General features: G+C 41.0%; 1 protein-coding gene and 1 non-coding gene across 5 annotated transcripts; one reads left to right on the forward strand and one right to left on the reverse strand.

Moving 5' to 3' along the window:
• Positions 1-867: 867 nt before the first annotated feature.
• Positions 868-174,167, reverse strand: LOC126473411 (TATA element modulatory factor). Of its 4 annotated transcripts, none has more exons than XM_050100435.1 (20): positions 174,150-174,167; positions 172,993-173,343; positions 158,855-159,614; positions 130,640-131,036; positions 114,408-114,667; positions 108,669-108,770; positions 106,813-106,970; positions 106,337-106,416; positions 77,323-77,426; positions 57,778-57,925; positions 57,509-57,702; positions 56,205-56,417; positions 51,664-51,870; positions 45,219-45,418; positions 39,146-39,338; positions 33,102-33,246; positions 29,388-29,537; positions 20,029-20,155; positions 10,479-10,735; positions 868-1,889 (listed from the first exon to the last, which is right to left on the reverse strand). In XM_050100435.1, the coding sequence occupies exons 2-20, from the start codon at positions 173,318-173,320 to the stop codon at positions 1,854-1,856; spliced, it is 4,059 nt and encodes a 1,352-aa protein (XP_049956392.1). In that variant the 5' UTR covers positions 173,321-173,343; positions 174,150-174,167; the 3' UTR covers positions 868-1,853. The 4 variants fall into 4 exon arrangements, with proteins under 4 accessions (XP_049956392.1, XP_049956391.1, XP_049956393.1 ...); XM_050100434.1 differs by lacking the exon at positions 174,150-174,167 and adding an exon at positions 173,529-173,686; XM_050100436.1 differs by lacking the exon at positions 174,150-174,167 and adding an exon at positions 173,529-173,686 and having other exon boundaries at positions 108,669-108,767; positions 172,993-173,356.
• Positions 174,168-174,226: 59 nt separating this feature from the next.
• On the forward strand, positions 174,227-174,318 carry Trnai-uau (transfer RNA isoleucine (anticodon UAU)). The gene is given in 2 exon segments: positions 174,227-174,264; positions 174,283-174,318. It is a non-coding gene; the product is annotated as a tRNA-Ile (tRNA).
• The last annotated feature ends 114,040 nt before the right edge of the window (positions 174,319-288,358 follow it).

The following is a 288,358-nucleotide window of genomic DNA, read 5'->3' on the forward strand; positions in this document are numbered from 1 at the left end:
CTGGAAGGAACAGTGTTGCATCGCACTTCTGAATGAAATGTCATGCTGCACTGAGCAGTTCTGAAAAGGACAAAATAAAGCTGCGATGAACCTTGAAAAGCAGATATGTACTGAGTAATGGTGAGACGGGCTGAGTAATGGAATGAATGCTTGCAGTACACGGAGTACATGTGAAGTTTTGTAAGGCTTGGCTGACTCTGGTCTAAGGTATGAGAATTTGAACAAATGACACTGCACAATTCATGAAAAACACTGACCAAGTTATACATGTTTTTCAATAATAAATTCATAATAGCACAAGACATATTGCAACATATTTGGAAGAGCATATCAGAGGCACATTCTGCAAACTGTACAGCAGTAAAAAGTGTACTTTCAACAATTATTACTGTAAATGTCTGTTTCATGCACTTATATTCTAATAAAGAATCAGAAGGTGTACATTTTATTGATGAAATCAACTGCAATTCTTTCTTGATCTTTCAGCATTCTGCATCTTTCCTCTTGATTGTGGTAAGGAAAAGAAAGTATTTTTATACTTCATACTTTCAAAGTTACAAGAGGCTCCTACAATGATGTCAACACAATGAAAGAACACAGTATAGATAACTGTGACCTAGGATGTTGTCTGCTTAGTGTCAGATGAGGACAGAAATGAAATTCAGGTAGATTGACACACCATGCTAGTCTGTAGCACCCCAAGGCAACAACTGGAAAAGTGAATTTATGTTTTGGTTAATCACCTTCACCAGCACATTATAATCCTGTTCTGTAAGGCATAAAAAATAATTTGTAATTTAATCTGGGATTGTGATGGGTAAAATACCAAATAAAAATTGTAAATCAAACTTTTCATTTACTGAGCCAATCAGATAGTGGTATATTTATTTCAGTTTATGTACAGTGTGTTGTCATTTATATGGTCTTCTGTAACCATTATAAAATATAAAACTGTGGTTTGTCTGTACAATACAACATCAACATCATCATATACATATGTATAAAATGTGCATTCTGAAGAACACACTAATAAATATTTTCAACCAGTATTTAAGTGCAAGTAAATTTCTTACAATGATTCAAAACAAAGCAAATGCAGAAAAATTGTAGAAACTGAAGTTTATATTTTTTTTTTCACCAGCCCTATTTTCACATATTACTCTCTGGCATTCCTGCTATATACAATGCTCTATACTGTACAATCACAATACTGTTTCATAGCAAGCATGAGCAAAGCTAATCTGGTGGTGAGCAGTTTCCCTCACTCATGATGCAGCATAAGTGCATGCTGCATATCACACCATAATAAATATCTATATATCAGTTCAGCATCACCAGAAGCAGATATATGCAGTTCAATGATCGAAAAAAACAAAAAAAGTATAAAATAAATGCAAAGAAATGTGGAAGTCTGAAGTTCCATTTCTGACCTTTCCACAATTTCTATTATATGTATACTGATTGTGTAACAATTACACTATAAAGCACCTATTTAATTCTAACTGTAGCAGCAATTAACAAGAGAAAACTGTTGATCACTGACTGTTATAAATGCAATAGAGTAATAGCTGTAAAGTTGATGGAAAAATGGTTTCTTTGAAGCAAAGCTGTAGTACAACAAGCTTTTCAAATAGTTACAAAATCACAGATAATGAATAAGGTTTAATAAAACGGTATCAACAGTAACTGTACTCAATATAGAGGAGGCTCAGTCAAAAAACTGCAGTCTGTTGCAGAAAAATTAATAATCTCAGAAAATGGACAATATGGATCACAGCTGCTTCATGCACCATATGATCAAGTAGCAAGCATTCTGGGATACATTCCGTTCTCTTTACTTTAAATTCGTTTTCTCAAGAGGGTGACTCCTTTTTTAAGAGCTGGTCAATCTGAAACAAAAAACTCATTTTTACTTTCTAATTAAATTTATAACAAAACAATAGTGTAGACAAATCTGAATATAACTTAGATCCTCTTTCTTTTATTTTTCCATGGTAAGTTCAGATATATATATTTTAAAAAGTGTCACTATGTATCTATTGTTCAGTTCCAGAATTGTAATAGTTTAACAATGCAAACATTTTATTTCACAGGCACAAGGGAGTGGTTCACAGAAACAAAGTTAATAGTAGTGAAACACATGCTTAGTGGCATATTTTTTCTTCACATTATCACAATGTGTTGTTAATTTATTTTAATTTTTATTCAGATGGAAAAGGAGAAACACTGTTGACTGAGCAGATGACTGTATTGAGGTCAGTCATCCAAAGTGTGTGCAAAATGTGAAATCATCAACCTGAAAATGTATATCCTATAAATCATACAAGAAAAACCTAAAAATCACACGAAAATCAACCCTTACTGCACTTTTTGTAACTATTACAAATCTGAGATTTTATTAATGATAAATGATGCTGTTGGTAATTTCAACTATGATGGCATTATATTGCACTATTTCCTGTCAAGAAGTGCACTGATCTGGAAAACAAAATCAATCATGTAATTATAAGTTGTATAGCTGTATTATAAACTGATATAGTTCTGCATAAGTACAGATCCTTTGTTTAGTAGCCCAGTTAGACATGGATGTAGAAATTACACCGTCATGCTCTGTAATTGCTGTGACATCCACCAGCAGGAAATCTGTGGGCCACCTGGCATGAGGTTAGTGTACACACAAAAGTGAGTCAGCCACCTGGGCCAATAAATGACTGGCTGCATCCTGTTGTAAGCCACTTCAGTATTTACATGTGTGTATGTCCTGCAGTGGTATTGGTGCCCTTCATAATGAAGAGTCGGGCCTCAGAACTGCATTTGTTTTGCTCTTTGGACTTTGCTTATAGCTGCTGCTACTGACTCATGATAGGTTTTCTTCTCATGATCTGCCTGCCTTATCTTGTAATGAAGGTGTTTCCAGGTTTTGTGATACTACATTCATGTCACGTGTTTGCACTGTGATTTATATAGACATAAATATTGAATGCTATTACAAAATGTTGTATAACAAAATGAAACCAATTTCCTTCCATCACTGTTTGCTAGCAGTGATATGAAAGTATTCAAGGAAATCTTTATCATGGTTAACAACAGGAACTCCCCCTCTTATTGTGAGTATGTTATAAGGAATATATTTTCTTCAACTCTTTTTCCTGAGTCTGTTCCACCATAACCATTGGCCCTTGTCATAGTACACATACCTATACACTAAGGTGACAAAAGTCATGGGATGGCGACATGCCCATTTACAGATGGTGGTAGTATTGAGTGCACAAGGGGTAAAAGGGCAGTGCATTGGTGGGGCTGTAATTTGTACTCAGGTGATCCATGTGGAAAGGTTTCCAACAGAATTATGGCCGCAAGGTGGGAATTAACATACTTTGAATGCGAAATGACAGTTGGTGCCAGATACACAGGACATTCTGTTTCATAAATTGATAGGGAATTCAATAATCTGAGATCCACAGTGTCAAGATATTGCTGAGAACACCAAATTTCAGGCATTATCTTTCACCATGGACAACATAGTGGCCAATGCCCTTTGCTTAGACTGATAGCAGCAGCATTTTTGTACAGTTATCAGTGCGAACAGACAAGCAACACTGTGTGAAATAACCACAGAAATCAAGTTAGGGCATATGACAAATGTATTCCTCACGACAGTGTGGAAAAAGTTTACATTAATAGGCTACAGCAACACATGATCAATACAAGTGCCTTTGCTAACAGTATGACATCGCCTGCAGTGCCTCTCCTGACCTTGTGACCAAATCAGTTGGACCCTAATTGACTGGAAAATTGTGGCCTGGTCAGATTAGTACCAATTTCAGTTGGTGAGACATGATCAAAGTGTTCAAGTGTGGTGCAGGCCAAATAAGGCCATGGAACCACGTTGTCAACAAGGCATTGTGTAAGCTGGTGGTAGCTCCAAAATGGTGTGGATGGTGTTTACATGGAATGGACTGGGTCCTCTGGCCCAAGTGAATCAATAATTAACTGGAAATGATTATGTATGGCTACCTGGAGGCCATTTTCAGCCATTCATGGACTTCACGTTCCCAAACAAGGATGTGCAATGTCACAAGGCCACAACTGATTACAATTGGTTTGAAGAATATTTTGAACAATTTAAGTAAATGATTTGGCCACCCAGATTGCCTGACATGAATCCTATTGAACATTTATGGGACATAATCGCATGGGGTGCACAAAATCCTGGACCAGCAACACTTCCACAATTATGGATGGCTACAGTGGCAGCATGGCACAATATTTGTGCAGGGGACTTCCAAAGACTTGTTAAGTTCTTGCCAGGTCAAGTTGCTCTACTATTCTGGCCAAAGAAGGTCCAACGCAATGTTAGGAAGTATCCCATGACTTCTGTCACTTCTGTGCAAAGCCACATATGTGGCCAAGAACTTCAAATGTGGTGGAGTACCACCCAGTCCTCAAGAGAGTGCAGATACAGTTCACTGTGCAAGAGGTGTGGTGGCACTAGCCATCTGGATTATCACTGTCACCTGACAATTTAGTATGGATAAATAACATCAGACTCTGGGGCTATGAAATTGGGCATGCAAGAAACGAATCAAAAATGGAAAAAAGAAAACTTATGAACTATTAACAATACAGTAGTGTGGCAGGTTGAGGATCAGGAGAAAACTAATACTCATTCAAAAACCAATTCCACTTTCAAAACTGAAGAACTCCGCATGGGATCACTAGACAGTGAATCCCTTGCTGATGTCTTCTTAAGTTCTGCTGAAAATAATATTTTTGAGTGGTATCTAAGTAATGTAGTGTAATATACTGGTATTATTATTACATAGATTAATCATTTGTCTTATAGATGAAACACCCAATCAGATGCAACAATTTATAAAAATCCTCTCACTATTGAAATAAAACAGAAACAAAAAAAAGTAAAATTTTCTACATCTCATAATTCACAAAAAACCAACACATGTCAATTCCCCACATTCAGGAAATGACCACAATCAGCCCAGCCACTCATAAAGTAGCACACACATGCAATGCTGATTTCAAAATGCAACTCAATGAAAACAATTATAACAGAGAGCAACAGAAAGACAGACAAACAAATAAGCTATTTTTGAACAACAAGAAATTGGTTTCTGTTGAAGTGAGAAGTCTCAATATACAATAACTGTTGAAGTGAACACTGAACAAATAGCAAACCTTGCTTCTTGCATAATTTCATGATTCTAGGTCAATGTGAAGTACCCTATAAGTTTTAATGAGGGAGTTTGTAATAATTAAAATATGTGACATGAATACCCACATCTTTTGATTGCATTGGCATAGAAGCTTCAATTTCTTACACTGCCAAGGGACTGTAGATCTTAAAATGTGACAATTTCTAGATTATATGTCTACCAGTTCCTGAGAAAAAGGGGTCTTAACAGAAGGATGGATGGATGGATGGATGGATGGACAGACAGACAGACAGTTGGGAGGGGGGGGGGGGGGGTGGAAGGTAGGGAATTGGATAAATAAAAAAATCTACTCACCAAGTGGTGACAGAACACACACATAAAAGATTATATTAGGCAAGCTTTCAGAGCCAGTGGCTCCTCCAGACAAAAGGGTTGAAGGGGAAGGAAGAGAGTGAAGGAAAAGGACTGGAGAGGCGTAGGAAAATGGGCTGGAGAGGTGTAGGAAAATGGGTAGATTTCGGGGAGACTTACCAGACGGGATGAGAAGGAAAGCTTGCCTATATAATCTTTTATGTGCATGTTCTGCCGCTGCTTGGTGAGTAGAATTTTTTTATCTATCCAATTATCTTATTTTGTCAAAAAAGACAAAAAAGTTTTTTTTTCTAGTGTAATATAATTACAAATGCAACATTTTTGGATTTTTTCCCTTCACTTGTACAGTGAAACCTTGCTTCTTGCCAAATTTCATGATTCTAGGCCAATAGGAAGTACCCTATAGGTTTTGATGAGTTAGTTTGCAAGTGTGAAAATATGCTTCATAAATGCCTGTATCTTTTGATTACACTGACTTGGAAGCTCGGTTTTTTACACCACCAAGCACTGTGGATCTTAATATGTGACATGAATGTCTACATTATGTGTCTACCCATTCCTGAGAGAAAGGGCTATTAACATTTGGGAAAACAGAGAGAGACAAACAATAAAGTGATCCAATAATGGTCTGATTGTACCTCAAGATGTATTTATCTTTAATAATGATCCACCACTTTAGTAGATACAGTTTATACTTGTAACTGTAACTAGAGGTGAAATGAATGTGGAGTTATACCTCTGTCTCTGAGTGTAAAAGAATGGAATGTCAGCCTTAAAGCTGTTGTGTTGCTGTTGCTTGAGATGTCAATCCCATATTGCCTTCAGCAGAATACAAAATTTTCAAGACTTTGAATTTCATGTAAGTTTTGTAAATAACTTTGAACAGTTTTTGTAGGGGCCTTGGTTTGCAATCTCAACATTTTGTGAGTATTTAGGGACTGCTTATTCAGTGACAGAAGCATCAAGACTTCAAAATTAATACAATAGAGTGATGAGTTTGAACTCTGTTTCATTTGTGGTAATATTAAACCTATATTACACTGTAAGAGGACTTTGTCGTGAAACTTTTATAAGATCTTTAATGATGTACTTAGGTGTTTTTATAACATCTTTCATAAAAATTGGACCACGGTCCTGCATTTTATATAAAGATCCCTCACACTTCTTTGATGAGATATTACAAACCTTTGATTTGTTGGAAATTCGATTTAATCATGGCGGAGCATCAAATTAGCTTTGATTTATTGCAAAATAGGATGTTTGTGGACTTTTCACAAGTGCAGTGAATCTTAAACTTTCCTGAAGAGTTTGGAAAATTTTTTACGAGAGAGACTAGCTCCCAATAAAGACATTAGAAACATAATTATTTATTGTGGTTGTACAGCTCCTTTTTATTAATGTCTTTTTTGATTAATTTCGTGGTTATCGGACTCAAGTACTGTGAGCTTTAAATAGAGATCACACTTTGTTCCGAAATAAATCTGACCATGTTCTTCATACAAATGCGTCCCCCACATTTTTCAAATAATTAATTTATTCAGTTAATAAATGAAAACGTCACTTCAGAATGGCAACAGTACAAGTAAGATTATTTTACTGACACTTAAAACACTATGCTCGTCCAATCTTGTTGTTAACAGTTGTGCTTGTTTCCACATTCATACTGAAGTAACTACCGCTACACTGCATTTCCATGTTAATTAAAACATGTAATCACTGATTACAGAAGCCTTTTCATTTTATGTTCCACTATCAATATGTCCATCCATAACAATTACTGATTCATAAACATGACACTGGCTCAACCATAAATCTCATAATTAATCCATGCACCTTTCTGTGAAATAACTGAATTACTGAAAATTTTTCTTCTATGATGTGACATAAAACTTAACTCTTAATTATTTTTCAACCAAATTACTCATACTAATTATCCATGATGCAGCTGCACACAAATGCTATGTGTGGGAGCTCAACACTGATACTTTTTCACACACCAAGATGGCTTATGACCACTAGTGCTATGGCATTATTGCCCTTATAAAGCAAGACAATACTCCCACAGAGAAAAGGCATCTTCAGCTTTGAATGTTCCAGAAGCCAGCAATAAGTAAGGAGTTCAATATCAATACATTACAACACTAAAAATACCAGTACTACTTAAACGGTCAACAAATGATTCTAATTAAAATTGTAATTGCAGGTGGTTGTGTTTTATCGATTAGGTGTCACTTTCTCCCAGAATGCTTACTGAATTTATGTATAGCTAAACCACTGAAGGTCTTGTGTTATTTGATTTCTTACTAGTTTTGCTCATCAGAGGTGGGCATCTTCAGATAGAATTACCATAGCGACAACACATTAAATGTTGTTATTAGGGAAATGAATATCTGAAGACTCATACATCTTATAAGGGGAAATAGTAATCAGTCAAATGAACACTACTTATTGTGGGTTACCAGTTCAATACTTCAATGGTGGTTGTTTCTTCTTTCTCTCTTTAACTGATGGTCGATCAAAGACTGAACAAGACACAGTGACAAGTGTTGGAAGTTGCAATACACGTTAAATGGTTTTGTTCGCAAGGGTTCACTGCATTGACGTCTGGAGAGGTTTCTGTTAACTACATCACAATATGTTGGTGCATTAGTACTTGGGTTGTACTTTTGAATCAAGAGTGCACTATTTCTGTTTCCTCTGCATTTTCCAGATTTGATAATCAAACCATGGAGGGTCCTTTCCATCCTTAATCCATTTACTTGGCACATTCATTTCCAGAGTGTGATTTATAATCAGTTTAAACTTTGCCCATATCATACTGAATCTAAATGTCCATTCATTGTAAACTAAGTTGGATGCTAACAATTGCTTACCTGTTTTCTCTAGCATAAATACTATCCTAGCCTTCCTGATGGGCTATTACCTATAGTGACGAACATCACTACAGTGACATCAAGATCACTAATCTCTTTCTCTATGCTAACAATGTGGATAACATTATGTCCGTTTGTAGCTACAATGTCTAAAATATTTTCATTGCGTGTGGGTTGCCTAAGTAGTTGTTTGGGGCAGTTTTTGGAAAATGTGTAGAAAATTACTTCACAAGACTTGTCTGTCCATAACACCTGCTGTGAATCCATTGATGTCACAGTCTTTACTTGGTAGATTAGAGAGTCACCACTAGCTAATACTACATGATCTTGATATTTATGTGCTACTGAGCATTAGTTTTTCCTTAAATGATTCTACAACTACTATGTTGGAATCAGGAGGCTGGTGAAAATATCTGATAATTAACCTGAGTTCAGCCAGGCTTGCTACTCACATCCAGATAACTTTACAGTCAAGACTCAATTTCAATGTTGATAGAGAGAATATTTTTACTGACAGCAATGAACACCCTCCTTCCTATAATGTCTAATCGTTATACATTTCATACCTTGCTCAATATTTTGGTGCTTTCTACCTTGGATTTCAATCAATTCTCAGTTTTGAGAATAATTGGTCCACGACAACTTTCCTGGGGGGGGGGGGGGGGGGGGGGGGGGGGGCAGTAAGCTCAGGAAAATTGTCACAAATGCTTCAACAGTTTATTGTTAAAATTTTGACTGTTGAAGTGCCTCTACTTTGTATGCAATCTGATTTTGCACTCTGCATATCGACTGGCAGGCATTCATCAAATGACCTCAAACTACCGCCAAGCCTTATAAAGACCATGCAAATACCACAAGTACTACACTGCCCAAGCTGCTGCTTTCTTTGTGTGGTGCACCCCTCACCATCAGAGTAGTCCTACAAATGTGCAGGTCCAAAAATCTGCAGCTATGACCATCGCGGAATCGATGGTTGATGAGACCGAAACCAAAGGACCCCAACTGATTCTGGATACAGTGCCACAAATTGTGAGCTCTTCTTGCAGGCTGCAAGTAAGGCCAGCAGTCTTCACTACTTCCACTATCTGCCTGTAGGAACTGAGGTGGTCCTCAGAACCCAGTGGTGCTGACATAAGCAAGAACTTGCACACTTCTGCACCCTCCACCCTTGATAGCTGCAGGCAGGGTGTCCATATCTGGGATGAGTCTGGGCTGCAAGTTTGGATGCTGCCCAACATGAGTCCATGGGATGTTCATCATCCACCATAGGTCCATTATGTGTGTCATAGCCTACACCCACACACTTCTGCAGCAGAACCGAAATCAACTTCGGACCCTACCATCCTGGGCAGGAGTGCCTTGCCCAGTGGAACCTTTGGTCCCCAAGTAAGATGTGCAGCTTACATTGAGCTTTTCTCACTACGACCTTTCACAGTGGCACCAACTGGCACTGATCCACTATCCCTCCTGGTCGGCTTCTCCAGACCACGCACCACCTACATTTTTCTCCCAAGGCAGTTGCTGTTGGCGGAGGAGGGGACGGCAATGAAGTGGCACCAATTGTCACTATGGAAACTGAGTAACTGCTACAACATTATTGTCAGCTCCTGTGGTACCATCAGGCAGATGGCACTTCTACTCAGGAACACCCTCTGACAGGATCATGTCAGACTCCGACATATAAATTGGCCCAGGACCAGTCTGAGTCAGTCGTAATGAAATAACAAATTATGAACCATAGGCATATTGGTTTAGTTTACAGTGTTAGCATTTTGGACTCCTGTTTTTTTAAAAAAATAGCTTGCAATGCTCTGGACATGTTCTGCAATAGATCTCAAATTGTCTAATTAATCAGAGATAAGTCTCCTTCAGTTTTGTGTGCAACCTACCTTTACGAAAGTCTGACTTGGTGTTCTCTCACTCAGCAGTTTCAAGAAGAGTTACTCAGACCAAAGTGTAAAATAAATAGTGATTTATCTCTTAATATTTTTTGTTCTGTTGAATTATTTTAACCTTCAAACATAAAATGTTTTACATCATCAATGTTAGTATTACATACCTGAGTTTTATACATTTCTTTGACATCTTGCAGGTCAAGTTTGAGTTCTTGTGTCTCTTCCACTTTCTCTCCATACATCTGCAACAGAGCATCATACTTGTGCTGAATATCTTCAAACTGAGCTCGGAGCTCTTGAGCACTGGCGAGAGCTGTTTCCTGTTCTTCAATGCGTGCTATCAGTGCCGATACTTCCCCTGTAAGTGCTGCCCTCTCTGCATCCCGACGTGAAAGTTCCCACTGTAGCTGCTGGACTTCACCTGAACAGAGCAAGCAATGATTATAGCTTTTCGGATACTTATAATCTGATATTCTGTCTCATATAAAAAACAAAAAATTTAAGAAGAGAAAATGAGATAATTACTTAGCTACACTAATAAGCAATTGAATTAGAAGTAGATGGCATGTCATTTGACTGAATAACTGTCGGACTCATCAGCATGGTAGTTGAGTGGAAGGTTATAAGAGCACATTTCACTGCAGGCAAATTGTGGGGTTTGGAATGTGAAACACTTCCACTTCAAGTTCGTGCAGGCACTGGGAACTCACTTGTTACAATATAAATGGTAAACTGCGTGTAGTTCAATTTGGAGAAAGATGCCGCACAAGAGTCAACACCCGTTTCGGCAACAATGTATTGATGACAGAGGTTGCTTTTGATTACTGAAGATTGCAGCAGTGGCAGACAGGCTAAAATATAGCAATTCAAGAATAAATGCTGGACAACAATGATCAGTGAATACCCAAACCTTTCAGAACTACCATCATTGCTACGCAATACAGAAATGACCCCTCACATGTGGATCTCTTCTCACAGTATGCCATCAGGAATAGACATTAGGATAGGCACAGTAGCAGCACCTTTGCATGCACAAAGCACAAAAAAGTGTCACGAAGCTGGGAGTTCCCATACACATGGCAGAGGAAGAATAATTATGTCAAAAATCACTTGAGGGGAAGCAACCTGCCTGCCAACATAACACCACTAATACAAATGGCAGAGATGTTCTTTTGTTTACATATAATGAAATGGAGCCTCTGAAATAGCTACCGTCACCTCTACTTGCAAATGACGCAGGAGCTTACTGTCCTGCAATGTGCATACATTTTCTCACTTACAGTGTTTTCATTAACACGCTGCTCTACATCAACATTCCTGAATTGTGTCAGATTTGTCTAAGGATGTCCTGCAGACTTGAGAGAACCTGTGTGGTATCTAAGATCAACTGACCTTAATCCCTTTAGGCATACCTGAAATTCCATCAAGCAAGCTGTATGTGCTTTGGCCCCAATCCTGAGTAATCTCCGTAAGTTGTGGGTGGCAATTTAAAGGACACGGATCAAGGTGGCTCTCCAATACTTCTGGTGTCTCATAGAGCTCATGTCAACAAGTGTCACCACCACTGTTAGTGCGAAAGGGAGTGCTATACATTACTTGGTAGGAGTGTCGAGTGTGTGTGATTAAAGAGAGGAGTGCTTTATTCAAATTTTTCCATCAACCACTGACCATGAAAATGACATGGGTTTTGATATGCATGCAGTAATAAGAATTTAGTTCAAAAATTACACATTGCTTTTACATTTTACACTGAAAAATTACATGTTAGGTTTAGGATAATACACTACCACAGAATTCTTCCACCTCATAAACACAGCTGTTGATTAATAGCTTCTGTAGATTGGTTGGCTGTTAGAGTTAAAAGAGACCAAACTGCAAGGTCATCAGTCTCTTCATCCTGTCTGTGTTGAACCAGGAATAGTCCTCAAACAAAGGATATAAGAGCCAAATCCTGGGAAGACCAACTAAGCTTGATACAATATGACAGAAATAAAATAAAGGAAAAGCAGGAAAGGAGTGAGAGGGGGTAAATTCGGTAAGCCACTTCCGTGCGGAGTGCAGCTGGAGGACACCAGGACATTATGGGACACACACCCTCTACATCCCACCAGCACGAAGTCACTGTCCATTACATCAAGGAAATGACCAACACAGACAAGACGATAAAAGCTCAGGAAAGATAAAACATTAAAAACAGCAAACATAAAAGAACAATGAGAATAAAAAGGTGGGTCGGGTAGAGGACAGGCCAGACCGCCAAGCAAGGGTCAGTATGGCATCCCAGGGCCAGAGCAGCCAACTCTTCAGTTGGTCAACGAGGCTAAAGTCCCCCACCTCACAGACACAAGTAGAAACTACCTGCACAGGTGAAATGTAAAACCAGGTCATCCGCTAACACCAGAGGTAGCGTGTCAGGAAGGTTAAGAGATCACCACAAAGCAGCCAGATTTGGACAGTCTAGTAGGATATGAGCCACCATCAGAAGGGCACCACATTGGCGGTAAGGTGGGTCCTCACATCAGAGAATTTGGCTGTGGGTCAGCCAAGTGTGGCCAATGCACAGCTGAGACAGGACAGTGGATTCCCTGCGAGAAGCGTGAAGGAAAGACTGCACATGATCATGGTCTCCTTTATTTCTCTCAGTTTCTTTGGGGTGTTCATGGTGAACCATTTCCGCGTTCAGACATCCAACAACTGATGGCACAGAGTAAACCGAAGGTACAATTCTGGAAGCTCCATTTCCAAAATTGGATCCTGGCAACCAACTTCGCCAAATGGTCGGCATGTTCATTCCCTGAGATCCCCCCATGTCCAGGGGTCCAAACATAGATGACCGGCCATCCAGCTTGGTGGAGTCAGAATGAAGATTCTGGATAGTTGTCACTAATGAGTGACGAGGGTAGCATTGACCTATAGTCTGAAGGCTACTCAGGTAATCACTGCAAATTAGCAGGATCTTGACGATGCAAGGAAGAGCATGGATAAGGGCTAGTTTACTGGCCACCAGTTCAGTAGTGGAGACACAGGATACATTTGACAAGGACTGTAGTTCACTGAAATTTGCATGAGGGTATGCAAAACCGATCTGTCCATTAACCATTGAGCTGTAAGTGTACACCACTTCTGAACTTGGAAATGCATTGAGGACGGCAATGAACAGGTGGAAAAACACCATGGGGTCAACTGAATCTTTCAGCGAAGGATAAATCGAGACATATGTGAGGTCGGGATATATGCCATGCGGCCATAACCGATAGCTCCCTGACAAGAGGCAACAGTGGGGGAAGTGGATTTCAGAGCTCAGACAATGTAGTCTAACTGTAATTACGACCCCAGTTCTTGGTCTCTGTTGTGGGAGGTGAACACCCCTACTAGGAAAAAGGACACGGTAGTTTGGATGCTTCCGGAAGCTGTGAATATGTATAGCATAATTGAGTACCTGTTGCTAGCATCTGATCCATAGTGAAGGGACCCTAGCCTCCATGAGTAGGCTTCTCACAGGGCTAGCTTGAAAGGCTCCTGCTGCAAGTCGGAACCCACAGTGAAGTATCAGGTTCAGCGACTGTGGGCAATGCCGAACTGTATGCCAGACTCCCATAACTAAGGCAGTACAGAATCAGGGCTTTGTAAAGCTGCAGAAGGGTGGAGTGGTCTGCATCCTAGTTGGTGTTACTGAAGCAGCAAAGTGTATTAAGGTGTAGCCAGCACCTTTGCTTAAGCTAGCGAAGATGGGGAAGCCACATCAGCCAGGCATCAAGGACAAGTCCCAAAAAGTGATATGTCTCCACCATGTCGATTAATTGGTAGTCACAGTAAATTTCTGGTTGTGGATGAACTGTGTAATGGCAACAGAAGTGCACGACGTGAGTCATCGTGACAGAAAACTGAGAACAATGGGCGAGAACCCATGACTGCGCCTTTCAAATGGCACCCTGCGGTCAGTTTTCAGCGACACACACACACTAGAAGAGCAATAGTAAAAGCAAAAATCGTTAGCATATGAGGGGGCACAGGGACTATTAATACAGAGCCCTGTGGGACCCCTTTCCTGTGGATATGGGGGTACCATGGAAAGCACCAACTTGGCGTGGCATGATAAGAAGCTCTAGACTTAAATCAGAAGTGGGCCATGGAGATCCCACTCATGTATGTGTAGTGGTGTTGCCATGTGATGTCATAAGCCTTTTGTAGGTCAAAGAAGACAGTGAGCAGGTGTTGTCTCAAAAACTGTCCAGATGGCAGATTACAGGCAAGCCAAATTATCAGCAGTGGAACGGCCTTGACAAAAACCGCCCTGGGATGGAACCAGAAGGCCCCGAGACTCAAGGAGCCTACACAGCTACAGGCTCACTATGCATTCGAGAAACTTACAGAAAATATTGGTGAGACTAATTGGGTGATAGCTGTCCATATCTCGGGGACGCTTCCCCAGTTTCAGTACTGGGATGATGATGCTCTCCTCTCACTGACATGGGAGCTACCCTCACTCCAGATACAGTTAAAAATGGTAAGAAGAAGGTGCTGTCAATCCATTGATAGGTGTTTGAGCATTTGTTTGTGGATGCTTTGTAGTCTTGGGGCTGTATCAGGGCAAAGGGCTAGGGTGTTGAAGAATTCCCACTCACTGAATGGAGTGTTATAGGGTTCCAGGTGCTTTGTAGTGAGAGGTAAGTACAATCGCTCAATTCGCTGTTTAAGGACTTGAAAAGCAGGCTGACAGATCTCAGATTCAGAGGCTCATGCATAATGCAGAGCAAAATGTTTGACTATGACATCTGTGTTAGTGAAAACAGCACCGTTCAAGGAAATACAAAGTACACATGCAGAGGACTGATAACCACAGAGGCATCTGATCTTAGCTCAAACCTGCAAAGGAGGCACGTGTGGTCCAATGGTTGAAATGTGCCATTTTCGGCATTCTTGCTTCTGTCGTTTTATTAAGTGGCAGACCTGGACATAGAGCTGTTTAAAGGCAATGAGGTGCTCGATTGATAGATGGTGTTTATAGATTAGAGAGTCCACCTACAATCTCTAATGGCCTCAGCAATTTTTGAGGTCCACCGAGGTGCTACCTTCTAACGGAGGGAGAACCTAAAGAACAGGGTTTTGCCAAGTCGGCTGCTGTCAAAATGACTGCTGTTGTATTCTGAACAGCCTCGCTAATGTCTCCATTTAGTGGGCAGTGACAGGTGATGTGAAAGCATCCCAGTTGGCATTGTGGTCAGCTCATCTAGACAGGCACCCATGGGAGTGATGCTGAGGGATGGACAGGAAGACTGGGAAGTGTTCACTACCACACAAGTCTTCATGGACCCTCCAGTGGATGGATGGGAAAAGACCAGGGCTGCAAATAGAAAAATCAGTGGCCAAGTAATTTCCATGTGCCACACTGAAGAGTGTGGAGGCACCAGTGTTTAAGAGACAGAGGTCAAGATCTGCCAGTAAGTGTTATATGTCTTAACTGTGGCCAGTGATCATGGTTCCACCCCAAAAAAGGGTTATGGGCACTGAAGTTGCTGCAGATTAGAAAAATTGGGGGGAACTGAGAAACCAATGCAGGTAATATGTTCTGAGGCACTCCACCATTGGGAGGGAGATAACCATTACAGACAGTAAATACTGAAACGCTCTTGCCCAAACAGCCACAGCCTCCAAAGTTGTATCAAGAGGCACAAGTCTGCTATATACAGAGTTCAGGACACATGTGCAAACTCCACGTGACACCCTATCATAATTGGTATGATTCTTAAAATTCCCCGATAGCCACAGAGGACAGGGGTCCATGTTGCCAGAAGCCAAGTTCCTTGAAGGGCAAAGCAGAAAGCAGGAGAGGAGCTTAAGAGATGTCATAGCTCAGTCAGGTGGTGTGAAAAAACCACTACAATTCCACTGGAGAACTGTACTGACAATTTACTGTGAGGGTGTGAAGGGACCAAGGAGGCAGATTACATCTACTGGTTAAGAGGGAGTGGTACCATGATGTACATGTTCTGAGACACGTTGTTAGTGAGATTATGGGCCCTAGGGGCCGCTGGGATTGCTGCTGTAGTCACAGAAGCAGAACATGTGGGATTCAGTGTGTGGGTGTCACTGGAATTTTCTTCATCTCGGAAGAATTATTTTGTCTTTCTTTTCTGCAGGCATTTGGATGACTGGGAGGACCTCCCTGAATCAGTTTCAGGGACTGAAGAAGCTCATGCAGCTCTATGATCAGCAGTCTGTGGGTGCTTCAGCCACTGGCTGGTATCCAGTTGCAGAACGGAAGAAACCTTGGAGGGGAGTGTCCCAAGTGACCCTGACATAAGAAGCTGGACAAAGGTGATGCGTCTTGGCATCCATGGTGGGTGGGGAGCCATTGCTCCAGAAGTAGGTGTGGGGGAAACAGCAGTAGGAGAACCCCCAACCATTAGGGGAACAAGCATTGTCGAGCAGCCCCAAGGGCTCACTGTAGGATACATTATGGAGGAGAGTACCAACGGCAGAGAGGGTGATGTCATCATAGCTGTAGCATATGACACAGTCATGCATGCACAATATAGATGCTCATAATTTTTCTTGGCCTCTTCATACATCAGCCTGTCCAAAGTCTTATATTCCCATATTTTTTTCTCCCTGCAGTCTGGTGAGCAGCTGGTGCAGACAAGCGGAGGAGCACAAGGAATGTTCATGTACAACAGTTGTTCACAATTTCTACAGACTGGGCTGGCATTGCAACTTGAAGACATATGCCTGAATTTCGTACTGCATGAAGTTGGCAGGACAAAGGGACACATGGTGTCACGGCACAGCGGTATACCACCTTTTCATGCAACGAGGAGCCCTCAAAGGCCTATTGACCTTCGAACCCTTGTGGACACAACTGATAGAAAGTACACCCTGTCACTCCTGGATGGCACGTATATAATCATCGGATTGCAAGAGGAGGTCACGATGGAAAAGGATGCCTTGAACCCTGTTTAGATTATTATGGGGAGTGACGGTCACCAGAATGTTACCCAGCTTGTCACAAATGAGAAAAGTCCATGACTGGACATGGGATGTTATTTTAATCAAAATAGATCCACTCTTCATTTTTAAGGTGGTTGCAACTTCCCCAAACCTGTCCTCAATAATCTATACAAAGGATAAAGGCTTTGTGGCCAAAAAAAGAATCCACATCTGTCCTTGTACAAACCAAGTATTGGGGAGAGCATTTCTCTTGCTTCTCACTTTGGCCGATGTCCCTCCCATGGTACACCCAAGGAAGGAAATATTTTGGAGTCGTATTGCTCTGCCATGGAGAGGGAGTGTTTCTACAGATACCTCTCAAAGGAATTCTATGGTAGGTCTATCACTGCCGGGGTAGTTTAATATACAGCTGTTTGCCAGTATATTGGAAACTATTTTGGGGCTTGTTTAATTTATCCTAAGTATACATTATTTATGTTTTTTGTTCGATAATTGTGTATAGAACTTCTCCAATTTAAAGTCTTCAGCTGCTTCATTGGTATTGTCTCTCCCAACTGCAAAGAATAACCACCAAATTCAACAGAGGTCACTGAAGGTGAAAGAAACAGCCACAATATAATATCCGTGTTGCTCTTATGAGCCACTTAATTGCAAAATATGTGTTCATTACATGACTATCCAAAAGATGCCTTGGTACTATTTATTGATCATATTTTATGGCTTTATGAATCTTAAACAGTACAACGAAGACTACACATTTAAATACGGTTGGTACAAATACCACTGACATGAGTGTCTGAACCCCCTCAGATTTTCTAAATTAATAAACATTATCAAATCAGCGTAGACCATAGGAACCTAATGATTTTATATTGCACCCCTATGTACTAGGATTTTGTTATAAGTGCCAACCAACTAAAAGATGACCTCCTGAACACCATTGATAATCAGCTCAGTAAAGGCTGGCACATGACTATTAAAAAGCGAAAAACAACTGACATCAATAGTAAACCATTACAGTAGGCTTTTACAACAATCCCAATGAAGTGTATTTGGAGATTGAGTAACCTGTTTCAAATCTAGGAAACAAAATTTAATTATGTTGCAAGAGATGCTGTAACAGCGCAAAGTAGCTAACAGCGGCTTTCTAATGCAGCTTATAGCAGCTGTTCTTGTGTTCAAACAGAATAAACAATCACCAAGTGTACAAACCCATTCCATCATACATTTTACATTATTTTACAATGAAAAAACTGTCAACTAAAAAGAGGTTTGGAAGTAAAAAACAATGTGAAATTCAAGACCATCCTACAGAACAGGCAATCAGTTTGGAGGTATCAACCTGTAGTGGTACCTGACATCAACAGTAAACATTTTTACCAATCATAAAATTTTGGTTGTGGTGTAGAATGTTTGTCAACACCTTTCCCAACATTTCCCCCGTGTTTTCCCCCTTGTTCAGTCCTTTTTAAAATGAAAATTCTGCCATATGTATCACAAAGTATCTTACTTATCTGTCTCAAACGTAATTTGCAAATTCAATTTGAACTAATACACATATATTCTTAGAAGACACCATCAAGGTGGCCACAAAGAGCAGCTGAACTAATAGAAATTGAACGACATTGTGCACTGTTGTCTGGTGTTAAGCTGCTGCCGACTTACCTAACAAACAACATTATTTTTAATGTCTCTACCTTATCTATGTAAGATGATTTCAAACTCAAACTCAATTACAAACACTTCAGCGACTGTTCAGTCTACAAGTCACTTTTACTTTCTTAGATAAGGACACAGAACAGTGTAATTATTTTCTTCAACGATTTATTGCGAAAAGGTCGAATTTTATGTTGTGCTATAGTGGATTCCCTTAGAAGTTTCTTGCATTTGAGAATATGATTAAAAGGTTTCATACTTAATTTTAACCAAAGCAAATAAAACTTCTAAGTGATTTGTTTTGTCAGTTATAATCTAATCCCATAACATGGCTTTGTTATGACTTTCTACTCAGGTGCAGCAAATGCTTCCAAGTATTTTCATCCATTTTTCCTGTGGCAGAAATGACATACTCGAGTTATTTTGTTATGATCTTGTCTGAGTGTCAATCACTGCTGCAAAATGTCTCTTAGATTCCCAACTGTGTTGCAATTTGCTGTTCTATATGCTTTGATATTTATCTTTTCTGGAGTTAATCACATTGATTATTCATACAACCAGCTACAAAATAAAAATCATATCACAGTGTCTCCAAACAAAATTTAATACTGTTTAAGACTATGAAAAATGCAGCCAAAAAAACAGATCAAAATGCTGTGCATCCACTGGTCTGCCACAATGTATAATAGTATATACTACTCTTCTGTTATTCCAAATTCCTACCATGCCACATTTTTACCACTGTAATTGACAGTGAGTGTTTAGGTATAAGACTCCTACTGTATGTACTGTTACTCATGCTAGGAAACCAATTATAGACATTTCTTGATAAACAGTGTAAGTATTTGCTTAATCTCAAGATGTCATCCAAAACCTGGTGTTTTAGTTACAATTGGATTTTTTCCAGCTTCACTATATATCAATGATGTCAATAGTATGTGTCTAGCAAACCCCTACTCATCATTTTCAGTTTCTTCTATATGGCCACCTGTGACATTATCTCCAGTATATGTTTACATTACTAACATTCTACTTACTCCAACATATACAATTACCTAAAACTTTCTGAGATTTAATAACAATGTGCTGCCAACATATAAAAGTACTAACCATCCCGTAACTTCAGCTGTGCCTGAAGTCCTTCGAGCAGTGATGTTGTGTTTCCAGAACGCAGACTATCATACACATTGCTTAAACGCCCAGAATTTGATGCTGTGTCAAATGCCTCATCAGGAAACTGAAACAAATCACTTGTTAATTATAATGCACATTAAATGTACACTCACTGACCACTAAATATTGAGAAATTTTCAAAAAGGTGAACTACATTTTATATCTCTATTTTTGGGTGGAAAGCTAGAGCAACAGTAATTTGTCTAGGGAAGAAATCAACACTAGTAGCCAAGTCAGTGAAGCTGCGGACAAATGTAATACTATAGCTATGATTTTTTACCAATTGTTCTAGTTTTTCCTAATATTATAAAATTACCAGCAAAAAGTGTCACAATAGATGCAGAAAGGTCAAAACATCAAATCATAGCTGCATTTCATAAAATTACAGGACTTTTCAATATGAAAAGTACAACATATGTAGGGGACCTCCGAAAGAAAGTTGCATATGTGGCTCCACACTAAGACCACTGCACAACAAGAGTGGGAAATTGTCAGAAGACAGTACACGTTCTGGGTTTACTGCAGAGAGAAATCTGTGTATGACTGAAATGGTGTAGAAAATGGAAATATACTCTGAAGTTGAAGTATACAGGACAAAATGGTTCTTGTGAGCAAAACATCTAACTTGCTCACACATTCACCATGAAATTTTGGTGGTATATGGACAAAATACAAAGTTGCATCAAGTCATAGAGAAATAGTGCCAACAATTCGACCAAGACTGCTTATATATGTGTGTGTGATGCCAATCGGGAAGGAAGGTAACAACATCAACCACAGATGACAATGTCCAAGCAATTAGCAAGCTGAGAGAACATCTGGGGAGAGAGAGATTTTCCGTCAATGAGGACATTCACGCAATGGTTCTTGAAGGATCAAGGAGCAGATTCTATCACTGACGAATCGAACGACTATTAGAATATTTCAAGTGTCCTTTATAGATACTTGGTGACTGTGCTGATAAATAGTGTACATATATGCATTAGTTTGAAGTGTGATGCAGTATTCAATAATAGTTACTTTGCCTGCAATATAATGTGTAATTTACTTTTTGAAGTGCTCTTGTACTACAAAAATTTACAGTTCTTTCTTCAGATAAAGAAGATGTAATTGTAGACAATTACAAATTTATTTATTTATTACATTTTATGGCCTTCATTGAATCACTCTATCCAACTTTGTATAAAGAATTTTTCAGTTTCCAGTCAGCCCAGTACTTCTTCATTCTCTCGAATCTCATCCTTCTTTCTTCATCGGAAATCACCCTTCCTATTGTCTGTTTGTTGATTCTTGTTTGCAGTCTGGTTTGTTCGCCTGTGAGCTTCCTGATTTTGTCAGATTTGTTTGTTAGGTCTTCCAATGCAATGTGTAGCTCATCCATATCTTCCTTGATTTTTGTAATCCACTTAATGTTGCATTTACTATTCCACAATTTTTCTATTATTCTCGAGATAATCCTGTTCTCTGGTGTTCTGATTAGATGTCTGAAACATGAAATGCATTTCTTCCTGATTGTACTCATTATTGGTTCAATTTCCTTGTAGACTGTTTCATTTGTAGCTACTCTCCAGCGTCCATCTTTCAAGTACGATTTGTTACTGCACGTTCTGACGATTCTTCTCTCTATTTTGAGTATTTTGTCTACTTGTGCAGTGTTAGTTGTTTTGAAGATGGTTTCACTTGTATATGTTATTTCTGGTTGAGTAGCTGTTTTGTAGCGTTTTAATTTTGTTGCTATTGACAGGCTCTTTTTGTTGTAGGTGTTCTTGATGATATATTGTGCTCTAGTCAATTTGTTTATTCTGCTATGCCATGTTGGCTTTTCATTGAGGTTATAAGTTATGATTTCTGCCAGATATTTAAATTTATTGACAATTTTGATTTCTTGGTTTCCTATGGCAATTTCGTTTATGAGTGGTGGGTCAGTTAACATGATAATTGTTTTTTCAAAGGATATTCCAAGACCAATTTTCTGTGCCATTTCCTGTAGTGAGGTAACTTGTTTGGTTTCCTGAATACAGTTGGACAAGAGAGCAAGGTCATCAGCAAATCCTAGACAGTTTAAACTTATGTTGTCTTTGGGTCTTCCAATTTGGATGTTCTCTGGGTGAGTCTTGTACCATTCCCTCATTATGTATTCTAAAGCAAAGTTGAACAGCAGGGGTGCCAAGCAATCTCCTTGTCTTAAAGCTGTTTTTATGATGAACGGCTCAAAGAGTTCCTCCCTGAACTTGACTTTTGATACAGTGTTGGTTAAGATGAGTTCTATCAATTTGATTAATTTTGTATGGAGCCCGAAATTTATTAACGTCTATGGATACAGTCATATGCTTTTTTAAAGTCCATGAAGGTTATTACAAGAGGTTTATTTCATTTCTTGTAATATGCTATGGCTAATTTTGAAGTGATGATCTGTTCTGCACAGCTTCTCCAAGGTCGGATTCTGGAGAAAATAGTGTATGTGCAGTCTAAGAGATACCTCTGTTATTAACTGGGTTGCTTTTATCTCCTTTTTTGTGGAGTGTGTGGATTATGGCTATGGTCCAATGTTTAGGAAACTTTTCTGTTACCCAGATTTTTGTTAAGGCTATGTTTAAGGATGTTCGAACTGTATCACTGGCATATTTCCACATTTCTGCAAAACCTTGGTCTTCTCCGCATGCCTTATAATTTTTCATCTCTCTGAGTGCCGTTTCGACCTCTTGGATTGTTGGAGGATTTATGAGATCAGGTGGAGTCTTGATGGGTGTGTCTGTATTAATTGCTAAAAGTTCCTGGAGTTCTTCACAATTCAAAAGTTTACTAAATGCTTTGCCATGATTTCGGCATTTTCCTTGTCATTATGTGCTATTTTTCCATCTTCCCTTTGCAGCATTAACGTGGGAGGGGCAAATTTTTGTAACTGTCTTCCAAACATTTTGTAAAAGTCTTTGGAATTGGTTTTGTGGTAATTTTCTTCTACTGAGTCAATTAGATCTTTCTGTGATTGTCTCTTGGTTTGACTGATAATTTGTGTGAATTTTTTCCTGATTTTTTTGAGGTTGGTTGCATTTTCCTCTGTTTTCTGTGTTTGAAATTTTAACAATGCAAGATGTCCAACCATGCATGATGTCTTTCTTAATGAATGTTGTCACATTCTGAGTTCCACCAGACATGTCTTTTACGTGGGTTCGATGGGACTAAATTTTATGCTTGTTGCCTGAGAATTTGAACCAGTTCTTCAAAATTATTTGTCAGTTTTTGATGTTTTGTGTGACTTCTCTATATTTATAATTTCTAATTAATTGGTGGGGATCAAAATTCCTCTTTCATTTATTGCACTTTGGTTTCTTTTTTAGTGGTGTGAACTTAATTTTGATTTTGACAATGTAATGATCTGAACCTATATCTATCCCTCTTAATATTTTAACATTGTAGATTTCTCTGTGGAAGAATTTGTCCATAAATACATGATCCAGCTGCCATTCTCCTTTTCTCCAATCAGGATGTTTCCACATTATGAAATTATGAAAAGATGATATAACCACATATGAGAATCTGTCATATTTGGACTCTGAAGTGAAAGAGAGAGATAGGTGATTTGTGTGTTGGAGCAGCTGATATGGCATACTTCTACATTTCAGTCAGTTCAGAGCAGTTGGTAAAAGACAGAAATTTGAATTCAGAACCTGATCTGAAATACACTTGTGATCTGCCACATAAGTTCACCATTATTAGTGACAGACAGACCTGTCACCCTCTGTTCATGCTCCAATTGGCATCAGTTGATGGACAAGTAGGTAGTTATATCATTTACCCAATATGCATTTTAAATTTTATAACAGGTTTCCAAAAATCAGGACAACTGTTCTATGCTCAAGTTAAAAAAAAAGCAAAGTCTGTGACACAAAATATTTACAATGAAGAACTGAGAGTTGCAAATGTGTAATGAACTCAAACACACTTGACTGCTGGTCTCTGTAGGGGTCTGCTGTGTTCATCACACCAGTCATTATACAGTGTGACTCCGAAAAGAGTACTGCTCGAGTATTGCTTCAGGTACTTGCAGAATATCACTTCCGATCTAGGGTTCCAAGAGCATTGTTATCTTTCCTCTGCCTGCCTACTTATTTGCCTGAATTGGGAAATTCCAACATACAAAGACAGATGCAACACGTTCAGTTATTTTGTGTCTATTCATTTTTACAAAATGCTTATATTTGGGTAACTGTTAACTGCTAAGCAAATGCTTTTATCCAATCTGAACAGAGCCTGTCTACTGCTGTGCAGGAATCTTGTTCAAGTCTTATGAGTATTTCAACAATTAGACTAATTCAGGAACTAAACAAACTATCTTGATGGTTAAATTGAAGGTGGGTAAGCAGCAATGGTTGCTAGAGAAGGAAACAAGTTTTGTGGCTAGAGAAAAACTGAAAAAGGAGGAGGAGGAGGAGGAGGAGGAGATTACTGTTTAATGTCCCACTGACAATGAGGTCATTAGAGACGCAGAACAAGCTCACATTAGGGATGGATGGGGAAAGAAATTGGCCATACTCTTTCAAAGGAGCCATCCTGGTATTTGCCTGAAGCAATGTAGGGAAATTGCAGAAAACTTATATCAGGATGGCCAGACGAATGCTTGAACCACCGTCCTCTTGATTGCGGGTCCGGAGTACTAACCATTGTGCCACCTCACTCGGTAAACTGAAGAAGATGCTTCTCGTTTCCAATATTACATTTAGTGTTCTCTTGTTATCTGACTGGAAGCTGTCTTTGAGATGTTACAAGAGCATTTTGCCATCAGGAAGGTTGTGTTGGGAGAGATCACACTAAACAACCAAGGGGTAAAAGCCTCAAAATTCGGATTTCTGTCAGCAAGAATTTAATAGGCTGAACACAGGCAGATGAAGTATGATTGTATGAAATTGGCCTGCACCAAAGCTACCTGTCATGTATCTAGTTCTTCCTCCAATGATTTCCCTCTAACAAAACTTCAGAGAGTAAGGAATGAAGGCAGTGTACTTATATGCATTTTCTTCATTACAATAAACGTTTTACCACACTCTCATTCGAAGAAAGATCAGAAATAACTGCAGTTATGTATGCTGTAGTTTCTCCCCATAAGATTTTAGTAAGCACCCAAATATGAGCTGTACAAGATTTTGTGCTACCACACCAATGTACTGGCTATTGTAATCATATGTCAAAAAGTATCAAATTCAGACTTTTGGCAACTGTCTTACAGCTGAGTTCCTCATGTGATCTCTTCTTCTCCCAAAAGTGGAAGAGTGCAATTGCTAGTGCACTAAGAAGCAGAAGTATCTGTTTCCTTCATTAACTGATTTGGAAAGATACATTGGTGCATAGAAATTCAAGGTGAAAACTTGGAGAAAAGAAGACATATAAGAGTTATGTTTTCCCGAAAATGTAGATTTGTGTCACCTTCTCATAAGGAACTACTGGTTATTATGAAATGTTACGAAGCAAGACCTCATTAAGTTGACTACATCTAACATGACAATCACACAATGTGTGTACAAGTTTGAAGAACTATGTCACATGTCCTTATATACTACATGCAGCTTTAACACATGGTGGAGAAAAAATTAAATAAATAAAACTTACAGCAGATTTTCACTGATGAATTGCTCTTGGGTTAGCAAGTTCAATTTTCAATAGATTATATTCATTACACACATTATCATGTGGAACGTGTCAACTGAACAAAAGAATGCTTTTAGCCATTTACAGATTTATAAATGGCTACATATGTCTATTAAAGAAGTTTTCTGTGTATAGAACAGGTTGTTATGGAGAAACAATCCGAATCTCCATTTGGAAACATATGTTGTCAGTCATACAGTCCATGGCCAGATTATCACAGAATTTTATATCTCTTTCAAAAAGAAAATTATCTTCAGAAAACTATGAAATTATGGTACAGACTTGTTGGCCAGTACTTCACATCAGAAAGCAAAATTATTAGTACTGCCGACAGGCACACATGAAAGTATGATAAACTATCCTAGCCTTTGTATTATTAGATCTTTTCTTAGGGATAAGTCGGGGAAAGTTAAGAAGGAAGGTCCGAACACTTATATCCCAGGATGAGAGGAACTTGCCCTCTGTGAGGAGGAGGGTGATCTCACAACAGACGAGTCTCTCTCATCCTGGTATCTGAGTAACATGATCTTCTTTAGTTATCTTTCCCAACTTACCCCTTTTCCCTATCCAATGAAGCAGCTAATAGCTTGAGAAGCTACAACAGTTTCTTGTACTTTTATGTGTGTCTATCAACAGTACTAATAATTTTGCCTCCTTAAGATTTCATAGCTGAGTATTTTTCTCCTCTCTGTGCCAAAGTTAGATTTACTACAGAGAAGTGCAGGTCATGTTTTCTTCTAATATTGTGTTTGTGAATAGCTACATTATTCTCACAATGCAATGGCTTGTTGGAAAAAACTTTCATCAGTAAATAAATACACTGTAACACTGTGGTTAACATTCCAAATCACTTAAACAAATGCCAGCAAACTACATGTGTGTGCACCACAAACGGTTCGAATTACTTTCTTCTATTGAATAAACACTTTTTGCAGAAGTGAGGAGTTAACCCAGAATATTAGCCTGCAGGCCATAAGTGAATGGAAAAATGCAAAATAAGCCAACTCACTATTTTCAAGTCCACATAGTCGTCAGTTATTCTTATGTGAAAAGTAGCTGAATAAAAATGTTTAAGCAGGTCTACTATATGGGCTTTCCAGTTTAAATGTTAATCAGTATGGATATCCCAAACTTTAAAACTTTCTACTCTGTTTATTATTTTTTGTTGGCACACAACATTAATATGAGGTGGGATGTTTTTGACAGTACAAAAATAGACGAGTTCTGTTTTTTCAGAGTTTAAAGCTAATACATTCATTCAAAACCAGTCAATCAGTCAATAACTTTAACAAAAGTGTCATTTACTGCTTCCCTGCTATTGCTTATATGTTGGGCTTGACAATAATCCATATATCATCTGCAAAAAGTGACTAATTCTGCCTCCTGACTTACAGAAAATGGTCGGTCAATAACATATAAGACTACCGTTTTTTGTTACACTTGCATATGCACCATGCATCAGTCCACTATAGGTGAGTGGTCACCTTTCCCTTATTTTACACATAGCAAGAATAGTAACTGGTACATAATAAAAACTTGTGGATCCCCTGTTGTGATTTCTTGTCATGCAGCCAACATGGCACCCCTAATTGTATAACTCGAACAGTCTTGCTCAACTTTTCGCCTCTAGTAGCTCAAATAGATACTAAATCAGGCAGGTGTTGAATAATGTATTCCATAAAAACTTAACTTCTATTAATAGAACATTATAATTGACATTCTGAAATGCCTTCGATAATTCACAGGGGAACCAAATAGGTGAAGCTCCATTATTTGAAAATTTTATTACGACTTCAGTTAAAGCGTAAACATCTTCCTCAGTAGAGTATCCCTTTTGACGTCTAAACAGTGAATGACGAAGTATCCCCTAACTACAAAGATGGATGACAATCCTTCAGTACATCACGTCTCAACACAGCTTCGTCTAGGAGTACCATTAAGCTTGGACTCTTCTGTCTATCTGCCACTGCCTGTCATCCTACTCCTTTTAGCGAGTCTTTTCCACAGACCTCCAACACCAACTAGAACTAAATTTCTATTTCATGCATTTTTGCATTACTTGAGAGCTCTCTCTTATTTTGTTCTTCTTCCCCTTGTTTCCACAACAAGCAACCTAGTCATCTTTGGATATAAAATCTTGAGACTGCATCCATTTAATTATACATATCTGCAGTAATTTCAAAATTATTTTGTTATGTTTAACAACTTCATCTATATTATTAAAGTGCTTGCACTATAGAAGAAACTGGTGTCTTAACCAAAAAGTTTTTCATCCCCTTAAAGTTCAGTGCCAATGACAAAAATTGATTCCTGACAGTTTACTAACTTGAACAATGTAAGAAAAGATAGATTTGCTACTTACCATAAAGATGACGTGTTGAATCACGGACAGGGACAATTAAGACACTTACACACAAGCATCCTGGTCCGAGCTTCCACAGTTTGTGGGCATGGGTGTGTGAGGTGTGCTTGCTTGTGTGAAGGAATGGTGTGTGTTTCTCTTTCTTTTTCTGACAAAGGCTGTGGCTGAAAGCATATGTGTAAGTGTCTTAATTGTGACTGTCCGTGACTTAATGTGTCATCTTTACAGAAAGTAGCAATCTATGGTGTCATCTCTACAGAAAGCAGCAATATATCTTTTCCTACATTGTTGATATTCCAATCTGGTGTTTCCGTTGTTTGAGTTTGATAACTTGATGTTTCTTAGAAGGACCACAAAGAAATCAGCCACTATGTTGTTGAAAGAGCTATTTGATTGTATGTCTGAATTACTTCTGGAAAAAAACACAAGTAAATATGTCCAGTCAGAAATCGATTTGAATCCAACTCCCTCTGAATACAAGTCATCATGTTATCAATATAAATCCTGCACAACAGAAACATGAAGGCTTAGCTTACAATGTGTCCCTAATTCACAGCATAATAATCTCCAGCAGAGTATGTTAGCAGGTGTAATACTGACGTGGTGGAAGAATTTGCTTCTTGATGTCAAGGGGGGGGGGGGGGGGGCGGCGGCAGGTAATCACCATCTGCAGATAAACTGTGAATGGTGCACAGGCACACACATAAATCTCATAAAATCATATTAGCATTCAACATATTGCACATCTTTTAGCTGCAGAATAACTCAATCTCACCCCCAGCACCACCAACCACCCACAATATCACACATCAAACTGACATACTGGACTTGCATTTGGGAGGATCAATTTTCAAATCCCCATTCAGGCATTCAATCTGATTGCCATGGTTATTCAAAATTGCCTAAGTGAATGCTGGGATGGCTCCTTTAAAAAGAACAAAGCCAATCTCCATCTGTACTTAGACCAATCCAATCTTGTGCTCCATCTCTACTGGGATTTTAAATACTAATATTAATTTTCTTTCCCCACAAACGCAAAGGATGATATTCAAGACCACAGCAAAAAATGACAAGTGAAGTAGGAATAAAAATTAAAAGGCATCTAGCACACAATATTAGCATTGTCAGAAACTAAAATGGTGAACTGGTGTGCATCACACAGAGTTCTGGCTGCTCTCTCATATAGGGTTGCTTTTTCTTCACCCATAAATGGAATAACAATGTAGTATATCAATATGTATAATGTCTATTGCTGTTCTCAAAAAAGAACATAACAGCAGAACATACATACCTGTGGCCAAGTTACACTTGACACAGACTCTGACAGTGACATTCTGCCAAAGCTCAATGTGGGTGATGACCTTGGAGTTCCTGCAGGAGAAGAACCTCTGCCACCAGAACGCTCCTTTTCAACTGCTATGTCTCTGTCTCGTAACTGATCCTGTTCAAGAGAACATTTAACAGTTGTAACACCTTTACTATTATAAGTGCAATGATGGTAATTTAGCCACATCATCTGTCTTTCCATGTATTGACATTATATCATGAAAATAACCTGAACTCACTCATATGAACATTATATTCACGACATAACATGAAAAAGATACGACAGTTTCCACTTCTTTATGTACTCGTTTAACACTAGTATGACAGCCTGCTTGCTTACTGGACACACACACATACCAACAAATATCTGCAATAGTCAAATTACTACTACACAGTGAGAAACGACAGAATTTTCAGTATTTTTGTATACAGACCTCACACTCATACAAAGGAATTCTTTGAGAAAAGCTACATCTGGAACTGGTATCCAAGAACAACAAGTACAGTTATCAACAGATAATATGAACATTCCAATCAAATCCCGTAAAGAAACATCTGAATCCAAAACAGGAAAACTACACACAAATGTCTTATCAAACGCTATCCCCACATCTAGAAGCATCAGTCACCATTTAGTAAAATCAGTACAAAGAGAGGTCTTCCAACTGGTACTCAAAACATATTTTGAAGTACATACTCAAGAGTGACGGCCAAGTCCAATAAATGGTTATAAGTATAATTCGCTGTGAATGTCAGCAAAAGGACAGTGAGTAACCAGTACAAACAACACATATACAGTTTATTGAACATTTGGTCCACAACTGACTACTGTCCTCAAACATCTCAGTTGCTGAAGAACTCTGTAGAGTATATTATGGTGTGTGAACAAACAAATGGGATAACATTGCCAAAAGGATAGTGGAAATTTGTCTCAATAATCATTTCATATATCAGGATAAAGGGTACAACATGAACACAGAGTGGGACTTTGTACGGAAATTGTTGCAGAATTCATACCAATGTGCCCTATTCACTGGTAATAAACACATGGCAGTCCCAGGTACCAGGTTTGGGATCCTCTGGATGAAGATGATCCACAGAACACACCTGCGAGGAAGTACCAGAGCTAGATATGAACATCATTCATCCACAGAGACAGAAGTTCAGCAACAGGGACAGCATAACAGTATTTCAATCCTGATAGTAAAATCTCAGTTGTGATTTTTTTTCCTGGCATACTACATCTAAAAAAGTTTGCATTATTGTGTGATTGTGGCACTTACAAGTATTATTATTATTATTATTATTATTATTACTATTTTCATGAATGGGCAGTTTAATACAGATGTAGGCTTATGTTCCACTGTAAAATGTTGTGTATGACATTTGAAACAAAAGAATTGAGACTGATGTTACTAACTGCCACTAATTAGCAGTACCAGTTAGCAGTGGTCAACTACAAAATAGGATCCATACAAGCCCAGACACTTCTCCATTCATTCATTCATTTTACCGCTCAAAATATTTATTGCATAGCACTGTTTAAGATACTGCTTAGGAGCTATTCCACTATTGCTGACTGATGGCATACAGGAGCATGATTACGTAAGGGGCAATTAAAAAGTTTCTGTTTGAACGCGATACAGTCCAGACACACTAAGCCAATCAGACAAAATTGCTGTGAGCATTGAGGCAATCATCCCATTGATGCATTATGTTGAAGGTAAAACACCATGTTCTGTTCTGTGAAGAAGCCGTAACTGCCTGCTTCACATTCTTGTCCAACAGGAACTGTTGACACTTCAAGGCCTTTTTTAAGGGACCGAAGGTGTGATAATTGCATGGGAAGAGATAAGGACTATAGGATGGGTGCTCAAGTGTCTCTCACTTGAATTGGACTCCCAGATCGACCAGAGTCTTGTGTCAAATGTGCATCTCTGCTTGCTTGTCATCAACTGGTTCAAGAACAACACCGATTACTCCTATTCTGTATCATTACTGGTGACAAGAAATGGTGTCTTTATGCTAATATAAGGAAAAGAAAGGAATGACTGAGCCCAAACAAAGCAGCAACTCTCCGACAAAAGCCTGCTTGATTCCAGAAAAGATAATGTAATGCATCTGGTTGAAAAGTGACAGTGTGGTGTACTATGAAATACTTCCCAAGGTGTAACCATCACTGCTGACATTTATTGTCCACAACTGAGATGTCTTGTAGATGCAATCCAAGAACAATAAACTGCATAAAGTGATGCTACTCCAAGATAATGCCTGCTCACATTCTGCTAGACTGATAAGAATGCTGCTGTATGGGAGTTTGGCTGGGAAGTCATTCTGCAGCCACCTTATTCACCAACTCTTGTGCCCTCAGATTTTCACATTCTCCACTCTCTATGGAACAACCTTCAAGGCATTCCCTTTTTGGATCAAAATGTGCTCCAAACATGGCTTGTTGAGTTATTCGCCTTAAAACGACTTAATTTCTACAGCTGTGGAATCAAAAAGTTACCACACCACTGGCAGAGTATTGTAAATAGTGAAGGAGAATATATTATGGATGACTAAATTTTCTGTTATGTGTATCTGTTGTGTTTGTCAAACTTACAGAAAATCACTATGAACTTGTGCACCAAGCCAATATTTTACCAAAACTCCACTAACCTTCAAAGTAATCATCATTAGCTACCATAAACTTCTGACATTGGTTGCAAAGCTGTTCTAAACTGCCAGCAAACACTTGTTATGGAATCTCTTGAAGCGCCATGGACATGCATTGTTGGATATTTGCATCACTACTGCAGATGAGAACTGATGCTACCAATACGATCCGGAGACCACGTGACAGTCAATGGTATAGTATTCATTGCCTTCCCTGCCTCCCAACAAAAGTCAGCTGACAAAATCCAAAATTAAGACAACATTAATTGTTTTACACAACAGCAAAGGCTTGATCCATAATGAATTTTTACTCGAGGGAGGCAGGGAAGATGACAAACACCATGCCATTGACTGTTGTTTGTTCTCGGATCATATTGGTAGTACCATGTCTTATCTGTAATGGTGCGGATATCCAACAATGTACGACCATGGTGTTTCCACTAATTCCACAAGAAGCATTTGCTGACAGTTTGCAACAGCTTTACTACTGATGCCAGAAGTGTGTTGTAGCTAAAGGTGACCACTTTAAAGTCATTAAAGGTATTTACTTTCTAACTATTGTTTCTTTTATTTTCTGAGACCATTCACTGAATTTTTCAGGCAAATCTTGTATAACAACTATGGCATTGTGCTTTTCTAATATTATAGTTTGCACCTGTAACAAGATGTGCATACTACAGTGGGTGTATCATCCACCCATTCCTTAGAATACAATACGTACAATGACATATGAGAGTGTTGTCAACTAGTAAAATCACTTCAAAGCTCTTTTGAAAATAAAGCTCACATTTTAAATGTAACAATTATGTGTAGCTTCGGCAAATTTATCTTCATAAATTATCAAATAACAGCATGGTAAAAGTATGACAGAATCAAGTAGACAAATGCACATGCATGCCGCTCTCCCCACACACATGCTATTCTTTGGGGGCACTTAGCACACATATGTTAATAAATTAATTGATGGGACAATATGTTCATAGATGTACTATTATCTCAATATAGATGAAAAGAGCGTAACCTGGAGCATGGCAGTTTTCCTTTTCTCAGCTTCTGTAGCAGCACGCTCTACTGACAGCTGCTGCTCTAAACTGTTAATTTGCCTCTGTAAGTCCTTCATCTCTTCTGCCAATGTCTCCTGCATAGACTCAGATGTGCGGTGTTCCCTGTGTGACAGACAAAACTTCTAGATAAACTACTGAAATTTGTTTTAACCCACAAGCACACACACGCGCGTGCGCCCACACACACACACACACACACACACACACACACACACACACACACACACACACACACACACACACACACAGAGAGAGAGAGAGAGAGAGAGAGAGGGGGGGGGGGGGCGGCAATATTTAAAGTTATATTAAAAATACAGAATACACAGCACAGCAATCACAATGCTTATACAACAGTCTACCAAGGGGCACATGCAGAAAGTTTTCTATGCCTACGAAGCTGCTACCAAAATGAGACACTGCACATTACCATTCACCTTGACTGCAAAAACAGTTGCCTTCACCTATACTAAAAGTGGAAGCCAAAGAAGAAATGAACAAGTCTCACTCTCATACGTTGTGCATTAATATGACTTTATGGCACAATACTGCTGACAGAGATCATCTGATTTACAATGACATCAGAGCTCACCTAAAAATTGTTATGATACCATCACACCACACAGTGCAGACAACTAAATGAAATTGTTGGCCAACCAGAATACTCCCAAAGCCTGTTAGATCTTCACATGGATTTAGGTTAGTGATAAATTAATTCGCTTACCGCTGCTTTTACAATCTGTACACATGTGTGCTTGGCAGATCAAGCACTGCCCAACAATGAGCTCTGACCACGCCAACTTTTTTTTTAAGCAAGGTGGTAGTGGTAATAAATAAATAAATGTTGTGTGGCACCATGGCCTGGTGCACGTCTTTCAACTGAATGCCAATCCTGTGTCTTGCTTGACCTTAAAATCAATGGCACCCACGTTTCCCCAAAAACTCATTCATCCAAGTACTATCCTGGCCCAATGTTGCTTAACTTTGGTGATCAGGCAGGGACCAATGTTATCAGTGTGGCAAGGTTGTTGGCTGGTAGTATTGGTCATCTTCAGAAACTTACACTGAGTTATACAAAATTCTTTTGATCTTGCATCATAGCTAAGTGACGACAATGCAGTTCAGTCTCACACTCCTTTGGTCATCACACTTGAACTCCACATCCCATAACTACAATCCCCTAGACATTTGGTTATGAAACAATTGATGGAGTTTGTCTATGACCCTCCAGTCAATGATGTGCATAAATTTACAAGATTGTGTCTTCAGTGCACGTCAGCTTGTACAACACCCACCAGTATTTTTCATCAAAATACAGAAGCCTGTTATCAGAATAATATCTCATGCTAATTCTAGAACTTCCTACCAAGACATCTACTTTTAATTTTGTTTTTTAATGGGGGAGGGGAGGTATTCTGACAATTAGTTCATAAATGTCCTTAGTCACTGCCAATATTTCTCTCAAATGAAACAACAATTTACTGTTTCCAGTCACAATTTATTCTAACAGTAAACTTGTGACTGATAGCAGTAAACATGTTGTTTCACTCCATATCAGTAACAGTAACCAAAAATGTTCAGAATACTTCTCTTTCTCAAAAACCAGAGAAAAGCATAAATACAGGGTGTTTCAAACAGAATGAACTCATTTTAGACAGTGATAATTACGAAACTTGGGAAGTGCTGGCATGGAAAAGTGCACTGTGTGAATTGGTGTAACCTAGAGTTTCAGAAATCGCTGTTAGATGTCAGTCAATGCGTCTTCTCAGTTTGCAGTCAGTCAGAAGCAACATAGCATCTGCTCAACAGAATGCATTTTGTCTGCTGCAGTTTGCAAAGAATGAGTCAGTAATTTCGGTCCAGCGTGCTTTTCGTCGGTGTTCTGAAATTGATCGGCCTGCACTCAAAAACATTAGTTGTAGGTATATCCAATTTGAAGAGACCGTATGCTTGTGCAAAGGTAAGAATCCAGGTGGACCTTGCACTTCTAATGACATGGTGGAGAGAATACAGTAAACAGTCAGCTACCTTCAAAAATGCTGCCGAGTTAGCTCTCTCCACAACTTCAGGAGGATTCCAGTGACTTTTATTTTCCAACAAGATAGAGCTCCACTACACTGGCACGACAATGTACATCAGTTTCTCAATGGCACTCTGCCTCAATGCTGGATAGTGTGCATGGGACCCTGAGACACTGCTCTGCATTCTTGGCCTCCACGATCACCTGACACGACCAATGCGATTTTTTCTTGTGGGGACATGTGAAGGAAAGTGTGTTGCCCTTTACCTCGTGACACAGAAGAAGTGAAGTTGCCATAACTTCTGTAAAAGCAAATACAATGTGTAAAGTTTATGACAATTTTAAGTATCAACTAGATTATGTCCGTGTTGCTGCTGAGAGATAGAGAGTATTTTTAACAGCTTAGCTAAAAATTTAAGATTTTGTGAGTATTTTGCAATGCACCTCCCTTTGTAGCATGTTTTCAGCAATAAATATGCAGTTTTTAAATAGGGTCATTCTTTCTGAAACACCCTCTACAATGACTTCTAGGGGCTAAGATTAGTAAAGAAAAGAGTCAGATATATATGTACTCAACAATGTTACTTATATGCTTACTTACTTACTTATACTGGCCACACGAATGGAGTTGGTCCTTGGCCTCACTCATTTCAGCCTTCCACACCTTTCTGTCAGCTGCATCTTCAGCTCTCTGACCAGTACCTGCATGTCTGCCATGGTATTATCCTTCCATCTCTTTCTCGGCCGTCCTAGTGGTCTCATTCCTTTGGCTTCTCCATCCATCACTGTCTTTATTACTGTGTTTTCATCTCTCCTCCTCACATTTCCATACCACCTGAGTCTATTAGTTTTCACACTCGCTACAATGTCATGTAGTGTGTATAACTGCCTGTGTTCTCATTTTTCCTTATTCTCCACTATACATTTTCTTTCACTGGTCCATATTTTTTCTCAGTACTTCATTTTCAAAAGTGATGAGTTTTTTCTCAGTTTTTGTCAGGGTTCATGTCTCGCTTGCGTAGCACACTGTTGGTTTGATGATGGTCTGATATATTCTTATTTCTGCCTGCCAGGATAGTAACTTAGATCTTATGATGTTATGTATAGCTCCTAGGCATCTTCCCCTGGCTTGAATTCTCGTTACAATCTCTTGTTCAATAAGGTTTCATTGGTTGATGTTGATACTGAGGTACATGAATGTGTCTGTCTTCTGTATTGTTAGGTTACTGACTGTTAGATGGTTTGGTCCTAACTGAGCTCTTCTTCCTATTACCATGAACTCTGTTTTATGTTCATTTATGCTTAGGTACATTTCCTTAGTTTCTTTCATCAGTACAGTTCCCATTTTCTCCAGGTTTTCCATGCTCTTTTCTATCACTACAATACCATCCGTGAAAGCCAGAACATTTATCTTTATGGTAACTCATGCACATTTTTGTGTTACTCTACTCAGGATGTTATCGAGTGTCGAACTGAACAAGGCTGGTGATATAGTATCTCCCTGTCTCACTCCTGTTTTCACCTGAAATGTTGCTGAGAACTCCCCCTGTACTTTCACTCTACATTTTGATTCTATCACACACATTTTAGTTAGCTTATCTGGTATCTCATACTCCTCTGTTATACTCCACATCTCCTCTCTCATTATGCTGTCACATGCTTTGTTGCGGTATACAAACATACAGAAGGTATCCCGATTGTGCTTCCAGTCCTTATCTATCATTTGTCCTAGTGTGAATATTTGGTCGGTTGTAGACTTGTTGTGAGCCCCACTTGTGCTATGTCTAATATTTCTTCAGTGTATTGGTTGAGCCTGTTCAGTATAATCCTTGATGTTATTTTATAGCAAGTGCACAGTAGTGATATCCCTTGTAGTTCTGTGTCAATGTCTTACCTCCCTTCTTGTATATGGGACACAGAGCAGCAGTTTTCCATTCCCCCAGCATTACTTCTTTCCTACATATGTCTTTTATCAATTCCACTAATCATTCATATGTCTTTGTCTCCCCCTCTTTTGTTGAGCTCAGCTGATATCATTTCTATGCCTTGAGCCTTCACATTTTACGATCTTTTTATTGCCTCCTTCACCTCTCTCAGAGTCTGTTCATCAACTAATGGTTGTACTTTCTGGTTGTTTTCTGCCCTGTTCTTGTTGTTGTATGTGTCTACCACATTGTTCAGCAGTTCTCTGGTGTTTCCCCTCCAGTTCTCTAGATATCCTTCATTTGTAGTGATCAGTTTTCCATTCTCAACCTTCATTATCACAGGCTTAGCTCTGTACTCCTTTCGATAGCTTCTCATTATCCTGTAAAACTGTTTATTATAGTTCTGGCTATAGTCCTCCTCTGCCTTCTCTATGTGTTTATTGATGGATGATCTTTTCTCTCATTTGATTGTTCTCATCATTTCTGTCCCGTATTTTATTTGATCTTCATATTTGTTATTGATCATCATTACCTGTCAGGCAGTCTTCCTGGCCTGAACCGCTTTTCTACACATTTCATTAAACCTTGGTTTGTTCTTGATATTGCTCTTATTGTTATCGCATAGTAGTTCTTCATCTTCTTTCCTATTACTTTCGTTCTCTAATTCTGTAAACCTATTTCTAAGCTTCATCTTAAACTGTTTATTCACCTTCTCTTCTTTTAGCCTACTCACATCTACTCTTTGGGTTCTTTCACCACTGTTGCTCTTACTTGGTTGTTTTGGTAATAATTGTTTCATCTTCAATAGCACAAGAGAATGGTCTGATCCTATCTAAGCTCCTCTCATTGTCCTAACATCTGTTACTGCCTAGTTTATGCTTTTTCCTCTATCAACACATGGTCTATTTGGTTCCTAGTTAGTCCATTCGGTGAAGCCCATGTTGCTTTGTGTGTGTTTCCAAGGGGAAATGATGTATTGACTATGTTTCTAACCGTGGCGAAGTTGATGAGCCTTGTACCATTATCATTTGATTCAGTATGCAAGCTGAAATGCATATATGTGGTTGCCATTGGTGTTCTTGTCCTATTTTGGCATTTAAGTCTCCCAGCACAATTTTCATGTAATACTGAGGTAATCTGGAGCACATATGATTTAAGGGTCATAGAATTCGTCTTTTATGTCTTCCTCCTTGTCCTCGGTTGGGACACGGACACTTACTAATGAGATATTTCTATATTTACCTTTGATTGTGATGCAGCATATCCTTTCATTGACATGTTCTAGTGGCATCACACTGACCATTATTTTATTATGTACCGCAAATCCTGCCCCAAATATATGGTGACCATGTTTGTTTCCACTGTATATGATTGTACAGTTTTTCTTTCTGTGCATGCCTTGCCCAGTCCATCTTATCTCCTGCAGGGCTGGAATATCCATCTTGTACCCTGTTAGTTCTTCATCGTACTCTGTTACTTCTTCATCAAATATCTTTGTCTGCCCAGCAGCATATAGTGTTCTTACGTTCCATGTTCCTATTCACAGTCCTTTCCTCGTAAGCTTGAGTTGTTTTCCGTAATATCCATTCCACTTGAAGGCTGGGTGTAACTTTATAGGAACCCTCCATTTTTTACAATGTAGAGTGGTTAGTCCAACAATTAACCCTGCCACTTTATTTGGGCCCAGAACTGGCTGGAAGGCTATCTACCTCCCAGAGCAAATTAAAAATTATATAGAAAACAAGATGGAGTTTAAGACTGAATTAATAACTTTCTATTGAGCAATTCTATCTACTCCACTGAAGAGTATTTTCAAAGACACTCTTAAACTTAACGTTCTACATTAGTTTATAATTACAATTAGCATTATAATACAGTAATGCAAAGTAATTTCACTTTATTGTACTTAAATTACACCTAAAGTACATCTTCGGCTTCCATTAAATGTATATCTTCGGCCTTCTTTCCACAGCTCAGATACTACTTTCCATGGGATCAATGGAACATGAGTAATGGAATGTAATTGTTACATGTGAAAAATCTTCATCAATCAACTTACTTATCTCGCTCCTCACGTAGTTCAAGGTAGAGTTTCCGTTGACAGCTCAGATCATCCTGCAACTGGGCAATCTCAGCATTAGCGCTCGATAGCCGGTGTTCCAGAGAAGAAACTTGGGAATGCAGAGATATGTTTTGCTCCCGAGACATACGTTCCTGTTCTGTTAGAGCAGACATTCGGCCTTGCAGCTCACCTATGCAATCATTGAAATATTTAGCATTGTTTAATATATTGACAGTGCAATATTTCACACAGTAATATTCTAATGAATGGGTGACTAAGATTATCTTTCATGACCTACTTCATTTCTCAATTGGTAGGCTGTGTCTAAAAAGGTAAACTGTGTCCAGTTCCATTTCTGATACGATCACCTTCATAGATCATTCATGAATACATTTCCTCTCCAGTTTATAATACTAGAACAGAGCATCTGCAGCGTGGTAGTTTTGAAATGGGAAAGAGCCAACATAATAACTACTAACATGAAACATAACACCACACACATGCTGTCTTCTTTGTTTAGTGGCCTATGTCACATGTTTACAGATTATAGAGGTTAATACCGTCTTTTGCAACTATAATAAAAATCCTATCAAGGAGAAATCCATTTTACTTTATTTTAAAGCATTTTCAGTGGTCACTATAACAATTTGGCTTTTGTTATAAATCTAGGATCATGGTACAGTTCTCATACTTTAACTTACTACTAGAAACAATATTGAATTATTATCATTACTTGTGTTTCTCATTTTAACGTTCTCCTACACATATGGATTTTTGTACACAGTGCTTTCACTGATACAAAATATATTTATGTTTTTATGTCATGTTGGTCTACTGTCCTCTTACGATTTCGTATACTTTGTTTTGGTATAGTGGGATGCAAACTTCTTTTGTTTTGTTTTGTTTAGAGGGTAGTTATTACTAAATATGTCTGTTCCTATTGTGGTAGGAAGGAGGAAAAAGGAGGTTAGTATCTTATGCCCCACTGACATCAAGGTCATTAGGGATGGAGCACAAGCTAGGATTAGAGAAGGATGGAGATGGAAAGTGGCCATACCCTTTGGAAGGAACCATCCCGGCATCTGCCTCGGAAGATTTAGGGAAATCACAGAAAACCTAAATCAGGATGGCCAGATGTGCATTTGAACCATTATCCTCTGGAATGTGAGTTCAGTGTGCTAACCATTGCGCAATCCCACTCGGTCTATTGTGGGTGGGTGGAGCTTTTCTTGTTTTACAAATGTTGAATGGCCCGTGTCCTTGTTCTTTTATGTTCTTTCTATCTTACTTCAAATGTTCTGCTGATCTGTCCAAAATATAGAGTGCCATAACTGTTACAATGAAGTTGATAAATGCCATCTTTTAGATATATGTCAGTGTCACCCTCCTGCTTTAGACTTTTCTGAATTGTATACTTATATTGATATGGTTTCTGTGACCTGCAGCCGTCTAGAATGAAATTATAATTATATATTAATACCTTCAGCTGCTGAGGGTGTTGATATATATCAACGGGGACTGGTGCAAATGTGTGCCCCGACCGGGACTCGAACCCAGGATTTCCTTCTTATATGGACGACACTCTATCCATCTGATCCACCGAGGGAACAGAGGATAGTGTGACTGCAGGAACTATCTTGTGCACGCCTCCCGCGAGACCCACATTTTCACCTGATATGTCCACACACGACATTCGTAGTGTCCCTAGCCAACACACTCATTACTCGTGGAAGACATTCTTACCAAGTCTCGAAGGAGTTCAGGTAATATGTGTGCATCTGCACAGAAGAAGAAGGTCATGGCCGGTATTGCCAGAACTATATACTTACATGGATAAGGTGTCTGTTCTTTCGGACATGGCAGTATGTATAACTACAAAGTCTGTCACATTTCCTGTACTGTTTGAATAATAAAACCCATACTGTTTCAATCCGACAGAAATTAAAGATATAAATGATGCTGGAAGACACACAGAACTCAATTAGCTCAAGTGAATAACTCTGAACTTTGATGAAGTAGTTGTGGTGAACAAGGAGTGAGGGTTGGGTTGGGTTGTTTGCATATCCATCAGCACATACACACGTCTGCTTGTGTCTGTGTACGTGCGGATGGATAGGTGGTGGTGGGAGGGTGCATGGGACAACTTTTACACCGGGGACGGTTACAAGGGTAGGAGCCAGAGGGTAGGGGAGGTGGTTTGGGGGCTTCATAGGGATGAACCAAGAGGTTACGAAGGTTGGGTGGATGGCGCAAAGACACTCTTGGTGGAGTGGGGAGGATTTCATGAAGGATGGATCTCATTTCAGGGCAGGATTTGAGGAAGTCGTATCCCGGCTGGAGAGCCACATTCAGAGTCTGATCCAGTCCTGGAAAGTATCCTGTCACAAGTGGGGCACTTTTGGGGTTCTTCTGTGGGAGGTTCTGGGTTTGAGGGGATGAGGAAATGGCTCTGGTTATTTGCTTCTGTACCAGGTTGGGAGGGTAGTTGCGGGATGCGAAAGCTGTTTTCAGGTTATTGGTGTAATAGTTCAGGGATTCAGGACTGGAGCAGATTCGTTTGCCACGAAGACCTAAGCTGTAGGGAAGGGACCGTTTAATATGGAATGGGTGGCAGCTGTCATAATGGAGGCACTGTTGCTTGTTGGTGGGTTTGATGTGGACGGATGTGTGAAGCTGCCCATTGGACAGATGGAGGTCAACGTCGAGGAAAGTGGCATGGGATGTGGAGTAGGACCAGATGAATCTGATGGAACCAAAGGAGTTGAGGTTGGAGAGGAAATTCTGGAGTTCTTCTTCACTGTGAGTCCAGATCATGAAGATGTCATCAATAAATCTTTACCAAACTTTGGGTTGGCAGGCTTGGGTAACCAAGAAGGCTTCCTCTAAGCGACCCATGAATAGGTTGGCGTATGATGGGGCCATCCTGGTACCCATGGCTGTTCCCTTTAATTGTTGGCATGTCTGGCCTTCAAAAGTGAAGAAGTTGTAGGTTAGGATGAAGCTGGCTACGGTAATGAGAAGAGAGGTTTTAGGTAGGGCAGCAGGTGATCGGCGTGAAAGGAAGTGCTCCATCACAGCGAGGCCCTGGACGTGCGGGATATTTGTGTATAAGGAAGTGGCATCAATGGTTACAAGGATGGTTTCTGGGGGTAACAATTTGGGTAAGGATTCCAGGCGTTCGAGAAAGTGGTTGGTGTCTTTGATGAAGGATGGGAGACTGCATGTAACGGGTTGAAGGTGATGATCTACGTAGGCAGAGATACGTTTTGTGGGGGCTTGGTAACCAGCTACAATGGGGCAGCCGGGATGATTGGGTTTGTGAATTTTAGGAAGTAGGTAGAAGGTAGGGGTGCGGGGTGTCAGAGGGATCAGGAGGTTGATGGAGTCAGGTGAAAGGTTTTGTAGGGGGCCTAAGGCTCTGAGGATTCCTTGAAGCTACGCCTGGACATCAGGAATGGGATTACCTTGGCAAACCTTGTATGTAGTGTTGTCTGAAAGCTGACGCAGTCCCTCAACCACATACTCCCGACGATCAAGTACCATGGTCGTGGAACCCTTGTCAGCCGGAAGAATGACGATCGATTGGTCAGCCTTTAGATCACGGATAGCCTGGGCTTCAGCCGTGATTATGTTGGGAGTAGGATTAAGGTTTTTAAAGAAAGACTGAGAGGCAAGGCTGGAAGTGAGAAATTCCTGGAAGGTTTGGAGAGGGTGATTTTGAGGAAGAGGAGGTGGGTCCCGCTGTGACGGAGGATGGAACTGTTCCAGGCAGGGTTCAATTTGGATAGTGTCTTGGGGAGTTGGATCATTGGGAGTAGGATTAGGATTATTTTTCTTCGTGGCAAAGTGAAATTTCCAGCAGAGACTATGAGTGTAGGACAGTAAATCTTTTATGAGGGCTGTCTGGTTGAACCTGAGAGTAGGGTCGAAGGTGAGGCCTTTGGATAGGACAGAGGTTTCGGATTGGGGGAGAGGTTTGGAGAAAAGATTAACTACTGAATTGGGGTGTTGAGGTTCCAGATTGTGTTGACTAGAATTTTGAGGTTTTGGGGGGAGTGGAGCTGTAAGTGGGAGATTGAGTAGCTGGGAGAGGCTGGGTTTGTGTGCAATGAGAGGAGGTTGAGGTTTGTTGGAAACCTGATGGCCCCCTCGTACGCCAACCTATTTACGGGTCGCTTAGAGGAAGCCTTCTTGGTTACCCAAACCTGCCAACCCAAAGTTTGGTAAAGATTTATTGATGACATCTTCATGATCTGGACTCACAGTGAAGAAGAACTCCAGAATTTCCTCTCCAACCTCAACTCCTTTGGGTCCATCAGATTCATCTGGTCCTACTCCACATCCCATGCCACTTTCCTCGACGTTGACCTCCATCTGTCCAATGGGCAGCTTCACACATCCATCCACATCAAACCCACCAACAAGCAACAGTACCTCCATTATGACAGCTGCCACCCATTCCATATTAAACAGTCCCTTCCCTACAGCTTAGGTCTTCATGGCAAACGAATCTGCTCCAGTCCTGAATCCCTGAACTATTACACCAAGAACCTGAAAACAGCTTTCGCATCCTGCAACTACCCTCCCAACCTGGTACAGAAGCAAAAGTGCCCCACTTGTGACAGGATACTTTCCAGGACTGGATCAGACTCTGAATGTGGCTCTCCAGCCGGGATACGACTTCCTCAAATCCTGCCCTGAAATGAGATCCATCCTTCATGAAATCCTCCCCACTCCACCAAGAGTGTCTTTCCGCCATCCACCTAACCTTCGTAACCTCTTGGTTCATCCCTATGAAACCCCCAAACCACCTCCCCTACCCTCTGGCTCCTACCCTTGTAACCGTCCCCGGTGTAAAACCTGTCCCATGCACCCTCCTACCACCACCTACTCCTGTCCTGTAACCCAGAAGGTGTAGACGATCAAAGGCAGAGCCACGTGTGAAAGCATACACATGATTTACCAACTGACATGCCTACACTGTGAAGCCTTCTATGTGGGAATAACCAGCAACAAACTGTCCATTCGCATGAACGGACACAGGCAGACAGTGTTTGTTGGTAATGAGGATCACCCTGTGGCTAAACATGTTTTAGTGCACGGCCAGCACATCTTGGCACAGTGTTACACCGTCCGGGTTATATGGATACTTCCCAGTGACACCAACCTATCAGAACTCCGGAGATGGGAACTTGCCCTTCAATATATTCTCTCTTCCCGTGACCCACCAGGCCTCAACCTCTGCTAATTTCAAATTGCCGCCCCTCATACATCACCTGTCATTCAACATCATCTTTGCCTCTGTACTTCCGCCTCGACTGACATCTCTGCCCACCCTCTTTGTATTTACATATGTTTGCCTGTGGCTGTATATGTGCGGATGGATATGTGTGTGTGTGTGTGTGTGTGTGTGTGTGTGTGTGTGTGTGTATACCTGTCCTTTTTTTCCCCCTAACGTAAGTCTTTCCACTCCCGGGATTGGAATGACTCCTTACCCTCTCCCTTAAAACACACATCCTTTCGTCTTTCCCTCTCCTTCCCTCTTTCCTGATGAAGCAACCTCGGGTTGCGAAAGCTTGAAGTTTGTGTTTGTGTTTTTTATCGAGTCTATCTACCAGCTTTTTATTTATTACTTCTTTTTTTTGTTTTATTAAATAAGCAAGCATAGGTAGGTGTATGTGAGGCACAAGGGTACAGGGGAGGTAGTTTGACAAAATGGGAGGGTACTGGGAGAACAGCAAGGAAACTGTGTGGGGGAGTGTACACAGTGGAAAGGTGAAGAAGTAGCTGAAGGACAGAGAATATCAGAAGCCATGGGAATTGTAGTATTGGAGGAGACACTGAAGGGACAGTTAGAACATACAGTACATGTCATGTGTTTGGTGTGAAAAATTTATGCTGCTCAATAGTTTTGAGAAAGACTGTAACAATTATAAAAAATGGTAGAAGCATTCTTTAGCATTCTGCCAGACATATGTTCAGCTGATCCTGTTTCATCCATGAACTTTCACCGACTTGTTTAGCCTGCAACCAAAGAAAATATGCCACTATCTCTCATAGCACCACTTACCTATTGTGTCCGTGAGTGACTTTTCCTGTTTCTCAAATGTCGCCTGACGACTTGCAGCTGTGGCTTGCAGCTGTTCCAGCTGCCTCAACAGTGGTCTCGTTGCTCCTGAGGCTGCTTCAGCCAGCTCCTCACTCCGTGCCTCTGCTGCCTCAAGTCTACGTAGCAGCTCAGCAGTTTCTTGTCGTAAAGATGCCTCCCGCCTGTAAATTACTCTCATACCATCTATTTCTGTAGTAAACCAATGTGCACCAGTAATAAAACACTATCTGACAGGAAGCTACTTACAACTGGGTATCTGTTACCCAATCAAACAATACATTTAACTACTTTAGAAAGACAATTTGAAACAGCATTATCCTGGTGCAATTGTCTTTAAGAAGCTGCTCACATGCAGAAGAAAGCGAACTGGGAATCTCCATAAATTCAAAACTAAATTAAAGTCATACACTGAAGTGACAAAAGTCATGGAGTAGCAATATACAAGTACACAGATAGCAGTAGTATTGAGTATACAAGGTATAAAAGGGCAGTGCATTGATGGAGCTGTCATTTGTACTCATGTGAAAAAGTTTCCAACATTATTATGGCTGCAAAATGGGAATTAACAGACTCTGGATGCAGAATGCTACTTGGAGCCAGATGCATGTTATAGTCCATTTCTAAAATCACTAGGGAATTCAATATTCCAGGATCCACAGTGTAAAGTGTGTGCCTAGAATACAGAATTTCAGTGGAGTTGTCAGTGCTTAAAAAAAAAAAAATATCCCTGTGTGAAATAACTGCAGAAATCAATGTGCAATGTACAATGAACATATGTGTTAGGACAGTGTGGCGAAATGTGGGGTTAATGGGCTATGGCAGCAGATGACCAATGCGAGTGATTTGCTAACAGCACGACATAACCTATAGCACCTCACCTGGGCTCATTACCATATTGGTTGGACCTAGAAGACTGGAAAACGGTGGCCTGGTCAGATGAGTCCTGATATCAGTTGGTAAGAGCTGATGGTAGTGCTCGAATGTAGTGAAGACCTCACCAGGCTCCAAGTTGTCAACAAGGCACTGTGCAAGCTGGTGGTGGCTCCATAATGGTGTGGGCTGTGTTCACATGGAATGGTATGGGTCTTCTAGTCCAACGGAACAGATTATTGACTGGAAATGGTTATGTTTGACTACTTGGAGACCATTTGCAGCTCTCCATGGACTCATATTCCCAAACAACAATGGAATTTTTATGGATGACAATGAGCCATGTCACCGGGCCACAACTGTTTGTGATTGGTTTGAAGAACATTCTGGACAATTCGAGTGAATGATTTGGCCAACCAGATCACCCAACACAAATCCAATCAAACATTTAAGAGGCATAACAGTGAGGACAGTTTGTGTACACAATACTGCAGTAGCAACACTTTTGCAATTATGCGCGGCTCAGTATTTCTGCACGGGACGACCAACGATTTCTTGAGTTCAAGCAAATGTTGAGTTGCTGCTCTATGCCAAGCAAAAGGTGATCTGATATGATATTAGGAGATATTGCATGACATTTGTGACTTCAGTGTATATCATCAGCCATTTCTTCCAAGAATTATTTAAATATTTTGGTTCTGCTTTTGTACAACTACCATTATCGCTGTACAAAATAATGGTCATTTAAATAACTCTTGATCATACATCTCATAGTAACAATTGTTTTTGATAGTTATCAGTAAAATCACGTAAATGTTAAGCACATTGTAGTACACATGCATCGGCAGAATAGTAAAACTGGAAAATCAGTAGTTTTTCAATTAATTATTGAATGCATTAACTTCCAGCCTTCTCAAATATGAATAGAATATGGTCAATGTGTTTGTCAGATGATCTGGGATACCAGTATCTATCTTTAATGATGATTATTTATTTAATCCTAAAAACGTCTTTCCTTCTCATCCCATCTGGTAAGTCTCCTCTGACCCGGGGTTCTGGGTGACTTTTCTGAACTGTAGCCCTTTCCTTAAATCTCTCCAGTCCTTTTCCTTCACCCCTCTTCCTTCCCCTTCAACTCTTCTGCCAGAAGAAGGAGCCACTGGCTCGAAAAACTTTTAAAAGTTAAACCTTTGTGTGTGTGTGCGCACGTGTGTGTGTGTGTGTGTGTGTGTGTGTGTGTGTGTGTGTGTTCTCCTTCCACTGCTTGGTGAGTAGATTTTTTTTTATCTATCCATTTACATTATAAGAACAAGTTTGTTATAGTTGTATCTCAGGTAATTTATGAAGTGACTTTTCCATCTCTGTAGTACTCGTGCTTGAGCATTCATCTTCATGGTCTATGACAGTTTGGGATCCACAAAAAATACTGTGTGAATGACATACAACCAAACTAGGAAATTTCAAGGGATGCTTATGATTAGAATGTGATTACTGCACACATCAGCACAGTAATTAGTGTAATTACTAAAACAATGTCAATCAAATGTGGCAAAAAAATCTATAACACAACGGAAAATCCAAGATAGAATAACAACAATATGGAAAGGACCAATTGCCATTCACCAAATAGAGGAGTCGTTGAGTCACACACAGGTACAATGAAAAAGAATGCTGGAAATATTCAGCTTTCAGATGAAGTCCTTCATCACACATAGAAAAAACACACACATTCACACGAGCTCAATTCTCTCTCTCTCTCTCTCTCACACACACACACACACACACACACACATGGCTACTATCGTTACCAGGCACTAGGCCGGCTGCAATTGCATCTGAGGTGAGTAGCAATCTAATTAGTGGGGTTAGTTGAGGCATTTGGGGGAGGGGGGGGGGGGGGGCAGATGGGGAATGGGGAGGGATAGCAGGGCAGAGGTGAGTGTGGGGCAAGATGCTAGAGCTGCCTGTGCGAACTTGCAGGGATGTAGCAGGGACAGGAGAGGCCTGTTAGGTGCTGCATTAGGGGCTGTTCCACAGGGGTGGGGGTGTGGGTGTGGGTGGAGGGTTAGATGGCATGTTTAGTACCGGAATGGGATCAGGAGAGAGGGGATAGGCAGATGGAGGGCAGGGGATATTGAAGTTTGCGACGGGGCAGTTATGAGAGCAAAGGATATGTTGTAGGGAGAGTTCTCACCTGTGTAATACAGAAAAGCTGGTGTTGGTGGGACGAATCCAGATGGGACAAGCTGTTAAAGCATAACAGCACCCATTAAAGTGATGCATGTTGTGTTGGGTGGCATACTCTGCAATTAGCTGGTCTAGCTGTCTCTTAGCCACATTCTGACACTGGCAATTCTTGTGGACAGGTAGGTTGTTACTTGTCATGCTCATGTAGAATGTGGCACAGTGGATGCAGCTAAGTAGGTAGACCACATGGCTGCTTTCAAAGATGTCCCTGCCTTTGATGAGGTACGACATGCCTGTGACAGGACTGGAGTAGGTGGTAATGTGAAGATATATGGGTCAGTGCTTGCACACATAAGAATCTGGTACAGTAGTGCTTAAAGGCTTCACAAATTGTCCTCCTGAAGTCAGCATCTATTTATCTATGGTCCTATGGTTCATTAACATTATACAGAAATTGTTGTTTCGTTACAAGTTTCTTTACAGTGATTGTGTAACTTCCAATCATGAACTGTACTAAGTACATATCTCTCCTGTCTACGGTCAACTATTATTTTAAACTTGAGCCACAATACTTTTGTGTAGGCCTGACCTCTCTGATGCTGTTTGTATTGAAATTGGTCTTAGTGCCCATGAGGCTGGTACAGCAACAATGATTACTAAACTGCAACTGGCAGCTAAAACAAGTAGGAACATTTACATATTTAGTAAAATTATATATTTACCAAGCAGCAGCAGAACACACACATAAAATACTGTTGTAATTGGCAAGCTTTCAGAGCCAGTGGCTCCTTCTTCAGACAGAAGGGTTGAAGGGGAAGGAAGAAGGGTGAAGGAAAAGGACTAGAGAGGTCTAGGAAAAGGGGTAGATTACAGGAAAGTCACCCAGAATCGTGGGTCAGGGGAGACTTACCATATGGGATGATAATTTTGTCAATAATTGACTGTTTTTGTTGTTATACATATTTAGTAAGACAGATAAAGAGGTAGTTTGTCACATTTCAAAGAGATAATAAACATTCAATGATTTAGTTGATGAGGAAAGAGCAAAAAGCCACAATAATCAACAGATGATTTGTATGGGATTCATTGTTCTGTACTAAATAAGAAGGTGTGAAGCATGTGATGAAATTGGTGGCACAAACAGTAAATTTTCTGAAGACCCATGCATTATTACATCATTAGCTGTGATAGTTTTTGACAGAATTGAACAAAGAGTATGGATATATATATTACTGCAATGAACATTAGTTGAGTCAACGGGCATACCTGGAACAGTTTTTCAATTTAAGACTCGCTATTGTTGAGATTACGAAGGAAAAAGGAAAGCACGAACAAAAATTAGAACAGTCAGAATGGACTGCAGACATCTCACTTGAAGTAGACTTGACTGCACAATACACACAGTAAGATGCCGCAAGGTGAGAAACAATTTATTTCTGATTTGGTGGGGATGAATTTAGAAAGAAATTGCAAGACATCCCGTGTTCCTTGTGTGATTGCTTTCTGATCTAAATGTGGTGCATTTGCAGTTTCTCTTTCTTCCCGCTCAGACAATGTAGATGTGAGCAGCCATGCAATTCAACTCCGCATGTGAGTGAGAGCACTGCATGCTTGGAGAATTCTTGGCTCTCAATTCATGACATGATGCAAAACTTCACTGGTGGGCATAACTTTTGCATGATGCGGCACTGCCAAGTAACACAGCTTGATGAAACTTGGACCATACATAGAAAGCACATCTATAGTATGGTGTGGTATGGTATAGTACAGTGTAGTAGAGGAGATAACTGAAAGAAATATGCCATGAGGTGAACAGAAATGGCATATATATTCAAAGACTGTAATTACACTGAAGTCACCACGATTTATGATGGTCCTCTGGACTTTACAATAGGTGGGACACGGTTCTTAACGAGTTGCATGGTAACAACGGACAGCACTGCGACATGCTCCCATGCTGGCCACAATGGTAGTAAGGAATTTTTGTGGTAGTGTGTTCAGTTTCTTTACCAGCATAGTTGACAACTGCTGAACGTTCGTTGGTGTATATGGACATGCCGTGATATGTCTCCTCATCATGTCCCACAAGTGCTCAATTGGATTTAAGTCGAAGGAATGGCAGGACAGTCCATTTGCCAAATGACCTCTCGTTCCAAGAACTCCTCCCCCTGTGCAATCTGATGCTCTCATGAACTGTCATCCATTAAAATGAAGTCAGGGTCGAATGTAACCCTGAAAAAGTGTTAATATTGACTGATGAACTTGCTGTGTTCAAAGATTTGGTGGTAAATAATCTCAAGCGACATTCCACCTCTCTACGCCATAACACCTGACCATCAAAATCATCAAGTTTGACAATGTTCCTGGTTGAATTGTGTGTTACCGTCTTTGTCATATGAGGGTAAGTTTTAATTGTGTGTTCCCACCTCTAGTCATATAAGGGTAAGTCCAAAATCAATACTCAGACTGAATCTGCTCACATCTGAGAAAAGCACATAATCTCACTTCTCATTGGTCCAGTCCCTACACTATCGGCACCATTGCAAATGGTGCCACCGATGTGCGGGTGCAGGTGTCAACGAAACACAAAGTATTGGTTGTCATACAAAGAGATCACTCCCATACAGTTGTCATGCCACTATGAAGCATGTAATTGCTTGTCTTACAATACTGTTAAATGTTGTTGCAATTGCACCCACTGTTTGACATGGGTCCTTCTTTGCCTGCTGCCCAATGTAGTGGTCATCTGCTGCCATGGTTGACAGTGGTCAATCACCTCATCTTCTTTGGGCAGCAGTGCCTGTTGTTCAGAACCTCCCCGCAATGCTGTGAGCAATACCACACTCCTGGGCTCCACTTGTGAAACTTCGTTGTTATTTCAGTTTTCTGATTAACCTTCCTCTGCTGTCTCCAGACCATGTTTTAACGGAGAACACTAACACCATGCACCACAACTGCTCACTGATTATCACACACTGTCTTTTCCCAATCCTTCAAATGCCTCATGTTGACGACCAGCCCCATTTGGCACTACAGTCTTGCTGACATCACGCTGTGTGACGTCCAACTATCTGTGCAAGCTGGGAGACCTCTCACAACCTGCTCCCAGACTTTCATTCATTTCCAACGAGTAGTTAACACGTTATGTTACATTATGTACCTCATCCATCAGTTTTGCAGAGCAGTGTATTTCTACACAGTTTATTTCATTAACAGAAGTAACCTTATTTTACAGCAAAATTCATTTTTTTCGTGGAAACCTGAGAAATTGTATTAATGGCACTTAGTGTTGAATAATTCTGATTCCTGATAAATTAAAATCATTGTTATTTAGCATGCCATTACATACCCTGAATGTTCTTCTTCAGTTTGGCGCAGACGCTGCCGCAAGTCTTCAATTGTTGCATTTAAGTGTTGCTGCTGTTCCTGTGAATTACGTTTTGCCTCTTCAAGAGCAGCTTCCAGTTCCTGTTGGGCCATGTTTTCAATACTCTCCATAGCCTTGGCAAGTTGTTCTTCTTTGAGTGCAAGAGCCTTCTTACTTTCATTCATCTCCCTAAAAAAGTTATAGTAAAATAACAAAACAGAAATGCAATATTATAAATGGATCAAGCAGTCACTTGTATTTTTTTCCACTAAGGACTGTTTTCCTCAAAGTCAATGTACTTGCAGTTATTTTCAAAACAGAGTTGCCTGTCATCATCTCAGCACATATGTTTCAAAGTATTTTAACATTGGTTATATTATGTTACATGTTTGCAGTTCCTTTTAACAGTCTGAAATGCAATCCTTGAACACACAAAATAAATAAATTTCTTTTATTTCTATGAACACAAAAATGTTTGGACTATAGGTTTTGGTCAGTGATGACGGTCTTCAGATCTGTAGCAAAGCATGGGAAAACCAATACAACTAGTGGGCAGTATATATCTTATTTTTCTTTTTAACAATTTAACTTTATTCTCGTTTCTAATTTATAACATTTTATCACTGTAATAACTTACACAGTCTATAAGCCCACTTTTGTATTCTTCATTTTATTGCATTATCTACTATTTTACAACAGAAAAATTAGTGCAGACTTACAGCAGCAACATCTATTGAGCTTACAACACATACATATTTTGTGGCTACTGTACTGCAGTTTGTTATGAAGAGTAGACTCTTAGCAGCATGACTCAATGGCTCTGTGGCCTAGTTTACACCACAATTCAAACATGGTTCAAAATGGCTCTGAGCACTATGGGACTTAACTACTGTGGTCATCAGTCCCCTAGAACTTAGAACTACTTAAACCTACCTAACCTAAGGACATCACACACATCCATGCCTGAGGCAGGATTCGAAACTGCGACCGTAGCGGTCGCGCGGTTCCAGACTGTAGCGCCAAGAACCGCTCGGCCACTTCGGCCGGCAATTCAAACACGTGTGATGTTGCTAAGCTGATTTTGTATGTTTTAGGATGATGTCACTGTGCCTTCATTATATTAGGATATGTTTAAAACCAGTATGCTTGTTATATTTTAAGCACAATTTTTCACTTGTATAAGTAATACTTTTCATTATGGCTTTTATTATTTTAAGAGGTCTACTTCCCACTTCTTGTATTTGGTTTTTCCATGTTTTGTTGCAGGTTTGAAGATGGTCATTGCTGATCAAAACCGATAGTCAATGGACCAAACAATTTTTGATTGTAGACGGACGTAAAAGAAATTTATTCTACAGTTTCTAGATCATTGTTCTATTCACGATTATGTTGCAGCTTATGAAACATGAAATAAAAAGTAATTTACAGATTTTGTAGTATTTAGTATTTAGCAATTAGCAATAACCTATATGATAACAATTAGGACTGTAAAGAAAGTGAACTGCAATAAACGTTCAAATGAAAAATGAGAATTAGCAGGAGTCAAGAGAGAACTACAAAAATAATGACTGATGACCAGACAGGATGTTAAAGTTTAGCATCTTGTTGAGAGCAAAATCATTATAGATGATATAGAAGCTCAGTAGGATAAACCACCACCACCGTCAGTAACAGCAGTTGCCGCACCAGTTGACATCATGTCTTCTGGACAAATGCTTCCTGTACTCTTTTCATAGCTTTTTGTTCCATATTGCTTCCGCACGTCTTCCATCGAAGAACACTAACTAACGAACTAACGAACCAACCAACCAACTTCCCATTCCCCCCCCCCCCTCTGCCCCACCCTCCACCTCTCATACAGCCATTTATCATGGGAAATATGACGACAGCTGGTCAGTACGTGAAGACTGGTGCTACCACTTTCAGCTGTGTGTTTTTACAATTTCTTTGTTCATTGCGACAGTTTTGGTGCTACAATGCACCATCATCAGCTTCTGTGTACATCAGTGTGACAACAGTGTTAGTCATCCAAGAAACATAAAGACAATGTGGCAATAAATGTTATCAAATATTCTTTCTTTAAGAAACAACTTATTTAGGCACATCATCATTAGATGAAGAAAATCATAATAAAAAGTAATTTGTTATGTTCATTAATTATATTAACAGTAAATCTCATATGACTATGAAACAAGTTTGTTGCTTAATAAGAGAAGCCACTCACTGAAAAAAATCAACATTCGAGAGCACGTACTGACAGTAATTTTTAATTAAAAATTGCCACAAAACAAGATTGTTGCACCAGGAAAGTAATAAATCATATATATTAAATTAAAAGTCAACCAATACGAACATGTAAAAAGTATCTCAGGATCAATACATGCACTGCAGCAATCATAAGTTAGTCATAATACACTGACTGTCTACGAAGTTCCACTACCTGTGTCTAATATAAATATAACATGAGAAAACTGTTCTTAAACAAAAGTAACAAGAGTAAGCATATAGCTCAACAACAGCACAGAGTACAAAACTCTAACGGGCTGCCCTCCTTGTACATAATAAACTGCACTTATTCTCTTCTCAACACAGAAATGAAGTATGAAATCAGTGCAAAATAGAATTATAAAATAAAATCCTTCCATAAAACCCTGTAATATTATATAACTACAATGCTTTGGCACTGAGTGTATGTTTTCTATATACAGTATCTTGTTTAGTGAGGCAACACACAGCTTCAGGTAAAATTTTAATTTACCTGTCTTACACGTTACGTGTACCATGCAGAATGCTGTTTGGGCATGTCTAACCAGTGATAGTAAAGGTTTTATTTTGTAATCCTACTTTTCAGTGATTGCAAACTTCCATTTCTGTGGTGAAAACTTCCATTTCTGTGGTGAACGCAGAATATGTGCAGTTTTTTATGGATGGGAGGGCAGCCCATAAGAGTTTTGTATGCTGTGCTGTTGTTGGGACTATATGTTTATACTTCTTGTTATTTAAGAACTATGTTATCATATTCAACTTATATTAGACACAGATGGTGGAACTTTGTGGACAGTCAAGCTACAATCCATATATTGATGGTGAGGTACCTTTTACATTTTCATAATGGTTGTATTGTATTGTATTGTATTGTATGTTAACTGGGGACCTAGAAACGACGGAGAGGCTTCATCCCCGCTGCAGCCGCAGTGGTCCACAACCCCACAACGACTACCGCCGTCCACTTCACCCCTCTGCCGCCCCACACCGAACCCAGGGTTATTGTACAGTTCAGCCCCCGGTGGACCACCCAGGTAACGTCTCACACCAGACGAGTGTAACCCTTATGTTTGCGTGATAGAGTAATGGTGGTGTATGCGTACGTGGAGAACTTGTTTGCACAGTGTAACTGAGGCAGAATAAGGGGAACCAGCCCGCATTCGCCCCTAAAAACTATTCACAGACTGGCCGGTTCACTGGACCTCAACACAAATCCACCGGGCGGATTCGTGCCAGGGACCAGGCGCTCCTTCCCGCCCGGAAAGCCGTGCGTTAAGACTGCACGGCCAACTGGGCGGGCCTTCATAATGGTTGACTCTTGTTCTTAGTGTACACAACTTACTACTCTCATTGAGCAACAGCTCTGTTTTGCAGACATTTTGAATTCACAATTACTGTTAGTACATATTCTCAAAGATTGATTTATTCAATGACTGGCTACTCTTATTAAGCAACAGAATTGTTCTGCAGCCTTTTGCAATTTACAATTAATTTAATTAATGCACAGTATAAATTACATTTAATGTATGATTTTCTTCATCTAATGACTATGTGCTTAATTAAATTGTTTATTAAAGAAAAAATATCTGATAGCATATGTTGTAACATTGTTTTTATGTTTCTTGGATAACTAACACTGTAAACTGGTCACACAGAACGAAGAAATTTCAAAAACACATAGTTGAAGGAGGTGCCATCAATCCTGACAACCTTCCATTAGGTCATCATCTTGGTCTTTTCAAGTCTTTTGGAACCCAGGAAGGAACTTCTTTCAACCATCATCTATTCATCCACTTCAACTGTATTTTCATAATGATCAAAATTACATCTTAACTCAAATCTTTTTCCTGGTCCATTTATTTTCTATCTCTCCAAGAAATTCTTAACGTAAATCTCTCCACTGTTCACCACACAACTCTCAGTTCTCTGGCATATTCACGGTAACTGTGTTCCATTGATTGGTGCAAATATGTCTACTTCAGTGTAGTATATTTGACACTGTGTGGTGCTGTTCAATATGCCTCCCAAAATGCATGTATGTGGTTCTGTCACACACTGAATTTTAAATATTGGCCTCTTGGCCAAACTTTTCAGATGTAGCTTGTACATCTTCCACTGACATGCAAGACAAACAAACGTGGCTGAATTCTTTTGCAAGTCTCTAATAATATAGTATTTCCCACAATAACTAACATCTTTTATGTTTCACAAATAAAGAATAGTCAACAGAGATTAAAAAAAATAGTGGAATTGCTTACTTTGATGCAGCTTCAAGTGAAACACTTAATGTTTCCACTTTCTGATTCAGATCATCAATCTGGCTATGCAGAGCAGCTATCTCCTTTTCTTGGTTTTTGGTTCTTGCTGTCAGCTGATGCACTGCCTCAATCTGTGTCCTCTCCACTTCTTCCTTGGCAGTAAGAGATCGTTTCAACCTTTCAACTTCTTGTGACAATTCTTCTAATTGCTCCCTAAAGTTTCAAGAAGCAAAAATAAGTTTGCAAAAATATATTTCATTGATTCACATCTTGTACATATAACAGCATAACTGAAAATCATTTAACTTATTAGCATCAATAAAAATGTATGTATTTATGCAGCTGAATGTAGCTGACTTAAATCCATTAGTACCATAATTTCACATTTTTGTACAGTATATGCAGAGTCAATCACAGTGAAGATATTTGCATGTGTACTGTGCCATTCTGTGTCGAGAATGTCCTAGCTCACATGGACATCAGACTTAAGGAGTTAATTTTATTCATAATTTAGCAAAAATGCACGTGTCAGCACAAGCTTTCATCAAAATTTTGATGAGAAACTGCTACTCATTATAAATAGTCCAAATTGTAATGGCACTTAAGCTAATTTAACCAATGGAGTAGTTTTCTGTTAGTTATATTTTAGTCTTTACCCTTGATATAATAAAATGAAGCAAGTTCCTGGTAAAAATATCAATTCAGTTTTTGTTACTTCATTATGTTGTTGCTTCACATTGAAGTTACTATACATTTAGTTTCTCCATAATATACTGAACACAATATTTTTAGTACTTATACCTTACAAGAGATTTTTGCCCGAATGAAAATATTATAAGGGAAAAAATAAGTGCAGTCATTCAGTGAACTGTAGGTTCATACAGTTACCTTTTTTCCTTGAAATGGAAGTGTAGTGTTTTAAGTTTAACTGTTTAATATGGGCGACAATAACAAATCAATCCAGAACAGTGATGCACCCTGTTGATGATGCCAAAAGTGTGTGTGTGTGTGTGTGTGTGTGTGTGTGTGTGTGTGTGTGTGTGTGTGTGAGAGAGAGAGAGAGAGAGAGAGAGAGAGAGAGAGAGAGAGAGAGAGAGAGAGAGGGGGGGGGGGGGGGGGGGGGGGGGGGGGGGGGGGGTGGAGAGAGAGAGAGAGAGAGAGAGAGAGAGACTTACTGCACCTGTTGCAACTGTGATATTTTCCACGAAGTAATCAGATAGGCCACAATTTCAGTAATAAAATTTCAATAAGACGAAGAAAGGTAACACATTATTTTACAACACTCTTCTTGAAATAAACCTTACTTCTGATTCTTGATTGTGTTGTCACTTTCTTTTTCCTTAACCCTGAGCTTCTTGATAATATTAGAATATTGCAATTGCTGTTTTGACAGTTTTTCTCCTTCCTCTCTCAGTTCTCGTATTACTTCGTCCTTTTCTGCCACTAAGCCTTCCAGTTCAGTTTTTGATAATCTTGATGCTGCATCTAATCTTGCTTGCTGTAAGAAAGAAACAGAATTGAACTATCGCACTGAACACAATTTAAAAAATGTCATTCTGAAAGTAAAGCGTACCTCAAGTTGCTTCCTCAGTGTCTCCTTGTCACGTATAGCTTGCTGGAATTTACGTTCTAGAGATGACAACCTCTGGGTATATTCCTCCGTCACTTGATGGATGTCTTGGGATTCTGACACACTTGACTGTAGGGCTGTTTCTAACTGCCTGAGCAGAGTTTCCAAAATGTATTGTAGATTTCAAAAGGAACAAATATCTCACTGTTAGAGCTTCGTTAAGACATGTCATAAATTTCAAATAATAAATAAAATATTTCAGTAATAACACAGACACATAACAATGCCAAAATATTAATGAATCCAAAATTAGCTGGAAGACCTTCACATTTATCTCTAGAACTCTACTTAAATGAAAATTTTAAGGATGGGAAAAGCAAAGGAGAGGAATACCATTAGAAGAAAGATAAGCTAAATTACATTTTTTTTAAAAAGTGCAACAATAAAATGCAAAGAGAAGATTAAAGAAAAAAGGTAAATGGAATCAAGTAGTAATGAGATGTTAATGAGAAACTACTTGTACTATATCCATGGCCAGGTGAAAGAAAGCAATGAAGCCTGGCTGGATATGTATGTGTTGCGCATGATGAGTTGACACATAATAGAAATAAAAGAGAGGGGAAAAGTAAAAAAAGATGAGAATTAAAAGAAAGTACATAAGAATAAATTTATTTTATTTATTTAGTCATCCAACAGCATCTAGAAATGATGTAGTATGTGTCAGCACAATAGAATGAAAATAAATAGCTCATATAAGGAATTTTTTAATTTTTTTTTAGAGGCTAGGGCAGATTGTTGGCCATGGCCTTGCTGAAGAAACCACCACAGTGTTTCCCTGAAATGATTCAGGAAATCTATGGAAAATGTAAAACTGGGTGCCTAGACAGAGCAAACTCCATCCTCCCAAATGTGAGGTAAGTGTCTTGAAGCAAAGGATGAAGATGTTGGATGTGTTGCTGTAAGAGACAGCTCAATGGCTGCAGAGTTTTGAGAAAGAACCAGTTTAAAATAAGCTTGTGCCCCCCCCCCCCCCTGAACCATGGACCTTGCCATTGGTGGGGAGGCTTGCGTGCCTCAGTGATACAGATAGCTGTACTGTAGGTGCAACTACAACGGAGGGGTATCTGTTGACAGACCAGACAAACGTGTGGTTCCTGAAGAGGGGCAGCAGCCTTTTCAGTAGTTGCAGGGGCAACAGTCTGGATGATTGACTGATCTGGCCTTGTAACACTAACCAAAATGGCCTTGCTGTGCTGGTACTGCGAACAGCTGAAAGCAAGGGGAAACTACGGCTGTAATTTTTCCCAGGGACATGCAGCTTTACTGTATGGTTAAATGATGATGGCGTCCTGTTGGGTAAAATATTCCAGAGGTAAAATTGTCCCCATTCAGATCTCCAGGTGGGGACTGCTTAGGATGACATCGTTATCAGGAGAAAGAAAACTGGTGTCCTACAGAACGGAGCATGGAATGTCAGATCCCTTAATCAAGCAGGTAGGCTAGAAAATTTAAAAAGGGAAATGGATAGATTAAAGTCAGATATAGTGGGAATTAGTGAAGTTTGGTGGCAGGAGGAACAAGACTTCTGATCAGGTGAATACAGGGTTATAAATACAAAATCAAATAGTACCCCTAGGTAGGAGTAGGTTTAATAATGAATAAAAAAAAAAATAGGAGTGCAGGAAAGCTGTTACAAACAGCATAGTGAACACATTATTGTGGCCACACCTACCACAGTAGTAAAAGTTTATATGCCAACTAGCTCAGCAGATGATGAAGAGATTGATGAAATGTATGATGAGATAAAAGATATTATTAAGATAGGGAAGAGAGATGAAAATTTAATAGTCATGGGTGACTGGAATTCGATAGTAGGAAAAGGAAGAGAATGAAATGTAGTAGGTGAATATGGAATGGGGGTAAGAAATGGAAGAGGACGCCACCTGGTAGAATTTTGCACAGAGCATAACTTAAATCATAGCTAATACTTGGATCAAGAATCATGAAAGAAGATTGTATACATGGAAGAAGCCTGGAGATACTGGAATGTTCCAGATAGATTATATAATGGTAAGACAGAGATTTAGGAATCAGATTTTAAATTGTAAGGCATTTCCAGGGGCAGATGTGGACTCTGACCACAATCTATTGGTTATGAACTGTAGATTAAAACTGAAGAAACTGCAAAAAGTGGGAATCTCAGGAGATGGGACCTGGATAAACTGACAAAACCAGAGGTTATAGAGAGTTTCTGGGAGGGCATTAGGGAACAATTGACAAGAATGGGGGAAAGAAATACAGTAGAAGAAGAATGGGTAGCTTTGAGGGATGAAATAGTGAAGGCAGCAGACGATCAAGAAGGTAAAAAGACACAGGTAATCCTTGGGTAACAGAAGAGATATTGATTTTAATTAATGAGAGGAGAAAACACAAATATGCAGTAAATGAAACAGGCAAAAAGGAATACAAACATCTCTAAAATGAGATTGACAGAAAGTGCAAAACGGCTAAGCAGGGATGGCTAGAGGACAAATGTAAGGATGTAGAAGGTTATTTCACTAGGGGAAAGGTAGATACTGCCTACAGGAAAGTTAAAGAGACCTTTGGAGAAAAGAGAACCACTTGTATGAATATCAAGAGCTCAGATGGAAACCCAGTTCTAAGGAAAGAAGGGAAAGCAGAAAGGTGGAAGGAGTATATAGAGGATCTATACAAGGGCAGTGTACTTGAGGACAATATTATGGAAATGGAAGTAGATGTAGATGAAGATGAAATGGGAGATATGATACTGCGTGAAGAGTTTGACAGAGCACTGAAAGACCTAAGTCGAAACAAGGCCCTGGGAGTAGACCACATTCCATCAGAACTACTGACAGCCTTGGGAGAGCCAGTCCTGACAAAACTCTATCATCTGTTGAGCAAGATGTATGAGACAGGCACAATACCCTCAGCCTTCAAGAAGAATATAAAAATTCCAATCCCAAAGAAAGTAGGTGTTGACAGATGTGAAAATTACCGAACTATTAGTTTAATAAGTCACTGCAAAATACTAGTGTGAATTCTTTACAGACGAATCAAAGACTGGTAGAGGCCGACCTCGGGGAAGATCAGTTTGGATTCCAAAGAAATGATGGAACACCTGAGGCAATACTGATCCTATGACATATCTTAGAAGACAGATTAAGAAAAGGCAAACCTATGTTTCTAGCATTTGTGGACTTAGAGAAAACTTTTAACAATGTTGACTGGAATACTCTCTTACAAATTCTGAAGGCATCAGGGGTAAAATACAGGGAGCGAAAGGCTATTTACAATGTGTACAGAAACTAGGTGACAGTTACAGGAATCGAGGGGCATGATAGGGAAGCAGTAGTTGGGAAGGGAGTGAGACAATGTTGTAGCCTATCCCCGATGTTGTTCAATCTGTATATCGAGCAAGCAGTAAAGGAAACAAAAGAAAAATGCGGAGTACGAATTAAAATCCATGGAGAAGAAATAAAAACTTTGAGGTTCGCCGACGACATTGTAATTCTGTCTGAGACAGCAAAGGACCTGGAAGAGCAGCGGAACGGAATGGATAGTGTCTTGAAAGGAGGATACAAGATGAACATCAACAAAAGCAAAACGAGGATAACGGAATGTAGTCGAATTAAGTCGGGTGATGCTGAGGGTATTAGATTAGGAAAAGAGACACAGAAAGTAGTAGATGAGATTTGCTATTTGGGGATGTTCGAAGTAGAGAGGATATAAAATGTAGACTGGCAATGGCAAGGAAAGTGTTTCTGAAGAAGAGAAATTTGTTAACATCGAGTATAGATTTAAGTGTTAGGAAGTCGTTTCTGAAAGTATTTAAATGGGGTGTAGCCATGTATGGAAGTGAAACATGGATGATGACTAGTTTGGACAAGAAGAGAATAGAAGCTTTCGAAATGTGGTGATATAGAAGAATGCTGAAGATTAGGTAGGTAGATCACGTAACTGAGGAGATATTGAATAGAATTGGGGAGAAGAGAAATTTGTGGCACAACTTGACTAGAAGAAGGGATTGGTTGGCAGTGCATGTTTTGAGGCATCAAGGGATCACCAATTTAGTATTGGAGGGCAGTGGGGAGGGGAAAAAAGCATAGAGGGAGATCAAGAGATGAATACACTAAGCAGATTCAGAAGGATGTAGGTTCAGTAGGAACTGGGAGATGAAGAAGATTGCACAGGATAGAGTAGCATGGAGAGGTGCATCGAACCAGTCTCTGGACTGAAGACCACAAACGACGACAACAACAACAACAACAACAACAACAACAACAGGTGAAAACTGACATGCACAAATAACCGCATTTTTCCTTAATTATAATTTTATATACAATAGAATATGTTACAACACTATAGAAGTTACTGAAAACTAAAGCAAAATATTTTTGTTTGTAATCTCCACTACTCATGAATGTCTCAACTTTTCTTTTCGTTTACAGGACCTCATCTTTCCACAGAAACCCCCAAATTTCTGCTGGACATGCACAATTCCCTCGTGTGTGTGTGTGTGTGTGTGTGTGTGTGTGTGTGTGTTTTGACAGTGCTTGAAATAATTCCAGTTACATAAGAACACTTAACAAGCAGTGTCTTTTTATTAGTTCTATCAAATCATCATATTTATTTATTTTGGGTGTTTTAGATGTTAGGCTGGTATTATTGGGAACTGTGATGTCAATAATCATGTGCTATGGTAAGACTTATTCACTACAATTATTAATTATACCAGGACAGTTTGCTAAGTTAGTACTGTTCAGCTCAGTACGTTTCTCACTCATCATTTTCCGTTACATATGAAACATCGGCATTTATCATCAGAAACCAAATATTGTGTTTGATAAGGTTCCAGAAGTACTATTTCTCAACTAAGTATATAACTAGTTTTATCTTACATTCCTGACATTGTCCAATATATTGTTTCTAGAGCATTGTACACATATTGAGAGTTGTTTACCATAGGAGTCTCTTGCAGTGTACTTCATGTTGTCTCTTATCATGATATGATCTTGTACAGTCAGGTTACAACCCACAATTTCCAGGAACAACTGCACAGAGGTCAAGAAATAGTGTTACTGTATATTTCTGTGTTACCTTTCATGTTGACTTAATTAGGATGTAATCAAAGCAAGGATTTTGCCATCCATGCATTCATATTTATTTTTACAATTACAGATTTTACAAATTCCTACGTGATTGAGATTCAGTAGTACGGGGTGTATCAAAAAGAATCATCTGATTTGGCATGTCCATATTTCTGAAACTAATACACATACACAATGAATTTTGTTTTTTTGATGAACAGGAAACTCAAAAAGTTTTTTTCATAGCATTTCCTACGTTTTCAATATCCCCCCCCCCCCCCCCCCCCCCCCCCGAGACACATGGCTTATGTCAATGCAGTATTCAAATGGTCCCCACACTGCAGTGAGCAGGTCTTGAGTTATAGCTTCTACAGCTGCTCTTACACAATGATTCAGTTCATTCATTGTTATTGGTAACAGAGGCGCATATAGAGTCTTTTATAAACCTCCACAAGGAATAATCACATACAATTAGGTCCTGTGACCTTGGAGGCCAGTAACGTAAGGCTGAATCATTTGGTACAGCGCAAACTGATACATCTTTCAATAATCCTTTGATTTAAAAATTTCCGTGCTTCCAGATGCCAGTGTGGCATACTTTTGGTAAATGAAATCATTCAAATCAGATTCCCAACTGTGGGGAAATGTAAGTTCTCAAGAATATCGTGATATGTACTTCCTGTAACAGTCTTCTTGGCACAGAAAAATGGACCAAACACCTTTTCCCATGAAACTGCACAAAACACATTAAATGTTGGAGAGTCCCCTCTCAAGTTGTACAACTACTTGTGGTTGTTTCGTACCCCATATTCTCACGTTATGCTGGTTCATCTTTCCACGTAAATGGAATGTTGCCTCATCACTAAACACTAAGTGTGGAAGAAAACTGCCATCCTCCATCTTGCCAAAAACAAAATTTCAAAACTCCACACGTTGTCATTTGTCACCTTCATGAGGAGCTTGCAGTAGCTGAAATTTTGTACGGTTTCATGTGTAAACATCGATGTAACACGTGGCAGACAGACATCAGGGGCATGTTGAGCTGTTGAGCTGGACAGCGAATTGATTTCTGCGGACTCCTTGTGAAACTAAGGCAGATATGTTTGATACCTGTGAGAGACACTTGGGGACAGCCAGGCGATTTGCCTTTACACAATCAACCTGTTTCTTGGAATTGTTCATACCACTGTGTAATGCTCTGTGCTGTAGGAGGATACACCCCATATCTAGTACGGAAGTCAAACTGAACAGTTATTACTCAACCATACAGGCCAAACATAGAATACAAAACTGTTTCTCTTGTCCTGACACCATTTTTACTAGAACTGAAATGTGCGCACACTGCTGCTGCCGCCTACCAGGACCCATGTAAAACTCGAAAGTTGGCCCTTTACAGCACTATGTTGTTCAAGCAAATATCTCAATTTTTTAAAATTGGATGATTCTTTTTGATATAACATGTATTTAATTGTCTGCATGACACGCGGCATGATGTAATGAAAAACTATGAGAGATTATCTTATTTTTATGTTACTGTTGATTTGTAGACTTCGTTTCATGTTTTGGAAGGGTGATTTTTTACTGTTGACTGGAGAACATGTTTCCAAGCTTTTATCACAAACTCTCCAAGTTTTTGCTGTAGTTCTTCAATGGCAGTATTTGAGGTGGCTGCATCAAATACATAACCTTACTAGACATCTTAATTATTAATGGATTTGACCATTTTTGCTAATTTGGGCTGTTATTCAGGAACTTATGCCATGTAAATTCCCCACCAAGCTTTTTTTTTTTTTTCCCCTCCACAGATATATGTCACCAAGCTAATTTCAAGGTGCCCATAGATTTAGTAATCAATGCAAAACTGAAGACAGAATACATGTGTGAAGGATAGCTCAATGTTTGCTGAGTAACAGCCACTCATTCGTGTGTGTGTGTGTGTGTGTGTGTGTGTGTCTACTGCTGACAAAGGCCTCAATGGCCGAAAGCTTTAATTGTGTGAATCTTTTGGTTGTGCCTATCGCGACTCAGCATCTCCCCTATATAGTGAGTAGCAACTTTCCTTCTCTGGCATTGTTATAATGAGAATTTATATTTTGTTCTACTATTTTCATACACCTTGATAATTCTTTGTTCATATTCCTTAACTTATAACATTCTTTTGCCCTGTTCATGTAATTTTGCTTCATTTATTCCCATTCTGTGTGTTTTTTGAAAGACAGTTTCATGTCTGATATTCTCCAATATTTAGTAGTTCTAAAAATATTCTGTGTGTTTGTAATTTTTGAAATGAACTGATTAATAACAATAAAAGTATCGAACTCCAAAATTAAAACTGAAGAACAAATAACTTTTTTGACAAACCACTAACATATTTACCAAATACCCAACTCTGATACCAATTTGGTTTTAAGTAGTTTCCTTGCAGTAGTCTAGAATGTTACATTTATTTGATGATATTTACTTAAGCTCACTGCTGATATCAATGGGTGATTACATATTATGTATACCAGTCTTCTTTACATAAGTTAATTGCATACTATCTTCTCGAAAATTTCTTATAACAGTAGCTGTGGTTTACTTATAAACCCTATAATTATACAACAGCAACAGTTCTCTTAATGTCTAATTTCAGAAAGAGATCACTAAAATAACCTATATAGGTAATGAGAATGTTATATGCTTTCCAAAACTGTACCAAAGCTATAAAGTTTTTAAGTCCATTGTTCAAATCTTTCACATCATTCTTTTTTTTCTGTGGTTGAAATATCGACGAAATTATATATTAATTATACTTTCCTATCAGTTCATGATGGAGCTGTTGCAAACCAGCAGATCTGAATTGACTAAAAAGTCCAACACTACACATAGGTGCACAGATTAAATCTATTCTTATGGTGGGCAAAGAAGAGTTATTTCCCTGAAAATATGTTTTATTTAATAAGCATACATTTCTTGTTATGTAATGTAATTACTTTAATGGTATTTACTTTAGCTACAATTTTGATCATTACACCCCATAATGTTTGAATAACTGGCAGGAGTTCAACTAGCTAAATTCATCAAAAACTCTTGATATTTTAACAAGTAACCCTGTCTTTTCAAAATACGAACTGAATCCGGTGGTGCTCTGCAATACAAACCCAAAGCAACAGACAACACATAATCAAAACTAGCACCACAGCCAATGGGAAATAACAATCTCCATGTTGTACTGATGAAATACTTGTGGGCAGACTTAAGGATTGGTGGTCACATGATCCCTATATTGGTTTTTCTTAAAAAAAAAAAAAAAAAAAAGAGGATCCCATTCAGAATTCAAATAAAATCTTTCATCCCTTGTCACAAGTGGAGGGCAGTGTCACAAAAGCATTAGAGCAACTGGAATAACGATGATGGTCACCAATAAAAGCAACCAATTACTTTTCACTAATACTACTAAAGTGTGGAGACGTATAACAGGAACTTCAGAATATGCTTACTGAATTGTTCTACAAGGTGTTACAGAAATGCTTTTACAAAAATTTTCAGTTGTATTTAAAATCAATGCACCTGGGTAAAACGCAAATTTTTAACAATGATTAAAATTAATTTTATCACAAAACTTACAAAAAACAGAACTGCCAATTTCAATGAATGTTTTATATCATTTCCATGAGCCATATTTCTTAATGCTGGCCGGTATAATTAAACTTGCACAAATGTCTGTTGAAAGATACATGTTTTGGGTGGTTGGTGGGAAGTGTAAGGTAGGCCCAGAACTTGTCTAGTTCAACATAATAAACTTCTTAAAATCACCTCAAACTGTCTGGTACAATTGACTCTGAACAGCTTGTGGCTCTAGCATGTGTCAAAAACTCTGGATATACCAGTTTCCAAATTTGATGAAAAATTCACAATTTTTGCCCAACTTCTCTTGTGACTCACAATATAAATTTGGGTTCACAAGTGAAGGTTAAAGAACAAACCTACTCTGTAAATGGCAATGCCTTTCAGTGTCTACCACAATCATACTACCATGGAAAGTTTGTCAGTAAGCTACTACAGGTCTAGGGTGTACATAGACAAAAGGTATAACACTGTGTCTATTAAGTTGCACAGATAGGTGGGGTGGGATGGGTGTAAGGGTGAGTGTTCTTCCCCTCTGAAAATTAGCAACTGATGACTGCTAAGTATCAACTACTTCTACTGAAAGAGATGACACTGTGGTTAGCACTCTAGACTTACTTTCAGAAGGATGATAGTTCAAAACCCATGCACCCACCCAGGTTTAGCTTTCCCTGATTTCCCCAAACTGCTCCAGACAAATGCTGGGGTGGCTTCTTCGGAAAAGGCATGTTCAGTTTCTTTCCCCATACTTTCATAATCCAGGTTAGTGTTCCACCTCAAGTGCCCACAGTGTCAATGGGAAGTTAAACTAAACTATACTCTGCCTTCTATCTACACTCTGTAAGCCACCTTATGGCGTGTGGCAGAGGGTGCTCTGGGTACCACTGTCACTGCCCCCTTTTCCTGTTCGTCATGAGTGGTTCGTAAGGGGGGGGGGGGGAGGGTGGGTGGAAATGCTGGTAAGTTCCCATGCACACTCATATCTCTTCAATTTTATCTTCAACTATATTATGAAAAGGATAGGTGCTACTCAACAAATAGCGGAGATGCTGAGTCACAGATAGGCACAACAAAAAGACAGTCAGAAAATGAGATTTTGGCCAACAAGGCCTTCATCAGAGGTATAAAACACACACACACACACACACACACACACACACACGTAACTCATACACACGTGACTGCAGTCTCTGGCTGCTGACACCACACTCCGATGAAGGTCTTGTTGGCTGAAAGCTCATTTTCTGACAGGCTTTTTGTTGTGCCTATCAGCATCTCAGCTACATGGTGAGTAGCAACTATTCTTTTCATAATATTGTTACATTCCATCCTCCATTTTACATTGTTTAATTTTATCTTTGTGGTCTATTCGCAAGATATATATAGGAAGAAGCAAAATACTGGTTGACTCTTCTAGGATCTTGAACAGTAAACCATACTATGATGCAAGAAAACTCTTTTGCATCATTTTACGTACGTCATGAGGGGTAAGGAGTTTATGGGGCAGTTTGAGCTAGCTTTCTGTCACATAGAAACTGTTTGGTAATCCTTTTGGTAATGGGTTCAGCTAATTACCAAAGCTGGCTATTAGCAGTGACTGCAAATGTGTGTGTGTGTGTGTGTGTGTCAAAAACTACCTTCCCATTAATTGCTCAGCTAACTTGATACTGAAAAAACATTTGTTGCACCCATTGGATTTGTATAATGCTACTGGTTCTACTACAGTTTTTCCAGAAAGGAACAACATTCATTTTTAACAGGGAAGGTGTGCAGACCGGACTGTAGAAGAAGAAATGACCACAAGGTGAGTGAACACATTTCTGAATGAAGAGTATATACTAACTGTGACACTGCAAGTTGTTAGTCCTTGTGAGGGGACTATGGATTCAGGTTTTTCCATAACTCAGTCTAGAAGGATGGAATGGAATCATTAGGAACAGTTTTATATGTTGAGTCATCTGACAGTTGACTCCAGAAGCTGTGTCCCCTGATTTGGGACAGATTTATCAGTTACATCTTTGTGGTCTGGACTTATGATGAACTACTCCACTTCCAATAACAGATTAACTCCTTTTACCAAACTGAATTCACCTGGTCTTTTTCCAAATTCCAAGCCACCTTCTTTGATATTTAGATACATTTCGCTGGAGTTCACACCCAGACCTATGGCCATATAAAATAAACTAATAAGCAATACTACATCGACTTTGACAGCTGCCATCTTTCCAACATCAAAAGCTCCCTTCCCTGCAGTCTAAGCATTCATGAGTAATGTATGTGCTCTGCCTCTGAATCCCTCAACATCTGTATCAACAACCTCTGCCAGCTTGTCCTCATCCACAACTACTGCTAAGGTCTTGTCCTAAAAACAAATTTCCTGGCTAGTCTCATACTCTCATCCCCCAACAAATACAATTCCTTCTTTCAAAACATCGATAAGTACCAGTGGCGTAGTGTGAGGGGAGACTTTGAGACTTAGTCTCCCCTGTATTCGTGCTTAGCCGGCCGGTATGGCTGAGCGGTTCTAGGTGCTTCAGTCTCGAACTGCGCGACGCTACGGTCGCAGGTTCGAATCCTGCCTTGGGCATGGATGTGTGTGATGTCCTTAGGTTAGTTAGGTTTAACTAGTTCTAAGTTCTAGGGGACTGATGACCTCAGAAGTTAAGTCGCATAGTGCTAAGAACCATTTGAGCCATTCGGGCTTAAATAAGATGCAATAGTAAGTCAAAACAAAAATTTAAACAACTTTCTACGAAGAGCACTAAATGTGCGAAGACATCAGTTTTGTAGCCCGCGCCACCGCACCCTGAGTATTGGTGTGTCTGCCTGCTTGAGACTCGACTGCTCTGTCTCTGCCTCCCCTCCCTTACCTGGCTGTGCTAGTGGCGTTCTCGGCTCCCCACCACTTCCCCTCTTCCACGAAGGCCGGTGCGCTGCACTTGCCAGCAGGTATCGAGACTAGTCTCTGCCGCTTCTATGCTGGCTTTTGACACGGAAGTGAATGCAGTTAATAACAGATTATATTGTTATATATGTCTTCTGTTTGATGGTGAAAAGGGATGGTGCAATGAGGGCATTTGTACAATAAAGGACTTTGACAGGAAAGCACAAAAGCATTAGATATCAAAACGTCACCAGCAGAACAAAGAATCATTTCAGTTATTGGGCAAATCTGAATTCAGCACACCCTTTCTGAAGATGCTCGTCTAACAGCAATAAAATACAACGAACAAGTTGCATCCAACAGGAGAGTATTGGTTCGTCTTATTCACACAACTGTATTTCTTTCTAAACAAGAACTAGCCTTTTGCGGCCATCGAGAAGACGAATCCTCCAGCAATAAAGGTAACTATCTGGAATTGTTGGATTTACTAGATCAAGGAGAGCAGTCACTCCGAGACCATCATCATCTTCAACCTTTAAAAGAAATTCTCCAGATATACAGAATGATGTAATAGAAATGAAAACTCTGGCAGTTAATGAGAAAATAAAATCTGAAATTCAGAACTGCAGTTTCATTTTGATTCAGGCTGATGAAACATTAGACGTGTCATGCAAGAGTCAAATGAGTATAATATTTAGGTACCGTATTGCAGACAAAATTGAGGAAAGATTCGTTGGATTTTACGATATTTCTGGAGATAAAACTGCTGAAGGTTTGTCAAACATTATTCATGCAGTATTGGAAGAATGGAATGTGGAAGGAAAAGTGGTTACTCAAACATATGAAGGCGCTTCAGTAATGGTGATCAGAGAAAGAGGGCAACAACAATTGATGAAGCAGTTCTGTCCCTATGCGCTGTTTATTCGTTGTTACGCACACCAACTGAATTTGGTACTGTCACATTACTCCAAAATCATACGACAAGTACGCATGTTAGTAAGTGATCTTATTGCATTCCATTCGTTTTTTAGCAAATCGTCAAAACGAACTGTATTGCTAACTGAGAAAGGATTGAAACTGCCGCATGCAAGCAACACTCACTGGTACTTTCGTTCCGGGGCAGTTTCAACAAATCTCTAGTCATTTCTCAGGGCTATATAGTGTTTTTAATTATACATTTGATGATACAGACTCTCAGTGGGACCCAGAATCTTTGAGCTGTGCTGTGGGAATGAAACGACAGATGGATGATCCTACGTTTGTCTACTTCCTTTGCTTCTACCGAGGGTGCTTTGTTTATGTTGATCATCTCTTTAATGTTCTTCAGTCAAAATCTGCCAGTATAACTGCTTGCCAAGACGAAATAAGAATTGTTTTGAGAAACTTACGACAATTAAGAACGGAAACATTCGTTGATGAACGCATTAAATGCAGCTTGTGTTTGAATGGAAACTAATCATTCGGTGACAGTCAAAAGACATCTCTCAGGGCATTAACTTACGAGATACTGGATTTGCAAATTGTTCGGATGGAAAGGTTTCAAGACTTTTCCCAAATTCAGTTTGTTGAACTTTTGAACGAAAAGTACTTCCCGAACTATCAAAAAGAATTCCCAAAGTTGAAACTACTTCAGTTATTAGAACAGTACCCTTTTTTCAAACAAGAACAACTTGAAAATGAACTGTGTAACATAAACGCTGATGAGAAAAAAACACTTATCTCCAAGAATCCTCTTAAAGTACATTGTCAACAATGATTTAGACTCCGTTTATGAAGAAACAACGAAGTTCCTGCGTTTGGTTTTGACCCTACCCGCAACTTCAGCAAGCAGTGAAAGAAGCATGAGTGCTCTTGAATGAGTGAAGAATTATTTAAGGAATTTAGTGTCCAACATCCAGCAGTCGTGTTTGAGCACGTTAGCAACAGAAAAGACACTACTTGGAGAGCTATCCAGTGATCAGATCTTTGAAGACTGAGTTATAGACTTATTTGTGGAAAGAAAAGATAGGCACATTGCAATTGTGTACAAGAAAATATAAGTGCTTCCTCTCCCTTGCAGCTGGAGTTCTACAAATTTGTCATCGTTTCTTGAACAAGTTAGTTATTATTATTAGTGGCGGTGGTAGTGGTAATGGTGGTAGTAGTAGTAGTAGCTGTTGTTGTTTTATTTGATGAATTTTGTTTCATTTGTTTAAATTATTGTTTATTGTACTATTTTGTCTCCCTATAATAACTGCAGAGTCTCCCCAACCTTTACAACCACACTACGCCACTGATAAGTACCCAGCTCCACTCAAGTGTTAAATGCCTCCATACATTATTCCGTCAGAGCTACTGCTTTCACAAGTCAAGCCTTGAAGTGAGATCGTATCTCCCCAATATTCTTCCCATAACACTCACAGTCCTCTCCGGGGGACACCACCTTGACGAAGCACTGTTTGTGCGGTTGGAGAGGCTTGCGTATCTGTGGAAAGCCACGGGCTATGCCAAAGGTAGAGGACCTACTGCCGGAAAGGACTCAGCTGATGGATCAGTGTCCCACAACGTCCTATCTTCCCTATCCACTCCTAGTCCTACCCTATTCCCTGACCCAACCCACGGTGTGATGCGATCCTTGCTGAGGGGTGCGTGGCACTTGGGAAAATGTGTCGCAAACGAAGCCTCAGGGATACCGGGCGACCTCCCTGAGTAATTAGCCTTACACCGCACGGGGTATTCGTGGTGTGGATCTTCTAGATCCCCATATCTCGTGGGACTAACATGGACACAACTACAGAAAAAGAAACTGGGGGGCAAATTGGGACCTCAGATACCCAAACATCGGGGACTGAACCAATGGAAGGCACTTCCACTAATCAGGGTCTAGACCTGAGCCAGAAGTGGGAACTGTAACCAAGAAGCTAGACCAGATTAAGATCAAAGGCTTGTCTGGGGCCCAAAGGAGGAAGCTAGTCAGGGAACAGAGGGAAAATGAAGGAAAAGAATGGCTTCCTAAACACAAGCGGAGGGAAGTAAAGGGACTAGAACCCAAGACCCCCGGGAAAAAACTGTCTCAGGTTGAAGGGGACACGCAGACCCCCACAATGTCAAAGAGGGGTAGTAAGTGGATCAGGAAGTTATCAAAGACTCCCTCCTCACTGCATAAGCGAGTCCAGAAAAAACCGAGGCAAGAAATAGTGAAACAGACCTATAGTACTGCAGTCTCGGTTTAGGATGGCAGTTATCCAGGAAGGTTATCCACTGGTGACCATTACATAGCAGCAGGAGGAACTAGTACAGATGGCCCTCTTTGAAAAGATTAGGGGGGACGCTGGCCCAGGTCCCAACTTCAGGAGGGTCTATCTAGATCGTGGTGCACTCATTTTTGTCTGTTAGGGGGTGCACACAATAGAATGGCTCAAGGACAAGGTGCCCATGATATCCCCATGGGAAGATGCAAAGCTGCTGGTCAAGACGGCAGAGGAGCTTCTTAAGACTGCAAAGATATCATTATGGGTACCCAAGATCCTTAAGGAAGTCTCTCCCACGACTCTGTTCGGGAAAATAGGGGCCCAGAACCCAAAAGTCCCGACAGAAGACTGGAGAGTGATTAATCAGAAGGTTGCTCTGGAAGGACAAACCCTGGTGGTGGTGGTTGGTGAGAAGTCCCTGAAGACGATGCAGGAGCAGGACCTGAAACTGTTTTTAGGGTTCTCGCAGGTCACAGTCAGGGTTCTCAAAGACCTCAAAGATGGCAGTAAGACGGAGCCTGGAGGTGCTGCAGATTAATCTGCAGCACAGTAAAGGGGCCTCTGCTGCCCTGAGCCACTGCCCCGGGGAGACAGGAAATGGACGTGGCCCTGATACAAGAACCCTATTTATACAAAGGGGGTGTATTGGGCCTCAGAGGCACTGGAGATAAGCTAATCTATGCTAGGAATCTAAGAAACTCCAGAACATGCATCTATGTTAGAAACGGCATTTCTTTCATGCCAATGATGGATTTCCGCTCTAGGGACTTAGTAACCATCAAAATGCAGCAATGTGAGGAAGCTATCATGAGGGAAATTGTCTTGGCCTCGGCATACCTTCCTTATGAAGACAGTTCTCCCCCTCCCTTGGAGGTGAGTAGACTGGTAGAGTTGACCAACTGCTGGTGGGGTGCGACACCAATGCCCACAACCTAGTCTGGGGCAGCAAGGACACCAACAGTTGAGGTGAGAACCTTCTTGAATTCCTCTTAGCTAACAACTTAGAGGTCCTGAATAGGGGCAATGAACCTACATTCAGGAATAGCAGAAGGGAAGACGTAATTGACATTACATTTGGTTCCAGGACGATGGGTAGCTATGTCAAACAATGGCATGTGGTGTTGGAGCCATCCTCATCGGACCGCATGTACATTAAATTCAAGGTTGAAATGGGAATCAGACAGACCATGACTTATAGAAATCCAAGGAAAACAGACTGGGAGACATATAGGAGGGGCCTTGACTTAGTCTTATCAGAAATTAAAACCACGATAAGGAAGCCAGTAAATTTGAGGAAGTAGCAGACGCTGTTACCTCTGCCATAGTGACCTCATATCAGGACAACTGCACAATCACCAGGAAGTGCACAAATAGAAGTGTTCCTTGGTGGTGGTGGTGGTGTGTGTGTGTGTGGGGGGGGGGGGGGGGGGAATCCTGGTACGGAGACTGTTTAATATTGCGAGACATAAAGGGCAATGGGCTAAATAATGTGAGGCCCTTGTCAGTTACAATCTTGCAATAAGACAAGCAAAGGAGGCATCCTGGAAGGCATTCTGTGAGGAAGTGGAAGGCACAGCTGCACTACCCAGACTTCACAAGATTCTCACTAGAGTACCGACTAATCCAAGAGGTACGTTGAGGGAGGAGGATGGGGAATATACAACAACAGCACATGAGAAGCTGGAATTGCTCCTCAAAACTCACATTCCTCAATATGCTCTGCCGGATAACACAGACCAGTATGTGACCCCAGACAGACAACGGTTCTCAGACACTCGAAGAGAGGACTGGGAATCGGCCAAGGAGTGTGTCAACTTCAACAAAATCCAGTGGGTGGTGGGAACATTCCAGCCGTTCAAGTCACCTGGCCCAAATGGAATTTTTCCAGCTCTCCTGCAACAGGCAGGAGGAAAGCTTATAAGAATCCTATGCAGGCTATTTAGGGTTAGCTTAGCAGTAGGAATCATTCCCAATGTTTGGAGGGCAGTGAAAGTTGTCTTCATTCCAAAGCCAGGGAGAACTGATCATACCAAGACCAAGGATATGAGACCAATCTGTCTGTCCTCCTCCATTCTCAAAACATTGGAAAAACTGGTTAATGTATACGTTGGGGAGAGGAGGCTATATGGGGGTCCCTCTACACCTGAACCAACACGCATACCAACCAGGTAAATCATGTGAGACAGCTCTCCACCAACTTGTCAGGAAGGTGGAAAAAACACTTCACTTCCAAGAAATAGCCCTCTGCATCTTCCTGGATATCGAGGGGGCCTTTAGTAACACAACCTTCGATTCCACGATAAGGGCAGCAGAGGTGCATGACCTGGGGACCACTACATGTAGGTGGACTGGACCAGAGCTGTGCATATACCTACTATTATAAAGGAATTATTATTAAATACTACTTCAGTTGCACAAGATTCTATGTGCTGCTCTGAGCAAAATTTTTTAATATCAGTATTCCTGAAATCAAAACAGTTTATGACAAATAAAGTAACTCCTCCTTTCTCCATATTTTCCCTACAGAAGTAAGAAGCGAACTTGAATCCTGCAACATTTAACATATCTGTACCAGTGGTCACATGATGTTCACCGGGGCAGATTATATCAACTGATTTGTTCAACTCTAGTTCTTCAACACAAATATGTAACTCATTACACTTACCCCCGCAATAAGGATAACTGATTTTGTGCACTGGCTGAATTACAACTGGACGAACCCAATTTTTCCGCCAAATTTTGACTATCTCCAGTTTCAATCAGAGGCTGTCTGCATGGATTGTGTGCATTAAAACTTGCTTTCTGGCTGCCTGTTTTATCAATGTGAATGACATTTTCAACTTGTCTCTTAATGTCTTTTGTTTCTGCCCCCTACCCTAAAAAACTGCTGTTTTGTCACTTGTAACCACTAGTACTTTAACATTTGTGATAGTGCCCCTCCCCCCCCCCCCCCCCCCCCCCCCCCTCCCCCCACATTATTTGCTTTTAACCCATACAGTTTTCCCTTCCCTTTCCTGTTGAGGTGAAGACCATGCCTAGTATAGTTCCATCTATTGATAGAGCTGACAGGAACCACACAGATATGAGACCCCATACCTGATCGAAACAGCTGTTCCACCTCTAAATTAATTATTCTAACAGAAGAGTTTAAATGAGGCCAATCATGGCAGTGAACTAGACTGGTCTACAGCTTCAAGTTAAACTGCGGAATGATCAACTAATGCAGTGCCACCTACATCTTGGCAAAATGAAGACAGAGCATTAGACAACTGATTGTAAGAACTTGGTACCATCCAAACCAAAAAGTAGATCTCCTCTGAGTGACTACATTCAGTTATGTTGGATTCAGGATACCCAAAATGGCCAGCTTACTGGTGAGGTGGGGCAAGAATTACTTTGGCTTGGGTGAAATGTGAATGAGAACCAGTGTCACCTTAACTGATAAATAAAAATCATACAAAAACAAAAGACTATTGTATCATTGTAGAATAACTCTGTAAAACCACGATCAAAGGCCAGACTTATACAAAAGAAAAATGGAGAACCCTGACACAGTTTATCAGGCAGAAAATCATGACCACTAATTTATTACAATTTACTTTTGTGGTTCAAGGCCTCATGCAAGGCTTTCTAGTTGATTCCACTTGGGAAGCTTGCCAGGCTTGTGTAGTAGGTAACTGATGTGTAGATGCATAGTGTAGTATCATGCATTTTTTGTGATAATGAAAGGAAAGTGGTAAAACCTGTGACTGGTGCAGAGCCTACTACTCTCAAATAGCACCAAGGGAGCTTTTGGGCTTAACATTTGCATCTGAGAGACAGGTCACTATCAACAGTGTCCTTTCTCCATTAAATGCAATGGAAAGGTTTGGAACTTAACATGGCCTCTGGTGTAAACAAATATTAGTTTTCTGAGTACATAGTCTGTCTTATGACAGACTTAAAAGGTACTGAAAAGAAGTTACTAATAATACATTTTAAACTTGCATAAAACTCTATTAAGTTTTTTATTATGTTATAATATTATGAAAAGCTGATGGAATACAAACAAAGAATGAGAGAAAAAACTACTAGGCAAGCTGTTAATGCAAATCTTTGCATGATGGATATAAACATAAAACAGGTGACGGCTGAAAGACACCATCAAATTGTAAAATACAACATGGTATTTAGTGTATTGTTCACTTTACGGCTGAAGAAGAAAGTAATTTAAAAAAGCATATAAATGACCAGTGTGGCGAATTTCTTTGTTGTTGTGGTCTTCTGTCCGAAGTCGGGTTTGATGCAGCTCTTCATGCTAGTCAATCCTGTGCTGGCCTCTTCACCTCTGCTTACCTACTGCAGACTACATCCATTTGAACCTGCTTATGGTGTTGAAGCCTTAGACTATAACACCACATTTCAAAGCTGGTGTTCTCTTCTCATCTGCACTGCATATATTTTTTTACTCTTTTAAATGTCATTACTTCAATATTTTATGGTTTATGGTATTTTTAATTGTTTATCAATGTGTTTCACATAACAAATTTCAAATAACTCTCACTTTTGACACTCATCTTTCAAACAAATAATCTCATGCACACTACAGCTGTAGTCTTATATGCTCCAGTGTACCAATTAAAAATTAGGGCACCAAAACTTCTAAAACATCTTCGGTAAGCAATCAATAACCATGGCATGTTAAGAGAAAAAAGCTCTGTAGATATGTTTCCATACCAACCTCTTCAAATCTGTGTTGTGCTCCTCCAATTCAATATTTAGCCTGCTTATTTCAATCAATTTTGACTCCCTTGACTCCAATATCTCTGTCATATCAGCCACTCTCTAAAAACAAAGAAAATTTATTGAATTTTTATATCCATAGGAAGTGTAAAGGGATTTAGAAAAAGCTGTAAGGTTGAAGGAGGCACGGGGATGAGACAAACAGCAGACCCAGAGAGGGGAAACTACCATTTAATTATGATACGAAATGCTTTCATTAGACAGAGAGAGTTTAGTTATTACACAAAATGCTTTCATTAGACAGAGACAGAAACAGAGAGAGAGAGAGAGAGAGAGAGAGAGAGAGAGAGAGAGAGAGAGAGAGAAAAACCAATTTACTCTGTTGGTTATAGTTAACTCAAAGCTTTTTGCGAACAGATAATCAATCAAGTTTTCATGAACACACGTACACCATGTACACCACCCTCATGACTTGCATCATTTCTTCCTTTCTCTCTTCTTCTTTTTTCCCTTTTATCCAAAAAGATTTCCTCAAAAATGACTTTATCAAAGAAATCACTATTTACAGCTGCACTGTCACTAAGGGAAAGCAAACTGGCATTCTTACTGCAGTTCAATACAGCATGCTGTGCTTCTGATGCTGTTCAGTCTGTTAATGTCTCTCAAAGGATCACTGCATGTTTAGGCTGTGAGAGCATTGTCACTTTATTGCAAGAAGTATTGTTAGCACAAAAAATTGCCACCTGAAATGGAGTATGTCACAGCAACATCATAAGAATATCCAGCTGCTATAGTGACACAAAAATATTAAGATCTGCTTCATAATGGTTCCCCACTGTCACCAACACAAGCTGATGACTGTTACCTACAAATTGTGGCTCATAGGTACACTTAACCCATTACTGGCCATTGTCCCTTTTTTGGGACGTGTATATTTTACTTATTTCTACGTAAGTAATGGAGCTTTTACTCTTTATTGTTGCACCTGTAGGTTCAACTAACTGCTATAATGCCTGTAAATGAAAAATAAATAACTTTTTACTAAGTACTTCACGTCAGGAAAATTATAAACTTGTAGAATTTTTGTTCTCGCACTTGGCAGCAATGTGTGTCTGCTGGTAGTTCCTGGACAACAATGACCTGTGATTTAGTTGTCTGGGCGTGTTTGTTATGAACATATGGATGTCCGTGTAATATTAAGTATACTTCAGATTTTTTCAAGTAAGTGCAATATTGATATATTTTATGTGTCCCAAAAATGGGACAATGGCATGTTACACTATCATTTATTGTCGATGTGCCCTATTCTTGTATACATGTATTATACAGAGAAGAATTGCTTTTTTTCATATTCTATTCAAATTTTACGATTCCAACAGGATAAAAACATGCTGCGTGGACTTACACTTGCAGAAATTCTAGCAGAACTAGAGAACCATCAAGAGAGAGACGATGAAGATGATGACGTAGAATTGGCGATTATTCCAACTGATGCAGATGTAGTAACAGATGAAGAAGACATTGATGAAAATGTACTGAACAATAAGTCTGTTGTACAAGATGTAGCCGGTACTTTAGAGCTCATAACCAGCCGAGATGAAGCTAATGCTACAGTTGTACCTCCAGAAGCCAAAAGAAGGAAAGCATTAGGAGATGGAGCAGAAAGTGGTACGTTATTTACAAAAAAATATAACTGTAAGTGGTGTAAATGTCAACCAACGTACACAAACACTAGTGAACCAGGGAAGAGCAACGAACATTATGTTGCGGAATGGCTAGCAAATAATACAGTGCCCCAGGTGTTTGAGGATTCTTTTTTCTGAGAAACTAATGGATACTATTATTGAACAAAGTGAAATCTATGCTTGCCAACATAACAAAATAAATTTTCTGCTAACCAAAGAAGAACTAAAATCATTTATTTGCATACTACTTCTGAGTGGTTATCATAAGCTTCCCCATGAGAATATGTACTGGGAACAGGCTCCTGATGTCGGTGTTCCTTTAGTCTTCAACTCCATGTCAAGAAATACGTTTCAGGAAATAAAGAAATTCATTCATCTCAATAACAACTCCAAAATAGACAGAAACGACAAGATGTACAAACTGAGGTTGTACTTTGAAATGCTGAAAAAGGAATTTGGTAAATTTGGCGTATTTCTTTCAGAACTCTCAATTGATGAAATGATGGTATGTTATTATGGCAAACATTCAGCTAAATGTTTATGAGGGGAAAGCCTATCAAATTTGGATATAAAATTTGGTGTCTTAGAAGTTCCAGTGGCTTTCTTTATAATTTTTCGCCTTACTGTGGCAAGACTGACAACAAACAGGAGCCTTTAGGTGCAAGGGTAATAAATGAACTAACCAGCATGATTGCAGAATCAGAGTATCCGAATTATAAGCTTTTCTTTGACAACTTTTTCACCAGTGTTGACACACTGATCACACTTGGAAAGAGTAAAATGAAAGCTACAGGAACAATAAGAGGGATCCGAACTAATGCATGTCCTTTGATTGACTCGAAAAGAATGGCAAAAGAAAAGGAACGAGGATTCTATGACTACATGTTCGACAAAGAGAACGAAGTCCTGGTTGTGAAATGGAGTGACAACAAACCAGTATGTGTAGCGACAAATTACAGTACTATTACTCCTCTGAGTTCTACTAAAAGATACTCACGAGCAAAGAAAAAGGAAATATCTGTCACAATGCCACATCTCATTGAAGAGTGCAATGCCCATATGCATGGCGTAGATCTACTGGACAAGCAGATATCACTTTACAGGACGAGGATAAGGTCAAAGAAATGGCGGTGGCCATTATTCACACAGATGATAGATATCTGCATAGTAAACACATGGCGTGCATGCCAAATTGCTAACTCTAATGAGAAGCTCTCACTTTTGGATGTCTGACAGAGAATAGTGATGTTTTACCTATCAAAGAAAACAGGATCAGTACCAAAACGCAGAGGACCACAAGGAAGCAAATTGATGGGAGGACGGGTGAGTACAGATGTACGACTACATCCAGGAAATCATTTCATTGTGGCGAGTAAAACACAGAAGAGATGTGCTTACTGCAAGAAAAAAAAACAACAAAAATTTGTGATAGGTGCAATGTTGGTGTACACGACGAGTGTTTTGCTTCATTTCATACTGAATAGACATTCAATAATATTAAAACATTCTTTCTTTATTGTTTGTGTTGTTTCTTACAATATTATGCATGGAGAATTATGTCATGAATTTGGATGCGCATTTGGCCAATGTCCCAAAAATGGGACGGTCTGTAGTTTTTGTTCTAATAAACTGAAAACTTTCAAAACCACTTTTTATTCAATTGATCACTCAATGTAACGTATTTATGTATAAAAGTTTGCAAAAAATGATCCAATAGAGTTTTGGCCAGCTGCATCAACTTTGGCAGTATGCTATCATTTCCACACAGACACATTGGCCTATAGGTGTTCATCACACACAAATTTACAACCCCCCCCCCCCCCCTGTCCCCCCGCCCCCTGTCCCCCCCCCCCCCCCCCACACACACACAAAAAAGAAAAAAAATGTGCTTAAAGAAGAAGGGCAAATATACACACTCTTTATCAATGGCACTGGGTTCTCTTCACAGCTAAGCACTGGATTTGTGTGGTGCTCAATAATCATTGTAGAAGAGTGTAGAGGTGGCCACATACGTAATGTGATCGAAAGTATCTGGACACCACCAAAAAAATTCGCTTTTCATATTATGTGCATTGTGCTGCTACTTACTGCCAGGTAATCCACATCAGCAACCTCAGTAGTCATTAGACATGAGAGAGCAGAAGGGGGCACTCCACGGAACTCACGCACTTTGAATGTGGTCACGTGACTGGGTGTCACTTGTTTCATGCATCTGCATGCGAGATTTCCACACTCCAAAACCTCCCTAGGTCCACTGTTTCTGATGTGACAGTGAAGTGGAAACATGAAGGGACACGTACAGCACAAAAGCGTACAGGCTGACAGAGACCGCCGACAGTTGAAGGGTCGTAATGTGTAATAGGCAGTCATCTGTCCAGATCATCACACAGGAATTCCAAACTGCATCAGGATCCACTGCAAGTACTATGACAGTCAGGCGGGAGGTGAGAAAACTTGAATTTCATGGTAGAACGGCTGCTCATAAGCCACACATCGTGCCGGTAAGTGCTACAAGACACTTCGTTTAATGTAAGGAGAGTAACCATTGGACGATTGAACAGTGTAAAAACATTGTGAGGAGGGATAAATCATGGTACACAATGTGGCGATCTGATGGCAGGGTGTGGATTTGGCAAATGCCTGGTAAACGTCATCTGCCAGTATGTGTAGTGCCAAAAGTAAAATTTGGAGGTGGTGGTGTTATGGTGTGGTCGTGTTTTTCATGGAGGGGGCTTGCACCCCTTGTTGTTTTGCATGGCACTATCACAGCACAGGCCTACATTGATGTTTTAAGCACCTTCTTGCATCCCACTGTTGAAGAGTAATTCGGGGGGGGCGAATGCATCTTTCAACACGATCGAGCACCTGTTCATAATGCATGGCCTGTGGCGGAGTGGTTACACGATAATAACATCCCTGTAATGGACTGGAGTGCACAGAGTTTTGACCTGAATCCTATAAAACACCTCTGGGATGTTTTGGAATGACGACTTCGTGCCAGGCCTCACCGACCGACATAGATACCTCTCCTCAGTGCAGCACTCTGTGAAGAATGGGCTGCCATTCTCCAAGAAACCTTCCAGCACCTGACTGAATGTATGCCTGCGAGGGCGGAAGCTGTCGTCAAGGCAAAGGTTGGGCCAACACCATACTGGATTCCAGCATTACCGATGGAGTGCGCCATGAACTTGCAAGTCATTTTCAGCCAGGTGTCCGGACACTTTTGATCAAACTGTGTATCAATGCAGGACTTCAGAGTGATATCCCACAGGTTCAGCAAGGATATGGATCAGTCAGATCTCTAACACCTCACGCCACTATTGAGGTTAATTTGAGAGTTCTGAACTATCGGGACTGAATTCTCCAATCTCCTATCCAGCCCCCATGTCAACATTTAGATGATGGGCTCATCCTTCAAGATGATAATGTATTAGCAAACCAGCCTCACATCATTAACATTTTCCGCCAGAAGCCAGGAATCAACAACAACCTGTGGTAAAGCTGACATGAACCTGATTCAGCATTCTTAGAACCAGTCAAAACTTGTAATGGCTCATCCCAGGAAGCCTCCTCACACACTGGATGACTTGAGGAGGACCACCATCAAAGAGTGGGGCAAGTTTGAAGAGCTACAATCTGACTCCCTTGTGGACAACATGCCAAAGAGAAATCAAGCATATTACAATGGAATGGGTGGAGCAATATGGTACTGAATGCCATCCAACTGAAAAGTTTGATTTCACTGAGGTTCACTTTTATGCTCCTGAATCATTATTTATGCTGGAAGAACTTAGAGAGAGAAGGTACAATCAGTATGCAAGGGTTATCCATAAGGCATTTAAGAAATATTTTGCCCGTAGACAGAATGAGAAACAGAAAAATGAAGCTGCAGAATTAGTTTTTGGAAAGAAGGAAAGGAGACGTTATTCACTGAATAGGAATTTTGTGGATGATTATATTGGATTGGACCTACGACCTTCTCTACGGAATATTGTTGGTCACAGAGAAAAAGCCGCATTCACTGAAGTGGTTAAGAAATATGACAGGAGGTTTAAGCCCGTACGTCGTGATCTGGTACTGACGTCACATTCATAATTTCTTATTGGAAGAGAACAAGTGAAAAAGGGTCCAAACAAAGGGAAATATGTTGAAATTATCAAACAGAAGTTCAACTTGGAAAATATAAGTCATGTTTCACTTAGTACTTTTCAGGATGATTTTATAATCATTCATATGAAAGAGGAGTATGACAGCTTCTTGGAAATGGTGTTCAAAACTGAATTTTTAACTACTTTGAACAAAAAGTTTCAAGCCCATTTAGCACGAAACTTGCACATAAAATTTTCAAACCATGGACCTAGCCGTTGGTGGGGAGGCTTGCGGGCCCAGCGATACAGATAGCCCTACCGTAGGCAACGGAGGGGTATCTGTTGAGGGGCCAGACAAATGCGTGGTTACTGAAGAGGGGCAGCAGCCTTTTCAATAGTTGCAGGGGCAACAGTCTGGATGATTGACTGATCTGGCCTTGTAACACTAACCAAAACAGCCTTGCTGTGCTGGTACTGCGAACGGTTGAAAGCAAGGAGAAACTACAGCCGTAATTTTTCCCAAGGGCATTCAGCTTAACTGTATGGTTAATGATGCTGGTGTCCTCTTGGGTAAAATAGTCCCCCATTCAGATCTCCGGGCGGGGACTACTCAAGAGGACGTCGTTATCAGGAGAAAGAAAACTGGCGTTCTACGGATCGGAGCGTGGAATGTCAGATCCCTTAACCGGGCAGGTAGGTTAGAAAATTTAAAAAGGGAAATGGATAGGTTAAAGCTAGACATAGGGGGAATTAGTGAAGTTCGGTGGCAGGAGGAACAAGACTATTGGTCAGGCGAATACAGGGTTATGAATACAAAGTCAAATAGGGGTAACGCTAGAGGTGGTTTAATAATGAATAAACTAATAGGAATGCGGGCAAGCTACTACAAACAGCATAGTGAATGCATTATTGTGGCCAAGATAGACACGAAGCCCATGCCTACTATAGTAGTACAAGTTTACATGCCAACTAGCTCTGCAGATGACTAAGAAATTGAAGAAATGTATGATGAAACAAAAGAAATTATTCAGATAGTGAAGGGAGACGAAAATTTAATAGTCATGGGTGACTGGAATTCGGAAGTAGGAAAAGGGAGAGAAGGAAATGTAGTAGGGGAATATCGATTGGGGGTAAGAAATGAAAGAGGAAGCTGCCTGGTGGAATTTTGCACAGAGCACAACTTAATCATAGCTAACACTTGGTTCAAGAATCATAAAAGAAGGTTGTATACATGGAAGAAGCCTGGAGATACTGACATATTTCAGATAGATTATATATTGGTAAGACAGAGATTTAGGAACCAGGTTTTAAATTGTAAGACATTTCCAGGGGCAGATGTGGACTCTCACCACAATCTATTGGTTATGAACTGCAGATTAAAACTGAAGAAACTGCAAACAGGTGGGAATTTAAAGACATGGGACCTGGACAAACTGACTAAACCAGAGGTTGTACAGAGTTTCAGGGAGAGCGTAAGGGAACAAATGGCAGGAATGGGGGAAAGAAATACAGTAGAAGAAGAATGGGTAGCTTTGAGGGATGAAGTAGTGAAGGCAGCAGAGGATCAAGTAGGTAAAAAGACAAGGACTAGTAGAAATGCTTGGGTAACAGAAGAAATATTGAATTTAATTGATGAAAGGAGAAAATATAAAAATGCAGTAAATGAAGCAGGCAAAAAGCAATACAAACGTCTCAAAAATAAGATTGACAGGAAGTGCAAAATGGCTAAGCAGGGATGGCTAGAGGATAAATGTATGAATGTAGAGGCTTATCTCACTAGGGGTAAGATAGATACTGCCTACAGGAAACTTAAATAGATCTTTGGAGAAAAGAGAACCACTTGTATGAATATTAAGAGCTCAGATGGAAACCTGGTTCTAAGGAAAGAAAGGAAAGCAGAAAGGTGGAAGGAATATATAGAGGGTCTATACAAGGGTGATGTACTTGAGGACAATATTATGGAAATGGAAGAGGATGTAGATGAAGATGAAATGGGAGATATGATACTGCGTGAAGAGTTTGACAGAGCACTGAAAGACCTGAGTCGAAACAAGGCCTTGGGAGTAGACAACATTCCATTAGAGCTACTGACGGCCTTGGGACAGCCAGTCCTGACAAAACTCTACCATCTGGTGAGCAAGATGTATGAGACAGGCGAAATACCATCAGACTTCAAGAAGAATATAATAATTCCAATCCCAAAGAAAGCAGGTGTTGGCAGATGTGAAAATTACTGAATTATCAGTTTAATAAGTCACGGCTGCAAAATACTAACGCGAATTCTTTACAGACGAATGGAAAATCTAGTAGAAGCCGACCTAGGGGAAGATCAGCTTGGATTCCGTAGAAATATTGGAACACGTGAGGCAATACTGACCCTACGACTTATCTTAGAAGCTAGATTAAGGAAAGGCAAACCTACGTTTCTAGCATTTGTAGACTTTGAGAAAGCTTTTGACAATGTTGACTGGAATACTCTCTTTCAGATTCTGATGGTGGCAGGGGTAAAATACAGGGAGCGAAAGGCTATTTACAATTTGTATAGAAACCAAATGGCAGTTATAAGAGTTGAGGGGCATGAAAGGGAAGCAGTGGTTGAGAAGGGAGTGAGACAGGGTTGTAGCCTCTCCCCGATGTTATTCAATCTATATATTGAGCAAGCAGTGAAGGAAACAAAAGAAAAATTCAGAGTAGGTATTAAAATCCATGGAGAAGTAATAAAAACTTTGAGGTTCGCCGATGACATTGTAATTCTGTCAGAGACAGCAATGGACTTGGAAGAGCAGTTGAACGGAATGGATAGTGTCTTGAAAGGAGGATATAAGATGAACATCAACAAAAGCAAAACAAGGATAATGGAATGTAGTCGAATTAAGTCGGGTGATGCTGAGGGTATTAGATTAGGAAATGAGACACTTAAATTAGTAAAGAAGTTTTGCTATTTGGGGAGCAAAATAACTGATGATGGTCGAAGTAGAGACGATATAAAATGTTGACTGGCAATGGGAAGGAAAGCGTTTCTGAAGAAGAGACATTTGTTAACATCAAGTATAGATATAAGTGTCAGGAAGTCGTTTCTGAAAGTATCTGTATGGAGTGTAGCCATGTATGGAAGTGAAACATGTATGATAAATAGTTTAGACAAGAAGAGAGTAGAAGCTTTCAAAATGTGGTGCTACAGAAGAATGCTGAAGATTAGATGGGTAGATCACATAACTTATGAGGAGGTGTTGAATAGGATTGGGGAGTAGAGAAGTTTGTGGCACAACTTGACTAGAAGAGGGGATCGGTTCGTAGGACATGTTCTGAGGCATCAAGGGATCACCAATTTATTATTGGAGGACAGCGTGGAGGGTAAAAATCGTAGAGGGAGACCAAGAGATGAATACACCAAGCAGATTCAGAAGGATGTAGGTTGCAGTAGGTACTGGGAGATGAAGAAGCTTGCACAGGATAGAGTAGCATGGAGAGCTGCATCAAACCAGTCTCAGGACTGAAGACCACAACAACAACACTTTTATATAGATTGCCTCTAGCAAGAAAGACACAGTATTTACAAATGAGCATGAGAAAAGTACTGCTGTCAACAAGCAAGATGCAGTATTTACAAACAAGCAAGAGAAAATGTGAGTAAACAATTTCAAAATATAAAACATAATCCACAAATAACAAACTACATGAAATAGTTCGTCATATCTAAGCATCACAAAACTTTTACCAAAGTCTAGAGGTTCAGCCCACCTATACAAAAACACATTCGGCATACAAAAACAAATTTATCAAAGCTCAGAACTAACCATATACTACAACGGTAAGGCCAGGAATGGACATATGCCACAGATTTTACCAGAACTACATTTTAAAGATTGGATAATAAACAAAAATTCAATGCAGACAATTTTCTAACATACCCCATGTTTGCAGATGACATGGAGTATTAATTTAGACCTGTATCTGATTTTGGTTGCCAGCCACAGGACACACAGAATGTACAATAAAAGGTAAAGTGCATATACAATATAAATAACAACAAAATCTGATGGACCATATTTCCTAACCTAAAGATAATCCCTACATACGTATTTTCATGGGGGGGGGGGGAAACAAAAAAAAAAAAGGATACCACTGAGGATGGCATAACAGTGGTGAAACATGTTTGGGTGGTAAAACAAAACAATAATTTGTGTACCGTACTTGCAAAAAGGCGGACCCATCCTTAATTAATTATTATTTTTCTGCAAGCACAGGAACTGAGCTAAAAAATTCAGATATGAATTTCGTGTATTCATTTATAACCTGTTTTCCTTCAGCTAGTGCCACTGCCTTCTGTATGTTGAAATTTTACTCTCTTGCTAGTTTATGGTTTAGGCTGTGGCTGGATTTTAATATTTTAAACCTTTTCGTATTGTAATTGTGTTATAGTTGAGTGCTATTATGTGACCAGCAAATGTGCTATGGGACCTGTTACTCTCCAGAGCTCTGAGATGTTCTGAATATCTTGTTTTAAACTTCCTGCATGTTTCTCCAATGTACACCAAGTGACACGTGTTGTATGTAAGAATAGATGGAATATGGTAAACGCACAAAACAACTCCTGAAAGTCTCTGGCTTTGTGAAAGGCCTATATTGATACCTCAAAACAATGAACTCCAAGAACTAACTCTGACATACTTACTCATGCTGAGGAAGAAATTACAGAATGAATGGATGATTCTACCAATTATCCAGACCAATTTTTAAACTCTTTTAGCACACCCAACATTTCATCACACAAAATTAATTTGAAGAATGGCTTTCCAATTACTTTGTTGTGAAATCTGAACTCACTGAAATTGTGTAATGGTACAAGGCTTAAAGTTACTTCTCTCCAAATGTAACATCATTAAGCAGAAATTTTGATAGGAAATAGCACAGTTCAGCTGAGCAAGCTTTTATACATGTTAACTGAATCTTCCATCGGTTCTTGGTAGAATAACATTATAATAAATGAAAAGTACTAGTTTGCTTTCGTTCTACAGTATTTATAGTTTATATACCCTAATTCTAACAATTTCACATTTCACTTTAAACTTGTACAATTCCCAGTGAACTTACGTTATGCCATGACCATAAACAAAACACAACGCCAGACACTGTGTGTTGCGGGTATGGACCTTAGTGTCAGTTGCCTTTGGAATTGCCAGCTCCTACATGGCTCTCTCTTGTGTTAGTGAAACACACAAGCTCTTTGTTCAGGTTCTTGAGCATACCTCTTCAAACATTGTATACAAAGAAGCTTTATAGTTCAAAAATAAGTTACACACATACAAAGTTTCCAGTACAGCTATAAATAAATAACTGGGCAATGCCGGGTTTCTCAGTTAGTTCTACACTGAAGATCTGTGGATGCAATCATAAGCTTTTTTTGGAGTCTACAAGATCACTGTTTATATAAATATAACAAAGACTACTATTCAAATTCCACTCCTTAAAGGTGGTGCCTGATTAACATATTTACTTAATTGTAAGATGAGGCTTCTCCCCAAATTTGTCATTTACATTATCATTTGTCTTACATTATCAAAATATTAGTACACTTACAGATTAAAATTTGTCAACTGAGGTCTTGTAAAGATTTATTTTGAAGAATCCGGAAAGGTTATGCAGTGTCACAAAATTGCTGACACTAGCACTCGTACTTCTGCCACTGGTGCAATCACAGACAATATATAATTTGACTATGGTTTGTTTTTATTGACTATTATTTAATATACTGAATTCTTTCCTTCACAAGAGTTTGCTTTCTACATAGATTGGCTGCTGTTGCACCTAAGGAAACTGATCCATACTATGCTTCTGCTACAACATAGACCAAACAACAGGCCAGAATGATGAAGCCAACAGCATGGCAACAGCATGGCATTGCATCTGCCATGCAGCCCACAGATGTTAAGCACGAGTTCCACGACGGTGCATCAAGGGAGTTAGAATCTGTTTTAACCTCTTTGCACTGCACAGATGCTGTTCCATTTTTAACAATGAATTATTGTTAATTGCTTTTGTGGACTGAATGAAGAAAGTTATCACAAAAGTAATATTACTTGTTAATTAGCTTAGTTGAGTAAAATGTAATTTTACCACTATTTCTCTTTAGCTATTTTCACAGCAGCGATGAAAAAAGATCATAACTAAAACCCCTTCTGAGTTAGCTGCCTTTCCATTTGTTGTGTGAACTGAACTGACCTTAAAATTAGACAAATAATCGATAATACTACACATTTCTGCAGGAGGCAATAGAAGTCTTGATAGTGGCCATTGGCATACTGAAGTGTTTTTTTGCAGTAATCCTGTTAATGCTCACTGTGAAGTATGACAGGAATGAAAGTGGATATGTCAGCTGTTGGTTCTATGCAGTCAATGAGAGAGCAACAGGCAAATGACATGTTTGGAACAAGAGACAAAGGAAAATATTGCCATATTCTCACATCAGTACAGACACAAAATCCACTATGAGTTTGGAGGGGGAAGGGGGGGGGGGGTGAAGAAAGAGAGAGAGAGAGAGAGAGAGAGGGCGAGAGAGAGAGAGAGAATTGTGTTCTCATTTAACTCACTGCTATTTCAGCTGTGCAATGAAGTTCCACCCTAAATGATACCTGCGAAATCTTGACGTACTTAAGAGCCAAATATTTGCGACAACAAAGATTATATAAATTTCATTGCTGCATGTGGGAACACACTGCCTCTTTTCTCACCTCTCACTGATTAGGTGAAACTATTATCTCAGATACCAATAGTAACACCACAGGTGGCTGGCTCAAACAGTAAGCAAACAAGGAACTGAAGATAAAAATTAATGCAAATAATTTCTTTTTGTTTATTTTATTTCCCCTTGTATTGTCAAAATGTAGAAAATCAATAAATGGCATAAGTTTAGAATTTGTAAAATGTTAACTTTTTGTGGCAGATAATTTATACCATGAAAGTGTTCACAATTTTGATTAGTCCGAACATGTTAAAAACAAAATTTTCTTAAAGAGCCTCTTTTTTTAAAAAAAGTGTCATGTTATATTCACAGTTGTCTTTTTTGTAAACCCTTGTCACCAGTTTTGTAAAGGCCTCATCGCCACTGCTGCAGAATCCGAGTTGCCAATGTTGTTATGGTAGGCCGAGTTTGTGAGTTCGTGAAATGGCTTCTGGTGCAGTACACCAGGAAGACAATTTCTCCCTGCCACCATTACATAGCTGTGCCCCAGGGTCCGGCAACAGAATAGGAAAATGAAGGTTCTACAACACTCATACAAATTAGTAACAAAGTCACGCAAAAAGGTTTACTTATCTTTGTGACTTGTTGAATAATGAAGTCTGCAACACTGCTTGTAATATAACACACCTAAAGGCCCTCAATGGTTAAGTGCAAATAATTGTGTGTAAACTTCACAGTACACAGCAAACGCAATTTACAACCACTGTCTGTTCACTTCTATGAGTCCACTAAATGACATTCCCTGTCTAAGTCAGCCCTGGATGATAAGCTGCTCTTCTATCTTACAGGTAGGCTTCTGTCCACTGTCATCCGGTCATTGGTCGGTTGTACTCGGCTTGCAATTGGCCGAGGCAAAGTCGATATCTTCATCTTCAGTGCCGCCCATGGTGCTGGTGGAACTCGCATAAGTGACAAGTCTCTATGGCACTGGCACCAGCATCTTTGTGCCTGAGTTGCTTTTGCCCTGGCTGTGTCTTCTTCGGATGACACAGCCGTCTTGTTACTTAGGTAAATACTGTAATTAATATTTATGGATGGCATATCAATCAAGCCATCGCAGAGTACCCTCGTGTTATTAGTGCTGCTTTCCGGCAAAAGATATTAGTTGTGCCATTGTGGTGAAGGCAAACAAAAACTATCTCCGAATTCTTCTGCCGACTGAGAATATCACATTTTAATGCAGGTCTGTGCAGTTTATTCAGAGGATAGATCTTGTTCTTATTAATAACATTATCAGTCAGCTTAACTTCAATTGATTCCATTAGAACACAATCCAGACACGAGAAGCGGCAGCAACAACATGTTTCTCATCATACTTCATTTCGTGTTCCTTAGTTTACAAGTGCTCCACCACAGTGGATTTTTTTTGGTTATCGTAATCTTGTGCAGCAGCAATGTTCTACACACCTGTCCCCAATAGCATGAATAGTTTGACCAATATGTGCCTTACAGCAGTGCATAGAATCTTATGGACACTGGGTTCCCTCAGCCACAATTCATCTTCAACTCCTACAGGATTTTTTTCCAAATTATATTCAAAAAAAGTATTTGTTCTTATAAACAAAAAATGTCCTATAATGAACAAAATTATATATAAACATATAAAGACAGCTTTTAAAGCTCAAAATAGTGAGTTACTAAATTCTGAAGATCGTCGATAATAAAATCCCAAGTATACTTGTGCACTGGACTTTGACTAAAATATCCAGAAACTTGAAGTCATTTTTTAGTTTCTGTGTAGCTTTGAAGGTCAACCATGTGTTTCACAACAGTTTCCTATGAACATAAATCTTGGAAGAACTGGCTGGAGCACAGTCGATGTATTTATCTACTACCACTGGCGACCACTTGTCACTCAACTGACAAACTGTCATCCCTTCAGTCTCTAATGAAGTAACATCACATTCTTCTTCACTTCCTGAGCTGCTAAATTCAATGCCAAACTCAGGAGCACTATATCCATCCTTTTCTGAAAGCATTCACTTTGTTACCAAGTATCCAAAGCTGCAGATGGTAAAGATGACATCTAGTGGAAACCACCTCAACCAAAACATGACAGCCAGGCTACAAATGTAGTACCAGATGCTCTCTAGTGGTTGAACACTTAACTATCAGTGCTGAAGTGGATATAAGTGGTTTTTACTTTTTCAGAGGTCTGTTCATAAGTTGCTCGCTTACACTCGGGATTTTAAGTTCCTGTTAAAATAATAAAAATGAGATAACTCAGGGTTTTAAGTGAAGGGATTAACAGAACTCAAAAGGGCACTAACTTTGGCTGGTGGATGAAACACAGTCTCAGTGTTACAATTTCTTAAAATTATCCCTATTTCAGCCGAAACTTTCCCAGCATATGGTAAGAGAGCAACTGATGTAAATTCATCTTGCTTACTTCCCGTGATGGTCTGAATTCTAGGCCTGATGGATCGGCTTCTTAGAGAATCAGTTCCACTTAAATACAGGCTGTAGGTGTTCAGTGTCCTATAGTAAGCTTTCCACACCAGGTAATGTGGAAGCCACTCTTTGCATCAGGATCGCATGTGCCACAGTGTATTGGTAAAGAGGATGACTGCTAATTGCATGCAGATACCGGTCAGTACATCTAGATTTGTTGTAAATGTTATGTCCCACAGTGCCATCATTCCATTTGTAGACAAGAACATCCAAAAATGCAATTTTTAAGTCAATCTCCACTTCCATGTTACAACTGTAACCTGTTACACATCTACAGAGCAGCACGTTACCACAGTAGAACACCAGTAATTCAAGTTAATTAGGGCTGAGGCTACCTTGAATTACAAAAACCTTGGATAACATGGAAATATCACAAAATCCATGGGTAAATAATGATCAAATGTTTAATGAGTGCAATAATGATTAAAAAAATAAATAAAAAACGGTGTAGTACAAACCTGTGTTACATGTACATACATTGGTACACAATTCCAAGTTGCAAGAATATAAGTTACATTTTAAAAAAATTGTCCATAGTCTTTCATTTTAAAATAGAACCTCATTTTTTAAATGCAATGTTGCATCATCTTCTAACAAGCATGGTGTCAATTGGAGTAGCTTCTGCTTGCTGCTTGATGTAATGCAATGCAGATAGCACTGCAAAATCCTTTGCATAAGTGATCACTGGTACAATTCTTCAGGCAATTCCTCATCATCACTGTCTTCTGTGGATTCAATAAGGATGTCAACAATTGCAAGATTGGTCACTTCAAACAGTTCATCACATTCTTAAACACCACTCGCTTTACATTTTCACATCCAGCAAGCTTTTTCCATCAGTTTTGCCAAGGCTAGGTCATTTTTGTCTGTACTCTAGATATCCGTTTTATTCCATAAAATCTGGTTCCAAGACATTTTTAGTGTCTTTCCCTTTATTTCGGACCATGAATTGCCTATCCAGTAAACTACATCTTCTGTCGCAGTTTTTCTTTTTTAGAAATTTTTTGATGGTTCCTTTATCTTCTGTCATTTGTAGAGGCACCTAAAGCAAATGATGACAATGCCCCCCCCCCTTTTTTTTTCAAGCATTGTAAAATGGCTAGGTCCATAGCCTGTAATAAACTCATCATGTTAGGAGGTAAGAACAGTGCACAAATGCTGTCACACTGTAACTCTTCCTCATCAGGGAGTGAACCAGCATGTCAAGCATTAAGATTGCTTTGGAAGGCCAGTATCTTTTGGTCTCTGGAACAAAATCTTCAAAAAGCAGCTGATCATTGCTAAAGTCGTGTTGGTCAGCAATACGAGGGGGGGACACAAAAATAACCAGAATTTCTTTCTAGAAAGCATATACTTCATTGTTTTCAAATACAATCTGAATCTCCTTCGAAGTACTCTCCATTAGCATTAATACACTTGTCCAAATGTTCATTCCAGTGTCCGAAGCACCTTTTAAATTCGTCCTCTTTGATACCTGCTAGCACTTTCATGACATTGCATTTTATGTCTTCCACATTCGCAAAACGATTCCCTCTCAAGTCTCTTTTCACCCTCGGGAATAGGAAGAAGTCCGAAGGTGCCAAATCCGGCGAATAAGGCGCGTGGGTCAAGGTAGTCGTCTTTGTTGAGGCCAAAAACTGGCGAACGCTAAGAGCCGTGTGCGTGGGAGCGTTGTCGTGATGCAGGAACCACACACCAGAATCCCACAAAGCCGGATGTTTTTGCAACAAACTTCTGCAAAGCCATTTCATAACCTCCAAATAGAATTTTTGGTTTACTATCTGGTTTTCATGGACAAATTCAGAGTGTATGATCCCTTTGATGTCAAAAAAACAGATCAACATTGTTGTAACATTCCATTTCACTTGTTGAGCTTTTTTTGGTCGAGGTGAGCCAGGTGACTTCCATTGTGATGACTGTTGTTTACTTTCTGAATCGTACCCATAGCACCAAGACTCATCATCTGTAATGATTTTGTTGATAAATGTGGATCGTCTTTGAACGCGTCCTTTATTTCGATATAGGCTTGAACACGACGATCCCCTTAATCTCCGGTAAGAAGCTTCGGCACAAATTTTGCTGCCTCTCTTCGCATCCACAAATCGATGGTCAAGATGTGCTGAATTGAGCTCCACGACAACCCGGACAAGTTCTCGAGTTGGTCAATTGTCCTGCGTCGATCTTCACTGATGAGATCATGGATTTTGTCGATGTTGTCTTCGCTTCAAGCGGTTAAAAGGTCGACCGGAACGGGGCTGATCTTCAACCACCATTTCTCCCTTTTTAAACTGAGAAAATCATTCGTACACTTGCGTTTTACTAAGAGCACGGTCTTTGTAGGCTGTCTGAATCATCGCAACAGTTTCTGCTGCATTCTTGCCAAGAAAGGAACAAAACTTCACTGCTGCACGTTGTTCGTAAGAACTAGCCATTTCCTCGTGTCACATCTGCACTGTACGCACACTCAAAGAACTGTCAAAGAAACCAAACTTCTCACTGTTGGGTGACGCCGTGTGGCAGAATTACTCAGCAGAGCTCCTACTACAACCCTGTGGCAGCGCAACCTGCTACTACAAGTACATGATTTGCAGCATTATGATTCCGGTTACTTTTAGGTCCCCCCTCATACTTGCACCTAATGTCGACACAGCCAATTTACCCTGCATTAAGAAGGCATAGTAGCTGATATGGGTGTTGGAGTGCTGTTCATTTTCTAATGCTGTATGTGCTGCCCTCAAGGTACTTGTTACTTCATTGATGCATGTGCTCCTGTGTTGAAATTGCCCCCACTACGCTGGATTGCCTCTGTTTCTCCAACACTCTGTTTCAAGAATGAATTTACCATTTCATGTCTCTGTTTGGCATTATTTCAGTGTCACATTTGTGTATTTTAAAATTTCCTTTAATTTCAATTTGTCCCTGATTTGTATTGGAAGTTGGTGCTTCCCTGACTGATGTAGCAACTATAAAATTGTTTACAGCTGTGGTAAGCAAATCCTAGAGGCTCAGGGAATCTTGGCTCTTTGCACAATTAGTTTCCATTACTCTGATGAGATTTACCCTTTCAGGAAAATTAATATTTATTGTTTCAAAAACGATTAAGATAGTAGTTGTCTGAGGGCTAGCCCTCAGGATTTGCTGTTACCTTATAGGCCACTTCAGTTAATGTGACTGAGGGTTGTGTGTGACTATTACATTCAATTGTTATATTTTATTGTCAGATTAATCAGTTAATCATTAATAATTCATTTGTAAATTGCTGGTTGTTACATATAAGGTTTGATTGGCCTGAGAATTTTCATATTTTCTATTATTATTATGCATGACTTAGATTTTTGCTTGTTTTCTGTCAGCCTTCTGAGCCTTTGTAGGTGCTGCTCCGGGATCATATTTGTTACCTGCCAGTCCACTGGGCATAGCTGGTCCGTGTCGTCTGTGTACGTGCATGAGGGTGGCGTGCTGCTTCCCATTTTACTGCAGCATCTGAGACATTACGGCTCCCTGGTTTGCTACGGCATCCTTTATAAATCGAGTTTCTACCTCACAGCAATTGGGCGTTAATTTACCCAGTAGTGCCCATTGCTTTCCATCTTATTCAGACTTGGGCTGCTCCTTCTGTTATTTCCCCGTCTGAAGTTTGGCTTTTTTAACATAAAAAGTCTCAATGTTGATGTAGTGCTCAGTTGTGAAATGGTATTATTTTTTCATACCAGTATCTTCAATATACCAAAGAGCCTTCCCTTATTGGCTAAAAATGTTTTTGAAATTACGCCATTCACTTTGACTAGGGTTATAAGGAATTTATCTTTTTTAGTATTTATATTGAACCTACTTTGTGTTGTTTAGCCGTAAATCTGAATTGAAGAGTTTCCATTGTTAACATATAAGAGCAATGCTCTATATTTATGCTTGAAAAGATGGAATAAGAGAATTCAGTGGAACAACATTACGAAAAGGATAGTTGCTACTCACCACATAGTGGAGATGCTGAGTCACAGATAGGCACAACAAAAAGACTGTCACAAAATAAGCGTTTGGCCCACAAGGTTTTTGTCAGCAGTGTGGATTCAGCTGAGACTGCAGTCGTGTGTGTGTGTGTGTGTGTGTGTGTGTGTGTGTGTGTGTGTGTGTGTGTGTGTGTGTGTGTGCAATCTATTTTTGACAAAGGCCTTGTGGGCCAAAAGCTTATTTTGTGACAGTCTTTTTGTTGTGCCAATCTGTGACTCAGCATCTCCTCTATATGGTGAGTAGCAACTATCCTTTTTATAACATTTTTACAGTGCATCCTGGATTTTCCGTAGTTAGAATTCAGTGAAATGTGTTTTGGTCAGGCAGCTGAATTATAAGATTTCTCAGTGCAATAAAATATTGCTGAACTTTTGTGAATGGCCTGCACCTTCCCATGCTGGTTAGTTGTTCCTTTATCCTGAGGTGTCCACTGATATTTTAGTGTTAGCCTCAGAGTGTGTCTGTCCTCCGAGAAGTCATTTGTTACTATCTTCTATATTGTGCCTAATACATTGCATTATAATTGTTCCAGATTTGAGTTGGCATTATGGAGAGCAGGGCTTGTGTTGGGTTATCTTATTTTTGGTGCACGTGGATTGCTATGGATTACTGCTAAGGAAACAAGAGGTCGGCAGGGGTGTTCCCGTAACTTGAGATTCATTTGTATACCATTTGGTCCAGGCCAGTTAATGTCATGGCAGACACTATTGGCAATTTCTACCTGTTTGTCTGCCTTACGAGAAGTCGATTTAAATCTTAAGTTTCCCAGAGACAGCAACACCACCTATAAAGAGTTGCTTAGAATACAAAATGAACTTTGCCAGGTAGCATCTGGCTGCTTGTCGCTACTGCTGATACAGCTAACAGCCACACTTCAAGTAGCCGGAAGTGGGAGAAAGTACTGCTCAACTGCACATGCGCGTGAGCCCGCGAGCAACTCCTCAAACAAACTTAATGTAAACAGTTGTGACATAACAATCGTCAGCCGCAGTTCACTGTTATGAAGTATTCCACAGTCTTCATCCTAAAGTCTGTTTCATCTGTTATTTCTAGCCAAAATCAGAAAAATTTAATTGAAGACTAAAACAATGAATAATTTCCTGAATTCTAAAACAGTCCTGGGTTTTTCCCAGATGAAAAAATTCCTGGGTTTTTCCAGATTTCCCGGTTGTCCCGGAGCGTATACACCCTGCAAGAGCACTAACTGACTTTTCTTGTTAGGTGCTTGCAGCGGAGAAGGAGGGGGGAGGGATGTGTGTGTTTTTAGTGAGGAAGATTGAGCTGTGTTGGCTCATTCCATGTTTTTACATTCTTGCCTACTGACACGTTCTGCCTCTGTCCACTCACCACGTCACACCTCTCTGGCCCCTTAGTACAGTTTTGGTTGCAGTTCCTTGGGCAGTTTGTTGATTACATTGGCGGTCAGTCAGTCACAGTCAGGGAAAGATAGAGACAGTGGCACATGTGACATACGGCGGGTTGTGCATGGAGGTTACGGGCGCAGATTGTCTAAGTGGCTGGTCGTCACCAAAGTCATGTTGGACAGCAATACTTGGGCCTAATTTCGATGCAGCTGATTTCCCTGCATTAAGGAAGCATAGTTGCTTATATGGGTGTTGGAGTGCTGTTCATTTTCTAATGCTGTTTGTGCTGCCCTTGTGAGCAAGGTACTCATTATTGATTGCTGCATGTGCTACCATGTTGAAGGTGCTCCCACTAAACTGGATTTCCATCACACTGTTTCAAGAAATGAATTTCTTTTCATGTCTCTGTTTGAGATCATTTGAGTGCCACATTTGTGGGTTTTAAAATTCCCTTTAATTACAATTAGTTCAATGCCTGCTTATTTGTCAGTTGCATCTGAAACTAAATGTCATATGTTCTAGGCCCCCATATGTGTTAGTGACCACTGAGGTCAAAATTGAGTCTGATTTGTATTCGAAGTTGTTGCTTCCCTGACTGATGCAGTGGCTGTAAAATTTCCTACAGCTGTGGTAAGCAAATGCTAGCGGCTCAGTGAATCTTGGGTCTTTGCGCAATTGGGTTCCATTACTCTGGTGAGATTTACCCTTTCAGGAAAATTAATATTTATTGTTTCAAATATGATTAAGATTGTAGTTGTTTGAGTTTAGTGTCCAGGACTTGCCTGTTAGCTTCTAAGCTACTTTCAACAGTTGATGTGACTGAGAGTTGTGTGTCATTCACATTAAATTATATTTTATTGTAAGATTAACTGGTTAATCATTAATAATTCTTTTGTAAAATTCTGGTTGATACACGTAAGGTTTGGTTGGGGCTCCACTCATGCTGAGATTTCTGGGTATTTTCATATTTTCCAGGGTTATTATGCATGAGTTTTTGTTTGTTTTCTCTATGCTTTCCAAGCTGTTCATAGCATTTGGAGGCACTGCTCCAGGGTCTTATCAGTTACTTGCCACTTCACTGGGCATAGCCTGTCCACGTCAGCCATGTACCTGTGCATGGGCTGCGCACCGCTTCCTGTCTCACCATACCTCTGAGACATTACGGCCTCCGGGTTTGCTACGGCAACCGTAATAAGTTGAGTTTCTATATTGTAGAAATCAGACGTTAATTAAACCAGTAGTGCCCATTATTTTCCATCTTATTCGGACTTGGCCTGCTCCACCTGTCCGTTCTGTGGTTTCCCTGTCTGAAGTTTGGCTTTTTCAACGTAACACTCTTATCGCTGGTGTAATACTCAGTTGTGAAATGGTATTTTATTATTTTTCCACGCCAGTATATTGAATATGCCAAAGAGCCTTCCCTGATTGATTAAATATATTTTCATAATTATGTGATTCACTTTGGCTGGGGTTAAGAGAAATTTATCTTTTTTATTATTTATATTGAACCTATTGTGTGTTGTTTACCTGTAGATCTGAATTGAAGAGTTTCCATTTTTAATGTAGTTGAACAATGCTCTATATTTATGGTGGTAAGATGGAATAAGAGAATTCAGTGGGAATGTATTTTCGTCAGGCAGCTGAATTATAAGATTTATCTGTGCAATAAAATATTGTTGAACTTTTGAGAATAACAAATGACTTGTGATATGTGGCCTGCACCTTTCCCGGTCAGTTTAGTTGTTCCTTTATCCTGAAACGTCCACTGATATTTCAGGGATTGTGAGTATTCATTGCAATTAGAGGCAGTGAGTAAGGGAACTGTGTCCAATCACTAACTCTAGATACTATTCACAATCCCATCTATATACTCTGCCAAATAGGTAAGTGCACCTAAATGACTAACAATTGGATATAATGGCATCACTTCCTCGTGAATTATGGGCGAACCATACTCCCTCGGCAGAATGGCAGCACCGGGCTGCAATTTCCTAATATTATCTGTAAACAATGAGATCTTTTTCAGGACTCAAAATGTCTTCTGTTTTATCAGTTCTATTACTGGCATAGTTCAGCTAAGAAAGGAGGACCATGGCATTCCTCTTGTCTGTGGGTAAAACTACTAAATCTTTATTTTTTCTGATAGAATGAATAGCTGCCCCTTCAGCAGAAAATATATCATTCTTTGGTGGCTTGGTGCAGCATATAATACACGCCTTTCCTTGTTTTCTTTGCTTCATCCTATGGGATGCAGATCACTGTATAGTGTTATGGTTAAAGTTCAGAGAACAACTTCAGGCAACTGAATAACATCACTTTCCTATTGGGGCCAGGAAAGTTGTCAGGGGACGAATTTTAGGTGTTCCACATTTGATTGGTGTTCAGAGAGGCATCTCATGGCAATGATGGAAGCTGTAAGCTCTCGTGCCACCTGGCACAACCCGACTCAGTGTATTTATTAGTAAAACTGTATCAAAACCTGTACAGTCATTCACAAGGTTAGCCTTCAAATACAGATGAAAAACATAGTGGGAGGCTTTATAAATTGTACAGAAGAAGAAAATATGCATGTATGTGTAGAGTCTGGTAACAATAGTTTTGTATAGCTCAGTGGCATAGTGCAAGTTTCTCAATTAAATGCCACTTCACATCTATATTGGTCAGCACTGACCTGATCCATGAAGATGTGCAGCCAGCACAAAACGTACAAACCCCAGAATTGAAAATAGATCATACAACTGTGATGATGGTGTCTCAGCAAGAGTGGAGAACAATCATCACTGCAGAGAGTGGTGAAGATAAAAAGAGCACTCTCAATAGTGCAGCAATAATCTGCTGTGAATTATGTCATTCACCACTAAATGTGAATGGTGGTGTTTTCATAGCAGTGGTTCACTTTGAATTCTTCTCAGTTCAGCCAATATGCATGAAATATTTATAAATTATATACATAAACCTTACTCAAAAAATCAGTCTACTTATCAGTAAAAACATAAAAATCATTAAAGTAGTTCCTGAGATTACTCTGTATGTATCGACAGCAACATGCAGAAGACTTCAAATTTATATATGTAGAGATTGTATCCACTTATGATATTATTTTGTGGGCCATTCCGTGCCAAGTGTTCTAATATCGAGAAATGTTCCCACATGACCATCATGGATTTTGATGAAATTTTGTATGAACCTTCGCACATGTTCTCAATGAACACTGGTAAAGTATCAGTTTCAGAAATTCAATACTTGCAGAGATATAGCCACTTGTCTGAAACCATAGCACAGCTTCCAATAGTGCATCCTTGAATTTTCAGCAACTTTGAGATGAGATATCTCTGTAAGTATTTGCATGAAAGAAACAAAACTTGGCCATCCTATACAACTTTTAGAGCTCTTGAAATTAAAGTATTAAGAAAAGGATTTCTGAGCAATTTTCATATAGATAATTTGAAGCAAAGTTGGGCGAAAAAATAGCTGTTTAAAAAAAATGCGAACTTTAGTTTTTTATATCTCTAAAAAGTAATTGTGGGATGTACGTGAGACTTTGCACACCTTAACTCACCAACACAAGGTCTTAGAATATGAAATTTCATTCTCCTATTGCTTTCCATTATTTCACAAATCTAGAGAGAAGTTGACAATTTTTCAAAAATTGCTAAAAATGGGTATTTTTAGTCAAATTTTTCAAAAAAGTGTTTTCTCCAAACTCTTCTAAACTATGGTCATTAGAAAGAGCATATTCTAAACTATCTAGAAAAGTTGATTTGGTTTTGCAATGCAAGCCTATAAGGCCCTAAAAAGTAGCATCATCAAAGAGGTGCACTGGAAGTTTGAACACATTAGAGATCATAAAGAATTCAATGAATAATAGCTTCATATTTTCTGTACTTCTCAAAATTGTAAATATTTACAAGTGGAAAATGAAGACCTAATTTTTGGATTCAATTGTATAAAACATTTTTCCAAAAAAGAATCGGTTTGCTTGAATCATGCATAAAGTGATGTAAATCTTCCAATCAATATTGCAGAGATTTTAATACCTAGGTGTTGTAAGCTGTGAATTTTTGTCTTAAAGTTATTAGGGAAACATGTGAAATTGGTTGGTTAAACATCCAAGAGTTTTAATTTTGTATTTAATCACACTTAAATGTAGCCTACTACCTTGGTAAATATGTAACCACTAGTTTCACAGAGAAAATTCACAAGATTCACTGTTTATAGAAAATATAATGGCAACAATTACTTTAACAATCACATTGTTTCATTATTGTGAGCCTTTTTTGGACAATTAGTATTTCATTGGTGTGTTTGCAGCATAGTGAGTGGGTTCTCTTGACTGAGTGTGGCTTGTTAAGTGATTTGTAAGACCATCAAAGTTTGTAATCTAATTTACAAAAAATTGTTTTGATTGTGTCTTTTATAGCATATATCTCTTATTAGGTTTTTTCATTGGTATTATACATTGTGTATAATTTCATTCAGTAGCAATCTGTCTGAAATTTAAGCAGATTATAATTTGCACTTAGAGGCCAAATACATTATTTAGTTACTGATTAGAGATGGATGCAGAAGGGAACAGCATACATTCCTACTCAATTGGGCAAGGAGATAGTGGAACAAAGTGTCATGTCACTTTCTTTCCCAAAAAAGCTGCTTTAAAATGGTTTGCGGATTTTAGTGATGAGGAAAAATAGTTATTGGTCCGACGTTCTGAAGCAAAGCTGGATAATACCCCTCAAGTTTGCCTACACCATGAAGCCCTGTTATTGACACAATATGAGAGGTTACAAAAAAAAATGCTTCAATCCCTTTGGTAAGGTGAAACATAATGTTAAGGCAGGAATTCGCACTCTTGATACTGAAACAGCTAACAAGGCTTCTGATATGTTGAAGAAGCAGCTTGTTAATAACAAAAAGCCAGGTGTTTGTCCGGCTTGCAGGACTACCTTAAATAAACACTTGGACGAAGCTTTATCAGCCTCATCGTCACATTCTGATGAGGACTTTACACCAAAAGAAGAATTAAATAGTAGCTTATTGTTTATCGGTATTTCACCCCTGAAGAGAACAGTAAGCTACAGAGATAAGCCCCAATATGTGAAGAAGAAAATTCAAAAGGCTCAAAATGTGATTAAAAACAGAATTGTAAATGCAATGGGAGTAAACCGACAAATTGAAGATGCTAGTGAAATTAAGGAATGTGGAAACTGTGCCGACTATGCACATTTGCTGACTGAACTGAAAGCCAAGATGCAGAATGCAATTCATAAAGAACAGATGCAAATTTTAACCTTGGCACCTGTAAGTTGGACAGTCAGACAAGAATGGTGAAGAATGCTCGGAAGCTTAAGGCAGAGAAGGGCATTCTGGCACTTCCCGAAAATAGGCAAAGCAGGAAATTACCAGCAGAAGTTGCTAGTAGAGAGCGAATTTTTTTTGAAAATGATGAGTATAGTAGGATGTGCCCTGGAAAAAAGATAGTATTTCAGTTAGACTTTTAGATAGGAAGACATACATGCAGAAAAGATTGTTACTTTGCAATTTACGGGAAATGTATGTTATCTATAAGAATATAAATGGTCCAGAAATAGGGTTCTCAAAGTTTTGTGAACTTAGACCCAAATGGTGTGTAACAGTAGGATCAGCTGGAATGCATGCAGTTTGCGTCTGTGCAATTCACCAAAATGTTAAGCTTATGCTTAACGGAGCTGGTATACGTGAAAATTATAAGGAGATTCTCAGCAAGGCAGTTTGCAGTTTGAACTCTAAACAGTGCATGCTACATCGCTGTGAAAGGTGTCCTGGGCCCGAAGCTATAGCATCTGAAATTGCCAGCTATTTCCTAGATCATGAGCCACAGGAAGTTATTGTGTTTAAGCAATGGATACATACCGATCGGGCCACACTGGACACGAAGCAAATGGTAGTGGATGAATTTATTGAAGATGTAAAAAAATAAAATATGGAGTCTGTCATGCCATCATTACATTGCCAAGCATCAAAGCTTGCATCTTAAAAGACCTTAAATGTCATCTGAAAGACGAAGAGCTTGTTGTCCTAATGGATTTTGCAGAAAATTATTCTTTTATCATTCAGGATGCTGTGCAAGGCTTCCACTGGGACAATAGTCAAGCAACAATTCATCCATTTGTTATCTACTTTCGTCAAAATGAGAAAGTAGAATCTTTAAGTTTTTGCATTATCAGTGATTGTTTGCGGCATGACACTATTACAGTCATGTTTTTATCAAGGAGCTCATCAAATATATAAAAGCACGGTTTGAACAGATATCCCACATTCATTATTTCAGTGATGGCTCCAGTGCTCAATACAAAAATTCAAGAATTTCCTAAATTTGTGTTATCACAAGTGTGATTTTGGAATGAAAGTCGAATGGAATTTTTTTGCTACTAGTCATGGGAAATCACCTTGTGATGGGATTGGAGGTACAACAAAGCGGTTAGCAGCAAGAGCAAGCTTGCAACGGCCATTTAATGGACAAATTCTTACTCCCCTAGATCTGTTTCACTTCTGCTCTGAAAACATTAATGGAATTAAATTTGTTTTCGTCAGTAAAGATGAAATTGAAAAAAATATTGTGTCACAAGAAGAGAGGTTTAAACTTGGACAAACTGTAGCAGGCACTAGAGAAAGTCATCACTTTTTACCTATTGGTGAAACAACAATTCAGGTCAGCAGAGCTTCACATGATTGTTCATCTTTTCTAGCTAAAATGGGTCACAGTAACGAAGGAGGCACATTAATGTCTGCTCTCCAACCAGGACAATATGTTGCATGGCATCTATGAAAATGTGTGGTGGACTGGAAATATCTGTGAGCCCTCCACAGAGCAAAGGGATGCATTAATAAACTTTATGCACCCACATGGTCCAGCAAATTCATTTTATTGGCCACCAAGAAGTGACAAGTGCTGGGTTCCGGAACACCACATTATTGCAGTTATTCCAGCTCCATCAGTAAATTCGTCTGGCCGGCAATACACCATTCCTCTTGATATTCATCAGAAAATTAATGTAGCATAACAAAAATTGAAATAGGTTAGAGGAAACAATCTAAGGAACCCAAGAGTGCCTTCTAATTTTACACAGGGCACTTAAATAATTTTACTATCAGGCTTGGGAACCTGTGTAAAGAAACCCTTATCAGACTTGGGATCCTGTGGTAAAGAAACCCACCCATGGCTGTTGTTGCTAAGCTATCGGGCGTGGCCCCTATGGCAATGGGAATGCTGGTTTTCTCAGGTGAAATGAAACTAGCAGTGGTTAAGCCACCGTGGACCATAGCAACTCATTTATACACTTCTTTTCCATCAGTAAGCTGGTGTTGTTCATTAAACAGGCAACTAATAATTAGATGATTATGCAAATAAATTTTACGATTTACATTCATTCTTAATAATAATTTTGTGTGTGTGTGTGTGTGTGTGTGTGTGTGTGTGTGTGTGTGTGTGTGTGTGGGTGTGTGTGTGTGTGTGAGAGAGAGAGAGAGAGAGAGAGAGAGAGAGAGAGAGAGAGAGAGAGAGAGTGGGGGTGGGGGGGGGAGGTGACAATTAAGAAATAACATTGTTTCTATTTTTATTCTTTTGCTATTTGGACTTAAGCTAGGTCCTATTCATCAGGACTTCTTATTTCACTTATCCCAGACATTAATAAACATGTATAAGGCAAAATAAAAGATTTCAGGTATAATTTGAGTGCCAGAAAAATGTGTTCAAACTTCCAGTGCGCCTCTTTGATGATGCTACTTTTTAGGGCCTTATATGCTTGTATTTCAAAATCAAATCCACTTTTTTAGATAGTTTAGAATATGCTCTTTCTAATGGCCATAGTTTAGAAGAGTTTGGAGAAAACACTTTTTTGAAAAATTTGACTAAAAATATCCACATTTAGCACTTTTTGATAAATCATCAACTTTACCCTAGATTTGTGAAATAATGGAAAGCAATAGGAGAATGAAATTTCATATTCTAAGTCCTTGTGTTGGTGAGTTACGGTGTGCAAAGTTTCATGTACATCCCACAATTACTTTTGGAGATATAAAAAACTAAAGTTCGCATTTTTTTTAAAAACAGCTATTTTTTTGCCCAACTTTGCTTCAAATTATCTATACGAAAATTGCTCAGAAATCCTTATTTTACTTTAAAGAACTCTAAAAGTTGTATAAGATGGCCAAGTTTTGTTTCTTTAATGCAAATACTTACAGAGATATCTCATCTCAAAGTTGCTGAAAATTCAAGGACGCACTATAGAAAGCTCTGCTATGGTCTTAAACAAGTGACTGTATCTCCGAAAGTATTGAATTTCTGAAACTGAAACTTTACCAGTGTTCATTGAGAACATGTGTGAATGTTCATACAAAATTTCATCAAAATCCATGAGGGTCATGTGGGAGCCTCTAGACCACTTGGCATGGAATGACCCTTGTGAGACAAATGCATGGTATCTTTGAGCTAAATTAGCTTTAATGTGAGTGTACTTCTCACTTCCTGACTTTTTATTTACATTAATTCCATCTAGTATTGAACAAGTTGGGAAGTTTTTTCGAAGTATTATGAAAATTTTTGGTACAAATTTAATGTAAACAGGAAATCAGCACAAACTGAAACATATTAATATAACCCTTATAATGTACTACAAATTAATGTACATATACTCACCTTTAACAGTTTCTCCACCTCCTGGCAGTGACTGTCATCGGAACCTCCACTAGAAGTCTCAGAAAGTTCCCGCTGGTGGCCTGTTTATCATTAAAAGTGTTATCTTTTTTGCACACAAGAGAAATATATATGATGGTCTTAAGGAAAGAAAACAAAAGCTAAGTCAGAGCACTAACACTACAAACAAAGGTTTTTTAGCAAGCGTTCAAAAGCTTTTGTAGTCATCTTGGTAAGATTTGTGGAATTTATCACACTTATTATCTGGAATAATATACATTAATTGAAACAGCTGAAAACAATGCTCATCCAACAAAAACTGATGACTTTACTAAAATAATACCTTACATATAGAAATCTCTGTCTGTCTGTCACACACACACACACACACACACACACACACACACACACAGACAGACAGATAACACCTTAGGGTAGACCTGGAGTATGTACTACAGATGATTAATAATCCTGCTCACCTTTTGTTTTTGGAATTACTGAAAACTTGCTCTCTGACCCATGTGAACTCGAACATTCATGTTCAGCAACTGCTAGGGCTAGTTTTCCTCTTGTGGCTCGCTGTAACAGTTTTGCTGGACTATGACGGGAGTGTGTGCTGCTGCTGTCTCCATTTGGACTATGTAACAAATAAGAGTACTGTCAGCATAAACTTGATTACTCACTTATGGATGATATTGCAACACATCACAAAAAAGGACAAAAGTTATTACCACATATGACATAAATAATATTTTATCACACTCTTTATGGGATTTCCTATTTGAAAAATACTTTATTAAGAGTTACATTGGGTAGAGGATGAGGGAGGCACAAATAAGTATTTTTTTTCTATTTTCATGAGCTGGATGCCAAATATTAACACTGTCGTCCAAATGTTACCACTTACCAGCCACACAATGACAATTCTATAATAGCAAAATCTGCAGTTAATCTAAATCATCCCATGACACATTGGCTCAGAACAGACTGCATAACTAATTTTAAAACATGTGGTAGCAGGAGGTTACAATGAGAATAAAGTGGGAGATGATTTACAATAGATTTACATTAGAAAAAGTTTATGAACCTCTATAACACCACGTACCTCAGATAATGTGCTTCTGTATATAATCATACCTTATTTATCAGATTATAAAATGACATTGAATATAAATTCCCTATTCTGAAGAGGCTTCTTGAGAACATTCTTATTGTAAGCAAATTATAATGAATTAATTGATTTATGACATCTTAATATTCACCAAAAAGTTAGCACTACTTATCGTAAACTTATTTCAGTTATTGGTTGCCTAAATTGTGACGATAGTGGGAAAAAATAAAATAAGTAACATTAACCGAACTTTCCATCAGTGCTTGAGAGAACTTGACAATAATAGCAAAAAGGAAACACTTTTCTGACATTCTACAATTGTAATTAATGTCATCACAAACAAGTTTCTGACTCATTAGGCCATCATCAAGTGCCAACTGAACGTCGCAATCACAGATTTAATAACATGCAACTTACTGAGCTACTAGTGATACAAATAAAGATTGTTTAAAAAGAAGATAAGTATATATTTTCATATTATAAAGGAAATTGTTATATTTTAAAAACGAATAATACCATTGATTTTTACTATTGCAATCTAACATTTTCATAAATAAAACTTATTTAATGAGGGGGTATTGTGTTTAGGCTTCCAAAAACTAACTGTGTTGCCTGTGTATCAACCAAGTATGTCCAGTAGTGTCATCTTTGTTTTTCTTAACAGTGTGTAAAGTGTCACAATGTACATCATGTGGATGGTTTTCAGCTAAAAGACATTCCACAGATGTTGAATCTGCCTTTTGGATTCACTACAGACTTCTTAAGCAACCTCAGTCACTATAAGTCTTTACTTTGTTTATAAATAAGATATATTCCGTGAATACAATGGAAAATCCAGGATGGAATGTAACAATATTAGAGAAGGAAAGTTGCTACTCACCATATAGCGGAGATGCTCAGTTGCGATAGGCACAACAAAAGATTCACACAATTGTAGCTTTCGGCCATTGAGGCCTTTGTCAGCGATAGACACAAGTACACACACACTCATGCAAACGCAACTTGCACACACGTCTGCAGTCTCTGACAACTGAAACCACTGTGTGTGTATGTGTGTGTGTGTGTGTGCGCGCATGTGGGTGGGTATTGCTGACAAAGGCCTTAATGGCCAAAAGCTTTCTGTAGTGCCTATTGCGACTCAGCATCTCTGCTGTATGGTGAGTAGCAACTTTTCTTCTCTAATATTGATATATTATGTAAATACTTTTGATAAAGTTTACTCACCTAGAAATAATTTCTATATCAGATGAAGTTGTGGTTTCTAGTTCATCTCCAGATGTATGGCCACTTGTCTGCTCTGACTCTACTTTCACAAGATCAGATCTGCTGAAAATGATGATATGAATTATATTTTATAAAGATGCAAAGGTCATTAACTATGAGCCAAGATCCAAAGTAATACAGTGTAACAGAGAGATGTCCTGAACTTCGAAATGAGGGTTAAGAGGTCTTAAACTCAAAAACTGTAGTCAGATCAATTCAGGAAAATAAAATCAAACTATTAAAATGTTCATGAAGTAAATATTTATCAAGCCACAGATTGATGCATGAGCTTAATAAATTGCCAGTCCTTATTTTACAAACTCACATCCCACATGACCTGTTCTATTCATGACTAAAACTATATACTGATGAGCCAAAACATAATGACCACCTGCTTAATTAGTCTATTGTTCTGCAGACTTGGTAACAATTCAGCAGCAGTGCTGCAGGGTGTGGATTGTACAAGTCCTTGGTATGTTTCCAGAGGTGTGTGGCACCAGATGTCTACAAACAAGTAATCCAATTCCCATAAATTACGGGCCCGTGGTGGTGTACCAGATACATTCCATCTGGTGCCTGGTAGTGAACCAGATACATTCCATCTGGTGCCTCATAGTGTACCAGATACATACATACAGATGATGATGATGATGATGATGATGATGATGATGATGATGACTTCTAAGGTTTGTTTACAATATTCTCCAAAAACACACATATATCAGTTTTTTTTTTTTTTTTTTTACATTTTTACACAATAATCAAATTTAAATTCTAGCACTGTGCTTCCTAATGCATTACTTTAGTCTCATTGTGAGCAGAATATGTCACAGCCAACATCACACAACGTTCATACTTCAACAGTCTCTGATATGCACAGTAGCTTGCTATATGCGTCTTTCCACAGTACAGTGTGCAAACCTTTCAACTTTGTCATCACAAGTGGTTAAACGTTTAGCTTGTTGCATCAAGGTCATCAATAGAAGAGGAAATTACACATTTTAACACAGAAATAGCAAGGTAAATATATAACATATAGTACAATAAACACACACAAAATAAATGTTGCTTATACTTGCAATATATATAATGACATTAATTTAATGATTTTTAATATCTTTGCAGATAGATTGATCATAATGTGCAGTGTTTGCTAAGTGTCCAGACAAACTTAAAATCGTTCTAAGGTTAGTGTTTCTGAAATTAACTGTTTATTCGACATCATTGTTAAGAGCGTCTTTTCTCGTAATCCACATTCATTCCATGCTTTACATAAAATGTTTTGTTTTTTACATTGCTCCTTTTCTTGCAGAGTGATACAATTCCTGAGACAACTTTTATTTTTGGATGCTGTACTAGGCAGGTGGGTTGTCATCGTGTTACTGAGAACATTTCACCCTCTAATGTCCACACTACTTTTCACACCCATAGTATTCACTCATTTATATTTACTTTTGCAACTTGCCGTAGCCCTGCACGTTTCACTGTACACTACATTGAACTTCAACGTTCGAATTTATCACAGTTTATGGTATCTTAAAACATTCCTGTCATTATTTATACAATTTTGTTCATTGTTTTTTTATCATTCTAAACATTCTACTATACATTTGTTTATGCAGCAATTCTATGTTTCTTTTATGTCACCATATAATTTCTTCTTTTTTTTAATTACTAGTGAAGCCTGAAAGGAAAGATTAGGCACAGCACAAACCACACAACACCACGGGAGCTCATGTGCATATCTATGAATCAAATATTACAGTTTAAGTAAGAATTAAAATTACTCTAAATCGGGATACAAGCTACAATACTTGATGTATTTGTGGACCCTAATCTGTTTTCCAATTTTGTGTAATGATTTTGTACTTCTACATCACTTGTCTGCTTTAGTTTGACATTTTACATTATATTCTGAAAGTCTGTGGTTTCATTCTGGGTTTTGAAATGTAGTTCATTTCTAGGTATGATTTCTGTTTGTGCTCAGTCTTCTGTCATAACTGTTACACTGTAAATTCCTGAGTGAGTGGCATAACCTTCATTATGCAGCATAATAAATTAAATAAATTGTTTAACATAAGGACATCATTTAAATCATAATAAAGTTTTCTTCTTCACCATCCCTTCTTTCTTCTTAGCTGCTGACCTGAAATAAAATATCTTAGACAATTTTGTATATTCGTAAGCTGTAGAGATGGTGTTGTGCTTTACATTTGTGGTTTGTGATTCAATTACCTGCATGTCTCTTTAATGACTTTGTTTATGCTTTTATATGAAACTGATGTGAATCTCTATGATGGTATAATCCAACTATTTTATTTGTTCTAGGATTCTGCAACAAATACAAACCAGCTTGTGGAATGCAAGCAGTCATGTATGGACTTTCACAAAGGAGTGCCCAGTTAGTGTTACGTCGCTTCAATGGACAAGATTTTGGGTGAATATTCAAAAGTAGCTGCACACCTATTGTAAATTTCTGAGTTTGTTTTATAGTTTCGTCCAATTCATGTTTTCTGATTCTGGCATTATTTGCTAGAATAATCAATACATTTCGTATCTTGTTATCATAGGTTTCCAGTTGTCCAGGAATCTTCGGAGGTAGATCACAAAAGTCTTTAGTTTCCTTTACATCTAACATTATATCTTTAGGTGTAGAGTCATATACTGGCAAATTATTGTAAACTCCCTCGAAAAGAGACAAATAGTTCACCTGTTTGGAATGATTCCCTGACATGTAAGATCACATAAAACAATTTAGTTTCCTGAAGACCCTTTCACATTGATTAGACTGAGGGCTACATCCTGAGATAAGGACAATTTTGATGTCATTATTTTCCAAAATCTACCTCCACTTATAATTGTCCGAGAGGATGGTGACAGGTTTGCCAATGCTAGGTATATAATCTCTTCTTACCTGTTTAATGATTGTATTGGCTATTGTGCATTTTACGGTATACAGTTTCACATATTTTGAGAAAAGGTCATACAGAGTGAGTACATACTTGACACCGCCTCTACGTCCAGGATACTGTCCACCTATGTCTGTTGCTACAATTTCTTTAAGTTTACTGGGAATAATAGGATTCTCAGGATTTGCCTTTTGACAAATAGTACATGTTTGGAAAATTTTGTGAATCTTCCTACACACATTTGTGAAATAACAGAAAGTGTTTAGTTTCTGTATACATTTCTTTGTTCCATAGTGTCCCAAAGTAAAATATATATGCCAGATTAGATTTGCTTCTGATTCTTGTGGAATATAGAATGCTTGAAGAGGCCTGCACAAGATAGACTAGTGTAGCAAGCTGCATCAAACCAGTATGAAGACCGCAAAAAAATTTGTGTTCCACACATTTGGGTTTGAAGAAATTTTTATATATTTGGTAATATGTCATAAAGGATTTGACATTTTTAAGCCTTGGGTTAACGGCCAAAGATTTAATGTATAGACTATCCAATAAGTATGCTTGATGCACCGCATACTGAAACAATTAGACATTTCATGTTCTAAATGGAATCAAAGGATGGTAATGATGGAACTGATATTTAAATTTGTAAGACTTTATCCCCCGAGAAATGTGAATGCCAATGTGATGGTTAAGGAGCATTCTGACGATTATGTTGAGAATGTGATTAAGCCCAAATGCCTTCAGACATACAAAAGGCCACAACAAAAGGCATGGAAACAATTTCTTAGAGGCAAAAGAAGTATGCCAAATTCAGATGTATAATTGTTGTCCAATTTCCAATCTGGTTGAAACAATACAGTGTACAATAGGTCACCTACGTCATGCCTATTCTGGTCAGTAATGTGAGGTTTTACAAAGTGCTACTTGAATGGGAACAAGACAAAATTTTTAGTGGCTCTAGAAAGCAAATAGAAATTTAGTAAGTGCAAAATTGAAAGAAATGTCATGCCAGGATGGTCAGGTCCATCACTTATAATGTGGTTGACTATTTCAATAAGAAATTATTTGAAATCAGTCAAGTTTTTGGAAAAGTGAATTATACATTACTACAAAGTTGAAGCTGTGAATGAAAACTACAAAGTTGAAGCTGTGTATGAAAACTCAGAGAAGCTCTTTTGTCCCCAAGACAAGGAAAATACTACACCATATCATCATAGTGAAGGCTACAATGTATTGGAAAAAGACTGGACTGACGAACCTGAAGATTGGACTGTATTAAACAGAACATTACATTATTTTTCTTGAAGTGTCACAGAATGGCATAGGTACTGTCAATCATAATTTTCAAGTGACTGCTGTTCAGTGCCGGATATAGAAAAACCTCAAGGAGGGGGAGCTAAAGATATCTTGAGCTGACTTACGCATCAATAGTTTCCTGTACCTAACTCTTATTACGAGTTAGGAATGGAAACTATTGTTATGTTATTAGTAAAAATATTGTTATGCGTCTTGTAACAATATTTTTACTGACAAATTACTATGAACTACTATTATTAATACTTCACAATCAACTGATCACTCTCATTCTTGACTAATCTTTACACTTGCACTTGCTACAACTTGGACGTTTTACTTATTCATTCTTCCATCTTATTATTTCTGCTGAATGTAAACTAGCTTCCTATTCGTTGAATACTCCGTATTTATAATGCTACATATTGAAGGTTCTCTGTACAAGAAAACAGTACAATATTCATGACTTTTCTCGAACAAATGCCAGATGGAATAACGTATCGAGATCACAAGCTACCTATGAGCCATGAAACGAATAAAATACGATAACGCGGACGTGCCTGCTACACAGGAAACTACAACTACTTGATAACTCAATTCAGTCAAGTCGACTGACAAAAGAAATGAATGAACATCGTGTGGGCTGACTGGCGGGGGCGGCACGGGTGGCAATATGGGCGGCCCTACAAGGGGGGGGGGGGGCGCCCAGTGCCCCCCCCTCCCCAATACATATCCACCACTGGTGCTATTGGTAGTGTCAGCAATAGTGTAAGAATGTTTTGTGTGAGCTGTTGATATAAGCAGAAGGCACTTGAGCAGAAAAAGCAACCATTGAAACTGAACGTGCTTACACAAATGTGAGAGTACAATTGTTCCAAGCAATGCAAGAGCCACAGAAGAAGAAATCCTACGTCTTGTGCACATGCACAGTATAAACAATGCAGATGTATGGCTTTGAGGTTATGTGTTAATACGTATGTGAATGGTCTGACTTGTGGGGGAATGTGGTGCCCATGCTGGTGCCAGTGTAAGCAGCTTGAAACACCTGTCTCAGCTGGGCATACGGCAGAATGTCACACATCAAAAATAGGCAGATTAACACTTCCTTTGGTCAGCCACTCCCAACTGTGGTCTTGAATACATCAACCTGTCATCATAATGGAGGTATATGACAGTAATGATCTACACCAACAAGTACATCCACCTCAACGTCATCCCATTATCATTTTCATAATTTTAAAATCCTTCATTTCCTCATATCTTAGTTGAAATGTGAGTCTGGTTTGGCTATAGCATGTTTCCTTAATAATAACTGTATTTGACTCCTCTTCTTATAAATTTTCTAAGAAATAAAAAAGCCAGTATATGAATTTTCATAAAAAAACTGAGTTACATAATGCATGCTAAACTCACACACTCACAAACTAAATATATCAGATAATTGGTAAAATAAATATTGAAGACAGATTTAAACTAACAAAGCTTTCAGGTGCCCTACCTTTCTGATGATATAGGGGACTGGTCACGAGTAACAAGTGATGTTCTGTTTTCCTCTTCACCCATAGCATCAGCTAGCATAGTTTTAACATAATAAGAACTGGATTGCTGTTGTGTTATGGGTGCTGATGGTGTGCTTTCCTCAATGCTGCTATCCATCAATGTGGCGTCACCGCTGCTATCTGTGCTCATAAGTGTTCGGCTGTCTGACAATGTGGATCCACTTGAGCCATCTTCAGCTGCCGAGGTAGCTTCTACCACCTGCAGATTATTCAATGTTTGTTATGGCACACTACATATTATGAAATACACACATAAAAAAAAGTTTTGCATCACCTCGGTTCCGAGAGTTCTGCAACCTGTACAGAAAATTGGAACAGAGATCAACATAAACATCATTTCCACCCTTTTTATTATTTATGAAAACCACGCACTGCATCTTGTACCACCATATAGCGAGATATTCAGAGTTGGTGGTCCAGAGTGCTGTACACACTGGTACCTCTAATATCTAGCAGCACATCCTCTTGCATTGATGCATGCCTGTATTTTTCGTGGCATACTATCCACAAGTTCATCAAGGCGCTGTTGGTCCAGATTGTCCCACTCCTCAATGGCGATTCGGTGTACATCCCTCAGAGTAGTTGGTGGGTCACATAGCCCTTAAACAGCCCTTTTCAATCTATCCCAGACATGTTCGATAGGGTTCATGTCTGGAGAACATGCTGGCCATTCTAGTCAAGCAATGTCATTATCCTGAAGGAAGTCATTCACAAGATGTGCACGATGGGGGCACGAACTGTCCTCCATGAAGAGAAATGCCTCACTAATACGATTCTGATATGGTTGCACTATCAGTCGGAAAATGGGATTTACGTACTGTACAGCTGTTACGGTGCCTTCCATGACCACTAACGGCATACATCAGCCCAACATAATGCCACCCCAAAACAGAAGGAAAGTCCACCTTGATGCACTCACTGAACAATGTGTCTGAGGCATTCAGCCTCACCGGGGTGCCTCTGAACAAGTCTCCAACGATTGTCAGGTTGAAGGCATATGCAACACTCATCGATGAAGAGAACGTGATGTCAATCCTGAGCGGTCCATCTGGCATTTTTTGGGCACATCTGTACTGCACTGCATGTTGTCGTGGTTGCAAAGATCGACCTCGCCATGGATGTCAGGAGTGAAGTTGCATATCACGCTTCCTATTGCGCACAGTTTGAGTTATAACACGATGTCTTGTGGCTGCATGAAAAGCCTTATTCAAAATGGTGGCGTTGCTGTCCAGGTTTCTCTGAGCTATAATACGTAGGTAGCGGTCATCCACTGCAATAGCAGCCCTTGGACGGCATGAGCAAGGCATGTCATCGACAGTTCCTGTCTCTCTGTATCTCCTCCAGGTCCGAACAATATCGCTTTGGTTCATTCCAAGATGCCTGGACACTTCCCTTATTGAGAGCCCTTCCTGGCACAAAGTAACAATGCAGCACGATCGAACTGTGGTATTGACTGCCTAGGCATGGTTGAACTAAAGAAACCACAAGCCGTGTACATCCTTCCTGGTGGAATGACTGGAACTGATCGGCTGTTGGACACCCTCTGTCTAATAGGTGCTGCTCATGCATGGTTGTTTACATCTTTGGGTGGGTTTAGTGATATCTCTGAACAGTCAAAGGGACTGTGTCTGTGATACAATATCCACAGTCAACATCTATCTTCAGGAGTTCTGGGAACTGGAGTGATGCAAAACTTTTTTTGATGTGTGTAGTTGTTCTGTTCAAGTATTCACTCGAACTTAATCAATTGTATACCTTTATTTACCATTTCTTAGCAGTAAAGAGAATGTTTCTTTTCCAATGTAAGCATTCTTTTACATTTATTGTCAATTTCTTGGCTTGTATCTCAAGTTTCCTCATTCATCCACGTCACTGCCAAAAAAATGTTCTTTAATACATGTTTTAGTGACTCTCCAATTTCTTTGCTTGTATGAAAACACATCACACGTAACACAAGCAGGAATCAAGGATACAAAACCCTAACTACAGTGAATTGAGAAAAACTGAATCCGGTAGAATATGCCTGACAAGTTCTTACTACCCGAGCAGTGAATATGCAAGTCTTTATTGGTATATAATCGTGTGATTCCTTTGGTGAAGGGCACCCTATAACAAAGTCTTACTGCCACTGACTGAAATATCAATCTTCTGTTGTTAGCACCAATGTACAACTTATTAATAACCCTTTCAACTGAACACCACACGTTGCTTCTAAACTCTGCAATAAAAAGTATAAAAATTAGTTGTTCTGGTGAATTAAACAGAATCCCACAATGCTCACCAACTACACCTACTTCTCTCAGCAGATAAAATGTCCAGTCTCTTGTCCTTTGCCACTTCACAGATAACCTGCTTGGAAACAATTAATCAGATGAGTAATAACACATCAAGTGGACAAAGAGGCATGTGACTGAAGCAACCTATTCTCTCACTAGAGAAAGAATGATATTTACCACACAGGATGCAAAGAAGTTCGTTGGTATTTAACAACTGCTTTTGCATCTCTCAGATGGGGAAAAAAAACCTCAAAAGGAATACAGAGAAAAACATAGTAAGATAATATACTGAAGTTCCATTATTTAACACTGAACTCCAAAAATTCTCATTTTTACTACAGTCGAAACTGTCATTACGATGTTAAAGGACCTGGCAGTTTATGGCCATTATAGCCAATTTGCTTTGTTCTTTGATAAAAATTTTGTATCTGAAAATTTTAGGCTGGAAGAGAGGTAATTCTTCAAAGAGTAGCAGAAATACAGTATATATATGGTATTTACATTACAGTATTTGTGGGAAGGGGATGAAGAGGAATTTTTCTTATATTTATACAGCACCCACAGCTATAATATGCCAGGGAAATGTAAAACCCTTTAATAAGTCAACAAATAAATAGTAACAAAGTAAACTGTTCAATAATGTTGAACACAGTCCTGGATAATGAATGAGAGAAAATATTGCGCATGTTTAAAACTTGCTGTGAATGCTGTATCGTATAATGGTCATGCATGAGAAAACTTTGTTCCAGTTACTTTATTACAAAAATTAATCAACAATACCAATATGAAAAGACAGTAGTCTACACGCAAATTACATGAAGGTCTACATTTTCTCCTAAGTTTTTGTTTAAAATGTTGTACAAATGTGATGCACTGTACCTAACACATCGAAAATATCTAACACACACAATGACAAAACATCAATAATGAATACACTGTTATTATACTTCCATGCCTTGAAAAAACAATACATACTGGAATTTAATTTTCTAGTTTTCTACAACTACAGTAAAGACAGCGTTGTTTAGTTTTATAACAAGTTGCCTGAAACTTAAAACGCAGTTCAGTATGCATACCACAATATACTGTTCTATTGAGGGTTACCAGTTATCTTTGACTGCTTTTTGCATTTAAGATGTGCATACACATCTTGCATTTGACAATACATTTGTTTTAAGGCCCGATTTGAAACCAACGATCTACAGAAAACAAGAATTTGTAAATAAGCATTACATTGTTGTCAGTAATCCCCAAATACGTAACAAACAAAAATGAACATTGGACGTTATAATCAATTTAGAATTACTTCTCTGAATATGTAATAAAAATATGTCATTTTATACAATTAGCCACAATAAGCACTCATGTACTAAGCAATTTTTAAATATAACGTTTACATAGAATTTGTACGGGACCATTAGATTTTGCTGGTGTAGTCAATTTGTTGTCAAAAGCTATGTTGCTATAAATGGTGACTATGTTTGGAGTTGTTTGTAAATTTTATACTCGCACAATATGATTGGTTGGTTGGTTTAAAAGAGAAAGGGGGGGGGGGAGGGGGGGGGGGAGGTGGGAAGGGACCAAACTGCAAGGTCATCAGTCCCTTGTTCTGGTAGAAGAATGACACAAGGGAAAGATGAAAAGAAAGGAGAAGTACAGCACAATAACAGGAGAAAGGAAGAAACATAAGAACGACAGGAGGACAAACAAGAGACCAGATGACCAAGGTTGGCCGACCACGAGAATAAAATGGAAAAGCCAGCCACTCTGCGACACATTAAAACATCCACTCTAAAAGCATCAGAGTTGAAAACACAAAGGGACAAAGGACATGCGCTAAAACTTATATAGAATGACAAAACCCACTGTCACGTATAAAACGTAAAACTAAATTAACCAATGAGGTGTTGTCAGCTAAAACTAATAGCAACGAGTCCAGTAAATGGCAACGAGTCCAGTAACTGAAGAGTCCATCACAGGGCAGCCAAAGATGGACAGCTCACCAAGATATGGGCCACTGCGAGCCAGGTGCCACACTGATACTGAGGTGGGTTATCACAGCACAGGAAGTAGCTGTGTGTCACTCAAGTGTGGCCAATGAGGAGCCGGCAGAGAACCACAGAGTCCCTGCGAGAGGCCTGCATGGAGGACTGCCACACATTCATAGCTTCCTTAGTGGCAAGCACTTTGTTGTGTGTGCTGAGGTTATGCCATTTCGTTTCCCAAAGCCGCAAAACCTTGTGGCGTAGTACTGAACGCAGGTCAGTTGCAGAGAAGCCGATCTCCGTAAGCGGTTTCCGCATAGCCTGTTGGCAAGTTCGTTGTTTGGGATTCCAACATGACCTGGAGACCAGATAAACACCACTGAACGACTGGACCATTCCAGGGCATAGATGGGATCCTGGATGGTCGCTACCAAAGGATGACGAGGGTAGCTTGTAGGCTGCTCAAGGAGTCAGTACATAGAAGAAACTACTCCCCATGCCTTGAGCAGATGTGCCAAGAGCACGAGGTATAGCCACCAGCGCTGCAGTGAAAACACTGCAGCCATTCGCAAGGAATGCTGTTCAATATGTCCTCCATGGACATACGCAAAGCCGACGTGACCATCAGCCACTGAGCCGCTGGTGTAATCACTTTGTGGCCTCGGTACATGTCAAGAATAGAGAGGAAGTGGCAGCAGAAAGCTGCAGGGCTAACTGAGTCCTTGGGCCATGTGAAAGGTGCAGGTGATGCCGCGGCCTAGGTGTACACCACGGAGGTATACGTGAATGGACCTCAAGTAGAGGTGGTAAAGGCAAGGACTCCAGTTCAGAAAGAAGGGATCAGACATGAACTGCAAGTGGAAGCCCTGATCTGGGCCATCAATGCCGGAGATGAATTGCTGTGGGTGGGAAAAGGAGATGGTAATTCGGATGCGCAGGAGAACTGCGAACGTGTGCAGTGTAACTGGTCAGCAGTTGTGCATGCCTAACCTGCAATGGAGGGACTCCAACCTCCACAAGCACGCTGGTCACTGGACTCATCCTAAAAGCTCCTGTTGCTAGGCAAACGCCACAGTGGTGCACTGGGTCGAGCAAATGCATTGCTGAGGGTGCCGCTGAACTATAAACCAGACACCCAGTGGCGGGATTGAACAAGGGCTCTGTAGAGCTGCAGCAGTGTAGAGCGATCTGCACCCCAGTTGGTGTTGCTCAGGCAGCGGAGGGCATTGAGGTGCTGCCAGCATTTTCGCTTAAACTGACGAAGATGAGAAAGCCAAGTCAATCGGGCATCAAAAACCACTCCTAAAAATCGATGTCTCCATTACAGTGAGGAGGGTCATCAGTAAGGTAAAGTTCTGGTTCCAGATGAATGGTACGACAGCAACAGAAGTGCATAACACATGACTTTGCAGCCAAAAGCTGGAAGCCATGGGCTAGAGCCCTTGACTGCACCTTGTGAATGGCTCCCTGTACGTGCCGCTCAGTAACACCAGTACTGGAAGAGCAGTATGAAATGCAGAAGTCATCTGCATACAGAGAAGGTGAGACGGACGGCCCTACGGCTGCTGCTAGACCAGTAATGGCCACTAAAAATAGAGACACACTGAATATAGAGCCCTGTGGGACCACATTCTCCTGGATATGGGGGTAACTATGGGAGGCACCAACTTGCACACGGAAAGTACGGAGCGACAGGAAGTTTCAGATAAAAATCGGAAGCGGGTCACAGAGACCCCACTCATACAATGTGGCAAGGATATGATGTCGCCAGGTCATGTCTAATGCTTTACAAGAGTCAAGAAATATGGCAACTAGGTGTTGGCATCTGGAAAAGGCTGTTCGAATGGTAGACTCAAGGGACACAAAATTATCAGTGGTAGAGTGCCTCCCTGATATGGAGCCAGTAGACCACGTGACTCCGGGACCAAACTCAACTCCCAACACACCATATGTTCCAGTACCTTACAGAGAACGTTGGTGAGACTGAAGGGCCGACATCAAGCTGGTTTTTACAGGGTTCACCAGAATGATGGGCTCTCCTGCCATTGCGATGGAAAGACACCATTGCACCAGATCCGGTTGAAGCTGATGAGGAGACAGCGCTTGTAGTCAGATGAGAGATGTTTAATCATCTGACTGTGGATCTGATCTGGCCCAGGAGCTGTGTCATGGCAGGGCACTGAGGAGCTCCCACTCAGTAAGTGAGACATTATAGGATTCACTATGGCATGTAGTGAACGAGAGAACTTTCCCTTCAAGCCACCGTTTGAGAGTGCAAAAGGCTGGGGGTTCATTCTCTGACACAGAGGCTCGAGCACAGTGCTCAGCAAAGTGCTCGGCAATCGCGTTTGCGTTGGTAGACAACACGCCATTTATGTTAACGCCGGGAGCATCTGTGTCTGGTACCCAAAAACACGTTTGATCTTTGCCCAGACTTAGGAAGGTGACGTATGGCACCCAGTGGTTGAGACATATTTCTCCCAACACTCTTGCTTCCGTTGTTTGATACGTTGGCAAACATGGGCACAGAGCTGTTTAAAGGCTATGAGGTGCTCCAGGGAAGGGTGCCGCTTATGCCACTGTAGAGCTTGCCGACTCTCCTTAATTGCTTCAGTGACTTCCGTCAACCACCAAGGGACTGTCTTTCACCGGGTGCACCCTAAAGGGCGAGGGATCGTGTTTTCTGCCAAAAAAGCAGTTGTTGTAGTCACCTGCTCAACCATCACATCGATGTTACCGTGTGGAGGAGATTCAACAGTGACAGCAGAGGTGAAAGTTTCCCAGTCTGCCTTGTTTAAAGCCCATCTGGGCAGACGTCTGTGGGCCTGACGCCGGGACAGTGACAGGAAGATGGGGAAGTGGTCAATACCACACAGGTTGTCATGTGCTCTCCAGTGGGTAGATGGGAGACATATCCTGGGCTGCAGATTGATAAATCAAAGGCTAATTAATTACCATGAGCCACAATGAAATGTGTGGCGGACCCATAATTTAAAAGGCAGAGGTCGGACTGAAGCAGTAAAGTTTTGACATCTCTGCCTCGGAGTGTAAGTATGGTGCCACCCCACAAGTGGTCATGGTCATTAAAATCTCCCAGAAGTAGGAAAGGTTTAGGGAGTTGATCAATCAGTGCAGTTAATACATTCAGGCATACTGTACCATCTGGAGGAAGATATACATTGCAGACAGTTATTTCCTGTGCCGTCCTTATTCTGACAGGCACAGCATCAGAGGGGTTTGAAGGGGCACAGTTTCACTACAGACTGAGTTAAGGACATAAACGCAAACTCCACCTGACACTAGATTATAGTCGCTATGCTTCCTGTAGTATCTCTTATAGCGGTGGAGGGCAGGGGTCTGTATTGCCAGGAACCAGGTTTGCTGAAGGGCAATGCAGAAAGCAGGTGTAAAGCTAACAGTTGCCTTAGCTCAGCCAGGCGGTGGAAAAAACCGCCGCAATTCCACTGGAAGATGACGTCATCGTGAGACTGGGAAGGCATGGAACATTCAATGAGGCAGTTTACACCTCAGGGTCACCTGCTCCCACCAGCTTTTTGCCTGAGCAGTCTATATCCATTGTGTCTGAGGGTCTGGCGAGATCTAGATCCTCAGCGGACGCAAGAATATCCACCTCATCTGCAGACACAGAGCTTGCAGATAGTGATGGTGTGGGTGTCACTGCAATTCCCTGGGTCTTGGGGACCTTCTTTTTGGATTTCTCTCACTGGTCCTTGGGTTTCCCTGGCTAGGAGGACTTCACTGATTCAGTCTCCGGGACTGAGGACATGCGTGAAGCCCTACGACTAGCTGCTTTTGGGCTCTTCAGCCACTGGTGGGTGTCACCTTTCCCACTCTCAAAAACCCGGGAAGGGAGTGGCCCAAAGGACCCCCTCCTAGCGAGAGGAGCTGAAGAAGACTTACACTTCTCCAGCTCAATTGTGGGGACTGATATTCCCAATGGTTTGGGGGGGGGGGGGGGGTGTTCCTGAGGTAGGTGGTGCGGGAGCAACAGGGAGGGAAGTGCCCCACCATCAATGGGGCAGGTGTAGTCTTCTGATTCTGAGAGGCGACAGGAATGTGAGGAACTGATGGGGCGACAACTGTTCTCGTAGCGGCTGCGTAAGAGGTGGTCATAGTCACAGGATGTAGGCAACCAAATTTTCTCTTGGCCTCAGTGTAGGTCAGTTGGCCCAGGGTCTTATATTCCATGATTTTCCTCTCTTTCTGTAAAATCCTGTAGTCTGATGAGACAGTGAATGCTGCTCTCCGCAGCTGACACAGGTGGGAGGTGGGGCACATGGAGTACTGGGATGTGATGGACATCCACAATCTCGACAAGTGATGCTGGAAGTACAGTGGAAAGATGTATGGCAGAACTTCCAGCACTTAAAGCACTGCTTTGGGGGAGGGATATATGGCTTGAAGGCACAGCTGTAGACCATCACCTTGACATTCTCGAGTAATGAAGATGAAGGCACCGGTGGCAGCCTGACTATCCCTCGGACCTCGATGGATGTGCGGGACGAAATGAACACCTTGCTGCTCTAAACTGGCGCACAGCTCGTTTTCAGACTGCAAAAGAAGGTCCCTGTGGAATATAATACCCTGGACCATATTTAAGCTCTAATGGGGCATGATGGTTGTACAGACAAGAGCTACGTTCAACATTACTGGATTAAAGTTAAGTATTCCACCATCTGCGTCCATTTTTCTAAGTTCTAATTTCCTTGTCCTGTTCCAGACCTCACGCCAGCCTGCGTGAGCTAAACGCGTGCCTTTCGACTTCCTCTAAATTTAGTGGGTTGGTCTCCTGCCAATCCACAACATTTTGGCAATGAAATTTTCTGCGTTCTTAACTATACTGCCCTGATTTACTTGTGTAATGGCTTCGCCACAATCTCCAGATGTACTGTCCGAATTTTATCGCTTACAGAATCAGCAGACGCAGGCCTTACTGGATGCCCTTGGACAGCTCGTCCAGGGTCAACGTGCAATGCAAAACGATGCAGCAGCCACCGCTCCACCGCTAATGCAGCCACAACACGCTGTTGCACCAACTTTTTGACCTTTTGATGCTGCACTGGAAAGCTGGATGGAGTGGTCACGCCAATTTGGATTCCATCTCGCCGCCTACAGAATTCAAGGTAATGAGTGGCAGCCTTTTCTCCTTTTCTCCTTTCCTCCGTAGGGGTGAACACGTACCGTGTGATAGTCAAATTATTTCCCCGACGCAACGTAGCAACTCTGTCCTATGACGAAATTTTGTCTGCATTAGATGCATATTTCAAAGAATCAGTCAATGTAGTTGCCAAACGGTATACCTTCTTTCGTACAAAACGTACGGTAGGTCAAACTAATCGGGAGTGGGTTGCCACTTTGCAAGGCCTTACTAGGGATTGTGCTTTTGAGTGTCAATGTGGACTCCCTTATTCAGATACTATGGTACGTGATGCAATTGCACAGAACGTTTCTGATGTTCGTATAAGGGAACAGATTTTGAAACTAGTCAATCCCTCCCTTCAACAAGTGATGGCCATATTGGATCGGCAGGACACACTTGACTTTGCTCAGGAATCATTTGAAACTTCCCCACCCGTGTGTCACATTAACTGGCCCGCCGGGCGCGCTGCACGGAACAGTAAACAGTCCTCACGCCCAGGCTCTCAGCCACGTGTGCCGCACAGGCAAGCAAATGCAGTGCTAAAATCATGCCCGCGGTGTGCTACTAGACATTCGTGTGAGAATTGCCCGTCATGCCAGGCTATTTGCTTTTTCTGTAATAAAAAAGGCCATGTTCAGAGTGTTTGCCAGAAAAAGCTCAAATCGGACACTCTCAATCATTCCAGGCCCTTTGCTTCACACCGGAATCGAACCAAGGATCCTCCGGCTTGTGAAACTTCGCCCATGGAAATTCATGTAGTTCATTCCACTACGCCCAGTGCCACTCTCTCTAACAGTGACTGTGTTCGTCCCACAAAAAGTGTGCGTCGACATCGCCGGAAATCCCGTCAAGTCGCAAGTGATTATGTACCAGTGTCAGTTCACGTTGCACGAGACAGTCACTCTTGTCATCAGCAGGACAATAAACTTTTTGTAGATTTGGACATTAACGGCAAAGTGATACCGTTCCAGCTCGATACCGGAGCTGCAGTTTCACCAATCAATCACGACATGTACAAACAGCTGGGCACACCTCCGTTGCGTGCCGCAAATTTTACGCTAACTACATATTCAGGACACGGGCTCCCTGTGTTAGGGCAGTGCAGCCTTCTTGCAACATACAAGGGACAAACGAAACTTGTGTCATTGTACGTCCTTCCCCATTCTTCTTCTGCAGTGAACTTGTTTGGTTTCGATTTATTTCAGTTGTTTAACTTGTCTATAGTCAATCAGGTCCTATCAGTGAACCAGACTGTGCCTTCAGACAGTGTTTCTCGTCTATGTGAAGAATTTGCAGACATTTTTTCACCGGGCCTTGGTTGCGCTAAGAACTTTAAAGTACGTTTGGAACTGCAAGTAAACGCGCAACCGAAATTTTTCAGAGCGCGCAATGTTCCCCACGCATTACACGATTTGGAATCACAAGGTGTGATTGAACATGTGCAGGCTTCTCTCTGGACATCACCCTTAGTAATTTTGCCAAAACCTTCCGGAAAATTGAGACTTTGTGTGGACTTCAAGGCAACAGTGAATCCACAACTAGTGATTGCAACTTTTCCTTTACCCCGCCCGGAAGATCTTTTTGACAAACTGTGCCCGGGTAAATATTTTTCGAAGTTGGACCTAGCAGATGCGTACTTGCAAAGACCGGTGGACGACGAATGCCAGTGCGTTTTGGTGGTTACCACGCATCTTGGTTTGTATCGATTCAAACGACTGCCATTCGGGTGTGCACCCGCCCCTGCATTGTTTCAGCAATATCTACAAACTGTTTGTGCGTCAGTCTCTACTGTAGCAAACTATCTGGACGATATTGTGATCTCCGGAAAGACGGAAGAAGAACATTTAGCCAATCTCAGAACATTATTTCAGGTCTTGCGACAAAATAGTCTTCGCTTGTGGAAGGACAAATGTATGTTTTTTGCTCGTGACTTACCCTACCTGGGACATGTACTCAATGCCCACGGCATACATCCCAGTCCCGAGCACCTCCGTGCCATACAAGACTTGCCTTAGCCGCAGAATTTGAAGCAGCTACAGAGTGTGCTGGGAAAAATTAATTATTATAACCATTATATCCCCCACGCCTCTTCCATTTCAGCTCTGCTTCATCGCTTATGCCGTAAAGGTGTTCCGTTCGTCTGGACGATGGAATGCGAATGCGCCTTTCACCAGTTGAAATCGGCGTTGCTTTCCAGTACTTGCCTTACGCCATTCCCAGACAGACAAGAGCTACGTTCAACATTACTGGATTAAAGTTAAGTATTCCACCATCTGTGTCCGTTTTTCTAAGTTCTAATTTCCTTGTCCTGTTCCAGACCTCACGCCAGCCTGCGTGAGCTAAACGCGTGCCTTTCGGCTTCCTCTAACATTAGTGGGATGGTCTCCTGCCAATCCACAAAATGGTAACAGAAACATCCCCAACTTGTCACAAGCAAGTAATGCCCATGACTGGGCAGAGGATGCTGTTTTTGTCAAGACTGACCCAGAGCGCATTTCGGACAAGCCCTCCACCTCCCCAAACTTGTCCTCCAAATGCTCCACAAAAAACTGAGGCTTCATCAAGACAAAGGAGTCCCCATCAGCTCTCATACTTACAAGGTACCGGGGCGAATAAGCTTCACTGCCATCCTTGGCCTGGCGTTCCTCTCATAGTGTGGCCACGGAGGTGAATGATGTGGGTTCATATTTCTTAGCACTGAAGTTTTACTTTGCTGCTTACTTACAGACTGCTGGCGGCGGACCACCAGCCAGAGATGACATACTACGCTTCATGGCATGTCATCCACTGTGATGCCACCCACTCTGAGCAGGGGCCCTCCCCACAGGCATCACCCAGCCTCAGCAAGGGCCACCTGGCAGGATGGCCTTTGCCGGGAGTCCCAATGCCCCAGGGAGATGGGCATCTACTCCATGGCATACGTGGGGAGTTAACGGTGCAGGCGTCAGCAGAGCAATCCCTGTGTTGTCTGGGGGTTGCAATAAACAGGGTACATGGTGGCCCTACCACAACGGACTGGCTACCATGCTGGATATGTGCTAAGAGGGCCATGGTCATCACCGGGCAGAAAGCGACACTGGATAGTGCTTGGTGGAAAACGCACCCAGGAAGGTGTCCTTGCCCAAAAGATGGAGAATGAGCAGGACTGCAATGTGACAACGAGGAAGTGGGCTAAAGATCTCAATGCACGATGGACACAATGCGCCATATAACAAGTCCTTCTCCAATTGGCTCGACCTTCAGGAAAATTTAGAAAGATGGAGGTCAAACCCGACAGGGGACCATCACATAAAGGCCGAAACGTATGAGACTCCTTGTAGTCGCCTCTTATGACAGGCAGGAATATCTCAGGCCTCTTCTAACCCCCGGACCCGCAGGGGGACCACAATATGGTCTCTCATGGTCAGGAAAATAAAATAGAGATACTGCAAATCAAAGTAAGTTTTAAGCCATGTTTATAATAAATAATAATAATAATAATAATAATAATAACAATAATAATAATAGTCAGCAATTTACAACAACATTTTAACTTTTGTTCCAAATTTCTGAAAGTTATCCAGGATGTGAAGCACATTTGATATTAGAAGAAAATGTACCATTGCTTGGAGACCTAGAGGGTCATACCAATTGGAAACATTTCTTTTATTCTCAAACACTACAACTTCTCTTTGTGAAATACAAATATTGTCACTTCTAGATGAGTTGGCATAAGTTGATCACTTGCAGTTGCAGTAGGCTGGGCACACCAGCTTCACCGGCCTATCTCAACCAATAATGTAACACCATTTTGTAAATAACTCCATGGCAATGACCTAAGTGTTTTCATTACTCTGTAGACAGCTACTGTTTTTGCATGTAGCCGCTAGCGCTCGCAGCTGAAAGCTTGCAACAGTGAGCCTAAGCAATGACACCTACAGTTGAGATGGTGTAAGAAGATCCCTACCTTCTTATACCATCTCAACTATAGGTGTAATTGCTTAGGTTGGAGGACCAATTTAGACAATAGCGTGCACTGTGTTTTCGTACTTGATGGGGACAGAGGTGGGAAAGGGTAGTCATAATGAGCTAATTCATTTTCAGCATAAATTGCTCTGAGGCATAAAAAACACAATAGCATTACAGTTGCAATGTTGACAAAAGAGTTCACGGGTGAACAGCTGAGTGTTAAGTGTCCAAGCGGCACAATATTTCAGCAAGCGACCACATTGTCAGCATCAGATGTGCTGACAAACCGATCGCCGAGACACCGATGTCAGGCTTTTATCTCCTCTCCCCCTCCAGGTATTCCAGATGAGGTCTAAGCCCAGGCACGGAGTGTTCAGCACCCTTTTTATCAGATTTAAAACAGGTTCCCAGGCATTATTAAGGATGTAACCGCTATCTTGATTGATCAGTTGTTCCTGTGCTCGAATCTCAATAGCTTCTTCAATGACGCAGTCCCAGAATTTGGAAGTCTGTGTCAGAACCATGGTTGGTTGTAATTCTTCCTGTGCAATTTCGAGAGGTCATGTTCAGCAGCCACCGACTTGTTAGGCTGCTGCAGTCTGGTGTTACGTTCATGTTCTTGGCAAGAATCTTTGATAGTATGTACTGTTTGACCAATGTAAGTCATGCCACATTCCCAGGGGACCTAGCAGACTCTGGATTTCCATAGTCCTAGATCATCCTCGACATTACCAAGCAGTGCCTGTGTCTTAATTGATGGGTGGAAGTCTTCAACTGATGCTTTTGAAGAAATCGACCTACCTCTCCCGATAAAGTGCCACAGAATGGAGTAAATGCTATGCTCCCATCGTGCTGAGGTTCCTCTTCTGTTTCCTATGGTCGTATAGTTGGTGCAGGATGTAGAGCTCTCTGAATTTGCTTCTCTGTGTAGCCATTTTTCCGGAAAACCAGCCTCAGGTGTTCAAGATCTGAGTTAAGGCTCTCATTGTCAGACAGGGTATGGGACGTGTGAACCAATCTTTTGAAGACGGCGTTCTTCTGTGCGGGATGGTGGCAGCTGTTTGCATGTAAGCAAAGGTCAGTGTGCGTCTTCTTACAGTAAATGCTGTGGCCCAATGTGCTGTCTGCCATTCTTTTAATGAGGACATCCAGAAAGGGGAGCACTCCCTCCACTTCGACTGGCAGAGTAAACTTGATGTACGGAATTGAGATGCATGAGGAAACCATTCTGCTTGTCTCTATCGTGTGGCCATATGACAAAGGTGTCATCAGTATAGTGGAAGAAACAGGTAGGTTTCCACTGCGCTTAATGCAGCGCTTCTTCCTCGAAATGTTCCATGAACAAGTTGGCGACGACTGGTGAAAGTGGACTCCCACTGGCTACTTGTTCAGTTTGCTTGTAATATCCACCATCGAAGAAAAAGTATGTCAACGTCAGGATGTGCCTAAAAAGGTTGGTCATCTCTGTGTGAAATTTCTGACCAGTAAGTTCTGAGGCTTCCTGCAAAGGCACCCTTGCAAAGAGAGAGACAACATCGAAACTCACAAGGACGTCCGAATCACGGAGTCTGAAGTTGTTAATACGCCCGACAAAATCCAATGAGTTGTGAATATGATGTGAACATTTTCTGATGTAAGGGCTAAGCATATCCTTAAGGTATTTTGCAAGTGAGTATGGGGAAGCACCAATGTTGTTGACAATCGGTCGTAAAGGCACTCCCTCTTTGTGTACCTTGGGAGTCCTTAAAGTCTCGGTTGTAGCTTCTTCACAACATCCTCAAAACATTGGTTCACATGGCCAATACCCTGTATGGCCCATACCCTGTCTGACAATGAGAGCCTTAACCAAGAACTTGACTACACAGAGAAGCAAATTCTGGAAATATGGCTACACAGAAAAGCAAATTCGGAGAGCTCTATGTCCCACACTGACTGTACAACCAGGGGAAACAGAAGAGGAACCTCAGCAGGGGTGAGGGCATAGCATTTAATCCGTTCTGTGGCACTTTACTGGGAAAGATTGGTCGAATTCTTCAAAAACATCAAGCGAATACTGTCTTCCGCCCATCAATTAAGTCACAGGCACTGCTTGGTAATGTCAAGGACGACCTAGGACTACGGAAATCCAGATTCTACCAGATCCCCTGGGAGTGTGACACGACTTACATAGACCAAATGCTGCGTTCTATCCAAGATCTTTGTCAAGAACATCAATGGCACACCAGACTGTAGCAGCCCTAAAAATTCAGCAGTTGCTGAACATTGCCTCTCGGAATTACACAGAATGAATTATGACCAGAACAAGGTTCTGTCACAGACTTCCACATACTGGGACTGTGTCATTAAAGTATCTATCGAGATTTGAGTATGGGAACTGTTGATCAATCAAGATTATATCCTTAGAAGGCCTGGGAACCTGCTTTGAATCTGATAAAATGTAGAAAGAAGTCATCCCATCACAAACTGACTTCGAGAACAGGCAGAGATACTACGTAGACGCTGTCAGTACCTGCCCCTGGGTGCAGACTGCGAACAGAACAGATGCTGGACGCTCTGCGCCTGGGCGTGGAACGCGTTTGGAACACCTGGATGCCGGTCGCAAATACCTCGGTAGTCTGTTCATCAGCCCATCTGAAGATGGCAATGTCATCAATTGCCAAAATATTGTGCCGGCTGGACACTAAGACCAGGCTGTTCAACCATGAACTCTTTAATCATGAAGTATGCTGGAAGAAATTGAAGAATCAGTTACAATGTTATTCAGCAATTTATGTAATATCAGAATATGATAAACTGCTCACCTTATCCTTCAGAGATGGTGTTGCTGGCAGCACTACAGAAGGCTTTGGTGTATCAGCTGACACAGAGACTGGAATTCGAATGGGTTCTGTAGTATGAGCAAGAGCAAGCTGGAGCCCTGCTCGACAGCCAGTGTGAGTTGCCACAGGGATTTCTGGAGGTGCCTCTGTCCTACTGGCCCCCAGTAAGCCACTGTCACCAATGGGCTGCGACTGTATCACAGCCTGAGGGAACTGCCTGCCACCAGATGCTTCCATTATCGTCACAGTAGCTGTTGCCGTGCTTTCTGATGCTGATGTGTAGCTGTCATCTGCCACACTCTCATCGTCTTCTTCTGGAATAACTTCAACACTCTCAGGCGAAGTTTTTTCTGATGTATCACCACTCCTCGTTTGTGGCCTGAATCCAAGAAGAATTAATCAAACAATGCACAGATTACAAAAATGAAGAGGATATTCACATGTAGGCAGCACGATTACTACAAATACACTGTATCATCTGAAATGCACATGAGATCATTTACTCCACATTGAGGAACTTGGAAAATTTTTAGTCTTTTCTTGCTTTCTTTTTTCCCCTCTTTTTCAAATGCACACATTGTACCACTGAAAGCTGCAAATAATAGAAATGACAAGTATTTTTATAGTAGGTATGCTAAAAAAAATCTGTAGAGCATTATATGTTGGAAGATATAACAAAGTGGGAGACAACAACTTTATGTAGCTTAACCCAATAAGGTAAAATTTTTAAATTTAATCTAAAAGTTGTATGAATAAACTTTATCGCATCTACCACTCATTTATATGTACAATTATTGTCTTATGCTTAAGACATATCTGACATTCATATCAAAAATGGACACTGCTTGCAATAGCAAGGAGTTACATAGTTAGCAAGATCCGTTGTAATTAAAACAATGAAATGGTTGCACCAAGAGGTACCATACCCTGTTGCAACAAAAAATGAGTAGCCCAGAGTATTGCAAATAAATATCAGTGGCCAGTATAGTAATTCTTTTAATTTTGCTTTAGTTTCATCACCACTCTTAGTATTGCTGCTTCTGATTTTTCAGTTACAATAGGCTCCATTTATGTATCTTCTGCAATGTCACAAACATCACTATCTGCAGAAAGCAGTGAATTCTGGCATATTTAATTTTATAAGAATTGGGTAGCTGAGTATGTGAGTGTATCAAAATTGTTAATCACAATTTTTCATTGGGAAACATCTGCAGCCACATATCTATGAAGTGCCTGAACTACTGAGATTGCCTTCAATAATTATCAATGAATTTATAGATGGGAACAATTAAATTAGATGGCATGAAAATGAGCTAATATGAACACAAAGCCCTGCTATCTAAACAGTTTATATACTGCCACAATTGCTGAGGCACAATGATTGTAAGCTATTCATTTCAGGACAAAAGTTTTTGCTAGGTGAATTTTTAACATTTCTAATGACAGAGTGTAGAAGATATAGAATTGAAATTAAATGAAGGAAAGGGAGGGGGTGGGGTGGGGGGTAGGGTGCTAAACTAGCAGAAACAGCACAGTACAAATGTTGTGCAGCATACCATCTAAAAATCTAACAAATCCAAAATAACAGTTAAAGGGACAACCCGCTTCCTTCTTTCCATGGTTGACATATGGTATGCAGTATGTTAAATATGGTGTGAATGGTGGCAACAATGGAACAGAAATGACTGAATCAATTACAATGCAGATTGGGTATTTCGTCATAATGAGGTGTATTAAGCATGGAGTAAATGTTGCCAATGACAGGTACCGACCTCAAGTTACACTACAGATCAGCAGGTTACCACATCCTTTATTTTATATTCACTTTTTTTGTTTTCAACACCAAACAACTAAATGTCACATCTACCTTAGACCTTAGACCATACTGTAGATTATCTGTTGCAATCAAGATTTTCTGGGAGAAGGGGTGGTGGATGCTATCATGCTCAAAATCTTATTTCACACCAGATTTTCATTCATCTGAAACTGAGTGCATCTCTGCCAATATCAAGAATGACTTGCTGGTTATACATTCAGAACACATCAGCTGCATACCTGACTTTCTAGAAAATCTTGAAATTTAAGTACTCAAAAAACACCAAAATATGCAAGCATTTATGACCTAAAACTTACATGAATATGACCTTAAAAATTATATATGACTTTGTAAAGTTTATTTAAAAACATACTTGTTGACTGTTTTATATACCATGTAACAAAATTCACTTCTGAACAAATTGTGAGTGTAGTACTTCTTTTTTGTGGTGTTTGAAACTAACTAGTACTTATTTTTGAAATGTCTGCATTTGTCTGAAAAAACACGAAGCACAGTAGAAACAATACCATCTATCCAGGCCATAAAACCATTTTTTTACCAATTATTTAAAATATTCTAAATTATTTAACACGCTCCGCCAATCTTCAGTGTCTGCAGAATATCATTGGATCACAAAGTGTATTTTCAGGTTTTCCAATTTCAATTATCTACAGTTGCTGAGGACAGTTTTGTACCTGGAACAGTTTCTCTCCACACCACAGGATGTTACAGAACGCATTTGAAGGTGGCAAGATCACTGCAAGCCAGTTTTGGTTCACTGTCTTTAGATGTTGTGGCATTCCCACAAAAACTGTCATTAATTTTGCACACTGTAGAATATCCAGGATTCCACTGGAGAGCATTTTTGCACTTTGTTGTTCCCTTTGTCAGTCACTTGACCAGAAGCTTGGCCCAACTCACTCTGCACATGCTGCACAATACTCAGGGCATCATAAGGTTGAGTAGCAGCAGCTTCCAGTCATGTGCTGGCTTCTGATACCACTGAAAAGGTAGGCCAAGTTTCCAGAAAAGGTATATGTACAGACTTCTTCCGAGGTTTTAATAGCACTTGATTCATCAGTATCAAGTTCACAAAAGATAGTCTTTATATTGGTGTAGTTGATACAATGATACTCGGCAGCATTAAGCATTCATGTAAGAACAGGATGAGAGGGAGGGGCATCGAAGGTGTTTGTTCCTTGAACTGTCTTTATTTTGATGTAGGTGGCACAGTAATACTCAGCAACATTAAGTCAAGAACACCATCGTCTAAGAACAGGTTGTGGGGGAGGGGCAATGAACATGCTTGTCCCTTGAATTTCTGCACCTGTATTGAAAGTTTCACTCAGACTTTCTTGCCCCAGGAAATTAGGTCTAGTTTGTACATATCATGGTAACCTGACTGCACCTCTTTTGCAGCTCTTTGTACTGCATGTGCAAGGCAAGTGACATACACTATACTGGGGTAGAGAATCTGAAGCCCCTTGTTGCTTTAGCCATGTATGAAGCACCATCTCTTACTACCACCAAAACATTGTTTCTGTTCACACCATCCAGGCTTAGTAGGTTTATGGAATTGTCAAACAAAATGGCTATTGTCGAACTGTTAACTCTCTCAAGAGGTTCACGCATAAGGATGAAAATTTCTCCAGGCCCATTAATTTTTTAGAACACCAACAACAACATTTAGAACGTAAGGCCCATCAACATCAATGGTTTCATCTGTTGACACCCAGACCTTTTTGTCAGCAACACTAATTCATGAGTTGCTGAGCAACTCCTCATAGCACGCGGATCAGCAGTTGCTTCTCACTGTAGATTCATCTGGAACTGGATGTGTCACACACTTCTCCAAGAATTGTCTGAAGCATGAATTATTCAGATTCTCCAATGGCATGTTGCAAGAGACAACAATCTCACACAAGTCCTTGAAGAATGATTATGTGGTTGAGTAACAGCATTTGTCTGCTGTCATTTTCATCACTTCTATTTACACAGCAACTGTGTGTGGTGGTATTACAGTGTTACTGCATATTAAATTGCTTTTTAGCACTAATTTTAATTTCACACAGTTATAAAATAATATTTATCCACTAATGCTGAAGGACTTCTCTCCAAAATCACAAATAAAACCTCACAGCATCATTCTGTTAGAGCACTTTACTTTTGGCATGTTGAAACAGACTAAGTTTGTAACACGCTTCTAGAGCATTTTGCCAACACCACACAACAATATATTAAGTCAGCAAGCTGACTAATGTGTTGCACTGCTTGTCTGGTATAGTCCTGACAAATAAAGCTTCATAGTATATGTTGTGTTTATTTGTAAAATACCACCTGAAACATTATCAAGTGAGCAACATTTTCATATTTTTATTCTAGTGTTTCTTTAAGACATGACAAATATATTCATTTTTGGCAGAAGTTTGCCAAAGTATGACCTATCACAGCAAAAGCTGGCTGAAATATGACATAACTAGAAAACGTGTAAATATGATTTATATGCAAAACAAAAATATATTTTTCTACACTACAATACCTGGATTTATGCATAAATTGTTGTAAAATTCACACTAAAAAACAGGAAAAATATGACTTGTCTTTAAAATCTGGCCCATACTAATAATTTATTAATTGGAAGGACATAAAGTGAGTAAAGAACTGTCTATAAAACATAACATAGTATAGTGCATATCAACAGCTGATAAAAATGTGACGCCTACATAATTCAAATTAATATAATTACTGAATGCTGCTCTTTTTGTTTCTTCTACAATTATTCACCATGCACAATAACTATGCTGAACCACTTCACAATTAGATGAAACAATCTTGAGCCAAAGTCTACAGGGGTAACTTTACTCAGTAAGTGGTATGGAAACTTATCTACGAGGAAAATTGAGCAGGCCTACTCTAAAAAAAAAAAACTGTTGTTATATACTGTCCACCATCTTCTTAGACTTTCATTTGTTTTTTGGATGTTAATGGAATAATCCAAACCTGACTATAATAATTTCTTTGACTGTAAAACATTATCTCCATAAATTATCTACAGAGAACAGTGTTAAAATTAAGACACTTCAGTACCATTTAATTCATGATGAAAGAAACAAATATAAATCATTCAATGAAGCAATTGCTGATAAGTTTCAATGTATCTTACAACTGTATTGGTTACATTCATCAGCCTGCATAAAATGCACATTATTTAGAAATGCTTGCATAAAAAGCTATCCTATCACTTGAAATGAAGCATAGCTATTTCACTGTGGGTTTATCTTTTTCTCTTGTTTCTTGCTTGTTTGTATTCTGAATCAAAATTTGTATTAACCTGCAGAAACCATTTAATACCATTTAATTATTGTTTCTTGAATAAAGTGCATACTGAATTTATTGAATTATATTAGAACATAAGCATGAATAGAGTTTAATCATAAGTATAATGTATCTGTAGTCTTACTATTGTCCAGACAAACTATTTCCTTCTATTTATATCACAGTTTTCATTTCTAGTCAATAAAAAGAAGAAACAATAGTATTCTAGCTGATGACACTTTCACAAGCATTATGAGAAAGGGATCACACATCTGGCAAACCTTTTTATGGGGTGATGTTGGCTGCCAATATTTAAAAGATTGAGAAAGACATGACCTTACACATCTCCTTTGACATATCAGAACCTCGTGGTAAATAGGATGGAGTACTGTAACGCATTTATTTTACAATAACTTTAGATGTGGAAGAACACAAGGCACTGTACACATATCAAGCTGGCAGTTGGTGCAGTGATGTTAAAGGAAAAAGAAATTACAATAAATGAAAAGCACCAGTTTGCTTTTGTTCTACAATATTACTCTTATTGTTAACCGGTTTTCGGCTTACAAGGCCATCTTCAGACATTTACTGAGTATTATCACCAAAGAAGTTAAATGTTAGCAAACAACACTGGAAGAGTAGTAACACACCTAGACTGAAGTAGAAACATACAGTAAGTAACATCTTTGCAATGAAAACGTAAAAACTGAACAGTACATAAATAACAATGGAGTAGACAGGAAAACCTTTAGTACAAAATAGGAATAGCATGCCTACATAACAGTTTCTATTAATAAACAAAATTAATAAAATAAAATAAAATTAGTACTAGACAAGGCTGCATCAGGAGGTATGAAACATGGAGAGTGATACACAACCATTTAAAAGAAGAGACAGTTATTAATGTTAATACAGAATACATAAGGAACTTAAGCAATATCAATAAGATAAACAGAATGCTCACAACATCCCATAGCTCACAAACATGCAGCTGTCCATTGAAGCAATATCAATAAGATAAACAGAATGCTCACAACATCCCACAGCTCACAAACATGCAGCTTTCCATTGAAGCAATATCAATAAGATAAACAGAATGCTCAAAACATCCCATAGCTCACAAACATGCAGCTTTCCACTCAATGGTACACCGTCTCATATCTATCCCCATGTTGAGAGGTGATTTTAAAGCAGAGCTAGATACAATAAAATTTATTGCCACAGCCAATGGCTACAATCCAGTTCTTATTGACCACATCTTGCACAGGAAACAAAAACGGGAAATTATACCCCTCCTCTATGCCCCACCCGCTTCCCCATCCACTGTCTGCAAGAAATGGTGTACACTACCATTTCAAGGTCAGGTATCACAGATTGTAGCCAAGGCACTGAAATCCTGCAACTATAGGCTTTCCTACTATGTCAGGAACATGGCATCCCAGTGTGTTTTTAATAGAAAAGACAAGATCCAGTTATTATCCAACAGTGGGGTATACAAAATAGCCTGTTCTAATTGTGACAAAAATTTTACATTGGTCAGTCAGGCAGAGACATATCAACTAGGCTGGCTGAACATGAATGCAGCTGGAGGTTGCAGAATTCAGACTCTGCATTTGCTGAACATGTACTGAGTGAGGTTCACAACTACCAGCCAGTGTCCCATGTACTTCACTTAGCAAACAAAGGCCATAAACTCAACCTGCTGGAAGCCCTAGAAATTAACAAACATCTTACTCACAGTCCAGATCTCATCCTAAATGACCAGACACAGCTCAACACTTCCCCTCCCCTAAACTTCATATAATCATCTTTGTTGTTCATTACTTCCCACACTCTCTCTTCCTACATATTCCCATTTTCCTGTATTCATTAAGTTGTTTTGTTTTGTTGAAGTTGTCTTTGTATTCCACATAGACTGTAGTTTCAATAGTTAAGGCTTTCTTTTAACTGGTACTTGTATTACTGTCCATGTTTAACACCCCTTGTAGTTGTCTCATCAAATACTGTTCATATTTTACTTTGCTCATTTATTTAATGAAAACTGTTACACAGCCACTGATTTGATTATAATGTTAATTAATGAAAACTGTTACACAGCCACTGATTTGATTATAATGTTAATGTTAAAATGCAGTACCACCACACTCTCAAACTGTAGGTTCCCTCAAACACCTCCATTTTCCTGCATTCATTTATATCTGTTTATCTTATTGATACTGCTTAAGTTCCTTACGTATTCTGTATTTACATTGATAACTGTCTCTTCTTTTAATTGGTTGTGTATCACTCTCCATGTTTCATACCTCCTGAAGCAGCCTTGTCTAGTACTAATTTTATTTTATTTTGTTAGTTTTGTTTATTAATAGAAACTGTTATGTAGGCATGCTATTCCTATTTTGTGCTGAAGGTTTCCCTGTCTACTCCATTGTTATTTATGTACTGTTCAGTTTTTACTTTTTCATTGCAAAGATGTTACTTACTGTATGTTTCTACTTCGGTCTAGATGTGTTACTTCTCTCCCAATGTTGTTTGCTAACATTTAACTTCTTTGGTGATAATACTCAGTAAATGTCTGAAGATGGCTTTGTAAGCCGAAAACTGGTTAACAATAAAAGTAATATTGTAGAACAAAAGCAAACTGGTGCTTTTCATTTTATTATAATGTTGTTCTACCAAGAACCAACAGAAGATTCTGTTAATATGAAAATAAATTACATTTTTTAAGTGAGAAAATATTGCAATAACTACACACTTAACCTGTTTGAATACTGTGTGTACACAAAATTGGGCAGAGATGTTAATACAGACATTTCTGTGCTCTGAATAAATAGGGCTATAGATTAATGTAATTCATGTTCACTGAGCTTTTGGGAGTGGAGTTAGAACATCATTAGTTCCTGAAGCAATGTTTACTTTCATTATTCCTTGTAACATCAGTGCATATGGTGCAAATAGAGGCCTAATATGATATGACTTCACAGTACATGAGACATATGATAACAGTAACTTGAAAGCACTTGCATCAAATATGCACTTATGCAGTTGGACAATAAAAGTTATGAGTAAGAACAAACAAGTTCTGCAGTGACTGCCAGGTCAGTTGCTGGTCAAACTGGCAGCAGACAATGAAATACAAAATGATGTGGACCCATAACAGAAATCTCTCTTGTGGTGAAAATGAGATCAGAGATGGAATCCACTTCCATATAAATAAACCTTCAATTCATTCATCTGAGTAATCTGCTAGTCAATGTCCACAGTTTCCTTAAGTGTCAATCAACAAGATTTTGGTTATTTCAATACCTATGGTGTGTTAAACTATCCTTTCTTTTTCTGCTATGCGGTCAAAGAGCAATTCCATACAGTTTCGAAATAGGTTGGAGTTTGCCATTGCGCATCAAGCAATCATATCTGGGATTCTTCTTTCTAAGTAGGCATGATCTTTCATTGATTCAATGAATTCAGACACGAAATAAATTATTTTGAAGATGAGATGTAGCACAGGTGCCTGGTAACAGCAAATACTGAGGGGAGCACATTTCATGTTAGATAATGACTGAAGATGATGTTCACTGTACAACACAACACATTTATTTTAGACTTCATACTGGGCTAAGAGCTACCTCTAACATCCTAACACATTTACTTTAGACTTCATACTGGGCTAACAGCTACCTCTAACATCCTGAATTAGTCTTTAATTTCCAACGATGAGCAGTCAGTGAAAACCACACCATCAAAGACAGGAAAAGAAGGTTTGGAATTTTGTGTTATGTTAACAATTGCTTAAGAGTTCTAATATCAGCAGTTCACAAACAATGCTCAATATACGAGCTGTGGTGAATGTCGTCTGTACCAAGTAAATATTGTGTGTCAGTCACATATATGCTCGATCTTCCATGTTGACACTCCTCCCCTACAAAAGTGAAGAGAACAAGGAATACGAACATAACCAATGTGGCCATTTCCTTTAATCCAAGCAGAAACATCACCACAATGCCTCATAAAAATTGAAAAAGTTGGGACTCATATGCTGGAGTTTATTCCCTGGGCTTTTAGAAAGAATATGAATTTTGACAAATTGCCTGATGGCATCTGTTTTGGTTTCTTTGGCCAACACTGTCTGCCAATTTTTTTGATGTTTCGCCAGTACAAGTGTCTGGCATTGTCTGAGCTTTACCCTGCACTACATCAGCAATTGAGAGTGAAGCTTTGATACTACCAGCCACTCGTGCTGGTGAAATGTCAGAAAAAAACAGCAGACAAATGTCAGCCAAAGAAACTGAAACAGAAGCCTACAGGCAATTTGTCAACAAGTGGTTCATGGTGTGGGTTCCTGTAGTCATGTCCTAGTTCATGAACCATGGGCAACGTATGAGTGGCCAAGTACGTGGTCCCGACAGTCGGGACACCAGTTACTTTGGAATAAGGCAGGGCATCTCATATTCTGAGTCGTGGTCACCTTTGTGCTCATACGGCAAAGACTACCAAATCCACCGGTTAGTCCCTCAACCGTTAGGGGTAATACCCAATGGGACTCAGGCAAGTAAGGCTAGCAACCTGCTTCCCTGGTAGTTTAAATATGATGCTGGCAACAATCAGAGCAAAATGCCTCGGACATTTGGAGGTGATGGAGTCCCACCTCTAACTGACAAACCAAGGACTCCTAAGATACGACTTGGCAAACAAATGGTAATGAGATGGGGAGCTATTAATATCAATGGGGACTACTCTGGGAAGAAGGTAGAGCTGGCAGAGGCTGCAAATAAGATGGGACTGGACGTTTTAGCTGTTAGTGACATTCGGGTAAGGGGAGAGAAAGAAGAGGAAGTGGGAGAATACAAGGTCTACCTGTCAGGAGTCAAAGCAGGAATAGCACAATGGGGTGTAGGGCTTTACATCAGGAAAGAAATGGAACCCAGAGTAGTTGCAATAAGGTTGTAAATGAACGACTGATGTGGATAGATTTGACAGTGTCTAGCAAGAAAATTAGGATTGTGTCAGTATAAACCCAGCGTAGTTGCAATAAGGTTGTAAACGAACGACTGATGTGGACAGATTTGACAGTGTCTAGCAAGAAAATTAGGATTGTGTCAGTATATTCGCATTGTGAAGGGACATATCAAGATAAGATGGATAGTTTTTATGAGGCACTCAGTGATGTAGCTGTTAGAGTAAAGGACAAGGACAGTGTTCTGATCATGGGTGATTTTAACACCAGGATTGGAAATTGAACAGATGGGTTGAAAAGGTTATGGGTAAATTTGGAGAGGATATGGAGGCCAACAGGAACGGGAAACAACTCTTTGAGTTCTGTGCCAGTATGGGCTTAGTAATCACAAACTCCTTTTTTAAACACAACAACATTCACCGGTATACTTGGGAAGGCAGGGGAACCAGATCTGTCATTGACTACATAATAACAGATCAGGAATTCAGGAAGGCTGTGAGGGAAACACGTGTATTCAGGGGATTCTTTGATGACACTCATCATTATTTAATCTGCAGTGAAATTGGGATTGTGAGGCCGAAAGTGCAGGTGGTCAGGTCCATATGTAGGAGGATAAGAGTGGAGAAACTTCAGGATAAGGAAATCAGGCACAAGTACATAACAGCGATCTCAGAAAGGTACCAGTTAGTTGAATGTAGTCAATTACAGTCATTGGAAAAGGAATGGACAAGGTACAGGGACACAGTACTAGAAGTGGCTACAGAATGTCTTGGAACAGTAGTGTGTAAAAGTAGGATGAAGCAAACAGCTTGGTGGAATGACACAGTCAAGGCAGCCTGTAAAAGGAAAAAGAAGGCTTATCAAAAATGGATACATACTAGAACTCAGGTAGACAGAGAAAGTTATGTGGAAGAAAGAAACAAAGCCAAACAGATAATTGCAGCATCCAAGAAGAAATCTTGGGAAGACTTTGGAAACAGGTTGGAGACTATGGGCCAAGCTGCTGGAAAACCATTCTGGAGTGTAATTAGCAGTCTTCGAAAGGGAGGTAAGAAGGAAATGACAAGTATTTTGGACAGGTCAGGAAAACTGCTGGTGAATCCTGTAGATGCCTTGGGCAGATGGAAGGAATATTTTGAAGAGTTGCTCAATGTAGGTGAAAATACGATCAGTAATGTTTCAGATTTCGAGGTAGAATGGGATAGGATTGATGATGGAAATAGGATCACGTTTGAGGAAGTGGAGAAAATGGTCAATAGATTGCAGTGCAATAAAGCAGCTGGGGTGGATGAAATTAAGTCGGAACTCATCAAATACAGTGGAATGTCAGGTCTTACACAGGATAATTGAAATGGCCTGGGAGTCGGGACAGGTTCCATCAGACTGGTTCAAATGGCTCTGAGCACTATGGGACTTAACATCTGTGGTCATCAGTCCCCTAGAACTTAGAACTACTTAAACCTAACCAACCTAAGGACATCACACACATCCATGCCCGAGGCAGGATTCGAATCTGCGACCGTAGCAGTCTCCATCAGACTGGACAAAAGCAGTAATCACACCAATCTTTAAACTTGGAAACAGAAAAGATTGTAATAACTACAGAGGTATCTCTTTAATCAGCGTTATGGGTAAAATCTTCTCAGGTATTGTTGAAAGGAAAGTGCGAGTATTAGTTGAGGACCAATTGGATGAAAATCAGTGTGGGTTTAGGCCTCTTAGAGGTTGTCAGGACCAGATCTTTAGCTTATGGCAAATAATGGAGAAGTGTTATGAGTGGAACAGGGAATTGTATCTATGCTTTATAGATCTAGAAAAGCCATATGACCAGGTTCCTAGGAGGAGGTTATTGTCTGTTCTATGAGATTATGGAATAGGAGGCAAACTTTTGCAAGCAATTAAAGGTCTTTACATGGATAGTAAGGCAGCAGTTAGAGTTGACGGTAAATTGAGTTCATGGTTCAGAGTAGTTTCAGGGGTAAGACAAGGCTGCAACCTGTCGCCACTGTTGTTCATATTATTTATGGATCATATGTTGAAAACAATAGACTGGCTGGGTGAGATTAAGATATGTGAACACAAAATAAGCAGTCTTGCATATGCGGATGACTTAGTTGTGATGGCAGATTCGATTGAAAGTGTGCAAAGTAATATTTCAGAGCTAGATCAGAAATGTAAGGACTATGGTATGAAGATTAGCATCTCCAAAACGAAAGTAATGCCAGTGGGAAAGAAATATAAACGGATTGAGTGCCAAATAGGAGGAACAAAGTTAGAACAGGTGGACGGTTTCAAGTACTTAGGATGCATATTCTCACAGGATGGCAACATAGTGAAAGAACTGGAAGCGAGGTGTAGCAAAGCTAATGCAGTGAGTGCTCAGCTTCGATCTACTCTGTTCTGCAAGAAGGAAGTCAGTACCAAGACTAAGTTATCTGTGCACTGTTCAATCTTTTGACTAACTTTGTTGTATGGGAGCGAAAGCTGGGTGGATTCAGGTTACCTTATCAACAAGGTTGAGGTTACGGATATGAAAGTAGCTAGGATGATTGCAGGTACTAGTAGATGGGAACAATGGCAGGAGGGTGTCCACAATGAGGAAATCAAAGAAAAACTGGGAATGAACTCTATAGATGTAGCAGTCAGGGTGAACAGGCTTAGATGGTGGGGTCATGTTACACGCATGGGAGAAGCAAGGTTACCCAAGAGACTCATGGGTTCAGCAGTAGAGGGTAGGAGGAGTCGGGGCAGACCAAGGAGAAGGTACCTGGATTCGGTTAAGAATGATTTTGAAGTAATAGGTTTAACATCAGAAGAGGCACCAATGTTAGCACTGAATAGGGGATCGTGGGAGAATTTTATAAGGGGGCTATGCTCCAGACTGAACGCTGAAAGGCATAAGCAGTCTTAAATGATGATGATGATGATGGTGGTGGTGGTGGTGGTGGTAACACTAGCCTTAACAATTTTGTAACCTTGCGTGACCACACTTTGTATGATGATGATGAAGATTTTGTATGTGGGGTATCCAACAGCATGGTCATCAATGCCCTTGTGGAGAATCAGCATGCCATACATACAGGGTGGGGGGGGGGGGGGGGGGGGTGATGATGGAGGCTGTCTGCATATCTGTTTAGGCTGTGTTGTTTATAATGCACTGAAGTCCACCTCCTCTCCCCAGCCCTATAGGGATGAGGCCCAGCACAAGCAGTCAACAAGGAATGGTCAACACGTTAGTGTAACTGCATCCTCATGAAAGAAATGAATAAGAAATGGCAGACATTCACATAGCTTCCATTCGTGAAATTACTGAGGGATGTTATATCTACAAGTGGTATCATATGCTTTTTCAAAAATCACACCAGATAAATGGTTGCAACATAAGAATGACTCCAGTATCACCATCTCCAGTAGAATTAACTTATCATGGTCAGAATGGTAGTGCCTGAAACCGCACTGGGGGCAGCCACATGGTCCCAGGATTTGAGGAGCCAAATGAGTTGGTGTTTGACCATGTGCTCAAAAGTAGCTAAGCTGGTAAGGGCTACATCGTGTAATTATTAGGGCTGGCATGTTCCTTGCCTGGTTTTCATAGGGGGATTAATATTGCTTCCTTCCAAGATCTGATCTGATTGAAACAAGACAGGAGCTTGCCTTTAGGGCACAGACGACAGACTATGGCAATAATGAGTCTGATGTGGTCCTGGAGCAGTGTCCCTGGCTGCTGACAAAGCTGACTCCTATTTCCACATGGAGAATGGAAGATTTATGCCCACAGTTTACGGGAAAAGATGTCTGCTGATGCTGGCCAGTTCCCAGCTTGGGAAACCTGACATCACCATTCCTGTGCCCAACTACTGCTGGCAGAGCTCCCTGGAGAAACACACAGCCCTCCCTCCCCTACATTGCCAGACATTTTCATCAGGCCCCTCTGCTGAGGCCTGTCAAGCTTGGGTGGCCATGCTAGTAGCTATGCAACCACCAACACAGCCCTCAGCATCACAGGGGCATACAGGCTCTTATGATAAAGTGGTGCCCCTGTGAAGGCCACACCTTGTTGGCAGTAAAGAGCCTGTAATGATATTACGTGCATTGTAGATTCTTTGAATAATGATTATATGTCCTTAGGCTTCAATCAAATAATTTACACACAGACTTTTTGCAGTTTACAATTACATTATATAGTTAATCACTGTATGCTGTGTTAATTAAATAATATTTTCACAAGACATTTGGTGATCCTGAGTAACCTAATCAAGCACTGGGATGGCCACATAACAGCCAGGAGCAATTAAATTACACACTGAAGTGATACAATACTTATTACATTCATTTTGTGTGTCATCCATGTAAGGAATACTACTATCAAAAGTAGTATCACATAGTAAATCGTAACCTTTATGTATCGGTGGTTCTCTGGGACTTTGAGCTGAGTGCATCTTTTTTTCGGAATGGGGACTGTCTTGCTGTTATTTTCAACAATGCACTAGCACTACCCATCATGTGCTTTGTGGAGAATCAGCATGCCATACATACAGGGGAGGGGGGGGGGGGGGAGATATGGAGGCTGTGTCTGCATATCTGTTTAGGCTGTGTTGTTTATAATACACTGAAGTCCACCTCCTGTCCCCAGCCCTATAGGGATGAGGCCCAACACTTTACAAAATTTCAAAACCCACGTGACACTGAAGTCGGTATCAGTGAGGATGGCGGGCAGATCTCCAGCAAAACCGAGGGCTGCCTCAATATCAGTATTTTAAAACACACAATGCCAAAACATGTTGAGCCAGAAACGGCACACCACAAACTGCACTGAGTGAAGGATTTGCCTGCCAGAGGACACTGAGTGTTAATAGACTACGTCCTATGTGCAGTCTAGTGAGCAGTACTTCCTTCCATCAATGTGGTTGGCATGAAGTCAATCATGCCTGTGTGGCCAATATGAGCAACCACAGTTTGTTGTCTGTCACTTCCAACCACCCAGTTTCCCATTGATGCACGATTCTTCTGTCTGATAATGAGATGACAGTGTTTTAGGGGATGACACATTGACATACAACACCATCCCAAAATGTTTCTTTGACTGCTTTGTCAGCTATGTTATTTCTCTGTCTCCTGACGTGTCCAGGTACTCACAAAAAGACCACCTCCTTGCCTCAGTGTTGGAGCCATTGCAAGGTGTCATGGATGAGCAGAATTAACTAGTCTACTGTATACATTAGGTAGACCATTTGTAATGCAGTGACTGAGTCAGACCGGACAAGGAACCTCGTACTCTGATGCCTCCAAATTCACTCCAGTGCCATCATAATGTCATATATTTCAGTCACATAATCTGCAGATCTGATATATCCTGATCTGTGAGACTGTAATGTAAGGTGATTGGTAAACAGAGGACAAAATCTGCAGCAGCTCGGATCGCACAAGTGACACGGTCCATCATCTCCTGAGCACATTCCTATAGTTCAAAAATGGTCTGGCGACTGTATCACAACCAATTTGACCTCCAAAGCATTCATCTTTCTCCTGTTGACCACGGTTCGAGTCAGCAAGTAATCCACATCAGAAAGTGGTCACAGAAAGCAAATCTGTGGCCACATCCCACTGAACTGAGTCTGCAAGAGATGGGGAACCAATAAAAAGGACAATGGCTGAACATGACCCTATAGCTATAGGAAAGTTTGTCATCTGACCACAGTTCAAAAGGCAAATGCTCTCTAAATGGAGTAGGTGTTTGATAATTCAACCACGTGAGCCAGTGACAGCCAAGCCCCACAGCACATTGTGTGCACTGAAGCCATCCTTGAGAAGGAATGGACGGGAGAGTGCTAAGAAGAGCTCTGTCAGTGCATCTCCATCCAATGGATCATGATGTGGAAGAGATCAAGAACACACTGTGATCTTAACTGATGTGACAAGATCCACTGAAAATGCTAGTGTGCCTGTTCTAAGAGGGACAGGAGAGCAGGAGCATTTGTTGCCAATGGTTGAGGGTTATTCTTATAGAGGTGTGTACCTTCCTCTCTGTCCAAGAGGTGAGGCCAAAGCTCCTTTTCCCGAGACACACAATGTTCCACCTGCTGTGACTAACAGTAGTTCTTGATTTATGCCCAGAGTTTACGGGAAAAGATGTCTGGTGATGCTGGCCAGTTCCCAGCTTGGGAAACCTGACATCACCATTCCTGTGCCCAACTACTGCTGGCAGAGCTTCCTGGAGAAACACACAGCCCTCCCTCCCCTACACTGCCAGACATCTTCATCAGGCCCCTCTGCTGAGGCCTGTCAAGCTGGGGTGGCCATGCTAGTAGCTATGCAACCACCAGCATAGCCCTCCGCATCACAGAGGCATACAGGTTCTTATGATAAAGTGGTGCCCCTGTGAAGGCCACACCTTGTTGGCAGTAAAGAGCCTGTAATGATATTATGTGCACTGTGGATTCTTTGAATAATGATTATGTCCTTAGGCTTCAATCAAATAATTTACACACAGACGTATTGCAGTTTACAATTACATTATGTGGTTAATCACTGTATGTTGTGTTAATTAAATAATATTTTCACAAGACATTTGGTGATCCTGAGAAACCTAATCAAGCACTGGGATGGCCACATAGCAGCCAGGAGCAATTAAATTATACACTGAAGTGATACAATACTTATTACATTCATTTTGTGTGTCATCCATGTAAGGAATACTACCATCAAAATTAGTATCACATAGTAAATCGTACCCTTTATGTATCGGTGGTTCTCTGGGACTTTTTGAGCTGAGTGCATCTTTTTTTCGGAATGGGGACTGTCTTGCTGTTATTTTCAACAATGCACTATCACTACCCATCATGTGCCATAATACAAGGTGGGAGATGTCATTCCATGTGTAACACGTGTGGCTGTGTTGCATCAAAATTATTTGAACAGTTTGCTGAAGTGGTGAATTATGAGTTTGGAAGTATTATGTCAGTCAGTGGGGTAATACGGAGTAATAATTCAGTTTATTCGCAGAAGGTGCACGTAATTACCTACGAAATTAGTGGAGGAAACAGTATCGTTGTTCTTACTCAGTAGCTTCCATTAGCAGAACTTATGTTTTGAACAATTATGAAAGGGCTACTGTGGACAGTTATTATGTGGCAGAATAATTTGGAAAAGCAATACAGCAACAGCGAACTTCAGTATGAAAATGGAATACATTTAGCTGTTAATATGAACATGATTGGGTCTAGACATTGTTAGCTTATGTGTTACTTGCAAAGTATCAATAAATGAAGTAAAATGGTTTATCCTTTCACCAAAACATTTTTTCACCTAATGTTCTTAGGAACTTTAATATTCATCAAGTAGAGAGACACTTTTCATATTAGGTAACACAATTACATTTATTTTGCGAAGAAAGCATGTTCTCTCTGACAACCATCCCCATCCATGCCTGATCACCAGAAATTAATATAAAAGAAGGCATGGAGGAGGTTAGAGGTGGATTATTGTGAAAGAACTAGCTTTTCAGTGAAGAACAGTCAACACAGAGAACTCTGGGATGCAATAATGAGAAACAAACAAAACAGTAAAGCATCCACGTAGAGAGATACAGTAAAAATGTGTGTCACCATCAAAAAGATTGTGTGAGAGATGGCAACTGACAGCAACCTGGATTACATGTCCAACATAGCAACACACACTGGGTAGCACAGTTTCAGCACTGCATCACTGAACAGCAAACATCAGTCACAGAAAGAAACGTATCACTAGATAATGCTGTGGGAGCTTGGCTCAGTAGAGAGGGAGAATATCATAATGCAGGACTCAAAGGTGAGGATGTGACTAACGAAGATTTCTTAGACAAGCAACTTATGATCAAATTAAACTCCCAAAGCCACAGATGCAAAAAACAGGAAGGGTTAGAGGGGACCTTACTTGTTAGTAAAACCAAGCATCAGTCCCCTCCGGATATGTCAGTTGGATATGATGGTGCTATTCAATGTGATAAGACAAAATCACAAAGGACAGTCAACAGAAAACAGTAAGGAATGAAAGAAATTTAAGGAAAGTCAAGAGAAATGCACGAAGGGATTAAAAGAATTAAAGGAAAGTCAAGAGAAAACTAATGAAGGAATTAATGTAAGAAGTTTGGGAACGTCAAGAGAGGTTCGTGAAATAACTAAAATCTACATTTAAAGGGGAGGGGGTAAAAGAATTACACGATGGAATTAAAGGTGGGTTAGAAAGAGAAATGTGTGGCCACATGTAATAAAATGCAAAACACACATATTGTCCTCCCCCCCATATTTGATACTAATGAAGCCACAGTCCAACCAACATCAGACTCAGGCTTGTTAATCAGGATACCTAGTTCCAATCTCGGCATCTTGTGCAGAACATCTGCTAATGAGATCTCAGATGACAAGATGAGCAGCATCTGCACAAATGGTGATGGCACTAAATTAGATGATAACAATCTCAGTGCTGTTTCAGCTGCATTATCAGTGAGTAAAGAATGTACTTTGAAGTGGAAAATTCCAGTAAAGAAAGAAAAAAGATTTAGAAGAAATGAGACAGAGGTTTTTAGACCAGAAAAAACTTAAAGACACTTTAGCTCTAACGGAAGAAAAAGAAAGCACATTGTACATCAAGTCTGAGACAAAGTTTCTGGCGGTATACTGATCTAAAAGCAAACAGGTGAGAATTTAAATTTGATTTTCAACTGTCTGTACAACAGATAACGTGACAAAAATATGTGGAATAACAGGGGAGATCATATCAGAGTCAACAATAAGCTTGTAGGCAAAAAGCACAAGGGCAGAGCCAAAGGAGCAGCCACCCCCTCCATCCAGAAGTTTATAAAGACAGAAGTATTATATGATGGAAGAAGAGGTGGAAAAAGATGACAAAGATGTCAACAATGATGAGGCTGAGCATTATGTAGGCCAGCAAGAAGACAAGAGTGCCACCCACAAAGGAAAAGGCCTGTGAATTTTATGAACAGTGGTTTACATAGTGTTTTTACTGTTTGGGTTAGTGTACTGTAGGTGTAGTGCTAACACAAAAGTAGAGGGTTAGTTTTGCAAAAAGTGAAAGCTTCCTTTTCCCCCTACTTCTGGTATTTAGCATTGTAACATGTACAAGGTTAGTTATAGAGAATGTGGGGATATTACCACACTCTACTTATTTTGATTTTTGTTGTGCATATTGATCCTAAGCTGGTGTCTTGTTTACATATTCCCTAAGTTACTCCGGCAGCAGAAAGAGGGGACAATAGCATGATGCAGTTCTCGTTCCACCTGCTGCAAACAGCTGAGACAGTGATACTGAAACTACACAGTGCTGCGCCCGCCTGGTAGGAGATTGGTGGGCTGTGCAGTCATCTTGTTTCACTTTCCATGTTATTCTAGGCAGCCGGGAGGTCATCGACACTGCCCTCACAGCTGACAACCCAAACAGTGCAAATGACAGTACAAAGGCCACTTGCCATGCCATGTAGAGTGTCCATATCAATGCGGAGAGCATGCGCACTAGCCCAAGAGATATTAGCTAGTAGCACACATGAAAATCAGTTTGTACTTGTGGTTTCAAGCGTTGTGTGGCAAAGAAAAACACTAATCATGCTTGCGTTAGTACAGTATTTTCTTTAACAACTGCAACCTACATCCTTCTGAATCTGCTTACTATATTCATCTCTTGGTCTCCCTCTATGATTTTTAATCCCCACACGTCTATCTAAAACTAAACTGGTGATCCCTTGATGTCTCAGAATGTGTCCCATCAACCGATCACTTCTTCTGCTCAAGTTGTGTCACAAATTTCTTGTCTCCCCGATTCTATTCAGCACCTCTCCATTAGTTACATGACTGACCCATCTAATTTTCAACATTCTTCTGTAGCACAACATTTCGAAAGCTTCTATTCTCTTTTCGTCCCAACTGTTTACCATCCATGTTCCACTCCCATACATGGCTACACTCCAGACAAATTCCTTCAGAAAAGACTTCCTAACTCTTAAATCTAAATCCTGACAGACTTAAAGTACTCTACTGACATAGTAAGTTGTGAGGAAACTTCTTACATTAGAAGCACTATCCTTTTCAAATAACAGTTTTGATCATGCTCGGTGATTGCAATCAAATATGTGATTTTGGTTTTCTGTATGTCCTCTCAGTAACTTAAACAGTTAGTAAAAAGTAAAAAAGTTGTTTGTTTCTGTGTGCTTCTCTACAATTTGAGAAACAAATTCACCATTCATGAATGACAATCTAAAGCTGAAAAATAAAATTAGTCTTCTAGTTTTCACTTTCTCTCCAAACTGTTCTACTAAAGTAATGGAGACACATCAACTATCAACTGCATTATTTTGTTTCTTTGATTCTACTATACATTCAATATCATCTGAAGGTTTAAAGTGTAGTCTAGCTTGTATACAAAATAAGGATATCATTTCTTACAGGTTTTCACAATTTTAAAATGATTTTTCTGACAACTGTCTACAGCAAAAGTTTCTACTAATTGACTTCTTAGTTTGTGACTAATAATTAAACAACTGGATAATATTTAACTCCCATGCTTAACAAATTATATGAATCATTCAATTATCAAAGTATAACACTGTTTTTATTCCCAAGTTAGTTTACTTAAAGTTTAGTTTTCTTATGTTTTAGACATCTTTACCTTGATGTTGAAATACCTTTATTATTTGCACATAGTTGTTAAAGGTAACAATTTATTTGCACATAGTTGTTAAAGGTAACAATTTATTTGCACATAGTTGTTAAAGGTAACAATCTTCTAGCAGACCACATGTCTATGACAATGATAATACAAAGTTGCTTAATGACACTGATGTTTGTAACTCTAACACTCTCTCTCTCTCTCTCTCTCTCTCTCTCTCTCTCTCTCTCTCTGTGTGTGTGTGTGTGTGTGTGTGTGTGTGTGTGTGTGTGTGTTTTACAACTAGAACAATCTTGTTGAATTCACATGCTGAGAACATCCCAACTCAACTGGAAATTAGGAAAATAGGCACTCTGTAAACATGAGTACATAGGATACTTGCAACTGACGATGTACCCAGAAAGACGAAGCGAAGAACAATTCACAAATTTCTCTCTAAGGTCATACAGAGATAAAGACAGAGTTTCACAACATGTCAGGTGCCTCAAATCACTACTTGACTGGTCATGGTCATTATGCAACAAAGGCTCCCTGCATAAAATCAAGAACAAATAATCAGTGCTTTTGGCAGTGTGGGTATCACAAACCAGTCATTGTGGGACTGCGCATTCTATGAAGGTGCATTATGTCACTGTAGGCAGGCAGTGAGGATGCGAGATTGAGCCTATGCTGGGTTTTCCTTTTAAGTACAGCCATTTTCTGTATTTAGGTAGTTGAAATCACCTATCACAATAAATGTTTCTATTACAATTTGCAGGCAGGGAAGGGGGTGTCCTGAAAGAGTGAAAGAATTACAACACTTGGGTGTTCTCCAAAACCGGTGATCACTGGCAAATCCTTCCATTCCAGAAGTTCCAACAAAAGAAGAAATCAGCAAAGTCTCAATCAGGGATAGTGGCAGTCACAGCTGATTTCTCTACTGCTTTTAGGTTGGCAACGTGTAAGTTTTGTGTAGTCAATAGGATGATACTTTCATGTAATCAACGAGAGGTGAGAAAAGAAGCAATGAATTTCTAGCATTGTCTCTTCTTCGCTGCTGTCACATATATCATGCTGTTTTTTTTCTGAATATGACACGAATTATGAGGTTATGGTTGGGTTGGAATGTGACAGTTTGGTTTTCGGCAAATGTGAAAGTTAAAAAACCTGATTGTGGTCACAAATTGATCTGTAGTTTAGCTAAGGTTCAGGTTAGTGTAGAATGTGAGTTTGGTTGTGAGTTGGTAAATTCAACAAATGTGGAAGATAAAATACACAGTTGTATTGACAGATCCACTTGTAGCTTAACCGAGGCCCAGGTTACAACAGAATAACAGTTTTACTCACAAAAATGTACTTAATAATCATTGTTATTACATACATATCTTTCTCCTGCATACGTCATGAGTTAGAGGTTGTGGTTATGTTTGGACCTAACAGCACAGCTTACATTAAATTAACAATTTTGGTTGCCAAAATATTTGCCTGTTTCTTCCAAATGTGTTATGATTTCATAGGTTGTGATATGTTGACATAATAATGTGATGATATTCCTCTGAAACACATTGCCTGTCCATTGCTTAGAACCAGCAGCTGACACAACCTCTTTCCATTCCGTAATACCTCAGGGTGAACACCAACGACATTGCTGCACGGAACACAGAAGTACGCTACTAGCTCTGATCTAGCATTTTACTGATGAAATTAATAAAAAACTTGTTGTTAGAATCTTCTATGTGTGTTATATTAGTAAATATGTCATTATTATTAAAAGAGTCATAGAGCTAGTCCACAGTCCCACAGTACACAACTCAATTTCAACTGGAAAAGAAGAGAATCTAAGAATTTGAGATGTAGTGCTATAGAAGGATGTTTAAAATTAGTTGGGCAGATAAGATATGGTATGAAGAGATTCTTCAATAAACCAAAGAGGAAAGGAATGTGCAGAAAATGGGAGCAAAAGAAGGGAGACAATGACAGACTGTGCATGCTGGTGGGAGCTGTTGAGGCTAAAACCTGTAATGAAAGACAGAGACTGGAATGTATCCAGCTGAGAGTGGAGGGTGAAAGTTCTACTCTGAGTGTGAGGTGAAGAGGCTGCCAAAAGAGAGGAGTTCGTGGCAGGCCACAACAAGTCAGTAAAAAGATTAAGGATAATGCATATCCCTTGATGGTGAGAAGATACAGACATCCACACTGATTTTGAGATGATGCAAAATGGGAATTTTTCTCTTCATTACACACCACATGTTTTGGATGAACTCTGTAAATCACTACTAGACATGAAAGCAATGCTATAAGATGTCCAGCAAAATGGCATAAAGTGAGAGTTTCTAGGAGCATTACAGAATGACCAGACTAGACTCCAACTGATGATGAAAGGTATGAAGCGAAACGTTTATGCTCATGAATCACCACAGATAACAACTCTCACAGACTCAGTCAGGTCTAGGGGAATGTTCAATACTAGCTATTGGCTTTGACCTTTGATCTGATGGGCTGCTGCAGTGTCATATTTATGTGTGTATTTTGAACTGATCTTCCATGTAGCCTTACATTCTATCAAATGTAATCTAGTTGTTTTATAGAGAAAGTAAGGTGTTAGTCTTTTATGTTCATCAGAAATGGAAATCTGTCTTTGCACAGGATTTGAAATTGTTTTTTGAGTATTAGTAGTAATGCAAAATATTGAGGCAGTTGCGGAGCCCAATTCTGTTGCTGATTTTGAAGGTACGGAAAATAATCCCAAATTCCTCCTGTTCATTTCACTATTTTGATATTGGATGATGAACTGAGAGAACTGATGAATGTAATCAGTTTTGCCAGACAATACAGCCTAATTGCTAGTTATTGTATCTTTAGTGTTTGTGGCAGTGTTTCCAAGAAATGCGTGAATGACTTTTATATGTGGTGCTGCTCAAAAGATCTTATGTGGCAGTCTATTCATAGCGAGATGTGGTTTGATAAATCATGGCTTCCTATGAAAACAATTTTACTACTTTCTTACTACTTTTGCTTAAGATCTCCTGTTTGGCTTGCGGCTCATGAGATATAGACAGACTGTAAAAATGTCACAGACTGGTATTTGTTTTGCCAGGAAGTTTGTTCGGATTTTGTTATGAAAAAGAGATAAAAATCGGTAGGCTGGAGGATATAGAAAGTCACAATTTGCAAAATAGAACAAAAAATAAATAAATAAATGTAAACAAATAAATGGGAGATGTTACTGAACCACTGGTGTCAGGGACAGTTGTGTCAAGAGATCACTCTTCTCCAGACATGATTTGTAAGGTATTTGAAGGGAGGATAGCTTGTATTGTGTTTCAGTTAGTAAAAAGTTACACAGCAGATTGGTCCATTATCACATGTGGTGGGACAGTTAAAGGGGTTACATGAAGCTCGGTACATGCATTTGGCTGTGAATCATTTCATTGAATTTAGGGATAAAAAACAGGAGTATCTACAAACATAATTGAAAGTTATTGGGGGACAATAAAGATTAATACTGTGTGAGAGAAAAGGAGAATTTCAGTGCTACACAGTCATTTACATAAGTATGTCTGCAGGAAGAATGTTCCACGAAATAGCTGTTTGCTTGAGGAATTTTTTGGAAGGAGAGAATGTTTGTGGCAAGGAAAGAAAGGTTTTTTATTTTGAAATGGTTGTGGATTTTTTGTTATTTATTTTAATTTTTACATTTTTTTGTTTCATGTTTGGTATTGAATTCTTAGGGGTGAATCTTTTTTTATTAATGGTTTCACAGATAGCATTGATTTCTTGGACATCAATCAATCGGGGATAATCATCTGCTATTGGTAAGTACTGCTGCATATCTATTACTGAATTTTCATTTCTATAGTAATTCTGCCCAACAGGTACTTGCTGTTTGGCAGTTCTTGCAGTAAGTGGTGATGTTAGCAGTTGTTTGAGATTGGGTGTTAGCCAATTTGTAGGAGGCATGGGGCAAGTAGGGCAGCAAAGCAAAGTGGACTGTGGGAAGGTGTAGTGCTGATTGTGGGAACATGCAGGAATGTGCTGGGGAAAGGTTTCGCTGCTAGGTGGTTTGGGAAGGGCGAGCGGTGGGGAGTGGGAGGAGGGGGGGACGAGTGGGAGGAGGGGGGGACGAGTGGGAGGAGGGGGGGACGAGTGGGAGGAGGGGGGGACGAGTGGGAGGAGGGGGGGACGAGTGGGAGGAGGGGGGGACGAGTGGGAGGAGGGGAAAGGAGTGGGAGGAGGGGAAAGGAGTGGGAGGAGGGGAAAGGAGTGGGAGGAGGGGAAAGGAGTGGGAGGAGGGGAAAGGAGTGGGAGGAGGGGAAAGGAGTGGGAGGAGGGGAAAGGAGTGGGGAGGAGGGGAAAGGAGTGGGGAGGAGGGGAAAGGAGTGGGGAGGAGGGGGAAGGAGTGGGGAGGAGGGGAAAGGAGTGGGGAGGAGGGGAAAGGAGTGGGGAGGAGGGGAAAGGAGTGGGGAGGAGGGGAAAGGGGAGGAGGGGAAAGGAGTGGGGAGGAGGGGAAAGGAGTGGGGAGGAGGGGAAAGGAGTGGGGAGGAGTGGGAGGAGGGGGGAGGAGTGAGGAAGTGTGGGAGGAGGGTGGAGGAGTGGGAGGAGGGTGGAGGAGTGGGAGGAGGGTGGAGGAGTGGGAGGAGGGTGGAGGAGTGGGAGGAGGGTGGAGGAGTGGGAGGAGGGTGGAGGAGTGGGAGGAGGGGTGGTGGTGGAGGAAGGGGAGAGGAGTGGGAGGAGGGGTGGTGGTGGAAGGAGGGGAGAGGAGTGATGAGGGGAGAGGAGTGATGAGGGGAGAGGAGTGATGAGGGGAGAGGAGTGATGAGGGGGAGGAGAGGAAAAAATAGTGAATTACAAGGGTGTGTTGTTGAAATAGAAAGCTGTGCTGTGCTTGATTGGGAGAAAGGAGGGGATACATATGTAGAGGGCAGGTACTAGCGAAGATTGAGTTGGGGGCTTATGGGAAAGTAGAAAACATCACAGGGAGAGTTCCCACCTGTTCAATTCAGAAAACCTGGTGTTGGCAGGAAAGATCCAGATGGAGCAGGCTGTGAAGCAGTCGTTGAGCTGAAGCTCATTGCACTGAGCACCACATACAGCAACTGCGTGGTCCAGCTGACTCTTTGCCCCAATTTGACAGTGGCCATTTATGCTGACAGACAGCCTGATAGTTGTCTTGTCCACATAGAAAATAGCATGTTGGTTCCTGCATAGTTTGTAGATCACATGGTTTCTTTCACAGGTAACCCTGCCTTTGATGGGACAGGAGACATCTGTGATTTACTGGAGTAGTTGGTGGTGGGAGTATGTGCGGGATAGGTCTTGCATTTACATCTATTGCAAAGATATGAGACAGAGGCAAGGAGTAGGTTGCATGGATGGAGCAGGGGTGGAAAAGGATATTACAGGGTTTCAGTGGGTGCTGGAATACTACTGTGAGAGGCGTGGTAAGGATGGTGGGTAGGATACTCCACATTTCAGGGCATGATAAGAGGTAGTCGAAACCCTGGGGAGAATGACGTTCATTTGCTCCAATCCTGGGTAGTACAGAGTCATGAGGGGAGTGCTTCTTTGTGGTTAGAGTGTGGATGTGTGAGAGGTGGTAGGTGACTGGAGAGACAAGGTATTGGAGATCTGTATCTGTACAAGATTGGGTGGGTAATTTCAGTCTGCGAACGCCACAGTGAGGGCCTTGGTATATTTGGAGAGGGCCTGCTTCTTGCTGGAGATGTGACACACACACACATGAGTGGCTAGGCTGTATTGAAGGGAATTCCTGATATGGGTTGAGTGGTGGCTGTCAAAGTAGAGGTATCGATGGTAGCTGGTAAGATGGTTATGGACAGAGGTATTGATTGCCTAGGGCATCCCAAGGAATCCTTCCTGACTATGCAGTATGCCAAAATCTTACCTATTGATCTAGAATGAGGGTGAGGATGTCCTATCCAAATTCCTCCATAAGGACATCTTCTCCCCCATTTGCTTCACCTGGTCCTCCTCAACCCAACAAGCCACTTCCTTCAATGTCAACCTCCACTTCAAGATTGGCTACACCTTGACCTCCGGCCATATCAAACATACCAGCCACTAGTAATACCTCCACTTTGACCCACTCCGTACCAGGAAGTCCTTCCATCCAGCATAGCCAGTCGTGGCAGCTGCATCTGCATTAACAGGGCTCTCTCTCCAAATATATCAAGGGTCTCACTGGCGCCTTCATGGACTGAAATTGCCCACCCAATCTTGTACAGAAACAGACCTCCAGTGCATTAATCTCCAGTCACCTACCACTTCCCACATACCCAGTGTCTAGCCACAAAGGAACACTCCCCTCGCGACTCAGTACCGCTCATGACTGGGGCAACTGAATAACATTTTCTGTCAGGGTTTCAATTACTCCCCCTCATGCCCTGAAATGAGGAATATCCTACCCACCAACATTCCCACCCCTCTCATAGTGCTGTTCCACTGCACTCCAGACCTTCATAATATCCTTTTACATCCCTACTCCATCTCTGTCCCCAACCCTATCTCAAGGCTCATATCCCTGCAGTAGGCCTAGATGCAAGACCCGTCCCATAAATCTTCCTACTACCACCTACTTCTGTCTGCTCAGAGGCATCTCCTCTCCCATCAATTGCAGGGCTACCTATGAAAGCAGCCATGTGATCTATTGACTAAGATGTAACCAAACTATGCTGTTTACTACAAGGGCATGACAGCTGACAAGTTGCCTGATCGCATGAATAGCCACTTCAAACTGTGGCCAAGAGACAGCTACACCATCCAATTGCTGAACATGCCTCAGTTCAACGACTGCTTCACAACCTGCTTCATCCGGATCCTCACTACCAAAACCAGATTTTTTTAATTGGGCAGGTGGGACTCTCCTCACAATATGGTGTATCCGACATTCCCATAACCTTTGAGAATCCCTGTCTTCCACTTACCAATCCGCTTCCCTACTGCCACTCCAGCTCAACAGCCTTCTATACCACCAACATACTCTTTTCTACTTCTCTGCTTTTCTGCTCTCCCTTCCTCCACCCCCAAAATCTCCAGACACTGCACCAATTAGCGCTACCCTGTCCCTAAATGTTCCCACAAGCAGCACTACACCTTCCCCCACCCCACCCTGCTATGCCCCCCTCCCCACCCCCTGCCTCCTCCGAACCCCAGCAACAGGTTGCTCCTCCCATAAGATGCACTTAAAACTCAGCCTGGCCAAGTGGTCAAAGGCAGTGGCCATGTGTGTGAATTGCATGTATGTGAGCCTGTACGTGTTTTCTACTTCAGATGAATGCCTTTCTGTGCAAAGCCAGAATGAATAGCAGTTTTTTAGTTGTGCTTGTTAGTATGACTCAACATTGCCTTTATACAGTTAGTAACAATGTATCCTTTCCAATACATTGAAGTTATTTCATCCTTGACTTTTTTCACTGTTTGTTTCAACAAAATAAATATTAAAAACTGAATCACAACTTACATCTCGACTGGCGTCTGCAACTCTCCAAATGCTTCTTCATATGAGCAAGGCGCAACTGCACTTTCAGGAGAGATGTACGGTGATGAAGTAGTCCGTGACGTTCGTCCACTACATGGGTCCCCCAGAACCTCTACAGAGCTTGTCGTATCTGGAATAACCTCTACAGACTCTGGAGAACTAGTAGCAGCACATGACCTAACACCTGTCACTGAAGACGACACAGACATATCTGGGCTCATAAGACCCAATTCTGACTCTGGAGATGTTGTGAAACTGCTGCCACATTCCGAACCAATCACTTCAACACTCTCCGATGACTTTTTGTCACTTTCAGAAGAAATGACAGATAGTCTATTATGTTTAAAGCTACCTGTCGATGGAAGTTCACGTCTATGAGTAACAACCACAGCATTCTCATCTCCATCATCAGTACTTTGCCCCACAGTCACAACTTTATGGTCCACTGCACAACACTCAGCATCTGCATCTGTATCTTCACTCTCTACAACTAGTTTACTCCGGCTAAATCCTTCATTTGAGCGAAGTTCACTTGGATCGTCACAAAGTGCTGATGTCTCATCACTATCCATGTAACTGAGAACTCCCCCTTCATCCCAGCTCTTCTTTCTCTTCTTTGCAGCTATGCTTGCATCTTTGTTCCTGGAATCATGCTTGAGAGAACTTGTGCGAATGAGACCACCTTTTTTAGGCTGCAATGACACTGGATCTGAGCTTTCATCGCCATATACTCCAGCATTACCTGCAAAACATACAAACACAACCCTCTCAGCACACTCAAGGTTACTCTCATCATACTGTGTTTGATATGTGTATACTGACTACTATTTAAGAAATAATCATCATCAGCCTTGGAGCTGCTTTGAACAGATTGACTATAGTGAAAGGTGATTACTTTGAAGACATTACACTCACGTTCAGAAAAAACAGAACATCCTGAATGACAAGAAATAGGACATTCATTTTCATAGGACATGTACATTAGTATGTTCTGCAGAAGTGATTAGCATTTCAGTCACCACAGTTCAGCATGTGTCCTGTTGCCTCTTAGGCACAGGAACTGCCATGGACCCTGACAACTTGTTCCATGTATGATGGCATCAATGTGTACAAGGCATGTATGGCATCCTATGGTACAGCAATCAATGCTGCATTCACCTGGTTCCAAAGTTCATCTGTAATGGTTGGAATTGGGTGACAGCACTACACCCATCATTTCACCACATCCCACACATTTTCGATTGGCAACAGGTCTGGTGATCTCATGGGCCACGGCAAAGGGCTGACATCCCTTGACGCAGCAACATGTGGTTGTGCATTGTCTTGCTGAAAAATGGCATCTGGGGACACAGAGGGTATGGCTACAGGTCACAGGATGTCATTCACTCAGATCACACTGGTCACAGTGCCCTGGACACACACCAACTGTGATTTGTGGTTGCACTCAACAGCACCCCACACCATATGGCCTAGAGTTGGTGCTGTACATCTTGTGAGAACGCAGTCACTGTGATGCCGCTCCCTCCATCAGTGGCAAACCAAAATACAGCCATAAGTTTCCAACAATGAGAACCTGGATTCATTCGAAAACACTATCTGATGTCATTCCTGTCCCCAATGACATTGGTCCACACACATATTCATCAAAGGTAGGCGAAGAAGTGGACGATGCACATTAACCCACATGTCACCCCTGTGTTCCACTGCTGCACCAGAGTTACGGAGAAAGCAGATCTGTCCTGCAATGCCATTAGGATGAGGGGAAAGGGGGGGGGGGGGTCCGGGTGGTGCGACCTGACCCGTATCATCATGTTCTATGACCTTCGGCGAACCATTCGGCACACACCCCTTGCACTGCCAAAACACTTCCTCCCACAAGAGCAGCAATTTCCCGGATGGATGCATCACATTCTCTCAAATGCCAATAATGCACCCTCTTTCGGTGATTTGATGGTACGGTTCATGCATACATCTGTGAGGCGTCCTGCAGGTCTGCTCAAGTCACACTGATCTATGACCTGTGGTTTGGAGCAACAACGAGAGATGCAGGCACGTTTTACCGGTAGGTGGTGTTGCACCACAATATTGACGATCACCTACAATCTACGGAATGTTATGTTTCAACTGCAACATACTAATGCACAAGACCTCAGAATATGAACATTCTGGATTCTGTCTAGTCATTCAAGGTGTTCAGTACTTTCTTCTTTTTTTTCTGAACATGAGTATCTCTTCTACTCCAACCACATCCATGGAAGTCACAACTATTTAAAAGCTAGGACTAGTTGCTAATAGACAAATTTAATGGAAAAATATATGTACTGCAGAGCTGTAAAGGGAACAGAGAACTTATTTAAGATGTACTTTGAAGTTTTCATGGTAAGATGTTAAAAACTAATCTTTCTTTCTAGCTGTTTACAAATCATATATATTTTCAAGAATCTGTTGGCAGTGTTACACCTGAAAAATTAACAAACGCACTATTAGAGTATGACTAGCTGTAAGTGTGAAGTTCATGACTTACTACATAACTGATTTTTTTATTCTTACTGAAACAGGGAGCACAGCAATAGCTCTTACAGTTTTGTTGATTATACAAGCTGAAATGCAACTCTCTACGAAGAAAAACCAGTGTTTCGATACATACACACATGTCGACAAAGAAAGGAGGAGGAGGAGGATATTGGTGTTTAACGTCCCGTCGAACACGAGGTCATTAGAGACGGAGCTCAAGCTCAGATTAGGGAAGGATGGGGAAGGAAGGCGGCCGTGGCCTTTCAAAGGAACCATCCCGGCATTTGCCTGGAGTGATCTAGGGAAATCATGGAAAACCTAAATCAGGATGGCCAGACGCGGCGACAAAGAAAGAGAGCACTATTAGACAGAATCTCACATTAAAGTTACAGAGTTAGTGATAGAACTAGTCAACACAATGTACAGACTGTGAACAATATTCTGGTTATCAGTCCTCAGTGCTGAATAGGTATTATCCTTTTAGGTTTCTTCATGTCAGTATGATGTTGGGTAAGTAAGTGAATATTCACATTTTCTCTACAGCAAGTCTGCTAATTGTTACAGATTAGGATAGTTCCTATACCATGATCAGCATGATGCACAACCCTAAAGGTTAATCTTTCTAGCTCCCATCCAAAATATGCTGACAGGAAAAAAATAAAATAAATAAATAAAAATGGAGGCTAATGAAATTTCGAGAATATACCGGTAGTTGCCTAGGTAACATAGTTAGGTGTTTAACACTGCAAGATCACAGGATAATGTAAGTGTGAGATAAGACAGTGCAGATGTGGAATGCTGATACATTAATAACCCATGAAACCTCCAGATAGTTCAATGCGTGCATGCAAACATGCATATTTCATGTTGTCCAGGTGCTGCATGTCATTTTGTAGGATAGAGATCCATGCCTGTTGCACTTGGTCCGTCAATACAGAGACAGTTAATGCTGTTTGTGGATGACGCTGGAGTCGTTATCCAATGATCTCCCAGATGTGCTTGATTGGAGACAGTTCTGGTGATCGAGCAGGCCAAGGCAAATGTGGACACTCCCTAGAGCATGTTGGGTTACAGAGCCTGTTGGGTTACAACAGCGGTATGCGGGCAAGTGTTATTCTGTTGGAAAATGCTCTGTGGAATGCTGTCCATGAAGAGCAGCACAAGAGGTAGAATCACCAAAACGACGTACAAATTTGCGGTCAGGTGCATGCGATAACAAGAATTCTCCTGCCGTCATATGAACACATCAAACCATAACTCCAGTGTGTGTAGCACGCAGGCAGGTTGATTGCAGGTCCCCAACTAGCCTCCACCTAACCAACACATGACCATCACTGGCACGTAGGCAGAACCAGCTTTCAGCTCGTGCTTGACACCACTGATGTCACAAATGGTGATGGTTTGGAGTCAGTGGAATACACACTACAGGGTATCTGGCTCAGAGTTGCCCTAGAAATGATCAATTTGTAACAGTTCATTGTCAGTGTGGTGTCAACTGCTGCTCAAATTACCGCTACAGACGCAGTATGTCATTCTGGAGCCACACACTGAACACAACAGTCTTCCCTCTCAATAGCACCATGTGGCTGTCTGGAGGCCAGTCTTCTTGCAATCATACATTCTCGTAACCACTACTGCCTGCAATCATGTACTGTGGCTACAATCCTGCCATGTCTTTCTGCAATATCACAGAAGGAACATTCAGCTTCTCGTAGCCCTATTACACGACCTCATTCAAACTCAGTGAGGTTCTGATAATGGCACCATCATCGCCTTAAAGACATTCTTGACTAATATTAACTCACCACGTCCAATCTCAAAGGTAACTAACACCGACTCTAATTTGACTGATGCGAAATTTGAATTGACGTCATCTCTCAGACATAGCATACCTAACAACTTTTATTTATGTTGTACAACTCCTTTTTGGTGTTGTGATTTTTTTTCTTCGTCAGTGCAGTTATTTTCTGGAGTCATATACAAACTGCCTAAAAAATGAAATAATGAAGAAGCACCGAAAAGACATGGTTGTATGTGTGTGTACACACACACACACACACACACACACACACACACACACACACACACACACAGTACATTAGTGTTGTTCAAGTATACTGTTGTTACCAGGCCTATTTGGGGGCACGAACAGTGTCAGATGATGTGTGATCGATGTGAATAACATGTAAATACCCCACATACTTGTGTGAGACAGCATTGTAAGTGCCTGAGAGAGATTGAAAGGGAACCCCATTGTGGGCCTCCATTTGGCCAGCTGGCTCTATTGTATATTTTTATCCAGATTTACAGCAGCCGGTTGTTGGATTGCACGGGAACATGAATGCAGGCACACTCTTTATCAAAGTTCTGGTTGACCATCACAAGTGAGGATTGCAGAATTGTGCACCAAGCACATCATAACCCCTTCACAGATGTGCCTATCATTCAAGATTAAGCAATGGACTCACTGCAACATTCTGTGTTACCTCGTACCATTGGTCAGAGCCTAATAGCAGCTGAGCTAGTGTATTTCCATCACATGCATATAGTAGACTGCAGTTACCACGACACAAACGGCTGTGTTTGAAGTGGTGGTGTGACAGGAAAGCATGGACTGTTGATGAATGTTAACACATTGTGTTCAATGATAAATAGTTGTTGATGAATGTCACCACATAGTGTTCAGTGATAAATAGTGGTTCTGGACTACCCAGGTGATCGTTGTCAGTGACTAAGATGGTGCCAAGGGGAGAGGTTCCATTCAGACACACCAGTATCCTGCATCTCGCTGTATCATCTCTAACTCGACAGTGCACTGGTTCTATTTTTCAACAGGATAATGCTCATCCACACACGGCACATGCCTCTATGAACTTTCTGCATGATGTTGAAGTACTCCCATTGTCAGCAAGATCCCTAAACTGTCCCTGACAGTGCATGTGTGGGACAGATCGGAAGTTGACTCTATCCTAGTGTCAGTATCCAGGACACGTAAGACCAGTTACAACAGTTGTGGGTCAGCTTGTCTCAAGAGAGAATACACTGGTTTTATGACGCTTTTCCCATTCCCCTTCTGGGTGTTTCATTTTTTCTTTTTTGTCAGTCATTGTATGCATACAGGTGGGTGTCTCATCCTGTAGCCTGAGTGGCCTGTCCTTCCTTTTTTAACTTCCCCCAACTTCTCCCTCTCTTCTCCCCCATAAAACCATTCATCCAGAAATCACAAAGCTGGTACTCAGGGGTGGAAATTTTGTAAGGTGCCTGGCTATCAACCGCACACAACAGTCCTACTGCACACCTCTATAGAATAAACACTTTTTTTGACCTTAGCTGCACTGCCTCAAAAGATTATGCTGTGACCAGTTTTGTGAAAGTATGCTAGCAATCCCATCTGCAGGTGAACACCAGAGAGACCTCCAAGATCAAAGAAAGAATCTGGTGACTCAGTTAATTATCATCCTCATTCTGGTGCCACCATAATTTAGCATGCACATTGGTGCCCTGGAAGTTCACACCAGGTGCCACACTCAATGTGTGTCCATTGATCTTGACTTCTGGTATCTGTATGTGATTTTTATTTCTCTGAAACTGTGTTGTACAACTCGTTGTCAAGGGGTAATGGGTTTGCTTTTGAGCTAGTTATACACCAGTGCCACTGTTCTCCTGTTTGTGTTTGGTACGGATGCTCCTAGGTTTCTGATCAGCATACTGCCTCATCAGTAAATGCAGTACAACAGTTCTTGAAGCATCCTACAATGTCCAGGCAAATTGTTTATGTATATCAAGAACAGGTGCAGATCAAGCACCAAACCCTATGGCACACTATTTTTAATGTTTGCCCACTCTTAAGAGTGAACATTTGTTTGCATGAACCTCTCTTCTTTATCTATACTAATAATAAAACTGTAAAACCATCATGTCTATCTGTTTGAACATACTAATCTCCAAAACCACTAGATGAATTTTCTTGGAGTTTTCAGTTGTAACTTGAATGTAGCTTAGAGGTATGAACAGGCTTTATTTCATCAAAGTTGGGGGATAACAGTAAAAAAGACATTATACTTTAAATTTTTATCTAAATCTGTTTTGTCTACCAGTTGGAAAATACTAATCTCCAAAACTACTAGAACTTTTCACGTGATTTTCACGGGTAAGATGAGCATATCTTGTAGTAAGCTATGGGGTTTACTAAATATAAAAAAAAAATCTTAATCTAAAGTTTTTAGATAAAACTGTCTGCTCAGCTCAGTAGTTCAGACGTTTACCTCAGTGACATGATCTGCATTGTGTAGTATTCCAAAGAAGCAATAGATGGCACTGTTTGTTTTCTTAAAATGAGTGAGGTTTTTTTTTTTTTTTAAGTTTATGTCAGTGACATAAGTAAGTGCTGCAATCTCATCTCATCTCTTGTTTAGGATATATGGTTTACTGATTTCGCTTTCTGTATTAGGAACTTAATGGCATTGCTTTGCTTCTTTTGATATGTTTTTACTTTAGTTCTTTACTAGTAAAAACAAATTTACTGAACTTGCTTTGTGATTTTGGTGTCCTACTCATAGCATTTTCATTTTTTGTTTATTAATAAAAATGCTTAGAAAACAGTTGAGTGTTTCTGAATATACCAAAAGGCTAAAATACTGAGGACTATGTGACCTCAAGAATCCATGAAGATACCTAGGTGAGACTTATTGCGGCTCGAGAACATCAGGCTATAACTTGCTCTTTGGCAATACCTTCCTAAAGTGAGGAGCAAAGTAGCTCTTATCAAAACCGTCACTTAACTCACTAGTCAGTACCTTTCCCTCACATGGTAAACAACTGAAGTTCTCAGTGTGTTAGCACAGCTTTTCCATGGTCTATCCCGTGTTTGAAGCAAATAAGCTCTTGTTCATGTCCCCAACCATACTACTTCAAATGATGCATACAAAGAAGCTTCATAAATCAAAAAGAAATTCCACACATAGGAGATGAGGAGGAGGAGTAAGAGATCAGTGTTTAACGTTCCATCAATAATGAGGTCATTAGAGATGGAGCAGAAGCTGAGATTAGGGAAGGACAGAGAAGGAAACTGGCATTGCCCTTTCGAAGGAACCATCCCGGCATTTGCCTTAAGTGATTTAGGGAAATCATGAGAAACCTAAATCAGGATTGCTGAACATAGGTTTGAACCATCATCCTCCTGAATATAAGTCCAATGTGGAAACAACTGCACTACCCTGCTCAGTTCCATAATATGAAATCTAGGGCACAGCTATAAATAAATACCCAGGCAAAGCTGGGTTTCTCAGTTAGTTATTTAACTATGACTCCATCCATGCAAATAGAATGTCACCAACACCAGGACTAGTTGCCCTAGAAGGACATGAAAATTCATACAATTGAGTGTTTTGGCAAGCTCACAGATGCTAACAGAATAACTTTTATTATGTAGCTCTACCACAGCTGAGTTTGTGAGACCATTTACTGCTGGCTTCATAGGAAGCAACACCGAAGTGACGTAAAACGGTCATTCACAGGAAAGTTGTTCCATATTCTGTTGGAACTCAATTTAAAAATAAATAAATACGTAAATAAATAAACAGAAAATTTACGTTCCTGCTTTCGGATCTTTGTTCCTTCGTCAGGGAGGAGAAAGGGGAAGAGGGGAAAGTGGATTCAGTTACTCACAACCCAGGTTATGAAGCAACAGGGGAAAGGTAAACAGGGAGGGTAGCAAAGATGGAGGCATGGGTAGGGAAGCCAAAGATATTCTACTGATATTTTGTGCATCTATCGGCTGTACTGAGCTGAGGTAAGTACTGGCCAGCCCCTCTATCTCTTTGTTACTATTTGTTTTACATATTTATATGAGATTCTCCATTAATCATTTAAACAAATAAACAGGCAGAACTTGGAGGGAGATATGTCTTTAATTATAGATCACTTACTCATACCCACCTTTATAAATGAGTTTCACTGCCTCACATTTCAGTCTTTCAGAAATAACGCACTAACTTGCCAAATGATCACATAGGTACTTAAGGGGGGATGAGGGGAAGAGGGGTGGGCAATATTTTTAGCCACTGTTAGGAAGGAGTTGGAAAGAAAAACATAGGTACAAAGAAGGTAACTGTGAAGAAACCATAGGTAACAGAAGAAATATTTCAGCTTATCAATGAAAGAAGGAAGAACATAAATGTTCAAATCAAGAATACAGGCCTACAAGTCACTCTGGGATGGAATAAATAGGAAGTGCATGAAAGCTAAGGCGAAATGGCTGCACAAAAGATATGAAGAAATTGAATGGGTTTCAGAAGGACTGATTCAGCATATAGGAAAGAGAAAACCACCCTCAGTGAAGTTAAAAGCAAGGACAGTAACATTTAAGAGCACAATGGGAATTCCACAGTTTAATGCTGAGGAGAGACGACATACGTGGAAACAGTACACTGAAAGCCTCTATGAGGGAACGGACTCGTGTTGACATAATAGAAGAAGGAACAGGAGCCAACAGGGTAGATTGAGAGGATCTCTTATTAGAATCAGAATTTAAAACAACTTTGGATGATTTATGATTAAATAAGGTAGAAGGAATAGATAAAATTCCATCGGAATTTCTAGTCACTGGGGAAATGGTAAAAAAGCAACAATTAAAGTTGGTGCATAGAATGAATATGGCCAATGATATACCATCAGACTTTCAGAAAATTATCATCCACACAATTTGGAGATAGTAAGAGCTGAGAAGTATGAGAATTATTGCAATCAGCTTAACAGCTCATGGATCCAAGTTCCTGAAAGAATAATATCCAGAAGAATGGAAAAGAACATTGAGCATCTGCTAGATAATGATCAGTTTGGCTTTAGGAAATGAAAAGACACCAGAGAGGCAGTTCTGACCTTGCAATTGATAATGGAAGAGTAAAGAAAAATCAAGACACACTGACAGGATTTGTCAATCTGGAAAAAGTGTTATACAATGTCAAATGGCACAAGATGTTCGAAATTCTGAGAGAAATAGTGTAAGCTGAAGAAAAAGGTGAGCAATATAGAATACATGCATGAACCAAGAGGGAACAATAAGGCTGCAAGACCCAAGAACAAAGTGTTTGGATTAAAAAAGGGGAAGGACAAGGATGCAGTCTCTCGCCCCTACTGTTCAACCTATAAATCGAAGAAGCAATGACAGAAATAAAAGAGAGGTTCAAGAATTGGATCAAAATTCAAGATGAAACGATATCAATGACAATATCTGCTGATGACATTTCTATCCTCAGTGAAAGTGAATGGTACTTACAAGACCTGTTGAATGGAATGAACAATCTGATGAGTATAGAATACAGATAGAGAATAAATTGAAGGAAGATGAAAGTAGCAGAAATGAGTATAGCGAGAAACTTAACATCAGAACTGGAAATAATGAAGTACATGAGGCTAAGGAATTTTGCTACCTTGGTGGCAAAGTAAACTATGATGGATGGAGCAAGGAGGGCATAAAAAGCAGACTAGCACTGGTAAAAAGAGCACTCCTGGCCCAGAGATGTCTATTAGTGTCAAACATAGGCCTTAATTTGAGGAAGAAATTTCTGAGAATGTTTGTTTCAAGCTCAGCATTGTATACTAATGAAACATAGATGGTGGGAAAACTGGAGCAGAAGAGAGTTGAAGCATTTGAGATGTGGTGCTACAGAACAATGATGAAAATTAGTTGGACTTATAAAGTAAGGAATAATGAGGTTCTCTGCAGAATCAGTGAGGAAAGGAATATATAGAAAATGCCGTTAAGAAGAAGGGACGTGTGTTAAGATTGCAGGGAATGACTTCCATGGTACTAGAGGGAGCTGTAGATGATAAAAATTATAGAGGAAGACAGAGACTGGAACAAATCTAGCAAATAATTGTTGATGTAGACTGCAAGTGCACAAGGAGAGAAAAAACTAGCCTATGGTTCATCATGACAGTTAACTTTCAGTTCCATATTCGACAGGTTATTCTGCAACTCACAAAATTGTTAAGGCTTTCGTGGCCACTTGTTGACAAACTGCCTATTGGCTTCTGTCTCGGGTTCTTCGGCCGACGACGTTCATCTAATGATTTTTCTGACGGTTCGCCAGCACGAGTGGCTGGCATTATCAAAGCGTCATCCTCCATTGCCGGTGGTGAACTGGAGGCGAGCTCGCGGCCGCAGACTATATGTACCTGGCGCGCCAACGTACGAGGTCATTTCCGGTGCAGTTCTCCTCTTGCTACCTGCAACGGTCGTTCGCTGCAGTACGGGAAGCCAGGATCCGTTTACCTTAAGGCTTTCCTCTTCCTTGTTGAAACTGTTCGCGTGTTTTTGGATTTCTACAGCTTCTCTGAACAAGTGCGTGTGATAGTGCTTCTCTACAACACTGTAGAAGTTCTGGCTGTAGAGAAGCACTATCACACGCACTTGTTCAGAGAAGCTGTAGAAATCCAAAAACACGCGAACAGTTTTAACAAGAAAGAGGAAAGCCTTAAGGTAAACGGATCCTGGCTTCCCATACTGCAGCGAACGACCGTCGCAGGTAGCAAGAGGAGAACCGCACCGGAAATGACCACGGAGAAGCCCTCGGACGTTCGCGCGCCAGGTACATATAGTCTGTGGCCGCGAGCTCGCCTCCAGGTCACCACCGGCAATGGAGGGTGAAGCTTTGATAATGCCAGCCACTCGTGCTGGCAAAACGTCAGAAAAATCATTAGATGAACGTCGGCCGAAGAACCCGAAACAGAAGCCAATAGGCAGTTTGTTATTCTGCAACTGTAACGAATGGTATGTTGGTCAGCTGTTGCATTGTAGCTAAGTTTGTAAAGTTTTTGAAGCTTGCAAAACATAAATCTTAAGCTACTTGTAATTCGAACTAGTTGTAATTTAAATTAAATTTTTTAAATAGATTTGATGATGAGCAAGCAGCTCAAAAACGGTCATGTGGAAATAAAGGAAAGTGATCTGGAGATCAAATTTGGACAGGTTCCTTTTTTTTTTTTTTTTTTTTTTTTTTTTTTTTTTTATATACATCATGAAGTATTGTCTGAAAATGCTGCATTAATAGTCAGATCTGACAGGATTTCAAAAGTGGTGCTAAGATTGGCATTTTCTTCAATGGTAAGAAATGTAAACTAATGCACTTTATAAAATGCAAAACTGTAATATTCTCTGACTACAATATCAGTGAGTCCCAACTGGAGTCAGTAAACTCATACATATATCTGGGTGTAACAATTTGTAGGGGTATGAAATGGAATGATCACATAGGAACTGATGGAGCTAAAGCAGATTGTAGATTTTGATTCATCGGTAGGATACTGGACAAATGCAGTCAGTCATCAAATGTCGTCATTTACAAGCTCGTGGTCGCGCGGTAGCGTTCTCGCTTGCCGAGTGCGGGGTCCCAGGTTCGATTCCCGGCGAGGTCAGGGATTTTCACCTGCCTCGAGATGACTGGGTGTTGTTGTGTCGTTTTCATCACCATTCATCCCTATTACGGCAGGAGGAAGGCAATGGCAAATCACCTCCGGGAGGACCTCGCCTAGTACAGCGGTGCGGGTCTCCCGCATTGTCCCCTACGCTCTGTCAAGGAGTATGGGACTTCATCATCAATACAAAGCACTTGTATGACCCATCATAAAATACTGTTCAAGTAAATGGTACCCATACAAAACAACAATAGCAGAAGATATGAAACACACACAAAGAAGGGCAGCAAGTATGGATACTGGTTCGTTTGACCCGTGAGAAAGTGTCTCAGAACTGCTGAAAAATATGGTCTAGCAGATGTTTAAAAAATAGATGCCAACTATTCAGTGAACATTTTAAGAATTAGTATTATACGAGATGAGACAAGGCAAGCTAACTACAGAGAGGCATTTAAATGGTAATTCTTCCAATGCCTAAATAGATCGGCAAGAGGCTTAAGTATGGTACAATGGGAACTATCCCCTGCTGTGCACTTCGCAGGGTATTTTTTTTTTTTTTGTGTGTGTCTGGGGGGGGGGGGGGGGGAGGGGGGAGAGGGTGTTTATCAGTCTTATACTGAAAGTACCAGATGACAATGAATGTGATGAGGTGGTTGGAATGCCAAAGAAATTTACAGGCTACTGTGTATAAACTGGGCCAACATGCAAGATTGGCAATGTACCATTTACTATGCCACATTATGACCTATGAACAGGACTTTCTCCCTGCCTCATCCATATGCTGCAGGAGAAATACTGACACTCTGATAGAAACAATCCCAAATCACAGTCCTGCATTTCACACACTACGTCCATCAACCAATGAACTTTGAAAATAATACTGATCCATGAAAGTCATACAGGAAGCTTTTTCAATATAACATTCTCTCTAAATTACATTGAACAAAGTCCAGAAATAGGATATTGAGGAATACTATAAACGAGTTATGGGCTTTGACCAGTGATGTAGGAAACATGTGACAAATGACATAAACAACATGGCAACTTTATGCGTGTTGATGTGATATGAGTGACAATTTTTTTTCAAATGGTCTAAGCTATGGATCAGTCGTCACCACAACTACTTTCCGTTAGTTTCACATTCACTGACTTCATCAACTCACAACCGAAGTTTCAGCTGCCAATATAATCTAGATCTCAGGCAAAGTTACTGATTCGTCTGACACCACAACCATGATTTTTTACTTTCACACAAACTGGCTTTGCCAACTCACAACCAAACTGTCAACTTCCAACCTAACATAGACCTCAGGCAAAGCTACATCTTTCTGCTTTCACATGCATTGGCTTTGCCAACTAAAACCAAAACTGTAAGTACATGCCCGAAAAGCGACACCACAGCAGTCCTTAACATTACATCAGTGGTCAGACCCAATGACTCATAGCAAATACTCCTCAACACCAGAAATCAGTGTACATCATCTCTTTGTAAAACACTGATATCTGAAACTGCACACTTTCAGTAATTGCTGATGATAACAACACTGTAATCCAAGGTGAGGATAAAGCATAAAAGCAAAGAATGAGAAGCACAGTGAAGTTGACATTTTCTGAAGATCAGTCCAATACAAACTGGATATACTACACACTGGAAAAGAAATTTAAAGGAACCACTAATGATGTTCACTGATTAAGCTTTGAGAGAAAATCTGACAGGAGACGGAGCATTCCTATTTTGATACTAAAATCTGTCGAGGAAAAAATTTAAAGAAAGATATGGTCTTGTAAAAAAAGTTACAACAATTAGCATATCAATCAGTAGAAAACCTATGACCATTTTGTTGGCAATTACGTATCATATAGTGGAAACTGGCGAGAATGAGATGTTATTTGAATAATTAAGTGTGCTGACAAATGTACTCCTCAAAATAATAGGAAATGGCAAATGAGGTATATATGATAGCACATAAGAGATATTTGTATAACTGTACAGTACAGATTGAGAGATTACAACTCAGTGAGAATGGTCAATCAGACAACTTGTATTTCGTTTTTACTTTTCTGCTTGCTGGAAGTAGCTACTATAGTCTCCGTTTGAAAGCAACTACAAAACTTTAGTGGGACGCAAATAGTAAATGGCTTGTGTTAAACAAATGATGATATATAAGTTTGAGATGGTTATGTCTTACCTTCCGATGTCCTAGGATTTTCAAAGAAAGATCCAGTAAAAGAACCCCATAAACTTGCTGTCATATTCAATTTACTGTTTCCTTTCGGCGACTCCTTTTGGGACGAGATGTCGGTATCGCTAGGCTTATCCGTCGCCAGTGTGTCCACTCCTGACTTCAATCCCCATGTAGCGAAAAAGTCGTCGCTTGCAGCTTCTAATGTGGGATCTCGTGTCTCTGGATGTTGCTCATCTTCCTTTATATCTAGTGCTTTATCTATGGTTTTCTGCGCCTCTTTCAGGGCATTTTTGGCAAGACTAGCTATCCCAGACGCATCAAACCAGCTCATGATCAACTGATACTCGACATAGTCTGCAAGAAAACACTGCAGCAGAATTATGTTATTTAGTATGTACGGCAAAAAAGCAAACGAAATGTGCCTGTAATACAGTGAGACCGGTATTTTTGTCTATAATTAGGATACTATCAATGACTACCAGAAAAAGAGAAATGGTCAGTTATCTAGGAACTATCTATTTAAGGTTACTAATAATTACCTGTCACTTGAACGAATTCGGCGAGTGCTCTATTCAATAGGAAAACCGAATACTTGATTGCAACAATAATTGAGTAAGTACTACGTAACACAATTTACAATGTATTTTTTTAACAATGAGACCACGTAAAAATACGTGTTCTGCTACGTATATGTAAATTATCTCTGCAATAGACGCGTACGTGTTTATTTTGAACAGCTGATATTCACAGCATAAGATCTCTGCGCATGAATTAATGTCAAAACATACTGTAAACATATATGCGTGTCTATCGAGGTAACATGTGTGGAACAGCAACGAAATGTTTTATTTGAGTGCATAATAATTCAAAATATTGAATACTTCAGCCAGTGTTCATAACTATTAAATTATGCATAAATTGGTAGAGGAGCATTCCATGATTAAACACAGAGTCAATAAATTTTAAAAAAGATTTTTACCAATACCTTCTAAGCGAAATTCCAGTTTTTATACTTCAAATTCCAAAATACAGGATTTTCACAACCAACCTCTCTGACTCAAAACCACCTCAGAGTTAATAACGCTAGGAACAATGATTGCACTCGAGCAGTAAGAATATAAAGAAATTAGGACAAAAAATGTAAACAGTAAATATCTTACACAGTAATTGTAAAAAAAATATGTAAACCTACTCTTAAACCGCATCATAAACTATCATAAGGCTCACTTGCTTCAGTGCTCCAGTGGCGCAATCGGTTAGCGCACGGTACTTATAGACAGTAAGTCGTGAGCAATGCCGGGGTTGTGAGTTCGAGCCTCACCTGGAGCAATATTTTTATTTAACTCACGTACTCTATATTCAGCTAATATTATGTCCTTACATGGTTTTCATCTAATTCTGCTCCTTTTAATGTACATATTTTTTTTATCAAACCTGGGCTTGAGTAGCACAAGATAGAACACACGTTTCTGCGCCCAGCGAGTGGAAGACAGCTATGGCATCTACTTTCAACCCCGCCTCCCCTTCCCCCCGCCACCATAAATAACAATAAAATTCTCAGAAACTGAACTTTCATCGTAATCAGTCACAAGAATAGACGAATCAGTCTGAAGAAGGAACAAATTTGTTCGTGATATATGACAATTTTCGAAACAAGTTCTATTACAGGCACATTTGATAATATGGATGTGCAGCTCTTGTCTTTCTTTCTGTGTCTGCATTTAAATTATAGGGTATAGGTTCCCCTTTTTGTAAACACGCTTTTTTCCTTTTTACCCGAACTTGTTAGATCGGTTACAGCCTAAAACGTTCACTTTTTGCGGTTTTCAATAAACCCCACTGATAATGGCACAGAGGTGCTGAAACATGTTTGGTTACTAAGAAAAAAAGGCGGGACATATTTCCTACAACCTTTGATAATGGTGGTGGGAACTAAGGCATATACTTTCCCGAACGGGAAGGCGTGCCGGTCCCCGGGACAAATCCGGCAGGCGGATAGGCTTATTTCACATCAACCCGGCAGCCGACATGCCGGTATTTTTGCCGGGCCGATACGGGACCTACCGCCTCTTCACACGTAACCGACAGCCGCACGCCATGCTGTGCCGTCCTTCCGTGTCTTGTGCATGTCCAGCTGACCTCGACTACAAATGGAGCACGACTAGCTATTAGCGTTTGAAAAACAGAAGAAGAGGATGTGTGCATTGGGTCCATCCACTCAATATGAGAAGAGACGAAGTGGGTGCATTCTTTATTCTTTTTGAAGGATTAAGGGGAGATGAAGACAAGTTTTTTTAATTATTTTCGGATGAGTTTACGAACTTTTGACGATTTACATGCACGAATGAAGAGTTTCATTCAACGCCTTAATACATCCTTCCGAGAATGTATCCAGCCGCTACAAACGTTGGAAATTACCATCATGTGAGTGGGAAAGAAAACGAAAGCTAAAATTAAAAAAAATTATCCTAAAGGATGTATATTTTTGTTATTATCTTAAAAAATTAAAACATTGGTTAAGCAATTCCACAACCAGTAAAATAGTCAGATGTGTGTGTCAAGTTATTTGGTCTCTGCGTTATGAATGTATGTCTCTACCCAACAAAGACGACTTTGAAAACATAGCTGGAAAATTTGAGCCAAGAACAAATTGGTGCTGTAGATGGAAAACTTAATGTGCCACTGACGTAAAAAATTTTTGTACTTAACCTAAAAAATAAAGATTTGTACTTACCATAGTCGTCTCTGTCACACGTCGTTCAAAGCTTTGTTCAGTTCTTTGCAAACTTCGATCCATGCATTCCTTGTTTGTATTCTGTTCTTATAAGTACCTACAGTCTTGTCCCACAAAACTAGTCGTTCCAGAACTAATGTCATAAGGACTTCGATATCAATAACCTCCATTACACAGTAGACTAGAAATGTCCAGAACAGATTGAACCACCAACAAAGCAAAACACAACTGGCCGGCACACGATACTTGTCGAGTATACAAGGTGGTCCATTGATCGTGACCGGGCCAAATATCTCACGAAATAAGCATCAAACGAAAAAACTAAAAAAGAACGAAACTTGTCTAGCTTGAAGGGCTAGATGGCGCTGCTATAGGTCAAACGGATATTAACTGCGTCTTTTTAAATAGGAACCCCCATTTTTATTACATATTCGTGTAGTACGTAAAGAAATATGAATGTTTTAGTTGGACCACTTTTTTCGCTTTGTGATAAATGGTGCTTGCTGTAACGGTCACAATTTTAGACGAACAGTTGGAAACAGGTAGGTTTTTAAATTAAAATACAGAGCGTAGGTACGTTTGAATACTTTATTTCGGTTGTTCGAATGTGATACATGTATCTTTGTGAACTTATCATTTCTGAGAACGCGTGCTGTTACAGCGTGATTACCTGCAAATACCACATTAATGCAATAAATGCCCAAAATGAAGTCAGTCAACCTCAATGCATTTGGCAATACGTGTAATGACATTCCTCTCAACAGTGAGCAGTTCGCCTTCCGTAATGTTCGCACATGCATTGACAATGGGCTGACGCATGTTGTCAGGCATTGTCGGTGGATCACGACAGTAAATATCCTTCAACTTCCCCACAGAAAGAAATCCGGGGACGTCAGATCCGGTGAACGTGCTTTGACGACCAATCCACCTGTCATGAAATATGCTATTCAATACCGCTTCAACCGCACGCGAGCTATGTGCTGGACATCCATTATGTTGGAAGTACATCGCCATTTTGTCATCCAGTGAAACATCTTGTAGTAACATCAGCATACATTAGATTGCCATTAATAAAACGGGGGCCAGTTATCCTTCTTCCTATAATGCCGCACCATACATTAACCCGCCAAGGTCGCTGATGTTGCACTTGTCGCATATGATGCCGGTTTGCGGTGCCGCTGTTGGTGAATGACGCTTCGTCGCTAAATAGAACGCGTGCAAAAAGTCTGTCATCGTCCCGTAATTTCTCTTGTGCCCGGTGGCAGAACTGTACACGGCGTTTAAAGTCGTCGCTATGGAATGCCTGGTGCATAGAAATATGGTACGGGTGCAATCGATGTTGATGTAGCATTCTCAACATCGACGTTTTTGAGATTCCCGATTCTCGCGCAATCTGTCTGCTAATGATGTGCGGATTAGCCGCGACAGCAGCTAAAACACCTACTCGGGCATCATCATTTGTTGTAGGTCGTGGTTGACGTTTCACATGTGGCTGAACACTCCCTGTTTCCTTAAATAACCTAACTATCCGGCGAACGGTCCGGACACTTGGATGATGTCGTCCAGGATACAGAGCAGCATACATAGCACACGCCCGTTGGGCATTTTGACCACAATAGCCATACATCAACAAGATATCGACCTTTTCCGCAATTGGTAATCGGTCCATTTTAACACGGGTAATGTATCACGAAGCAAATACCGTCCGCACTGGCGGAATGTTACGTGATACCACGTACTTATACGTTTGTGACTACTAAAGCGCCATCTATCACAAAGCGAAATGGTCCAAATGAAACATTCATATTTCTTTACATACTACACGAATATGTAATAAAAAATGGGGGTTCCTACTTTAAAAAAAACGCAGCTGATATCTGTTTGATCTATGGCAGCGCCATATATCGGGCCAACCATAGCGCCATATAGTTTCCCCCTTCAAGCTAGACGAGTTTCGTTCTTTGTAGTTTTTTCGTTTGACGCTTATTTCGTGAGATATTTGGACCGGTCACTATCAATGGAACACCCTGTATGTGTAGCGCTCTACTGTTCTGCATGCCCAGTCACCTGCGCCGGTATTTCCGCATGACCCCGACAACGGGTCGACACAGAGGAGGCCGCTGGTATCCCACAGCCTCGGCCCGGCTGTCGGCTGTCGTTTAGCCGTCCACGTCGTCAGTCGGCCAGGTGTGAAACGTCTCGTGCCGGCCGCTGTGGTTTAGCGGTTGTAGTCGCTTCAGTCTGGCGACGCACGGCTACTACGGTCGCAGGTTCGAATCCTGCCTCGGGCATGGATGTGTGTGATGTCCTTAAGTTAGTTAGGTTTAAGTAGTTCTAAGCCTAGGGGACTGACGACCTCAGATGTTAAGTCCCATAGTGCTCAGAGCCATTTGAACCATTTTGAAACGTCACGTAAGCGCATCACCCTCACAACCGGCTAGCGGTTCCGGCTGCCGTGTCGAGGTCCGGTGAGCCGACCAGCCTGTGAATGGATAAGGACTGGTTCCCCTTATTCCGTCTCAGTTACACGCTATATCGGCGATTGCTGCGCGAACACTGTCTCCACTTACGCGTACACCATAATTACTCTATCACGCAAATATTTGGAGTTACACTCGTCTGGTATGAGATGTTACCGGGAGAGGGGGGGAGGGGGGGGGGGGGGAAGGTTCACTGGGTTCAGTGTGGAGCGGTGGGGTTGTGAACCACTGTGGGCTACGGCGGGACGAAACCTCTCCGTCGTTTGTAGGTCTCCGTTTCAATACACAAGGCCCACTCCTCTTCCAGATTTGTCTTGTTCATGAAATAGGTATAAGCTACTTTCGTTATAAATTCTCCATGTCCACAGCTACTGTTCCCCTAACCCCGCAAATATGACTAGATGCCAGTATTAACATGCCCTGCCAGAGTCACACGCGTACCCGTAGTACTGATGAACTGGGGAAGTCCTGTTAAGCAATAAGTCTTCATATTATTTATCATATATGATTTTACTTCCATATTGGATGTCACTCTGGACATCAGAGACCATTTGTGCAAGCAATATGACGTGACACCCAGCCCGCTATGGGCGTGATGTTGCACCAGTACTGAACATCATATACAACCGTTCGCTCGGCGAAAGATCCGTCCCAAAGACTGGAAAGTCGCACAGGTCACACCAATATTCAAGAAAGGTAGCAGGAGTAATCCACTAAATTACAGGCCCATATCGTTAACGTCGATATGCAGCAGGATTTTAGAACATATATTGTGTTCGAACATAATGAATCACCTCGAAGAAAACTGCCTATTGACACACAGTCAACATGAGCTTAGAAAACATCGTTCCTGTGAAATACACATGAAGTACTGAGTGCCATTGACAAGGGATTTCAGATAGATTCCGTATTTCTGGATTTCCCGAAGGCTTTTGACACTGTACCACACAAACGGCTCGTAGTGAAATTGCGTGCTTATGGAATATCGTCTCAGTTATGTGACTGGATCTGTGATTTCGTCAGAGAGGTCACAGTTCGTTGTAACTGACGGAAAGCCATCGAATGAAACAGAAGTGATTTCTGGTATTCCCAAAGGTAGTGTTATAGGCCCTTTGCTGTTCCGTATCTATATAAACTATTTGGGAGACAATCTGAGCAGCCGTCTTCGGTTGTTTGCAGGTGACGCTGTCGTTTACCGACTAATAAAGTTATCAGAGGATCAAAACAAACTGCAAAACGATTTAGAAGAAATATCGAAATGGTGCGAAAAGTGGCAGTTGACCTTAAATAACGAATAGTATGATGTCATCCACATGAGTGCTAAAAAGAACGCGTTAAACTTCGGTTACACGATAAATCAGTCTAATCTAAAAGCCGTAAATTCAACTAAATACTTAGGTATTACAATTTGGAACAACTTTTAAATTGGAAGGAACAGACAAAAAATGTTGTGGGGAAGGCTAACCAAAGACTGCGTTTCATTGGCAGGGCACTTAGAAAATGTAACAGACCTTCTAAGGAGACTGCCTACACTACGCTTGTCCGTCCTATTTTAGAATACTGTTGTGAGGTGTGGGATCCTTACCAGATAGGACTGACTGAGTACATCGAAAAAGTTCAAAGAAAGGCAGCACGTTTTGTATTATCGCGAAATATGGGAGTGAGTGTCACAGAAATGATACAGGACTTGGGATGGACATCATTAAAAGAAAGGCGTTTTTCGTTGCGACGAAATCTTCTCACGAAATTCCAATCACCAACTTTCTCTTCCGAATGCGAAAATATTTTGTTGACCCCGACTTACATAGGGAGGAACGATCACAAAGATAAAATAAGGGAAATCAGAGCTCATACGGAAAGATATAGGTGTTCATTCTTCCCGCGCGCTCTACAAGATTGGAATAATAGAGAATTGTGAAGGTGGTTCGATGAACCCTCTGCCAGCCACTTAAATGGGATTTGCAGAGAATCGATGTAGATGTAGAACAACACATTTCCTGGGTGGTCCTCAGGAATGCCCCACACAATCATCCTATTCCGTGCTAGTAGATTCCTTTTGTGGGGATATCTAAAGAATCGTGTTGATGTCGCCGAACCCACAACTTCAGATGTCTCCTGACAGCCCATCGAGGAAGCTCGTCGTTCCGAGACACCAATGACTTTATACCTCGTCTGCAGGTCGTTCAGACGCTGCACTGAGTTGAGCATTCAAGAAAACGGACACTCGTTTTGAACACCTCAATTAAATGAACATTCTACCGCCAGAAAAGCCATCTGAAACTCAGTCACCAGGTGTTCGGTTCTTTACCAAACTGCTCGGTATTTCAACCCCGTGTTCGGTATTCCGTACGGAAGTATGAGTGGTTCGGTATTTTTAGAATTCCATTCATATAACTAATCTATTTAATGATTTGCAAAATTGTCAACAGGATAATGACGGTTCCATGCAGCAATGCCACTGTGGTAAGTCTTCAGTCACACAAACCATTTACAGTCTGACGCTAGAAATCAACCGAGCGTCGATACGGTAAAAACATAACTACGCATTCGTTGTAATTGGAAGTTTGAAACATACAAAACATACGACGACTTTTATCTAAAAAATTAAAGATAAAAAATCTGTTGAAAGCTAGCAATAATAATTAGAATTTTTAATGTTTATTGTTGTCACTCTCTGCTAAGCAGATCCTTTCACCAGGCAATGTTCGGTAATTTTGACAATTTAATCTAGCAACCCAGTCGTGAACACAATCAAGCAGGGCATGTTGCAGGTAACCCGAAAATTTGGGGCGTTTGCAGCTTCTACTTAAAACTGGCAGAAATATGTTTTCAATTGATTAGTGCACAGTTGTTTTAAATACATCAGTTACACGATACAAAAAATAATGTTCTGTTAAAAAAAATAATAACTCACCGCTGGAACTCTCTGGAGAGTAGCCGCACAGTTTGAGGCGTCTTGTCACGGTCCGAGCGGCTCCCCCAGTCGGAGGTTCGAATTCTGCCTCGGGAATGAGTGTGCGTGTGTGTCCTTAGAGTAAGTTAGATTAAGCAATGTGTAAGGTTAGGGACGATGGCCTCAGTAGTTTAGTCCCATAAGACCTTACCACAGATTTCCAGTTTTTTCAGGAGAGTAACTAAAAAACTATGTTCAAAACTTTGCAGAAAGAATATCTCTTCTGACGTTTACCTTTTATTACTTTGTTAGTTATACAGAAAAAAAATCTTCTCTGTGACATGTTGCAGTATGTTGGCGGTAGGCCGCTGCATGCGGCGATGGGCCAAATGATTCGAGACCACTGCCGCGTGATGGAGTACCGACTCGACTTTGACATAAATTAACCTGCTGAATGCAACATAGGCCGCAAGATGTCGCCTTTTATAGCAAGCTAGAAAACGACGCACGCAACATTTCCATAGCATGCCACAATGTTGCAAGCCTTTGGCCCACCACAAACGAGCCTTTACTGATGTGCCTCATGTTTCTTTTTCATATATGGTTTATAAAGTCAGCTGCCGTCATAGTCTAAGTCAACATTGCATTTACAGTTATTTTCATTTGAAAACTAGACATACTGTCGTAGAGTCAGAAGGATCTTTATATTGCATTCATAGCTTTTTTCTTGTCAGTAACTTAATAGTTCAAATGGCTCTGAGCACTATGGGACTTAACATCTGAGGTCATCAGTCCCCTAGAACTTAGGACTACTTAAACCTAACTAACCTATGGACATCACATGCCCGAGGCAGGGTTCGAACGTGCGACCGTAGCGGTCGCGCGGTTCCACACTGAATTGTCAGTAACTGCTATGGTTAACACAGTTTAAAAAAATAAGGGAAGGTGACCTGAGAAGAATTTCGCTTGCGACTAAATGACGATGCAAATTTCAGAAAAGTTTGAAAAAGTACGCGTAATTTTATTACAGCAATAAATGTTCTTAGCCACGAGGAAGTTGCGCAAGTAAGTTTATTTTTCAGCTGGTAGTCGCGATGTACCTTACGAGAGGATGAAACGATTTTTTTCAGTTACTTCAGAATTTCTATCACAAACTTGGATGAATTACATTACGCGCTTGGAATCATATTATAGAACCAAGACATAAATATACCAGATGTACCGGTATGAAATGAGCGTTAAGATACAAATGCGTCAATAGGAAACATTTGTTGTGAACGAGCCTTATTTTTTTTTGCTTGGTTGGTATGACATCTGTCAAAGATACTTAGTATACATCAAGTCATGGAACAAACAACATCATATGTTTTCATCGTGTCAACACTGTCGAATTTTGTACCAGAAAGTGATGATTTGCGAAAAGTATGAATTTTTTGTTTTCATTTGAAAAAAAGTGCTGCAGAGTCGCATCGAATGCTTGTCGAGGCATATGGTGATCATGCTCTATCAGAAGCAACATGCGAAAGATGGTTTCAACGGTTCAGAAGTAATGATTTTGATGTAAGAAATGAAGACCAGCAAAAAGTTCGAAGACGCCGAATTGCAAGCAATATTGGATGAAGATGACACTCTGAGTCAGAAGCAAATGGCAGCAATGCTAAATGTTGCACGACAAACAACTTCTGACCGTTTGAAAGCTGTGGGAAAGATCCAAAAGTGTGGAAAATGGGTGCCACATGAATTGAATGAAAGACAGATGGAAAACTGAAAAAGCATTTGTCAAATTTTGCTTCAAAGACATGAAAGAAAATCAGTTTTGCATCGAATTGTTACTGGCGATGAAAACTGGATTTATTTTAAGAATCCTAAACGGGAAAAATCATGGGTTAATCCGGGACAACCATCAACATCGACTGCAAAACCAGATCGATTCGGCAAGAAGACAATGCTCTGTGTTTGGTGGGATCAGAAAGGTGTAGTGTATCATGAGCTTCTAAAACCCGGTGCAAATGTGAATACTAATCGCTACAGCCAACAAATGATCAGAATCAAATGGTTCAAATGGCTCTGAGCACTATGGGACTTAACTTCTGAGGTCATCAGTCCCCTAGAACTTAGAACTACTTCAACCTAACTGACCTAAGGACATCACACACATCCATGCCCGGGGCAGGATTCGAACCTGCGACCGTAGCAGTCGCGCGGTTCCAGATTGTAGCGCCTAGAACCGCTCGGCCACTCCGGCCGGCAACAAATGATCAATTTGAACTATGCATTGATCGAAAAAAGACCTGAATGGGCCAGAAGACATGGGAAATTCATCAATCAAAACGCTTGGCTGGGAGCTGCTATCCAACCCGCCGTATTCACCAGACTTCGCCCCTTCCGACTACCATTTGTTTTCATCAATTGGACACGCACTGGCTGAGGAACACTTCGATTCCTACTAAGAAACCGAAAATTGGATGTCTGATTGGTTTGCCTCAAAAGACGAACATTTCTATTGGCGTGGTGTCCACAAATTGCCAGAAAGGTTGTCAAAATGTATAGAAAGCAATGGTCAGTACTTTGAATAAAATGTTTTTACTTTTCAATTCAAAATTAGTGTTTCATTTTCACAAAAGAAACGCTCATTTCATACCGGTACACCAGGTAACCTCGAACAAATGGTGTGTGTTCCAGTGAGTAATGTACATCAAATTGGATTTTGCTGTGTTCTGCATAATTATGTACACGACTGAGGTGATCAACTTGAAGACATGGTCACTCTGACAACATTGGAGTGTGCAACACACGTGGGTGGAAGGAGAAGTTGTGCGTCAACAGTAAGAAAAAGCAATGCATTGGCAGTTGTTTCGCAAAATGCTTTAGCGGGGCAGCATAATGTGATTTGTTGCGTAAGGCAGGGGTTTCCAGACTTCTTGTCAACATGTAGCACTTTACGTTTTTAGAAATTTGGGCGTACTAATGTAGCATGTTCAATATTTAAGGAACACTGGTGTGGGGGAGAAGAGGGGGCGGATGCGAAGGTTGAGTGTCGAAGCATGATTTCTTCGGATCAGGACGTCATTTAGCGTAACGCCCAAAATAGTGGGAATAAAAATTAACCATTCACTGCGTAACGACTACTAACGACCACTGTAACCGCACGTATTAGTGCGGTACACAACCTAAGTTGGCACCAGTTGGTTATTAGGGTCACGAAAAAGGGGTGGAGGGGGGGGGGGGGAAGGTAGAATCCGACAGTCCGAAACAAACATTCTGCCGTAAATCCACTTTCTTAGGATTATACGGTTACTGCTTTTACTTACCAATTTTCTCACTATCATTTTACTTTAAACATAAAGCAACGTAAGTTAATAATTTTACCAACGTCAGTACGTATTTTGTTTACGTACGCGTTACGGCAAGTTGAAAAAGAGAGTGACGGAGAGAGTGTGCTATATATACGTGCATATGATAAACCTCTCCCCTTAAAAATATTGAATGTTGCCGTGCGGAGTGGCCGCGCAGTTTCAGGCGCCATGTCACGGACTGCGCCCCCCCCCCCCCTCCCCCACCTCGTCAGAGGTTTGAGTCCTCCCTCGGGCATGGGTGTGTGTGTGTTGTTCGTAGCATAAGTTAGTTTTAAGTAGTGTGTAAGTCTAGGGACCGATGACCTCAGCAGTTTGGTCCCTTTGAAATTCACACACATTTAAACATTTAAAAATATTTCTCACCTTCATACCTCTATGTTAGCACAGATGACGTGTCACTGATCTCATTTGTGCTAAGATTGCAGCACATGCGAGGTGCCTATTTGCTTCCACCGCCCTGAATGGAATGCACAAGTTCTAATAATTGTTCACCAACCTAGTCTTCTACAATCGTCGTCTACGCAGGGAACAGCATGTAGGTCGTGAAACCGTTATCTTGGGGCTCTAGGAAACTCCTATCGAGGAACTGTTATTTTAAAAATAATTAAATTTCCAAACAGTTTGTTTATACGGGATGCCACTCGCTTTTTATGAGCAGAACACGATAAACTGCGTAATTACATTCCACTTCAGTCACAAATAATTTCTAATCTTCAACAAATTAATGAACTGCGTATTTCTGCAATTACAATCACACTGTTCTCAGCAAAACGTCGATATAACCATACTTGCTAAAAAAAAGTCTTAACTAACACCGACCGCAGCAGACAGCATGTCTGTCCTTCGAAACTGCCGAACCACTTCGCCCGCCATCCAAGTAAGGCGCCGAAGATCACCGAAGTGCTTTGTCTACCTTTTCGTCTAGTAGTTGTTTATTATTCTGCTGGTTATTAATATTTGTGAAATAGTGGAATGGTAGCACGATATTGAGAGATGCTTTAAATATGAGATGCAAATAAATACGTTGTTTAGCGTGTCTAATATTAATAACAGAAGATTGTCGTTTTGGCGCGCAACTTTCGAATGCAGCAGCCAATCGGAGAGAAGGACCAAAATTTAGCCGGTCTTTCTCACGATTTCCGTACCTGACAAACCATCTGTCATCGGTAGCTCGCACCACATTACGTCATCTTGCAACTGCTGCATTCTCAACTGCTCTAAGAACGCGGCTTGTACCTGGATATGGTGACTGAAAAGCCAGCAGTATTATAGCGTACCATCTGAAATGTCCTGCTTGCAGTAGGCATAACCTGTGAAATGCATTAAAATTATTTTTTTCATTTTAGTCTTGTATCTTGAGTGCTATTTCGTCAGTTGCACTGTAAATTCGTCTGGAACACAATGGAACAAACAAATCTGCTGCTGTCTTCTCTATCTCACACAATTCGTTTCAGAACAGTGCTTACTAGGAGTGGTTTGTTTTATTGATATAAGTACCATTAATTATGTGAACATAATTTCTTAAGGCATTCATTTGGGTTTTAACTTACATCATGTTATGTAAAGCAACCGTTGGCATTATTGTCTGTTCTCCATTAAAAGAGAAAGGGAACAATACATGTATCCTGAGTTTGTAGGAAATTATAATTCGTGCTGCTACCGCTGCTTCTTTCTTGTCGGTCACAGACAGTCGGTGAACAGATAAACAACTTTAGAAACAGGTAGCGTGCACATAGATGACATGCAACTGATGCTAGCACTTCATTACAGAATGATACTTTCACGTTAGAATACATTGGCCTTTAAATAATAATAAGTCCAGAATAACTGTTCGCTCACGTAGTCAGATCTGTACAACGACGATTCTGTCGTCGTGAGAGATGATTACAATTGACCGCTGATAACATACAGAGTGGGCTAAGCAGCACTTCACTCGGACATAATTAACTTCCCGGCTGCCACGGCGTAAGGAAAACACCAGAGGACTACGTCGATGCATCCGATACGTTGCTGCGTTTAGCAGCGACCGCCAATGCTTGTGGTACCATGTTGAGGTACCAACTTTTGCATGATACCCCGTTCTGCGGACGACACAAAACTTTATTTGTTCCAGAAGTGTGTGAAATCATCATCAGTGTTTTGTAAGCATACATAAAGGCACGTGGAAAGTTCTCATATGTTTCTAACACAGATTTGATATTGCTTTATTTTTTATTATTTATACTCTGTAGTGAAACATAGTACCGTATATAAGAAAAACACAACAATAAAATAACACAACAGTAAATTATAAAACATAATAATGAAGTATTGAATAAACTTTGTAATGAAACATTGAGTAAACGGACATCATTAATAACTGTAAAGTACAAATGTATACTACACAAAACATTATGACCATCTGTTTAATAGCGTGTTGTTCCAATTTTCAAACACAGCATAACAAAGATTCTGCTTGGCATGGATTCAACAAGTCCATTCTAGGGCTCCAGAAGTATGTGGCACAGATGCCTACGCACGGGAAATTACCGCAAAAAAAGGAGTGGTGAAACTTCCTGGCAGATTAAAACTGTGCGCCGGACCGAGACTCGAACTCGGGACCTTTGCCTTTCGCAGGCAAGTGCTTTACCATCTTTTTTGTATTTTGTTCGTTATTGATCGTTGTGTTTGGTCGCTGCGGACATCGCAAGACATCCTGTTCAAGTTCGGTGGTTGATCCTTCCGCTCAGTTTTTTATTACAGAGGCCAACCGGCACTCTGACTGAACACGCTGAGCTACCGTGCTGGCGTCATCTGAGGCTACCCAAGCACGACTCACGACCCCTCCTCACAGCTTTACTTCTTCCAGTACCTCGTCCCCTACCTTCCAAACTTTACAGAAGCTCTCCTTTCTTTCAGGAGTGCTAGTTCTGCAAGGTTCGCAGGAGAGCTTCTGTAAAGTTTGGAAGGTAGGAGACGACGTACTGGTAGAAGTAAAGCTGTGAGGACGTGTCGTGAGTCGTGCTTAGGTAGCTCAGATGGTAGAGCACTTGCCCGCGGAAGGCAAGGGTCCCAAGTTCGAGTCTCGGCCCGGTACAATGTTTTAATCTGCCAGGAAGTTTCATATCAGCGCACACTCCGCTGCAGAGTGGAAATCTCATTCTCTAAAGGAGTGGTGGTTTACGGGCACGCAGCTGGCGCCCAATATGTGTTTCACTGGGTCAGACCAGGCACATCTGCTGGCCAAGACATCAATGCGAGTTCACTGTAATGCCCCTCAAAACACTGTAGCACGATTCTGACTTTGCAACACGGGCAGTTATCCTGTTGGAAACTGTAACCGCTATAGCGGGAAACTTCAAGCACTAAGAGATGCAGGTGGTCTGCAATAATGTTCACAAAGTTCATTGTTGTCATGATGCCATAGATTACCACCATAGATCCCGTGGAAGCCCAATTCAGTTGTAATGTTCTTTTAGAAACAAATATTTACGATTACATTGAATGAATGTCTGAACTGTGGAATGGGTACTAAACTCGAATTATCGTGTAGCATGTTGGGGTGCTTACACTGCCATTGTCATCAAAAACTTTATACGAACAATTTGGGCAACGTAACTCCCAGTGCCAACAAGGAAATAGAATCACTGCAAAATGCATTCAGCTCATTATGCACTGAATCCTCTGGCCCTGCTCAGTACTGATAACTTTGGTCCTGGTGCACATAACAAATAAAATGTTTTATCTCTAAAGTAGCAACGGTGAAACGCGACAAATTCTGGTCTATCATGAAAAAAATATGCTAGCTACAGGCTCAGCAATGTGCAATATTAGCCCTAATGCTACAAAATGCACATGAAATTATTTTGGCGGATAAATGAAAACATTTAACAAAAATCCAATTTCTTTGAAAATCATATGACCTGGACAGGTATGCTATATTACAAGTTAAGTTTGTCTTTTCAAAAACATCTACAATTGAAGTTACATTGGTTAGAATAATATATCATATTTACTCATTGATCCACAAACAACGAGATTTATACAGCAAGTATTATCTAGCCTCATTAATCTAGCATAAACGCACATCATCAAATTACATATGGCTCTGTTAACGAATCATAGAAACATTACAAAAGTGAAATATCTAACTAGCCTTTTTATCAAATCATTTTACATATATTCTGGGTTTACTGAACAATTACAAATTATGAGCCAACTCGTCTATGCTACCCCGCGTCCAGCCATCCTGATTTAGGTTTTCCGTGATTTCCCTAAATCGCTCCAGGCAAATGCCGGGATGGTTCCTTTGAAAGGGCACGGCCGACTTCCTTCCCCCTCCTTCCCTAATCCGATGAGGCCGATGACCTCGCTGTCTGGTCTCCTTCCCCAAACAACCCAACCCCCGTCTATGCTAACGCACTGGCAAAACAAAAATCTTAATTATTTAACATCTTTACCTTGCTTGCATGAAGACTTCTATGTCCTCGTAATTCCTATATTAATCTAAGACCACAAAAATAGCCTACTCCATCGTCTTTCGCTCAGAGACAGGTACCTACAACAGTGCGTCCAGCGCTCACTTATTTCTACACGACAGTCTCAGACCAGTAACAGTATCTTTGGCTCTGCGGTCGTGCACAGTCAGCGATCCGCTTTATAAAGGCTATCAGAGACATACACCGTTTATAATATTATAGTTTCAGTTTGATTTACATTAATATTATTTTCATATTCGGGTGCCACATACAAGTTTGCCTCAGTAAACCCCTTTCACAGTGTACCCATAGCATAATTCTGTCCACGTTGGCCTGCATCTGTGGTGTGGTGCATGTTTCGTGCAGCCATTTGCCTGGAAGACGTCATGTAAAGACTCAGAGATCATCGACATGGTGTATCAAGAAATGCGATTCATTTGATAGGTGACACGCTTATATTGATCCACAGTGAAATCTCAACGATGGTCTGCCCTCTGCGATCGTAACTGTCGATGTTATAGGGTAATTTCCAAGAATGATTGCTATCAAAGTCGCAGGGTCCAAACGATACATTTCGAACGTGCGATCCTAACTCGATCATACGACTCTGGTGGCGAGCGCTATGATAAATTATTTGTGATCATCATTTACCGTGAAGATTTTCAACAGCTGCTGCTTCAGCCATGTTTAAAATTTTGATGTCGTCATTTTCCGTCGTTCCCTTTCTTGCTCTAAGTCACATACCTCTGCGAATTATTTGTGAGTCGCTAGGGAAACCCAGACGATTTATATTGATAGTGAGTGGGATGTCTGGTGTTCTAGACGTTTCTTCGGCTGATTCTCTCACATGGAAAAATCTGATTCCATGCTCATCCAGCGTAGAAAATTGTTTCACTTTTTGTCGCAAATATGGAGTACTACAGGACGAGGAAAGAAGGGTCTGTGTAGACTGTGGTGGTAAAGTGTGTAAAACTTCGTAAGAAGAGTTTCGATGCTGAAATACCGTTACAATTTCATTACGGACAGTGCGGAAAACAAACGAGTATCAGGAAGAACACATGGTTCGACTCTTCCAAATTATCCATCCGGCCAAGCTAATAGTTCTATTGCGTGATATTGGCAGAGCTTAGCAAGGCTATGGCAAAAAGGGAATTGTCCTCGTAGCGTACACATTACATGGAGTTTCGCACGACGACAACACCGACTTCGAGTAAGGTAAGTCGTCTCCTTTGTAATTACAAGTATTTTTGTAACGCTCTTCTTTTGTCGTTGCTGTAGGGACCACCGTAAACATACTCATAACGCCCGCCACCAGTTACATGATCGATTTAGGATCGTTCGTTCGATATGTGTCGTTTGAACCCCGCGACTTCGATAGGCAATCATTCTTGGAAATTACCGTTGTAGGGTCAACACAGGAGCGCGTAGGGGTAGTGTGCTTTGGAGCTCGATGTTCAACAATGGCCTTTGAACGGTGGGCTCCGAAACACTTGTGCCTGCTCCAGCACTGAACTCCGTAACTGCCTGTCCTGAATTACACCGTGGGGGATCTTCCGACCTCTACGTTTTGTGATGAGACGTGATCGTTCAACACTACACTGCCTACTCGTTATTTCAGCATCCTTCAAGTACTTCCCAGAGGTGCTCACGACAGTAGTGCACTAAAAGGCGTTTCAGAGATTCTCGTTTCAAGCCAAAGCGCCACAACAATGTGACCTTTGTCAAAATCACTTATATGAGTGGTTTTCCGCATTTTTGGGTATCTTCGGTGTAGTGATTGCCCATTCGTCTCTCTTCCGCTTACATTCTTTCCATACTGCGTCATGTGTCCGAAACCGAGGCTCACACGAAAGAAAGCCTTGAGGCGTACATCACTGCACGTAGCACTGCAAGTGCCAGCAGCCGTCTCCGACGGGGAGTTAGTAACTATTTCAGATGAGTTTAATAATTATTGACTGCGCGTTTCAATGCATGCAAGTTCTCGATAGCACACGAGAAACTTAAGATCCTTACTGGGTATCTTTTCGATAAAATATTTATTTCCCGCAGGCCCTGCACAGAACCGAGAGTTCCTGAAGTGTGGCGGACAAGCCTACTAGTGTGACGTCACAACTTTGTTGCAGGGCCCGTATATCTCGTTAGTCCCGCCCGAAACACCGCCAGGAGACATTCAACCTCGCAGTGGCTAGTGTTTATAACGTTCTGACTCATCAGTATATGATTATACGCTACAGCCACGATCAGAACCTCTTTCAGAATTGCGAGATGGAGAAGGGAAATCGTTACCGTTATCTACAGACTGATTACCTGTTGGATTGGGGCTGGGAATGTCCAAGTTGTGCACTAAAAAAAGAGTTTACTTTTTCATTAAGTCGCATGAAATGTCTCACGGTATATGCGTGATAACCCCTTGTGTTGGTACGACTGTGAGTGATTACAACTTACAATCCGATGTTGGTATAATAATAAAGTTTTAGTCAGTGCATGTGTCAAGAGGAATTGCTATGAAGAAAATTCAAGGCAAGTCATCAATATTGTCTGTTTTTAAAAGACAAAGGAATGATGGTAAGTAAATATTTATTACAAAATGTACTCCAATTTACTCAATTTTGCCACTTATATGTAGTGAAACATCTAGTTTATGGGGAATAGCAACAGTTCTTTTAACCTGATATGAATATTTCATTAGCCTATTAACCTCTATACATATTATTTGCTAATGTTGAAACATTTGTAAGACTTACACTTGTGTTCCCAGCTTCAAACTGCAAAACAGAACGTAGTTTTACTGTTCTACGAGGACTGAAGAACTATCTGTGTTCAACAACGACACAGCGGGCGCTCATTCGTGTAGCAGTTTGCAGTGGACACAAGTAGATGTTCGATAAAATAGACTTAAGAAGTAACTTTTTATATCTGGGATTCACAGTCATGTAGAACTTTATAAAAGACATCATATTTATGCCAGTGACTGTAACACTGTGTTACAGTCACTGGCGTAAATATGATGTCCTTTATAAAGACTTAAGAACTGTTGCTACACTCTTTGTATCCAATTTGATTACAGGAGAAATGGATCTGGATGGCTATAAGATGAACTTTGTAATATTATTTTACCTTACGCTCTTGACACCATATTCAGTTACTGTTTCTGACTTTTTAACTATTGACTTTTTTATTTCTGGTTTTCATACCTTTCACTTTGTGTTTTCATATGTGAAGAATAAAGTAAATGAAATCGTGTATGTAATTGGCTATTTATTTGCATTTCTAATAAAAACCAGGCAGAATTTAGTTTGAAATAGTTTCCACGGTTGTTTAGGATATAATACATAACAGTCATACGCACATTGTTGATAAATTAATTGTTAATATTATTTAACTTTTTCATACTCGGCAATCGCAAAATACGTATAATCCAAGTTTAAATTAGCACATTTTAGGAGTTAAATTTGTCATTAAAATACATGGCCTGAAGCATTCATTAAGCTCCAGAAAGTGGTTTTAGGTCCGAATTTTTTCATCTTTATTCGTGGGGATCTCTCGTTTAGATCCCCTAGTCATCTATACTCTATCTATAGAGCTCCGTCTCCACCTCCCAATAATTTACTGCTGGTGACGGCCTTGTGTTAACAGCAGCCATGTGTTAACAGTCGCTGACACAAGACGTTTTTCAGAGGATGGCTTACATTTTCTGCAATAATATCTACGTCGCGATCCAGCACCGAAGAATGTTCTCAACCAATGTTTAAGAGTTGAAAATGGGAAAGCTATTAGACGCCATTATTAACGCTCTGGATGTGTTCTAAGTCTTCCTCGCGCATCATTACTTTTTCTGGGGGAAAGGAAGTTATTAAAGAAAGTAGTACAGTTGAACAGGAATGGACATTTCTAAAAAGGGCAGTCACAGAAGATACAAAAACGTAGATACAAGGAAGGTAACTGCGAAGTAATCAAGGATGAGAAAAAAAATACTTCAGTTGATCGACGAAAAAAGGAAGTACAAAAATAGTTAGGGAAATTCTGGAATATGAAAATACAAGTCAGTTAGGAACGACATAAACAGGAAGCACAGAGAAGCTAAGGGGAAATGGCTGCATGAAAAATGTGAAGTAATCGAAAAATAAATGATTATCGGAAGGCCTGACTCGTCATATAGAAAAGTCGAAACAACCTTCGCGAAAATTAAAAGCAAATGCGGTAGCATTAAGTATGCAATGGAATTCCACTGTTAAAAGCAGAGGATAGAGCGCATATGTGGAAAGAATACATTGAAGGCCTCTGTTATGGGGCAGACTTGCCAGATGAAGTGATAAAAGAAGAAACAGGAATCGGCAGGGAAGAGGTATGGAAGCCAGTATTAGAATCAGAATTTAAAAGAGCTCTGGACGACTTAAGAGTGATTAATGCAGAAGTGATTGATAACATCGCAGCGGCATTCGTAAAATCACAGAGGAAGTGACAACAAAACGACTACACACGTTGATCTGTAGAATGTATGATACACCGTCAGACTTTCGGAGAAACATCATCCATACAATACCGAAGACTGCAAAAGCTGACAAGTGTGAGAATTATCGCACAATCAGCTTAACAGCTCATGTATCCAAAAGTCACTGACAAGAATAATATACAGAAGAATGGGAAATAAAACTGAGGATGTGCTACATGACGATCAGTTTGGCTTTAGGAAAGGTAAAGGCACCAGAGAGGCAGTTCTGACGTTGTGATTGATAGTAGAAGCAATACTGAAGAAAAATCAGGACACGTTCGCAGGATTTGTTGACCTGGAAAAAGCGTTCGACAATGTAAAATGGTGCAAGATGTTCCTGAGAAAACTAAGAATAAGCTAGGGGGAAAGACGGTTAATATACAACGCGTATAAGAGTCTAGAGGGAACAATAAGACTGAAAGACCAAGTACGAAGTGCTTGAATTAGAAAGGGGGTAAGACAGGGATGTAGTCTTTCGGTCCTATAGTTCAATCGATACATGCAAGAAGCAATGACGGAAATTAAGGAAAGATTCAAGAGTGAGATTAAAATTCAGGGTGAAAGGACATCAGTGACAAGATTCGTCGATGACATTGTTCATCTACATTTACATCTACATCTATACTCCGCAAGCCACCTGACGGTGTGTGGCGGATGGAATTGTTATGCTGAGTGAAAGTGAAAAATAATTACAAGATCTGTTGAGTGGATGAACAGCCTATTGAGTACAGAGTATGGCTCGAGGGGAGTCGGATGGTTCTATCTCGGCCATGTTAAGTTATATGACTTTAGGAATATTTTTCTCCCTAACAATTGACATATTATCATAATTTTTTGTTGTATTCCTTATATCTTTACCTTCATTTTAAACTGATAAGTCTTAAAAATAATAAAAAAATATATTTAAAAAAATATTTTTTTAAAAGTAGCCATAAAAACTGCAATTTTTTACTTTAATTAAATTTATATCATAGTTTAATTTTAAAATTTATATCATCTTTAAAAGATATTCATATTTCCTCAGTTTAAATCAACAACTAACAAATAAGGAACAATTTAAAAAATCGTGTTGATAACATTAATAGTAGCCAAGAAAAATGTTCCTAACCACTAAAAAACACAGTTGTAGGGGAAATGCAAATAAAGATAAGACTATTAAACAATGATTTTATTCTTGCTTTAGTACATTCCTGCTTCATATGAAGGTCTATCTGGATCTTCTAGTTCTTCAAGCTGGTGCTCAATCTTTGTTCTTGCTTGCTGTGTGGCCTGGCGACAGTTTTTCTCAATTTCTCTGACAGATTTGTCCGCTTTTTTAATTCGAAGTTCATCGTCCTTTTTCAAAAACTTGATACAGTTCTTGTCTGGAGATATGCCTAGACGACTCAAAATTTTACACTTTGTTAAATTTCCTTCATTGAAACTTGTAATAGCTTCCTTCGCACACTCCCAACTGAAACGTAGTCATCAAAATAAAAGTTGCTTTTGGTAGCCGCTACCATACAACGTAGTTGAACGACTCTGACGGATTTTGCGTTCCACCATGTAGGCACTTACGCAAGGGGTCGGGATGGGGCATGTCTCTAAATATGGGTTTTATTTGTTCCATGACAGCGAAAGGAAGATGAGTGTGGTCATTGTGGTCATAAGGCTCGTTTTTCTCTTGGGCTTTTCGGAATTTGCACCAGCTTGTCTCACCTTTGGGGCATAGTCCGTGTCCAGATGTGTCTTCGTTGGTAGCCGTCAAATGAAAAAATTCTACCCAGACCCCTGCCTTCATGTCCTTTAGAGTTTTTGTAGCATTCCTTCTTATAGATAGGCCATAATATAGTTGTATTTGATTTATAGCCTCACCAGGAAGGCGGCCACGACACCCGATGGTTTTTCCGTCGGAAAGTTTTGTTATCCCAAGTCCGTGTTTCAATTTCCTTAGGCAACTACCCATCCGCTTCTGGACGTGACCGCAACATTCCAAGTTTTGTTATCCCAAGTCCGTGTTTCAATTTCCTTAGGCAACTACCCATCCGCTTCTGGACGTGACCGCAACATTCCAATTTCTCAGTTGAGAAGTCGGGACCATATGGTTTGGCCTCACAAACCTTAGGGTAAGAAGCACTGTCCCCGTATCCTAAATAATACTTGTACCGCACTCCGTATTTCGGAAGCGATTCTTCGAACATTTCCACAACTACTTTTACCTCCATTCCTCCACTTACTCCAGAGTAGTTAGCTAGGCAATCAGCATCATGATTGTTGGTCATTCTATTTTCGCATCTGCAAAACTTGGATAAAATTTTAACATCAATTACCTTGCCTGTGTTTTCTGCTATTGCAGTTAGCCTACAATTCCATTGAGTGAAGTGTGGCCGTACGTTGCCACGATCCGTCAAATATTGCTGTCAAGTCTCTATTACTATCATTTTCACCGACACTTTCTTCAACAGCAGCCTTCATTCTCTCTTCACAGACCTCTTTTGCAGCATCTCGAAGCATCTTATTGTAATATTTGAAAGCTGGCGGAGTCGGCAAGTTTATTACACCGCAGAAAGTTTCCGCCGTTTCTTCACCTTTTCTAATACATTGGAATGCGTAGGCTAATCGAACATACACTTCTCATTGTTTAGAGACTGGTAAGCATGGAGAATTAGTAGTGGACACTTCAAAAGAACAGCCACTGCATTTTATTACTATCGGTACTTGTAAGCCTAGCCTGGTTCCAGTGAAGACGGTAAGGGATCCATTACATTTTACGCACACCGCAATTTCGCTAACTGGGCTACCTAAACTGTTGATATTAACAATATCATAGCAACATTCTTCTTTTCCATATATCTCATACTTAGCCAAGTTGCGGGTAAGCTTCTTAGAAGAAGAGATTGTTTTAGAAGTGCAAGCAGCTTCAGTGCTAGTACTAGGCCTAGGCTCACCTTCAAAATGAACTTCCACTTCAGATTCACCACGATGCAAAAGCTGCTAAATACTGAAATACGAATATCGTAAACAAACTTCACTTTCAATCACCACAAACAAAGAACTGAAAACAACAAAGTAAACTGGCAGCTGTTTTCATCATTGTTGCCAACAGTATTTCATCAGTGTTACCAACTAAGCTTTCAAACAGCTGTACTATAACAAGTAGTCACTACAGAGTAAAAAGAAGGTTGAGTTCATGAAAAGTGTGCGTTGCAGGGTTTTACTAAAACGCTTGTAAAACGGAAACCACTGAACATAAATTAATAAATTTAAACCCATATATATGCGTAACAAAAAGGTGCAAAAAATTAAAAAAAAATTTGAACCAAACAACCATCCGACTCCCCTTGAGAATAAATCAAGGAAACACGAAAGTAATGAGAAGTAACAGAAATGAGAACAGCAAGGAACTTAGCGTCAGAACTGGAAATCACAAAGAAGACGAAGTTAAGGAATTCTGCTGCCTAGGCATCAAAATGACCCATGATGGACGGAGCAAGGTGGACATAAAAAGCAGACCAGCACTGGCATTCCTGGTCAAGAGAAGTGTATTTGTATCAACCAGGCCTTAATTTGAGGAAGAAATTTCTGAGAATGTACATTTGGAGCACAGTATTGTATGATAGTGAAAGACGGACTGTGGGAAAACCAGAAGAGAATCAAAGCATTTGAGATGTGCTGCTGCAGAGGAATGTTGAAAATTAGGCGGACCTGTAAGTAATGAGGAGGTTCTTCGCAGAACTGGCGATGAAAGGAATATATGGGAAACACTGACAAGAAGGATAGACATGATGATAGAACCTCTGTTAAGACGTCAGGGAATGACTTCTATTGTATTAGAGAGAGCTGTAGAGAGTAAAAACCGTAGAGGAAGACAGAAACTGGAATACATAAGTAGTTGTATAGTGGCGGCCTCGGTGCAATTTTGATAACAAATTGATATGCAAATTAATTAATTTGATCAATTAATCAACCCCGCCCACCCCCGTCCCCGACAACCCCGCTAATCTTCGCCCCCGGCCACCCCCACCCACCTCCGCCCCCGGATGACGTCATGTGTTTTCTCAGCTGTACGTGTGCCCCAGACCCTCCTCCCCTTCGCACTCCCCTCCCCCATCCCTCCCCATCCTTCAGACTACCCAATTGGCGGGAATTTTGAATTTTGGCAGGAATTTTTAATTTTGGCGAGAATTTTGAATTTTGATGAGAATTTAGAATTTTGGCGGGAATTTCTTTGTCCCAGGGCTGTGCTGACATCCCACCCGCCACTCCGGAATTGACAGGAAATTAAAATTAACGGTGCCCTTTCTGGGGCTTGAACCCTGGTGCTCGTGGGTGGAAAGCCCAAGTGTTCCCCCCTAACGCAATTAAACCACCATAGGCACTTGGAATTAACGGGAAATTAAAATTGACAGTACCCTTTCTGGGATTCGAACCCTGGTCCTCCTTGGTAGAAAGTCCAAGTGTACTCTCCTAACACAATTAAACCACCAGAGGCGCTTGGAATTGACGGGAAATTAAAATGATCATTTTATATAGGACTGATGTGAGCATAGTATAATTTCTGAATCGTGATCAGATGTGTACAGTGGGGGCTATAACATCTGGAAAGCTATCACAAGGAATCGATGTTTTAAGGAAGTAGTTTTTCATTCTACAGTTTATCACCATAGTTTATCGTAGGGAAACCTACAAGGAGAATGTTTTCATGCGCTGGAAATATATTTCTTACACTGGGATGGTAACAGCATTGCACTCCATACGACTAATAGAACGGAAACCACAACGATCTGACATCATTGCGTGTTTTAAGTGCAGAACATTATAGCCTTAGGAGTGCATGTGTTTATGTTCTCTCTTACCAATACCTTCTTGGTAATGACCCCAGAAACAAGAACAATACTTTAGAATTGCTAGCGCAGTTTAGTTACTTAAAACGCAGCAAACCCCATCCGTCTGGAGCTCCATTATGTATAAAAACCACCAGTTTCTTGTTCTTAACCATTTGTTATATCATCACAACAGTTTCATATCTACTGTACACCAATAAGGGGTGCTAATCTCCTCGATATTCACGCATATGGAGAAATATTGAGTCTTGGATGGGCGCGGGACAACAGTTACAGCCTCTAATAATTTTTTCATAATGTGCGGCCAAGGTCATAATATATTTCTTTAAAGTCAGTACCGCCATTAGACTGTTGTTTATTTGCAGTGTTACATTTACAATTACACAATCATGATTTCGGCTTCAAAGTGCCATTATCAAATGTTTTAAGTGTTATACAGTGCCTCGGACGGTATACTGTCATATTTAAAATGCATTGTTAAATACGACTGTATGCTAGTAAATAAATTCTTAACAATATTCTTTGAAAATAAATCACGGTTCAAAGATTTTTACTAAAAGCTGGCACCTTTTGCCGGAGATAGCACAAATATTGCAGAAAGTATTCTTATTTACTAGCGATTCATCCAGAACATTAACACATTTAATCACACTATGTAAGCGTGGAAGTAGTTGCCAGGGAGTAACTGATGAAATCATAACCAAATTCCTTTTAACAAATGGGAATTTTATTCGCTTTAATAGTGCCTAAAAGCTTTTTTTAAAAAAATAAACAGATTTAAAATTATAACCAGAAAACAGCTTCTAATATCAAAGTTACAGTTTATTCAGAGGCAGAAAGAAACAAGTTTTGACTGTATGGGCTTTCGGGCAGAGAACCTTCCCGCTCCCTTTTGATACGGCCGTAGCTACGACCGTTCACAACAGCCTCTGAAAGACTACACTGGTGCAAATCTGCAACACACCACATAAATTTAAACTAAGAGTTTTAACAATTTACACAAGCACACAAACTATGCACCTTCCGTAGGAGGGATGGAAACGGTACAAAACACTAACAGTTGAAACATTAAACTTGCCACCGAAGGTGCAACTTGATTTTGACTTCTCAGAAAAGTCTTACGGTGAAAGGGTGGCAACTTTATATACTAAAATGATCATTTAAATAAAAGCCCATGAAATGAAATCTTATATAAAATTCCACAAGGTTGGCCACCCAATAGTTAAGATGCTCTACAGTACACAGATACCGTCTCTCAAGATCATAGGCAATAATATCAAAGTTTCCAAAGATCAAAACATATTTCAGGTATTAGGCCTTTACACTCCAAGTAATAAATTCGTTAACACACCAAATCCGACAAACAGGGCAGAGGCAGATACTAACGTACAGTAGATTGATAGGGAGATTACCGAACAACCCGAACCGCAGATTGCTTTAACCCGCCCATCTTCCACAAGGGAAAAACGAACCACCCAATTTATAAACAACCACCTTCCCGCGGGTGGGCAAACGGAGAAGAACGGTGGGACGACCCCAAGCAAAACGGCTGGTGACCTCACCAAGAAAACAAGTAGAATTTAACAAGAGTAAATCAGACAAGACATCACCCGTCACTTAACTCCTAATAAACTGCGATTTCTCGAGAAGACCTGGCGCAGCACCCCCAACTCGCTCTCCCGAACCGTCCACTGCCAGCCGCTTCAACGGACGCAGGAAGGCGCGCCTATCTTCTCTCTCACGGCGTCGCAGCTCGCACCGGCCAGACCGATGTCGTGGGTTGACTCCTGTTGCTCTCGTGTCGATCGCGAAGTCGCGCCAATACTCAAGACAGACAAGTTATCTTGTGTCTCAGTGCGCGACCGATCAACCGATCGATTCAACCGCCAATGACCATTGCCTGAGCAAACTCGAGCAGACTGGCGGCCTAACGCGCAGACTCAGATGCAGGAACTAAGCCCCGACCGGGCGACCACTCGCTGAGTTCTCTTACTGGCGGAGTGGAAAGACTCTCATTTTGCCGGCTTTATAGGTTGATCCGAACGAAAGACATACTAACACTTCGGATGACAGACAGACACTAACCGCCTAACAAATGCGGACGAGAGACAGACTAGCAAGCTGGGGACGAGAGACTGACCCAGACTGACCTTCTGGCGATCTCATAGCGGCCCTTAAATGCACGTGAACAGGCAACCTTTCCCACCAGAGGGAGACACCGAAGCTGCGATTGCCACAGCGGCGCCACCGCCAGAAACGGAGGGCAACTGCTTCACACTATGCGCTGCGGCGCGCTCTTCAAAACAGCAATTTTTACCAAGGCTAAATCTTGCAGACTGCTAACCCAGTGTATATTGAAAAAAGGGATAATAAGAAAACTGATCGAAAATATACTCACGATGACAAGGCTCTTGTCTGTGAGTACGTTACGGCTAGTTGAAAAGAGAGAGAGGAAGACAGAGATACAGTATATGCGTACATATGATAAACCCATTCCCTCGAAAACTTCTCTCTTTCATACCTCCTCAGAGTTACCACATATGATGTGCCACTGATTTCATTTGTACCAAGATTTCAGTAAATGCGAGGTGCCTATTAGCTTCCATCGTCCTGAGTGGACTGCATAATTCTAATAAATGTTCACCAACCTGCAGTCTTCTATAGTTGTTGTCCCCTGCGCAGAAAACAGCACTTAGGTCGTTAATCCGTTATCTCGAGGCTGTAATAAATTCTTAGCGAGGAACTGATATTTAGAAATAATTAAACTTCCAATTAATTTGTTAATACGGGATGCTACTCGGTTTTTATTGGCAGAATACGAGAAACTTCACAATTACACTCCGCTTCAGTCACAAATAATTTCCATTCTTCAACAAAATAATGAACTGTGTATTTCCGTAATTACTATCACACTGTCCTCAACTACATGTCCAAATAACCATACATTGCTATTAAAGTCTTGATCTTATGCCAACCGCGGTGGACGACATGTGTGTCCTCCGAGACTGCCGAAGTAGCTCTGATCTTACAGCCGAACCACTCTGCCCGCCTTCCAAGGCGCGATCCGAGGATCACCGAAATGCTTCGTATGCCTTTCCGTTTAGCAGTTGTTTATTATTCTGCTGGTTATTAATATTTATGTAATAATGGAATGATAACACGCAATTGAGAGGTGCTTTAATTTGTAGTGCAAGTAAATACACTGTTAGGTTTGTCTAATATTAATAACAGAAGATTATTATTTTGACGCGGAACTTCCGAATGCAGCAGCCAATCGCGGAGAAGGACCAGAATTTAGGCGATCTTTCTCACCACAACCGTACCTGACAAACCATCTGTCATCGGTACCTCATACCACATTACGTCGTCTTCCCAATGATGACTTCTAAGCCTCTCTGAGAAGAGCTTCTTGTAGTCTAATATGATGACTGTAAAGCAAGAAGTATTACATATCCCCCTACTTCTGAGTTTCCCAAGAATTGGGAGGTTCTAGCAGACAACAAAAGAGTTTTGCAAGCAATCAAATTTTGATTAGAACTTTTATAAATTTTTCAGCTGTCACCTCTCAAGAGCCATACCATTCCATGATACTTATATTTTCTCATTGTGTTTGAAGATTTGAATCTACTTTATGTCTTTTTATTCTCAGATTATTTATTTACTTGCGTAATCATATACTTAATTATTTTGTGATTAGAAAACGCTGATTGTTACCCTCAATAAATTCATGTATAACCTTTTACCTCAAAATTACTAATCTTTAATTGCACATTCTATACTAATTATATTGTTCTTTTAATAGTCAATGCTTTCAAAGAATCATTATTCTGCACTTTCATATTGTTAGCATTCTTTTTTCAACATACAATCTATCATTTCTAGTAGAATGCTCTATAGCAGTCCACTCTCTCCTGGCCAAGTTTCAATCAGAAAATTTTATACTGGTATTGAGCTACCATCGGCTCAGTGCCATCCATTAAATCCAACAAAGTGTTTCTCATATGAAGTTAAATTGCTATACCGCTGCTATCGGTACATTGAATTCCTTTAGGTTCAACAAAATGAAGAATTTACATTACTATTCACTTTTGGCACTTTGCCGTTCTTTTAATTTGATTAAACATTCTTTACCCTTTTTCTCACTATTATGTCGGCACCATACGGTTCTGCACTTATTTATATTCGAATGCGTCATAAAGACGCTCACTTCACATGATTAGAAATAAAACAAACACAACACCTATAACACTTCACAAACACCTGGAGACGGAAGAAAAAAATGGTTCAAATGGCTCTGAGCACTATGGGACTTAACTACTGTGGTCATCAGTCCCCTAGAACTTAGAACTACTTAAACCTAACTAACCTAAGGACATCACACACATCCATGCCCGAGGCAGGATTCGAGCCTGCAACCGTAGTGGAGACGGAAGAACATTACGCTCACACCATTTACCAGAACAAATGCAAGCAACCCACAACAGCAACCCATACTGAAGATTCTTTTGTCAATAATGTGGTATTGCATTGTGAAACTCCAGCCTTTACAAAGTGGTGTTGAATTCAACATCTATCAGTCCATTCTCCCATCTCCCAACCTCAGCATACAGCTCCAGTACAATTCCATGGATTGGTAGGACTATTCCTAGCCTATCAGTGTGTCATAATTCATTACAGCGGAAACAACTTCGCCGTTTGAATACATACTAAAGAGTAATGATCTATCTATTCTGACACAATCTTTACATAATCTCAAGACAAAATTCAGTTATTTCCATTACTTTTGCCACCATAATTGCTTCTGTTGTACATTTTCATATTCACTTACAGGGTTTAGAGTTGTGCCCTTCATCTGCAATCTTCAGCTTATTTATTTTTCGTTATTTCGTCTTTGTTATACATAATAAACCTTGTCTTACTTTCGTATTCTTAAAATATTTTAGACTTGCTGGTTTAGTCACTGTTGTTGTAAATATTTAAAAATTGTTTCGCTACATACTTTATAATATGTTTTTTTGTTATGCGCATTAGTGTGCTCCTGGTGTTTTGTTATAAATATATATCGTTGTCTCTTGCTTGTGTACCTGTAACCTTATACATTGCATATTGTAGCCTGTTCACATATGTTCCGTCAAATGTCTGTTTTTCACCCGTGCTTGGCTGATGTTCGTTCTGGTGGGTTACTTTGTTTTTGACCTTGCTTGTTTCTTTCTTGTCGCATTCACCGTAACGAAATTTACTCATCTTAACTTTGATAGTGAAGAATGTTGAAGAAGACAGAAATAGTTCTGAATGAAAGACGGGGAAGAACTAACAACAGGAAAATAAAATGAAATCCGCTGTCAGTTAACTCAGGCACCTGGTAATCGTCAATTACGTAGCAATACAAACAACGTTATTGGAGGCTAGTATTCATTATATTTTCTCATATCACTGATTGACATCTCATGTAATAATTGTTGTGGCAGTACTTCCGTGGCAGAAAAATTCTTTATATGTTTTACATGTGGTACTGCCCCCTGTCCCCCATTACTTTGCTTCTCCTTCTAACCTACTAGCCACGAATTTGATTTTTTGTTATTCAGTCATGTTTTCAGGAATGACGCTCTCAAACTGTCTAATGAAGGCTACTGGGTCTACAGTTCCCGCACTAGAATAATGATGGAATTTACACGCATTAGCTTGATTTGTTATGACACTTACATGAACAACAACTTTCTTTCGCACCAAATTTCTACCTTTTGTTTGACTTCTTTTTCTACACTACTGGCCATTACAATTGCTACACCACGAAGATGACGTGCTAAGGACGCGAAATTTAACTGACAGGAAGAAGATGCTGTGATATGCAAACGATTGGCTTTTCAGAGCATTCACACAAGGTTGGCGCCGGTGGCGACACCTACAGCGTGCTGACATGAGGAAAGTTTCCAGCCGATTTCTCATACACCAACAGCAGTTGGCCGGCGTTGCCTGGTGAAACGTTGTTGTGATGCCTCGTGTAAGGAGGAGAAATGCGTACCATCACGTTTTCGACTTTGATAAAGGTCGGATTGTAGCCTATTGCGATTGCGGTTTATCGTATCGCGACATTGCTGCTCGCGTTGATCGAGATCCAATGACTGTTAGCAGAATATGGAATCGGTGGGTTCAGGAGGGTAATACGGAACGCAGTGCTGGATCCGAACGGCCTCTAATCACTAGCAGTCGAGATGACAGGCATCTTATCTGCATGGCTATAACGGATCGTGCAGTCACGTCTCGAATCCTGTGTCAACAGATGGGGACGTTTTCATGACAACAACCATCTGAACTATCAGTTCGACGACGTTTGCAGCAGCATGAACTATCAGCTCGGAGACCATGGCTGCGGTTACCCTTGACGCTGCATCACAGACAGGAGGTGTACTCAACGACGAACCTGGGTGCACCAATGGCAGAACGTCATTTTTTCGGATGAATCCAGGTTCTGTCTACAGCATCATGATAGTCGCATCCGTGTTTGGCGACATCGCGGTGAACGCACATTGGAAGCGTGTATTCGTCATCGCCATACTGGCGTATCACCCGGCGTGATGGTATGGGATGCCATTGGTTACACGTCTCGGTCACCTCTTGTTCGCATTGACGGCACTTTGAACAGTGGACGTTACATTTCAGATGTGTTGCGACCCGTTGCTCTACCCTTCATTCGATCCTTGCGAAACCCTACATTTCAGCAGGATAATGCACGACCGCATGCTGCAGGTCCTGTACGGGCCTTTCTGGATACAGAAAATGTTCTATTGCTGCCCTGGCCAGCACATTCTCCAGATCTCTCACCAATTGAAAACGTCTAGTCAATGGTGGTCGAGCAACTGGCTCGTCACAATACGCCAGTCACTACTGTTGATGAACTGTGGTATCGTGTTGAAGCTGAATGGGCAGCTGTACCTGTACACGCCATCCAAGCTCTGTTTGACTCAATGCCCATGAGTATCAAGGCCGCTATTACGCCCAGAGGTGCTTGTTCTGGGTACTGATTTCTCAGGATCTATGCACCCAAATTGCGTGAAAATGTAATCGCATGTCAGTTCTAGTATAATATATTTGCCCAATGAATATCTGTTGTTCATCTGCATTTCTTCTTGGTGTAGCAATTTTAATGGCCAGTAGTGTATTTAGTCTCGCATCTCAGGAAGTAGTTTTTGCTCTATTTCTCTTACTTTATCCTGAATCGCACTGTGTTGCCTTTACAAGAGGATTGTACATGTGAAATGTTACAACTAAGTATTTCGTGATCATTTTTGAAACATGCTTTGGTAGGTTTGAGTTACTCTTATCTTACATTACTAAAGACATGAATTGTTGTTTGTATTACCCCATTATGGTGCTTAAAATCCTTATTTAACTTTTTGGTTTCAAGGTCAATATTTTGATTCATTTCTGTCTTAGAAACTTCTAATTTTTTACCCCATTCTTTTGTTTCAAAATATATTTCCTTGCAACATCCCTCAGTTTTAGCTTCAAAATTTGTAACATTTTGTTCCAAAAACATAGAACTTGGCGATAATTTGACCCATTCCTACCTTAACTTCTTTAAACCCCTTATCTGTTTTATTACTTAATTCCTTCTTATTTCGTTTTAGTGCTTCACGTAATTCCTGCTTGTTCTCTTTTCTTACTATTCTTAATTCTTGCAAAATTAATTTTAGCACGGACCTTATATGCTGCTCATCCTAAGTCGGAAAAGTGTCAGCTGATGCTGTACCATTACTTATTCCATTTCCCCCAGACATTTTACTAATACTAATGTTCCAATTACAAATCTTAGATTGCTGTATGCAAGCCAACACTTACACTACTTTCCTTCCTTGGCATACTGCCGCCGATTCTCAGCAGCTGCGGGCCGCGCCGCTGGCTGCAACTCCGCTGTGTGGTGTGCTGCAGCAGTCGCATCTAACGCTCCCTGTACTGCTAACTGCCGCTGCTTGCCACCGCCGCACCTGTTGTCTGTGGCTGTCTCACGCTGCTTGGTACCCTGCGCCTTCACGTAGCATTAAGAATCTGAAGTGATGATCGATAACGTAATCCCACGGATCGCACACACATTGTTAACTTCTATTTTCATAGCACTTCAGCATTTCCTATTCCTCAATTACTGATGCTACACTCACTGTAACGGAATATTTGATTTCGGAGCATCATAGTTGAAGTAAAGTTCAAAAACAGTCTAAACACAATTCAAAGCCAACTTATCACAGTTCTCTTGTCATTCGCAGTTCGCACGTATCACAGTCCTTGATTTCCCTGGTCGGTTACAGTTTACAGTTCTCGCTAATAAAATGTAGCCACACAATTCCAAAGCACTTTGACATCAAAGATTATTCCCGCCAGGGATGCCATGTACGGCAAGTTGAAAAAGAAAGACCGGTATATAAATACGTGCATATGATAAACCCCTTCCCTCGAAAAGTTACCACAGATGGCGTGTCACTGATCTCATTTGTACTATTTGCTTCCACCGCCCTGAGTGGAATGCATAACTGTCCTCCTGGACTACCAGTCCAGCTCACTTATTTACAAACCATACATCACTAATAATGTCTTAACTGCCACCGACCGCGGTAGACAACATGTCTGTCCTCCGAGACTGCGGAATCAACTATGATCTTACAGCCGAACCATTTCGCCCGCCATCCAAGTTAGGCGCGATCCGAAGATCTCCGAAGTGCTTCGTCTGCCTTTTCATTTAGCAGTTCTTTACGATTCTGCTGGTTATTAATATTTTTGAAATAATGGAATGATAACACGCTATCGAGAGGTGCTTTAATTTGAAATGCAAGTAAGTACGCTGTTTAGTATGTCTAATATTAATAATATCAGGAGACTATCATTTTGGCGCGGAACTTCCGAATGCAGCAGCCAATCGCGGAGAAGTATCAGAATTGAAAAGTCAGCATTGCCTATGCTGTGCAAACCACATGTTACAGAAGATAAGAAGACCGATTTGCAAACTATGATTTAATTTTTAGTGAAACCTGAAGATAGACTGTTATATGAAAGCATCACATCTCAAAATTCAAGCCACGTTCAGAGTGTTTTTATTACTCCGATATGATTGTAATAATGGATTTCAATAGTGCTGTGTTAATGAAGCAGAATATTACTTAAAAATATGTTTTTGTATTACAGTACCAGTTTCTTTCATTTATCATCACAAGCAAGAATAGGGAACCAAAACCTTTTCTATGATTAAGTATTATGCAATGAAACATTTGTGTAAAGGGATATATACTATGTGATCAAAAATATTCGGAGACCCCCCAAAACATACATCTTTCATATTAGGTGCATTTTGCTGCCACCTACTACCAGGTACTTCATATCAGCGACCTCATCAGTCATTAGACATTGTGAGAGAGCAGAATGGGGTGGTCAGGTGATTGGGCGTTACTTGTGTCATACGTCTGTACGCGATATTTCCACAGTCCTAAACATCCCTAGGTCCACTGTTTCCGATGTGACAGTGAAGTGGAAACGTGAAGGGACACGTACAGCACAAAAGCGTACAGGCCGACCTCGGCTGTTGACTGACATAGACCGCCTACAGTTAAAGAAGGTCGTAATGTGTAATAGGCAGACATCTATCCAGACCATCACACAGGAATTCCAAACTGCATCAGGATCCACTGCAAGTACTATGACAGGCGGAAGGTGAGAAAACTTGCATTTTATGGTCGAGCGGCTGCTGACTAGCCACACAGCAGGCTGGTAAATCCCAAACGATGCCTCCCTTGGTGTAAGGAGCGCAAACATTGGACGATTGAACAGTGGGAACACGTCGTGCGGAGTGACGAATCACGGTACACGATGTGGCGATCCATGGCAGGGTGTGGGCATGGCGAATGCCTGGTGAACGTCATCTGCCAACAGTAAAATTCGGAGGCGGTGGTGTTACGGTGTGGTCGTGTTTTTTACGGAGGGGGCTTGGAGTCCTTGTTGTTTTGCGTGGCACTATCACAGCACAGGCCTAAATTGATGTTTTAAGCACCTTCTTGCTTCCTACTGTTGAAGAGCAAATCGGGAATGGCGATTGCACCTTCAACACGATCGAGCGCCTGTTCATAATGCACGGCCTGCGGCATAGTGGTTACACGACAATAATTTTCCTGTAATGGACTGGTCTGTACAGAGTCCTGGCCTAAAGACTACAGAACACCTTTGGGATGTTTTTGAACGCCGACTTCGTGCCAGGCCTCACCCAGCGACATCGATACCTCTCCTCAGTGCAGTTCTCTGTGAATAATGGGCTGCCATTCCCCGAGAAACTTTCGAGCACCTAATGAACGTGTGTCTACGAGAGTGGAAGCTATCATCAACGCTAAGTGTGGGCCAACACCATATTGAATTCCAGCATTACCGATGGAGGGCGCCACGAACTTTTAAGTCATTTTCAGTTAGATGTCTAGATACTTTTGACCACATACTGTAAGTGCCTTACGTCTTATTTAAGCCAAATACTGTGAACATAGGACTGACCGCATGTCGAGACTTCTGCAATTTTATATATTGTTCTTGATTAATTTCTGTGTAATATGTCTTCAGTTAAGTACGTAAACTTATTTTGAATTGGAAAATTAGAATTAAGTACTAACAAAAAAAAAAAAAAAAAAAAAAAAGAATACACATTTCCTGTAAAATGTTGAGAATGGCACTTAGATCCCCATTTACGTCAAGCCTTTACTTGTGTGTTACTCAGCACCGTTGAGCTCAAGATTTCCTAAATCTCGTTAAGTCTGTAAAATTTGCCTCTAGTTATAATCCATATAAACAACGTTCACGGAATGGAAAAGCTACACAGCTAAAACTACCGTTATAACACTGTAGACCCAGTTACCTCGAATATACACAGAACAGGGAAACCTGAGTCCACGAAGCATAGCCCCCCCCCCCCCTTCCTCAAACACCGACCATCAAAATCCTGCTCCCGTATGGCAATGAGAAAAGAAAAAATTAATTTTGCAACGGTCACTTCGCGCTGTTTGCAGGCAGACAATAACCTACACACGAGTGCTGACTTGGTTGCCTAGCTACAAGGCGGAGTTAGATGCAGTTTGCTACCGCTATTGGGCTGCAATTATCATCTTGTTCAGCAGGCTTCTGTTCGTCATTGTGTTCGCGGAATACCGTCGCGGCGATCCCACATTCATCTGACTGATGCTGTATGCGGCACGGTATGGATCTCTTTATTTAGTTGCTTTCCGCTCTATCAGCACATTTCCCAGAGAAATGGAAGATGAAAAAATGATAAAGTGAGTTTGAAAAGGAAGAGGAGAAACAGAATATAGAGGATTCATGCATAAATTTTAAATAAATGAATTCAGACAGTTTCATGTTCTATTTCAAGAGCCTACCGTGAGCTTCAGAAATTCTTTCAGTCCCTTCGAGTGAGTTTACCAACATCAGAAGAATTGAGCGACAAATAGAAGCCGACCAGGGGAAGATTAGTTTCAGTTCAGGAGAAATGTAGGAACACCCGAAGCAATATTGACCAAAAGACTTCGAAGAAAACACGAAGAAAGACAAAACATTGATAACATCATTTGTAGAATTTAAGAAAGCTTTTAACAATCGTGACTGGAATGCCCACTTTGAAATTCAGAAGTTAACAGTGATAATACACAAGGAGCGAAACGTTTGTCTACAAATGTAGTTATCTACGACTCGTACTGTGAACCAGAGCTTGTTCCGCGATGTTTTGGGGGCGCTTTTCGTGCCATGACCTCAGCCCACTCATTCAGTGTAAACTGAACACGGACCATGCTTTTTTTTTCACTATTTGCGGCCTCACAATATTTCCTTATATTTTATTATTATTCTACATCTTTGTGATGAGCATGCAGTAGACACGGCCGTTTACCAAAATAACGATAGTAATATTCACAGGGCTGCACGCATGCATTCCTGGTTAGGCAAACACTCAGGCAGCCCGTCGAATCTTTACAACCCACTAAATCACCTGATACTGTTATTTGGAGCAGCGATTGAAACGTAACGATCAACATCTCCGCAATTTGGCCGCTATATGGGATCTAATTATCAATCACTTCAGCTGAATATTGCGTAGCAGAAGAAACTTGTGGTCTCTCATCCTCGCCGAACTGGAGTCACTGTCATGAGTAGACGGGGTATTAAACAGTATTAGAATGATTTCTGCCGGATATAATTATTGTGCTATGTGCCGGGCATACGCACAAATGATAGCGCAGCTGTAGCAGAACTTGTTTAGGAGAGAAGGAGATACAACCCTGGTTTTGGATGAGGAGGTCACAAGAGTCGGAGGCCATGAAAGACAGGCAGTTCTTGAGAAAGAACAACAGTGTTGCAACCTGTCGTTCGTCAGAGTCTGTACAAGGAGCAAGCAGTAAAGGAGAAATGTGAGAAATGGAATGTGGGATCATGCAGAAGAAATAAGTTTTGCAGATGGCTTGGGAGAGCCGGCCGGTGTGGCCGAGTACGAAGTTACACAGTAAGTTTTGTACATTGAAGAACCAAAGAATCTGGAACACCTGCCTACAATCATCTAGGGCCCCCGAGGCCACGCAGAAGTGCCGCAACACGACGTGGCATGGACTCGACTAATGTCTGAAGTAGTGCTGGAGGGAACTGACACCACAAATTCTGCAGGGCTGTCCATAAATTCGTAACAGTTCGAGGGAGTGGAGATCTCTTCTGAACAACACGTTGCAAGACATCCCAGATATACTCAATAATGTTCTTATCTGGGGAGTCTGGTGGCCAGCGGAATTATTTAAACTCAGGAAAGTGTTCCTGGAGCCACTCTGTAGCAATTCTGGACGTGTGAGGTGTCGCATTGTCCTGCTGGAATTGCCCAAGTCCGTCGGAATGCACAATGGACATGGGCGGCCGGTGTGGCCGAGCGGTTCTAGGCGCTTCAGTCTGGAACCGCGCGACCACTACGGTCGCAGGTTCGAATCCTGCCTCGGGCATGGATGCGTGTGATGTCCTTAGGTTAGTTAGGTTTAAGTAGTTCTAAGTTCTAGGGGACTGATGGCCTCAGATTTTGAGTCCCATAGTGCTCAGAGCCGTTTGAACCATTTGGCTTGAGAGATCATTTCAACATAACTTATAGTGTATTGAAAACAGGTTATAAGATGAACTGTGCACATCTACATCTACATTTACATCTGCATCTAAATACATATTCCGCAAGCCACCGTTTGGTGTGTGGAGGAGGTACCGTGTACCAACACTAGCCATTTCCTTTACTTTTCCACTCGCAAATAAGCGAGGGTGATGATGTGTGTGAATTCTTAAGAGACCAAACTGCTGAGGTCATCGGTCCCTAGATTTACACACTACTTAAACTAAGTTTTGCTAAGGACAACACACACACCCATGCCCGAGGGAGGACTCGAACCTCCAGCGGGAGGCGCAGCACAATCCGTGACAAGGCGCCTAAAACCGCGCGGCCACTCCCCACGGCTATGCGAGGCAAAAACGATTGTCTATATGCCCCGTGCGAACCCTAAGTTCTCTTTATCTTCGAATCGTTCTGCAGTCAACTTCAAATACCGGTTCTCTAAATTTTCTCAGTATGCTCCGCGAAAGAACATCACTTTCGCTCCTGCTATTCCCACTTGAGTTCGCGAAGCATCTGCGTCGTACTCGCGTGTTGATCGAACCTGCCGGTAACAAATTTAGCAGCCCGTCTCTAAATTTCTTCACTGGCTTTCTTTAATCCGATTGAGAGCGGACCCAAAACATTCGAGCAGACCTTAGCAATGGGTCGCACTAGTGTTTTATCCGTGATCTCTTTACAGATGAACTACACCTTCCCGCACACCATAGCATCACACGGCCACAGATTGCTGTTATCTCTGCCCGTCAGATTATCTGAGTGTACAGAGTACGAGGGCGGCACTATCACACGACGATAATCTCTGATGAACACTTGCCGTCGAGGACAGCGTATTGGCTTTTATTACTTAAGAAGAGTTCGAGACAAGTGTTGCTCGTACCTAGAACAGTTTGCAGTGGGGCACCACGTCAAACGCTTTCCGTAAATCCAGTAACATGAAATCTGTCTGTTGCCAATGATAAACGGTTCGCAGCATATCATGTGAGAAAAGGGCAAGCTGAGTTTCGCATGAGCGGTGCTTTCTAAATCTGAGGTGATTTGTTGATAGCAGCTCTTCCTTCTCAAGGAAATTTATTCCGATCGGACTGAGAATATGTTCAAGAATTGTGCAGCAAACCGATATTACTTTTCCATTCGCAAATAAGCGAGGGTGATGATGTGTGTGAATTCCTAAGAGACCAAACTGCTGAGGTCATCAGTCCCTAGACTTACACACGTAATGTTGCGGATCTGTTCTTTTTCCCTTCTTATATGCAGGAGTCACCGGCGCTATTTTCCATTGACTTGGGACTTTGCGATGACGAGAGATTCGCGATAAATGCAAGCTAAATAAGGGGCGAACGCCGTGGAGTACTCTCTCTAAAACTGAATTAAGATTTCACTCGGCCCTGGAGACGTATTTGTTTTCAACTCTTTCTCTACGCCAGGGATGCTTATTACTATAATTATCCTCCTTACGGGAGCCTGTACGACGGTCAAACGACGGTACGTTTGTATGAACCTCCTGCGAGAAAGAATTTTGAAACGTGAGATTTAAAACTCCAGTTTTCTTTTTGTTGCCTTATACTGTCACACCAGGCTGGTCAAGGAGTGACTGCATATAAGCTTTCGACCCGCTTAGCGATTTTACGTAGGAGCAGGATTTACTCATGTTCTCATCAAGATCTTTCCTTAAGGTATGATGGCGGTAGTTGTCATATATTTCGCACATCGAGCTTTTTATGCACGAATCTCGCCTAACTTTTGCCTTCCGATATTTGCTCGTTCTTTTTTGAACCTATAATGCAACAGTCTCTACTTCCTCAGTGATTTCCGAATTTTGTTGTTAAACCACAGTTGGGCTTTTCCGTCTTTAATCTACTTATTCGACACATACTTCTCCAGAGCTTGGTATATAATATATATTTTTTTGATAATCGCCAACATCAGTCATAGATATTGAAATATTTTATTTTACAGATCGATTTCGGTCGCTGTGTGACCATCTACAGGGCAAATTATTCGAACCATGTAGGTCCATATTGTAATAGCACACATTTTCAATGATGTGTAACATGCACTGTGATGATTAATTCCAACAGATATCTTCACTTTTACTGCATGCAATGATTTTTAAATTTACAGAAGAGCCTATTTTGTAACCATAGCAGTTGCCGATCCAATGTACAACTCATAGAAAATATGTGCTATTATGATAGGGCCCCACAAGATTCGAATAATTTCCACTGAAGGCGGTCACAAAGTGGAGTTAGACATCAAGATGTTTAAACTTTGCCAGTAATTTCTCTACATACATCATACTGAAACTATATGATGTCCGTGCTTTTTCCCAGGAGGTTACTAAAAAGTGCTCATCTTCTTCTCTTTCTAGCAAAGTACTCACCGAGCCTTCTTGACTGATTTACTAACTTTAGAAACCATCTATGCTAAGACGATGTCGTGATCACTAATCCCTATCTCGATACTTGTACCGACGATATGGTCAGGACTGTTTCAAGTTAGAATGTTTAAAATATTTCTATTGCGAGTAGGCTTTCGAATTAGCTACTCAAGACAGTTTTTGGAAAACATGTTCAAAGGACGTCACTGGGCTGCCTGTCCGTACCACCTGCAATCCATGGACCTACAAGTCTACACTCTGTAGGTTAGGGTCGCCTCCACCTAATATTTCATGATCTTGGTATTTCCGCGTTTCTGAACGTAGACTTTCTTTGAATGATTATAAAACCATCACGGCGGAATCGGGTGGCTGGTAAAATCATCCGATAATTGGCTTGAGCTCACCAAGACCTGTTACAAGCGTCCAGATAACGTCACAGTCAGGCTCAACTTCGACCTCGATAGATACAATATTTTTATCGACTGAAATGAACATTCCGTCTTGTGGCACCTAATCTGTCTTTTCGATATATGTTTCATACCTCGCTAGATATTTCACACCTTTCTACTTCGGGTTTCAACCAGCTTTCAATTCCGAGACTAATTTGCGCGCAACAGGACAGTAAATTCAGGAACTTTGTTACGAATACTTTGACAGTTTACTGTTAAAATTATGACAGTCGAAGTGTGTTTACTTTGTTCGCCGTCTGAGTTCGCTCTCTGCGCACTGAACAGAAGCGACACAAAATTAACAGATTGCAGTGGAAATAAATCAGTCTCTTCTGAAGGAATTTGAGTAAAAAGAAAAGATAATAAAAGCAGTCGATAACTTTAGCTGTTTAGGTGCCAAATTATCAGACGATGATTGTAATATAGAGGATATAAAGTCAGTTACTGTGAACAGTTCAGTGATGGAATTCTTGTCATCGGAATCGAGAGCAAATCAATACCGGAAACAGTATTTCAGATATACATGGCAACCTTCAAGCAGAAGCTGAAGAGATAAAGTATATGAGAATACTGAAAGGGTAATTTAGTACATAAACGGAGATGAAAATATAATAAGGATTGCGGATTGGAAAGCGTGGTAAGGGAGAGAGTAGAAGGTGCTACGAGAGAATATGGGGTTGGTAACACTAATGAAAAAGAAGAAAGACCAACTGAGTTCTGACATAAATTACAGTTAGTTATAGCGAATACAGTGTTCAAGAATCACTAGAGGATGAGGTGTACTTGGAAAAGGCCTGGAGCTGGGGGAGCATTTCAGGTAGGTCAGGCAGAGATTCAGAAATCAATTATTGAATTGTAAGGCACATTCGAAACAGATATATACTCAGATCACAATTTCGTAATGATGAAGAGTAGTTTAAAAAGAGTCAGGAAGAATCAATGCGCAAAGAAGGAGTCGAGAGGGAAGTGATTGGCAATCCAGTATCAGAATCAGAATTTAAAAGAAGTTTGGCCGAATTAAGGCCAAATAAGATAGAAGGTGTAGATAACACTCCATCGGAATTTCTAAAATCATTGGGGGAAGTGGCAACAACACGCAAGTAGTAAAGAATGAAGAGATACGCTTGAAGTTCTCAGAGGCTATTGATACTGCTCAGTAGGCAGTTCTATTGAAGAGAAATGGACGTCTCAAAAACTGGTAATTCACATAAGTCGGAAAGAAAAGCATAGGTGCAAGGAAGGTAACTGCGTCAGTTGATCGACGAACGAAGGAAGTACAAAAAATTTCAGGGAAATTCAGGAATACAGAAATACAAGTGACAGGAATGAAATAAATAGGTTGTGCAGGAAAGCAAAGGCGAAATGGTTGCATGAAAAATGTGAAGAAATCGAAAAAGAAATGATTATCGCAAGGACTAACTCAGCATACAGGAAAGTCAAAATAACCTTTGGTGAAATTAAAAGCAAGGTCTGTACATTAAGAGTGTAAATGGAATTCCATTGTTAAAAGCAGAGCAGAGAGCGGGTAGATGGAAACAATACATTGAAAGCCTCTATGAGAGGGAGGTCGTGCCTGATGATGTGATGGAAGAAGAAAAAGAGTCGAGAGGGAAGTGCTAGTGGATCCAGTATTAGAATCAGAATTTAAAAGAGGTTTTGCCGAATTGAGAGCAAATGAGACGGAAGGTATGGATAACATCCCACCGGAGTTTCTAAAGCCATTGGGGGAAGTGGTAACAAAACGACTATTCATGTTGGTGAGTAGACTCTATGAGACTGGTGATATACCATTAGACTTTCGGAAAAACACCATCCACACAATTCCAAAGATAGCTACAGCCGACAAGTGCTAGAATCATCGCACAATCACTTTAACAGCTCTTTCTTCCAGATGCTGACAGGAATAATATACAGAAGAACAGAATAATTGAGTATCTGCTAGATGACAATCAGTTTCGCTTTAGGGAAGGTAAAGGCAGCAGAGAGGCATTATTAACGTTGCAATGGATAATGGAAGAAGAGCCATTCTTAGAATTTGTCGTCCTGGAAAGAGCGTTCGATAGTGTCAAATATTGCAAAATGTTCGATATACTGCAGAAAAATATTGGTAAGCTATAGGGTATGTATAAGAACGAAGTGGAAACAGTATGACTGGAAAACTAAGAACGAATTGCTGGGATTAAAAAGTGTGCTGGACAGGGATGTACTCTTTCGCCCCTACCGATCGATGTGTACAGTGAAGAATCAATGACGGAAATGAAAGAAAGATTCAATAGTGGGATTAAAATTCAAAGTGAAAGGATGTCTGTGATAAGATTTGCTGATGATATTGCTACACTCAGTGAAACTGAAGAAAAATTACAGAATGTGTTGGATGGAATTAATAGTCTGATGAGTAGAGAATATGGACTGTGAGTCAATCGAAGAAAGATGAAAATAAAGGGCAGAAATGGGACCAGTGACAAACTTAACGTCAGAATTGGCACGCGTTCACTGGTGTCCAAAATTAAAGCAACAAACCGCTATTTCCCCGTCCTGTGTCTGAATACCGATATAATAATACAAACTGTCAACAGATGCTCCACTGAGCCGGCCGGTGTGGCCGTGCGGTTCTAGGCGCTTCAGTCTGGAACCGTGTGACCACTACGGCCGCAGGTTCGAATCCTGCCTCGGGTATGGATGTGTGTGATGTCCTTAGGTTAGTTAGGTTTAAGTAGTTCTAAGTTCTAGGGGACTGATGACCACAGATGTTAAGTCCCATAGTGCTCAGAGCCATTTGAACCAATTTTTTTGCTCCACCGAGCGAGGTGGCGCAACGGGTAGCACACTGGACTCGTATTCGGGAGGACGACGGTTCAATCCCGCGTCCGGCCATCCTGATTTTTCCGTGATTTCCCTAAATTGCTCCAGGCAAATGCCGGGATGGTTCCTTTGAAAGGTCACGGCCGACTTCCTTCCCCGTCCTTCCCTAAACCGATGAGACCGATGACCTCGTAGTTTGGTCTCTTCCCCCAAACAACTCAACCAACAGATGCCCGTACGTCATGTCGCACACGGAAGATGGCATTTCGATCAACGAACAACCACGCCAGCGATGTCAGAGCACCCACCAAACGGCGTGATATTTGTCGCGGGTAGTCCCACATCTACTCGTACAACAGCTATGTACGCAGTCACAGGCGGTGCAGTATAACCCAGAAAAACACCTACCAATGTCTCTGCAATAGAGAGCCACAAAAAAAAAAAAAAAAAAAAAAAAAAAAAAAAAAAAAAAAAAAAAAAGCGGAAGCAGGACAGTCGCAACCCGATGTGGCCCGACGGCTTAAAGTGAATGTAAATGTCGTATGACTAGGGCCTCTCGTCTGGTAGACCGTTCGCTGCGCGTCGATGCAGATGAAAGGATGATAATTAGGACAACACAACACCCAGTCCCTGAGCGGAGAAAATCTCCGACCCAGCCGGGAATCGAACGCGGGCCCTTAGGATTGACAGTCTGTCGGGCTGACCACTCAGCTACCGGGGGCGGACGGCTTAAAGTGAATCATTCTGTTGTTTCTCGGATGTGAGGACGGTTGATAGAGACCGAAACTGTATCCTAAAGACCAGGGCAGGACCGACCATATTTGACATCAGAAAGAGAAGACCGTTATTTCGCTGTAAGGGCACAACGGAAATGGCTTAGTACTGCACGGCAACTGAGATCTGATCTCACAGCATCCACTGGACGTGTTGTACTGAGGTAAACGGCGCACAAAAGGCTTCGGCAGAGTGGACTTTATACTCGGAGATTCCCTGCACGTGTACCTCTGCACCGTCTTCACAGAAGGGAACGTCTAGAGTGGAGTCGTCAGAACGCCACCTGGACGCTCGAACAGTGGGCCAACGTTCTTCTCAAAGATGAGTCCCGAATTGGTCTGGAGAGTCAGTCTCGACGGATTCGCATTGGATGGAACGTGAAATATGATTTAGGGATGCAAACATTGTGGAAACATACCGATATCGAGGAGGATCCCTAGTGATGTGGGCAGGGATTATGGTGACCATAGAAACTGTACGGGTGAATTGGCAAGATTTAACTGGTGTTAGGCATCGTGACGATATCTTGAGACCTCATGTGCGGTTATTGCGAGGTGTTGCGGACCCGGAGTTCGTACTGAAGGATAATAATGCTCGACCTTATAGAGCACGGGTGATTGATGTTCAGAAGATATTGTACACACGACGTGGCCTGCTCGCTCTCCTGATCTGAATTCCATAGAGCATTTATGGGATCACTACGGAGACGTGTTGCATCACGTAAGCGTCCAGAAACCACCACTCAAGTCTGCGAGCAGCTCTGCACGAAGAATGGAAGTTGTTGCCTCAACTTGAGATTTATGACATCATTCACAGTACACCCCGTCGTTGTCAGGCCTGTATGGGTGCCAGAGGTGGCCACACCCCACGCTGAGCACAGTAATCAGAGACAGTAATCAGTTGCCGGAATGTGGGTGCAAATCTGTTAAGTTGGAAAAAAACGAAGAACAGTTTTGTCTACCGATACGCGCTTTGCAGTTGTTCACGTTCTGTATTCTTTACATTGTTTCTACTTTACTGTCACCTGTTGATACTGTTTTGTGGCAAAGTAAACACAACATAACAGAATTTCCATTTGTTGCTTTAATTTTGGACACCAGTGTAGTTAAGGATTTATGATATCTAGGAAGCAAAATAGCCCGTGATGGACGGATCAAGCAGAACATAAGAAGCAGACTAGTATTGGCAAATGGTCAGCCTTCTGCATGACGAGAGAGATATACAATAAAAAGAATATATCCACAGAGGCAAAGATAAGCCACTACAAGGCAACAGTGAAGAATACAGTATTATATGCTGCTGAGACGATGACACTAGGAAGAAATGGGGCAGAACAACTAGAGAAAGAAGAGAGAAAAATACTGAGAAAAATACTAGGTCCCAAAAGAGGTGGAGAGAGGTGGATGCGAAGACCTAGGGAAGAACTGTACCAGAACATGAGAACAATATCCGGGGAAATCAAAGGGCAAAGTTTGCTGGGCATGTAGTTAGAATGAGTATGGTCAGAATGACGAAGAGAGTGTGGGAAACAACAGGGAGGACAGGGGGAAAGACAGGAACTAAGTGGATTGTTGAACGTCGGAAGGACTGGTTGGAATTGGGAATCAATAAGGAAAATTGGAGGAACAAATATACACCGACAAACATGTCGGAGATCAATGACAGAGAAGAATACAGGAAAAGACAGTTTGGAGGAAGACATTTCTGGGAGTGTACGTTCCGAATAGAGCATTGTATGGTAATGAAACATGGACTGAGGAAAAAACAGAAGAAATCTAAGCATTTGAGATGAGGTAATACAGACAAATGTTGAAAATTAGGCGGACTGATAATGTAAGAAATGAGGTTCTCTGCAAAATCTGCGAGGAAAGGGATGTATGGGAAACATTGACAAGAAGAAGCAACATGATGACAGGACATCTGTTAAGATATCAGGAATAACTACCATGGTGCTAGAGGGACCTGTAGAGGATATCTGCTGAGAAAGACAGAGATTGGAATACATCCAGCAAATAATTGAGAACGTAGGTTGCAAGTGATACTCATAGGTGGAAAGGGTGGCATAGGAGAGGAACTCGGGGCGGGCCGCATCAAACCAGTGGGAAGACTGGTGACTCAGAATTTAAAAAAAAGAAGGTTGGAAACTGACAATAACACGAAAAGTGCAAAGGGCTCTAGCATATTCGAAGATTCCTCATTTAATCATGGTTGGTGAAGTTTTGTAAGTAGGATTTGGCGGGATTGTTGCCATCTATTTTCCTCTCGCATTTCAGTTTTTTTCGGCTACTCCGTGGCGCACTCTCGTGTGTTAAGTAAACCAGTCAGCATTCGTGCTGTCCTTTGCATGCAGGACAAGTTTCACACACTTAACAATATTCTAGGATTGTAAAACAATCTCCTTTGTAAACTAACTGCGTTTACCTCGAATTGCACCAATGAGCCGAAGTTTTCCACCTGCTTTACAAATGCCTGAGGTTATGTGATCGTTGCGTTTCATAATCCCCCAAATTGTTAGACCTAGGTATTTTGGTTGACTAGTTCCAATTATGGCATTGAAATCGTAGTCGTAGAATACGACAGCTAGTTTCCAGTCCTTGCAGCACGCTGAAATCTTATCAAGGTCTGACTGAATATTTTTTTTCAGATTCACTCAAAAAAGTAGCTCTTTAATAATACCTGCGCTATCTGCAAATAGTTTGAGGTTAACATTTGTGTCTCAGGTCATTAACGGACAACTTGATCAGAACTGGTCTCAACACACTTACCTGGGGCACGCTTGAAGTTGCTTCAACAGCTGTCGATGAATCTGTATCCAGGATGAGATGTTGCGTCCTTCTTAGCAAGAAATTATCAGTTCAGTCATAAAATTCGTTGTTATCCTATATTATCGAACTATAGTTGGTAAGTGTTGGTTTTGTACCGGGGTTTTGGCGTTCGGTCAGAATTCAGGAAATCTGCCATCCACCTTATTGCGTTGATCCATGGCTTTGAGAATGTGATATGGGGAAATTGTGAATAGGGTTCCGCATGACCAATATTTAAGCTGGTAACATGGGAATGTTTCTGTTAGAGACACGTCACCATGTCCTTACGTTACTACAAGGGGCAATCAAATGAAAATGGGGCAAATGGAAAAAAGTAAGGAAACTGTTTATCATTTCAGAATTAACGTGGAAATCTCATGGGGATAAATCGGGACTGTATGGAGCATGTAGTGCTTTCCAGAGAAACGTCTACAGCATGGTTGAAACAGTCTTGGCAACATGCGGACGGGCATTATCATGCAATAGAATTACGCCGCCGGCCGAAGTGGCCGAGCGGTTCTAGGCGCTTCAGTCTCGAAACGCGAGACCGCTACGGTCGCAGGTTCGAATCCTGCCTCGGGCATGGATGTGTGTGTTGTCCTTAGGGTGGTTAGGTTTAAGTAGTTCTAAGTTCTAGGGGACTGATGACCTCAGATGTTAAGTCCCATAGTGCTCAGAGCCATTTGAACCATTTAGAATTACGCCACCCATCATCCCGCCGTTCATTGACTCTCTGGAATACGGCGCACAATTGACACACATCCGTACGTGGACACTTTGCAGAAACTGAAGCGCGTCATCTAGTCCAAAAGGTCAGGAATGTTGAGGGACGGCATTATTCTGTTGCAGGATAATGCCTGTCCACAAAGTGCCATGATATTTTCGACTACGCTGCAGACGTTTGGCTTGGAATCTTCTACACGTCCTTCATACAGTTCCGATCTCATAGCATGCGATTTCCCTATTTTTGGAGCCCTGAAGAAATGCTTTCGTGGTCGTCGATTTGTTTTGGGTGAAAAGGTACTTTCCTGGATAAAATCGTGATTCTGTAGGAAAAAGGAAACATTTTTCAGTGAAGGCACAGACCACCTTGTCTCACACTGGGATAAATGTATTGACGAGTCAACATTTTTCCGTGAAGGCACTGTCCATATTGTCTCACAATGTGACAAATCTTTTGACTTTCTCGATATTACTGTTGAAATAATTAACAGTTTACTTCCTTTTTTTCCCATCCATCTCGCCTCCATTTGACTGCCCCTTATACAATACGTCACTCATTTCTTAACTGTGAAAGCCGAAGGAGTATGGACTCGGGACGACGACGGTTTAATCCCGCGTCCGACCATCCTGATTTAGGTTTTCCGTGATTTCCCTAAATCGCTCCAGGCAAATGTCGGGATGGTTCTTTTGAGAGGGAAATGGCGACTTCCTTCCCCATCCTTCCCTAATCCGATGAGACCGATGACCTCGCAGTTTGGTCTCTTCCCCCAAACAACCCAACCCAACCAAACGAAGGAGTAGATTTTTTTAAAACGTTCACCAACTTTCAGTGAATGTCTATTATCGAAATATGGTAAAAGACAAAGTATTTTCTGACAGCACAGGAATCCAGTCTGTCTACTTAAACAAAACAGACGCAGGGTGATTGCTTTAAAAGGTTGAAAGCGTAAAACTACCCAGCAGATCCACCATTTGACTATTCTTGCCGTCCTTTTTTGTGTACATTCAATTAGTTGCTCTTAGTATCATGCGGTTTGTGTCCTATACGCTTGAGCAATATTCGGGGAGTGGTCGCACAAATGTTTTGAATTGAACCTCCTTGCCAGCTGCCTTGCGCACGACTGTGCTTATTCTGTTTCATAGCCGCGAAAACGGTTGCACGTAGGAATCTGTATGGACTGATTAATTCCAGTTGTAATATTCCTGTCATTGGGTACAAGGTTTTTTGCGCTTTGATCTTCAAAACTATATGACTACTTAAAATTTTGTATTCGGGGGGACTGTGTTTAAAATCTGTAGCCTACGTTGCTAATATCACAGTGATTCGTCTCCCATCAAAGCTCCAAAGTCGAAAGTCTAGGTAACCGAATACTTTCGACACTCACTGCGGATGTTTCAGGGGCGCGCTCCACAGCAAAAGTTCCGTCGTGCGTCCCGCGACTACAACGATTTAAGGCTGCTGCAGCGGTTGCGAAGCAGCCACCGTGTGTTCCGCGTATTGATCTCTGCTGCGTGGTGCGCATGCGCCAGCTGTCTTCCCCAGCGAGTAGGTCAGTGCCGCCGTTGCGTTGTTGCTGCGTGGTGCGAGGTGAGGAGGTAGAAGATACAGACCGAACAAAGCCCCCAGCCGCCGCTGAAGCCTTCTTCCCTGACTTCGTTCGTAACCTACAGTTGTAGAACGCGCCGAGGCTGCTGCCCGAAGAGGGACTGGTACACAACGAACAGTGGGAAATTTAGTCGGACTGACTGTTGTAAAGTGTGATCGTTTCAGCGGTTTCGTTCAAATGTGAAAGGAGACACTACACAAAACTGCCTTAAGTGAGTAGTGTCACACGGTTCGTAGAAATTTTTCCGTAGAGCTCAGTACGGATTTCGGAAGTATCAATCATGCGATATTCCACTTTTCTAGCGAGCGAGGTGGCACAGTTGCTGCTACGTTGGGCTTTCTTTCGGGGGGGACTGCAGTTCAAATCCCCGACAATCGTCCGTATTTAAGTTTTCCGTGGTTCTCCTAAATATCTTAAGGTAACATTGTGCTGGTTCCGTTCAAACGTACATCAGCAAGTAATTACAAGTAGCATTAATCTATCTCCAACGACAGTATGCAAATTTACTTATCGTACAGATCACTAGCACCTATACACTGGAAATGTTAAAAAGGGTTTAATAGGAGCTTTAGTATTAACAGAAAGTTCAAAGGATTGGAACGAATTAAAAGCAAAAAACCTTCTACGTTTGGAATAAGAATGAAAGACAATTTTAAGAGGGCAACAAGATGTTGTAGCACGAATTTCTGGTCGTTAGTAAGCGACTCATTAAATCCACTCTTGTATGGAATACTATCGACAGGATTTTATGACAAAATTGAAAAATGGTAATTTACTGCAGTCTTAATGCCATCTGATGTGTGAGATAGTAGGATGTATCGTGGTGTTTAGAATAGAAAGAAATTGAAAAATGTTTTTAGATTGCTTTTGGGTAAACCAGACTCTTCGATACTATGCGCTGACTTTGACCAATGACGTCCTGACATGACCCGGAATGTGACACACGACAGCACTCGTTTCCATGGTTACGAAATATAGATATCAAATACAGTACCGTATAAATTCTAAATAATGCATATGGAAGCTGACGGGATAACCGCGAGACATTGCGGCTTTGGGCAGAAGACAAACTAAAATGACACCCATCAAATCACGATAATAGCCAAATATTCGAAACGAAACAACCAGAGAAACAGATATAGAGGACATCCTTTGACCTTTAAAAGATCGATAGCAATTCAAACAGCCAAAAACAGATACCAATACACAAAAATCATAAAGCGAAAGCTGTGCAGAGCCAAAACCTACTGCAATTAACGAAAAGCGGTGTCGAAATAATCACTTGATCTGTGTATCTCAAATGGAAAATTTGATAGCAACCAGAAAGCTAAAAACGGATACCAATACAAAACACTGAAAGGCGATAGTAGTGCACATAAGTATCACGTGATCTACGCAAATACTTTTCCTCTTTCTTTCTTTGCTTTTTTATAGTCGTTAGCCTTCTGGTTGGTTTGATGCGCCCCGCCACGAATTCTTCCCTGTGCCACCCTCTTAATTTCAGAGTAGCACTTGTAACCGACATCCTGTTATTTGCTGGATGTAGGCCAAACTCTGTCTTCCTCTACAGCCTTCATCCTCTACGTCTCTCTCTAGTACCATGGCACTTATTCCCTGATGTTTCAACACACGTCCTATCATCCTGTCCCTTCTCCTTGTCAGTGTTTCGTGTATGTTGCTTGCTTCACCGATCCTCCTCATTCCTTACCCTATCAATCCACCTAATTTTCATCATTCTTCTGTAGCATCACATCTCAAATGCTTCTATTCTCTTCTTTTCCAGTTTTCCCACAGTTCATGGCTCACTACCATACAATGCTGTGGTCTAAAAGCACATTCTCAGAAATTTCGCCTTCAAATTAAGGCCTATATTTGATACTAGTAGATTTCTTTTGGCCAGGAATGCCCACTTTGCTTACGCTAGTCTACTTTTTATGTTCTCTTGCTCCGTCCGCCAAGGGTTGTTTTGCATTCAAGACAGCACAATCTTCTAACTTCCTCTACTTCGTGACCAATGATTTTGGTGATAAGTTTCTCACTAATCTCATGTCTGCTACTTCTCATTACTTTCGTATTTCTTCGGTTTACACTCAATCCATTTTCTGTATTCATTAGATTGTTCATTCAATTCAATAGATTCTTCACTGAAGATAGCAATACCATCATCGAATCTTATCACCCTGAATTTTAAACTCACTTTTGAATCTTTCTTTTATTTCCGTCATTGCTTCTTCTATGTTTAGGCTGAACAGTAGGGGCGAAAGACTGCATCCCTGTCTTAGACCCTTTTTAATCCTAGCACTTCTTTCGTCTTTCAGTCTTATTGCTCCCTCTTGTATATTCCTTTTCCTGTAGCTTACTCCTATTTTTCTCACAATTTGGAACATCTTGCACATCTTACATTATTAATCGCTTTTTACAGGTCGACAAACCCCATGAACGTGTCTTGCTTCCATTATCAACCGCAACGTCAGAACTGCCTCTCTGTTGTCTTTACCTTTCCTAAAGCCAAACTGATCGTTATCTAACACATACTCAGTGTTATTTTTCATTCTTCTGTATATTATTCGTGTCAGTAACTTTTGAATGTATGAGCTGTTAAGCTGATCCGAGAGTAGTTTCGCGCTTATCAGCTCTCGCCATCTTTGTAATTGTGTAGCTGCCTTTTTCTTAAAGTCTGATACTATGTCGTCAGTCTCATGTACTCTACACATTAACGAGGGTAGTCGTTTTGTTGCCACTTCTCCCCACTGATTTTTGATACTCCGATGAAATGTTATCTATCCTTTCTGACCTATTTGATCTCAAGTACCTAAAAATCTTTTAAATTCTGCGTAAAACTGGATCTCTGTCTTTTCGGTATTGACTCTAGTTTCTTCTTCTGTCGCGTCATCAGACAATTCCTCCTCCTCATAGAGACCTTCAGTGTACTCTGTCCATCCACCCGTTCTCTCTCTTGTGCGTTTAAGAGTTGAATTCCCATTTAACTCTTGATGTGGCCATCCTTGCTTTTAATTTCACGGAGAGTTGTTTTACCTTTCTCATACGCTGTTTTAGAGCTTCCGACAATCATTTCTTTTAAGGGGGGCGTTGATGAAAAACACACACTATTTCAAAAATGCACAAAATCCGCAGTTTTGGAGATATGGCAAAGAAATTTTGTTCCACGCTTTACATGAAAGTAACACATTTACATAGAAAATCCTTTGATTATATACATTCAACTTTTTTTGAATGAAATTTGAAGTTTTATTTTCAAAAAATAATGTATGTTCCTTTTCCTCAGAAAGTATTGAAGAGATTTATACAAAAATTTCTCTGTTCCATCTCTTTATATGTCGTAAGCTCCTCTCATGAGGTTTTTGGAATAGGTCAAATAAGAGAATTTCCATAATTTTTTAATTATAATTCCACAAGTATAATTTTAAATTCATGCAAAATTCCAAGCACTTTGCCCCATATCTCAGCTTGCAATCAGCATTTCGAAATTTGCTCTTGAGACAACGTTTATTAGATTTACAGATATATGTGTAAAAAATTTCATAATTGTAGCATTCATAGAATCTGAGGAAAAGGTGCATAAACTTCAAAAAACAAACTTTTCAGGAAACACAATTTAAAGTTCAACCTAACTTTTTTCCTTATGTCACTTCTTCAGAAGGCACCATTTTGTACTCTGGGTCGTTTTTCCCTTCAAGCCTTCTCTTCTGTTTTCTTGTTGTCTGTCTTCTTTCCTTTACCAGGCTTTCAACTAACTTTTCAGCTGCAGAGACGTGCTGTAAATCTATTTTTCTCAGGATGTCTTGAGTAAAATTTCCTATGTTGAAGCCCATTCTTTCTAATACATTCGTCCTCCAGACGTTCCCACCATTAAATACAATAACTGCATCATAAGTTGCAATTATGACAACTGTAGTAGATGCAAATGTATTTTAGGGCACCGTTTGCATGTGAGTGAATTTAGAGACTCATTTGGATTTTGGGTTTTGCCATGAACACACTTTTTGAGAAGTGCAGAATCGGCCAGAAACCTGTAAGTGGGCTTGACAAGATCCAGGATACAGTTTGGAAGCCTCTCCTTCTGAATGTAGGGGTTGTTATCCCGCTGAGCTTGACATGGCAGGGAGGCTGCGTCAGACTTTTAATTAATTTCCAGGCACTTCAGATGCGATTTCAACATTGAAACTTTGTGAACTTATTGCCCATGAGTTGTACTAACAAATAAAAAAAAATCGAAAGTTGACATTTTTGGTCAATTTAATCAACGTTCCCCCTTAAGTTTCTTCCAATTTTTTCCTGCAACCATTTCGCCTTGGTTTTCCTGCATTTCCTATTTATTTGAATTCTGAGTGATTTATGTTACTGTATTCCTGTATTTCCCTGACAATTTTTGTACTTCATTCTTTCGTCGATCAACCCAAGTATTCCTTCTTCTTGTCCTTCCAACATCTGTCACTGTCCTTTTTAGACATGACCACTCCTCTTCAACTGGACTGCCCGCTATGGCATTCTTTATCGCGGTATCGATAACTTTTGCAAACTTCAAACGCGTCTCATTCTTTCCCAGTAATTCAATATCCCACATCCTTCCTCACTGATTCTTCTTTACGATTCTCTTTAACTTCAGTTTACTCTTCAACATTACTAAATTGTGATCTGAGTCTGTATCTGCTCCTGGTTACGCCTTACAATCCAATATCTGATTTCGGAATCTCTGGTTGACCATGATGTAATGCAGCTGGGATCTAACCCCGTCACCGGACCTTTTGCACACATACCTTTCTGTGATTTTTGAACAGAGTATTCGAAATCACTAATTGAAATTTTTTATGGAACTCAATTGGTCTTTCTCCTCATTTCTTGTCCCAAGCGCATGCTCTCCTGTAACCTTTCTTCTGCTCCTTCCCCTAGAACTGCAGTCCAGTCCCCAATGTCTGTTAGATTCAGCTCCCTTTATGTATTGTATTTCCCATTCAGTATCCTCATATACTTTCTCTATCCTTCAGCTTGCGACATCGACATGTATACGTGACGGTGTTGGTTTGCTGTCGACACTGACAAGAACAACCCTATCACTGAACTGTTCACTGTAATACACCCTTTGACCTAACTTTCTATTCGTAACGTATCCTGCTCCTGTTGTACCATTTTCTGCTGCTGTTGATATTACCCTATACTCGTTAGAGCAGGAATACTTGTCTTCTTTCCGGTTCATTTCAAGGACTCGCACTACATCTAGACTGAGCCTCAACATTTCACTTTAGATTTTATAGCTTCTCTACCACTTTCAAACGTCTGACATTCCGCGGCCCAACTCGTAGAATGTAACCCTTTCGATGATTATTCCATATTTTTCTCATGGTCGCCTACTCCTTGGCAGTTGTCTCCCAGAAATAGGAATGGGAGACTAAACCGGAATTTTTTGTCGGTAGAGAGATCTATACAGATAAAAATGCTGATACGAATAAAAAAAGCACAGAATCAATTTCAGTACCAAATTCCAAAAGGCGACACCAATACATACAGCCAAAGCTAGCAGGAACTAACGAAGCGCCGTTTTGAAAATACCACTGATCTGTATAACTTAACTTAGGACGCCGATGCCAATATAAAAAGGCAAAAAGCAATAGCACTTCAAAGAAGCTCGAAAGGTTTCATAAATAATTCCACGTTCATGTAAATTGTAATCACTAGCATGTAGGTATAATATGAGGAGGTGGCGCTACACACTTACGCTCTTACATGGCCCGAAACATTAGCTAACTGCTGTGTGTTATTGCTTCTTGTTCTTAATTTCTGTCGTGTGCACGCAAAAGTTGTTTTAAATAGCCAATGTTACAGTGTTTTCGTGAATAATACAGTGTTAGGAAAGTATGTTCAGAAATTTTTTCCGGTACTTAAATGCACAGTTTCTCCAGTAATTCGCCGCATTTGGGGTCGTTAATGTAACTTTCTTTTTGTTATACGTTTCGAATAACCAACAATAAATGTATGTGATGTGAAATGGCTGGTTTCGTAATACAGTATTTTCGTTAATACGAACCTGATGTTCGGTCTATGGTCCTCTCCCGTTATTTCTGAGAAAATATTTTGCTATGTTTGGCCGGTTTCCAGTATTCCCTTTTCGGAACGATCATCCTTTCGAGTTCGATTGACGGGATATCTAATGTCAAATGACAGAAATAAAACCACTGGAGTACAAGTAAACTGCGCAACCAAAATTCATTTATATAGAAGGAAATATAACAGTACACTTACGAATGAAACCAGACTATCATCAAGACGATTGGTACACCCATAAATAATGCAAACTGGCATTTTATCAAAGCTTTTCCACCAGAAATTAATGTGTTGCGGTAACTAACATGGAGGAGGAAGGCATAACAACTCGCCTTATTATAATCACATGAAACTCTGTGGTTCCAGAGATCTTTTCAACTCTCAAACATATATGATGTATACAGGGTGTTACAAAAAGGTACGGCTAAACTTTCAGGAAACATTCCTCACACACAAAGAAAGAAAATATGTTATGTGGACATGTGTCCGGAAACGCTTACTTTCCATGTTAGAGCTCATTTTATTACTTCTCTTCAAATCACATTAATAATGGAATGGAAACACACAGCAACAGAACGTACCAGCGTGACTTCACACACTTTGTTACAGGAAATGTTCAAAATGTCCTCCGTTAGCGAGGATACTAGCATCCACCCTCCGTCGCAAGGAATCCCTGATGCGCTGATAAAGCCCTGGAGAATGGCGTATTGTATCACAGCCGTCCACAATACGAGCACGAAGAGTCTCTACGTTTGGTACCGGGGTTCCGTAAACAGGAGCTTTCAAATGCCCCCATAAATGAAAGTCAAGAGGGTTGAGGTCAGGAGAGCGTGGAGGCCATGGAATTGGTCCGCATCTACCAATCCATCGGTCACCGAATCTGTTGTTGAGAAGCGTACGAACACTTCGACTGATATGTGCAGGAGCTCCATCGTGCATGAACCACATGTTGTGTCGTACTTGTAAAGGCACATGTTCTAGCAGCACAGGTAGAGTATCCCGTATGAAATAATGATAACGTGCTCCATTGAGCGTAGGTGGAAGAATATGGGGCCCAATCAAGACATCACCAACAATGCCTGCCCAAAGGTTCACAGAAAATCTGTGTTGATGATGTGATTGCACAATTGCGTGCGGATTCTCGTCAGCCCACACATGTTGCTTGTGAAAATTTACAATTTGATCACGTTGGAATGAAGCCTCATCCGTAAAGAGAACATTTGCACTGAAATGAGGATTGACACATTGTTGGATGAACCATTCGCAGAAGTGTACCCGTGGAGGCCAATCAGCTGCTGATAGTGCCTGCACACGCTGTACATGGTACGGAAACAATTGGTTCTCCCGTAGCACTCTCCATACAGTGACGTGGTCAACGTTACCTTGTACAGCAGCAACTTCTCTGACGCTGACATTAGGGTTATCGTCAACTGCACGAAGAATTGCCTCGTCCATTGCAGGTCGTTCTAGGTCTTCCCCAGTCGCGAGTCATAGGCTGGAATGTTCCGTGCTCCCTAAGACGCTGATGAATTGCTTCGAACGTCTTCCTGTCGGGACACCTTCGTTCTGGAAATGTGTCTCGATACTAACGTACCGCGCCACGGCTAATGCCCCGTGCTAATCCATACATCAAATGGGAATCTGCCAACTCCGCATTTGTAAACATTGCACTGACTGCAAAGCCACGTTCGTGATGAACACTAACCTGTTGATGCTACGCACTGATGTGCTTGATGCTAGTACTGTAGAGCAATGAGTCGCATGTCAACACAAGCACCGAAGTCAACATTACCTTCCTTCAATTGGGCCAACTGACAGTGAATCGAGGAAGTACAGTACATACTGACGAAACTAAAATGAGCTCTAACATGGAAATTAAGCGTTTCCAGACACAGGTCCACATAACATCTTTTCTTTATTTGTGTGTGAGGAATGTTTCCTGAAAGTTTCGCCGTACCTTTTTGTAACACCCTGTATATGCAGAATGAAGCTACGAATGAAACTGCACCAAGGCCAGGATTCGAAAACAGGTCTCCCACTCGCTAGGCAGATGCGCAGACCACTACACCACCCAGGTACAGTGGCTTTGCAAAACTGCGTGGACCACCCTAACATGCCTCCCTCCTCAATCCAAATTCCCATTCATGCCTCAGCCTACTTCATATTCCATCTAGACCCGAACAGCATTGCAGAGACTTTCCAACTGTATTGGAATAGCGCCTCTACCTGAAATCCGGGCGTAAGTGCTCTAATCAAATGAAACTATAGTGTTCCAGAGATATTTCTTGGTATCAAATGTCTATGATATATATACACAGACTGAAGTGATGAAAGGGTTCGAATCCTAGTCTTGGTACAAATTTTCAAAAAATGGTTCAAATGGCTCTGAGCACTATGGGACTTATCTTCTGAGGTCATAAGTCCACTAGAACTTAGAACTACTTAAACCTAAGGACATCACACACATCCATGCCCGAGGCAGGATTCGAACCTGCGACCATACAAATTTTCATTCATCGCTTGGGTGTACGAGGTGCGACAATAAAGTAATGAGACTGATTTTCTTTGCAAGATGTGGCAACCCTGCAGGCTTGCGTAGGCACAATATCTTTGACCTTGGTCTATAAGCTGCGTCTACTTCAAGCAGCACAGTGATGCAACAGGTCACTAGTGAGTTGTGCTGTAATAAGTTAACACATGTTTGTGTCTCTCGTCACGGAAATGGAACCGCATAATATTGCGCAACGGTATGCCATTTCTTTTTGCGTTAAATTGGGTGAAAACACGACGACAACTTACGGTAAGCTTCAGAAGGCTTTTTGTCAAGAACTCAAGTTTTTCGTTGGCATAAAATGTTTAGTGAAGGCAGAACGAATGTTGAAGATGAAGACCGCAGTGGACGACCATCAACCTCACGGACAGATGTCAACTTGACCAGGGCGCGTGAACTCGTACCATCTGACCGAAGATTATCCGTGAAAATGATTTTAGAAGAACTGAACGTCAATCAAGAAACGGTTCGTCTAATAATAACTGAAGATCTTGGTATGAGAAAGATTGGATTCATCACCACGGTGATGCGCCATCCTATACTGCTCCGTCAGTACAGCAATTTTTAACCTCAAAACAAATTTCACTACTTCCACAGCCACCTTATTCACCAGATATCGCTCCGTGCGACCTTTTTCTATTTTCAAGAGTCAAAACGGCGATCAAAGGACACCATTTTCAAATAACACAAGATGTCCAAAAAGCTATGACGAGAGTCTTGGAGGATATTACAGAAGATGAGTTCCAGAAATGTTACCATCAATGGCAGAAGCGCTGGAAAAAGTGTGTACAATCAGAAGGGAACTACCATGAAGGAGACAACACTAAACTTGACTAAAACTGTAAGCAACATTTTTTTCCCGTAAGTCTCATTAATACATATGATTTTATCTGATTAAAACACATATGCCTGGGCTTCAGGCACGATGGTCTACAATGCAGTTCGAGTTTAGGCGAATACCAAGTGGGCTGACGCGTGAATGGGAATTTGGATTGAGGAGAGAGGCATACTAGGGGGGAGTCGGCACAGTAATATAAAGCCACTGTGCCAAGGCAATTTTGTGGTTAAGGCATCTGTCAAATGAGCAGGAGACACGGGTTCGGGTACTGACCTTGGTACAAATTTTCGTTTGTCGATTCAGTCAGCTTATATATCCATTATTATACCGCCATGGTTACTAGGACAACCAAATAAAATATTTAATCTCTGAGAGATGAATGACGTCACCCACGACAATAGTACTATGTCAGGATTAAAAACTGATCTGCTGTACTGAAGGCTCTAGTTAATCCTTGCTTTCGTTCTTTATCTGAATGTTGCTTTTCCTCTGTTTCGTTGTTTACCTCCCACTCCTACCCTGCTGGGGATTCCCCAACGTCGACCTCAACGTCGACGGAGTGATCGCGCTTTACACACATGATATCCTCAAAAGATGGAAAAGAAGAAACGAGGTTTATTTGTGTCTAGACTATCGCGTTGAAACGGTACCCCATCGACGCATTGTGAGGGGAACGCATACCTGTATAAAATTTGGTCAGAAGTGCAACTGGACCGAAAATTTCCTGGCAGGCTGCACGTGGCACGTTACCTGGGTAGAGAGTTATTAATCTTGCCTGTTGTCTCTCTTCGACTGCTGCTTCCTTCTCACGAATAAGTAGTTTCTTACTTCATGTCACCATGATCTCGCAGAGTCACACTTCTTGTCTAACTGCAGGTGTTTCTGCGGAAATTTGCTATATGAATTTTGCTGGGAATAGTGCATCGGTTATGGACAATAATTTCAACCTAATCTGAATATATTCTTTAATATGAATGTAATGAACGAAATTTAAGGCAGTCTTCTCAGTTCGAGAGTAGCTAATAAACATAACCGGATTATTAATAGAAATAGCCCTGTTCGACACAAAAAGTATTATAAAGATAGAGAAGTTCCCTTGATGCAGCCCATGGATATTAGGAACGGAATGAAAAAATGGCAGCTGACCAATTAATTAGCACGACTTCGTAAGAAGTAAAGAGAATCGTTCGAATTTCAAACGCATTCGGGGGAAACCATACTTAGAGAGGCTAGGAGTTGTTAACCATAAGAGTTGTAGCGATTTGTTTGCAAGTGCCGACATAGACCGACTATCAATTCAAGTGCATGTTTCGGGCTTACAACTACGAACAACTTAAATTGGAACGATCGCACGGACAATATTGTGGGTAAGGCGAACCAAAGGCTGCGTTTTATTGGTAGAACAATTACAGGATGCGACAAATCCGCTAAGGAAACTGTCTACACTACGCTCGTTCGTCCTGTGCTAGAGCATTGCTGTGCAGTATGGGATGCTTAACAGATAAGACTGATGAAGGATGTGGTGTCACCGCCAGACACCACACTTGCTAGGTGGTAGCCTTTAAATCGGCCGCGGTCCGTTAGTATACGTCGGACCCGCGTGTCGCCACTATCAGTGATTGCAGACCGAGCGCCGCCACACGGCAGGTGTAGAGAGACTTCCTAGCACTCGCACCAGTTGTACAGCCGACTTTGCTAGCGATGGTTCACTAACAAAATACGCTCTCATTTGCCGAGACGATAGTTAGTATAGCCTTCAGCTACGTCATTTGCTACGACCTAGCAAGGCGCCATTACCAGTTTCTATTGATGCTGTAAAACATGTACCGTCAAGAGCGATGTTCACCAATTATGGATTAAAGTAAAGTATTCCAGCAGCTACGTACGTTTTTTTGTTAGTCTCATTTCCTTGACCTGTTCCAGACCTCACGCCAGCCTGCGTGAGCTAAAACGCGTGCCTTTCGGCTTCCTCTCATAGTGGGTTGGCTGTCTTGCCAATCCACAACAAAGGACATGGAAGAAGTTCAAAGAAGAGTAGATCGTGTTGTACCGTTGCTTAGTAGGGGACACAATTACAGAGATATGAGTTGCGAAATGGGGTGGCGATCATTAGAACAGGGGCGTTCTTAGTGGCGCCGAGATCTACTCACGAAATGTCGATCACAACTTTCCCTACGGTTGAAAAAATATCCCGTTGATGTGCATCTACTTATATTACTGATAAAACAAGAGAAATCAGAGCTCGCACGGAAAGATCTGAGTCTTCGTTTTTCGTGTACACTGTTCGAAAGTGGAACAGTAGAGCAGTTGTGTGAAAGTGTGAATCCCAGAGTAGTCTTGCAGATGAAGATGTGGCGCTTGTAATGTATCGACAGCAGTAGGTGGGCAGTAAGTTGTAGTGTCGACCCGGGGCGTGCTTGGCCACTACTCTGGTGTCTGTCTATGTCATACACTGAGGTGACAAAAGTCATAGGACACCTCCTACTATCGTATTCGACTACCTTTTGCCCGAGGTAGTGCAGGACCTTGACGTCGCGTGGACTCAACAAGCCTGAGACCTGGTACCAAGGAAGGCAGGATTGGGTTGCAATTGTGGACAGAGCCGTAATCAATTACTGTTGCTTAGTTTATTTTTCAATCACGTACACTTTATTTGGAAACAATAACAAATAAAAGGTGACAATAAATTAATAAGTGTTCCACGGCTGAAGGCCTTAATGACAACAAATTCAAACTATTTCTCAGCTGATGGCCCCAATAGTGATAATTTAAACTGTTTCACAGCTGAAGGCCTGAATATCAATCTTAAGAACCAGTTAACTTCTTCAACTTTCAATTACAGTTATTAAAATATTTTTAAAAGAACAATCATCAAAATCCCACTGCTAGAATGCAATTATCTAATTAAAATTTTAAGGCAAGTAACACTTACGTCTGAAGGCCTTAATGACAACAAATTCAAACTACTTCTCGGCTGAAGGCTCCAATAGTAATAATTTAAAACTGTTTCACGGCTGAAGGCCTGACTAGCAATCCTTTTAAGAACCAGTTAAACATATTCAAACTTGAAATTATAGTCATTAAGATATTTTTTTTGAAAAAAACAATCATCAGATCTGACCAAACAAAGGCAGTGGGGGTGTGGTGGGAGGGGGGGGGGGCGCAGACGTTGCTACAAGGATCGACCTGGGAAGGTCCCTCAAAGCTTCGCAAGCGATGAGACAGGCAGCCAAGAGTTGCATTCACTTCACGAGATGGTAACTCAGACTAGTGGCAGTTTAAACGCATGACCAATAATCATTTGCCGAATCTACCTAATGTCCAGTGACCAGTGCAAGGATGGAATAACACACCCAAGCTGGAACCGGCGGTCAGCACTACGTCTTCAGACTCCGATGTTTAGAGCATCCGGAAGCGGAAAGGAATCACTACTACCATAGTAGGGATAAAAAAAAACACCATCCAGCCCACAAATCAAGGAAGCTGTCGAACTACACGCCTTATCGGACAGCAGCGGCGAAGCGAGGAAAAGTACACTGCCGTAACAAACACTAAGCAAATGGTTCAAATGGCTCTGAGCACTGTGCGACTTAACTTCTGAGGTCATCAGTCGTCTAGAACTTAGAACTACTTAAACCTAACTAACCTAAGGACATCACACACATCCACGCCCGAGGTAGGATTCGAACCTGCGACCGTAGCGGTCGCTCGGCTCCAGACTGTAGCGCCCAGAACCGCACGGCCACTCCGGCCGGCAAACACTAAGCTGCAGGGCAGGTAATTGGAGCGTTAGCGGCCACTAAGCAGGAAAAATACCACTGGTTGAACTTCAAAAATAGTAACATATAGAATGCAACAATTAACAATAAGAACTGGAGGAAGGCTGATTAGGTTCACCTTCCCCAGCACTCCACTCGCTGTTCTTCGTCTCGGCGACACTGCGAGCAGCAATACACAAGCAAATGGCGGGATCTCAAAATGGTGGTTTCACTACTTTAATTAAGGTCCACTCAACTTAAACTTCTGGAGTCCGGTAGACAACGAGGTTGTACCCCCTCGCTACTACATCCCTTCCATCCCGGTAGTGCATGCGCGCCGCCAGTGGTCCCAGCGTGTTCCCGCGCTGCGCGGAACTGGCTGCTCGTCCGTCCCCAACCGAACTGCCGACTCACAAGACACCGAAACACCACAACGTCGCCCCAAAGATAGTACCACCGTAACTAGATATCGATAACCGCCGCTGCTGCCACTAGCGGACAGACAACGCTTGCAAATGGAGTGGCGCCAATGAACACAAGAAGAAGATGACAACTGTAGCTATACCAACTAAACGATGCCAACCTAGCAACGGCACCAACGCGAGCCGCAGCACGGGTCAAAGTCGTTGGAAATCCCCTGCAGAAATAATTAGACATATCAGAAGTGTTAGCATGGTAGGATTTTGTGCACGAACTGACCTCTTGATTATGTTGCACAGATATTCAATGGGCTTCGTTTTGGGCAATGTGGGTGGCCAAACCATTCGCTCGAACTGTACAGAACGTTCTTGAAACGCACTGCGTATTGTCATACATAAAATCTGCATTGGTATTTGAGAATTTGAAGTCAATTAATGGCTGCAAATTATCTCCAAGAGGTTCAGGTGGACCAGAGGACCCAGTCCATTCCGTGTATGTACAGTTCCACACCATTATGGAGCCACCACCAGCTTGCAAAGTGTCTTGTTTACAATTTGTGTCCTTGGCTTCGTAGGATCTGCGCCATACTCGAACCCTACCATCATCTCTTACCAACAGAAAACGGGACTCATGACGGTTTTCCAGTCGTTTAGGGGCCAACCGATATAATCACAAGGCCAAATGAAGCGCTGCAGGTAATGTGTGTTAAGAAAGGCACTAGCGTCGGTCTTCTATTGCCATAGCCAATTAACGGCAGATTTCGCCACACTGTACTAACGGATACGTCATCGCATGTCACACTGATTTCTGCAGTTATTTCAAGCAGTGTTGCTTGTCTATTAGCACTGACAACTCTACGCAAATACCATTGCTCTCAGTTGTTAAGTGAAGGCCATCGGCCACTGCGTTGCCCGTGGTTAGAGGTAATGCTTGAAATTTGGTATTCTCGGCACACTCTTGACACTGTGAATCTCGGGAAATTGGACTGCCGAATATTTACCCAAATGGAATATAAGCCGTGGCAAGCTGGCGCCAGTGTTATTTTGTTCATGTATCGTTCAGATCGATTGTGGTTGAGTTAAGGTGTGTTTGTTTTTCGCGTGTCTTATCTTCCGGGTTGACGGTCGAAGCGATTGGGTTGTTAGCCTTCGAATGGTAACCCTCGAGATCTCGTGATTTCGCGGCTGCCGAACGAGCGTGATGACCGTTATATGTCGTGGTGTGAAATTGGTCGGGCGTTTTGGCGACATAGGCAGCTTGGAGATACAAATTCTGTGACTTCGCTGGGAACAAAATTTGATGTGAAGCGGTGAAGCTGTGGAACGCGCTCCTTCGTATTGTGTACGTGATATGAAGTAAGTGATCGTAATTGTGTTTTGTTGACCGACGCACTCAGAAGGATTTAAATTTTATTATTATGGTGAGACTTTCATGGTCGAACTTTAAGATGGTGTGGGAGACTTCAGTTGGCCTAGTTAAATGGTGGCCGTTATTTGAAAGTTTCCTCAGAAGTTTTAATAGTGCTCTGTGTTTCTTGTAATCAAATGATTTTATGTTGGCGTTTTCAAAACCTGCACTCTATTAATACAGTTGTCCATGTGTAATATGCTTAAGGTCAAAGTTGCGAATTTGTCAGTAGTGTAAAGTGTTCCTTTACACGCTTACCCATATATCGAGTCAGAGGTTCTGCCGAGTGTTTCTATGTTTCAGAGTTATTGGAATGTCTTTGTGATTCCCCCAAAAACCGTTGATAGTGCCAGCGCCTTGGCGGGGAGTGAAATGTCATCCGAGGTGTAGGCCTGGCAGTGTTTAAGAACCTGGCCACTACCGGGAGTTGTTCACATACCGCCTTACAAAGTTTAGTATTTATCTTCCTTCCGCCAAGGCGGGTTAATCCGGTAGATACATAAATATATATTGTATGTAACCTGTTCTTATACGAACCTGTTTCCTTAAATATTAGCGACTGGCAACTGGCTAAACTTTAAATTGCATACCATCTGCTGAGTTCCTCGCGCAGCTCTTTTTAGTAGTTTTTTATTAACACGTTTGAGCACGTGAACATTCATTTTTAAAGATCAGTGTTTTTTCTGCAGATTTTTTATGTAAATGATTCTATCATGTTATGTAATTGGATCTTAGCTTGGCACTAGTGTTGAAGAGTCATTAAGTCCCCCTTTATTGGTAACTGTTTTCATTATATGTATTTTGAGGGAAATCCTATTTGGGAGTTTGAATTTCTGGACTTTGTCAGTAATTCTGCTTTCTCAATAAGGGAAAATGAAACGAGGGGTATTAGTGCCCGGCAACTTTAAGTTTGTAATTTACCTTTTAACAAGTGCTTCTTTAACGGATTGAAATAGTAAGTTTATAAGGGTATTTTAGTGAAGAATGTTAACTGTGGCCATCTTAATGAAACAATTGGTTTTAAGAAGGTTGATGAAGTGGCTATGTGAAGTAATTGATAATTGCTGTGCTTAAGGTTTCTATAAATGCCTCGCACATTAAGTTTTTTATAACTTTCTCTTAAGGGACTGTTTATTTGAGTACTGAGTACGTTGTGTTTCTAACTGTATTTGAAAAGCTTTATCTAGTGGCTCGTCAACAATTTGTAATGGTCAGATTCCTTAAAGGGTGTATTGTCAGTAAACTGTCTTAATTATAAATTGTGACTACCAACCATGATTCCATCCCGCTTCCTCTTTTGTGGTATCTGTGGTGTCACCGCCAGACACAACACTTGCTAGGTGGTAGCCTTTAAATCGGCCGCGGTCCATTAGTATACGCCGGACCCGCGTGTCGCCACTGTCAGTAATTGCAGACCGAGCGCCACCACACGGCAGGTTTAGAGAGACTTACTAGCACTCGCCCCAGTTATACGGACGACTTTGCTAGCGACTACACTGACGAAGCCTCTATCATTTGCCTAGAAGATAGTTAGAATAGCCTTCAGCTAAGTCAATGGCTACGACCTAGCAAGGCGCCATTAACAGTTTATATTCTTTATAACGTACCGTCAAGAACGATGTATACAAATGATGGATTAAAGTTAAGTATTCCAGTAGCTACGTACTTTTCTTTATAGCATTCATTACGTATCCTGTTTCAGACCTCTCGCCAGCCTGCGTGAGTTTAACGCGTGCATTTCGGCCTTCTCTAGCAATACATCAGTATCTAAGATATGGTGGGTAAGTATGGTACGAATAGGGACCCACGCGCCAGATGTTCCATACTGTACACTCCTTTAGATGCGTCTAGCTCCATCCACCATTCCGCGTTGAAAGTCTGTGAATTCCCGTCTTGCGAGCATAATCACGTCGGAAAGCTTTTCTCATGGATCACCTGTGTACAAATGACAAATGACATCTACAGATGCACAGCCCTTTTATACCTTGTGTAAGAAAATGTTCAAATGCGTGTGGAATCCTATGGGACTTAACCGCTAAGGTCATCAGTCCCTAAGCTTACACACTACTTAACGTAAATTATCCTAAGAACAAACACACACACCCATGCCCGAGGGAGGACTCGAACCTCTGCCGGGAGCAGCCGCACAGTCCATGAGTGCAGCGCCTTAGCCCGCTTTTTTTAAAAATTTTCCTTCGTTATTGATCGTTTGGTTTGGTCTTTGCGGACGTCACATGACATCCGTTAAAGTTCGTTTGTTGATCCTTCCACTCAGTTTTTTTTATTACAGAGGCCAACCGGCTCTCTGACCGAACATGCTGAACTACTGTGCCGGACCACTCGGCTAATCCCGCGCGGCATACCTAGTGTACACGATGCTACCGTCAGCAGTATATGTAAATATCGCTATATCATGACTTGTCACCTCGGTATGTTCTCGTGACGTGGGGAATTTAATACTAAACTTCAGTTTGCACGTCTGACTCCAAGGTAGTGGAAGTCAGAACATGGTGTTCCGTAGCACGATGGCATACAGCTGCGCCAATGTACACGTTGACGAGATGCGAATTCTGCGAATGAGAGGAAGGGAGTGAGTGATCTGAGCCAGTGAGCCGAGTCAGTGAGATGGGGCGCGTTGCCTCCAGCACTTTTAAAACCCGGATGTGTGCTTCCTCGGCTGAAAACAGTCCGCATTGGCAACGGTACAGGGAGGCTGTACTGACCTACCGCTGTAAGGTGTTCACGGTCGGACGAGGACTTGGTACTTCCAGGGTTGCTCACTGTACTTGGCGCTTAGATGAAGATCCGCAGAAAAACTCTACCTCCGCGCCCGCGTGGACCACAAACTAAATTTGAATGCAAACAACTTTTCCCAACGCCCACTAGTATGTGGAATGACTCTGAGGACTATGGGACTTAACTGCTGAGGTCTTCAGTCCCCTAGAACTTAGAACTACTTAAACCTAACTAACCTAAGGACATCTCACACATCCATGCCCGCGGCAGGATTCGAACCTGCTACCGTAGGGGTCGCGCGGTTCCAGACTGTAGCACCTAGAACCACTCGGCCACACCGGCCGGCACTACCATGTTGGAACTTTTAGTAAAATGGGTTATGGTAATCACATAATTATTCTGACATCACTGTCTGACAATCCAATACTTCCACAACACATTGGTAGTTACACAGAACTTCACGCATAATGGATTTACTGGGATAGATTTGCTAATCGACACGTGATTACGGTTATTCGATTTGTAATTTCATCAGCTGTCAGTGTCTGTGATCCGAATGTAATTGTCTGGATTTATAAAATGCCCTATCTTTGTATGATGTGCCGAAGTGCCGTGGGGATGTCTGTAGTCTAGAGAGTCCTCTACAGACACTAAAATCAAACCTGGTGTGAGTCAGGGAAATTGCCTAATAACACCCTTGCTGTTCACGTACATTAACACGTTAGTATTAGTTGTAGCCTCAGAGCTTTCGCTGACAATGCAGATATCCACAAGAAAGCTTACTTAAGTAATATCCAGTAAAATATCGGCAAAATATTAGCTTTCTGCAATAACTGGCAACTTCCTCTTGCTGGAGAGAAATGCACCTCACGAAACGTAAAAATGTGATACTTCCTGGTTACCTGATTGATGAGTTACATTTAGAAGCATTGATGTCAGTCTTTCTGTATCTTTCCATGCATTCCAGGTCAGAAGGTAAGTCACCTTCTAGAGATGAGAGACAAATGGTGGCACATTACCTGATGCACGACGTGATGATTGTGTCTATAAATTTCAGTTTACTAAATGGATGGTTAGAGTAACAGACTGACCCACGCACACCCACTACACGTATCTTTCCTACAAGCAGGATTACTTATGCGCTCTTGAAAACAGATTACGAACTTATCACACGTTAGTACGGTAATAGAATTCATTCAAATGTTCACTTATGCCCATTAGTCTTTCGTCGTACACAATAAGTAGTAAAAATGGTTCAAATGGCTCTAAGCACTATGGGACTTAACATCTGAGGTTATCAGTCCCCTAGACTTAGAACCACTTAAACCTAACTAACCTAAGGACATCACAAACATCCATGCCCGAGGCAGCATTCGAACCTGCGACCGTAGCAGCAGCGCGGTTCTGGACTGAAGCGCCTAGAACCGCTAGGCCCTAGCGGTCGGCAATAAGTTGTACCCACCCTTCAATATGTTCTACTCTCAGACAGCGTTAGAATATCATTTGTTGGGTCTAATCTGAATGTACAAGCGTGCATTTATTCAGAGAATGTTTTAGAAAACGTTCGAATAAGTAGGGGAGGGTAGGAGATTTTCAAGTCCTCTCCTTCCTCATTTGCCCGGTAAACTCTCCACGCTTTTTTAAAAGATTCAACAGCTTCTTCTCACTCGTCCCGTCCACCCACTAAATGAATACTTTTATTTTTTCGAAAGTTCTTTGTCAGTCCTGTGAGTGTTCATGGTCTTCTTTTTACAATTTCTATTTAATTTCGGCGAGATAATGGTCACATTATTTTCTATTGTTTTTTCTGACCCTAGTGTTCATAATCTTCTTGTGGTTCCTGCCTCGGATAGCTTCAGGGTCTAGTTGCATTACTCGAATTCTCTTACCTGGACTCACCAATGAACTCACGAATGACCATTTCGCACAGGGTGGTCGCGAACATTCTGAAAAGCTTGTAAAGGTGTTGCAGGGTACATAGGGCTGAGAAATAATTTTTAAGAAAAAAAATTCTATACGTTTCGCCTTTTCCGAAATAATTAGCATTTAAGTGAGCAATCACGCCGTTGCGTGTACAATTTCAGTTGACCTACTAGATACAATTAGTATCAGTTGTCTATATTCCGACGCGAGCCAACCAATGGTGAAGGTAGGCGTCAGAATTCGTTTACACTAGGTCTCGTAGCTGGCACGTCTTCTTACTGCTGTGATGATGACGTGCCGATCTGACTAGTAGTATGGCTGTAACCACTATGGGACTTAACATCTGAGGTCATCAGTCCCCTAGACTTAGAATTACGTAAAGCTAACTAACCTACGGGCATCACACACATCCATGCCCGAGGCAGGTTCCGAACCTGCGACCGTAGCAGCCGCGTGGTTCCGGACTGAAGGGTCTAGAACCGCTCGGCCACAGCGGCCGGCGACTAGTAGTATAGACGATTTGTCTTGGGAAAATTCATCCGACTTCATCTTGATAGAGATGGAAGCTCCTCTTCATGTTCTTTCCAGCGCTTACACATTAATTTTGTGTTTTTAAAGTCTGCCTTCTGCTAATCACAGTGTTTGTGTAGTGTGTGTTGCAGAGAGCGGAGTTTGAAAATCCAGATTTCATCCGACTACGTGAATACGGTGAGATTGTTCCAGTCGTTGCACAGCTGCGCTGCATTTACGCCATTACACATTACATGCCTTTCCAGATTATGGAGCCTTAGGTTTCCTCTCTTGATCTTCTTCTTCAAATTAACCTCCCACGTGTTCCATACTTCCACAGGCTTTAATACAATAACTACGCTCTCCAGTCGTAGCACATTCATTGTAATTGTATTTAAAGAGATTGCATTTTTATTAAATAAAACTTTTGGTTGTACGGGTAAGTTCGTGCTACCGTTGATATTGGAGGCACTAACCAGTGCAGACGGAGATAACGAGACAATTTCTGCTACCACACAAGTTCACGGTTTTCAGATTGTTATTAACTGATGTACGGAATGGACTGCAAAAATGTTTGCGTAGCACGAAATGTGTCAAAAATGCAGTTTCTTTACACGCATAGTCAGTAACTGCCTGAGATCTACAGCGGGAATTCTAATTTCAGTTTTGACTTGGTTAACACTTAACTTCCGTTTTTTACGATGCCAGTCTGAAAGTGAAATAAATTCAGCCTCATTGCGTTTGTTCACATTTCAGGGTATAAAAACCGGAGTCATAATGTCTTATGAACTCCCAGGTTAAAGTTTAAGTAGGCGGGCAGGTTTTGAAATTTAACATTTGCGGTCGAGAACTCTCTAGAAACGAACATAAAACCCAGTTTGTTGTAGGAGGTTAACGACCTAGCGGATGCGAAAGCCCTGTAGTGCGTTAACCTAGCGTGAATAAAGGCATAGCCCAGTTGTGTAGAGAGCACATAACGCGGCCTCTAGGAAGGCTTTATCTGTAAACCGGCAGATAAGGGAACGGAGAAACAAGATCTTTATGATGCACTTCATTACCTGGGAGGGAGTTCAGTCCGATAACACAGCTCTCCTACATTATCTGCCGTACGCACAATACAGAACAAGGGAACGCGCTTGTGCAGGATATCCCGGCTTTAGAGCGTTACTTCATTCAACAACTACTGCCACACAGCCGTACCTCGTCTCACGGCGTGAAATGTACTTATATTTCACTGAAACAAGTATTATCCTGACAGCGGAGTGTGGGCATGGTTAATGGGCAATATCCACAAGTACAGATGGCGATAGTATCGCGTACAAAAGGCATAAAAGGGCAGTGAATCACCAGACCTTTCATTTGCACTCAGGTGATGCATTTGAAAAGGTTTCCGACGTGGTTATAACCGCACCACGGCGATTGACATACTCTGAACGCGGAACGGTAGTTCGAACTAGACGCATGGGACGTTCCATTTCGCAAATCATCAGGGAATTCAATATTCCCAGACCGACAGTGTCAATAATTTGTCGAGAAAAAAAAATTCAAGGCATCATTTCTCACCATGTTCAACTTAACGACCGATAGCAGCGGCGTTTGGGTAGAGTTGTCGGTGCTAACAGACAAGCAACGTTCCGTGAAATAGCTGAAATCAATGTGGGATGTACTACGAACGTATTCGTTAGGACTGTGTGACGAAATCTGGCGTTAATGGGCAGTAGCAGATGATGACCGACGGGACTGGCTTTCCTAACAGCATGACATCGCCTGCAAATCTTCTCCTGGGCTTGTGACCATGTTGGTTGGACCCTAGACTTCTGGACAACCACGGCCTGTTCAGAAGAGTCCTGAATTCAGTTGTGAGAGCTGATGGTAGGGTTCGAGTATGAAGCAGACTCCACGACGCCATGGAATAAAGTTGTCGACAGGGCACTGTGCAAGCTTGTTGTGGCTCCGTAATGGTGTAGGTTATGTTTACATGGAATGGATTGGATCCTCTGGTCCAGCTGAAACGATAATTGACTGGAAAGGGAGACCATTTGCAGCCATTATTGGATTTAATTTTTTTTTATGACAACGTGCCGTTTCACTGGGTAACAGTTGTTTGCGACTGGTTTGAAGAACATTCTGCACCATTCAAGCAACTGATTTGGCCACCTAAATCACCCAACATGAATCCCATCGAACATTCATGGGACATAATCGAGAGGTCATTTGGGGCACAAAATACTGTATAGGCAACACTTTGGCAGTTGTGGATAGCTATAGAGGTATCATGGCTCAGTATTTCTGCAGCGTCGAGTAGCTGCACTAAGAAAGGCAAAAGAAGGTTCGACACGGTGTTAGGAGGTATTCCATGACTTTTGTCACTTCATTGTATGTGATTCTAACGATGCTTCAACGAACTTTTAAAATAGAGAAAGTGTAAAAGCCTTGATAGAATACTTCCATGTCGGCGAGGCTCCAATGTCAAACAGTACGGTGTACTTCATGCTTTACACTGAAGAACCAAAGAAACTGGTACGCCTGCCTAATATCGTGTAGGGCCCCCTCGAGCACGAAGAAGTCCCACAACACAACACGGTATCGACTCGACTAATGTTTAAAGTAGTGCTGGAGGAAAATAACACCATGAATCCTTCAGGGCTGTCCATAAATCCGTAAGAGTACAAGGGTTTGGAGATCTCTTATGAATAGTACGTTGCAAGACATCCCAGATATGCTCAATAATGTTCATATCTCGGGAGTATGGCGGCCAGCGGAAGTGTTTAAACTCAGAAGAGTGTTACTGGAGCAAGGACGTGTAGGGTGTCGCATTGTCCTACTGGAATTGCCCAAGTCCGTCGGAATGCACAATGGACATGAATGGATGCAGGTGATCAGACAGGCTGCTCACATAGGTGCTAACTGTCACATCGTATCTAGGTGTATCAGAGATCCCATGTCACTCAAACTGCACACGCCACACACCATTACAGAGCCTCTACCAACTTGAACAGTCCCCTGCTGATATGCAGGGTCCATGCATTCACGAGGTTGACTCCGTAGCTATACACGCCGGTCCGCTCGATACAATTTCAAATGAGACTCGTCCAACAAGGCAACGTGTCTCCAGTCATCAACAGTCTAATGTCGGCGTTGACGGGCCCAGGAGGGGCGTAAAGCTTTGTGCCGTGCATTCATCAAGGGTACATGAGAGGGCCTTCGGCTGCGGAAGTCCATATCGATGATGTTTCGTTGAATGGTTCGCACGCTGACACCTGTTGATGGCCTGGAATTGAAATTTGCAGCAATTTGCGGAAGGGTTGCACTTCTGTCACGTTGAACGATTCTCTTCAGACGTCGTTGGTCCCTTTCTTGAAGGCTCTTTTTCCGGCCACAGCGATGTCGGAGATTTGATGTCTTACCGTTTCCTGACATTCACGGTACAGTCGTGAAATGGTCGTACGGGAAAATCCCCGCTACCTCGGAAATACTGTGTCCCATTGCTCTTGCGCCGACTATAACAACAATTTCAAACTCACATAAATTTGATAACCTGCCATCGTAGCAGCAGTAACCGATCTAACATCTGCGCCACACATCCTTTGTCTTATATACCGACCGCAGCACCGTATTCTGCCTGTTTACATATCTCTGTATTTGAATGCTCATGCCTAATCCTATACAAAGTTACGTAATTAATTTTTTTGTATGTTTGCTAGTACTTGTTTGCAGTCCTGGCAGACAAATCTCCGTCCATAGTCTGTAGCACGCCGCTAGGGGAGCCCAACCACAATGTCGCAGCCCATCTCCACTTCATCATATCTGTGGAACGGAACATATCTGCCAGCACTGCAAACTGGCACTACCGAACACAAACAAGTTAATTACCTAACTTTGTTTTTTCGACGTAAAAAATTGTACTCTATGACTGTCCCTTGTATGTACTCCGCGTTATCGAAGGATTGCACTATTTAGTTGTACAATTTCGATTGATAGTTTGGCCTTATAATGTAGGGTCAGTACAAATCTATTCCTATCATTACAATTCCTTCACTTAAAGACTCTAGAATCAAAAGCATGCAATGAAAAGTTAGGGAACATATATTAGGCTTAAATGCAGTTTTTGTCTTTTTAATTAAGCCACGTTCTTCAAAATATATCTACCAAGAATTTTGTTCACAATTACCCTCTCAGTCCTTAAATTTACATTAATTATAATTACAAGCACTTGATTAATTATAACAATTATAACAATAAATGATCTTTTTTCCTTGAGTCGTCAGTCTTATGATGTTGATGCGGGGCGTCATGAATTGCTCTCCTGCCGCCAAGCTCTTCGTTTCACAGTGACATTTGCTCCCTGTCCGCCCCCGGTAGCTGAGTGGTTGCCGGCACGATAGCTCAGCGTGTTCGGTCAGAGAGCTGGTTGGCCTCTGCAATAATAATAATAATAATAATAATAATAATAATAAAACTGAGTGGAAGGGTCAGCAAACGAACTTGAACGGATGTCATGTGACGTCTGCAACGACCAAACACAACGATCAACAACGAACAAAATACAAAAAAAAAAAGAAAAAAAAGTGGTGAGCGCGACAGAATGTCAATCCTAATGGTCCGTGTTCGATTCCCGGCTGGGTCGGAGATTTTCTCCTCTCAGGGGCTGGGTGTTGTCCTCAGCCGGCCGCGGTGGTCTAGCGGTTCTAGGCGCTCAGTCCGTAACCGTGCGACTGCTACGGTCGCAGGTTCGAATCCTGCCTCGGGCATGGATGTGTGTGATGTCCTTAGTTTAGTTAGGTTTAAGTAGTTCTAAGTTCTAGGGAACTGATGACCACTGATGTTAAGTCCCATAGTGCTCAGAGCCATTTGAACCATTTTTGTTGTCCTCATTATCATCATTTCATCCTCATCGACGCGCAGGTCGCCGAAGTGGCGTCAACTCGAAAGACTTGCACCAGGCGAACGATCTACCCGACAGGATGCCCTAGCAACACGACTGTAGATTTGCGCCCTACGTCTTCAATTATTTGTTGGATATGCCCCAATCTCTGGCGTCCCCCCACAGTTTTTAACCTTTACAGTTCCTTCTAATACCGTGGAGGTTATTACCTGACGCCTTAACACATGTGTTATCATCCAGTCACTTCTTCTTGTCATTGTTTTCCATAGGTTCCTTTTTTCACCGATTATGAGGAAAAATTGCTGATTCAAATGGCTCTGAGCACTATGGGACTTAACATCTATGGTCATCAGTCCCCTAGAACTTAGAACTACTTAAACCTAACTAACCTAAGGACAGCACACAACACCCAGCCATCACGAGGCAGAGAGAATCCCTGACCCCGCCGGGAATCGAACCCGGGAACCCGGGCGTGGGAAGCGAGAACGCTACCGCACGACCACGAGATGCGGGCCTTGCTGATTCCTAATGTTATCTGTATACCTGTTTTTTTTTTTTAACTTTATTCTGTAGCACCACATTTCAAATGCTTCGATCCTCTTCTGTTCCGGTTTTCTCATTGAACCTGGTTCACTACCATAGAATGCTGAACTCCAAATGAACCTTCTCACGAATTTATTCTCCAGATTTGGGTCTACCTACGATACCAGTAAAGTTCTCATGGCCAGAAGTTCCCTCTTTGCGTGTGCTATTCTGTTTTCTATGTCCTTCTTTCCTCCGTGATAAGTCATTTGTTTCCAAGATAGCACAATAGACGTCGTCTACTTTGTGTTCCCCAATTCTTATGTTAAGTTTCTCACTGTTCTCATTTCTGTAACTTCTCATAATTTTCTTCTTTCTTCGATTTACTCTCAAACCGTATTCTGCACTGTTCATTCGATTCAATAGATTCTGTAATTTTTCCTCGCTTTCACTGAGGATAGCCATATCATGAGCGAATCTTATCATTTATATAGCTTCACTCTGTATTTTAATTGCACTCTTGATGGTTCCTTTTACTTCCGTGAGTGCTACTTCGATATAGGAATGAACAGTAGGGGCGAAAGACTGTATCCCTGTCTCACTCACTTTTTAATCCGAGCACTTCGTTCTTGCTCTTCCAGTCTTTTTGTTCCCTCTTGGTTCTTGTACATATTGTATACCACCCGTCTTTCCCTGTAGCTTAATCGTATTTTTCCCAGAATTTCGAACATCTTGTACCATTTTACATTTCCGAACGTTTTGTCTAAGTCGATATATCTTCAGTCTTGCTTCCTTTATCAGTCGCAAAGGCGGAACTGCCTCTCTGGTGGCATTACCTTTGTTAAAGCCAAACTGATCGACATCTAATAGATCCTCAATTTTCTTTTCTAATCTCCTGTGTATTATTCTTGTCAGCAGCTTGGACGCATAGCATATTAAGCTGATCGTGCGATAGTTATCGCACATCTGTCCTTGCTATCCTCGGAATTATGAGGACGATATTTTTCCGAGATTCTAATGGTACGTCGCCAGTCTCTTACACACCAAGTTAAATAATCGTTTTGTTGCCGTTTCCCAATGATTTTAGGAATACCAATGGAATGTTATTTATCCCTTGTGCTTCCAGAGCTCTTTTAAATCTTGACTTTAATACTGCATACTCTATGTTTTTCTTATTGACTCCAGTTTCTTCTTATATCAGGTCATCTCAGAGAGGCCTTCGGTATACTCTTTCCATCTATCCGTTCTCTCCTCTGCGTTTAACAATAGAATTCCCATTGCACCTTAATGTTACCACGATTGCTTTAATTTCACCAAAGTTTTTTTTGACTTTACAGCAAACTGAGACAGGCGCTTTCGATTACTTTACATTTTTCATGTAGCTCTTTCACGTTAACGTTGTGATCGTGCAAATGCCATCAGTCATTCTGAGGGGACGCATTATTGTACTGACACCCAGCGATCGATTATGGCCGGCCGGAGTGGCCGAGCGGTTCTAGGCGCTACAGTCTGGAACCGCGTGACCGCTACGGTCGCAGGTTCGAATCCTGCCTCGGGCATGGATGTGTGTGATGTCCTTAGGTTAGTTAGGTTTAAATCTAAGTTCTAGGGGACTGATGACCACAGCAGTTAAGTCCCATAGTGCTCAGAGCCATTTGAACCATTTTGATCGATTATGTAACGTGAGAACCTTGTTTACGCTATCTCATTGTAAGTGTAATTCCTGATGTATAGCTAATGAACCTGAGCGACACAAAACTAAAGTCGTGACAAAAGGCAGTGTAAAGAATTTGTATATATCCCTTAATCACACAAATTCACTTCTTTCTTTCTAAATTCCTGGATGCAGTCTAAGTTTCTCTCCCTGTAGGTAGGTCACTAGCTGCGGAACGATTTCTGCTTCTATGTAAGAGGGAATATTTTCTCCTGTTCAGGTTCCACTGTATCATAAATATACGGGACGTCTCTCCTATGAGTCGTCAGGAGCATTTTTTCTGGAGCTTCAGCAGGTATTTGCAATTTCGTTTTCGTAACGTGTAGCTGGAGTCAGCCGAAACAAATCCTGCTCATTCCTCTTTCGTACGACGCCCAGCGTCGGCGGAAAGCGTCGGTCTGTTTCCCGTTACGAACAAAATAATTTTTAAAACGGAATTTTACGCGCCCATTCGATAGACCGATCCCAGATTAACGCAGCACGATATTTGTTTTTATCTTCATGTATTAACAGGGACAGTAAAACTCGAAGAATAACCAGTACTTCAGAAGCAACAACACTACCCTAACCCGCTCTGGCTGCCATTGCCAAGCACGCAGCGCTACTGACTAGGGAATCTCTCCACTCACCCCCCCCCCCCCCCCCCCCCCCCATAGATTTAGTAGTAAAATGGCCCAGTGGATAGCCCGTCGAAAACTGAACACAGATCACGCATGGAAACAGGGAAACAGTAAGGTATACTGAAGTGTGAACAAAAAGCAAAATAGAAAGAGTGAACTGTCCAAGCACAGGACGTGCACCATCGTGCGAATTGCTAGAGCCACCGTATCGTGGTTGTGTAGTCACGGGGTCGGACTGCAAAGCGGGAGATCCGTGTTGAAACCTCCCTGGTGCGCATTTTCCCCCCCACAAACTTATGAACTGCTCGTCTGGTCACTGACATGTCTGTTCTGTAGTCTTGTCAATTGCCATACTGTGCATAGCTTATAGAATACGAGTCATGTGGTAAGAATACGTTACCGTCGCAAGTAAAAGTGATGAAAAGTGAGAGCAGGTGAGGTGCCGCATTTACTTCTTACAGAAATGTAAACAAGTAAACGGTTGTGAACTATGTTACAACAATATGAATTCAAGAGTCAAAAACTTCCAAAATGAAACGCAAGGCTCATAACAAAAAATGGTTCAAATGGCTCTGAGCACTATGGGACTCAACTGCTGAGGTCATTAGTCCCCTAGAACTTAGAACTAGTTAAACCTAACTAACCTAAGGACATCACAAACATCCATGCCCGAGGCAGGATTCGAACCTGCGACCGTAGCGGTCTTGCGGTTCCAGACTGCAGCGCCTTTAACCGCACGGCCACTTCGGCCGGCCGGCTCATAACAAGTAGGAGGTAAGAACGTCCGGAGGTCCCTTCCTTACACCTCGTTGTTGCAAACGGACGTTACATCACGACTCAGATACAAACAGACACGTCAATGACTGGACGGGCAGTTTAAAATTTTTCAAAAAAAAGTATAGGCACGAGAAAGATTTGAAGCCAGACTTCGTTCTTCGTAGTCCAGCGCCGTGTCCACATAACCACGACGGCACTGCCATTCAAATACGCTCGTTATTGTAGATCTTGAACTTGGGCCGTTCACTGTTTCTATTTTGCTTCTTTTTCCACAGTTCAGTACACTTTCTTCCTGTTTTCATGCTTGATCTGTGTTCAGTTTTTCACGCGCTATCCACAGGGCCATCTTACCACTAAATCTGAGGGCTGTGCGGAGGGGAGATTTCCTTGTAACTCTCTGGTGGATTGCTGTTTATTCTTAGTGTGTAACTGTCCCTGTTAACACTTACCGATCAAACAAATATAGCGCTAGCCTAATCTGGGAGCGCTCTGTCGAATGGGCACGTAAAAATCCGATTAATTTCTTTTTCTAATGGGAAACAAACCGACGCTTTGAATTGACACTGGGCGTCGCATGAAAGAAGTGATGGACAGTACTTGTTTGGGCTGTATCCAGCTACATAGTGTAAACACAAAATTGCAGGTATCTGCCGAAAAACCAGAGAAAATGTGACAGCAGAGACTCTTACGAGTTACATGCGGTATATTTTTCAGAACGTTAACCATACAAGCTCATCTGAAAAAATTTTAGTCTGTGGGTCCTGCCCATTCGTCTCTTATAGGGTGCCTAAAGGATGCAGCTTTTTCTGATAGCTATACAACAGTGCAAGCAAATCACATTAATGATTTTTAATACAGTAAAGTAGATTGACAATACCTAACTTTTTATTTATAAGAACGTCTCGCAAGCGATGGATGACGTGCAAACCAGTCAGTGTCCTTCTCTACACAGGGTGGTCCATTGATCGTGACCAGGCCAAATAAGCGTCAAACGAAAAAACTATAAAGAACGAAACTTGTCCAGCTTGAAGGGGGAAACCAGATGGCGCTATGGTTGGCTCGCTAGATGGCGCTACCACAGATCAAACGGATATCAACTGCGTTTTTTTAAAAAATAGGAACCCCCATTTTTATTACTTATTCGTGTAGTACGTAAAGAAATATGAAAGTTTTAGTTGGACCATTTTCTTCGCTTTGTGATAGATGGTGCTGTAATAATCACAAACATATGGGTCACAATTTTAGACGAACAGTTGGAAACAGGTAGGTTTTTAAAATTAAAATACAGGACGTAGGTACGTTTGAACATTTTATTTCGGTTGTTCCAAGAAGATACATGTAGCTTTGTGAACTTATCATTTCTGAGAACGCATGCTGTTACAGCGTGATTACCTGTCAATACCACATTAATGCAATAAATGCCCAAAATGTTGTCCGTCAACTTCAATGCATTTGCCAATACGTGTAACGACATTCCTCTCAACAGCGAGTAGTTCGCCTTCCGTAATGTTCGCACATGCATTGACAATGCGCTGACGCATGTCGTCAGGCGTTGTCGGTGGATCGCGATAGCAAATATCCTTCAACTTTCCACACAGAAAGAAATCCGGGGACGCCAGATCCGGTGTACGTGCGGTTCACGGTATGGTGCTTCGACCACCAATCCACCTGTCATGAAATATGATATTCAATACCGCTTCAACCGCACGCGAGCTATGTGCCGGACATCCATCATGTTGGACGTACATCGCCATTCTGTCATGCAGTGAAACATCTTGTAGTATCATCGGTAGAACATTACGTAGGAAAGCATACATTGCACCATTTAGATTGCCATCGATAAAATGGGGGCCAATTATCCTTCCTGCCATAATGCCGCACCATACATTAACCCGCCAAGGTCGCTGATGTTCCACTTGTCGCAGCCATCGTGGATTTTCCGTTGCCCAATAGTGTATATTATGCCGGTTTACGTTACCGCTGTTGGTGAATGACGCTTCGTCGCTAAATAGAACGCGTGGAAAAAATCGTTCATCGTCGCGAAATTTCTCTTGTGCCCAGTGGCAGAACTGTACAGGACGTTTAAAGTCGTCGCCATGCAATTCCCGGTGCATAGAAATATGGTACGGGAGCAGTCGATGTTGGTGTAGCATTCTCAACACCGAAGTTTTTGAGATTCCCGATTGTCGCGCAGTTTGTCTGCTACTGATGTGCGGATTAGCCTCGACAGCAGCTAAAACACCCACTTGAGCATCATCATTTGTTGAAGGTCGTGGTTGGCGTTTCACATGTGGCTGAACACTTCCTGTTTCCTTAAATAACGTAACTATCCGGCGAACGGTCCGGACACTTTGATGATGTCATCCAGGATACCGAGCAGCATACACAGCACCCGCCCGTTGGGCATTTTGATCACAATAGCCATACATCGACACGAGAATTGGTAAACGGCCCATTTTAAACGGATAATGTGTCATGAAGCAAATACCGTCCGCACTGGCGGAATGTTACGTGATGTGACTATTACAGCGCTATCTATCACAAAGCGAAAAAAGTGGTCCAACTAAAACATTCATATTTCTTTACGGACTACATGAATATGTGATAAAAAATGGGGGTTCCTATTTAAAAAACGCAGTTGATATCCATTTGATCTATTGCAGCGCCATCTAGCGGGCCAACCATAGCGCCATCTGATTTCCCCCTTCAAGCAAGACGAGTTTCGTTCTTTGTAGTTTTTCGTTTGATGCTTATTTCGTGAGATATTTGGTCCGGTCACTATCAATGGACCACCCGGTATACACTGTCCACACAAGCGGTTGATATGAGGCACTTGTCTGAGTATAAGAGTTAGGATGACGGCTCTTCTCTTGTGCATCATCCTCTGTCCTGGTCTGCTAACGCCGGTCTACTCCTGTCCGGCCGAGGCTGGCTGGAGCGGCGCTTATATTCTCTTCGTATAGAGGCCGTCCTGTCGTGGTGCGATCCTAGTCAGCAGACTATTGGCTGACGTCGTCTCACAGCCTTCTCTGCTTTTGCGTTCTTCATCTTTGTGCCGGCGCTAGTGGTTATGTTGGAACAGTCATCCAATTAAAAGAGCTCACTGGTAGCTTTGGATCGTTGTAGATAGTGTAGAGCTGGTACCAAATGGTCATGTAACCCTCCACCGATGACGTACGTCATGTCAGTGGAGTTGACTGTATACGCCAGTTGGTTGAATGCTGTCAGCGCAGTAAGATGGCCTGGGGAGACGGAGTCTTCGTGATTGAACGTACCCTTGACTGCACTGTCATTGCAGTCGCTGGCTTAGTGTATCAACGTGTGCTACCTAACGTGTCTACAAAGAATGATGTACTACTCGCAGTCACGTAACAGCGCAAGAACAGTCGTCGTAAGAAGATCCTATCCGACAGGGCTCGGAGACGCCTTTCAGTGACCAATCTGTTTCAAACCCAACAAAAATTGCTGCTGTTAGTGATTGCAAATCCATCTCCTCCAACATTCGAACCAATATTACGAAGGGAACTGCATGAAAATGGACTTTTAGAGTCGGACCCAAAGATGCACATGAAGTTGCACGTCTTCACTGGGCCAAACAATGCAGATGCTGTATAGTAGCTGGCTAGAGACGTCTAGTGTATTCTAATGAGTGACGATTTTTCCTCTTTTCAAATTATACAAGGAATAGAGTGCGACGACGGCCCAATGAGACATTTAACACGCAGTGTGTGTAGAGTATAGTTCAGGTCGCAGGCGGTTCTGTGAAGTTTTCCGGATCATTACTTGACACCACTCATCCAGGTGAGGGAAAACCGTCATTCTTTGGATCACACCATACGTCTCCAGTTACCTACCGCCCAGGATCTTTATTTCAAATTTCTCAATAATCATTCGTTGCTCTTCCTTCAGCATCTTCATAGCGAGAATTCTCCGACCACTCCAGTATTCCAAGACGATAACAGTCGAGTTCACAGGATTTGCACACATGCTATCCCCTTTCGTGTGATCTGTTTTCTCAATTTTTTAATTTAATGTTTTATTCTGTGAGTTTTGTTGAAAATTTAAGAACGCATAAGTTCATGTAATGATATGCTGTGCGACAGCACTCAGCCAGCAATAACCTACCACAGACTATTGTGATAGGCCATTGCGCTTTCTGCAAAATGGAGAAATCTTATTCCTTGTAACTTAAATATTAAGACAAAGAGAACTGTAATTGATACCACTAAGGTCATAGCTTTTATGGACATACTGAACTCAGTTCCCATAATACGAGTACATTACTGTTGGTAGCGATCTTAACAATTTTGTGATTGAGAAAATTACGTCCAATTGTGCACAAGTTTTGAACAGTTATTGCGACTTAAAATTTAGGGACTGTTAACGACTGATTCTCAGAATATACGGTATTAACTTTCAGGTAAGTGTCCAACGTTTTCTTGTTCTTTCCTAAACCCCAGTTTTCATGTTTAAAGATTCGTCTACGCAGGTTGTGGAGGTGTGTGGAGGATGACGGGTTAAATAGACGGTACACTGCAGTCTTTGTTTTCTGAGCAAATTATTTACTTACGTAACTTTATTTCATAAGTACAATTAATTCAAAACCCGTTCACCCTCCTCGCAGAGCGCCGCAATGGCACAGATGCCGGTACCAAACCACTTACAATCGCGACTTTGAACTCTGAATTAAAAGTGAACACTTTTGCTAATGCACTATGATTAGCTGATGTAGCATAGCTTCGCTGAAAGTATGAAATCACTTTCGTGTAGTGAAAAGGTATTCAGTTTGGATATGAATTCACAGAACGAGGTTCCAGTCGTAATTTATTGAATGGAAGTCATAAAATTTCCTTGCTGTGCTATTCACAATAGGTAGAACTTTTGTTGCACCAAGTCAATCAACGAAAGTTTAGATTGCTATTTCATGCCAATCAGTGAAGAATGTAACCAACATAGTTGAAGTATTATTAAGAAAAGGACATATATTTCAGTAACAATTTTATTCAACGTTCAATCACAATGTTTCACAGAAGTTAAAGAGTTTTCGAAGTTCCATTTTCAATCACATACACAGTTAGCTGACATCCGCGTCAGATTATATACAGTATTATTATAGAAGCACAATACAGACATACATTACTGTTTTTATGAACACTCAGGCAACCTATCGCATTTCTTTGGTCCATTAAATCATCCGCTCTTAAACTCATACGAAAACGTTTCGGACTATTTGAAGTAGTGGGATGAACAGTAGCAACTAACGTTCTCGTAATCTGCTAGTTCTACGGGATGTTATTATCAGTTGGTGGCATCAGATCGATGCGGCTTACCTGAAAAAAAAGAAAAAAAAAAACTTGAGCACTCTCTTCTTCTCCGAATTCTGGTCATTATCAAGGCCGGAGCTTGGTTGTTATACAGTACTACAAAAAAAAGCGAAGCACCTAGAACAGGGCGAGAAAACGAAAGGAAACTTCACGGGTTGAGAGTGTATGTCACGTTATTTCAGTGGTACCAGTATCTACTCAAATTTACAAACAGTTTGAGTGTATGAGGTCACTTGTCAGTATGACGTTGTACGCTCCCTGACCTGGATGAATGCACTGATTCAGTTGGGAAGCGTGTATCCTCCCCTGGCCCACAACTGATGCAAATGGTCTTTGATATTTCGGATGCTGGAACTGGAACGGAATTGACGCCCGAGCTGGTACTATAGATATTCTACCTGGGACATATCTGAAGATGTTGCTGGCCACGGAGTAAATCAGCATCACACAGAAAGTTCATTGGAACAAATGCCATGTGTAGATGAGCATTGTCCTGTTGAAACGCGGCAACTTCATACAGTCGCGTGAGAGGTAACGCATCAGGACACAGGACGTCCATGACATAAGCTTGTGCCATCAGAATTCCCTCACTCACAACCGTCCGTGACCTTAAAGTCATACACGATTACTTCCCACGCCACGAGCTAATAGAGGTAGAGGTCATTGGAAATTTGGTAATTTGTGGTAAGATCCTATGGGAGCAAACTGCTGAGGTCATCGGTCACGAAGCTTACACATTACTTCATCTAACTTAAACTAACTTACGCTAAGGACAACACACACACTCATGCCCGAGGGAGGACTCGATCCTTCGACGGGGACAATCGCGCGAACCGTGACAAGGCGGGCAGAGGTCATTCTTGGCAAACGGAATTAAATAATGATTAGATCCTTTTACCGACCTTCCAACTCAAATGATACAGTTGCTTAAATGTTCAAAGAAAACTTGAGTCTAATTTCAAACACGTACTCGACTCATACAATTATAGTTGGTGGTGACTTCAATTTACCCTCAATATGTAGGCGAAAATACGTGTTTAAATCCGGAGGTACGCATAGAACATCGTCCGAAATTGTGATTACCGCATTCTATGAAAATTATTTCGAGCAGTTTGTTTATGAGCCCAGGGGAATGGAAAACGGTTGTGAAAATAGACTTGATGTTTTAGCAACAAATAGTCCTGAGCCAATTACGAGCATCGAAACGGATACAGGGTTTAATGAACACAGGGTTGTCGTAGCGAAACTGAATATTGTAATTCCCAAATCCTCCAAAAATAAACGAAAAATATGCCTACTCAAAAAAGCAGATAAAAATTCACTTGCCTTCCAACATAACAATGTACTGGTAAGTGTAGACCAGATGTAACATGAATCAAAGAAGACGTATCGAGAGCAATTGAAAGGTTTATACCAAATAAATTTACAAACGAGGTAGCTGATCCCTCTTGGACACAAAACGGGTCTTAACACTGCAGAAACAACGATAAAAGGATTCCAAATTTAAACGAACGCAAAATCTGTAAGAGTGTCGATCTTTTACAGAAGCTCGAAATTTATCTCTCATTTTGATGCGAGATGCTTATAATAGTTTCCACTTTATCTTAAAACCAGGCAGAAAATACAAAGATTTTCTGGTGGTGTGTAAAGTATGCTAGCGGCATCACAGGATCAATACCTTCTCTGCGCAATACCAATGGAAGTACTATCGATGGCAGTACTGCTAAAGCAGAATTACTGAAAACAGCCTTGCGAAATTCCTTCACCAAAGAAGATCAAGAAATATTCCAGAATTCTAATCAAGAACAGCTCGAACATGAGTAAATTAGAGTCAGATATCCTCAGAGTAGTGAAGCAACTCATATCACTTCATAAAAGCAAGTCTTTCTATCCAGACTGTATACCAATTAGATTCCTTTCACAGTTTGCTGATGCAATAGCTCCATACTTAATAGTCATATAGAACCGCTCCAAGAAAACGATCTATTGACACATAGTCAACACGGATGTAGAAAGCATCATTTTTGTGAAGCACAACTAGCTCTTAACTCACACGAAGTGCTGAGTGCTATTGACAAGGGATTTCAAATTGATCCCGTATTTCTAGATTTGCAGAAAGCTTTTGACACTGTACCGCAGAAGCGGCCAGTAGTGAATTTGCATGCTTATGGAATATCGTCTCAGTTATGTGACTGGGTTCGTGATTTCTTGTCAGAAAGATCACAGTTCGTAGTAACTGATGGAAAGTCATCTAGTTAATCAGAAGTGATTTCTGGTGTTCCCCAAGGTAGAGTTATAGGCCCTCTGCTGTTCCTTATCTGTATAAACGATTTAGGAGACAATCTGAACAGCAGATGATGCTTCCGTTTATCGACTTGCGAACTGATTAAAAGATAAAAAGATTGCAAAACGATTGAGAAAAGATGTCTGTATGGTGCAAAAATTGGCAGTTGACCCTAAATGACGAAAATTGTGACGTCATCCACATGAGTGGTAAAAGGAAGGCGTTAAACTTCGGTTACACGAAAAATCTATCAAATCTAAAGGTCGTAAATTCAACTAAATACCTAGGAATTCAATTATGAACAACTTAAATTGGAAAGAACAAATGGAAAATGTTGTGGGGAAGGCGAACCAAAGACTGTGTTTTATTGGCAGAACACTTTGAAGATGGATCAGATCTATTAAAGAACCGAGCAACTTGGGGCAGTTGTTTGCATACTGTCCTCGCATTTGGGAGGACGACGGTTCAAACCCACGTCCGACCATCCTGATTTAGGTTTTCCGTGGCATCCCTAAATCGTTCCAGGCAAATGCCGGGATGGTTCGTGTGAAAGGGCTCGGACGACTTCCTTCCACTCCCTTCCCTAATTTCTTAGTTCGACCGCTGTTAGTCTCCGATCAATGCACCGGGATGGCACAGAATGTTGCAGAGGTACTTGTTCTCGGATTATGCATGTAGATGTGAAGGGGTTATAATGTGCTTGGTGCACAATGCTGCGATCACCCCTTGTGGTAAGTAGACATGTTCAGCTGGGACGTTGACATAGAAGAAGGAAGATTAGTGTTTAACGTTCCGTCGACTACGGAGTCATTAGAGGCGGGTGACGTCGTGTTTGCCTGCCCTCACGTTCCCGTGCAAGCAACATTGGAACACTGTCGCATTTAAGTGCGTCACTAACGTGGATACTGCACGATTCAACCAGCCAGCCTATGGGATGTCCCTTTCAAGCTGTGTCAATTGCTGATAACGTTGCCTCACTTCAGTATGCAGTATCTCTGTGTTCTTCACAGAGATCACTCAACAACTGATGGTGTTCACACCTCCTGTGTACGCTGCCAGGCCTGGTAGCAACACTAAAGAGGAACGACACAAGTGCACTCTTGCGGCTGTTATACTGGTCATAGAGAACTGCAACTATAATCATTTACATACCCGCCAATGTTACGTGGGTGTATGAAATTACATTGACACCCGATCATGTTTTCTTTTTTTTCTTTATTGTAATTTCACTCCCCAAAATTGGGCAGACTGCCAGCGGCACAATATGCTGCCCTTCAGCCAAGAGAGTTACAGAAAAAAACATAGTCAAATGAGAAAAGAAACCATAACACAGAATGGTATAAAGTGATGAATAAACAAGAACAAAAATAGATGAGTTTAAATGGTGGATTTAAAAACAAAATAGACGAGAGCCACACACACATGCAGAGAATGAACACTGTGAGTCGACCCGAAAACAAAGAAACACCATAGTGGGAACACAAATGAATGATGCTGGCGACACTGTTGGTGCTGGTGGGATGTAGCACTACACACGGCACTAGAGAAAGAGGACACCAAAACGAAAATGTTAAGAATCACTGCACTGAAGGGGACCTACCATCGGGTGAAGGGAAGAAGGGGGGGGGGGGGAAAGGGAGGGGGGGGAAAGATGGTATAGGGAAATCAGGAGGGGGAGGTAAGAGGGGGGCAGTGGAGAGGTGAAGGAAAAGGAGCTGGAAGCCTGGGGGGGGGGGAGGAGAAAGAAGGTGTTTGGCAGGGGAAGAGGAGGAAGAAGGGGAGAGTGAGGGGGAGAGGGAGCCGTGAGGATGGGGGTGGGAAGAAGGAGGGATTAGATCTGATGGAAGGCAAGAGGACATCATCCGGGAGGGGGAGTTGGCCATGTTTTCTGGGTGCTCGAGTTTTTTGTCGGGTAGTGTACGTCTTCTATAATTTAAAAAATGGGATGGAACAAATAATTTTTTTCATGGAAGGTTGTTAGTGCTTTTTTTCTTATTTTGTGTGAAGGTTGTATTGGTTATGCAAGATCTAAGTCGAGCCGTAGCTTTTTCGGAGGCACAAACTAAGCAGCTGGTCTATGAATCGGTGTCTGAGTGTTGTAGAGAGGGAGCAGAGGGGGCTGCGTTGGAGAGTGGATGGCCTGGCTGTCTGCAAGTAACTGTGGCCACGAAGAGAGGGCACACCCAGCAGAGTAGCACGTACCGCTGGGCGCCGACACACGTGCCAAGGGGAGCGGTGGACTCTGCAGCTGCTGGCCGGGCGGACAGCAGGGGGAAGGAAGCTGTATTCGCTAGTCGCTGCTTGACGGCCCTGTATCATCGTGGGCGGACTGACAAGGAATGAGCGAGGCCAGAGGAACGTGCAGCTGATGTTCGACTACGCGCTGAGGTAGACGGCACGTGAATCTGGGGTGTCGACAGATTTAATGACCAGTGAAGTGACGTTTTTGCCATGCGATTGTGCTCGCGAATGTAATTAAAGTGCATTAAAATTCTGTTCAATAGAGATAGAATCTGACGGCCAAGGGAATAGGAGTCTTTTGTGTTGTAGCTGACGAATGGTAATTTGATAAACTACACTCCTTCTCATAAATTAAGGATAATGCTGATACATGGTGAAACAACGCCCTGGTGGTCGGTCTGCGGGTTTAAATCACCTCTGGGTATGACCAAGCGGTGCATTTTATCTGTGATCGTCACACGGTGGCGCTGGCAGCAGTCCACATACGCAGCGGTGTGTTGGTGCTTGTCAGAGTACGGTGCGATGAGTAAATGTGCAGACGTTTTCAGACGTGCTAATGGTGACTGCGTGTTGCAAATGGCTCAAAGAACATATATTGATGACGTTATGAGGGGTAGAATACTAGGGTGACTGGACGCTGATCAAACACAGCAGGTCGTAGCACGGGCCCTCCGTGTGCCACAAAGTGTGATCTCAAGATTATGGCAACGATTACAGCAGACAGGAAAGTGTCCAGGCGCTACAGTACGGGACGTCCACAGTGTACAACACCACAAGAAGACCGATATCTCACCATCAGTGCCCGCAGACGGCCACGGAGTACTGCAGGTAGCCTTGCTCAGGACGTTACCGCAGCCACTGGAACAGTTGTCTCCAGACAAACAGTGTACAGACGACTGAACAGACATGGGTTAATAATCTTTCATATTGCGGGGCCACAGTCGTAATATATTCCTTTAAAGTCAGTACCGCCATTTGACTATTGTTTATTTACAGTGTTACATTTACACTTGCACAATCAAGATTTCGGCTTCAAAGTGCCATTATCAAGTTTTTAAAGTGTTATACACTGCCGATGATGGCCGAAATCATGATTGTGTAAGTGTAAATGTAACACTGTAAACAAACAACAGTCTAATGGTGGTACTGACTTTAAAGAAAGACGTGGTTTATTCGCCTGTAAAGCCTGGTGTAAAGAACACAGTACATGGTCACTGGAACAGTGGCCCCAGGTTATGTTCACGGACGAGTCGAAGTATAGTCTGAAGAGTGATTCTCGCCGGGTTTTCATCTATCGTGAACCAGGAACCAGATAACAACTCCTCGATGTCCTTGAAAGGGACCTGTATGGAGGTCGTGGTTTGATGGTGCGGGGTGGGATTATGATTGATGTACGTACACCCCTGCATGTCTTTGACAGAGGAACTGTAACAGGTCAGGTGTATCGGGATGTCATTTTGCACCAGTATGTCCGTCTTTTCAGGGGTGCAGTGGGTCCCACCTTCCTGCTGATGGATGATAACGCACGGCCCCACCGAGCTGCCATCGTGGAAGAATACTTTGAAACGTAAGATATCAGGCGAATGGAGTGGCCTGCCTGTTCTCTAGACCTAAACACCATCGAGCACGTCTGGGATGCTCTCGGTCGACGTATCGCTGCACGTCTTCAAACCCCTACGACACTTCAGGAGCTCCGACATGCACTGGTACAAGAATGGTTCAAGTGGTTCAAATGGCTCTGAGCGGTATGGGACTTAACATCTGAGGTCATCAGTCCCCTAGAACTTAGAACTACTCAAACCTAACTAACCTACGGACATCACACACATCCATGCCCGAGGCAGGATTCGAACCTGCGACCGTAGCGGCCGCGCGGTTCCAGACTGAAGCGCCTAGAACCGCTCGGCCATTCCGGCCGGCCTGCAAGAATGGGAGGTTATATCCCAGCAGCTGCTCCACCACCCGATCCAGAGTATGCCAGCCCGTTGTGCGGCCTTTGTACGTGTGCATGGTGATCATATTCCATATTGATGTCGGGGTACATGCACTGGAAACAGTGGCGTTTTGTAGCATATGTGTTCGGGACGGTTTTCTCAACTTATCACCAATACCGTGGACTTACAGATCTGTGTCGTGCGTGTTCCCTATGTGCCTATGCTACTAGCGCCAGTTTTGTGTAGTGCCACGTTGTGTGGCACCACATTCTGCAATTATCCTTAATTTATGAGCATGAGTGTAGGTTCAGTTTTGCTGTCTTATTCACGTAAAATCAGAAAGAATAAAGTTATCCATAATTTGAGAAACAGACCCGCCAAAGGGATGCGTAGTGCTTAAGAAGTAAATTGCTTTTAATTATCAGGTTCAAGTTAAATTCTGAGTGCATATTTTATATGGTTTTTAAATGGGTATATACGCTTGCTAAAGACAAGAAGAGTTTTATAAATTTTCTGCCTTATTGTAAAACTTGTGTGTCAAGAGTGTAGTAGCTCAGTACGATTTTTAAAATCCTAGAAAGTCAGTTAACAGCATATGAAGTTTTTATTTTATGAAGTTGTAATTTTTATTAACTGGTGTTGTACATAAAATTGAAAAGAGAATTTAGTTATGTGCAATACATTTCCAGGATTAATCTTTTTGCTAAGAATTGAGTAATACCATACAACACAATACAGCTGTACAGAAACGTTCGATTAATGTTTGGGCTACCGACGTAAAATAAATGTTTTTAAAAGTTTCTCTTGAGATTCAGTAATGCTCTACTACGTTCCATTTCTCTAAATCCGTGTCCTGTCATTGTTCAGTTAACATTTGATCTCCTTCGATGATATCGGTCTCGGAATAGTGGGTAATCACTGCTATTGACATCTGTCATGAAGACTTCGGATTGCTGTCCTGTCTAACCCTACCAGCTCGCACGTACAGTGTGATACGCGAGACGCAGTTCTTTTGTAAGAGCAGAGAGCGGTATCAGGAACGCAGCACTTCCGGTTTGGCGCCTTTTGCCTTCCCCCTGCGGAGCTCTTCTCCTCTCCTGTCGTCTGCACGCTATGAAAGGGGGCCGAGCCCGCCACCCCCACCCCCACCCCCACTCCCCACCCCCACGCTCACGCCCACCGCCCCCGCCAGATCCCCGTGGCTTCCGGCGCACGTGGCTGCTCCGTTCCCACGCCTACGCGAGTCCAACCTGACGCCCTTATCGCTCACTCCTGGACAAGACAGCTCATTCACCACGCTCCAAGATGACTCACATATGTGGCCAATGAAATTACGCCATGCTCTCATACAGAGTAACTCTTCGTGAAGTTAATTGTGCCACAGTTGAAACACGTATGTGTGCCATTGTTTGTGCCAACCTGGCTCGTTCCACTGAATTTGCTTCCTAACTGTACTATATTTTAATTCACCGCTCGTGCACTATATCAGATTGAAATAAAAAAAAAATATTATCTTATGCTGTATGCAGACACTAGAACCATAGTGAATGAGTGGAGAACACACTGGTAAACGCATACACAGTGCGCTGCCTGACAAAAAAACGGTAAAGTCTCCAGAAGCCATGGTTGGATGTCAGTGTAACTTCGTACACAAACACACCATAGGCGGGTATGTAGGTGATTGGCGTTACAGTTCCCTGTAAGAGGTAGAACGGGCGCTAGAGTGTGCTTCCAGAATGAATTTTTCACTCTGCATCGGAGCGTACGCAGATATGAAACTTTCTGGCAGATTAAGACTGCATGCCAGACAGGGACTCGAGCGCTAGGCTTCTGTCTTTCGCGGACAACTGCTCTACCATCGAGCTACCTGACCTTGTTATTTAATTATTAAAAAACATTTAATTATATTTTCGGGTAGAGATATAGCTATTACTTCATACAACTTAAACAGACATAAGCAAACCATACAGCTAAATGCTTCTTGTGTAAACAGGTCCACAAAAGCTGTACCACAAGGTCTTTGATCGAACACACATTACAAATCTGGTCACTAAGCTAGTAGATATGTTTTAAGAAAGCGATTTATCTCATAGATTTGCTTTTAGAGAGGGCCCACCGTGAGCAAAACTCAATTTTTATTTTTAGTTCCCAGACATGTTAAGCTGAAGTTTTAGCACCATCAGTTGGTTTTTATTAGCTTTCTATAAAACAGACAAAATGCTCCTTAATACTTGTACACACATACGTCTGAGTTTTTAAGAAAGTATTTACACAGTTGAAAAACAGATAAAGTTTTGTATATATACCTTGTTACCACATGCTCTGGTTTTCCTGGATTTTTATGTTTCTTATTGCAATTGTTTTGTTTCACAGTTTGTCATTTGCAGTCATATATAAGTTATTTACTTCGAAATTTTACGATTGGTAACAAGATATACACACAGAAAACTTCTTCTGCTTTTCAGACACGTAAATACTGTTTTAAAAACGAAATTTATATAGGTAGAAGTAGAATAAAGCATTTTTCCTGTTTCATGGGAATATAATTAAAAAACCCATTGATGACGCTGAAACTTCAGCGGAACATATCTCGAAATAAAAATAAAAATTCTGTTTTTCTCAAGGCTACCCCTCTTCAAAAATAAATCTATTTGTAACCAAAAACGGAGAGCTTCAACCTCAAGAGTTACGGCATATCTTAACACTTGATATGTTCATGCAATTATCTGTAAAAACATACAGCAATCTTCTGGGTGTTTCACCTTTTTTTCAGGTAGTGTATATACAGATTACATAGAAATATGCATTATCGGGTCAACTGCACATAACAAAAAATCGACGAAGGTAAGGAAATTAAATTACCATGTTTAGTCCAGACAATGTGTTCGAAAAGCATGATAAAGAATGAAGCACAAGTCACACTAATTTGAAACCTGGTAGTCAAGGAAGGCAGGATTCGGTTACGATTGTGGATGGGGCCGTAATCAGTTAATGTTGGTTCCCTTTTGCGATTACACACTTTTACACTACTGGCCATTAAAATTGCTACACCAAGAAGAAGTTGCAGATGATAAACGAGTATTCATTGGACAAATATATTATACTAGAACTGACATGTGATTAAATTTTCACGCAATTTGGGTGCATAGATCCTGCGAAATCAGTACCCAGAACAACTACCTCTGGCCGTAATAACGGCCTTGATACTCCTGGGCATTGAGTTAAACAGAGCATGGATGGCGTGTACAGATACAGCTGCCCATGCAGCTTCAACACGATACCACAGTTCATCAAGAGTAGTGACTGGCGTATTATGACGAACCAGTCGCCACCATTTACCGGACGATTTCAATTGGTGAGAGATCTGGAGGATGTGCTAGCCAGGGCAGCAGTCGAACATTTTCTGTATCCAGAAAGGCCCGTACAGGACCTGCGGTCGTGCATTATCCTGCTGAAATGTAGGGTGTCGCAGGGATCGAATGAAGGATAGAGTCACGGGTCGTAACACTTTTGAAATGTAACATCCACTGTGCAAAGTGCCGTCGATGACAACAAGAGGTGACCGAGACGTGTAGCCAATGGCACTCCATACCATCACGCCGGGTGATACGCCAGTATGGCGATGACGAATACACGCTTCGAACGTGCGTTCACCGCGATGTCGCCAAACACGGATGCGACCATCATGGTGCTGTAAACAGAACCTGGATTCATCCGAAAAAATGACGTTTTGCCATTCGTGCACCCAGGTTCGTCGTTGAGTACACCATCGCAGGCGCTCCTGTCTGTGATGCAGCGTCAAGGGTAACCGCAGCCATGGTCTCCGAGCTGATAGTCCATGCTACTGCACACGACGTCGAACTGATGGTGCAGATGGTTGTTGTCTTGCAAACGTCCCCATCTGTTGACTCAGGGATCGAGATGTGGCTGCACGATCCGTTACAGCCATGCGGATAAGATGCCTGTCATCTCGACTGCTAGTGATATGAGGCCGTTGGTATTCCTGAACCCACCGATTCCATATTCTGCTAACAGTCATTGGATCTCGACCAACGCGAGCAGCAATGTCGCGATATGATAAACCGCAATCGCGATAGGCTATAACCCGACCTTCATCAAAGTCGAAAACGTGATGATACGCATTTCTCCTCCTTACACGAGGAATCACAACAACGTTTCACCAGGCAACGCCGCTCAACTGCTGTTTGTGTATGAGAAATCGATTGGAAACTTTCCTCATGTCGGCACGTTGTAGGTGTCGCCACCGGCGCCAACCTTGTGTGAATGCTCTGAAAAGCTAATCATTTGCATATCACAGCATCTTCTTCCTGTCGGTTAAATTTCGCGTCTGTAGCACGTCATCTTCGTGGTGTAGTAATATTAATGGCCAGTGGTGTATTTTAAAACTGCAATTCCAGACTGAGTAGTAAATAAAAGTATTACACGTTATTAACGAAGGAATAAACAACTGTGTAATTAATAGTGCCTTCAGTGCATTACAATTTGCCAAATGGGCATAAAATACAGACACAGCAAATAATGTCAATGTGACCCCAATTAGAATTTTAAGGCAAGTAACCGCAGTCACGGCTGAAGGCCTTTAACGCCAAGAACGGCAATTATAAAATAATTAACAAACATACTGTAAAACAACAATGAAATATCAAAGTTAATTTAGAAAGACAGGCAACTGATCACCAAACGGCTGAGACAAAATGATGGTAAACTTGAGAGCACAGTCATTTTAACCTACTGTAATGCAAAGAACGGCAATTATATAAAAAAATTTAGAAACATACAATAAAACAGCAAATAGTAAAACACAAGGGCCAGTCACGGACGGTGCACCAGGATTCGACCTTTGAGTGGGTCCAGTAAAAAACACTTGCGCGAGCGATGAGATAGGCAGCCAAGAGTTGCATTCACTTCACAAGATGGTAATTCAGACTAGTGGCAGTCTAACAAATGACTATTGATAAGCTTGCCGAGGATACCTGACGTCCAATAAACCAAAACAAAGAAGTAAAAATGCGCCAAACCCGGAACCAGCGGTCTGGACTCCACCCGCGGAATACTGTGCTTAGAACACCCTGAACGAGAAAGGAATCTCTACCACCAGAGTAGAAGAATCGTCAACCAAACTACAATCAAGAAAGCTGTCAAAAGTACACACCTCACCGGTCAGCAGCGGCAAGGTGAGGAAACGTACACTGCCGTTACATACACTAACCCCCGAGGCAGGTAACTGGGACATTAGCGGCCACGAGGCAGGAAATATACCACTGGATGAACTTAACAAATAGCAAGAAACTGAACGCAATAAATAGTAATTAGAAGTCCAGCAAAGCTAATCAGTCCCGTCTTCCCCAAGCACGTCACTCGCTGCTCTTCCCCTCGGCAACTCTACCAGCAGCAGCACGAACCCAGTCACTGGAGAATCGCAAGATTTCACAATGGTGGAGGTTTCTGTACTTGAATCCAAATGCACTCAACTTAAAACTTGCAGGATCCGGTTTACGACGAGGTGGTGCACCCTCGTGACCACAAGCCTTCGATCCGGCAGTCCATGTGCGCCGCCAGCAGTCCTGGCATGTTCTCGCACTGCGCGGACCTGGCTCCTCTTGAGTCCCCAACTGAACTGGCACACTCACATGACACAGAAAAACAAATACGTCCACCAAAGATAGAGCAACAGCTACTACATATCGATAACCGCCGCTGCTGCCACTAGCGGACAGGCAACGCTTACGAAACAAGTGGCGCCAGTCAAGACGCGAAGAAGACAACAACCGCAACCATGCCAACTAGAGGATACGGTCTGACCTCCAACAGACGGCGGAAACCTACAGACAGCACCAATGTGAGACACAGCACGGCTCAGTGATTGCATACTGGAGGAGCTGTAGATCCACAAAGCGATGATGAAAATTCTCTCCCATACATAATGAACCAGATACAGGAGTTCCAAAAATCTACTCAGTGTTGGATTTTATGTTCTTAAAAAAACTGATTTTTCGCTTACCGTTTCTGTTACTGAGAGACAGTTACGTAATTTGTTACAAATGAAAACCAGCAAATCGTGAAAAAATGTCGATGGCGCCGAACTGATGAATGAAAACTGTCAGTGTAAAGGTAACACATGTCGCTGTGTTTTTCTTGTTATCATGGAGGTCGTTGACTGTAGATGGGTTTTGTCGATACTCGCTATCCTTGACCGTCGCTCATGGGCAGACATTCACAGACGACATCAGGAGCGCTGAGAGATTACTCAATAAGATCGCTACAACCTACCTACCGTCCAGATGCAACCTGACATCTAAATGGTACTCAGACAAGGATGCAGCTTATTCTTTGTAAAACATTTCACATCGACACAAGATATGGGGACAGGTAGAATCGTTGCCTTTAGCATGTCAACGTATGAGCAGCCAATTACGGTACCCTCGAAGAAGAAGGGCCAAACAACCCATGCGATGACTGACCACAACGCATGTTATGCCCCTGATGTTCTTTCCCACATGGACGTGAGAATTTTCAGGATAACAGCAGACACAATTGTGGCGTATCACTATACCGTTACGACTGAATTGTGGCTCCTAAAGCCACACGAGTTTCCCCAGAAGTTCCTCATTCACGTGAACCTTGTGCTCAACCCACTCGCAGTATTTAGCCCTTCGGTCCGGCACGCCAACTTTCAAAACGTCTAGCTGTCTTGGAAGATGCATGTCACATTTTGTATCCCCTCATGCGACACGAGAGCGTTCGTGGACGAGGGGCTAGTCGAGTTTTGTGACGTTACAACGTACAAATTCACATTCCGTAGCATTCCACAGTGCGAAAGACTGAATAAGATAAGTTAGAAATATGCTGCGTAGAGAGGAAAGTAGCCAATAAGATGTACGATTGCGTTCTATGTCACGAGCAGAATTTGGGAGATGCCATATCGGTTTCCGCTGTATGTGGTTGAAACTCGTATTTTGTGCACTTTAAATTATAGTTTACGCACTATGAATACATACTGTTTAAAAGCGCTAACATATTGAGGGTCTCTCGAAAAGCTTTATTTTTGATTCGAAGAGTTGTAATAAAATGAGAGTAAACGTCATACTGATGATCAAAGAATTTTCGTGTTTGAATATTTTCTTATTGTAACTCATGTCTTATGAAACCGTCGTTTCAAGGCTACAGCTGACTGAGAGTTTATCGAAAACGATTTGTTATAATTATCTTTCAGTTAATGACATATGATCAATTAGAGACTTCTAGGTAAGGTAACATCAACTAACACATTCACGAGTTCGCAATAATATGGAAAATGAAACAAATAAATATGTTTAGAAAAAGTAGGGTAGTGGATTCAGACACGGAGTTGCGAAATTAAACGCAGCTGATTCGCATCGTGTCAACTGATAAGAGTTTTCTTATTCACCTTAACTTTTTTTAAATTCAGGGACTTTCTTTTTAATATCTAATAGAAGCACATTCTGCAATACATGATGTTATGTGTATATAAGGGCTTTCTGTCTCAGGAGTGAGTTTTATCGATTTTGTGAACATGTCAGCAAGATCGCTAACTGTGTCGCTGACTGATTCTATCGCGATTCAGCATTTTTTTTATTCATCCAAAACTTTTCGTAATTGCGGGATATATAATTCCTTTATAAGTATTAGGGATGATTGTGTGTGTGAACATGGATGTACACACATGCATGAACGTGTACACCAACTGAACCCACCCCCACACTTCACCAACACACCCTCATACCCACTCTCCCACCCACCATACCCACTACTTCCCCCCCCCCCCCCCCAGGTCACCTCCCTCCCCCGCCCAGCTACCCAGCCCCCCACCCACCCACCCCCCCACACACAGACACACACACACACACACACACAAAAACATATATATATATATATATATATATATATATATATATATATATATATTATTATTAGTCGTAAAGCTCCCAACATGGAAGACGCTAAGTAAAGATGGTTCACTTCTGGGGCTTCTTATTCTTCTTGTTTGCCCACCAGGTCTACATTCTTTGCGAGAATTCAGCTTTTCTTTCTTCGCTCCATTTTGTTCCAGTTCTCGGCGCTTTTGTCTCTGGTTTGACCTCCCATTTGTCAACTTTAAGTTTGAAATTGTTTCTTTTGTTCATGTCTTCAGTAGTAATGTTGGCTAATTCCAGATCTTTCTTTACATTTTTGATCCATTCTCCTCCATTAACAAGGGATGCTACGTATCTTACTATTTTTTTTGTAAGTCTGTGATCGGGAAGTCTCATTATGTGGCCATAGAATTTTAGACGCCTCTTCCTCATGTCTATCTCTATGTTAGAATATTCTTCAATTTTAGAATTTTTCTGTAATCTATACCCCTCTTTGGTCCATCTTGGTCCCAGAATTTTCCTAATGATTTTCCTTTCCTCTTTCTTCAGGTTTTCCATATCTGTTTTCCTTTTAAGTGTCAAGGTTTCGCTGGAATATAGCATTATTGGTTTAATTACCGACTTATAATGTTTAATTTTTGTATTTATAGATAGACATTTTTTATTGTAAATGTTTTGGACCAGCCCTAGACCCCTACGAGCTTTTAATATTCTTTCTTGTTGTGAGTATTTTTCAGAAATTATCTCTCCTAAATATTTAAAGTCTGGTACCCTCTTAATTTCTCCATATTTGGTTTGTAACTTAGAAATTTCTAGATTTGTTGTTGTAAACACCGTTTTCTCAAAAGATATTTGTAGGCCAACTTTTCCTGCACACTCTTTTAAGGTTTCTATCTGTTTGACTGTCATTTCACTAGAATCTGCCATTATTGCAAGATCGTCTGCGTAGGCTAAGTAGGGGATTTGTAGGTCATCATTTTTGGTTCCCAGTGATATTGGTTTCCAGTACTTTTCTTTTTTGAGTTCTTTTTCCCATTCTGCCATGACTCTATCCAGAACTAAGTTAAATAACAGAGGTGATAATCCATCACCTTGTCTAACCCCAGTTTTTATCTCAAATGATTTTGAAAGTTTTCCCATGAATTTCACTTTGCATTTTGTATTTGTTAATGTCTGCTCTATGATGTTCCGTGTCTTCTTATCCAGTCCTTGTTCTTCAAGAATTTTAAATAGTGTGGGTCTGTGAATTGAATCATATGCCTTTTTAAAGTCGACAAAGACATATACTGTAGGCTTCCTTCGCATTTGTCTCATCCTTGTAATCAATTTCAAGTTTAAAATTTGTTCTGGACATGATCTGTTTGGTCTGAAACCAGCTTGGAAATCTGAGATTTTGGGTTCTAGCAGTTTTTGTGTTCTTTCAAGACGACAAGCTGATAATATCTTGTATGTGACGGCAAGTAAGGAGATTCCTCTATAGTTGTTCACATCCGATTTATCCCCTTTTTTATGTAACGGATGTATTAGGGCCCATTACCAATCTTCTGGTATTTCTTCAGTAACCCATATGTTTTGAATAATTTTAACTAGCTCATTTCTTGAGTTAGACCCTAGACTTTTGAGAAATTCGGCTACAATTCCATCTTCTCCTGATGCTTTGTTATTTTTGAGTTTGTTTATGTGTTTGATAATTTCTTCTTCAGTTGGCGGTACAGAGTCTTGCTGTTGCGGGGCTTTAGTGCTGGATATTGGAAGAGCTTCTGTTGGTTCTGGACAGTTTAGTAGCGTTTCAAAATATTTGGCTAATTCTTCACAGTTTTCTTCGTCGCTTAGTGCCAGATTCCCATCTGATTTCCGAAAACAGACATTTTGAGGGATATACCCTTTAATTTGGTTTGCAAAAGTTTTGTAGAATCCATGCGTATTATAATTTTTAAAATCTGCTTCTATTGATTCCAGTTGCTGAGTTACATACTTTCTCTTCTCTTGTCTAATAAGTTTATTTGAAAGTTTCCGTGTTTCTAAAAAGTTTTGAAGAGTTTGCTCATTTTTATTTGAACTGTACTTCGCAAAGGCTTCTGTACGAACTTGAATTGCCTTTTCGCATTCCATATTCCACCATGGATGTTTGTGCTTCTTCTTCGGTGGTATTTGCTCCTTCGCTATTTTTGTGATTTTTTCCTTGAATGTTTCCCAGTTGTTTGCGGGAGAATTTTCCCATTTTTTAATTGTTTCTGATTCTGTTAGTTTTTGTAGGTCAAATTTTGGGATTGCTGGTGGAATTCTTGGTGTTTTCCTTCTTGGGGTGAATTGGACCCGAACTCTTGTGAGATAATGATCTGAGTCAATATTTGCACCTCTCCTAACCTGGATATCTCTGATCTCTTTTTGGAAGTTATATGAGATGGCCACATGGTCAATTTGAAATTCTCCCAATTGGCTTATAGGGGATCTCCAGGTCCTCTGTTTTCTTGGTTTCTTATTGAACGACGTTGAGCTGATTTTCATGTTGAATTGTTGACAAAGTTGGATTAGTCGCATGCCATTTTTGTTGGTCAATTTGTGTGCTGGGTATAGCCCAACCGTCTTCCTGTATTTCTTTTCTCTGCCAGTCTGTGCATTGAAATCTCCAAGAAGTATTTTGACATCATTCCTCGGTATCTTTGACATTTCAAGTTCTAATCGTTCCCAAAATTTATCCACATTGTCTAGGTCCTTTCTATTGTCAACGTTGCAGGGTGCGTGAACATTAATTAGGGTGTAATATTTATTCTTGTGTTTCAACCTAAGAAACATTAGTCTATTGCTAATAGTTTTTACAGATTTTACAAATTTAACTGAGGATTTTTCGACCATAAAGGCCATACCAAGCATGTTTGCCCCTTTACCAATTTTTCTGTCCGTTCCACTTTTGAAAATTCTGAAGCCATTGTAGTCAGTGATTTGATTATCAGGAAATCTGGTCTCTTGTACTGCTAGGATTTGGATTTTCAGCTTCTTTAATTCTTCTGTTAATGTGTATAATTTTCCGGTTTGTATTAGTGTCCGTATGTTTACTGTTCCAATGTAGTCTTCATTTTTGGGAAGTTTTCCAGAGTGCTCCGATCCACTCACAAGTCGTGTAGGTCCGGTCTCCCCAGAATCCGATAGACCGGTTGCCACCTTTCTGGTAGGTGGGTGGATTTCACCACCTGGGGTACTTTTGTTATTACATACACGAACCATGATTTTACTTGTAATTGTATTTTGGTCTGACATGTGCCAGTTGGTAGGATCAAGGTTGTGGAGCCTTGAAACACAAATCAGCCGCCACTAACATGTGGAACAGTCGCTGTCGGGAAACCGCCACTGACATGTGGAACCGTCGTGCCCTAGTTTGCTAGTTTTGGTCCACCCCGGGTATTTTATTTCCCCGGTACCCACCATATCTGGTGAGCATTCCCCTATCCGCCACCTGGGGAGGCGCCTGGTAGGAGACTAGCAACTGCCCCAGGTGTGTATATATATATATATATATATATATATATATATATATATATATATATATATGTGTGTGTGTGTGTGTGTGTGTGTGTGTGTGTGTGTGTGTATGTGTGTGTGTGCGTGCGTGTGTGTGTGTGTGTGTGTGTGTGTGTGTGTGTGGTCACGTCATACACAACGTAATTTAACAAAATGTAAATTTTTATTCTATGATAAATATCCAATCACTAAAAAAAAAGCTGTATTTAAAATAATATGAAAGAGACGGACACATGGATGTTAACACTTTCACGACAACACGGTAATCACATGCTCGTCTTCACATTTTCATAATATGACGAGTCCACCATTACACTTTGCTGTTGTGCACTATGCACTGAGTAACCTCTGTCATTTCACATTTTGGCAGCCTCACTTTATAACACATGTTATTCAAAGCATCTGAAACAAACAAAAAAGGGCAAGTGGCGGCAGGATCATTCTTATATAATAAGTAGTACATTTATTTTATATTTATGCCTACTGGATCATGGATACAGATTTTATGATGGCCTCCCTGCTTGAACGAGATCCTCTTTACTGTTTAGCTTCTAGGTATTCATCTAAACTATGTGGGGCTAAGGAGACTCAATAACCTTTCAATTTGTTTCTGTAAACAGATTCTGGGTGGCAGTTTATTGTGTAAAATGCACTCGGCAGATATAAACTCTTTTTCAGATAACTTGAGCTGCTTCCGTGTAGATGATAATCATCCTTATTTCTCGTACTGTAATTGGGTATATATTTATTCAGGTGGATGGTACTATTCACTTTCACGTGCATAATAATAATGAAGGGAATGTCATGATATTGAGTTCACTGAAATTATTTCTGCAGGATTGTCTTGGGGTCAGATTTGCAATGCATGTAACAGCCTTCTTTTGAAGCTTCACTAATCTATAGATATGCATGCATAATTGCAGAATTTCCCGAGACTAAAATTCAGTAGTATACGTGGCGGTAGACTAGACCATAGTTCATTATTAGTAGCTTCTCTGTGTTTACTGTCTTAGACATCTTCCTCATTAAGAATATGGTGGTGCTTACTTCTGAGCATACCATCCTGATGAGGTCCTCCCATGTAAATGCTTATCAGTGATGACACCGAAGAATTTGTAATTCTTTCCTTTTTTGAGAACTGCATTATCCAGTTCAAGGGAAAACCGTGAGTCTCTGCAGTTTTATTCGTGTGTAGTTGTACGTATGTTGACTTATTTGTATTTATAAACTTGTTGTTTTCACTGAAATATTTGTAGCCTCACTCACATTTGCAGAAGCACTTGATTCCAGTTATTTGTACTATGAGTGAAGTGTCATCTGCAATCATTACTACATTGTCACTTACTGCTGATGAGGTATCATTTACGTACATAACAAAAAGGAGGGGCCCAAAACTGATCGCTGAGGTACACCATACTTAACTACCTGAAAATTAGAGTGTATGTTTACAATAGAAACACTAGTTTTATATTTTACTTCTACACACTGCTCTCTTTCTTCCACAAATGATTCTATGATGTCAACTGCCTTATCATCAAATGCCTTTGAAAGGAAAATGCTACAGAATTTCCTTTGTTGTTCTAATGCTCCAGTATCGTCGTCTACAAAGGTAGCTATGGCTGTGGCGGTAGATCTACTTCAGGATACTGGAGCCAATCAATATGTCCACCTTTCGCACTGGTGTGGTAGGCGTCTTGTCAACAACAACAGAACGGTTAAGAACGTTATCAAGATCAGTTCTTGACAGTGTAGGTACGTAATGCGCAAATCATTTGCTCGACTGACCTGGTACGGTAATCCTGTGGATGAGAGAGCGACGTCGAACTTTTCACTGAAAAAACGTACTAGCATCTGACATTGTTCAGCACCGCACAATGCACAGTAGTAATAACATTAATGAAAACAAATAAAATCTCTGCGCAAAACGACCGATCCTACACGGCAGCAAGCTACCTGTAGCAGAGAGCAAGAGGCAGCTATAGTAATGGTAGGGCTGAAGTTTCGATAACGGCGGCTGGTTGCGACTGCGTAGGTTTCGTGGGATGTATGACTGCGTGCAGTGCGGTCGCGATAGTTTCAGCCTGCTACTTCATTCGCAGCTGTCAACACTACAGTAATTGTAAAGAGAGCGTGGCTGCCTGTGGCCTACCAGATCCTTCCTTCTGTACATCTGCAACAGATCTGTCACCTTCGTACATATCACGAGTAGTGGCAATTGTTCGACGTGTTGGGTGTTCCGAAATCTTTCTACCAACGTCTTTGTGACTCGTGAATTTTCTCGTACTTTCAGTACCACTTCAATACAGCCTTACATTCCACAAATGATACACTCACCTCAGCCCTTTTTGTTGCTCGACTGTCTGCTGCTGAACTGGTAAGCCGCACCACCCGCAGCGCCAACTGCCAACACCACTTACCTACGACACATGTGTATACTAACTGTAAGTAATTTTGTTTTTAAATTTGTGAATTTACAGTGAGTAGATTCTTTGGGCCCTCCTGGATGTAGTTATAAACATGACGGTTCTTATTAATGCTTCAAAATCTCCGAAGCGTCGTAGATTATGTTGAGACAAGTAATTTAATATAAGACACATGGGGCTGCAAATGTCAGGAAAAACCTCAAAAGTGGATGACGAATGTTGAACACGTGACGTCACAAGATGACGTGTTTCGCAGGACGTGCAGTGGTTGAGCCTGTCGGTCTGTCTCACTTGGTCATCCCAACCCATGTCAAGTGTTCACGTCGGTTTGGCTCTGGGCCTAAATTTGTTTCATTGCTTTGGAAAATTACTGTTCACATTGAGGTAAGATTTGTTATTTTACTTACCGTTCTCCCGGTATCCACTGATTTATAGCCAAGTACAGTACAACAAAAACCTAATGTACTGCGTCACGAGATAATATGTTTTCCAGATTTCGTTGTTGCCACTAAATGACCACTTGCTTTACTAAATAATGTCTGTAAAAGAAAGGATCACATTTACAAAAGGTGTTCTAAATTTGCACCGTTGTGCAACAACCCGTAGCACTGTCCCCTACCGGCGAGTGTAGGATCGACGAGCCCAACTGATGCACGTGTGGGGAGGTAAGTCATCTACTGACGTCACATGTTCAACATTTTTTATCCGCTTTCCCACTGTTCCCGTTTTTTCTCTGCACATGCGGTGAGGTAAGTCATCTGCTGACGTCGTATGTTCAACATTTGTTATCCGCTTTGCCACTGTTTCCGTCTTTTCTTCTGCAGGTGCAACGAGGTAAGTCATCTGTTGACGCCACATGTCCAACATTTGTTATTCACTTTTGGGGCATTTCCCGACATTTGTCTCACCGTGTGTCACAAATTACCTGTCGCAGTGGCGTTTAAGTCGCTTCGGGTGTTTTTAAATGTTAATAAGAATCACCCTTTATAAGGGGCAGTCCAGTGAAAATCAGACAGAAGGAAAAAAGTAAGTAAACTGTTTTTCTTTTTTTAATTTCAAAATGAATGGCCATAGCTCTTAATGCATTTATCACAGTATGAGACAAGACAGCCAATGTCTTCAGTGAAAAACGTTTGTGATTGCCTGTGGATCCAAGATTGCACTGAGGTGTATGAGTCCCATCCCACTTGTTGCCGAGATTGTTTTGACTACAGAAGTTTCGCTGGGAAACCCTTACACATCCTCCATACAGTCTCGATCTCTCCCCATGTGATTTCCATATTTTTGGAGCTCTGAAAAAAGACCTATGTCACCGTCGATTTGCTTCGGACGTAGAGGTGCACGGCTGAATATAGCCGGGGTTCCCCTGACAACAGCAAACACTTTTCCACGAAGGCGTTGACAGTCTTGTCTCACAGTGAGATAAATGTATCAGCAGGTATGGCGATTACTTTTGAAATGATAAACAGTTTATTTAGTTTTTTCCATCTCTCTCTCTCGTTTTCGGTTGACTGCTCTTATAGTTGCACGATAGGTGCACGATGAGGCCACGTTCCTGCAAAGAAAAACAGAAAAAGTAAAGAAATTAGATAGAAGTAGATTATCGAAATCACTCATGATAACATGTTGAAACAGCATGACAAAAAACAAGGTAATATTAATCTTTTAAAAAGATAATTTTGATGAAAGTTCCATATTTCTCTTACACAGTGGATCAATAGTTGCCAAGATTGTCGACGTAAACACTTGGTAATTGGACTGAATGAACGGAAACAGCAAGAACTATTAGAAAATATAATCAAACAAGGTGCATTAATACTTTGCACGATAATTTATGTGTATGTCTACCATCTTAATCGCGCTCCTTTGCCAGTTCGTTTCATGAGCTGTCACGTTAGTGGTATTCAGCCATTCTCTGATCTCAAGTAGGTGGGCTCAGGTGAATTTCATTTATAAGTAGTTCCTGATCAAAGAGGACAAGAACAACGTGAAGTCACATTACAAACAACAGCTATTACTAAGCTGCCACTGTCGCTTGAACACTTAAACGATATAACTGTGTGTTTACCCCAGCACAGATGGAGGAAGAAGTGATGAACGCAAGAGAGGTACACTTGGTGGTTCATGCAACGTGGATTACGTTAGAATTTCGTAATTGGTTCGAAGTATCAGAAAGAACTTTCTAATAAATTGTAGCCCACCAAGTAGAAAGTATTTTGCTATATAGCTAATACATGCAATTTTTTAATTTTTTTTCTTCCTGAAATATTTAGGGACGTAGATTTTCTTTAAAAAGAAAAACAAAGCAAAAGAAAGGCAAAATGTTTTCCAGCCCTTCGAGAACTGTTGAGGAAACGGGTTCAGTCATAGAAGGTTGTTTATCTTGTCTGCTGGACTGTCCATAAAAATAAACGGGAGACGTCTGACACTTTTTCAGTGTCCTCCTGGAGCTCTTTCGGTCTCTGTGGATTATCTGATTACACCTGGCCATTCGATTAGACCTACAGGTAAAAATCACAGGCGGAGAGATCAGGCAGTCGACGTGACCAGAAGATTGCACTGCTTCTGCTTGCAGTCCTCTTCTCGCAAAACACCTCATGCACACGTGACAACGTTGTCTTGCCGAAAGTATCCAAACAGTCGTCTGATCCACGTATGGATTAATCAGTTTCTGAATATATTGATTAGCATTAACAGTTTGATGGTGTTACGATGAGAACACCAGGCATTTGTACACCAATCTTGAGATTATGCAACGGCTTTTCAAAGAACTAATGGGGAATTTCTGATGCAAAATGGCGCATGTTATATGAGTTCTCGTATCCTTGCGGGCTGAACTAGGTGTCATGTCAAGAAATGAAAAAGTGTAGATGCAAAAGTCTTGATTCCATTTCACTCAGAAACCACCTGCAGAGTTCAACACAACAACCAATTGTGCATCAATATAAGGGTCTCTAGCATTTTATGATCGGTATTTCTCTTGTCCAGTAATAACTGTCAATTCCACAACAATCTTTTTAATATTTGTCCTGCCAGTTTTATTTTGCGCGCCCTGAAGAAGCAAACGAATTCCAGTAAAAGTAGGTTCACAAACGCGAGGTTAGTGGAGTGATTATGGATGTGTGGTTACGAACTGTTACTTACATCCGCACGAAATATTGTTCTAGATAATGCAGATATTTTTGAAGTATAAACTTTTCAATTACTTTACCATCTAACTGGATCTAAATTTCACCCATGATTCTTGATTCGGGAATACGGTAGATTGGGCACAAGCATGTATTCCTGTTGACGTAAAACGACATCTAATGCGCAAATATGCTCCAAGATGGATAGATCGAGCATAGTCTGTACTTTGGTCACCAAAAACATCTGACCTTAATCCTCCGGAGTTTTCTGTCTAGGTTAGGTCCTCCAGCGCCCGCCGAATGACATCCCTTTGTACGACAAGGTATCATCGGTTGCATAATCAGCAGGCGCAGCCGTTAGGTTTGGCTGACAGCGACGGTTGCCTCAAGAGGGCATGACAGCCGACGGAACTACGATGACTATTCAGAAAGTAAATTCCTATCGGTCGCGGAATGGAAACCATAGTGGAAATGCGATGAAGCTTTGCGCAGATGGGTAGGGCAGTGTCTCCAGTATGCCCGTCGATCGCGTCACACCACTCTTTGCGGTTCTGAACGCACAGTGAGCACGTAAAGACGCCAAGAAAATAGTGTTTCCCGCCAAATATGTGTGCCTACCGGGAAATTTTGTCTGAAATCATGTAACACCACATAACTTAACTGTCACGCATTTCCTTCTTCATGACAGTTCTCGGTCGCATTTTGCAAGGACGATGAAGACGTCCCTGCAACATTTTCCGATCACTCACTATACAGCCCGGACGTGAGTCCCTCTGTTTTTTATCTCTGCTGATATGAACCGTTGGCTATGAAGACAACATTTTGGATAGACAACGAACTGGAGACTAGCGTAGAGAAACGGCGGAAAGCAAAGGCGGCTGCCTTGTATGGTGAAGATAAAGGAAGGTTGGTAGAACGCTAAGACATATGTCGATGTGACTATGTAGAGAAGTAGCCGAAACGCGTCGCTAATCGTTGCAAATAAAACATTTCTGATTTTCACTGTGATTTTCCTTTCGCGACCGATCGGAACTTACTTTCTGGACAACCCTCGCACCTTGACAGGCCTTCCGCAGATACCAATCATCCGCCGGATGACATCACGTCACGTGGAGGGCCAATGAGCAACCATCTCGTCATCCCGGCCGGTGGCAGTCAAACACGCGGATTGAGTTTACACGTCCGCATGAAAATACAACCATCTTCACCAGGCCCCTACAGTCAGTTCGTGGCACGATCTGTCCACGGTTGGAGTCCACGCTAAGAAGCCAGCGAGTCACCTTCTATGACTGTCATCAGCGAACGGTATTTCCACCAATACTGTGGGACTACAGGAAGTCATTCGGATTATGAATTGACCGATACGGTCTAGTAAGAGGAACTAACAGACTTGTACTATATGTCTGGTCATAGAATTAGTTATTGGAAGTCACCTGTTCTAAGTCGGAGCACTTATGCCTGAGTTCTACATTCCATTCGAGTGTTGTAAGAAATGCAGTTATTATACTTGCATTATTTATTTGTGTAGTCGTCTCCGACACTACATTGGCGCAGTTATTAACTGAGGTTCACGCTATCAACTAATAGTCTCACCTATGATAGAGGACTGGCAGGTTATATCTGTGGCAGGTGAACATTGTGACAGATCTGTCGACGAACATAGCAGCGGCAGAGTTGAGACGTATCAACACGAGCGCGACATGTGAAACATCGTCTTTAACGTTTATGAGATTACAGGAAATTCTAAAATGTAACGTGTTGGAGCAGTACTGTATGTCTTGTTAAGGAAGGTCACAGATACAATTTCAGCCCAGTTAGAGGGTGACTTAATGGAAAAGTGTTCACTTCAAATATGTTAATACTAAGTAGGACAATATTTCGTGTTGGAGTCGGTGGTGGCACTTACCACACATTCGGAATTATCTCGCAAGTGTTTTGTTTACGGATACATGTTCAATGGTACGTTTTTCCTTTCGCTATCGTATACTTTCACCTGTTTGAAACGAAGCAATGGAGTGTTCGTTCTGCTCTGTCACACTATAAAATAAGCGATTATTATAATTTTTTTGGAAAAACTAACGAAGCATATTATTTATTGACTCTTGGACAACACTTTCTGATTTTTTTAAACAAATTTCAGTCATAATTAAACCTCATCCCCAACCCAAGAAGTTAAAACTGTTCTGTTCAGAATGAGGAGTGTCCATGCCCGAAGTCTTGCAGTCTGCAAATCTTACCTGAAACCAAAGAGAAACCATTTACTTAATCTATAGAATACCGCGCAAGGAGTAATACCACAGTTTTTTTTAAATTTGAAAAATAATATTATGGAGGACGTTTGAAACAAAGGCGTAGTTTTGTAGTGGGTTATTGTACCGTTTTTTTTGCAGTAAGTAATAAATAAATTAAAATAAAAAAATGTATATTACTCTTTGTAGACATGACCGGGGAGTGATTCAGCCAAATTTCAGAAAGATATTTCTATTAGTGTGCCCGCAGTCCATTGTAATCTTACCCTTCCACAAATCGCCATTAAAATTTTCTACCTCTGCACAAGCTTCGTGAGGCGTAAGATATACAAAATAAAAACTTCTTACCTATCTTCATTTTCTCTTGTTGTTGGCTCCAGTTCTTGCGTCTAGAAGTACATTCTCGCAGCTGAAATTTTGATTTATAGTGTTGTGGGTTTCTACAAACTATATAACTGATAAAGATTTGCCTGTGTTATTCTTGAATTTTATTCTTTGTCACATTTTTCAATATCACACCGTCTTTATAATTTCCGCTTCTGTCACACCACAAATTACATTATTAGTGACACAATCAAAAACATGTCTGATTCCATCAGAGGATGGCCCACTACTAACTAATTTCTGCGGTACTCACAATAGTCCAAAGAGTTTACAAAGCAAAACAAACGTTCTTGACAAAGGAAGAAACTTCGCTAAAATATATCAATCTTTTCTAAATGAGTCCAGAAACAAATTTAATAATTAGCATTAGATTGTGCAATTAATAACGTGAATTTTAAGTATTTCGTAATTTCAAATATTTCTAAAAGAAGAGTGATTTTCACTGTGCGTAAGGAGAACTAACAAATTGATTTCTTTTACATATTTAAGCTGTAACTTAATACATCGTATACAAAATAATATGAAGTTCATTCAGTTAAACAGCTGATATAACGTTCACATATACAAGAATCGATAGTATACATGGTATCGGTTATTTATATAAAAAAAGATAGTGTTAGAGAAGTGTGTCCCATTATGCCATTCTGTCAGCTTGAGAGACACCGTATAATACACTGTGCTTCAACAAGGAGTAATGGGTTACTTTTAAGGTTCCGTACCTCAATCAGTAAAAACAAAATCCCTGTAAGCTGAGCTTTGCTGTCCGTCTCTCAGTTCATATCCCTATCTCTATGTCCGTCTGTCTGACTTTACAAATTACGCATATTACGATTACGGTCCCTTGGTGATGCAAAAAGGTGAAGCTTCTGAGTAGCAAATTCACTCATCAAAACGTGTAGGGTGCTTTCTGCTGAGCTAGAATCATGAAATTTCGCAAGAAGCTAGGTTTCACACTACAGGAAAAGGAAAAAATCCGAAAATTGTTAATTAGTACTAATATCGCACGAATATTTTTTTGATTCTTTGCCAGACTGTCTGTAAGTCCGTGTATTAAGACGTCTTCTTCTCAGGAATGGGTAGACGTATCAAGTCGAAATTTGTGTTACATATTAAGCAACGGACCCTTGGTGATGTTAAAAAGTGAATCTTCTAAGTCAATACAATCAAAAGATACGGCCATTTATGTCACATATTTTGATACTACAAGCTCTCTCATTAAAAATTTATGGGCCCTGCCCCTTGAAATAGGGTAATTAAATTCAGCAATAAGAAGTGTTTCACAGTACATGCAAAGAAAAAAAAATCGAAAATTGTTGATTCGTAATTATATCACAGAAAAAATATTTCTCTTGTCATTCATCATCCGACTTCAAACATGAAATTAAAAGAATCTCGAAAGTAATGGAATCAACGTCGATAACAGGCTAAAATGGTCGAGATCCTCGATTCCAGGAATGGATGGACCGAATGTCCAAGAATCAATGAATCATATGTAAGAAAGATTTACGTTGATTACTTCATTAGTTTTTCTCCCAAAAAACGAAATAATCTCCTATTTTATAAAAAAAATGGCTCTGAGCACTATGGGACTTAACAAATGGTTCAAATGGCTCTGAGCACTATGGGACTTAACATCTGTGGTCATCAGTCCCCTATAACTTAGAACTACTTAAACCTAACTAACCTAAGGACATCACACACATCCATGCTCGAGGCAGGATTCGAACCTGCGACTGTAGCGGTCACGCGGTTCCAGACTGAAGCGCCTAGAACCGTACGGCCACACTGGTCGGCAATCTCCTATTTTATAGACTGGCTGAGAAGACTGGACTTTTTTTGTGATACACCCTATGTATTCAACAAACTCATGGACAGTCAGGTGCAAAAATGAGATGGCGTCTGTTACAGAAGAAATCGGAAACCCTGAAGGCAAAACTGAATCTCAGTGCTGTGCCACAGACTACTCTGCTCTGACGTTACGGGAGAACGGCAGACGCCACCGCAAAGGCCGAGTCTGTAGTTGGCCCCCGTCAGTACTGCTGGCCATCTGTCACGCGAGAGCTGGGCGTGAGAACAGTGTTTCCCCCAGGGAGAGCCGCACGATTAGCGGGACACACGCTTCCCGTTGTCGGGCGGACAACTCCGACGCTGTAACTCCTGCAGGCACCACACCTGCCCGTGACCACAGATATCTTTGTCTGTGCCGTGACGTAGTCCTGAACGGTAGGCCGCGCTCACCTGTGTTAAAGCCAGCTACCTAGAGCTGTGCTATACCCGAACTGCGGTTCGGTGGTTTTGGTACAGTACCCGGAGTACTGATAACATTAGTAGGGGAAGAAACCTAAATGAATGTGTGAGAGAGAAACTGGGAGCCGATAGCTTTTCTCGTGACAAATAAAAACACCTACACCCGTCCTTATGATTTTATTTTATTTTGTCGCTACCAGTTTCAACGCTTCAGTGCGTCATTTTCAGGCCTGTATGCATAAAACATTAAATATAGCTTTATCAACTTATCAATCAAGTTTCAAACATCGCCTCCCTTTCATATCCTTTGATCTTGTAACTGCATTCTGCTTTCTGCAAAAGCATTTTATGGTCTTCCCCTTCCTTTATTTTACCCCTGCTACCTTCAGAATTTCAAAAATCATTTAAATCTACAAATGTCGCCTTTCTTCATTTTATCTTCCAAGATAGGTCTAAGATAATCAGAATAGTCTCTCGTGCTCCTACTTTTCCTTCGGACTCAAACTGATCTTCCACGAGGCTAGCTTCTACATAACATACCATTCGTCTATGGAAGTAAAGCTGTGAGGATGGGCCGTGATTTCAGGAGGAGGAGAAATTCAAAAGTAACTTTACAATATTATTACCTTTGTTTCAGTTCTACGGAATCTTTCCTTATCATTTAATTTACAGTTAAAAAAAATTTAATTTAAATTAAAAAATAAAGAAAATCTGCCCCAGAAAACGAAATAGTTTCGTCAGTTAATTTCTTTCATCGTCCGTGAGAAGTACTATGTTTTAACTAACAAGATAAAGACACGGAAGCCAGTCCAAGAAGGCAACTAGAGTGATCAATTGGAAGGACTGTAAGGAGAGGTAAGGAGAAAAAGTTCAGTCGATAGAGCATCCGGCCACGAAAGGCAAATACCCCGTTTAGTGCCCTGGTCCGGCACACAGTTTTAATCTACCAAAAAACTTTCATATCAGAGTAGAGGCCGCTGCAGACTGACAACTTTATTTGGAACATGTTTCTCGGCTCATTTTTAACATGGACGTTTGGAACGGTGTACGCAAGTCTTTCTGCAATGCACAAGGTGTTTCTTGTAACGTCTGCCGCAACAGTTTGTTACAGTATCTGCGGCACACTCACGCTGATTAGACAAATCGATAGCATAGCCCACTTCTCCCCGAATATTTTACAATTATTCCGTTAATCCGACGTGGTAAGGGGCCGAGACCAACGAATAATGCTTAGAACTGGTCTGCAGAAGGTTTATTGAGCGAATCCTGTCTTGCATGATTTACTCTTTCTTAGGATACTTTCATTAAATTTGCAATCTGCCTTTCCCGCAGTGATGCAATTATTCCACCTTAAATCTTTTCGGAAAGACATTCCTGTATGTGATTCTTGAAATTTTCCCGGAGTAAAGAGTATTTCATGAAGTTTCGGCACTGCAGCGGCTCCCTGCCACGATATTTCGGCTGACAACCATTCATCCATCCTTAGGTGAGTGTTTTGCACTGGAGGTCGGTATTTTTTCTTTGTCATGTAATTCCCCTGTGTGGGGGCGGGCTGGCAGCAGCGATGTAGCTGCTCTTCAGCCTACCGTTTTGAATGTAATAATGGAATGTTTTAAAATCTAGAAAGGTGAACAAAGTATGAGAATTGAACATTTCTGGGTGACATTGATGAGTACAGCTGGCGTTTCATAGTGAGATGCTAGGAGACGACAAGTTGCAGGAGATGATGCTGATGTGGCGTCTGCCTGATGACCAGCTCCTGGTAAGGGGTAGATGGAAGACATTGTGGTATCACGGAGTCAGTGGTATCATTGTGGAGAGTGAAACAAAATATGACGATAGACAGTTGGCATAAAGTCGTGGAGAAGGACGAAGGTTGTTGGTGTGGTTGTGAAAGAGGCTGTGATGGAAGGGATAGAGGATGTTGTGGTGTTGAAGGAGTTGCTCAAGGGTGGATGGAATGTATTAGACGAGGGTGTCCACTTGGGAGAAGAGGAAATGGGAATGGTTTTGGGTACAGGTGGCAGCGGCATTTAAATGTAATACGGAACAGGCTGCCAGGGTGACCTGGTAGAGGATATGTGAATCCTCGAATGGCTGGATATTTTGGAGGACAGTGGAGATCAAGCGAATGATGTCTTCAGCAGTAGGAGTATGACGTAGGGAGTTGTTTGGGTGAAGTGGTGTGTCAGTGGGGCAGATTGGGATTGTTAGTTCAGCTTTGGTGGGAGGAGGTTTGGCTGTACACTTATAGGAGTAAGTGTGGTAGGACTGTTTGCAAGTGTTGCAGGTCAGGACAGTGTCGGTACAGGTGGTTAACTTTACAATGGGGGCAAGTAGGAGGATTTTTTGCAGTCAGAAGTTCATTATAGAGGAGTCTTTTGCGGCAACTACAGGCTTGGGCTTGGGATTGGGAAGGCTCAATTTTGTGCTTGCAGTGATAGGGGAAGACTCCATTCTGAAAGAGGTGACCTGTGTTTGAGGGACCTTCGAAAAAGATGTGACTGAGGAATGTAGGACCAGAATGGTGATGGATTCGAATGCTGATGTGAACACGATACCAATTTTCGGACTCCACTCGCAAGTTACGGTCTTATACTCGACAAAACGGCAATATTTGTGAGACTGCTGTGCGCCTAGTCCTTCGAAGGGCTTTTCGGATTTGGGATTCAGGATTGGTATTTAGCTCCTGCTCAGCTTTCCCACTCTGATCACGAAGAGTCGGCAGGTGGCATGGGGTTTGGGGTTAGTGTATGTGTCTTGAGACAATGTAATTCACGGCACGCAAATTATCTAGACTGTATTCATTCAGTATTTGACCTTGGTAGCGCTAGCGACTTTGCAATAAACTTTATAGATAATTGCAGTCCTTTCCGCTGACACCTCCCCATGCCCCTCCTCACACACACAAAACGCTGAAAGGAAGGAAGTTTATCTGTTGACAGATTTTCGCTGTTTATGCTATAAAAATTCAAGATCAGGTATGACGTTTTTATTTATTGCTCGTTTATTATTATGCGGTGTTTACTAGAATTTCAATGTTTACATGTCCAGCCCAATTATCAGGTTGTATGTTTTATTTTAGAACTCTGGAGTAGATTT

Source organism: Schistocerca serialis, chromosome 4, assembly GCF_023864345.2.
Source record: "Schistocerca serialis cubense isolate TAMUIC-IGC-003099 chromosome 4, iqSchSeri2.2, whole genome shotgun sequence".
NCBI classification, from domain to species: domain Eukaryota; kingdom Metazoa; phylum Arthropoda; class Insecta; order Orthoptera; family Acrididae; genus Schistocerca; species Schistocerca serialis.

Coding starts and splice junctions, on each gene's coding strand:
- LOC126473411 (XM_050100435.1), bottom strand. CDS start 173,320: ATGAGCTGGTTTGATGCGTCTGGGATAGCTAGTCTTGCCAAAAATGCC. Junction 57,926..77,322: donor CACAACACAGATTTGAAGAG/GTTGGTATGGAA, acceptor AACTCTGCTCAG/GCAGTTAGAAACAGCCCTAC. Junction 57,703..57,777: donor CACTGAGGAAGCAACTTGAG/GTACGCTTTACT, acceptor TCTTTCTTACAG/CAAGCAAGATTAGATGCAGC.